This window comes from Giraffa tippelskirchi, chromosome 3 (genome assembly GCF_054371585.1).
Source record: "Giraffa tippelskirchi isolate mGirTip1 chromosome 3, T2T-mGirTip1v1.2.pri, whole genome shotgun sequence".
Lineage (NCBI taxonomy): Eukaryota > Metazoa > Chordata > Mammalia > Artiodactyla > Giraffidae > Giraffa > Giraffa tippelskirchi.
The window spans coordinates 21,875,496-22,113,983 of NC_137277.1; the positions used below are offsets into that span (position 1 = coordinate 21,875,496).

The 238,488-nt window shown below is 48.5% G+C and overlaps 7 protein-coding genes, 4 long non-coding RNA genes and 2 pseudogenes across 26 annotated transcripts; 6 read left to right on the plus strand and 7 right to left on the minus strand.

Moving 5' to 3' along the window:
• The first annotated feature begins 2,411 nt into the window (after positions 1–2,411).
• On the plus strand, positions 2,412–3,616 carry LOC145542700 (uncharacterized). Its single transcript, XR_014080076.1, has 2 exons — positions 2,412–2,476; positions 3,441–3,616. It is a non-coding gene; the product is annotated as an uncharacterized LOC145542700 (long non-coding RNA).
• Positions 3,617–13,969: 10,353 nt separating this feature from the next.
• IGFBP4 (insulin like growth factor binding protein 4) lies at positions 13,970–25,541 on the minus strand. Its single transcript, XM_081582117.1, has 4 exons — positions 25,022–25,541; positions 18,094–18,251; positions 17,201–17,335; positions 13,970–15,258 (listed from the first exon to the last, which is right to left on the minus strand). Exons 1-4 carry the CDS (start codon positions 25,368–25,370, stop codon positions 15,124–15,126), a joined length of 777 nt encoding a protein of 258 aa, XP_081438243.1. The 5' UTR covers positions 25,371–25,541; the 3' UTR covers positions 13,970–15,123.
• Positions 25,542–41,010: 15,469 nt separating this feature from the next.
• Positions 41,011–46,411, minus strand: LOC145542702 (uncharacterized). The gene is made up of 3 exons (XR_014080077.1): positions 45,574–46,411; positions 42,070–44,233; positions 41,011–41,883 (listed from the first exon to the last, which is right to left on the minus strand). It is a non-coding gene; the product is annotated as an uncharacterized LOC145542702 (long non-coding RNA).
• Positions 46,412–47,957: 1,546 nt separating this feature from the next.
• TOP2A (DNA topoisomerase II alpha) lies at positions 47,958–73,005 on the plus strand. Of its 5 annotated transcripts, none has more exons than XM_081582118.1 (35): positions 47,958–48,300; positions 48,950–49,105; positions 49,310–49,400; positions 49,668–49,731; positions 50,805–50,950; positions 51,131–51,228; positions 51,702–51,914; positions 52,243–52,416; positions 52,615–52,716; positions 52,824–52,961; positions 53,995–54,133; positions 55,149–55,306; positions 55,600–55,725; positions 55,986–56,096; positions 56,241–56,346; positions 56,438–56,547; positions 57,029–57,121; positions 57,523–57,637; positions 57,728–57,849; positions 59,335–59,483; positions 61,487–61,718; positions 61,909–62,043; positions 62,164–62,364; positions 62,561–62,756; positions 64,068–64,159; positions 64,267–64,431; positions 64,554–64,637; positions 65,653–65,835; positions 66,151–66,241; positions 69,785–69,937; positions 70,170–70,290; positions 70,411–70,454; positions 70,855–70,995; positions 71,440–71,639; positions 71,974–73,005. In XM_081582118.1, exons 1-35 carry the CDS (start codon positions 48,058–48,060, stop codon positions 72,100–72,102), a joined length of 4,821 nt encoding a protein of 1,606 aa, XP_081438244.1. In that variant the 5' UTR covers positions 47,958–48,057; the 3' UTR covers positions 72,103–73,005. The 5 variants fall into 5 exon arrangements, with proteins under 5 accessions (XP_081438244.1, XP_081438245.1, XP_081438246.1 ...); XM_081582119.1 differs by having other exon boundaries at positions 47,958–48,078; XM_081582120.1 differs by having other exon boundaries at positions 47,958–48,078; positions 70,861–70,995.
• Positions 73,006–77,217: 4,212 nt separating this feature from the next.
• LOC145540384 (cytochrome c oxidase subunit FA4 pseudogene) lies at positions 77,218–77,466 on the plus strand (annotated as a pseudogene).
• Positions 77,467–78,155: 689 nt separating this feature from the next.
• Positions 78,156–79,009, plus strand: LOC145540385 (large ribosomal subunit protein uL15 pseudogene; annotated as a pseudogene).
• Positions 79,010–85,363: 6,354 nt separating this feature from the next.
• Positions 85,364–92,007, minus strand: LOC145542705 (uncharacterized). The gene is made up of 3 exons (XR_014080078.1): positions 91,821–92,007; positions 91,195–91,479; positions 85,364–87,289 (listed from the first exon to the last, which is right to left on the minus strand). It is a non-coding gene; the product is annotated as an uncharacterized LOC145542705 (long non-coding RNA).
• On the plus strand, positions 90,435–97,184 carry GJD3 (gap junction protein delta 3). The gene is made up of 2 exons (XM_081582123.1): positions 90,435–90,534; positions 91,297–97,184. Exon 2 carries the CDS (start codon positions 91,301–91,303, stop codon positions 92,153–92,155), a length of 855 nt encoding a protein of 284 aa, XP_081438249.1. The 5' UTR covers positions 90,435–90,534; positions 91,297–91,300; the 3' UTR covers positions 92,156–97,184.
• Positions 97,185–97,942: 758 nt separating this feature from the next.
• Positions 97,943–141,724, minus strand: RARA (retinoic acid receptor alpha). Of its 8 annotated transcripts, none has more exons than XM_081582126.1 (9): positions 141,619–141,724; positions 120,439–120,966; positions 106,457–106,605; positions 104,982–105,123; positions 102,888–103,048; positions 102,410–102,586; positions 100,996–101,200; positions 100,077–100,235; positions 97,943–99,487 (listed from the first exon to the last, which is right to left on the minus strand). In XM_081582126.1, the coding sequence occupies exons 2-9, from the start codon at positions 120,614–120,616 to the stop codon at positions 99,270–99,272; spliced, it is 1,389 nt and encodes a 462-aa protein (XP_081438252.1). In that variant the 5' UTR covers positions 120,617–120,966; positions 141,619–141,724; the 3' UTR covers positions 97,943–99,269. The 8 variants fall into 8 exon arrangements, with proteins under 8 accessions (XP_081438252.1, XP_081438251.1, XP_081438250.1 ...); XM_081582125.1 differs by lacking the exon at positions 141,619–141,724 and adding an exon at positions 132,814–133,015; XM_081582124.1 differs by lacking the exon at positions 141,619–141,724 and adding an exon at positions 132,814–133,015 and having other exon boundaries at positions 118,056–120,966.
• LOC145542708 (uncharacterized) lies at positions 104,402–111,762 on the plus strand. The gene is made up of 3 exons (XR_014080080.1): positions 104,402–105,148; positions 110,666–110,764; positions 111,293–111,762. It is a non-coding gene; the product is annotated as an uncharacterized LOC145542708 (long non-coding RNA).
• Positions 141,725–146,840: 5,116 nt separating the features above from the next.
• Positions 146,841–158,292, minus strand: CDC6 (cell division cycle 6). The gene is made up of 12 exons (XM_081582133.1): positions 158,175–158,292; positions 157,000–157,193; positions 155,915–156,196; positions 155,591–155,790; positions 154,876–155,051; positions 154,411–154,517; positions 153,264–153,403; positions 152,054–152,154; positions 150,815–150,879; positions 148,434–148,636; positions 147,851–147,991; positions 146,841–147,536 (listed from the first exon to the last, which is right to left on the minus strand). Exons 2-12 carry the CDS (start codon positions 157,175–157,177, stop codon positions 147,447–147,449), a joined length of 1,683 nt encoding a protein of 560 aa, XP_081438259.1. The 5' UTR covers positions 157,178–157,193; positions 158,175–158,292; the 3' UTR covers positions 146,841–147,446.
• Positions 158,293–162,512: 4,220 nt separating this feature from the next.
• Positions 162,513–203,132, minus strand: WIPF2 (WAS/WASL interacting protein family member 2). 5 transcript variants are annotated; one of them, XM_081582137.1, is made up of 9 exons: positions 202,916–203,055; positions 184,710–184,749; positions 181,372–181,503; positions 177,584–177,716; positions 176,775–176,891; positions 175,772–176,428; positions 168,568–168,774; positions 166,845–166,946; positions 162,513–166,606 (listed from the first exon to the last, which is right to left on the minus strand). In XM_081582137.1, the coding sequence occupies exons 3-9, from the start codon at positions 181,432–181,434 to the stop codon at positions 166,566–166,568; spliced, it is 1,320 nt and encodes a 439-aa protein (XP_081438263.1). In that variant the 5' UTR covers positions 181,435–181,503; positions 184,710–184,749; positions 202,916–203,055; the 3' UTR covers positions 162,513–166,565. The 5 variants fall into 5 exon arrangements, with proteins under 5 accessions (XP_081438263.1, XP_081438262.1, XP_081438260.1 ...); XM_081582136.1 differs by having other exon boundaries at positions 184,706–184,749; XM_081582134.1 differs by lacking the exon at positions 184,710–184,749 and having other exon boundaries at positions 202,916–203,132.
• An 18,128-nt stretch (positions 203,133–221,260) lies between these two features.
• On the minus strand, positions 221,261–234,759 carry RAPGEFL1 (Rap guanine nucleotide exchange factor like 1). Its single transcript, XM_081576107.1, has 15 exons — positions 234,240–234,759; positions 231,355–231,433; positions 230,305–230,440; positions 229,981–230,078; positions 228,238–228,350; positions 227,854–228,021; positions 227,032–227,129; positions 226,809–226,931; positions 226,084–226,262; positions 225,915–226,005; positions 225,294–225,344; positions 224,859–224,946; positions 223,951–224,015; positions 223,571–223,625; positions 221,261–223,323 (listed from the first exon to the last, which is right to left on the minus strand). Exons 1-15 carry the CDS (start codon positions 234,757–234,759, stop codon positions 223,199–223,201), a joined length of 1,989 nt encoding a protein of 662 aa, XP_081432233.1. The 3' UTR covers positions 221,261–223,198.
• Positions 234,760–238,488: the final 3,729 nt, after the last annotated feature.

The window sequence follows — 238,488 nt, forward strand, 5'->3', positions numbered from 1 at the left end:
TGACAGCTTCTTGAGCTGCTATTCCCAGGACAGAGCTAGATCCGCCTGTCCTGGATTCTACAGGCCAACGTGGCCATGGTTGTTTGGCAGGTAAGCACATGGGAACTTGCCCTTGTGGTCAAAAAAGGTGATCCAGCTGTCCTTAAGATCTTGATGTCTAGTCCCCTCCGTTGAAAATGAGCATCAGTTTCATCTCTTCTTTCAATTCCTCATAAGCAAGTGTGTCACAGCTGCCCTAGTGCTACTTGTGTCACCCAAACCTGGAGGTGGGGACAGGGAGAGCCCCTGCTCACTAGAAGAGACACAAGCGCCAGCTCTCTGGTTCTGCCTCCGCCCCAGCCTTGCTAGTCCTACACACGCACACATACACATGCTGCCCGTACAGTGCTGGGGCGGCAACTGGCCTCATAGCCACAAGAGGGCAGCAGAGAGTCAAGAATACAAACAGGCAGCTACCCCCAAGAGGCTTGGAGAAGTGGGTGGTCTTTCCCGCCCCACCTCCACCAAGACCCCTAAGAAGCTGGAACTGTTTGTCTAGCAGACCTGGGGACCTAAGGAAACCACACTATGAGAATGCAAGACGAGGCTCAAGGAAGAAGCCCACTTTCGCTCTATGAAAGACCAATGCCTGCCCCCGCCCAGCTGGGTGGGGGCCCTGCCAGAGAATCATTATCTTTGGCCAAAGTTGGGCCTGAAGGGTTATTATTTCAACCCAGAAAACCAAACCAGACTGAAGCGGTCCTAGGCTGGCGGGACTGGCTGAGACTAGCCCACCCAGCCTGTGGTCAAGCACTGCCCCACCCTAGAGACTACAGAATCTGGACAAGGTTCTCAAGGTCACAGTGCCCAAGTTCTCAAGGTCACAGAGAGCCCCCCTCCCCCCATATATCTGCGAATGCCTTGTAGCTCCCCTCATGGAAAATAAAGTGTCTGTCTTTGCACAAGAATTGGTCCTGAGACATTCAGGGCTGTCCACTCAGAGATGGAAACCTGATCAAAAAAGGGGACCTGGCTTGGCTGGTGGCAGCTGGTCTGAGAGACAACCACGTGTGCCACACCCCTCTCGCAGCCCCTGGCCATGGCAGGACAGCCTCCACCGGCTTCCACTTCAAAAACCTTCGCTTAAACTCTTCTGTGTCCTCCATGTGTCTGACATACCCATTTTCCTTCTTCCTGATCCCTTTCCTGCCACTGTGGTAGGAAAATAGGAGGCCTGGGCTCTCTTGTGCATGCCAGGGCCTGAGGTGAGCACGTGTGACATTCCTGCCAGCTTCCAGGATCTCACTTGGGCTCCCAAAGGGTGGGGAGAGGCAGGTGAAACATGGACAGCTCAAGAAAAGTCTGGAAGAGTCCTTGAATCCAGATGAGCCCCAAGCTACCAGCCCATCCCTGGAAACCTGGACAATGGCCCATCATTCATCCTGGTTCTGTCTCCAGTTCTGGGGTAATGCCCCACCCCCAGCCCTCTCCAGGCCTGCTGCAGCTACAGATTCAAGTGGGAGGGGCTGCAGGGGCACCCCTTTATTGCAGAGCCTCAGGAAGGGGAGAGCTGCTGGTTCTGCTCAGGCTATGTGACCCGTGGCAAAGGCTGCCTGGAGGAAGTGAAGAGACCTCCCAAAGCATTTGAACCACCCACCATTGAGGAGCCCCTACCGCCCCTCCCACTGCCCAGCTGCGGTTCCAGAAGGGCCTCCTCTCAGCCCCCTCCCTGGCCACGGACTGAGTCCACGGGAGGTAACGACCTCTACTGCATTTGTGTAGCTTATCTTTCCTCCAGGAAGATTTAAATAGAGCACTTGACTTTTGCTGATGGGCAGAGCTGCCAGCCCAGCAAGAGCAGAAGGGAGGAAGGACGACCACCAAGGCAGGAGTTGGGAAGGGAGGGGTCTTTATACCCATGGGAGGCTATCCAAGAGTTTTCTCTGCAGCAGGTTCCAAGCCTTGCAGTCTTGGGTCTTAAGCCTTCCCCAGTGTCATATTTCTCAGTGTTCCATCCCACCCCATCACTTTTTCCTTGTTCTCTCTACACACATACACCATCCCTCCTCTCTGACCCCTCCCAGTGTCTCTGTCCATCCTCACCTTTCTCCTCATCATACTGTCAGCAGAGAGTTCAGAGAGTCAGCAGGTTCCTATGCCAGACGCTCAGTGAGGCCAAACAAATCGAAACATTAAAGTTTGGAGCAAAGAAGGGATTTACTGCAGGGCCATGCAAGAAGATGAGTGCCTCATGCCCTAAAAAGCCCAGAGTGCTCTGAAGGGTCTCGGCAAAGCATTTTTAAAAGCTGGTTGAGGCAGGAGGGTCAGGGTATGTAATCAGTTCATGCACAAGTCTCTGATTGGCTGATGGTGAGGGAACAGGGTGATGTCACAAAGGTTAACTTTATCAGTCTTTAGGCTCCAGGACGTCTGGGGCTGTGTGCTCCTAGTCATCAAGTAGTTAACATCTTCTCTCTGGTGGGGGGCTCCCATATCTGTAAGCTTAGGAAGTGTACATCAAATACTGTTATCTAGGTACTTCAGAGAGGGCTAAAGCAGAGATTAGGGAAGAAGGCCTGTTCTGGAAAGGCCCCAGGGTCCCGCTCCATTTCAATACTTTCTCCACCCACCCACACCCAAACCTGTCCTCTCCCCCTTTACAGAAAAGCCTTCCCTCTTACTTTTGTCTCATTTAATCCCCACTTCCCTCTGTCCCACGTGGCTGGACCCACAGCAAAGCCCAGCTGCTGCTGGAGTTGATGGAAAGGGAGGATGGCAGCCCCACCCCCTGTGCCACTGACCTTTTCTCAAAACTCAGATTCCCAAGTCCCCTAACCCATGCCTCGACTCTGACTACTGAGCAAACTCCCCAGAGAGCTGAAACACCCTCAGCCCTGCCTCATCTGACCAGCTACCTCCCCCATACTCATCTCCGCCAGGAGGCTCAAGCAGCTCACCTCTGCTCTTTTATCTTCATCCTCAACCACCCTACTCCCACCCCATGACCTACCACCTCCTACCCCTGTCCTTAACTCTCATGCCATCCAATAGGCTGAGAGCTTAGAACCAGAGCAGGGCTTGGGGTGGGGGTGGCGGGTGCTAAAGGCCCCCCCAGCCTAGAAGTCAGTACCTTGAATTCATGCAGCAATGTCTCCTGGCTGCATGCTTTGCTCATGTGACCCAGGAAAGCAGATAAATATAACACTGTTATAATGGAGGTTGTAAGTGTCACACAAGGCTGGCAGGAAGAATACAAACAGGAAAGATAAACTTTCCCACTGGGGAGAAGGAAGGCAGTGTTACCAAGGTGGTAACAGTTGAGTTGGGTCTTCAAGGATAAGTAGTTTAACAGCGAAGAAGGGGGGAAACCTAACTTATGCTGCGGGGCGGGGGGTGGGGGGGTGTCTTATGTGCTAAGTGCAATGTGAAGCATGTTATATATGTTTAATCTCATTTTACAGATTAGAAAACTGAGGCTCAGAAGGTTAACTTGCCCACATACACCCAGGTAGTAAATGGCAGAGAAACAAGCTTCCAAACCTGTGCCCATTCCACTTACTGTGCACTCGCAGACAAGCAGATGGATGAATTTTGCATGAAGCACATAAGTATAAAAAGTACCATGTTTAATGAAGCACATAGGTATGAAAGTACCATGTTTAATGTGGCTAAAATATACAATACCTAAGGTAGTAGGTGAGAGAGGAAGCAAAGGAAAAAAGCAGGAGCCAGATCATTAAGAGTCTTGGGTGCTAAGATGAGAATGCCAAGGAATGGATACTTCTTGAATGAATGAATGAGGTTAGACTCAGGACCACTGTACAGCTGTGCAAATTGCATGATCCACAGCTGTACACAGCAGCCTGCTTGGACTTCATCCTGTAGGTAATGGGACGACATCAGGGGCTTTTCAGCCAGGGAGTAACTGACCAGATCTGTAGGAAAAGGAAAAAGGATCTGAGTGTTGGGCAGGAGTGCGCTGGGAAGAGGAAGCTGTGAAGACTTCGAGTTCAGGCCAGGAAAGGGAACGGGGCTGTCATTCCTGAGACAGGCTGGGACAGGCATCTACTTGATCTGGGCCTGGGGCCTGGGTTCTCTCTGAGCTTGAAAGGACCATGTGGGAAAGAGCAGGACTGTGGTGGGAGGGGAGGGCTTCCCCACGGTGTTAGTCTACTCAGACTATCATAAGAAAATACCATAGACTGGGTGGTTTGAACAAAAGACATTTACTCTCACACAGTTCTGGAGCCTGGAGGTGTGAGATCAGGGTTCCAGCATGGTCGGATTCTGGTGAGGGCTCTATTCTTGGCTTGCAGACAGCCACCTTCCCGCTGTGCGCACATATAGCCTTAGTGCCTTTTCCTCTTCTTATAAGACTACCAATCCTATCAGATTAGGAGCCCACCCTTTGGCTTCAGTTAATTTCCTCAATTACTTCCTAAGAGTCCTGTCTCCAAATACAGTCACATTGGGGTCAGGGCTTCAACTGTGGGGACATAATTCAATCCATAGCACCCATCCATACAGGTCCCTGCCTCAGCCATGTTCCCTGTCTGCATAATCCCCCCAGTCCTGGCCAGACTGGGGCTCTGAGAGCCCCCCCTTCTTCCTGAGTCTGTGACCCTGGAGCCAGCCAGGGGCTCGTTTTTGTAACTCCGTTTCCTGGAAGGCGTCTCAGCCTTCACCTCTCCCCAGTCGAGTGTTGCCAGGGAGCAAGTTGAACTTGGCTTGGAGCAGGCTGAGGAGACAGGGAGACCGCCAGGAGGAGGGAAGCAGAAAGAGAGAAAGAGGAGGGGGAAGGAAAGGGAGAATGACACTTACTCATTCATTCACTGAATCACCAAATACTGTGCTGAGTGCCTACAGGAGCCATGCAGAAATAGGGGACCCCAGGTTGACTAGGAGGTGGGGGGAGGCCTGCATATGCCCCAGGAGAGAGGTCCCCTCCTCCACAGCATTCAGATTGGACACCCCATGAATACTGAGATCGGATGTATCCTTTCTATAGTTCACCCCACTCCTACCTGCGCACAAATGCACACATGCCACTTCTCTCTTCTGCATCAAGAAATAGAAGCCTGGTGGTCAGGTAGATCTGGGTGGCAGGTCCCTTTTTCCACTAATTAGCTGCATGATTTAGGGCAAGTCAAAATCTCTGGGCATCGATCCCTGGTTTCCTCAATTGTAGTATCCCCCTCAAGATTGCCAGGAGAAATAACAACCTCAGATATGCAGATGATACCCCTCTAATGGCAGAAAGTGAAAGGAACTAGAGAGTTTCTTGATGGGGGTGAAAGAGGAGAAAGGAAAAGACGGTTTAAAATTCAACATTCAAAAACCTAAGATCATGGGATCCAGTCCCACCACTTCATGGCAAATAGAAGGGAGGGAAGTGGAAACAATGATAGATTTTATCTTCTTGGACTCCAAAATCACTGTGGACAGTGACTACAGCCATGAAATTAAAAGACGCTTGCTTGCATGAGACAAATGCTCAGGGCTGGGGCAATGGGATGACCCAGAGGGATGGGATGGGGAGGGAGGGGGGAGGGGGGTTCAGGATGCGGAACACATGTAAACCCATGGCTGATTCATGTCAATATATGGCAAAAACCACTACAATATTGTAAAGTAATTAGCCCCCAACTAAAATAAATAAATTTATTATTAAAAAAAAAATTCTAAAAAAAAAAAAAGACACTTGCACCTTTGAAGGAAAGCCATGACAAACTTAGCATATTAAAAAGCAGAGACATCACTTTGCCAACACAGGTCCATCTGTATAGTCAAAGCTATGGTTTTTCCAGTGAGGTGTGAGATGTTGGACCATAAAGAAGGCTGAGCACCAAAAAATTGTCACTTTCGAATGGTGGTGCTGGAGAAGACTCTTGCAAGTCCTTTGGGCTGCAACAAGATTAAACCAGTCAATCTGAAAGGAAATCAATCTTGAATATTCATTGGAAGGACTGAGGCTGAAGTTGAAGTTCCAATACTTTGGCCACCTGATGCAAAGAGCCGACTCATTGGAAAAGACCTGGATGCTAGGACAGATTGAGGGCAAGAAGAGAAGAGGGTGACTGAGGATGAGATGATTAGATGGCATCACCGACTCAACGGACATGAATTTGAGCAAACTCCAGGAGATAGTGAAGGACAGGGGAGCTGGGCGTGCTACAGTCCATGGGTTGCAAAGAGTCAGACATGCCTTAGAGACTGAACAACAAAATACCCCATTCACAAAATTAGAGACACACTGGACATGAATACACTTTGTAGCCTGTGAAGTACCAATGTCCTTTATGAGGAGGCTAACACTCCTATCAGCCTCTCGTTGAGCACCTAATATGTTCTAAGGACCAGGCTGCTGGAACAGGAGCTCCATGAAGAAAGAGACTCACTTGTTCACCATGATCCCCAGTACCTAAAATAGTGCCTGGCATACATCAGGCCTGCAATATTTGTTAGAAGCTTTGCTATGCGTCATCTCATTTAGTCTTGACAGTAACATTTATGAGTACCATTATGGACCCTCTTGATGGATACAGAACTGTGGATTAGGAGATAAAGTCCATCTCCCAGGGTCCAATGTAATAAATTCCCTCCTACAAGGGCTTCCCTCATAGCTCAGTTGGTAAAGAATCTGCCTGCAATGCAGGAGACCCAGGTTCAATTCCTGAGTCGGGAGGATCCACTGGAGAAGGAAATGGCAACCCACTCCAGGATTCTCGCCTGGAGAATCCCCAGGGACCGAGGAGCTTGGCAGGCTACACCCCATGGGGTCGCAAGAGTCAGACACGACTGACTAAACAACCAATATAATAAATGGCAGATTGTGATTTGAGCCCAAGCAATTTTGACTCATACCTGCAGTGATGATGAGAATGATGACATCTGGAGTTTATTGAACCAGAGGTCATCAAGTCCAATCCCTTGCCTCTACCTACATCAGGTCTCTGCCAAACCCCTCTTCTCCTCATTCCACCCCAGTCCCTGACCCATTCTGCTCAAGATGTTGCAAAAGTCACCTGTCCCTCTTCCGGCCTGAAAGGGGACATATTTCCCTGTAATCTTCCTCCCAGAATCTTCCACCAGGACCTCCTTCCTTCCTCCCTATTAGCCTTTCCCCTTTCTGGAGCCTGAAGTCTCGCCTGCCCCCACTGGAAGACGGTGTGAAAAGAACACTGCCCTGAGTTCTAATCTGTCAGCTACCAGTTCATTTGGGCCTTCAGGCGAGCAAGTCGTGGACCCATCTAGCCCTTGGTTTCCCATCTGTGTAATGGGTGAACTGGAGAAGAGCTGGAAGGCTGCTCCCAGCTCTGGTCTTCTTGGGAAGGGCCTTTCTCAGCCATCAGGCTGGAGCCATCCCCTCTCCTCTCACCCACATCCCCACACATAGCCCTCTCCCTTCACCCACACGCCCACATGTACCCCTCACTCTCCACCCACACCCTTCCCCCACCCATACCCCTCTCCCCACACCCACACACATACTCACACCTCTCTACCCCCAGCCACACACCTCAGCCCCCTACCCACACCTCCACATGTACCTCTCTCCCCCACAACCCACACCCCCAAGCCCACCCTTCTCCAGCCAGGAGATACTGCCTAGCTCTCCCTGAAGCTTCCTGTGTGGTCTTCCCCACTCCCTACCTCCCACCCTAGAACTTTGGGATCTCCCTCTTGGGAACCTCTGTTCTCTCCCATCTCCTAGCAGACCTTCCCTCCACTTTAGGTTGTGCTGACCTCTCTTCCTCTGCCAGTGCCCAGGGTCCCCTACAAGGCCACCATCAGCAGCGAACACAACTGGAGTCTGGCCCTTCCCCAGCCTGCAAGGCCAGCTCCCCTCCTTCCAGCCCCATGAAATTTCCCAAGCAGGGGTTTACAAGGTCTGTTTGCATTTTAAAAGCAACTTCCCCCACCCCACCCCACCCCTCAAAAAGAAAACTTTCCAAAACTTTTCAGGTCCATTTACATTCTAATATAAACCCGTCTGGGCCTGTTGCCTGCTCAGCCCTACATTCAAAATCTCTTTGGGGGAAGCTTTTTGCTTTTACCACAGCCCCTCCCTTAGGACTGGGCCCGCCCAGGGCTTTTATAAGTGGGGGTGATCACAGACCCTGGGAGCTAGAGTTCCGGGCTGCCCCAGCCTGACCCCCAACAAGGCTGGCGATCAGGCCAGGGTCACCGAACAGTCACATGTCACTTTGAATGAGAAGCCTTGAACTGAGGCTGAGAAGTGAAGTTGGGAAACAGTTCAGCCAAAAGCAATTGGACTTTTTTTTTCTTATGTTTTTGGGGGAAAAAACCCTCTATTGTCCGACTAACCTTCCATGATGCTGGAAAACTGAATTTGTTTCCTGAGCAGTCTGGTCTAATTTCCCCTGGGTGGGGACAAGGACGGGCTCCCCTCCCTGCTGCTTCAACTTAGAAGCTTCTGGGTCTGCTCAGAGACCAGGAGCCAGAAGGAAGACAGGGACCCTGAGCCCTGGACTTTCCAGACGGCAGCACTCAGTCTTTCCTCGGGAAGCTTCCAAACCCTGCTCTTTGGGGAAGCCTTTCCTGGATCTCAAGTTTCCTTGTCCTCAGTATCTTAGCACCCTGGGTTTGCTGGACTGCTGTCTTGGCCTGTCCCCCACCCACTGCAGCTCTGTGTCCCCAGCTCCCTGCCTCTGTCTCCAGGCTCTCAGGGCAAGTCCACAGAGGTACATCTGTAAAGCATTTGTGCTGGCCACCAGGCTGGCGGGGGGGCCATCTGCAGCCGGGTAGGGTAGTTGCCAGGCCTACAATGACGGGAACCGTGGGCCCCAGCCCTTCCCCCTCCCAACCCCCAGAGAAGGAACTTCACTGTCTATCAAGGCCAAGGAGGCCAAAGGTGAGGGGAATGACCTTGGGGCCACTCCAGGAGTCAGGGGACAGACATAGTTGGCCCCTATTTGGCCACCTGCAGCTGAGCCGAGCTTTGGGGGTGGGGATGGAGGTGGGGCTTCATAAGTTCTAGAATTGACCCACTAAGCCTCAGTGAGAGACTCGTCCTCAGCAGACCACCACCCCACCACCATCCCCTGTGAGTAACAGAAAAGTTCCAGGCCACTAGCCTGGAGAGGGGAGAGAAGGTGAAGGAGGAGAGAAAGAGGAGAGAGAGAGAAGGAGACACTAGCCTGTCTCCCAGTTCCAGTGAGAAGGACACTCCTCACCTCCCTGTCCCCTTCACCCATGCCTCCTCTCCCTCCTGGGGAAGGACACTGACTGAGTTAGTGGACCGCTGGGACAGGCCTCCGGCCACAGCAGACCCATCTGGTTCCAATCAGGCAAGTTGGTTCCCAGACCGTCGAGGGCACACAGGGGAGGGAGACCACAGCCTCACAACTGTGCACCCTGGCACCACCCCCCCCCCAAAACAGTGCAGCCCCACCTCACCTCCCAGAGGGGCCTCACACACAGCCACTGGAAGACTAGGTGAGGCAGGGATTAGGGGGCCTGGGCCTGCCTTTTCTTTTGTCTTTTTTAAAATACTTTTTAAAAAATTAATTATTTGACTGCATCGGGTCTTAGTTGTGGTGCGCAGGTTCAGAAGTAGCTGCACACAGCCTGTGGGGATCTCAGTTCCCCAACCAGGGATCAAAGCCGCGTCCTCTGCGTTGGAAGGCAGATTCTTAACCCCTGGATCACCAGGAAAGTTCCTGGACCTGCTTTTTCTTACCCGGTAGTCTAACCATACACCCCAAACCTCTACCCATAATTAGGTGATCAGACCACAGAGGAGAGAAGGGAGACTACAAGAAGAGGTTTGGAGGAAGGAGAAAGGGCTGCAAACACTGAGCAAGGGAGCCCTAGAAACCACCAGGTCCCAGCTGGATCTTATTACAAATGGAGACCAGAGGTCCTGAGAAGGAAGGCCAATAGAACCACTAACAGGACTTGGCTCTAAGCCCTATTCAGGCATTCTGCCCACTGATCCTCACAGGAACTCTATAGATAGGAGTCACCATCCCCATTTGACAGAGGGGAAAACTGAGGTGCACAGCAGTGGAACATCTTACCTGCCCAACCTCACCAGGTGGATCAGTGACCAAGTCTGTCTGAGCCACAGTCTGAGTACTAGGCTACCCTCCACAGAGCCAAGGCTGCCTTAGCAGCCCAAGTCCCAGAATCCCATTTTTCCTTCCCTTCTGTCTCCAGGCTTGGACCAAGTAAGAGCTCAGTTCTGGAGAAATCTGTCCCCCTGAACCAGGGCCTGCTCTGGCTTCTGGACCCTTAACCACCCAGCTCCAAGCTTTGTCTCCAGGCCCAGGATGAAAGAATAAAGCAGCCTCCCTGGTCATGGCTTGGTGCCAGAGTTCTCATACTGGCTCTGGATGACCCTGGCACCTGGGCCTCAACTTCCCTGTCAACAAAATGGACCCAGTTATCTGAAACTGGCTTGGACAGTAATACTGATTCTCCAGGCTCCATTCCTGTCATCCTGAACAAACAGAGAGGCTTCCCCTTGGCCTGGGTGGTCTTTAGACGATTCTGACCCCAATTTCAGAATTTAGAGCCGGCAAGGGGGCCAAGACAACGAGGGGACCCAGCCAGCCATCAAGCTGCTAATCTCCATCTCTCCCTGAGGGGACTTCACTGCTGCCTCCACTGAAAGCAATTTGTCATGCCCTGAATTAAGTGATTCCAACAAGGGTTTAATTTAAGTTTAATGGCTCTGTTTTTATGTGTAATTAAATACCACTGCATGGCAAAAATATGTTGTTTGCACTTTGGAGACTGTGTAAGGGTCCAGGAAGCCAATCCCACTGGGTTTCCACTCCCCGGCTCCACTGGCCTCTCCCCTCGCCTAGCTGGAACAGTTCAGGTCACGGAGAAGGGGGGTGGGGGCCTGGAGAAGGGAGGGGGATGGTGAGGGGAGAGGTGGTCCTGGTGGTGCCTGCTCACTCTATTAGAGTATGTTTCTAATTATCTACATCACCCCCACTTCTACTCCCTGACCTCAAGCCTCCCCAGCCTCTGAGACCTCAGACAAAAGGGGGACAGGTTACTCCACAGTGAGCATCTAATTAGACACCACGGTGGCTGGCGTGATGGCTGCTTCCCCGTGCATGAGTGTGTGTGTGTGTGTGTGTGTGTGTACGTGTGTCTGCGTGTGTGTATGTGTGCCTGCGTGCCTCGAAGTCTGCTCCATTGCCCCTCCTCCACTCATTGTTCCCTCCCCCCCTTGAACATGCTTTCTTCCCATTGACCCTTTCCCCCAACTCACAAAGCACCCCCATCCCTCTCCCTTCCCTAGAACAACGGCCGTATCCCAGCTGCCAGCCTGCCTCCCAGCTCATTCCAACCACATCATCTTGACTTTCTCTTCCGAGGTCAGAGGTCATATTGCCATAGGGATCTGGAATGCAGAGGGAGTTTCTCTGGCCAGGAATGTTTCAGGGTCATTTGCCACATAGCCATAACCACCGCCACCACCACCACCCCCGCCCAGGAAGGGGGGCCCCTGAGCTGGAGCCCCAAGTCTTGCATGCCTCATAACATTCCTGAAGTAACTTGAAGGTGGAATCTGGCCCAGAGGGCAAAAAGGTTGGGACAAGCAGTGTTTTCCTGGAAGGAGTTGAAGGAATGGCCATGTCTGGAACCTCAGAACCCTGATAAGAGAAGGAGCCAGGAGTCTTGGCGGGCTTTCCAGAGATTTCCCCACCTGAATCCAATACTGGAGTCAATCCACTTCTCCATTTTTTTTTGTTCTCTACTCCCACCTTGCCTTCCTGGCAATGCAAAACCCAGCCCCCAACCTACAGCCAGACGTCGGGTCTTGAATTCCACAAAGGAGCCAGGAGTGAAGTGAAAGTCACTCAGTCATGTCTCTTAGAGACCCCATGGACTGTAGCCTGCCAGGCTTCTCTGTACATGGACTTCTCGAGGCAAGAATACTGGAGTGGGTTGCCATGCCCTTCTCCAGGGGATCTTCCCCACCCTGGGATCAAACCCAGGTCTCCGGCATCATGGGCGGATTCTTTACCGTCTGAGCCACCAGGGAAGCCCAAGGAGCTAGGAAATGGAAACCAAATGCCTGATACCAATTGGCACCAACGGGCTTGCGGGTCCCTCACCCCTCTGCTCCAGACCACAGTGGGGGGAATGACATTTCTTAGGGAGGCAGGACAGAGAACTCAAGGACTTTGAAGTTATTCTAGGTATGGTGGCCCTACTGTGGTCCTCAGCATCCCCTCCTTCCCCACATCTGCCAGGATGTTGATGCTCCTGTGGCGACTAGACTGACTGAGCATTCAATGGGATTTGCAGGTCACGGTGGGAGGGCTTGGGTGCAAACAGACCAGCAGTTCCTCTCTGGAGCGGGGTTCTCCCCACTGTGACACTGCCCAGGGCAGTTCACTTCTTCTGGCCTGATGGTGGTAGAGGATGTTCACAGTGACACGCAGTTGCTTTTATTTCCTTCTTTTTTGACAACTAGCACCTGGCTCCCAGATCGCAGGGGCAGGAACCGGGGGTGGAGGTGGAGAATCTGTGAGCTGTGGGATTCCTGCTCCCAAAGTACACATCCTCTGTTCTCTGGAGCTAGACAGCGGCCCCCACCCACACCCCACCACCACAAGCCCTGCATTGATGACAACTGATGAGTGGGGGAGGGATGTACACACATACACTGTGAATTTCACTCTGTCTCTTGGCATCACACACATTCATACTGAGACTCACAGAGCCTGCACAGACACACCATACAAGTGTGCATCACGTCTATACACACAGTGCCTGGATACACACGTCCTGTAAAAGCCTACACTCTCACTCACACTTCGGCTATCACTTTGCCATATGCACACACATGCACGTGCACACACACACATTATAAATACACTTATATCACAAAGGTACATCCCCAGCCACACGTGCAGCCACCTCCCAAGCAGACCCAGCACTTTTCTAGGAGGCCCATTAAAGGAAAAGGACCTCTTACCTCCCACTCCAAGGACATAAGGGTAGAGCACTGGGAAGAGGGATTGGAGACAAGGGGGACTTTAAAGAGATGCCTTAGGGAAAGAGATACACTCCCTCCATTTGGCTTAGGGACCTAAAACTTCGCTGTCAGCCCACACTCGCCTCCTCCCCCTGTATGCCTTGGCCTCAGCCCCAGAAGTAGGGGGCTCTATGAAGAGCAGCCCCCTGGCTGAAGGAGCATTGCTTTGTTCTTCATCTCCTGCAGCCTGCGGTGCCTCGGGAAAACTAGATGGCTGTGGGATGCCGCCACCGAGGCAGAGCCAGAGAGATGAGGACCGCAGCCCCAGCCTCGAGATTCAGACGGCACAGGTGCCAGCGCATCGGGGCCAGTGAAATAGGGAAGCTTGGGAGCGCCACAAGAGATCAAATCCACGTACACACACATACTCCACAGAAGTGAGGGGTGAGAAGCACTGGGAGATGACCAGGAATCCGGTGGTACCACGTGGACACACATTCTAGGGCTGGCACTGAGAGCCCACAGCCCGGTGAGCCCAGGACAGTGAGATTAAAGATAACCAACCACACTCCCAACCCCTCAGAATCAAACCTCAGTGCAGCCCCCAGTCAAGAATCCAGGCAGTCAGAGGTGTGGAATGAATTGGAGAGCTTATCCCCTTTCCCCAGCTTCAGGGCAGTCCCTCCCCCCACTAAATTGATAAATCAAATCCAGACACAAACCCGATCTGCCTGACGCCCTAGAAAATGCCCCCGCTTCACTCACCAGCTGATCTCAGAAATAGCTTTGGCCCAGCAAGGCTGTCCCTGCTCGCTCCCTCCCCTCCAAAGCCATTATTGACCCACCAGGAGTCTGTACACAGACAGCACAGACTTTGGGGACAGAGCGGCCTCCCAGGAAGAGGCTGCAGGGAAATGGAGGGTGATCTGGCTGACCCTTTGCAGTCCTTTTACCATCTAAGACAGCTCTCCCATCCCTAGTAATTCCCTGTCTCTTAGTTGTAAATAAATCAACCAAACACCATTGTCTAGGGTTTTTTTGGTTTTGTTCTGTTTTGTTAAAAAAAAAAAAAAAGACAAGACATCATGGCCAACTGGTAGGTTCATAAGTCTCTGTCCATCCAGTCAAGCCAGAAAATGCCCAGGGGTAGGGAAATATAGGGGAGGAAAATCCAGGGAAGGCGATGTGGGGAGGGAGGCAGAGCCACAGACAGTGAGCCACTGAAGGATGGCGTCATCCTGTGACTTCCTGTCTGTGACCACAAACGGAGGAGGAAGGAGGACCCCAGATAAGTCCCTCACCTCCCAGCATGCCGATCCCCTTCTCCATCAGGCACATACATTCTTTCCTCCTACTCTGATTGCTCAGAGATGGGCCCCACCTCCCCAGCCCTCTGCAGGGCTTCCTCTGACCTCTTCCCTTCCCCAGAGCAGGGTCTCAGTTGCCAGGCAATCAAGCCAAGGTGGGCTCGCCCCTGAAGGTCCTTCCCCCTGGAAGGACCTGTGGAGCAGTAAAGGGGAGCCTGGCAGGCTTCAGTTTGGGGACTGGGTCTCAGTGGGTCTCCTGCTACCCCTCACCTTCCCTATGGTAGGGACTAGACCGTCTGCCTAGACTGAGGGGAGGGACAATGGTCAAGGTACATGTCTACTTTCCTCCCCGATTATGGAACTGGGACTCCACCTTCTGACTAGACTGAGGGGAGGGACAATGGTCAAGGTACATGTCTACTTTCCTCCCCTGATTATGGAACTGGGACTTCTCTTCTCCGACAGACTTGGGCTCACCTTGCAGAAGGTGGCCCCACATATCTACATCAGAGGGAGTCAAGATGAGTCCCCAGGGCTTCAAACTAGAGCTGGCATGTAGTATGTGGTCAAGAAGTGTTTATAGATGGCTGAAGGGCTGAATGGATGAATGAATCCAGGATCAATTTGGAAACATACCAGGGCTCTCTTGGGCTCTCTAAGCCCGTAGAGGACACCCCTAGGCTTCAGCTCACCCCAAGCTCACACCCCTGCTCATCAACACACACGCACACCCTTACACACAAACACACCCCGAGGGAAACTTCTGGGCCAGAGGCAAAGCCAGGACTCAGACCTAGGCTCCAGGTCAGCTCTGCAGCCTCCAGGGGAGGGGGCAGCAGGGGGCACTGAGCCCCCTGCCTGCTGAGAGGCTCACTCTCGGAAGCTGTCAGCCAACTGGTGGCAGTCCAGCTCCCCCTTCGGCTCCAAGCCCCCTGGAAGCTTCACTCCCGTCTTCCGGTCCACACACCAGCACTTGCCGCGCTGCCCGTCCAGGGCCGGGTGGCACTGCCAAGACAAGGGTGTGAGAAGTCAGGTTCCCAGGCGGCCACCCCCGATCCCAGCCAGCCCCCAGATAAGACAGTGGTTCCCAACTGGTCTCTGAGGGTGGGGGCTCTCTTGGGCATGAGTTCTCTGAGCTCACTGGAGTGGAGTGAAGGTGGCCAAGAAGGAAAGGCCCAAAGAGTCTGGGAAAGCAGAGCCCTGAGGAAGTTCTGTAGACCCCCCAGGAAGGGAAGACGGGATCCACAGAGTTGAAAGGTACAGCTGGATGTGAAAGGCTAGGGTTCAGTTTGAAGTTTTTAGTTTGGGTTCTGATTTTGTTTTAGCTTGAGTTCTGACTGTGCTGAGACTTTGAGAATAGGATAATGGTTAAGATTGTGATTATCCGCATTGAAGTTAGGGTAGCATTAGTATAAGAGTTGCGGTCGAATTGGGAATTATGACTACAGCTTGAGTGGGGTGAGGCTGAGAGCCCAGGTCAGAAATGGAATTGGGACAGAGATAGAGGTCAAGGTCAGAACAAATAAAGCAGTTGGGCTAAAGTTTGGGTTGGGATTGGACGGGGGAGGAGGGACGACAGGGGGTAAAGGTGTATTTTAGAGTCAGGATTAGAGTTGAAGTGAAGGTTGTCTCAAGGGTCAGAACTGGCCAGATGATAAAGGGTTAAACGGCAGAATTTTCAGCGCATAAAAATGAGAAGGAAACACACAGAAATATATAACACAAAGAGTGAGCCCTAATGTAAACTATGGACTCTGGTTAATAACTAATAATCAGTTTTAGTTCCCTGGCAGTCCAGTGGTTAGGAGTTGGCACGTTCACTGCCAGGGGCCCAGATTCAATCCTAGGTCAGCAAACTAAGATCCCATAAGCCATGTGGCTTGGCCAAAAAAAAAAAAAGAAAAAGTGAAATAAGGATAAAATTGGTATTGGGACAAAGGCTGGAGATAGGTTTGGCACTGATTTGGGGGCAAGGGACCTTTCTGGTTCTCCACCGTTGCACACCACCTCATAACCTCCTCATGTCATCCTAGGGTGTGCAGACTCGGGGGAAGCCTTTCTCCTCCTAGCTAGGCCTCTTCTGGCCCAATGGCGGTCCACTTTGTGGATTCGCCTGTAGAGCATGAAGTGGGGGAATGTGTGTGCCCATGCCCACAAGGGCAGAAGGAGATCCAGGCCTCATCCAGCATGAGGCCACCCAGTGCCCTGCCCAGATATGCCAGCATCCCAGGTGAGCCCAACTGACAGGCCAGAGATGGAGCTGGAGCAGGTCCGCCTCACTGACCATCCCAGCTTCCTGGGGGGCTTGTCAGAGGAACCCATGTTCCAAGAGTGTGAGGAGGCCTAGAGGTTTCTACATCCCTGTCTCCTCTCCCTCTCCTGCCCTCTCCTTCCTCTGCTCTACCCGAAGTGCCTGTTCCCAGCTGTCAGGTCTGCCTTCCCCCCAGTTTGGCTGACCCCCAGGTCCTTTGGTGACTCAGCTCGGGGGAAGGGGCAGGTTGAGTTTTCTCCTCAACTCATCAAGATCTAGCCCCTCCATTCCCAGATGACACCTCAGACATCCAGGGACAAAGGAAAACTACTCACAGGAATGGAGGTGGAGAGGGGGAGGGGTGGGGAGGCAGAGGCTGACAGGGGTGCTAGGTCTGCCTCACAGATGGCGGCTACAGAGGCCATGGAAATAGCCCTGCATGGGGAGGCAGGATGACTGGCCTGCCTTTAACTTGCTCCATGACTCCGGGCTGCCCTCTGCCCTTCCCTGGGCCTCAGTCTCCTCATCTGAGGGGGAATAGGCAAAATGAACTAAGGTCCTGAGTCTGGGGGTGGGGTGGTTTGCTGAGGGTCTAAGGGGTGAGGTTGGGGCTGGGGAGCCTCCCCCTTCCTGCGACGGCCATCCCAGGCATCCCAGAGCTGAGGCCGGGCCGAGCCGGCGGAGACAGAGACGTACCTGCTTGGGGTGGAAGTTGCCGTTGCGGTCGCAGTTGGGGATGGGAATGATGTAAAGGTCTTCGTGGGTGCGGCTCTGTGAGGCGGCCAGCCGCTCCAGCGCCCGATGCAGTTCACTCTGGCAGGAGCCCTGGGGCTGGAGGAGGGGGAAGATGAAACTGTTTAGCAGGAGCGGAAGAGGCAGGGGGACCAGGGCTGAGGGTCAAATCAGGACTGCAGGCTCTGAAAGGAAGGTTCAGGCCTGGAGGCTGAGCGGGCCTCCAGTGAGATGAAAGGAAGGGCTCGGGTTCAGGGGACCCTGGCGGGCAGGACAGAGGGACATTGAGGAGAGGATCTCGAGCCAAAAAGCTTCTAAAAAGGAGGGGTATGATGTGAAGGGAACTAGTGGGGAAAGGAAATCTATGGAGAAGGACAGGAAGGGGATGATGTCTAAACAAGATGGAAGGATGAAATCATATAATTAACAACTTGTAAGACCCAGGCACGGATCCATCAGAACCACCCATGAGAGAGGACATTAGCCAAACCCTGGATCAAGGTCCCAAGGGTCCCTATTATGGCCAGCCTGAACTCTCGAGTTACTAAGAAGCTCTGGGGTGGGGAATCCAGGGGAAGAGCCAAGCAACATCAGGGGGCTTGGGGCAACTGCCATTCACCCACCAGTGTGGAAGTGTCTCAGTATTTAACAGTAACTTCACCTGTCCCTAATGTCTAGAACTGCTGAGCTGGAAAGGAATTTCAACAGGAGTGAGGATTTTTCTGGGTCCTGATACAAGGTGCACATAGCAGACAGCCAAAGAAAGCTTGCTGAAGGGACACTGCCCGGATCTGATGGTGGTGGTGATGGTGGTGGTGTGTGCCTATGCACGTGCACATTTGATCAGCGGTCCTTACCACAGGCCGGGCTTCCTCTCGGGGCGCCCCGATGACTTTCATCTTGCCCCCACTGGTGCTCCGGTCTCGAATTTTGGCTAAGTGCTTCTGCAGGCACTTGCGGTCGTGGGCGCTGCAGGGGCTGAAGCTGTTGTTGGGGTGGTCGCCCTCGTCCTTGTCTGCAGTCAGGCCAAGACGGAGAGAGGTCAGTGCTTATAAAGGGCAAGACAGCAGAGCAACCCGACTTCCCATCTGCATTCTCCTCCTTGGGGAGCCTCCAGCCTGGTGCCAGAAGAACCAAGGGAAGAGCAGGGGGTCGGGGGGTGGGAAGAAATGAAAGCAGCACCCCAGTTTTCTCCCCGCTCCCCTGGATCTTCTCGGGAGAATATTCCTCTTGGAGTCCTTGATTTTTCCTTCACTCCACCCAGTCCAGTCCTCAGATGAGTCACAAGCTGCAGCCACCCAAACAGCAGGAGGGTCCCCTGGGCCTTGCAGGGAGGTCTGAGGCAGGTCGAAGGCCCCACATTCATGGCCCCCTTCCATTCAGCTCTCCCTACCATCCCCCTTCTCCGTCTGCTCTTTCTTCCTGTCTCTTTTCCTACTCCTTTCAGCGTCTGGCTGAGCCAGCCAGGGGATCCCCAGGGCTGTCAGCTCTGCTGACCCTCTTCCAAATGGCCAGAATCAAAGTTTCCATGAGTGATGAGAAACATAGCCCAAATGCTCTCTCCACTGACTGGACAGGAGAAGTGGGAGTGGGTGTGTGTGCTTGCATGTGAAAAGTGTGTGTGTGTGTGTGTGTGTGGAGAGATACTGTGTGGCCCCCAGGACCAAAAGAACACTCTTGCACATTCCTGCAGCCCCCTACCCCACCACTCCAAAGTCTCCCATCCTTAGATTTCAGACCTCATCCGAAGTACATATCTGCTGCCCAGAGCCAGGGCACTGGGGATCTGGAGATGGGGGTGGGCTGGACCACCACACTCTCCCTGGGATCTCTTAAAGGCTCTATCTGAACTCAAGAAAAAAAACCCATCCAGAAGTCCCAGAACTGTAACCTCTGCTCCTCCATCCTGGCAGCCAAAGCCAGAACGCAGAGCTGAGCTGGAGGAAGAGGTCTAAAGATCTCTCTGCACATTAGAGCCACCTCTGAAATGCTCAGGCTTGGCAGCTTGCTGCCGGCCTGAGTGCAAAGCCCCTGCCAGCATTCCAGATGTTGGCAGCCGGACAGAAGGTTACATCTGGTTTGCGTCAGGATTTTTCTTTTTTTTTTTTCCTGAGGAGTTAGCAGGTTCCTCCACGCATGGCAGCAGTCCCAGAGCTGCCTTGGGGTCAAATTGTATTTTTCTGCTGAGCCAAAGTTAGTTGAGGGGGTTAGTTCTCTTCTTATTCTCCTAGTTCTGGGGGGGTGGGGGTAAAGCACATAGATAAAGAGAAGCCAGACAAGGAGGAATCTAGACCCCCAGAAAGTCTGTGTCAAGATTCCACACCAAAGGTTATTTATAAAGTTGAGTCACCAAGGATGGGAAAAGGTTTTGTCACGGGTGCAGTGCGGGCTTAGAGAAAAGAACCAGAGGGAAGGAATAAATGGAGCAGAGAGATATAATCCTTCCTTCTGCGTATTTAACATCTCAAGAAGGACAGTCTGTTGGGGACTTCTGTCCCAAAAGATGACAACAAATTTCCAAAGGTCAACCAAGGAGAAGCCTTGAAGACAAAGACCAACAAAGACCTCCCAGCCAGTGTGGGCAGCAGAAGAAGGGGCTGGTCAATTTCAGAAGACCAGGATTGTGCAAAGGGGCCCATAAGAAGTCAGACCCCAAGCCCTCAGCCAGGAACCAGAGAGAACATCTGAGATCCAGGCTTCTCCCTAAAGACCCTCCCAAGGAACATTCTGGCCAAGAAGGCCCAGGCTGGCCAGTGACCCCCACACACACACCACTCTCATCTTGCACAAAGCCACAAGACTTGTGGGTGGACTCACAGCTTTGCGGGGGTTTAGGCTGGAGCTGGTGATTGGAAAGAAAGGAAATAGCAGACTGAAAAAAATTGAAGCCAAATCTTGGAACCACAAGGGCTAAGCTGAGCTGGGAACAAAGGGGTCACCGCTCTACCTGGAAAGGCTGGAAGAATCCCAGGGGCTCATTTGCTACAACCCATGAGTACCTCAATCGCCCCCTTTGACCTAGAGACGTTTCACTGTCTTTCCTTTGAGTTTGCTTTCTTTTCATGACCATAAAAGAAAGCACGGTTGTGCAGTGACACTTAGGCCTCTTGATAAGTGGCCAGATGTTCTTTAGGTTCCCTAGGAAGAGTTTTTCTAATGCATGGGGCTGCCTCAGGAGGTAGAGAGCTCCCTGTCCTGGAGGTGGGGCGAGTCAGGGTGGCAGAGGCCTCAAGGACCCAGAAAGATCTGCAGTAGAGGTCTGACTGCTTTCCAACATTGTGTTCCATGAGTCGAAGTTCACACAGACACTCAGGGGATTATTAAAGGATATTTGGAATGTTTATCCCCTAACTTAAGAAGTACCATTAAGGAGGACAACTGGGTCCTCTCACTGAACACTGGGGCTGTGTGGGACGAAGGGTGAGCTTGGAACATAGATCTTGTTTCGTGTTGGCAGGCCCCCATCACATGGCAGGGAGGGGGAGGTTATCTGGAGAACGCTGAGCAGGCTGCCTGCCTGGCCTCCCCCTCCTTGATTCCCCACCGCCCAGCATGCTTAGCCATTTAGAGTAGAACCCAGCAGACGGGGAGAGTGGCTCCATACTGCCTCTCGCAGGGACATGGGTACAGAGTATGTCCCTATCTGCCAGCACAGACAGAGGCTGGGATTCAAGGATCACAAACACACACAAACAATCACGTGTCCAGACACACACTGGTCCACACGTGCACACCCACATGCATCCTGGTGCCCTGACCCTGCCCTGGGCAGAGCACACTGACTATCCTGGCTGTTGACTTTACACTTAATCTGTAACTTTTCATTGTCCAGCCTTGTTTCACTGGCAGACTGAGGCCCCACCCCAGGATCCACCCCAGGCACTAGGTTTGGGAGGGCGAAGTTCATAGCCTTGAGTCTCTTAAAAAAAAAAAAAAAGTTCATCTTCCCATCTCTACAACCTGCTAAACGCTTGCTACTTACTTCCCTGCTCACCCAGGAGGTCCAGCCACATCGTGCTGCTCACCTAGGTGGTGCTTCTGGAAAAACCATGATCCTGATGGGTTTCCCTCTTAGCAGGAGCCAGAGTCAGACCTTCCCCCCCTCACTTCCCCAGCAAAGGTCAGACTCCCTACATCTGAAAGGTCTGTTTGGGAGGTGGGGCTTCCCAGGTGGGCCGGGTCACCTCCTCCGGTCCTGCTGGAGTAGGCCAATGACTTCCCATCACAGGGGAAACGTGGTCTCTGCCCCAGCCACAGAGGAAGGGCAGGCACCCAGGAAAAGAAGAGGCTCCACAGCTTTGGCACCAGTGGCTGCAAAGTTCATGGTCAAAGATAGAGGATTTCCTCTTTCTGGCTGCCCAATTTCATCCCCATGATTTCTCCTCCACTCCAGCCCACACCCTGCTCAAGATGCCCAGGGTGAGGCTCCGAGGTAGGTGGGCCCAGCCACCTAGACATGAGCTGGAGGGTCACCCACCTGCCCTGCAAGAAAGGCCTGGACTCTCACTGGAGAAGCCAAGATCCCCATGCCAGGTACCAGGCCTTTCTCTGAGGTGTGGTTCAAGTGGGGCACCCCCCTCACCCTTGTGCCATGGCTGCTGGCCTCAAAACATCAGAGAAGGACAGCTGGCCCCTCCACCCTACCCCTTCCACTCCTCTGCATGTCCCTCAGCTTTGCTCACTTGCCCCATTGTCCTCTAAAGCCCTAGCATCATGGGAGAAGCTAAGCTTCAACTTAAATCCATTTGGCTTCCTGTTCATCACCAAGCTCTCATGGCTCCAACATTGAGCTCTTACTCCATGCCAGATGCCCCAAACCCACAAGGTGGGTCCTGTTGTCCCCCCTTTTACACATGAGGAAATGAAGCAGAATGGCTGGAGGAAAGGAGAAGAACATACCTCTGCAGCTCCTATGTCTTAAAATGGAAAGGCTCCTGATACCCAAAGCACCAATAATTCTGACTTTGCCAAAACTGAAGAAAAAATGTTAAGCAGCCATGCTCCTCCTTCCCCCCTCCCCCAAGGCACAGAATTTCTGGGAAGGCCCTGTTCCCATGACGTGACTGGATTCCCAGTATTGAAGTAGGGGGGACAGTATTTGCTGTGTCAACTAAAAATTAACCCAGCCTGCATGTTCCCTAACGCTGTCCCAGAGGGACCCAGGGCACAGCTTCAGATCACCCCAGTCCAAATGCTGATCTTCCCACCATTCCCTCCCCCAGATTTCATGAGTCAAGGGTCAGTATACTGAATCAGGATCGTGAATTTCTGAGGCAGGTGTCCCCACTCTGCCCTCACCTCTGGTGGCCTGGCTCAAAAAGCTGGGACAGGGAGGGGGTCATGGCACAGGGTGGAGGCAGGGGAGCATGGAGAGGGATGTGGGGAGACCTGCCCCCCAGAGCAAAGAGTCAGCCTCTGGACCACAGCAGACCAAGGGAGGAGGCTGCCCTCCCCCAGTCACCTGCTGAAGCTGAACCCCAAGAGGAAAAGGCAGGAAGAAGAGTTCAGCTGATACCTCTGCCAAAACCCAGGCAAGAAAGCCCAAGCCTTGGGACATAACAGGGACAGTGGCCTATTGACAGGAGGATAGCAGGGAGAGGGACCAAGCTCTGGCCTCCAGATCTCACCACACACCCTGCAGGGCTGCCACACAACACTAGGGGGCGCCTTTCACATGGTACGGTTGGCCTGGGCTGGGGCAGGGATACTTCTGGGATGACTGGGAGGTAAGAGGTCAAGGACACAGCTTACTGAGTGGCGACCTAGTTTTCCCAGGGTCCCCTCAGCTCCCCTTTCCCTCTCCTGATTTCTGCCTGCCCTGCAAGGATAGAGGCCAAGGCAAGGAGGGGAGGAGGAAACGGGTTTAGAGACCCAGGCCCTATAATCTAAAGAGGACCTATGGCTGGCTGTCGAGGCTGGTGTACATGATGTCCACAGGGCACTCACAAACTTCACGCCATGCATCCCCAAATCTCCTAGGGGAATAGTTTTCTGCACTACGGGGTGGGCTGTTCCTACTTAGCCAGGGAAGAAGGGGCTGAGGGCTCTTCTCTTCTGCCTCAGGTTCAAGTTGGTGAGAGAGGAGGAGCCCACCAGCCACCCTAATCTGAGGCCAGACACCCACTGGTGGGTGGAAGATGAAGATGCAAAGGGAAAGTGGACCTGTTGTACCCAGAGAGCCCAAGGGCTCAGCCCTCACTCCCAGTCTGGTCTGGTACCGGAACCCCTCCTCCCCACTGGCACTGGCATCTGTACCCCAGGAGCAGCGACTTACACCCCAAGGCTCCCCCACACTGCTTCCCAGATGTGCTGGGTGCCAGGCTGGCATTTCTCCTAGAATGTTTTCTGCTGACCTATCTCTCGCTGCCCAGGAGCAGGAAGAGCAGAGAGGCCCAAGGCCCAGACCCCTGGGTCCACCTCCTTCCTGTTTTCCCTGCATCCTGCTCTCCTCTGGCTAACAAGCTGCAGAGGATTGAGGAAGTGGAGCGGCCTGGGACCCAGGGCAGGAAGCTTGGGGCCGCAGTCCCAGCATCCGGACTGCAACAATGGAAGCTTCAAGCACCAGGAAAAGAGACAGACACTGACAGAGGCACCGGGAGAGCAAAACAGAGTCAGAGAGGGAACAAGAAACAGAGGTGGAGGGAGAGAAAGGCAGACAGAGTTTCCAAAAGTAACAGAGAAAGACAGGAACAGAGACAGAGAGAGAAACGGTGACAGAGACAAGAGAAAGGGCAACTGAAAGAGACTGAAATGAAAGTGAGCAAAGCAGAGCAACAAAAACAGGAAAAGGAATAAGATAAGGAGAAAGAAGCTGATAACGGACAGGAGATGGTGATGAAAGGAGAATTTGAGAATCTTGTTAGTGAAACTAGAGGTTGAGAGACGCAGCAGGAAAGAACAAAAGAATAAGAGGAAGAAGGAGAGAGACTGAGAAAGGTTATTGGAAGAAACTGAAAGTGTCACCGAGATACAGAAAAAGAGAAAGTGTAAAATTGAGGGCCTTCTAAACCTCTCTCTCTCCCCACTCCCCCACCCCCGACCTTCCATCCCTGCTCCCTATCCCGTTAGGTTTCTGCAGCTCCGGGCTGGGAACCAAGACTTGCTTCTCTTCTGCCACCTCAGATGGCACCTGCCAGGAGCAAGGAGCAGGGTGCCTGTGTACCAGGGCAGGAGGAGGTTCCCAGGCCTGGCAGAGAGACCCTTGTCTTCCCAATACCTCTCAAGAAGCTAGGTGAGCTGGCCTGGGGAAGGGCCACTCTGATGCCCCCTCACCACCAAAACCTCTCTAATTTGCATGTCCCACTCCATCCCACCTCAATGTCAAAAGTCCAAGCCCTGGGTTCTCAGACTCCTGGGGCTTCACCTGAATCCAGAGTGAGAGAAGGTCACTGGATCAGGAACAGAAAGTCTCCAGGCCACCGTCCCCATCCCCCAGGTATCTGGCCCCTCACTTGCAGGCTGTGGCTGCCGGCTGGACCAGATCACTTAACTTTTCACCCTTACACCAGCAGCCAGGACTACCACTGAGACTCTCTTCCCAAACAGGTACCCTTCAGATGGAGGAATAGCACAGAGTCCTCCGTGATGGTGGCAACAGGCTGCCAGGGACTTGATAGCAGTTTCCTTGGCTGATCCTGTCCCATGCCAGTCGGGCCCTGCCACATACCTGTCTTCTGCTCAACTCACAGCGGATATTCAAGAGCCCTCTGGGCCAACCCGAATGGGAAAGGGGCTTCTGGGAGGGCAGGACCCCAGGGAGGGCATGCAAGGGCAGGGGCACCTTACCAGAGGGCTGCAGGCTTTCCTGGATGACCTCGATCTCTGCCAGCTCCATGCACACGCCTTGTCCGTGCACCAGCGTGTGTAGGGGCTTCTCCACGCCCCGGGGCGGGTAACAGCGCAGGCCGGAGCCGCAGCGGGGGGTGTACACCCCACAGGGCATCCCCTTGCCCAGGGCGCAAGTGGCGCAACAGCCGCAGCCCGGCTCTCGCACCAGCTCCTCGCAGCCCACGGGGGGGCGGCAGCGCGCCAGCTTCTCCTCGGAGCAGGGCGGGCAGTGGATGGCTTCGTCGCCCAGGCTCGGCCCGGGCCCGGCGGCCAGCAGCAGCGCGGCCACGAGGCAGAGGGACAGCATGACCGGACGGGGAAGGCTGGCAGCGGGGAACACACAGGGGCAAGCGCCCGGCGCGCCTGGAGGACCCAACCCGGAGGACGCGGGGACACGCGGTGGCCCCCGCTGGCGGACAAGGACGGAGCCGAGGAAGTTAGCAAGCTGGCCGGAGGGGAGAGAGCCTGGCCGCCGAGGCGCTGCGCCGCATCCTCGGCCCGGCCCAGGCAGCGGGCGGTGAGGGGGCAGGGGGCTGAGCGGCTGCCCGGGACCGGCTCCCCCGGACTTTATACGGGCCCCTGGCCACACCCCCAGCGCCGTCCCAGTGGTGGGGGAGGGGCGGGGGAGAGGGAGACGGAGAGGCGGCTGTTAGGGGGAGGGGGCGCTGTCCTAAGTCGCCGCCGCCGCTACAACATCTGAAAGTCCTTTTCTGCCGCAGGAGGAAGCGGCGCAGTTTGGAAGCCACGGCAGGGGCCGAGAGCGCTTCCGAACTGGGCCCCGGGGGGCAGCGAAGGGCGAGGAAAAGCGAAGGCGCTGCTCCTCGGTTCCCCCACCCCCGACCTTGGAGGATTCCCCCAGGGACCCCTGAGATGGCCCGCGGTCCCCCATGCTGAGAGCGCGGCGACCTCCTGGCCCCAACTCCCGGCTCAGAGATTCAGTCTCCCTGGCGGGAGAGTCCTTTCCACCCCACTCCAGGGCTTCGCGTCTCAGCCGCTGGAGACCTGGTCTGGGGAGGAGGGGAAAGGGGGCCCAGAAGGGTCTGATGGCCCTAAGAAGTTAATAGGCTCTCTCCTCCTCATTTGCCCCTTCCAACCTGCTCCCGCTCCCAGCCTCCCTGGGGGCTCATTGGAGGCCCTGTCCCCTCTGGCTTACCCAGGATGAAATCAACAGAACTCCCACCCGGAGAGGGAGGTGCCCATATGCTTGCTCCTTCCTGGATGTTTGCTTCTACTGCCCAGACCCATCCCCAGAGGGAAATTGGCTGAGAAGATTGCCACTCTCAAAGGCAAATTGTGCATTGCACAACTCCAGGGGGCACCATTTCTCCTGTAGTCGTTGTAGACTTGTATAGCTGTTGTGATCGTCTTCCAGCAGATGGCACTCAATGGTTTTGAGAACGGGGGGTGCCTTTTCTAATTCACCCAACGGTACTATTTGGGCTAGTGTCAGGGTTGGCTAGGGCCTCTGTGAGATCCTGTTGGTGCCTGTATGCTCCTTGCCTCAATCTGGCAGGGGTTAGGAGGGGCTCTAGAGTAGCATTTGGAGCAGGGACTCCTCTCCTAGATGGTCTCTCAGGTCCTCCTTCCCCATCCTCCCCCAAAGTTTCTGCTATCCTGGACCCGATTTCAGGGTAAGGGCTCCTGTCCAGGCATAATTGGTGACCCGCTGCGGATTCTTCTGGCTTGGCCTAGAAAGCTGCAGGGTAGCCAAGCTGAAGTGCAGATCAGAGACTCTCTTCCTGCTTCCTCCTCCAGGACAGAGATCCTTCAGTCTCACAGGGATTGGGCCATCTTCTACCTTCTGCAAGTGCAGACTGTCCAGGTGAGAGGAGGGAGGCAGAGGGGCTAGAAGCTGGCCCTCAGCAGGGACAGAACCAAAAGTTGCAAACTGACGGCACCTACTGGCAGGACTGCAGAAGGACTGGAGAGTCACAGCCCAGGACACGATTTCAGGATGCTCCACAGACATCTCACAGACGACTGGGGTCTCTTCTGCCCCATCTGTCTTGGCAAAGGGCAGAGAGGGCCAGGCTCCTCCAGTCCCTGGGGGAAGCCCGGCCTGTCTCCAATTCAGAAAACTGCCCCCAGCTCCCCCAACTCCTTCATCACCATGGGACCCAGTTCTGCCACCAACTTTTTATATGAACTTGGACACCACCCTTTAGAGCTCAAACGTCCCTAACTAGAGTGGAGGTAGGTCATCTCCACCTAGCCTACCTCTTAAAGCTCTTGTGAGAACAAACTGGGACCAGGAAGAATAGTTCTGATCGCAATGCTGGACTTGTCTCCTGGATAGCAAACCTGGGAGGGATAAAGGTGCTGGGACAGGAGGAAGGAGGGCAGAAGAGGCTGAACTGAAGCCAAGAGAAGTGCCAGGGGATGAAGCATGAGTGCAGGTGAGTGTCGGAAATCCAGATGGGTTTCCAGGTGAGACATGTCCACCTCTACCCCAGCAGCTCCCCGCCCCCCGAGTCCATCCTCAGGCTTACCCCCATCACCATCTGGGATAATTCCCAGGAGGCAGGAAAACAGATATGAGAGCTCTTCCAAGCACCTCCCCACCATACATGCAACCCACCTTTACTGAACACTTCTGTGTGCAGGCTTTGTGCTAATACAACGTATCCAGACACAGCTAAGACCACTGTCCACCCTCAGGGAGCTCACTGCTTAGTGAGGAGAGACAGACATATGAATCAAATAAGTGCAGGTGCCCTAGGAGTGTCTATATGGGGCATGTTGGGGACCCAGATGCACAAATGGTCAGTTCTACGTCCAGGGCAAGGAAAGACTTCATGGAAGAAGTGACTCTTGGACCAATGGTCTTCCATCCATGCTAGAGGGATAAACACAGGTATTAGCATCAGAGGGACTTTCCAGGTGGTAAAGAATCCTACCAGTGCAGGAGACACAGATTTGATACCTGGGTCAGTAAGATCCCCTGGAGGAGAAAATGGCAACCTACTCCATTATTCTTGCCTGGAAAAATCCCATGCACAGAGGAGCCTGGTGGGCTACAGCCCACAGGGTCACAAAGAGTCAGACACAACCGAGTACACACCCATTAGCATCAGGCTGACCTGGATTCTGTCCTGGTTTTGTCACTAGTAACTGAAACAAGATACTGAATTTCACAGTTCTTACCCAGAAAGAAGGGTAGGGAGGGAAGAGATTGAAAGAGTGGCCTTTGTGGTGCCCAGCACACATATGCTCCTAACCTCCCCTGCTGGAAACTAACTTCTCCACCTGGCTGGACGTGCCCTGGTGGCAGGATCTGGGTCTCCTCCCCCAGATTAGAAGTTTCCAGAGGCCTGGCTTGGGTGTCCCCTTCCCTTCTAGCCTGCTGGTGTCTGGGAGAGGCTGTATGTAAAAGGCACGGGATTTGGAGTTACCAGACCTGGGTTTGAGTTTCAGCACAGCCAACAAAGAGCTTTGTTATACTTGAAACTAACATAACATTGTAAATTAACTATACTTCAATTTTTTAAAAAAAGAGTTTTCTGACCTTGGACATACATTTAATGTCTTGAAGGGTTATTTTCATCCTCTGTTTAAAAAAAAAAAAGGAGAGAGATAATAGTTGGGCTTCCCCACAGTATTGTTGTTGTTGTTGTTTAATCACTAAGTCATGTCCGACTCTTTGCGATCCCATGGACTGTAGCCTGCCAGGCTCCTCTGTCCATGGGATTTCTCAAGCAAAAGTGCTGGAGCGGGTTGCCATTTCCTTCTCTAGGGAATCTTACTGACCCAGGGATGGAAACTGCATCTCCTGCATGGGCAGGAGGATTCTTTATCGCTGAGCCACCCCACAGCAACGTTGCAAGAAAAAGTGAGATCATGGATAGGAAAGGGCTTTGGAACCTGAGGAATGGAAAGCAGATGCTGCATGTGGGTTTTCTCCACCTTACTGCTGCCTCTTTGAGGACTGGGAGCCCCCAGAGACAGAAACCCGGTTCTCATTCCCTGCAGTCTTTCCCAGCTCAGAGCTCCACCAGAAAAAAAGAAAACTCCTCTTCCCCTCAGCATCCCTAACCATCCCTCACCTTCTGGGAGCTGAGGGGTGGGGGCCAGGAAGAGACTCCCAATGGACAGGTGGAAAGCCTCACTCTCTTCAGCCTCTTCCATCCCACCCCTTCACCAGCTTGTTGCTTAGAAAGAATCTCACTTGGTCTCGGGGTGTGATTCTCACTCAGGGTACAAGAGGTCCCGGTGTCAAATCCAGGATGAGCCCCCCCTTCTTGGGCTTCCCTGGTGGCTCAGATGGTAAAGAATCTGCCTGTAATGCAGGAGACCCAAGTTCTGTCCCTGGGTCAGGGAGATCCCCTGGAGAAGGGAATAGCAACCAACATCAGTATTCTTGCCTGAAGAATTCTATGGACGGAGGAGCCTGACGGGCTAGTCTATGGGGTTGCAAAGAGTCAGACATGGCTGACCGACTAACACTTTCACAGCTCCCTTGTTAGCTCAGTTTCAAATGTCTATTGTAGGGCTCCAGCTGGGCTTCTTAGAGAATCAGTAAGAAAGAGAGCTCTGTTCCCAGGGGAAAGAAACAGTCCTGCCCTCAGGGAACATCCACTCTGACGGTTGCCCTTGGGAGCAGCTCATAGGAGTAGGATGCAATATGCATCCATATATATATATACATACATATGTATATACACATCCTATATATATATATATAGGATGGAATATACATAAAAACGAACGTTAACATTTAACTGAGCATAAACCATATGCTGGACATGTTCTAAGTGCTTTACTACGTCCCTTTGACAACAACTTCATGAAGTAGCCCCTATAATTATCCTTTTTTAAAATGGGGAAAGTGAAGCACAGAGAGGCGTGTGACTTACTCAAGGTCACACAGCAAGTAAGTGGAAGATCAGAGTCGTGAACCCAAGCAGTCTGGCTCTAGAGTCTGTATGATTAATCCCTATGTTTTACAGCCTTCCAAAACAGCTGTCAGAACATTCTAAGCAAATTCCAAGGGGAAAAGGCTATGGTACAGAGTGCAAGCTAGGTGTGCAGGATCAGAGCAGAGGTGGCATTGCCATGGGAAGGAGACTGACCCATAACTTTGGCTTCCCAGCCCCTCCCTGGCTGACCCAGACTGTCTGCTGTGCACACACCGAATAGGGAGCTCAGCTTCCCTCCGTGTTGGCTGATGTCCCAGTCCCAGATATGACATCCTCTGTGGTCACCCCGGTGTGGGCTGAGCAATGGCGCCCAAGTACAGCTGCCTCCTTGACTACCAGGGCCCCACACTTGGTCAGACCAGATCAGGAGAGCGAGGATCTCCAAAAAGACATTACAGTGAAGAGGGAGGTCTGGTCCAGAGGACAGAGCCTGGGTCCTTCCCACAGCTCATGCAGCTCCAGAAGTGAACACCCAGGCAGGGAGTGGGAGGGGAAAGGAGAACCATCTGGCCTTGGGCTGCCCAGAATCTGGTTTCATGTCTCCAGTTCACCCAGCTCTACCACCTGCCAGCTCTGTGGCACTTCCCCTTCCTCAGCTTCAGTTTTACCATCTGTGAAATAGGGGAGGGGAACTCATGGAATTATGAAGCTCCTTCCAAACTGGAGCCGTCTAGGAATCTAGAACCTTTGGAGTGCTTTTACGTGGTCCTAGGCCCAAAGCAGGCATGGCTTCCAACCCTCCAAACAGAGTGCACACTGTTTCCAGGCCAACTGGCACCAGCAGAGTCTCTTTCTCATGGCTCAAAGAAGCCTGCCCAGCAGAGGAGCCAAGTGAATGATGTTGGCCTCTAAGAGAGAGCTGTCACCACCCTGAGAGGTGAGGAGGCTCACCCAAGGGCACACAGCTAGGAAGTAATCCAGCCAAGACTTAAGCCAGATATCATGACTGCCTGCTCCAGACTTACCGCCCTGCACCATGCTGTTTCTGCTGCCAGAGCATCTCTGGCAACCCATGGGCTCAGGACTCAAGGGAGGCAGAGATGGGGGGAGCAAAAGCAGGTGCTACTCAGGAGAATCTAGCAGAGGACACTTGCAGAAGTAGAGACACAGAAGAGACTCTGGGCAGAGAGAGACAGCTGCTAGGTGGGGAAATCATTTCTCCCTGCCTGTCCTGACACCTACTAAGTCAAAGAGCAAGGTGTCTGCTTGCCAGGTGCCTCTTGTTCTGATGGCTCAGAAGCCCAGAATCGGAGCAGACCCCAAGTCCTTCCCCCACACTCCCTGGAAGATCTCCAAGCCCTGCCTCCTACCCCTCTGGCCTCAGAGAACAGAGTACTACCTACCCCTTAGGAAATCCCAAAGAGATATACCAAGGCACCAAAGAACCCAAAGAGATGACCCCAAAAGGGCTCTAGGATTAGAGACCTCAGATAGGGGTCCTCAGATTCAGTTAAACCCTGGAGAGAGGGTTCCAGAGAGATTCCCCAGCTGCACGCCCATTCCTGCCAGCACCGGGAATTCACAAATAGCCCAGTCATGCCTTCTGCTGAGTCCCATACCTCTCCTCTGGCCCCATCGCCCCACGCCCTGAGCCAGGATCTCTGGTCCCTCACATCAGGCTTGATGTCATTCTTTCTCTCCTCCCCACCCCTGTCCTCTTCATCCCAGCCTTCCCCTTCTCCCCACCCAGTAGAGCATCTTGGCCCAAGGGGCTTCCCAAGCTGACATCCCAACACCACTGGGGAAAAGTGGGGAAGACCTCTCAGGAAAAATGAGTGGATTGCAAAAGAGAAAAGGGAATAACTATGGCCTCCATTTCTTCATCTGCAAAATAGGGATGATAACACCAGCCTCATGTTATGAGACGGAGAAGGCAATGGCACCCCACTCCAGTACTCTTGCCTGGAAAATCCCATGGATGGAGGAGCCTGGTAGGCTACAGTCCATGGGGTCGCTAAGAGTCAGACACGACTGAGCGACTTCACTTTCACTTTTCCCTTTCATGCACTGGAGAAGGAAATGGCAACCCACTCCAGTATTCTTGCCTGGAGAATCCCAGAGACGGGGGAGCCTGGTGGGCTGCCGTCTATGGGGTCGCACAGAGTTGGACACGACTGAAGCGACTTAACAGCAACAGCTTAACAGCATGTTATGAGAAGCTGTGCAGAGTGTTGCTTCTGATTATACCTCATTCTGATTATACCTCCATAAATACATATGGAAAACATAATGGGATACTACACATCCACCTGATTTGGTAACAATTTTAAATACAATACCTGAATGTGGAGTAAGGGGACTCTTATACAAAGTTGGCAAGAAAACAAATTTGTACAACCATTTGGAAGCAGCCAACAGTCCCACCCCAAGAATACACCCAATAGAAATGTCTGGGGACTTCCCCTCATGGTACAGTAGATAAGAATCCACCTGCCAGTGCAGGAGACACGGGTTCGATCCCTGATCCAGGGAGACCCTACATGCTGTGCAGCAACTAAGCCCAGACACAACTACTAAACCTGTGCTCTAGAGCCCGGGAGTCACAACTGCTGACCCTGTATGCTGCAACCACTGAAGCCCATGTGCCTAGAGCCCATGCTCTACAACAAGAGAAGCCACCACAATGGGAAGCCCACACATGGCTATTAGGGAATAGACCTCACTCGCTGCAACTGGAGAAGGCCCATGCACAGCAGTGAAGATCCAGCACAGCCAAAAGTAAATAAATAATTAAATTTTAAAAAGAAATGTCTGTATGTGTGTTTGTGTGTGTTCCAAAACACATATGTAGGAGTATTCATAGTGGTATTATTCAGCCAAACATTGGAATCAATAGTAAAATAGGTAAGCCTATAGGTGAATAAACTATCACTACATCCAACAACACAGATGAATCACATATTGAACGAATTACTACAGTATGATTCTATTATTCAAAAGCAGGCAAAACGAATCTATGGTTTTAGAAATCAGGATAGAGGTTACTTTTGGGGAGAAGGTTGGGAATAATCACTGGAAGGGGTCTTATGGGGTACAGGTAATGTTTACTATTTAGCCACATAGTGTATTAACTAGGTGAATTCATTAAACTAAACATTTCTTATTTCTGCACTTTTCCGTACGTATGTTACACTTCAATTTTTTTAAGAAAAAAAATTTTGTTTATTTTTTTAAAGAGCAACAGGCTCTCAAGTCGGCTTGCCTGAACTCGATTCCTGGCAGTAGATTTAGGATAAGTTAGCTCACCTCTCTGTGCCTAAGTGTCCTCGTCTTTCATCTTGAGTGACTATTAGAGAGGCTGGCTATAGTGATTAAATGAATAAATCTGTGTAACATGTTCACAGTGATGTTTGCTCCTTGTTACGCACCCCTTGAGTATTAGTTATTAGCCATAATCACTCCAGTGTGTGAGATGAAGAGCCTGAAGCCAAAAATGCCTACACTGAATTCTGGATTTGCCATTTACTAGCCCTGTGACTTTAGCCAAATGACATCCTCCTTCTTATCCTTAAATGCCCTCGGTTGTAAAAGAGGAATAGTGCCAGCCCAGCTTGACAGAGCTGTGCAAGAACCTACAGAAACTATCCATGTAAAGCACAGTGCCCCGCACAGATTCACATTAGCCATGATGATTATTGAGCACCATGGTAATCCTGTAAACCCATTTTATAGATGGGGCCGCAGGTAGTCAAAAGGTCGGCTTAAGGTCACATGCAATTAAATGTAATTTAAACCCATTTGGGGGATGACAGAGTTCCAACTGGCACCCCCACCACATTTCCCATCCACATAACCCCCATCCTCTTCTCTCCTGAAGCCTGTATTCCTCCCACTCTCGGCCCCCCCCCCATTCCCAGAGGCTCGATATTTGGAGCCAGGAATCCTCAAGATCTGTGCAGTCTGTTACTCACCCCCACCCAGTCATGATGATCTAAAGCACAGCAGAAGCTGGGCCCGAAGCCAGGGGAAAACCAGACAGCCTGTAATGGAGAAGAGTTTTGCCCTCATGTTGGGGTGCACAGGCTGTAGAGCAGAGAGCTCCTATAGTCAAAACCAGGGATTCAAATCTCAGCTGTGCCTCGATTAACCGTGCATTGTGGGTGTGTCTCTTCACTATGGCCGTCCTCAGTTTCCACATCTGTAAATTGGGCATACCAGTCCCTACTTAACTCTGTAGGACTAACTAGAGGATCAAACAAGGCTATCTGTGTAAGTGAAAGGACATATTTCCCAGAGAACAGGCTACAGCTAGTGATTTCTTGCTCTATCAAATCACATCAACACTCCGCCTCTACTCAGGCTCCCCTCACCAGCAACCAGGAAAACATGTATGGATGGGGAAGGGAGGGAAGAACTTGGAGCCCAAAGAGATGAGATGACCAGGGAAACAGATGGATGGGGTATAAGTGCACAGCCCCACACCCCAGCCTGCTCCTTCCTTTCATGCTCACACCTCAATGCCTCTTGCAATTCTGACACCTATTCTGATGTGTGGGTTTTCCAACACCATCAAGCAATTCTCCAATACTTACTGGATGCCCTACAATTTAACTCAATTCTGACTGTCTACCTGGAGACATATCAGAGCCCTAGGTTAAAGACTCAGTCCTACAAGACTGCCACCCCTCACCTTTCAGATGTCAATTGCAAGTTCAGGTTGTCACCTGGACTACTGACTGATCAGCTCCCGCTATGTATATAAGAGATTCCAATGACCCCTTGCTTGGGTTTAATTGGTTTGCTAGGACAGCTCACAGAACTCAAACATTTTCCTCACTAGAAAAAAAGAAAGTGTAAGTGTTAGTCGTTCAGTCATGTCTGACTCTGCTACCCCATGCAATGTAGCCCGCCAGGTTCCTCTCTCCATGGGATTCTCCAGGCAAGACTACTGGAGTGGGTTGCCATTCCTTTCTCCAGGGGATCTTCCCAACCCAAGGATCTAACCCAGGTCTCCTGCATTGCAGGGAGATTCTTTACCACCTGAGCCACCAGGGAAGTTCCTTACCTACTAGATTACCCATTTATTATAAAAGGATATAACTCAGGAACAGCCAGATGGAAGAGAGACATAGGGCAAGATTTGGGGAAAGGTGATGGAGCTTCCACGACCTCTCCCAGCAGCTCCACATGTTCACTGATAAACAAGCTCACCAAACCCCATCTTTTTGGCTTTTTACGGAGGCTTCATTACATGGACATGGTTGATTAAATCATTGGCCATTGGTGATTGAACTCAATCTCTGGCCCTTCTTTCCTCCCTGGAAGTCAGCCAGAAATTCTAACCCTCTCATAACTTTCTACTCCCATCAGGGCTCCTGACTGCACCCCGCTGCCGTTCCCTACAAAAGTCCCTTACTCCAAATACACACACTTCCCTTCAGTGGTTCACCTTTGCCCTTCCTTCCTCTCCTTCCATACATAGGATGGAATTAGACCTCCTGGTCCCCTGGATGCCGATGGTTTCCAGAACCTCAGGGATACCTTGACCATGAGGGCTCCCAAGACCACCTGGATATCTAGGAACTGGGACTGCTGGATTCCCAGGAATCCTGGGTACACTGGGCCTTCCTGGCTGTCCAAGTTTGCCAGGCCCACATGGGCTTGTGTGGAGTTTAGGAACCAGTAAGGACCCTCTGGGCAAGAGTTCCCTCCAGGCCAGACAAGCCAGCCAAGTCCTCAATCTCCTCTATCCCATGCCCTCCTGCAACCTCCCTCAGCACACTTTGAAACTTCCTTCTGGGGCCTGCTCACTTATCACTGAGCTTTTTAGCCATCCTTTTTCTAGTTGTCCTATTGCCACAACTAGAATGTGAGTTACTGGACATCAACAACTAGGCCTTTCTCCTCTCCTCTTCCCTCTGTTTTTTCTCTCTCTTCCACCCTCCTTCTCTTTAGCAATCCATCTCCATCCTTTCCCTACACTCTTTCCCACAACAAATGCTATTCACATGTAAAACCATTTGTGTCCCATGCACACCTCTGTGGTCTTAGACCAGCACATAATAGATGCTCAGGAATCTACTGTTGGTTCACTGATCCTTTGTCCCACCTCCACTGATATCTCTCTCCCCTTGGGGGTCTTCCCCAGGATTGAGGAGCTCATCACATCCAGTGTCCTACCCTACTTCCCAGTTCTTGTTGTTCAGTCGCTAAATTGTGTCTGGCCCTTTGTGACCCCATGGACTGCAGCACGCCAGACTCCCCTGTCCTTCACTATTTCCCAGAGTTTGCTCAAACTCATGCCCACTGAGTCAGTGATGGTACCTAACCATCTCATCCTCTGCTGCTCTCTTCTCCATTTGCCTTCAATCTTTCTCAACATCAGGGTCTTTTCCAGTGAGTTGGCTCTTCACACCAGATGGCCAAAGGATTGGAGCTTCAGCATCGGTCCTTCCAATGAATATTCAGGATTGATTTCATTTAGAATTGACTGGTTTGATATCCTTGCTGTCCAAGGGACTCTCAAGAGTCTTCTCCAGCACCACCATTTGAAGGCATCAGTTCTTCGGTGCTCAACCTTCTTTAAGGCCCAACTCTCACATCCACACATGACTACTGGAAAAACCATAGCTTTGACTATACAGATCTTGTTCTCAAGGCAAGAATGGTGGTTTAGTCGCTAAGTTGTGTCCAACTCTTGCAATCCCATGGACTGTAGTCCTTCAAGCTCTGTCCACAGGATTTTCCAGGCAAGAATATTGGAGTGGGTTGCCATTTCCTTCTCCAGGGGATCTTCCTGACCCAGTGATTGAACCCAGGTCTCCTGCAATGCAGGAGTTTCTTTATCAACTGATCTACCATGGAAGCTCAAGGCAAGAATACTGGAGTGGTTTGCCATTCCCTCCTCCAGTGGAGTACATTTTATCAGAACTTTCCACTATGACCCGTCCTTCTTGGGTGGCCCTGCACAGCATGGCTCATAGCTTCATCGAGTTACTCAAACCCCTTTGCCATGACAAGACTGTGATCCATGAAGCGGCCCTTTTTTAGTACAGGGCCAAAAAGGAGAGGGAAGTTCCATGGATGTCCTTGGTTTGTCCCATAGGCTTGGAGGGGCCTCCTGGAGTCCTAGGCCCATCTGGAAATGTCATCTATGGATCTTCCTGAGAGGACAAGACAGAGAACCTCTCCTTCATAGTGACTGTCTCCTCTTTCTCTTCTACCTCCTTTTCCTCCCTGAAGCAATGTTCTCAGTTTGGCCTCTCAGATCTCACCATCCACTGTTAAAGACTAATGGGTTTTGAGGAGGCAGTGTGTAGCAGAACATCAATAGTCTGGGAATTGTGTGACCTTGGACATGTCACTTCATATATATCAGTGAAGTCTGTGTGAATATCTTTCTTTTCTCTAAATAAATGATTCCAGATGCTTCCTTCCATCTGTCATCTCGCATTTGTTTGCCCAAAATTTAAGTTATTTGCAATGCCCTGCCATCCCCCTCATTCTTTCATCAGTTCCACCTCTGTGTCCTCTGGCATCAGTGGCTGCCCTTGTCATCTCTCCTCCCCACTGCCTCCAGTACCCCCATCACCATCCCCCAACACACACCTTTCTGCATCTAGGTAGCCCTGGAAGAGAAGTAGCAGGGTGTCCACAGAGATGCCCTGGGACTGCCCTATCTCTGCTTCCAGAGGACAGACTGAACCTGATTCCCGCTTCTCTGCTGAGCACACATGAAGCACCACACTTATCCACACCCCCACCTTACCCCATCCTTAGAAGTGATCTGGAAAGAACAGAATATATGAAAGCAGGAGCGGCAGAGGAGAGGAGTTTGTGAATGAGGTTGCTAGGGCTGCTGACTCTTTATCCACTTTCCAGTTAGGAGCAGGATTCATCTGCCCTAGTGGTGAATTCTTTCTCCTCCCCCTTTTCACCTCATGACGATGCAGCCTTACTCAGGAAATTCTCTCCTGAGACTCTTGCAGCTGATCCCTTTTGTCTCTCTGGGTTTTCTTTCCTGCAGCTCCCTCACTGGATCCTTGAGTCCAAAGCACAGATGCTCCAGGACAGCCCCAGTGTCCTCAAGGCCACCCCAGCTAGTATCAGCAATGGGTGCTGAGCTTTCCACTGAATTCCCAGAGGATGGAGCCAACTGTTGGAACAGTGGGCCCTAGCTTCCAGTGCTGGGAAAGACTGAAGGCAGGAGGAGAAGGGGACGACAGAGGATGAGTGGTTGGATGGCATCACTGACTCGACGGACGTGAGTCTGAGCAAACTCCAGGAGTTGGTGATGGACAGGGAAGCCTGCCGTGCTGCAGTCCGTGGGGTCGCAGAGTCAGACACGACTGAGAGACTGAACTGAACTGAACTGAGCTTCCAGTAGGGGGCACAAGCAGAGGCATTTCCCTGCACATTAGTGTTTGATTTTGCCTGGCCATCCTTCCTGCAGAGTCCTGCCCTCCTGCACCAGGGGTTTTGCCACTGAGTATGTTGCCCCCAAGTGGACAATGATAGTACTGTCAGTACCATTCACAGAGAGCCTCCTTGGGAATCACGCGCCCGGACAAGGTTCTGAGGATTCCAAGGTACAGGCAACCCCTGACTCCAGAAGGGCTTGTGGTGGAGGATCTTCCTGACCCAGGGATTGAACCCAAGTCTCTTATGTCCCCTGCATTGGCCGGCAGGTTCTTTACCACTAGCGCCACCTGGGAAGCCCCTAAAGAGGGAGACCTGCAGGCAAACACCCCACAGTCAGTGCTGTGTAAGAGAGAGAAATGCAGTCGGATGCCGAGAAAACAGAGAGGACCCAGAGTGGTTAGGAAGAACTTCAGGGGATGAGATGCTTGATCTGAGTCTTGAAAGATAAGTAGAAATTCACAGTCTTGAGAAAATCACCTAAACCCTCCAAGCCTCAGTTTTCTCAGTTTAAAGGGTTTTGTAAAGATCAAGGGGGAAATTATGTAAAGTGCGTATTATGTTGTCTGGTACATAACTGGCACTCAGAAATTTACATGTATATAATTTATTTTGAGGAACAGGCTCCGACTATGGGGGCTGACTAGTCTGCAATCTGCAGCAGGCTGGAGACTATGGCAGGATTTCTATGTTACAGTTCTGAGACAGAATTCTTTCTGGGAAATCTCAGTTTTCTGCTTTTCAGGCCTTCAACCAATCAGATGAAGCCCACTGACATTAGAGAGGGTAATCTTTTTACTTAAAATAAAGTGATTGTAGATGGTGCTAATTATATCTACAGCAAGGAGATCAAACCAGTCAATCCTACAGGAAATCAACCCTGAATATTCATTGAAAAGGCTGACACTGAAGCTGAAATCAATAATTTGGCCACCTGATGTGAAGAGAAGACTCACTAGAAAAGACTCTGATGCTGGGAAAGATTGAGGGCAGGAGGAGAAGAGGATGACAGAGGATGAGATGGTTGGATGGCATCACTGACTCAATGGACATGAGTTTGCCCAAACTCATGTCCACTGAGTTGAGCAAGATAGTGAAGAACAGAGAAGCCTGGCGTGCTGCAATCTCTAGGGTTGCAAAGAGTCAGAGACAACTTAGCAATGGAACAACATCTACAAATACCTTCACAGCAATATCTAGACTAGAGTTCAACCAAACAACCAGTCATCAGAGCCTCACCAAGCTGACACAGAAAATTAACTGCTACAGATGTCATTCCAAGCAGAAGCCACTCCAAACAGGAGCTATATTACCTTTCCCCACTTGATTAGGCTTTTTGAAAAATCACTCTGTTAAACTAGTAAAATGTCAGTGTTACATGGGACTAGGTTTAGACCTGATAAATAATTTATAGCACGATTTATAGAAATGTAAACCTCTAGGTAAAACCATCATAACACCTTAAAGTTAGAAATGATCTCATAGCCCTTTGAGTCTAACTCTCACTCTGGAAAGATCCCTCCTGCAATAATACCTGGAAAATAGTCATCTAGACTCTTCTTGAACATTCCAGTGGTGGGAGAAGTCCCTCTCTCCTAAGACTGTCCATTCTTGGACAGCTCTAATTGGAAACTTTTTCTTTACATGGTACTTTCTTACATCAGTGTCTGTCTTATTAATTGTTCCTTTTAACCCATCCAAGGGCTTCCCAGGTGGTGCTAGTGGTTGAGAACCCACCTGCCAATGCAGGAGAAATAAGAAATGTGGGCTCCACCTCTGGGTCAGGAAGATCCCCTGGAGGAGGGCAAGGCAACCCACTCCAGTATTCTTGCCTGGAGAATCCCACAGACACAGGAGCCTGGCGGGCTACAGTCCATAGTGTCGCAAAGAGTTGGACACGACTAAAGCGTCTTGGAACAACCTATCAAAGCTAGTCATATCCTGAATTTTTCCCAACCTCAAATAGAATACTTCCTTACACTTGCCCTAAATGTTTATCTATCAGGTCAAAACTTCTTATACATTCAGAGGACTCCAAACAGCTTGATTCCAAAAGCCCATGGAGGTTTTCTCCTGTTGTAGCCTCTGGTTCCTCTAGTTTTTTTTTTTTTTTTTAAGACTAATATCCAGCTCCAACTGAGAGCCTTCTCTGTACTTTGTAAAATGCTTGCCTTCTGCCTGTGTCGCTTATTTACTTTCATGATCAAGAGGGAAGAGAAAGAAATGAGGAAGCAGTATTTAGCTGTAGGGCTTTGGAAAAGACCATGATTTTCTTCAATTCTCCTAACAAAAGGGTATCGTTTTCTGTTCTCTTCAGGTGAATAACTTGCTCCTAACTCCACTCCATCCCTTTCAAACTTGCCTGGTCTCTCTGATCATCTGTGAATTGGGCCCTGCAGACCTAACCTTGTGGAGGGCTCAGGAGGGATAGCTGTCAGGTTAAAGTCAGACAGATTATTCTCAGAAGACACCTCAGAGGGACTTCCCTAGTGGGACTTACAGTCTCACACAAACATGCAGAGTCAGATATGTCTCACCTTCAGTGAAGTGGAGAAAAGGGATGAGAGTAAGAAGGGTGTAGAACATGGATGAAAACACTTGGAAAATCACATGCCAAAAAGTAATGAAACAGAGAATTGCCCAGACCTACAACTACTGAGGGAAATCTTTTAAATTCTCCTAATTTAAGCTAACTTTCCACATTAAAAAATAACAGGTTCATAATTTAAAATTTTTCAAATAGGATAGAAGGGAAACTATGAAAAGTTTTCTCTGCCTCCATGTATTTACAATTCCTTTAGATGTTTTCAAAGCACGAACATTACCCAAATGGGGTTATGCCCTACATACTATTCTTTATCTCACTTTTTTAAACTTAACAATATATCTTCATGATATTTCTATGTCAGTACACATAGATCAACTTCATTCTAGATGAAAGAAATACTGCCCTTTCAAGGAGGGTGTCCAGCTGGAGGGTGGAGCCCCTCCTCCCTCTTCTGAGCAGAGAGACAGGAAATACACAACATCTAGAAGAAGTGCTTATGAAAGGATCTCATCCATATATGAAAATATACTTCAAAGGTCTTGAAAGAGCCTCAGTTTTATAAGCTGGCCTGAGAAGAGTCCCTGGAGACTCCTTGGAAAAGAGAAATTTTGAATTGGTTTTGCAAGCGTTAACTACAAATTGGCACTTGCCATGAGTGCTTGCCATCTACCTCTACAAGGATTAAATCAAGTGCTGCTGCAACTGCTGACCTTTGACACCCCTTGAAAGGAGTCCATGGTGGACAGCAGAAATGAGGCACTCTGTACTGGGAGGTGGGGAGTTGGGGGGGAAGCTTGCAGAACAGCTCTTCAGACAGTTTCAGGAGTGAATCTTTGAGCCCAATTCTCGTATCTCTTCATAGCTAGAAAAGCACTAAAATCCTTCATGGTGATGTCTGTTCCTCGTGACTAGCAGAAAGCTTCATGTTCAGTTCAGTTCAGTCGCTCAGTCGTGTCCGACTCTTTGCGACCCCATGAATTGCAGCACGCCAGGCCTCTCTGTCCATCACCAACTCCCGGAGTCCACCCAAACCCATGTCCATCGAGTCGGTTATGCAATCCAACCATCTCATCCTCTGTCGTCCCCTTCTCCTTCCGCCCCCAATCCTACCCAGCATTAGGGTCTTTTCCAATGAGTCAACCCTTCACATGAGGTGGTCAAAGTATTGGAGTTTCAGCTTCAACATCAGACCTTCCAATGAACACCCAGGATTGATCTCTTTTAGGATGGATTGATTGGATCTCCTTGCAGTCCAAGGGACTCTCAAGAGTCTTCTCCAACACCACAGTTCAAAAGCATCAATTCTTCGGTGCTCAGCTTTCTTCACCGTCCAACACTCACATCCGTACATGACCACTGGAAAAACCATAGCCTTGACTAGACGTACTTTTGTTGGCAAAGTAATGTCTCTGCTTTTAAATATGCTATCCAGGTTGGCCATAACCTTCCTTCCAAGGAGTAAGCGTCTTTTAATTTCATGGCTGCAATCACCATCAGCAGTGATTTTGGAGCCCAAAAAAATAAAGTCTGACACTGTTTCCACTGTTTCCCCATCTATTTCCCATGAAGTGATGGGACCAGATGCCATGATCTTAGTTTTCTGAACGTTGAGCTTTAAGCCAACTTTTTCACTCTCCTCTTTTACCTTCATCAAGAGGCTCTTTAGTTCTTCTTCACTTTCTGCCATAAGGGTGGTGTCATCCGCATATCTGAGGTTATTGATTTTTCTCCCGGCAATCTTGATTCCAGCTTGTGTTCCTTCCAGCCCAGCGTTTCTCATGATGTACTCTGCATATAAGTTAAATAAGCAGGGTGACAATATACAGCCTTGACGTACTCCTTTTCCTATTTGGAACCAGTCTGTTGTTCCATATCCAGTTCTAACTGTTGCTTCCTGTCCTGCATACAGGTTTCTCAAGAGACAGGTCAGATGGTCTGGTATGCTCATCTCTTTCAGAATTTTCCACAGTTTATTGTGATCCACACAGTCAAAGGCTTTGGCATAGTCAATAAAGCAGAAATAGATGTTTTTCTGGAACTCTCTTGCTTTTTCGATGATCCAGCGGATATTGGCAATTTGATCTCTGGTTCCTCTGCCTTTTCTAAAACCAGCTTGAACATCTGGAAGTTCACGGTTCACGTATTGCTGAAGCCTGGCTTGGAGAATTTTGAGCATTACTTTACTAGCATGTGAGATGAGTGCAATTGTGCGGTAGTTTGAGCATTCTTTGGCATTACCTTTCTTTGGGATTGGAACGAAGACTGACCTCTTCCAGTCCTGTGGCCACTGCTGAGTTTTCCAAATTTGCTGGCATATCGAGTGCAGCACTTTCACAGCATCACCTTTGAGGATTTGAAATAGCTCAACTGGAATTCCATCACCTCCACTAGCTTTGTTCGTGGTGATACTTTCTAAGGCCCACTTGACTTCACATTCCAGGATGTCTGGCTCTAGGTGAGTGATCACACCATCGTGATTATCTGGGTCGTGAAGATCTTTTTTGTACAGTTCTTCTGTGTATTCTTGCCACCTCTTCTTAATATCTTCTGCTTCTGTTAGGTCCATACCATTTCTGTCCTTTATCGAGCCTATCTTTGCATGAAATGTTCCTTTGGTATCTCTAATTTTCTTGAAGAGATCTCTAGTCTTTCCCAATCTGTTGTTTTCCTCTATTTCCTTGCACTGATCGCTGAGGAAGGCTTTCTTATCTCTCCTTGCTATTCTTTGGAACTCTGCATTCAGATGGAAATATCTTTCCTTTTCTCCTTTGCTTTTCGCTTCTCTTCTCTTCCCAGCTATCTGTAAGGCCTCCTCAGACAGCCATTTTGCTTTTTTGCATTTCTTTTCCATGGGGATTTTCTTGATCCCTGTCTCCTGTACAATGTCACGAACCTCTATCCATAGTTCATCAGGCACTCTGTCTATCAGGTCTAGCCCCTTAAATCTATTTGTCACTTCCACTGTATACTCATAAGGGATTTGATCTAGGTCATACCTGAATGGTCTAGTGGTTTTCCCTACTTTCTCCAATTTAAGTCTGAATTTGGCAATAAGCAGTTCATGATCCGAGCCACAGTCTGCTCCCGGTCTTGTTTTTGCTGACTGTATAGAGCTTCTCCATCTTTGGCTGCAAAGAATATAATCAATCTGATTTCGGTGTTGACCATCTGGTGATGTCCACGTGTAGAGTCTTCTCTTGTGTTGTTGGAATAGGGTGTTTGCTATTACCAGTGCGTTCTCGTGGCAAAACTCTATTAGCCTTTGCCCTGCTTCATTCTGTACTCCAAGGCCAAACTTGCCTGTTACTCCAGGTGTTTCTTGACTTCCTACTTTTGCATTCCAGTCCCCTATAATGAAAAGGACATCTTTTTGGGGTGTTAGTTCTAGCAGAAAACTTTTGGTACAATATGTTATTCCCCCTTCACCAAAATCACATATATAACTATCCCTCCCCCTCTACCTCTTTGGAGCAGTTTCTCAGAGCTGTCTGAGGTGCTGTCTCCCAGGCTGCAGTCCTCATTTTGCCCCAAATAAAACTTAACTCGAGGGAGGTGGGCGGGGGGTTCAGGATGGGGAACACATGTACACCCGTGGCCGATCCATGTCAATGTATGGCAAAATCACTACAATGTTGTAAAGTAATTAGCCTCCAATTGAAATAAATAAATTTATATTTTAAAAAAAAAGCTTAACTTGCAGCTCTCACGTTGCGCATTTTTTTTAAATCAACAGAAGAGTGGACTTGGGAAAACTGGCCGGGACAAGGGAGGAAGATCTTGACGAGGAGTAGAGGTAATATCTGCTAATGTGTTTTGAGCACTTACTATTTGCCAAGGATTGCACTAAATGCTTTGCATGTGTTATCTGACCCTCTGTGAAGGTACTCTCATTATCCTTAATTTTTTTTATGTGGACCATTCTTTTAAAGTCCACATAAAAATTTGTTACTATATTGTTTCTGTTTTATGTTTTGGTTTTTTTGGCTGCAAGGCATGTGAGATCTTATCTTTCCGACCAGGGATTGAACCCACACCCCCTGCATTGGAAAATGAAGTCTTAACCACTGGACCACCAGGGACATCCTCCATTATCTCCATTTTAGATGAAGAAATGGAAGTACAGTGAGCCTGAGTGATTTACCCAAGGTCATACACCCAACAAATCAGCAGTCTGACTCAGGTACTCAACTTCACCCCTATGGGTCAGGATAGAGATGAGAACAAGGTCAGAGTATGTAGTTTGGGCCCCTGCAGAGTTGGGGAAAGGTGGGAGTCGGGGAGGATCATGAGAATGATAGCAGCCCCCTCTCTCCTTGAAACTGACTCCCAATCCCTTCCTGCGTCCCAGGACTAGAGGACGTCAGGCCCCCAGAACTCCCTGTTTGTGGACAATGCCTCCCAGGACACTCATCCAGACTTCCTTCCTCTCCCTCTCCCCACTCAAGTCCTGCAGGAGCCTCTGTGATAGTCTCTGGAAAGGAGGAGGGGCTAAAAGAGAAACAGCTTTTGTCCAGAAGAGAACCCCACCCCCCCACCGCCCCACCCCACCCCAAGACCACCCTGTACTAGTGGACTGGAAGGCTGTCTTAGGTGCTTCCATATCTCATTTAGCCCTGTGTACCTTAGATAAAGGGCTTTCCAGGTGACGCTAATGGTAAAGAACCCTCCTGCCAATGCAGGAGACTTACGAGATGTGGGTTTGATCCCTGGGTCAGAAAGATCCCCTGGAGGAAGGCATGGCAACCCACTCCAATATTCTTGCCTGGAGAATCCCATGGAGAGAGGAGCCTGGTGGGCCACAGTCCATAGGGTCACAAAGAGTTGGACGCAACTGAAGCAACTTAGCACACACGCACGCGCCTTTGATAAAAGATAACGGCATGGGGAACTGAGGCTCAGGGAGATATCTGATTCAGGCATGTGTGACTTGACAGTCCTTTTGACTCCCCAGCTCTGCTTCAGGGCCATTGGAACAAAGACCCACACAGTCAGGATCAGGCTAAAATCCAAAGGGGATTTAAAACTGGATACCAGAAAATAGAACTGGAGCTGCTTATTAAATTCCTATTGCCTCATCCTCAGATGGGTCTTGCAGGGAATTGCAGACTGGGCAAGGTGGAGGCCATGAAGCAGAGGCTGCATTGCCGTTTTTAAGGAAGGATGCCCACCCACCCTTAATACATGGGGCCTTTGTGTTCTAAGAGATAGAAGGCAGCATGGCTGGTCTCTGACTTTCAAGGTCATCCTCTGTCTTGGGGAAGCTATAGGGAATGACAGGCTTGCCCTGGAGCCCAGGGCCTGGTCAGCCTTCTAGATAGACAGGAGCTACTGAACGGGTTTCCCTACAACTGCTCTGAGACCCTGGTGGTCTGGTGCATTAAGGTTGCCTTTCTGTATCAATGCACATGGTGAGCAGAGTGGAGCTGAAAACACTCAGAAACTACTGGAGACCAGGAAACCAAGAGGATAGAGACCAGAGCAATGCCAAAACACCATTTCTTCGGCTTTTCCAATTACCCTAGCCTGGCAGGTTACAGTCCATAGGGTTACAAAGAGTCAGACACTACTGAAGTGACTTGGCACATAGCACATGGGCCACTTCCATCCATGACTTTCTGTCACAACATACTCTCTCCTCACTGGCCTCACTGGCCTTCCCTGGGGCTTTGCCAGCAGAGTGGGCGATGGATACCCTGGGGTGGTTGACTTGGTTTCTTTTAGAAGGAAAAAAAGGATTAAGTCCACAAATTGTATGCTAACCTGAAGAAAATCCCTGCTCCTAATTCTGATACTGTTAGTCTACTGTTCTAAACACCTTATGTTTCCATCCTGTAATCTTCACACTTACCCTGAGGTAATGCTGTTATTTTTATTCCCTTTTTTGAGCAGAGGGAAAGAAAGCACCTGAGAAGCTGCCTTCATCAAGACCACACAACTGGCAAACTGCCTAGTCAGGGTTGAAACTCGGGGAATAATGATTGGAAGGAGGTATTAATATTTCTGATGGAATTTTCAGTTACTCAACTTGTGCAGTTATTTTTTCTAGCATCTTGTGAGGGCAATGACTTTTTTCTTTTTTGTCATTTTAACATTGTAGATTGAGGACAGAAAAAAAAACACATTTGAACATTTAAACATCAGAGTAGTAAACACTTCGGTCTTTGGCATTTCCTAGTCAAATATGGACTACAGGGTTCAGGGAACAACACAGAGAAGAGCAAAAGTAACAACTACGAGGGCATTCTGCTAGTCGTCTGAGGAAAGTTACTGTCTTAGAATGGCACCTAAACCATCCTCAACTCCTGAGGCGGTGACTATAAATTATCCCCTTTGATTGACAAGTCGCTGCCTCAAGCCGCTCTTTCGCTCTTTCGGGGGCCTTGAGCGCTGGTCTCTCTCTTTTATGTGGCCTCTCTATGCCCTGCCATTATACGAAAACCCAAGCCACGTTCACGTACGGCCAAGTATGGCTTTTGTTTCTTCAAAGATAAATTCGAGGGGTGGGAGGGCGGGCCTTGAGGCAGACGACCGGTTTGCTGAACTGAACCAAATGCCCCGGCTGCTTGTCCAGAAAGCTGGCGCTCAGTTTTCCCAGGAAACGGAGCTAGGACTCCCGTTTCTCTCAATTAAAAAAAAAAAAAAATCAGGATGGAGGACGGTCTTTAGATTTTAGGGATCTGAAAGAAGATAGCAGCTCCGGGGCATACATATCCTCTCCTTTCTCTTTTTACCCCAACTTGGACCTCAGAAAATGCCTTCCCACTTCCACAGCGCGTCTTTCCAGAGTTACACAGGGAGAACAAACTAGCCCTCCTCATTGGCTAGATTCTCTGTCCGTCCCTCAGCTACAACTCCAAGTGGTGCCTTTTAAAACCCTCTAGTCCTGCCTCCCTCGTCTAATTGGTTTATTCGAACGGGCCCCGGCCAGCTCAGCTGTTTATTGGTGAATATAAAAGACCAGTTCTGATTGGTTCCTCGGGACAGAACTGATGAGAGCACGTCAACGATTGGCCTATCTAGTTTGGGCGGGCTACCGGAAGGTTCAAACCGGAGTGGAAGCCCTCTCCTAACCGACGTGCGTCTGTGGAGAAGAGGCTTGCTCCGTGATTGTCTCGAGGGTCCCACCAGTCTAGTCACTTGCAGGGTACTCGAGCCTCTTCACGACCGTCACCATGGAGGTGTCACCACTACAGGTACAGCTCGCGGGAGGGGCGCGTCGAGGAGCCTCAGCGCGGCCCGGCATCTCTCTGGCTGCGCGTGAGAGAGAGGCGTCTGGGTCGTGGTCCGGCCGCGGAGGGCTGGGCGCCGTTTTTCCGCATCTACCCGGGTCCCCTGGGCTCGGCGTGATCGCGAAGAGACTGAAACCTTTTTCTGGTGCTAATAGTGAAGTATCGTCGGCTGTACTGGCTTCTAGGGTGCGGCGTTGTGTTTCCCTGTTGTAGAGATTCATTTGGTCCCGGTGTAGGTCGATGGGATCATGGTCCGCATGTAGCTTTACGCGGCACTGAGAGATGCTTTCCTCTCCTACCTGGGGCTGAAAATGGGATTGGACGACCCTGACCTTGGACAGTGCAGAGCAAGGAACAGGGTTCCCACTATGGAGCCGGCAGGTCCGAGATGCTCAAAATACGTCCCTCCTGTGTTTAAAATGTTAACGTGTCTAAAGGATGGAATCCCTATCCTCCCAAACTGCTACTGTAGAATCTATTATGTGCCTGAGACCTGGTAGGCACTCGGTAAATCTGTGTGGAGTACCTGAAAGAAGGGGGTGTGTGCTGTTGATGGCATCTAACACATGAAAGTATTTCCATGTCAGATACACATGGCAAAATAATATGTCTGTTTAAACTGACACTTGGGGGGAACCTGCTGCAGTTAACTTATATTGCTGTGTTTGTACAAAATTATGTCAGCTCCACTGATGCCTACCAAAAGGCTGTGATTTGTTTTGGTGTGTGTAAGCAGATCACTGTGATAGGTATTTTGTTTCTGGTTTCTGATAAACCTATGATTCAAAATTCCTTTTCTTCAATTTTTGTCTTCAATTTTTTAAAAAATTGCTAGCCTGTAAATGAAAATATGCAAGCCAGCAAAACAAAGAAAAATGAAGATGCTAAGAAAAGATTATCTATTGAAAGAATCTATCAAAAGAAAACACAACTGGAACATATCCTGCTCCGCCCAGACACCTACATTGGCTCTGTGGAATCAGTGACCCAGGTAAAATCAGGCTAATTAAATGTAGTCACTAAGTAGTTAGGATGAATACTTTTCCAGGTTAATTTTCTATATTTCATGTAGTTTGTCTTCTGGAACTGGCCTAAGCTATCATCTACATTGTCATACTAATTCAGAAGACTTTACAGTAACCATGATAATAAAGTAGGTATACAGAGTAACCGTGTTTCTTTGTCTTATTTCCAGCAAATGTGGGTTTACGATGAAGATATTGGCATTAACTATAGGGAAGTCACTTATGTTCCTGGTTTGTACAAAATCTTTGATGAGATTCTAGGTAAGTATATTCTTTAATGCAAAGATCTACTGGTCAGATGTGAGAAGTATTATTCCTAGCAAAAAACAGTTGGCAAAGGTTAGGCAGTCTGCTAGAATCTAGGAAGTTGAGTTCTTAGAAACAGTCCTATGAATAAAAATTGCTAAATGAACACCTCATTAATGTTACCCCTGCACTGCTTGAGATTTTTTTTTCTTTTTATATCTTAGAGGTAAAGAGTGTTTTCTAAAATACTGTAAGTTTTTACAAATGTGTATTTTCTTTCAGTCAATGCTGCAGACAACAAACAAAGGGACCCAAAAATGTCTTGTATTAGAATCACAATTGACCCGTAAGTCTCCTGCTTAGTCTTTTGTTTTTTGTAGCACCCTGTTGCTGTTAATTGCATTTACTTGATTTATAGTAAAGCTGAGCTTTTTTTTAACGGAATTTTGCAAAAGTGCAGAAAGGGTACAGTGCTAAAATGATACCTACCATCTAGATCCAACAGTTATCAACACTTTGCCATATTGGTACCATCTATATTTTTGATCATTTCAAAATAAATTATAGACATTATAACATTTTATCTCTAAATATTGCAATAAACATCCCCAATAAATTCTCTGAGTATTCCAGAGTCTATAGCTGTAACTTTTTCTCATGATGCTATTCAAACAGTAAACCAGCAGGTGGTGATAAAGAATAATTTGACCTAATATTTCTGCTTATAAATGTCCTTTTGTGGATAGTCGGGGTGTTGCTTCCCTTTGTTATTATCCTAATCAGTTATAAAATAAACTATACTTTAGATTCTTTTTGGGAAATGTTTTAATGATGTGCTTGAGTGCTCCTAAGGACTTGATACCATAGTCTTAAAAAATATTAAGCTAGTTTTAAGCTACATGTAATAAGAACCATAGTTTGCGTCATTAGAACTAAAAAAGTCCAAATAAATTTTGAACGTTTTATTGGTGAGCAGGGACGTTTACAGTTGATGACGCCCTTTCATATTTGTTTTGCCAGTGTGCTTTGTCAGGGGGGAAAGCTAAGGGAGCTGGGACAGTGCAGATGATCCTCTTAAAAGCGGTATAATAATATTGTTTCTAAATTTTGTCCTTTTCTTTCCATTGGGCAGAAATCATTTCCCTTTGTTTATCCTAACATTTTAAAGCTTCATATTTTTTCAGTATTATCAGTGTCTGCCCAGGTGTTGGAAAAGGATTGATTTTTCTTTTCCTCTTGGCTCCTATTTCATGAGTGTTAGGAACTAAGTATGCTGAATTTCAGAAGGTAGATATGAAAAAGAGTCCTATAGAAATTGAGCCTTGTGTGTTTTAGAGACAATGGTATTTAAATATGAAAAGAATGAAGCACTAGCTTAGCATCTGTTTTACAAAAAAAAATTCAATCTTCTTTTCTTAGGGAAAACAATTTAATTAGTATATGGAATAATGGAAAAGGTATTCCTGTTGTCGAACACAAAGTTGAGAAGATGTATGTCCCAGCTCTCATCTTTGGACAACTCCTAACTTCTAGCAACTATGATGATGAAGAAAAGAAAGTAACAGGTAGAGTATTGAGGAAAATAAAAAACACTTATTTGTTGCTGAAAAAATACATCTTTTAAAAGATGTGGCCTAAAGGTTAAAAATATGGGAATAAATCTCTATAATTAAATATCATTGCCAGTGATTAAGCTATAAATGAGATAAGAACAATTAAATAGTATTTTATATTTATTTGTCCAGGTGGTCGAAATGGCTATGGAGCCAAACTGTGTAACATATTCAGTACCAAATTTACTGTGGAAACAGCAAGTAGAGAATATAAGAAAATGTTCAAACAGGTAAGTAAATGAGTATCTTGTGCCTTGATTATAAATTGTGCTGTAGCAATTTATAGTGGCATTAATGGTTTAACATAATTTATAATCTATTGAACCATGGGAAAGGGAAAGTGAAGTCGCTCAGCCAAGTCGGACTCTTTGTGACCCCAGGGACTGTAGCCTACCAGGCTTCTCCTTCCATGGGATTTTCCAGGCAAGAGTACTGGAGTGGGTTGCCATTTCCTTCTCCAGGGGATCTTCCCCACCCAGGGATCAAACCTGGGCCTCCCATATTGCAGGCAGACGCTTTACCCTCTGAGCCACTAGGGAAGCTCATGGAAAGTTACTCATAAACGTACATTAGGGGAGTTGTGGGGGTGAGGGTTGGTTGGGTTGGGTTTTTTTTTTTTTAGGACTTGTAAATTTGTGTTATTTAATTCTAGTTTGTGAGATAACTTGAATTTTTTTCTCTCCTCTATTCTTTATTTCCATAGACATGGATGGATAACATGGGGAAAGCTGGTGAGATGGAACTCAAACCCTTTAGTGGAGAAGATTATACATGTATTACCTTCCACCCTGATTTGTCTAAGTTTAAAATGCAAAGCCTAGACAAAGATATTGTTGCACTGATGTTTAGAAGAGCATATGATATTGCTGGATCCACTAAAGATGTCAAGGTCTATCTCAATGGAAATAGGCTTCCAGTAAGTATTTTACTGGATATGGGCAATGAAGTACTTTGTGATCATTGTTAAAAACAAAGTTGATTTTTTTTTTCCTCCCGTTTGTTTTTCTTACCACTTCTCAGGTATGTTCCTGTAAAGAAAGCATTATGCCACACTTTTAAAAATCAGTTAACTCATTTTAAATTCACTGAAGTCTTTCTCAAAGAATCTTCTAAATAAATCCTTTTGTGTCCTTTAATGACCATCCTCTTATGCATATCAGTGAATACCATTTCATTAGTTTTGAAAAATCTTTATAATCTACTTTTTCATTTACTTAAAAAAAATTAATACTATTATTTTTTAGGTGAAAGGATTCCGTAGCTATGTAGATCTGTATCTGAAGGATAAGGTAGATGAAACTGGCAATCCATTGAAAATTATCCATGAACAAGTAAACCACAGGTGGGAAGTATGTTTAACAATGAGTGAAAAAGGTTTTCAGCAAATTAGCTTTGTCAACAGCATTGCTACTTCCAAGGTAATTTTATTTTTGAATTATCAATCATGATTAATCTTTACATATTTCATATAAGTATTCTTGTTTTAAATATATAAAGTGAACTTGAATATTTGGCTACCTTGGCATCAAGGGAGCTAAATTAGCTTTTTTTAATGTTTTATTATTATTACAATTTTGAGGATAATGAATTTACGGTTTGGTATTTTTTCTCATTAGGGTGGCAGACATGTTGATTATGTAGCTGATCAGATTGTGACTAAACTTGTTGATGTTGTGAAGAAAAAGAACAAGGGTGGTGTTGCAGTAAAAGCACATCAGGTACGATACTTTAACACTGTTCTTTCTTGAAAGTCAAGGAAGAAGCAAAAGTCTATAAATAAAGCATGAGTAAATTTTTAGTAATTTACTGTCAATTTTTACTGCAGGTAAAAAATCACATGTGGATTTTTGTGAATGCCTTAATTGAAAACCCAACCTTCGACTCCCAGACAAAAGAGAACATGACTTTACAAGTCAAGAGCTTTGGATCAACATGCCAACTGAGTGAAAAATTCATCAAAGCTGTGAGTACTTAGAAGGATATAAAAAATAAAAGCATCTTCCTTTATTTTCCATTGCCCTTCTCAACTCTGCAGAAACCAAAATTCCTCCCACATGTCTTCTCTCTCTGAAAAGGAAATTAAAAAAACAACCCTTAACTCTTACCACGTCTTACCAAGCCCTTAATTATCAACTGTATGCCATCTCTATTTATTTGCCCATTACATGTCACCAGTTCAGATCACTTCTGAATTTATCTCATCTAACTACTTACCAAGCATTGAATGCCTTAAGTTGCTCTCAGTGGACACACCTAAAACTGAATCAGTTCTCTCCATACTCACTAATCTCCATTCATGGAACTTCCCCACCCCAAAAAACAAAACTATGTCCTGTTTTAGTCAAAGGCCCCAACCAACTACTAGGTTGCATAAACCTAAATTCCTTAATTCAGCCTACAAGACCCTGCCATTTCCAACCTTATCTCAGTACCACTTTAAGTACATTACCTAAGCCTCACTCCTACTGGCTTTAAATTACTCAAAAACAGAGTACTCTTTCCCTCCTTAGAGCTTTTTCACGTTTCAGACAGAGGGATTACCCTGCCTGAAACGCTTTTCACTTGGCTGACTACTTTAGGTCTTAACTGTCATTTCTTTAGGAAAACCTTTACTTTCTATTCATTTCCCTAAAAATTTGTTCCCATAAGACACTGGCCATATATTATTATACATGATATGCTGTCCACTTATCTCTTTCACACTGTAATTGCTCATTTTATTTCTGTCTTCCTTGTTGTATACCAAACTCCTTTAGGACAAGACTATGGCTGATTTGTTTTAACCACTAGATCTCCACATGGAGCTCAGTGCCTGGCACCACACAAGTATGTAGTCAGTAAATATTGAATGAAAACCCAAAGGAACCGACTCCCTCAGTAGTGATAACCTGAGACAGGAAGATGTGCCACATTCTGCCCATTTTTGTGGGAGTTCATTTGTATTCCATATTTCTGACAGAACTCTTCTTCCCTAACATGAATCTTCTCATTTTCAGGCAATTGGCTGTGGTATTGTAGAAAGTATACTAAATTGGGTGAAATTTAAGGCCCAAATCCAGTTAAACAAGAAGTGTTCCGCTGTAAAACATAACAGAATCAAAGGAATTCCCAAACTTGATGATGCCAATGATGCAGGTACACATTTAATGTTTCCAAAGTTTAAATCTTATACTTATTTGATTTGATTCATTGACAGCATACTGTGGATATTTTTCCCTTGACACTTAATATTCAAGAGAATATTTGTACTTTGTTAAAAATCAACCAGTTCCCTGTTACTGAACACTTGGGTCATTTCAGTTTTTACCTGTTAAAAATTGTTTTGAAATGATTATTTTGGTGTATAAAACAAGAATGTTTATACAGTAATCTATTACCTAATGTAGAAGAGGAAAAAGTCTTCTCAACCTTAAGTCCCTGGCTATCTCTGAAAAGTAAAATGACAGACATTAACAGGAAAAAAGCAAGTGTATTTATTTAATATAATTTCATGTGACCAGAAAATTTGTAAGGAAGTGAAAACCCAAAAAGATGGTTAAACCTAAGTGGTTTTATGCTAGCTTTGATGAAGAATGCAAAGTTCTGGAAAGATACGATAGGACAGTGATTATTAGCTGATTATAGTAAACCTGGGGAAACTTCGCATGGCCTTTTCTTTCAGATTCTTCTTGGTGACCTTTAATCTTAGATTAAAAAATCTGTTCCTTTCTTCCGAGTTTAAGGCTAGCACCTCCTGCATGAGGATCTTATGACCTGCTTCAGGGGAGAAGTTTAGGCGAGAGATCAGAGAGATCTTCATGCCTCTACTAAAGTTTTCTTTTCTCAAAACTCCCTGAGCTTAAGATAATCAGTGTGCCAAGGTGCCATATTTTGGAGGCATGTCCTAAACCTCATTACGCACAAAATATGTTAAATGTAATATGATCAAGCAAATGTTTAGCAACAGTATAATCATCATGAAAGGTTTAAGAAACTAAGAAGACTTTATTAACTTACAAACTTTAGTTAAACTATATGTCCAATTACTTAGCTCTATTTATTTGACTCTCAAGCCAACTTGTTATGAATTGTAAGTTATTTGTGTTTTATCACATGTCTGAGTTAGTATATTTGAGGTTGAACTAAATATGCTGATATTCATTTATTTTAGGAGGCCGAAACTCAACTGAGTGTACACTTATCCTGACAGAGGGAGACTCAGCTAAAACTTTAGCTGTTTCAGGCCTTGGTGTGGTTGGGAGAGACAAGTATGGGGTTTTCCCTCTTAGAGGAAAAATACTCAATGTTCGAGAAGCTTCTCATAAACAGGTAGAGTATATAAAAACTATCTTCAGAATCTAAGCTTCTATTTCATCCCCTTATTGGGAGGATATAAAATATATATAAGATATTTTAAAATACATCTTAGTTTGTTGTTATTTTAGAAAATTGGGTATAATGTAGCATATCTCAACAGATCTTTCTGACTTAGTAAAGTATAGGCTAATAACTCAAAAATACTGGAGTTCAAAAAAACCCAAGCAACATATACTGTTATAATTCTTTGTTCCTTTAAAGTTTGTAAACAAAATCTTACTTTTTTGGCTATATGTCCATTTCAGATAATGGAAAATGCTGAAATTAACAATATAATCAAGATTGTGGGTCTTCAGTACAAGAAAAACTATGAAGATGAAGATTCATTGAAGACTCTACGTTATGGAAAGATAATGATTATGACAGATCAGGTCAGAATTAAACATGTCTTATTGTTGCATTGCTTTCCTACCATGAAAGGAAGTTATTTATCTTTAGTCCACATCTAATAAGATATATTTCTATTTTATGTATATTATATAATACAGGTTTAAGTGAGTCTAAATTTGAATGGCTTTTTTTGTTTTTAACTCCCACAGAAAAACTTTTGAGAAATTGCCAGTATGTCAATCACAATTTTTTTTAGTTTCTAAGCAAATCTTTCGTGTTTTGGCTTTCCAAATATTTCTAGGACCAAGACGGTTCCCATATCAAAGGCTTGCTGATTAATTTTATCCATCATAACTGGCCCTCTCTTCTGCGACATCGTTTTCTGGAGGAATTTATCACTCCCATTGTAAAGGTATACTAATTTCTAAGATACCGTAATGGATATTTGAAGGCTCTACTCCTCAACCCTGGAGACACATATAACCTCAGTGATGTGTGATGGTATGCAGGGAACCCAGCAGTGTGGAAAGCCCTAGCAATGTGTTTTTTACCTCAGGTGTCTAAAAACAAGCAAGAAATGGCCTTCTATAGCCTTCCTGAATTTGAAGAATGGAAGAGTGCTACACCAAGTCATAAAAAATGGAAAGTCAAGTATTACAAAGGTTTGTACTGAAACTCACATAGAACTTCTCATTTTCTTATATACCATTGTACAGGATTATATGGAGTAACTTGGTGTTCTTGCTTTTGTAGGTTTGGGTACCAGCACATCAAAGGAAGCTAAAGAATACTTTGCAGATATGAAAAGACATCGTATCCAATTCAAATATTCTGGTCCCGAAGATGATGCTGCAATCAGCCTGGTGAGTTTGAGTGTATTTCACAAATACATTCTGATTTTAGAGGGGCTTCCCAGGTGGCGCAGTGGTAAAAAAAAAAAATTGCCTGCCGATGCAGGAGATGCAAGAGACATGAGTTCCATCCCTGGGTCGGGAAGATCCCCTAGAGAAAGAAATGGCAACCCACTCCAGTATAGTTGACTGGAAAATCCCATGGACAAAGGAGCTTGGTGGGCTACAGGCCATTGGGTTGCAGAGTCAGACACAACTGAGCACATACACACACTGGTTTTAGAAATCAAAGTTTTAACTAGTCAACTGAAACATTTAAATTTTCATATAATAAAATGTTTTATAAAATAGATGATTTTCAGTACACACATTCCAAAGAAAGGAATCAGATATTTTAGAAACTGAGTTTTTGTGGTTTTGTTAGTATTTTCTAGAAGAAATATTTTGGTATCTGTTAGTGCCGATAACATCTTTTTTATCTTCTCATATGCAGGCCTTTAGCAAAAAGCAGATAGATGATCGAAAGGAATGGTTAACTCATTTCATGGAAGATAGAAGGCAACGAAAGTTACTTGGCCTTCCTGAGGTAAGAAAATTTTAAATATATCCCACAAAATGTACTATTTACTGACCTTTCAGAATTGATAGTATAGCAAATTAAGGTTACTAAATAAATGTTTCAGTCAAAAAAAAAGTTAATAGATAACTACTTATAAATATCCTTATTCTTATTTAATGATTACTGCATAAATGTATTGGACCTGAAAGAAACTACAAAGTCAATAAACTTTTTTCCTAATTGTGCAGCAAATAAATTTGCTGTGTCTTTAAAACATAAAATACTTTATAATTCTTTGTTTTTGAAGGACTTTAAGAATTATCATGGAAATGATAATGCTTTATTTTATTTTTGCATTAAGCATTGTTAAGACCAGTGATGTTTTTTATCTTAAACTAGATCATGTAATACTCTCTTTGGTTCCTCAGGATTATTTGTATGGGCAAGCTACCACATATCTGACATATAATGACTTCATAAACAAGGAACTTATCCTGTTCTCAAATTCTGATAATGAAAGATCTATCCCATCTATGGTGGATGGTGAGTTCTATTTTTACCATAAGATGGAAATCAATGCCTAGAAATGATTAAATTAAAGATATTAATATTTGCACTTCTTTCATTTTGAAGGTTTGAAACCAGGTCAGAGAAAGGTTTTGTTTACATGTTTCAAACGGAATGACAAGCGAGAGGTGAAGGTTGCCCAGTTAGCTGGGTCAGTAGCTGAGATGTCCTCTTACCATCATGGTGAGGTAAACACATAATCTATAATGTTTCCAGAAAACATTATAGCAGAAATACCTGCAAAGTCATTCTCCAAACAGTTGGTGAAAGTATAAGCTGGTATATCCATAGTAGAGAACAATTTGGTGAAATATTTCAAACTATAAAATTGCTTATTTTGTAACCTAACAATCTGCTATAAAAATAATGTTCCTATAATGGGCTTCCCTGATGGCTCAGAGGGTAAGGAATATATCTACAATGCAAGAGACTCACATTCGATCCCTGGGTTGGGAAGATCCCCTGGAGAAGGGAATGTCTAACACAAGGCTACTACAATCAAAAGATATGTAAGGATCTACATTCAATGATATTAATATTTAGTGATGTTTGCTATAACTTTGTTATGCCAAAGTTTAGACATGGAAAGTGTCCATCAATTGGAAAATTATTATACATTATGACATCTGTACATGGAATCAGTGATATAACTGATAGGTGGGGCTTCCCTGGTGGCTCAGTGGTAAAGAATCTGCCTGCCAATGCCAGAGACACAGGTTCGATCCTTGGGTCAGGAATATCCCCTGGAGAAGGAAACGGCAACCCACTCTAGTATTCTTGCCTGGGAAATCCCATGGACAGAGGAGGAGCCTCGCAGGCTAGAGTCCATGGGGTCACAAAAGAGTCAGACATGACTTAGCAACAACAATGTATCTATAGGTACTAACACTGAAGAACATCCATGTTCTATTATCAAGTGAGGGAAAAGAAAAGAAGAGCAGGATAATAATATACTCCAAACTGTTATCTTTGGTTATCCCTGGGAATGGGAAAGGGCAGTTTTCCAGTTTTTCACATATGTCTGAATTGATTGCCTTTATACAAACATACATTTATTCGTTTTTTATTTTGTAATTGAAATTTGTTTTTTGCATTTATTATATAAAACAGTTTTAAAGAATAAGATTGCCTATAAGTTTCTAGATTTTTAAAGAGATGACTGTCTTGCTTGTTGCTTCAAATCAAAATATAGCAGGTATTTTGTAGATGTTCACCTAGTAAATATTTGTTTAATGCTTACCATGTGCAGAGTATACAAAGTTAAATTATATATATTCTCTACCTTTAACATATAATCACAGTTAAGCCAGAGGGCTACCACACATGTGTACATACACTCACACAATTATAGAATAGAGTGAAACATGCTAGAATAGAAAGGAGTAAAGTGTTTAACACAAAAGAGGAAATACTTCATTCTGCAGAGGGTGAATAGAGGAGCTATGCCTACAGGGTTAAGAATTGATAGAAATTACTGGAAGGCAAGCACCCTGAACTAGGAGCCAGAAGTCTTAGGTTTAGGTACTATGTCTGCCATGTATTTATACTGGAAAAGCCAATAAACATCTACACTTCGTAAAACCTTAACGATTATAGTGAAATATAGTCATAACAACAGACACGTTATTATTGAGAGGCTATGGATGAGACTAATGAATCTTTTTTTCCCCCAGATGTCACTAATGATGACCATTATCAATTTGGCTCAGAACTTTGTGGGCAGCAATAATCTGAACCTTTTGCAGCCCATTGGTCAGTTTGGTACCAGGTTGCATGGTGGCAAGGACTCTGCTAGTCCTCGATACATCTTCACAATGCTCAGGTGGGTATGCTTCCAATTTTCAGTAAATTGCCATTTCCAATTTTGAAGTATTGTGAGAGTTAGTTGACCAAAAACAGAAAAATTCAGTTAATCAGAAAATGGATTTTTGATGCAAATGTTTGCATTAATTGTTTTAAATTAGCTCATTAAAGTTTAATTAGTCTGCTCTTTGCAATGAGTAGAAAATCAAAATTCTATTTCAGTTTGATAGCTTAGCCTTTATATCCCTTAAAATGTTGTTTCCTTGCCAAACTATAAATGTTTTACTCTTGTTTCTTTTTTATTTTCTTCTGTTTTCTCCATCTAGAGCTGTGGTTATCAACCAGGGTAGATTTCACCCTTGACGGGACATATGGCAATGTCTGGAGACATTTTTGATTGTCATGACTAGGGGAGCCATGCTACTGGCATCTAGTGAGCAGAGGCCAGGGGTATTGCTAAACGCTCTGTAATGCACAGGACAGCACTCGCACAGCACAGAACTACCTGACCCAGTAGTGCCAAAATTCAGAAACTCTGATACAGAGTTTGAGCCAGAGTCAAGATTAGAACTTAATGCTTCTTAAATAACTACAAGTGGAAATTTTATTTCCTTTACAAGTCTGTGGAAAGTACATTATGATTGGTCAATTTTCAACTGTCATCTTATTCAATCTTTCAACAGCATAGAGCATAATTAATAATTCCATCCCTGAAACTCTTTTTTTCTCTATTTGTCCTCCAGGACACCAGGCTGTTGGTTCTCCTCCTCATTAGTCTTCTTCACTAGGTCCTTCTCATCTTCCAACCTCCAAATTATGGCCTGCCCTGGGGCTTCTTCATCCGATCTCTTTCCACTAACTACACTGCCTTCCCATCCAGGGGTGATACCTCATCCATCCAGTCTCAGCTCCAGCCCTGGCCTCTAAATTTCATGTCCCTCTTGGCTTTTACTACTTGGATGTCTAATAAATATCTCAAACATAAGTTCAAAACCACACCCTTAGTCTCTGTCTCAGTAAATGAAATACCATTCTCCTAATTCTCAGGCTAAAAATTTGGAGTTACTTTGACTTGTTTTCTCTACACTTGCATCCAGTTCATCAGCAATTCCTGGGGACTCTGAACTGGAAAAATACTTAGTCACCCCATTCATTATATAGACTATTATAGTCTACCACCCTTCTTTCTGTTGGCAGTCGATTAATTTTTTTAAATAGGTTACTCAAGTTCAAAACTTTCCAACTTTTTTTTTTAATATTTATTACTTGGCTGTATCAGGTCTTAGTTGTCACATGCAGGATCTTTGTCGCAGCACATGAGCTTCTCTTTAGTGCATGGACTCGAGAGCATACGGGCTCATTAGCTGCCTCAACGGCATATGGGATCTTAGTTCCCCAATCAGGAATCAAACCCATGTTCCCTGCATTGGAAGGTGGATTCTTAACCACTGAAACAACTTCATTCAGAGAAAAACTAGAGCTTTATTTTAGCAAGCCAGACCCTACATGATCTGTGCTCCCCCTCCCCATGTCTTGATTCCATCTCATACTATCTCTTCTTCAAACACACCTGGCCTCTTTGCCTGTAATCAAACAGGCCAAGCACACTCCCTCAGCGCCTCTGACTTACTGGTACCTCTGTTTGCTGTACTCTTTCTGTCAGTTTCTTCTATGTTCAAATATTATCCTATCAGAAAGTGCTTACCATTCCTTAGCACCCCCTCAACCAATTTTAGCTACTTTATCTATTTAACATTTACCATACCACCTGACAAAATGTACATTCATTGGCTGTACTACTAGAGTATCTACCTGTACTGAGCTCCTTAAAGACTGAGACTTAATATCTGCAGTGCTTGACATGTATGTAGAAAATACTCAATAAATAATATTGGTAAATGAATATTAACAGGTAAAGCCAACATAATTTTTATATATATATCTGAGATAACACATGTTCTTTCCATGAAAGTTGTGTCAAAGCCAATATTTTTCTAAAACAACATTCTTTGTTTTCTTTAGCCCTCTGGCTCGGTTGTTATTTCCAGCAAAAGATGACCACACATTAAAGTTTTTATATGATGACAACCAGCGTGTTGAGCCTGAATGGTACATTCCTATTATACCCATGGTGTTGATAAATGGCGCTGAAGGAATTGGTACTGGGTGGTCCTGCAAAATCCCCAACTTTGATGTCCGTGAAGTTGTGAATAACATCAGACGTTTGATGGATGGAGAAGAACCTTTGCCAATGGTAACTATTCTGTGGACTAGGAACCTTAGTTTTCCTCTGGTTTCAATTCAGCAAATGGTGTAGTTAAAGAGGACACAAGCATAAAAATTTATTTATTGCTTAATGTTAGTTAGATTTACTGTTTAATGCTGTTGGGATTTGCTTTAGTATCACATTTCGAAAACATTCTTTTTTTTAAATACCAATTTAGCTTCCAAGTTACAAGAACTTCAAGGGTACTGTTGAAGAGCTGGCTGCAAATCAATATGTGATTAGTGGTGAAGTGGCTATTCTTAATTCTACAACCATTGAAATCTCAGAGCTTCCCATCAGAACGTGGACCCAGGTAAGTAAGGATTTCTTTTTTGATTTCTGTGATGGGGAAACATTTTTTGTACTAACGTATGTTGAATATACAGGAGCCTAAGTTTTAGAAACTTACAAAAGGATTCTTTCTTTCTTTTAGACGTATAAAGAACAGGTTCTTGAGCCCATGTTGAATGGCACTGAGAAGACACCCCCTCTCATAACAGATTATAGGGAATACCACACAGACACCACTGTGAAGTTTGTTGTGAAGATGACTGAAGAAAAACTGGCAGAGGCAGAGAGAGTTGGACTACACAAAGTCTTCAAACTCCAAACTAGTCTCACATGCAACTCTATGGTATGTCCTGTTTTATGATAAACATATGTTTCCATGTATCAGTATCAATTGATATTAATATTTGTATTAATATCAATTTTTAAAGGGTATCTTAGGCTACTTTTACATTTTCAAAGAATGAGGTCATTCCTCTAAAACCATTAAAGTTTAGCCAATTTATCTACTGTTGACTCTAATCTTGTTTTTTCTTTTCTAGGTCCTCTTTGACCATGTAGGCTGTTTAAAGAAATACGACACAGTTTTGGATATTCTAAGAGACTTCTTTGAACTCAGGCTTAAATATTATGGATTAAGGAAAGAATGGCTTCTAGGAATGCTTGGTGCTGAATCTGCTAAACTGAATAATCAGGCTCGCTTTATCTTAGAGAAAATAGATGGCAAAATAATCATTGGTATGTTTCTGGACCAATAACTGCCTATACTAAAATTACAATCTTGCCTCACTTCTTTAAACATTTTTGGTGAGAGGAATGATAGGGAGGGAGGGCAAAATTCATTTATTTCTGCTGGTTCCATGTGTGTCTTTCATATATCTAAATAAGCATTTATGGTTTAAAAGAGATAGCTTTTCCTAGACTGAGCATCTTGAGAAATCAGGAATTAGTTAACATTTAGACAGGAAGAGAATGGAGAGCTAGAAGAGGTCCCTGTGTAAACTGATTGATAAACAGCAGAGATAAGTCTGATAGAAAAACCAAAAAGGAAGGAGGATTTTAAATTGATTTTAAGTAAATTGTATACTCAAGACTGAAAGTCACGTCTAAGGGAATCTTAAGACATTCTAGAAGCAACAAAATCAAAGAAAGTTTAAGTATCACCAGGAAGAAAACAGTTTTGACTAAAGTTAGAAGCCTCAGCTCTGGCCGGGGTTAACTAGAAACGCCAGGTAACTATGGGTTGTAGCAAGTCCCAAAACATGACAACACGAGTTACATAGTGATCACAGGGTAATTTTCTAATGGTACACAAAAATGTTTAGCTTAGTAGTTACATATTCATGGGTCTTTTAAAATACTATAACAGTGGCATCTCACTCCTCTAATTTCACAGATACTACTACTTAAGACAAAGCTAAAATAAATAATATGGGGTATGACTCAAAAATAAAAAGTAAAGATTATATTTAGTTGACTAGAATTTAGGAAATACTAGAGACTCTCCAGTCTTCTTAAAGAGTTAACATAGAAGGCCTAAAGGTGTGACTTATGTCAAGTTATTTGGCACTTAGAACCTCATTATATCACAGCTAGTAACATTCAGTATCCTTCAAAGTCTAATAAATTGACTGTAGTAGACATTGAAAGAGGGGTACTATAGAAAAAAGGGAACGAATGCATTATAAGGGACCATAATCAAGAGAAATCAATGTTTGGATGGTGGCATTAAGAACTTGCCCGCTCAAGTGTTGAAATTAAAAGAACAGAGAGTATACTTGAGGTCAATATTTATCAGAAATAAAGGTTCTTATTGTCTTTCCTGTTATGATTAGATCACAACCTCATGTAATTTGACTGCCCCCTTGTGGTAATTTATATTTATCAGTGGTTTAGAGAGAAGACTTGGTGTCCACCAGGATGTACAAATTTATGCAAGAAGACCTTATAATTTCCAGTTTTAATCTTTTAACTTAATATGGTAAAAACTTTATCCTTTCCTAAAATATTGCTCAAAACTACTGTCTGTTTTTACATTTGTTTAAATAGAAAATAAGCCTAAGAAAGAGTTAATTAAAGTTCTGATTCAGCGAGGATATGATTCGGATCCTGTGAAGGCTTGGAAAGAAGCCCAGCAAAAGGTAATTTCTTGGTTAGCATTTTCTATGTTATTAGAGATTGTATTTGTACAGTCTAATGTCTGTATTTCACATTTCCTATTAAAGATACATTTTAATTTCTTGTTTAGGTTCCAGATGAAGAAGAAAATGAAGAGAGTGACAATGAAAAGGAAACTGAAAAGACTGACTCTGTAACAGATTCTGGACCTACTTTCAACTACCTTCTCGATATGCCTCTTTGGTATCTAACCAAGGAAAAGAAAGATGAACTGTGCAAACTAAGAAATGAAAAAGTGAGTTGTTGATGAATAGTACATGTTCCTTGTTTGTATTCTAATAGTGAAAGAAAACTGTGGGCTTTGGGAAAATGCTGTTTATGCACATAAATTAACTCTTAATTTTCTGTCTTATGAAGGAGCAAGAGCTAGAAACATTAAAGAGCAAGAGTCCATCAGATCTGTGGAAAGAAGACTTGGCTGCTTTTGTTGAAGAGCTAGAGGTGTGTGGTTTATAATGCCCATGTTAGAATTTGTATTAATGAAATAAGGTATTCTAGCAATATACCTCTTTGTCAGGAAATTTCACAGTTGACAATAGAAAGAATATAGGAGGCATGAAGAAACATTTCAAGATAACACATAAAGTGACAGATTGTTAGAAACAAGTTAGAATAAAGTAAATGGTGCCGGGAAACAACACTACCTAGAAGTTTTCACACAAAGAGGGGAAAGGACAAAAGTTGATTTTTGACCTATTGGGAGTGAGAATTTAAACGTAGAAGAACACCAACCCAGTCCCGCACGTAAACCAGAAAGGACAAAGACGGTTTCCTTCAGGGCTGGCTAATCAGTAGTTTAAGATCCTTTGTTACCAAATCAGTAGTATTGTTTTCCAACATTATCTTTCACATAAGAAAAAGTATCTTAATTTCATAAATTAAGCTAAAATCTTTAATGTGAAGATTTATATTATTGCTCTTCAGTTTGGATGTCTAGCTTATAATCAGTGATTGGATACATTACTGGAATCACATCCTTTCTGCTTATTTGAGTTTATAAACGTATACATTTATGTGTATATATGTGTATTTTATCCTTAATTCTGATTCCTCATTTTATCCTCAAAGGTTAAGCTGTAGAATCAAACGTAGAACTTAATCTTTTATCTCCACTTCTCAAAGTGTGCCTTAAAGTTTGAACAGCTTATCACAAATTTACCTTAAGATGTAACAAACTGAAATCCGTTTAATCATTGCCTTTTATTCTGTCCTTAGGGATAAAGTGACATCAATGCTGTAATGTCCTTATAGACTTGCTTTCTTTTTTTTTTTTGGTGTGATCGCATTTATATATATATATTTTTTTAGTTGAAGGATAATTGCTTTACAGAATTTTGTTGTTTTCTGTCAAACCTCAACATGAATTAGCCATAGGTATACATATATCCCCTCTATTTTGAACTTCCCTCCCATCTTCTTCCTCATAGACTTGCTTTCTTATATCAACCTTTTCTAGGTTGTTGAAGCAAAGGAGAAACAAGATGAACAAATAGGACTTCCTGGGAAAGGTGGGAAAGCAAAGGGGAAAAAAACACAAATGGCAGAAATTTTGCCTTCTCCAAGTGGAAAAAGAGTCATCCCCCGAGTGACCGTAGAGATGAAAGCAGAGGCAGAAAAGAAAATTAAAAAGAAAATTAAGGTAATACTCTTGAAAGCTTATACATAAAACACTTTAAGCATTTTTCCACTTAGAACTGAATTAATCATAAAACTTCTAACCCTATAGTTTGGAATTTATCAACTCATCATAACTTCCCTTTCTTATGAGCCTGATTTATTTTCAGTGTTTAAGTATCTTGAAGAAGTCATACCCATACCGATATTCAGAGCTCTTAGCCAAAATAGAACAAAAAAAGTCGCTCTTTGACCAAATATATATTTGTATATTTGACCCTATATTATTCTGAATAATAAGTTGGCAGAATTTGACCATTTTTGTCATGCTATCTTTTAGAGTGAAAATACTGAAGGAAGCCCTCAAGAGGATGGAATGGAAATAGAAAGCCTAAAACAGAGATTGGAAAAGAAACAGAAAAGAGAGCCAGGTATTGAAACATCTTAAGAAAAATGATGTAGAGTTGAGAGTAAATTATGTTTGTTACCTAGTACATTCCACATAGATGTTCAGAAGTTCTTGAGGTACATGAAGGACTATATCTGAACTTCCCTATCTTTTTCCTTGGTATTTGATTTATTTTAGAAGAGATCATTTTGTAATGAAATACTTTGTTGGGATCTAAAGAAAATGCTCAGTTTGTTAAGTTTCACTTTCTAGCTAGTTATGAGGTTTTAATATGTATAATATATTCATATATAAAGTTTCTTGAAGACAATCACCACATCTTAGTCATGTTGTTTTATCCCTAGTGTTCAGCACTGTACCTGGGATATACTTAACACTCACTCTCAACTCTAACCATTTGTTTATGGCTTTTCTAAATATCTACTAATTTTTAACATCTTCATTGAGATGTTTTAACATACTCGTATGCCAGATTCACTCATTTAAAGTGTACCATTCAGTGATTTTAGTATACTCAGTTTTAGAACGGTTTCTTGCCCTGCAAAGAACACTGTGCCCATTAATGGTCACTCCCCATTTTCTCCCAACTCCCCCTTCCCCCAGGCAACCACCAGTCTACTTTCTGTGTCTAGATTTGTCTATTCTGGACATTTTATATGAACGGAATCATGTAATATTTTCCTTTGTGGCTGACTTCTTCACTTAACATAATGTTTTCAAGGGTCAACCATGTAGTAACATGTATCAATACTTCATTCTGTTTTGTTGCCAAATAGTTTTTCATTGTATGAATATACCACATTATATTTATTTGGTCATTAGCTAATAGATATTTGGATTGTTTCCACTTTGGGGCTTTTGTATTTCTTTGGAGAAGTGTCTGTTCAGATCCTTTGCCCATTTTTTACATTGGGTTATTTGTCTTTTTATTGTTGAGTTAGTTGCAAGAGTTCTTTATATTCTAGATACCAGACCTTTATAAGATATATGATTCTCAAATATTTTCTGCCAGTCTGTGAAATACCTTTTCATTTTCTTGATGGTGTCCTTTGAAGCACAGTTTTTAATTTTGATGAAGTCTAATTTATCTTTTTCTTCTGTTGCTCATATTTTTGGTGTCATATCTAATCTTTTGCCAAATCCAGGGTCATAAAGATTTACACCTAGGGAATTCCCTGGCAGTCCAGTGATCAGGACTCCATGCTTTCACTGTTGAGGGCCCAGGTTTGATCCCTAGTTGGGGAACTAAGATCCTGCAAGCCCCGTGGTGTAGCCAAAAAAAGAAGAAAAGATTTACTCCTTATTTTCCTCCAAGAGTTTTTAGTTTTACATTTAGGTAATTTTGAAGTAAGTTGTATATGGTATAAGGAAGGGGTCCAACTCCATTCTTTTGCATGTGGATATCCAGGTGACCCAGCACCATATATTGAAAAAACTTTCCCCATTGAATTATTTTCACTTTTGCCAAAAATCTAAAGTTTATTTATGGATTCTCAGCTCTATTACATTGATTGATGTATATATCTATCCTTGAGTACCTACTTTTGATAGGTAATTTGTGCTCAGTTCTGTGGGGAGTACAAAGATGAATAAAACAAATAGAAGCATCTTTTTTTGTTGTTCAGTTGACCAGTCATGTCCAAGTCTTTGAGACTCCCTGGACTACAGCACTCCAGGCTTCCCTGTCCTTCACTGTCTCCCAGAGAAACTCATGTCCAGATGCCATCCAACCATGTCTATTGTCCCCTAAACATCTTAGTGTTGAAAAAGAAGTAGTAAGAAGATGGGAGGGAGGCTCAAGAGGGAAGGGATATATATATAGTTATGGCTGATTCACATTGTTGTATGGCAGAAATCAACACAACATTGTACAGCAATTATCCTCAGAAAAAGTAATAAAAGTATGTTGTGTGTACTATGCTGTTTAAACTACCTAGCAATCAATACTTTCGCCACTTGATGCTGAGGGCCAACTCATTAGAACAGACCGTGATGCTGGGAAAGATTGAAGGCAAAAGGAGAAGGGTGTGGCAGAGGATGAGATGATTAGATAACATCACCAACTCAATGAACATGAATTTGAGCAAACTCCAGGAGATAGTGAAGGACGAGGAAGCCTGGCTTCAGTTCACGAGGTCACAAAGAGTGGGTCACAAATTAGCAACTGAACAACACAAAGCAATCAATTAGTATATAAAACCAATGAATCAAATAAGTATTTTGAGCATTTACATTTCCCATCACCATCTCAAATATTGTGAGGACACAAGAAATGGGGAAGCATGGCGTTTCCCCTCAAGAGGTTTATCAGGAAAGAGAAGTAAAGTAGTACATACTAGCCACTGTAGTGATTTAGAGAAAAGTGAGATCAGTGTGGGTACATGCAGACTGAAGAGGCTTTGTGAAAGAGATAACACTTGGGTTAGAGTCTTAAAGATTCAGTAAGATTTAGATATTCTAGACTAAGAGAAGAAAAATTATATAATATGCATGGGACAATGAGAAGGCCCCCTTCTCAGAGTGGGAGGGTTTATTTTGGAAAATAGTAGCAAATAGTTATATCAGATTATGGAGAGTTAGGAAACCAGGTTGCTGGGGAGGATGGATATGGTTGAATTCAACTAGGTATATGAAGAAAGAACTACGTAGACCAGTAAGGAGACTGTCCTTCTTATCTTTGGGCCTAGATGAGGGAAATAAATAGCAAAGGGTGGGTATGAGAGACAGATGGGGTTAAGAATTAACAAAACTTAGTGACTTTAAACCTCCTCAACTCAGCCATTAAGTTCCCCTTAAGGTTTGGGCCAAGCCATTCTTTCCTTTTGAATGGTCTCCCTTGCCTTGACTTTAGCAGTATAACCTGTTGATTTTGCAGCTATTCTTGGGCCTTTCCCATCTCCACTCTGTAGCCTACAAGAACTCTTTAAAAATGCAAATCTGGTCATATAAGTTCCCTGTTTAAAACAAAATTCTTAACAAGACCAGCCACTCTCCCCATGACTTCTTTTTTCCAGCCATAATGGATTTCTTTCGAAAGCTTCCTAAATGCACTGTATTTTCTCACAGAAGTTTGTACATGTTACATCCTGGACTAGAATGTTTTGTCATCCATTTCCCTTCAACTAGTTAACTCTTGTTTAACCTTCAGATCTCAGCTCAAACATCTCTTTCTTGGAAAAGCTTCATATTTATATACATATACATGCAGACTATTGATGTATGCCCTATGTAAACACATATACTGTGGGATTACTACTACCATGGGATTAGATGACCAAGCTATAAGCTCCTTAGCAAGGGGGACTATGTCTGTTTCTATTCACCATTGTATTCCCAGTACTAGCACAGAGTTCAATAAGTATTGGGTTGGCCAAAAAGTTCATTCAGTTAGTGAATGCTTTGTTCAATAAAGTCCTTGGTAAATATGAAAAATATGTCTTTTACTTTTACTTTAAGCCAAATGAACTTTTTGGCCAACCTAATATTTGAAGGATAGATGGATGATAGATGGAGAAAAGTGAGTCAAAGAATATGTAAAGATGGTTAATTCCTATCTCCTTTTCAGTTACCAAGACAAAGAAACAAACTACATTGCCATTTAAACCAATCAAGAAAGCAAAGAAAAGAAACCCCTGGTCTGACTCAGAATCAGATATGAGCAGTAACGAAAGTAATTTTGATGTCCCTCCACGAGAAAGAGAGTCTCAGAGAGCAGCAGGTAAGGAAAAGTGAAGAACATGCTGCATATTCTGAAAGATTCAAATGATCTGTGTATTTCGAGGCACATAATCCCAGAAATTGTTATCTTATAGCAGTAATTAAATTTTTGAGAAATTAAGACATCTTTTCAAAGATTAAACTGAAGCTTCAGGACATATTATATTAATCTGGGGATTAAATATTTCTCCTGTTATCCTCTTTGATTCTTTGCATATGTATATTTTTAACAGCAAAAACCAAATTCACAATGGATTTGGATTCAGATGAAGATTTTTCAGATTTTGATGAAGACACTCAAGATGATTTTGTCCCATCAAATGCTAGTCCACCTAAGATCCAAACTTCCCCAAAGTAAGTATCCTCTCTAATAGGTATTTTAGCATGATTGTTTTTAATAGTTGATGATATATTCTTTGTTGTTCGACACATTTAGAACTGGTCGTCAGGATGTTTTGTTTTATTTTATTCTAGACATACTAACAAAGAACTGAAGCCACTGAAAAGTGCCTCATCAGGTATGTATTTAACTAAAAATAGTGAGATGTCTGCTTTACTGGACACTCAGGTCCACCTGGCTTCTAACCCAGACTACATTATCCAAGTCCTGTCTTTGAAAATAAATGTGGGTTCTTGTTAGTATTACATTGATATTGGTCATTAGATTTAGTTTTGCACATGAATAAGTTCTCCATTTAATATATTAAAAGGAACCATGTGCTTGCCAGGTACTGTGTTAGAGATACAAAAAATAACTTTGCTGATGTAGAACCCAGAAATGAGAACAGAGTTATAAAAGTGTGTTTGAAATATTCCAGAAAAGTCACAGACATGGTGTTTGAATAGAAATTCAGAGCAGGGACAAAGCACAGATTTTTATGTATTGCTTATATGTACTATTTTCCTTTCTATTTGAAGTAACAGAGCTTGATGCTGATGATGCTGAGGATAATGTACCACCTCCTCCAAGCTCTCCTGCTGCTGATTTCCCAGCTGTAACTGAAACCCTAAACCCTGTTCCTAAAAAGAATGTGACAGCAAAGAAGACAGCAGCAAAAAGTGAGCCTCAGTCTTTGAATTGGGTTAATATTGGGATTAACTAACTGGCTTCTACAAGTCAACTTCAAATTTTTATTCTCCAAATTTACTATAGATATTAAAATAAAGACCTTGTCTAAATGCAAACAAATCCTTAGATCTTTATAATCAAAATTGCTAGTCAAAAGATTTAAAAAAAAAGAGTGTTTCTCAAAATGCCAGGTGTTATCCTAACTCATATCTGTGACAGGGATGGGACTTAGAAACAGTTACAAATGTTTAACATGAAGCATGTAACTACCAAAAAATCAGATACTTAAGAATACTTTGATTCTCTAATGCATTTTCATCTCGATTATGTTGTCTTTTCCTATGTTAAATATAAGCGGAAAACAAGTTGCTAAAGAAAGTTCACTGTGGAAACAATTCAGCTAAGAGTGACCATGATGAATGCCTGTGTTACAGGTCAGTCTTCCACCTCCACTACAGGCGCCAGAAAAAGGGCTGCACCAAAAAGAACCAAAAAGGATTCAGACTTGGATTCTGATGTCTCTAAAAAGCCTAATGCCCCCAAAACCAAGGCTCGACGCAAAAGGAAGCCATCCTCTTCTGATGATTCCGACTCTAATTTTGAGAAAATGATCTCTAAAGCAGTCACAAGCAAGGTATTTATTCTAGTCAGTCCTTTCACTGTAGGGTTTTTTTTTTTCCACTGAAAAAAAGTTATTTTGAAACATGTAATCAAGCTTTGCTGCTAATAATTTGGCACATTTTTAAGAAAATAAATTTAAATCCATCACCCTTGTACTCTATGTGGTTTAGTTGCAAAACAGCTAAATATGTCACTAATTAGTCAATGAGAGATTTGCCTTTGGTCTATTTCTTACAACTCGTTAGAAGGTGGAAAATTCCTTGAGTTGTTGTCTCTTGGTATACTTTTTGCATTGAAATTCTGCTGTCCTGTTGATACTGGAAATTACTTGCGCTCTTCTTTTTTAGAAACCCAAGGAGGACAGTGATGATTTCCATCTGGACTTGGACTCAGCTGTGGCTTCTCGGGCAAAATCGGGAAGAACAAAGAAACCTATAAAGTACCTTGAAGAATCAGATGAAGATGATTTCTTTTAAAATGTGAGGTGATTATTTTAAGTAATGATCTTACAGTTCGGTAAATGTCTCAATTTCCTCCCCTCTGAATTTAGTTTGGGGAAGGTAGTTTTAGTTCAGAACCATTCAAGTGAAGTATGTAGAGCCCAAGTGTCCTTTATCTCTCTATAATACTGTATAATACTGTGACCATCTCCTAGACACTGTTTTGTTTTCTTTTCTGCTTTGTATATGTATTGAGTCTGTTTTATTTTGTCTTTTAAAGTATGATTTTAGGTTCTTCTGGCCTCTCGAGATAGTTGTGTGGTAACTTCAGCATAATGTAGTTTGACAGTTCATTAAGCTAAAATTGGAGCCCTTTGATATAAAAGTTTCTACTCTGCCTACTTTCAGTAAATATGAGATAGAGCATGATTAGTTCTCTGTTTTATCTTAGTTTTATAAGTAATATTCCATCAGATAGAACTCTATGTAGTTCCAGTTCCAAATACTCCTCACTCAGCCTTTTATATGCTGAATTTTTAAGCAGTGAAAAATTGTTCGTATTCTTCATATCCTTTTAAGTATCAGCAGAAGCTGAAGAAAAACACTGTGGCTGTGTCTTTATAACAGTCAATAAAATGAAGAAAATAAGACGCTAAGTTGTGGTTATCTCAACACTTGACTTGTCCCCTCAGATTGCAAAGGAGTCAGGAACAACATTCTCAAAGAATATTGATGCCATACTCAGCAGTGGGCTTTTATATCCATTTTGGGAAATCTCCATAATTTTCAATTTATAAACTTTTTAAGACCTTCCTGCATTCATTACTTGTGTGTGACTTGAGTGATGTTATCAATGTTTTTGTAAATATCTACTATGTTTTTCTATCTAGCTTAACTCCAACTATTTTGTACTTTAATAAAATGTTGTAAACATTGCAACCCCTTGATTGTTGCCCTTTTTTCACCCTGCACTACACTCTTTTCCTTAGTCTAAAATATATCCTCTTCACTATTCACTATAAAATAGCTTTGAGAACTATTCTCATCATTTTCTGATGTCCCTCATAACTCCTGGCCACATAACTCCTGATAGTTCTAAGAGAAAGGCACCATGACTAACCGGGCCAAGCAGATTTTTCCCTGAGCTTTTAAATGTGGGTGCTAAATTCATCTCTTCGAACACTTAAAAGGCATTGACCCTCCATCAGTAAATAGCTTTAAATATAAATTTCGATTCCGTACTTTAATAATAGTTTGATAATCCAGTCAACTGCTTGATGATATCAGTAAATTATATTGAGGCAATTGGCTAATCATTTAGGGGGAGAAAAAATGTTAGAAAAGCCCAGCCCCTTCTCATCTTACAGGAAAGTTAAACTTAAATAGACCTTTTTCCCCCCCTCCCCCACCCACATTGTACACATTATGCAGGATCCTAGTTCTCTAACCAGGGATCAAACCCCTGCTCCCTGCATTGGGAACTGAGAATCAACCACTGGATCACCAGGGAAATTCCTCAAATAGACTATTAAGTATCAAAAAAAAACTATAAAGGGAATTCCCTGGTAGTCCAGTGGTTAAAAAATCTACCTGCCAGTGCAGGGGACCTGAGTTCAGTCCCTGGTCCAGGAAGATCCCATATGCCACGGAGCAACTAAGCCCCTGCACCACAACTATGAAGCCCACCCACTTAGAGCTTGTGCTCCACAAATAGAAGCTACTGCAATGAGTTCCTACTTGCCTCAAATAGAGAAAACCCAAGAGTAGCAATGAAGACCCAGTACAGCCATAATTCTTTTTTAAAGAAGTACTAGAAGGAAAGTCTTGAGTTACAGAGGGATAGCCATCCTAAACACATCCCCAAGGGTGGTGTTGACAAAGAATGGAAAATGAGCCCTTTTATCAGAACCTGGACAAAGGAGATCAGTCCTGGGTGTTCACTGAAAGGACTGATGTTGAAGCTGAAACTCCAATACTTTGGCCACCTGATGCAAAGAGCTGACTCATTTGAAAAGACCCTGATGCTGGGAAAGACTGAGGGCAGGAGAAGAAGGGGATGACAGGATGAGATGGCTGGATGGCATCACTGACTCAATGGACATGGGTTTGGGTGAACTCCAAGAGTTGGTGATGGACAGGGAGGCCTGGCATGCTGCGGTTCATGGGGTCACAAAGAGTCGGACACGACTGAGTGACTGAACTGAACTGGACAAAAAGGTCAAGCTCTTTGTCCCAGCAGTTCTCACCTTAAGAAATTTAGGAGAATGGGACATGTGCAAAAATTGATGTAAATACAAAGGAGAGTTCAAATAACACAAGAAATATCAATGTCTTGGTTACAACATAATTTTACAAAATGCTTCCATGGGGGGAAAGTAGGCAAAGTGTTCAATCCCTGGGTCGGGAAGATCCCCTGGAGTAGGAAATGGCAACCCATACCAGTATTCTTGTCTAGAAAATTCCACGGACAGAGGAGCCTGACAGGCTACAGTCCATGGGATAGCAAAGAGGCAGACACCACTGAGCACATATACACACGGAGGCAAAGTGTACAATCGATCTTTATTTTTCACAATTACATGTAAATCTATAATATCACACACAAAAAAGTTACATACAAAGGTGCCTGTTAAAGTTTCTATAATAATAAAACTGAAAGTAACCTAAATGTCCAACAAGAGACAGCTGGTAAAACAAATTATGGTGCAATGAGGAATACCAAGTGCTAAGAACAATCATGCGGGGACTTCCCTGGAAGTCCAGTGGTTAAGACTCTTGAGGACTTACGTGGTGGCATAGTGGATAAGAATCCGCCTGCCAATGCAGGGGATTCGGGTTCCATCCCTGGTCTGGGAAGATTCCACATGCCGTGGAGCAACAAAGCCCATGCGCCAGAACTACTGAGCCTGAGCTCTAGAGCCCTCGAACTGCAACTACCGAGCCCACACACCGCAACTACTGAAGCCCTTGTATTCTAAGGCCCACATGCAGCAACTACTGAGTCCATATGCTGCAACTGCTGAAGCCTGAGTACCTAGAGCTCATGCTCTGCAACAGCAGTAGCCACTGGAATGAGAAGCACATCCACCACAATGAAAATAACCCCCACTCGCTGCAATTAGAGAAAGCCAGCACAGCAGCAAAGACCCAGGGCAATTTAAAAATAAATAAATAAATAAACTCATTCCAGTGCAGGGGGCATAGGTTCGATCCCTGGTCAAGGAACTAAGATCCCACTTGGCACACAACCAAAAGATTTAAAAAAAGGTTATGCAGGTTATTTTTGACTTGAAAAGATATTTAGGACATTGCTAAGTGAAGAAAGCAAGTTGCAAATCAAAGGTGAAATCCCTGTGTGGTGTGTATGCATTTGGTTACAAAATAAATCATGGGAGAGTGGGAGAAAGGCATATAAACCTTTGGAAAGAAAAAATATCAGAAATGTTTCCCTTCAGAAACCAGAAGTTCTCTCCTGATCATTAATGCACTTGCTAACTAAAAAGACTCCAAGTGAATTCAGTCCTTGACTCCTCATTCCTTAAGCTGCTGATATTTTAGGAGATGAAAATTCTACTTCTAATAAACGTAGTGTTTATACACACTTAAACCCTTTAGAGAATATAGTGATTTCCTACACATATGAAACATTGCTTGGATATATAAGTGCGTGCATGCCAAGTTGATTCAGTCATGTCTAACTCTGCAACCCTATGGCCTAGCCCACCAGGCTCCTCTGTCCATGGGATTCGCCAGGCAAGGATACTGGAGTGGGTTACCTATGCCCTCCTCCGGGGATATTCCTGACCGAGGAAAATAAAATATATTTAAATAAAATTATTTAAAAAACAATTTCTTACCAGGTCCACCCCAGAACTACTGACTTTTTAAAAGCACTTGTTTTGACAAGCACTCTACCTAATCATGATGGAGAACCAATGCAATGTGCATTGAAAGGCCTTCTTGTAAGTTGCAGCAAAATGTCAGTTGCTTTTCTTTGGATAATGAGATTTGAGTGATTTTTGTTTTCTTCTTTGTATCTTCCTATAGTTGACAGAAATAGTAAATATTACGTGTTATCTTTCAAAATGAAAGTAACTTTATGTATTTTTCTCTGCTTCTGAAAATAATGTGAACTCCCAGGTTGCTCAGTGGTAAAGCATCCGCCTGCGAATGCAGATGTAAGAGATGTGGGTTCGATCCCTAGGTCAGAAAGATACCTTGGAGTAGGAAATGGCAACCCACTCCAGTATTCTTGGGTGGGAAACTTCATGGATAGAGGAGCCTGGCGGGCTACAGTTCATGGGGTTGGCTGTGACTGAGTGACTTGCGCATGCACAAGTAATGTATGGGTTCTGGTTCTAATATGATGCTGAACTGTTAGCGCTCCAGGAATTGAATTGCCCTCAGGGCTTTTTCTCTTTCATTCAGGAGCTGCACCCTTGTAAATCTCAGCAGGATGTCTGCAGGCTGTATTGAAAACTCTGGGATGGTTAGCTGTATGGTCAACTTGACTGGGTTAAGGCATGCCCAGATAGCTGGTAAAACAGAACTTCTGAATGTGTTCTGTGAGGGTGTCTCTGGAAAAGATTAGCATCTGAATCAGTAGACTGAGTTAAGACGATTCCCACCAATGCAGGTGGGATCAACCACTCCACTGAAAAGAACAAAAATTGCAGGGGTGTGGTGAGTCCGCTCTAAGCTGAGGTGTCTGTTTTCTGCCCTCAGACCTCCATACTCCTGGTTCTCCGGCCGTGGGACTCAAATTGAATTACACCCCAGCTTTCCTGATTCTCCAGTTTGCAAATGGCAGATTGTGAGACTTAGCCTCCATAATTACGTGAGCCAGTTCCTATAATAAATCTCCTCTTACATAAATATATATACATCCTACTGGTTCTGTTTTTCTGGAGAATCCTGACTATACAAGCTCCAAAGTCCATTTTGGTATTGAAAGAACTGAAGGCCACCTAGGATAGTGGATGTGGCAGTCTTGGTTCTGAATGCTGCAGAGAAGATCACACGGACATGAAAAGAAATGCAAATAAAAACAACAATGAAAAAAAAAAAAAAACCAACGAGGGATGACTGCTTAATCCCAGGCCTTGCAGTTTAGTTTTTTCTCCGTTTGGACTCAAGGCCTCTGTTGAAACCATGCTCCACTAGATCATTGGTCAGGCCAAGAAGTATTCTAGCTTGATCCCCCTCTTCATATTTATTGGACCAGGAGTTACCAGAACAGCATTGTATGTCATGTGCCTTGCATTGTTCAATCCCGTTGTCAGTTTGGACAGAAAGAATAACCCAGACCCCTGGAACCAGCTGGGACCTAATGATCAGTACAAGTTCTACTCTGTGAGTGTAGATTACAGCAAACTGAAGAAAGAAGGTCCAGACTTGTAAATACATTTCACTATAAAGCTGCTTAGAATGAAGGTCTTCCAGAAGCCATTCACACAATTTTCCACCTAACCAGGAAATACTTCCCCTCTAAATGCACAAAACCATGTTAGTGTATTGTGTTCGGGTTTACACTGATTAATAACTAGTCTGAAACTTTCAAAAAAAAAACAAACCAACTACAATGAGGGGCTTCCCTGGTGGCTCAGCAGTGAAGAGTGCACCTGCCAATGCAGAAGACAGTTTCCATCCCTCATCTAGGAAGATCCTGCACACCAAGGAGCAACTAAGCCCGCGGGCTACAACTACTGAGCCTGTGCTCTAGAGCCCGGGAGCCACGACTGCTGAACCCAAGTGCCGCAGCTACTGAAGTCCGAGTGCTCTAGAGCCCACGCTCTGCAACAAGAGAAGCCACCTCAATGAGAAGCCTGCACACCACACCTAGAGAGTAGCCCCCACTCTCTGCAACTAGAGAAGATCCGATCACAGCAACCAAGACCCAGCACAGCCAAAAATAAATTAAAATTTATTTTTTTTTTTTAAAAAGGGCAAATTTTTTTTTTTTTAATCTACAATGCAGGGGACTTCCCTCATGGTCCAGTGGTTAAAACTCCATGCTCCCAATTCAAGGGACCTATTATCCATCCTTGGTCAAGGAATTAGAGTCCACAGGCCCTAACTAAGAGCACATTATGCCAAGACTAAAGATCCTGCATGCCACAGTGAAGACCTGGCACAGCCAAACTAAAACAAAAGCTACAATGAGGCATCACACTGGTCAGAATAGTCATCATCAAAAAATCTACAGCCAGGACTTCCCTGGTGGTCCAGTGGCTAAGACTCGGCAGGCATGCTCCCATTGCAGGGGGCCCGAGTTCGATCCCTGCTTGAGGATCTAGATCCCACGTGCCACAACTAAGACCAAGTGCAACCGACTAAATAAATTTTTAAAAAAATCTACAGCCATCAGACTAAGGAAGACCTGGAAACGTAGGGGCCACGTGAGCCACAGCCTCGGCTGCATCAGCAAACACCGGGAGCACCCAGGAGGCTGGGATAACGCTGGAGGCATTCATCACCACAGGCTCAACTCCAACAGATAGCACCCAGGATACTCTGGGCAAGCTGGTATGAGGCATTACCACTTAACAAGGAGCTAGAGCAGAACTTCCCTGGAGTTGAGGGTGATCCAGTGGTTGGGACTCCGAGCATCCAGTGCAGGGAGTATGGGTTGGATCCCTGGTTGGGGAACTGAGACCCCACGTACTGTGCAGCCAAAAAACAAAAAAGAGGAACCAGAACTTCTGCCCAGCTGTCAACCTTGATAAACTGTGGACTATGGTCAGTGAACAGACATGGGTATAAACGCTGCCAAGAACAAGAGGAGCTGCTCCTGTCGTCAATGCGGTGCAGCCAGGCTACTAAATACAAAGTTCTGAGCAAGGGAAAGATCCCAAAGCAGCCTGTCGTGGTGAAGGCCAAAATCTTCAGCAGAAGAGCTGGGAAGGTTAAGGATGTGAGTAGGGCATGTGTCCTAGTAGCCTGAAGCCATGTGGTAAGAGATGGATTAAATGTTAACAACTGCTTTAAAAAAAACAAGAAGGTCTACAAATAATAAACTCTGGAGAGACTATGGAGAAAAGGGAAACCCTCATACACTGTTAGTGGAAATGTAAATTAGTGCAGCCACTAAAGAGAACAGAATAAAAGGTTCTTGAAAAACTAAAAATAAAGCTACCATATGACCCAGCTATCCCACTCCTGGGCATCTATCTGGAGAAAATCATAATTCAGAAAGATACACACATCACTGCAGCATTATTTACAATAGCCAGGACATGGAAGCAACCTAAATGTCCATCAACAGAGGGATGGATTAAGAAGATGTACATATATACATTGGAATACTACACAGTAATAAGAAAAGAGCAAAATAATGCCATTTGCAGCAATATGGATGGACCTAAAGATTATCATAGGAAGTGAAGTAAGCCCAAAGAGAAAGACAAATACCATATGATATCACTTACATATGGAATCTTAAAAAAAAAAAAAAAGGAGCAAATGAACTTATCTGCAAAACAGAAATAGAGTCATGGATGTAGAAAACAAACTTATAGTTACCAAAGTGGTGGGGGACCAGAATTACTTTTACTGATGCAATACATAGCAAGATTTACAAAGACCCTGAAGCTCTTTGTCCACATATATTCATCTTTGTTTTGCTGTGATGGCTACAACTATAACCTGGAGGCGAGTGTATGGACAGAGAACTTAGAGACCTGCTGAAAGCTATGACACAGGAGGATGAACAGACAAGGGTGAGCCCACTGTCTTGTGCTCAGCAGTCATGGTCCATACTGAACCTCTAGAGTAGCTAGAGTAGCTTCCCAAGGTCTGAAACAGTGGCCACAAGACAGACTAGTACATCCTTTGCCTGGGCTGCAGCTTTTGGTAATAACATTTTGTATAGTGCACAAAACTCCCTTCTGACAGAGTACAGGTCCTTCATAATTGTGGAAAATCACAGTGTTAATTTAAAAAGTGAATGGGAGGAATTCTTTACTTTCAATACATGCTCTCTGGAAGCATGGAAGTTCAATTCAGTTCAGTCGCTCAGTCGTGTCCAACTCTTTGTGACCCCAGGGACTGCAGCATGCCAGGCTTCCCTGTCCCTCACCAACTCCCAGAGCTTGCTCAAACTCATGTCCATCAAGTCGATGGTGCCACCCAACTATCTCATCCTCTGTCGTCCCCTTCTCCTCCTGCCTTCAATCTTCCCCAGCATCAGGGTCTTTTCCAAGGAGTCAGTTCTTTGCATCAGGTGGCCAAAGTATTGAAACTTCAGCTTCAGCATCAATCCCTCCAACGAATATCATGATTGATTTCCTTTAGGACTGAGTGGTTTGATCTCCTTGAAGTCCAAGGGACTCTCAAGAGTCTTCTCCAACACCACAGTTCAAAAGCATCAATTCTTCAGTGCTCAGCTTTCTTCATCTTTATGGTCCAATTCTCACATCCATACATGGCTACTGGAAAAACCATAGCTTTGACTAGATGGACCTTTGTTGGCAAAGTAATGTCTCTGCTTTTTAATATGCTGTCTAGATTGGTCATAGTTTTTCTTTCAAGGAACAAGCGTCTTTTAATTTCTTGGCTGCAGTCACCATCTGCAGTGATTTTGGTGCCTAAGAAAATAAAGTCTGTCACTGTTTCCATTGTTTCCCCATCTATTTGCCATGAAGTGATGGGACCGGATGCCATGATCTCAGCTTTTTGAATGTTGAGTTTTAAGCCAACTTTTTCACTCTCCTCTTTCACTTTTAAGAGGCTCTTTAGTTCTTCTTCGCTTTCTGCCATAAGGGTGGTGTCATCTGCATATCTGAGGTTACTGGTATTTCTCCCAGCAATATTGATTCCAACTTGTGCTTCATCCAGCCCAGCATTTCACTCGATGTACTCCGCATGTAAGTTAAATAAGCAGAGTGACAATATACCTCTTTGATGTACTCTTTTCCCAATTTGGAACCAGTCTGTTGTTTCATGGCTGGTTCTAACTGTTGCTTCTTGACCTGCACATACAGATTTCTCAGGAGGCAGGTAAGGTGGTCTGGCATTCCCATCTCTTTAAGAATTTTCCACAGTTTGTTGTGATCCGCACAGTCAAAGGCTTTAGCGTAGTCAACAAAGCAGAAGTAGATGTTTTTCTGGAACTCTCTTGCCTTCTCGATGATCCAATGAATGTTGGCAATTTGATCTCTGGTTCCTCTGCCTTTTTTAAATCCAGCTTGAACATCTGGAAGTTCCGGGTTCACATACTGTTGAAGCCTGGCTTGGAGAATTTTGAGCATTACTTTGCTAGCATGTGAGATGAGTGCAATTATGTGGTAATTTGAGCATTCTTTGGTATTGCCTTTCTTTGAGATTGGAATGAAAACTGACCTTTTCCAGTCCCATGCCCACTGCTAAGTTTTCCAAATTTGCTGGCATGTTGAGTGCAACACTTTCACAGCATCATCTTTTAGGATTTGAAATAGCTCAACTGGAATTCCATCCCTTCCACTAGCTTTGTTCATAGTGATGCTTCCTAAGCCCCACTTGACTTCACCTTCCAGGATGTCTGGCTCTAGGTGAGTGATCACACCATCGTGGTTATCTGGGTCATGAAGATCTTTTTTGTACAGTTCTGTGTATTCTTGCCACCTCTTACTATCTTCTGCTTCTGTTTCTGTCCTTTGTTGTGCCCATCTTTGCATGAAATGTTCCCTTCATATCTCTAATTTTCTTGAAGAAATCTCTAGTCTTTCCCATTCTATTATTTTCCTCATTTCTTTGTATTGATCACTGAGGAAGGCTTTCTTTTCTCTCTCCTTGCTAGTCTTTGGAACTCTGCATTCAGATGGATATATCTTTCCTTTTCTCCTTTGCCTTTAGCCTCTCTTCTTTTCTCAGCTATTTGTAAGGCCTCCTCAGACAACCATTTTGCCTTTTTGCATTTCTTTTTCTTGGGGATGGTCTTGATCACCGCCTCCTGTACAATGTCACAAACCTCCGTCCATAAGCACTCTTGTCTATCAGATCGAATTCCTTGAATCTATTTGTCACTTCCACTGTACAATCATAAGGGATATGATTTAGGTCATACCTGAATGGCCTAGTGGTTTTCCCTACCTTCTTCAGTTTAAGTCTGAATTTGGCAATAAGGAGTTCATGATCTGAGCCACAGTCAGCTCCCAGCCTTGTTTTTACTGACTGTATAGAGCTTCTCCATCTTTGGCTGCAAAGAATATAATCAATCTGATTTCAGTATTGACCATCTGGTGATGTCCATGTGTAGAGTTGTCTCTTGTGTTGTTGGAAGAGGATGTTTGCTATGACCAGTGTGTTCTCTTGGCATAACTCTGTTAGTCTTTGCCCTGCTTCATTCTGTACTCCAAGGCCAACCTTGCCTGTTACTCCAAAGTATCTCTCAACTTTCTACTTTTGCATTCCAGAACATGTGAAAGTGAAAATCGCTCAGTCATGTCCGACTCTTTGCGACCTCATGGACTATACAGTCCATGGAATTCTCTAGGCCAGAATACTGAAGTGCGTAGCCTTTCCCTTCTCCAGAGGATCTTCCCAACCCAGGGTTCAAACCCAGGTCTCCTGCATTGCAGGCAGATTCTTTACTAGCTGAGCCACAAGGGAAACCCAAGTATATTGGAGCAGGTAGCCTATCCCTTCTCCAGCAGGTCTTCCCAACCCAGGAATAGAACTGGGGTCTCCTGCATTGCAGGTGGATTCTTTATCAACTGAGCTATCAGGGAAGCCCATTCCAGAACATACATTGCGGTTATTGGAGAGAGATTTGCAATGCACCATGGGGAAATGGCAACCCGCTCCAGTATTCCTGCCTGGGAAACCCCATGGACAGAGGAGCCTGGAGGGCTATAGTGCATGGGGTTGCAAAGAATCAGACACAACTAAGAGACTAAGCACTAGCATGATGGGAAAACTATCGATCCCGCCTTCAAGAATCTCCATGGAAACCACAATTGTATCTTCTCTTGCTGGATGGAACAGAGAAATCTGAATTGGATGGAGAAATAATTGCATCACCACCTGTATGGTTACAGAATTCCAGGGTACATATTTAAATTATGTGATTTGTAATGGTCTTTGCTAAACAAAAAACATGAAGCAATGAACATGAAAAGGCTAAAAGTGAGAACACAAACACATACCTTTAATAAATTCCAAAGCAAAAAGTTTGGAGAGCTACATCGTAGAGAAGAGCTCTGGCAGATGCCACATTAACTAAGAAATCAGTGTAGGAACCCTCCTACACTGTTGGTGGGGTGTAAGCTGGTGCAGCCAGTATGGAGAACAGTATGGAGATTACTCAGAAAACTAAAAATAGAGCTACTATATGATCCAGCAATCCCACTCCTGGGCATATATCTAGACAAAACTCTAATTCAAAAAGATACATGCACCCCTATATTCATAGCAGCAGTATTCACAATAACCAAGACATGGAAAAAAACTGAATGTCCATTGACAGATGAATGGATACAGAAGATGTGGTACATATATACAATGGAATTCTACTCAGCCATAACAGGAACAAAATAATGCCATTTGCAGCAACATGGATGCAGCTAAAGATTGTCAGTAAGTCAGTGAAGTAAGTCAGAAAGACAAATACCATGATATCACTTATATGTGGAATCTAAAAACGAACCTATCCACAAAATAGAAACAGAAATAGACTCACGGACATAGAGAACAGACTTATGGTTGCCAAGGGGGAAGGGGCAGGAGGAGAGATAGAGGAGGAGGTTGGGGTCAGCAAATGTAAGCTATTATATATAGATTAGATAAACAACAGGTCCTGCTGTGTAGCACAGGCAGCTACATTCAATACCCTGTGATAAATGGAAAAGAATATTAAAAAATGCATATGTATGTATAACTGAATCACTTTGCTGTACAGCAGAAATTAACATAACATCATAAAAAAAGAACTATACTTCAGTTTTTAAAAAAAAATTTCAGTCCACCTTACATGATTAAACCGTTCTGAGTTGGGTAAATGACTCTACATACAAACTTGAAGGTAAAGATAGAACTATAGAAATGATGAAGCAATCAAACTTACAGTATTTATGATTTTGTGTTAAATTTAGGAACATTTTGTAATCATTCAGAATGTGTTTGTGTTACATATTTTTTTAAAGACTTATTTATTCATTCACTTATTTTTAGGCTGCACCACAAGCGGCATGTGGGATCTTAGTTCCCCAACCTGGGATCAAACGTGGCCCTCCCACACTGGAAGCACAAAGTCCCAACCACTGAACCACCAGGGAAGTCCCTGTATTACATATTTTTAATGTTCCTAATGTTTAAAAGAATTTAAGTAAAGAAATCTGATAGATTAGCCCTGTAATTTCAATTTAAATATGTAACATATTTTTAGATGATATTTTAATTTTAACTTTGGGAGAGGCATGCCACACAACTTGCAGGATCTCAATTCCCCCACCAGGGATTGAACCTGCACCCTTGGCCATGAAAGTGCAGAGTCCTAACCACTGGACTCCCAGGGAGTTCTCAAAAGTTTAACAGATTTGATTAAGTTTGTCAACACTACTGTAAAATTGAAAAGAACTTGAATTTGTACATTTGTACATTTGGTTTGTTAGGTTTACAGAAGTCATTTTAATGCATCAGAAGATAATTATTTGCTAGAGTTTTCAGTCCCATCAGGCATTGGAAGTGTTTGGAAATTTAATCAGGTTTATTATTAGTGTCCATTATGCAAATTTAACTTAAAAATTATAACTGAATATGAAAGAGCAAGTGAAAATGATTATTCTTATTTTATACTCAAATTATATTACCTGTATAACTAAAATAGCAAAGTGTATAAGTTGAAGACTTAAAAAGGAAAAAGTCAGAATATTTTTGTTTTAATAAACTGAATAAATTCAAACCCAAGGATATTGATTTTGTGCACAAAAGCGTCCTTCAGACATCAAACTCAGATTGGTAGGAACAAGCCAATTAGCTGTATTTCATAAAGAATGGGAAAGAGGCAGTTGTTAAGAGGGGAAGGATGACCAAAGTGGATTGTGGAGGGACAAGAGGGTGAAGGGAGAGGAAGAGAAAAGAGAGTTGCCAAAAGAGTTGGAGAGAGAGGTGTAAAAATGACTTTAAACAAGTCTTAATCACTCTCATCATTCCTGCAAAAGAATTTCAACACAAACCAACACTCCTTTTTTCTTTTTAAATCAACTTTGCTGCTGCTGCTGCTGCTAAGTCACTTCAGTCATGTCTGACTCTGTGCGACCCCATAGATGGCAGCCCACCAGGCTTCCCCGTCCCTGGGATTCTCCAGGCAAGAACACTGGAATGGGTTGCCAAATCAACTTTATTGAGGTATAATTTACATACATAAAATGCACTCACTGTAAGTACACATATTGATGACTTTTGAAAAATGTATACTCCTGCACACCCACCATCACAATCAAGATATAAAACTTTTCCATCACTCCCCAAAATTCTTAAGTGTCTCTTCAACCCTGACCCCCAACACTGATCTGATTTCTACCATTATAGGTTAATTTTACCTATTCTATGGTTTTAACTTCATATACATATATATATGTATATGTATGTATGCTTTTCTGTCCGACCTTTCATTTGACATCATGTTTTTGAAATTTAACCATATTTAGGTATCAAGTAGTCATTCTTTTTTTCAATTGCTGAATATTATTCCATTGTAGGACTTCTCTGGTGACTCAAACGATAAGGAATCTGCCTGCAATGCAGGAGACCCAGGGATAGACCCTGGGTCTGGACAATCCCCTGGAGAACGGAATGGCAACCCACTCCAGTATTTCTGCCTGGAGAATTCCATGGACAGAGGAGCCTGGTGGGCTGTAGTCCATGGGGTCGCAAAAAGTCGGAAACAACTGAGCGACTAACACACACACACACACACACACACACACACACACATTCCATTGTATGGATCTGGTTATCCATTCACCTGTTGACGGACATTTGGGTTGTTTCCAGTTTGGGCGCATTATAAATAAAACTGTTATGAACATGAGAATACAAACCTTGTTTATAGGCATATTTTTTCATGTCTCTTGGGTAGATACCTAGAAGTGGGATTGTTGGTCATTTGTTTAATAAACCTTTGCCTTTCTAAGAACCTGCCGAACTTTTCAAGGCAGTTGTATCATTTTACCCTCCCCCTTACATTTTTCCTCAGTTAATTTCTGGAATCAGATTTGTTTGAGTAAGACAGTATCTTCAATGGCCTCAAGGTGGCCCCAGTACATCCCCATGAATGCAAAAGATATTTTACCTGGAGGAAAGGAAGCCGAATCCATAAGTGACTTTGTCTTCTGCTTCTAGTCTTTCTGTTCTTTTCCAGGGCCTGGTGGGCAGCACTCCTTTGCACCCAGGAGTATCGCTTTCAGGGAGGGAGTTACTTCGGTCTGCCCATCAGCTGATCTGGAGTCAACCTGATCCCGCTTCTGCCCCGGGGTGATTGAGAGAAGGTCACAGGTCCACCAGCAGCGATTGTAGCTGCTTACGGACCAGTTATAAATATCAGCTATTCAGAGCTCCGAGGAGGGAAATGGGACTTGGAAAGACGCCTCTTGACAACAAACCTGTCCCCTTCCCCACCTCAGTCCCAAAGAAGTTTCTCTCCTCTATCTTTCACTCTAGGCTTTGGAGGAAAAGACAAGGACTCCCAAGCCTCTTTGTCTCTCAGATGAGGCTGCCTGCAGGGCCCAACCACCCTCAGGCCCAGTTACCGTCCTTACTGAACAAAGCTGCCACACTTACAACCTAGAAATGTGTGCATGGGGAAAGAGACCAGGTGGGACCTCCAGGTGGCAATAGCGACTCTTCTGCCCAAGGACGAGAACAAGGGCCTGGCAGAGGCACGTGAATGAAGGTGCACTGGTTCGGTAGGACCTGAGGACAAGGTGACAAGGAAGACTGAGGCGGCCTCCTCCTTCCTCAGGGAGCAGCTGGTGCGGGCAGACCTGAGGGAAGCCGAATCTGCCTGACTTCCCATCTCAGTGCGGAAGGTGAATACTAGAAGTGGACTTCTGACAGTGAGGGCTACCTTCTCGCTTCTTCCACGCAAGGCCACTCAGAATCAAGATTCCATTTCCCAGGCTTCCTTGCGCAGGGAAGGCCAATGATATGCGAGCAGGTGGGTCACGTGGCAGCTTCTCGGGACTTTTTAGAGAGATGTTCTCGCGGCTGGCTGTTTCACACCTTCATCGCTTTCTCCCTCCGCTGCCTGGAACATGATTGATAGCTTCTGTGAATCCTGCAGGAGGGGGCTACACCCCAGGAGGGGTTTAGAAGGAGCCGACTGCCCCCTACTTAGGACTTTGGGGCGCAGAGCTTCTCTGCCAGTGCTGAACAGCCCGCGCCCTCCTTTTATGTGAGAAACAAGCTTCCCTCTGGTTTGAACCACTGTTTAGTATTTTTGCTCTTACAGCCGAACCTCATCTTAAATAATTATAGAGCTAAGGGAGGAAGTAAGGCTGGACAGGGAAGCAGGTCCCAGCTGGTGATAAATCGCAGACCCTGAGGGGTCTATGGGGAACCAAAGGCTGAGGACAGAGAGGAGGAGGGAGAGAGCTGGAGCGACCAGTGACCAGAACATCATCTGGTCTGGAGGATTTTCAGACCAGCCTGGGGACCGGCTCAGAAACTGCGCAGCTCTGCGAGGGAGGGGCTGCAGCGGACTTGAAGGGAGTAATCAAGGAGAAGCGGCCATGCCCCGTGCCTCTCATCCACTCTTCCTTCCTGCTCTGTTTGAGCTGGGGCAGATTTTCACCATTAACCGATTTCGGAGTTTTCATTTCTTCCCAAGACTGGACATTCTGATTGCCCATCTCAGACTGAATATTCACTTAAGTGATCACAAGCCCTGGAGGAGATCGGAGGGAACAACGGAGGCGTGGGACCCAGCAGCGTCATTGTCTTGAGGCAGAGAAGATCTGCACCCTCTAAAACCATTCCACCCCAATTCACTCATTCTGCCACCACACAGATCTTCTGCTAAAGTGCCAGGAACTGTCTAGGCATTGAGGGCAGGACAGTATATAAAGCACCAAAAATTTCTGCCCTCCTGGAGATTCCATGCTAATGAAGGAGACAGATGCCACACAGAATAAATAAGAAAAATATGAAATATGTTATGAAGTGGTCAGTGCAAGGGAAATAAAGCTCAGAAAGTAGATGGGAAGTCAGGGGTTAAATTCCAGTTAGAGCAGCTAAGAAAGGCCTTACTAAAAGGCAGCATTTATGTAAAGATTTTTTTAAATGTTAGAGGGACACAGTGGAGAGAAAATATAGTTGTGGGTTGCTGATGTCATGGGTATTAATTTACCAACATGTGTGTGCCTACCTATGTGTGTTCATGTGTGATGGACATCATGTGTGATGAACATGGGAAGTGGTTCCACAGTCCAACGGACCAGGGTGAGGTGTCTGGGATGGAGACCAAGTGTGAACCAGTCTGAGCCCAGCCCCAGACCGCAAGTTGGGCCAAGAATGGGGCCAAGTGCCGCCAGCTCTGGGCAGCATCAGTGACACCTCCTCCCAGACTGGCACTATCTGGGAAGGAGGGTGGGCCCCAGAGATTGCTGAGTCTCCTCTGTCTGGCCCTGCGGTATCAAGGGCCTGGGACAGTGCAGGGGAACCACGGCTCCATGGCTGCCCCCTTGCCCACACTCCACCTCTGCCACTTTCCACTCTCCACAGGCAGATGCGTCTGCTCTGATGAGGATTTTTCCAGGCTGGGCTGGTGGGCTGACCCAGCAGTGGCCATGAGGTCAGGGCAGGGACTATTCCAGGGGCGATGAGGTGTGTCCCTGGGCCCCCATGGCTGGGGGCAGGAGTCAAGGGTCAGGGAGCAGCTTTGCCAGGAGCAGGTGGAGGTAGGGAATGGGGAGGTCGCAGGGGCCCCCAGCCCACATCCTGTTTTTGGAATGGGCCCTAGCGTGTGCTTTCCTTTGGACTTGATCCAGACCGGTGTCTCCCCACCCAGGCCCAGTCCCTAGGGAACCCCAGCACTCCCAAGCATTAACCTAGGGTTTTTCCAGGCAGGGCTGGGCGGGAGCCAGTGTGGGTGAAGGACACATTTCCCACCCCTTCTTGAAATCGGGCCAGGGGTCCCCATCAGCACATGGAAAACCAGACAGGCCCCCCTGGCCGGAGAGGAGAGAAAATGTCACCGAAGAGGTGAGTCCTGGCATGGCTGCCACCAGCCCCACATAAAGCCCTAGGGACTGTCAGGCCCTGGGAAATCCAGGCAGGCTGGAACCGGGACAGTTCCACCATAAGCTTCAGAACGTGGGCTCCAAACCTGTGAGGCCAGGACCCTCTCTTTCTTGCTGCGTGACTGTGCCTTAGACCCTCCGAGTCTCAGCTTCCCATCCTTGTCAGGAGGATGAAATGAGCTAATTCTTACGATGAGTGGGGCCTGGGGCCTGACCCAGAGCAACCGCACAGGTGAAGGAGGAGAATGGTGTGTGTCCAGACTCCTGGAAAGGCAGAGAGGACAAATGAGCACTTAACCTGGGAGTGTCCCCTCCCTGGCAGCTCAGATGACCCTTGGTCATCCCAACTGCCCTTCTCTATGGAACAGCTTCTCCAGCTACCTAGAGCAGTAGAAGGTGACTCAGTTCAGAGCCTTGTGAGGGAAAAGAAACCTTTCTATTTACTTTTCACATTATAAAATGACATGCTCATTATAGTAAATCTGGAAGTTACAGAAAAGCAGGAAGGAAGCAAAAGCTTTTATTCAAGTCCCAAGGCCAGACACCCTTGATACCCTAATGCTTTTTCCAAAAGGGAAATTTTTCTGGGCTTGGGCTTTTTTGTTTTTGGTGACATGGTTGGGACCTTAGCGTTAAGATGCAGAGCTGGAAGGGAACTTGGGGGTCAGCTGGCCCAGGCTCCTCAGCTGACAAGCCAGGAGACTCTGGCCCAGAAGAGCTAAGTGACTTGTAATGTCAGAGCTTGAAGGAGAGTTAGCAGGTGTCTGCTGCTGCTTAAAATACCAGTGCCATCAACACCAGCATCAAACCCCGCACCAGCCCTGAAGACTGCCTTCGGGGGGACAGTCACTTGATAGTGGATCTAGGCCTTCCAGTTAGGAGAGTCTGTTGGAGATGGGCTTCCTTCAACAGGGATGTAGCTCTGGGTAACCCCTTTCCTCATTTCCAGTCGGGGACTCAGCCCTGGGGTGGGGGTGGGGGTGGGGGTGGGGGGTAAGGGATGGGAAGGGAGGGCTGGCAGAGTCCAGCAAGGGGCGTGGCCCTGGGTCTGTTCCCAGGGGTGGAGCCAGTCAACAGGGTCACCCTGTCACTTTAAGAGAAGGGGGAGCACTAGCCCCTCTCAGCCATCCTGTCTTGTCATACATCCTGGCCAAATCCAAAAGGGAAAATGAAAGAGGGACCAGGAGGAACAGGTCCCAACCATCTCCCAAGGTTCTTCACTCGGCTTTAACATCCCAGCGCCAGCTGCAGGGTGAGTGGTTACGGGTGAGGGTCTGGGGGCCTGTGGGACCTGTGAGGGCGGTGTTGGGGGGTCTCTCGGGAGATACGAGAAGCTGGAAGCAGGGGGACACCAGGGAGGAGATGAGAGGAGGTGGGCCAGCATTCCCACTGCACAGATGGTAGGGGACACCTAGGACAGTGGGTCCTGATGGAAGTGGGGTTCCTTCCCTTTGTGTCCGCTCCCCAATTCTGAGAGGAGTTCACTGCAGTAAAAAAAAAAAAAAAAGGAGGGAGGCAAGAGAAATGGTGAGTGGAGAAAGAAGGTGAACCCTTCTGGGTCTGCTGGCTCCACTTCACCCAGAAGTACCAAATTGGGTCAGAGCCTTGGGTTCAGGACACCACTCTTGCCCACAGAAAGCATCCTGGAGCACACGAGGGCGCTGCTGGGTTTCTGCTTCCACACATGTAGTCAGGGGCCGGCAGGGCTCATCTCCGAGGTCCTTTCCCTCCAACCTGGACTCAGAGGAGCGCAGGATCCAACCCAGCTGTCCCATGGGTGTCTGACCAGAGCACCGGGGCAGAGCTCCTCCCCAGCGCCCAAAGTTGAGACTCACCTGAGCCCCCCTAAGCTAAGCCCTTTGTTCCCTCAAAGTCCCTGCTAAAGCCAGGTCTGGCTGATCCCCTGGCTCACCTTGAAGTTAGAGGTGGTCCAGCTGATCCCACCCAGATGGGCGCGGAGGGCTGGGACCCTGATCCTTCGGCCTCTGACTGACCGCCCCGCGTCCATCTCCAGCGCCATGGGGGAGTGGGCGTTCCTCGGCTCGCTGCTGGACGCCGTGCAGCTGCAGTCGCCGCTCGTGGGCCGCCTGTGGCTGGTGGTCATGCTGATCTTCCGCATCCTGGTGCTGGCCACGGTGGGCGGCGCCGTGTTCGAAGATGAGCAAGAGGAGTTTGTGTGTAACACACTGCAGCCAGGCTGTCGCCAGACCTGCTACGACCGCGCCTTCCCCGTCTCCCACTACCGCTTCTGGCTCTTCCACATCCTGCTGCTGTCGGCGCCCCCGGTGCTCTTCGTCATCTACTCGGTGCACCGGGCCAGCAAGGAGCCGGGCGGCGCAGACTGCGGGGCGGGGGCCCCGGGGCGCCCGGGGGACCGCCGCGCGCGCCGCTGCTACCTGCTGAGCGTGGCGCTGCGCCTGCTGGCCGAGCTGGCCTTCCTGGCGTGCCAGACGCTGCTCTATGGCTTCCGCGTGGCCCCGCACTTCGTGTGCGCCGGTCCCCCGTGCCCGCACACCGTGGACTGCTTCGTGAGCCGGCCCACCGAGAAGACTGTCTTCGTGGTCTTCTACTTCGCGGTGGGGCTGCTCTCGGCGCTGCTCAGCGTGGCCGAGCTGGGCCACCTGCTCTGGAAGGGCCGCCCGCGCGCTGGCCGCTGTCTCCAGGCCGCCGAGCGCGACAACCGCTGCAACCGTGCGCAGGAGGAGGCACGGCAGCTGCTCCAGCCGCCGCCCGCCCTGCCCACGCGGCGCTCGGGCACCGACCCCTACGCCCCGCCCGCTTATGCGCACGGGGCGCCGGCGGGTGACAGCGAGGGCAGCAGTGGCCGCAGCAAGGCGTCACTGGCCACCATCCGTCAGGACCTGGCCATCTAGAACTGCCTGAGGCGGGCGGTGAGGCCAGAGGCCGGACCCCACCATCTCAGAGGGAGAAGTGTCTAATCACCCACTGTTGGCAGGATCCCCTGCCCCAGGAGATGACACGCAGGCCCTGGATTTTCTTCCTTGGCTTCTTCCCTCACTCCCACCCTCTGGAAACACAAGGAACTGTCTACAGGGCTGCCTCCTGTTCATTCCTGTCTCTCCTCTGCCCCCATCAGCTTCCTCCTTCACCGCCCCCGTGGGGATGCTCTCCCTAAGCAGCCAGCACCAAAGTGAAGGGCTTCTCTGGTGGCTGAGACGGTAAAGAATCTGCCTGGAATGCAGGAGACCTGGGTTCAATCCCCGGATCAAGAAGATTCCCTGGAGAAGAGAATAGCAACCCACTCCAGTATTCTTGCCTGGAGAATCCCATGGACAGAAGAGTCTGGCAATCTACAGTCCGTGGGGTCGCAAAGAGTGGGACACTACTGAGCAGTCAACATACACACACACACCCCTAAGTGAAAAATCCAGGGGTCGCCATCTAACCACACCTCTGGGAATTCACCACACTCTGCTAAGCAGGCTGCCAGGGCCCCACTCTGCACAATTTTGTTCTATGTCCCTGATCATTCCCTCTCTATCCTCCATTCCTTCATGCCTCTTCCTCAGCTTTCCTGCCTGGACTGCACACAAGCAGAGGGAAGAGTCTTTCTAAACAGGTACCCCTGCTTACTCTTTGGGGCTCCCCTGTCCTCAGGGTAAGTCAAGCACCTGAACGAGGCTTCTGAATCCCCCATGTCCGGCCCTGTTGCATCAGGTCTTCTCCAGCCCCTTCACCTCAGCTCCTCCAAAGTTTCCATGCTCCAAACTGATGTAAATTTTCTGTTCCTACCGAGCACGATACCCAGATTTGCTTCTAAATGTTTCAACTTACTGTTCCTTTGCCTGGAGCAGCCTCCCTCTCTGCCACGCCCCCTCCCCCTAGCTAACTCCTACCTACCTTTTGGTCTCACTTGGGAAGAAAATGGATGCCTTCCTGGACAGACAAACCAAACCCACAAAACCAGAGCTAAGGCCCCAAGGCAGCACTTCTGTTGGATGCATAGCTCTCTCCTACTCGCAGGCCCATAGTAGGTGCTTGGTAAACTTGTGCTGGGGGGCTTCCCAGGTGGCGCTAATGGTAAACAACAGGGCTGCCAATGCAGTAGACATAAGAGATGTGGGATCAATCCCTGGATTGAGAAGATCCCCTGGAGGAGGGCATGGCAACCTACTTCAGTATTCTTGCCTGGAGAATCCCATGGAAAGAGGAGCCTGGCGGGCTATAGTCCATAGGGTTGCATGGAGTTGGACACGACTGACGTGACTTAGCACACACGCACGCAAACTTGTGTTGAAGGTGTTCTCCAGGCCCAAACACTTATCCACGCTCACAGAGTGTGCTGCCATCTCTCTGCCCAGGGTGAGTTCTGTGTCTGCCTCCCAGACCCTTCTGCACAGACTCAGACATGAATGTCCAACTGTTTCCCATGTATATTCATTCAACAAATACTTTTGAGAACATACTATATGCCAGGCACTGTTCTGCAGAAAGAGGATGTGAGCCACCTATATCATTCCAAGTTTTCCATTAGTCACATTAGAAAATGAAAGGAAACAGGTGAAATTCATTTTCGTAATATATTTTGTTTAACCCAATACATCTAAAATATTATTTCAAACACATCATGAGTATAAAAAAAAATATCTCAGAGACGCTTTACGTGTTTCATTTTGTACTAAGTCTGGTGTGTGTTCTGCGCTTGAAACCCTTCTCAATTTGGACCACCCACGTATCTCAGATTTGGCTGTCATCTGTGACAAGTGGCTGTTGTATTAGCAGATCCACGTGCAAAACTTGCCCTCTCAAAGCTTACATTCTGGTGGAGAAGGCAGACAGTAAACATAGACTGTACTACCAGCCAGTGTAAGAGTCAAGGGAGAGAGTGTGACACCCCTGAGGAGTGTCAGGGAGAGGAACTAGCAATGGTCTAGCCGGAAGTCTCTCCAGGAAGAGCATTCACGTTGGAGGAAATGGCAAGAGCAAAAGTCCTGAGGTAGGAATAAGCTGAAAGTGTTGGGGGCCCAAGAAGAGACTGGTGTAGCAGGAGTGGAATGAGGTGGGTAGAGGGGGTCACCAGTAACTCAGATGGCATCTCAACTTCCTTAGCTCTCGCCTCAGTTGCTGGGGCCCCCAGCTACCCCAGCCACCTCCATCCACTCTTGCCATAGCCTGTCCTCTGCCCGCCTTCCACATCCCATCAAGCATCTGATCCTCTTGTTTTTCCACCTAAGCATTTCATTCCCTCGTCACCTGTTTAGAAGCTGCCCAGGATCAGCCGTCACCGATGGCCTGGTGTATGCCATCCCTCAGCCTCTGCTCCAGCCCCTGTGATTTTAATCTGAACACTTCACTCACTGGCTTCAAACCCTTCACTGCCGGCGCCCTCAGGATCCAGTCCCACTCCTAAACTAGCCTTGTCCTGATTCTGTCCCAGCCTCTACACCCTCACCTCTTTATTTTAAATTTATTTTTTTAATGGAAGGATGATTGCTTTACAGAATGGCATTGGTTTCTGCCAAACATCAACATGAATCAGCCAAGGGTATACACGTCCTCTCTCTCTTGAATCTCCCTCCCACCTTCCTCCCCATCCCACCCCCTAGGTTGTTACAGAGCCCAGTTTGAGTTCCCTGAGTCATATAGCAAACTCCCATCGGCTCTCTATTTTACAGATGGTAATTAAGTTTCCATGTTACTCTCTCTATACATCCCACCCTCTCCTTCCTCTTCCCCCCAGTTGTGTCTGTAAGTCTGTCCTCTGTGTTTCCATTGCTGCCCTGTAAATAATTTCATTGGTACCATCCTCCTAGATTCCATATATATGCGTTAATATATATTTGTTTTTCTCTTCACTGTGTATAATAATAGGCTCTAGGTTCATCCACCTCATTAGAACTGATTCAAATGCGTTCCTTTTTATCAGCCTTACCTCTTTTACCGCTTCAACCAAAGCCCAAAATGGTTAAAACACAGAGCTGGGGATAATGTCTGAGCCCAGAAGCTTTTTATTACCTCTGCATCCCACCTAGCTAACTCATCCCCTTAGAGATTTAGGTGCGGGGGGTGGGGTGGGGCATCTCTTTCAGGAAGCTGTCTAAGCCCTGCTCCAGGCCTGGTTAAATGTCTGAGTCTTGCATTCCCGCAGGCAAAGCACATGTCAGTCGTTGATGACCAAACTCCACAGCAGTGGTTCTCAATTGGGGGCGATTTTGCCCCCCAGGGGATATTCGGCAATGTCTGGAGACACTGATGTCCCCTCATGACAAATAATTCCCAGTGCAAAATGTCACTTGTGCCGTGGATGAAAACTGCTCTACGGTGATGTACTGTGAACCATCCAGAGCATCCTCAGGCCCCAGAGGTTCCCAGCAGCAAAGTTACTATCCCAAGGTGGACGTTCTGCATGTTTGGGGGTCACTGACTTAGTCATCACAAGGAGGAGGATTTCCGCTGGCATTTGGTGAGCAGGGGCTAGGAATGTCAGTGTCCCTCCACAATAAAGAATTGTCACACACACCTTTAGAATGTCCCACTGACATTTACATAGTGAAAAACCTCTTTATAATAACCTGAGCCCAAAACTTGACTGTTTTACATACAAAATATTAAAGGTTTAGTTTGGGTTTGTTTTTTTTTTCACATGGTTATATTATTCTTTATCTGCTTTTTTTCAACATACACCCATACTCTTTAACTTTCCTGGGCTTCCTATACAGAATAACTTCTGACCTTTTTCTTTTAGATCCAAATATTTGTTAAAAATAGAAGCAAATGTAGGACTGTGTCCTATTGTCTGGCAATTGTGCCCGTGCATTGACATATTGAAACTCACAGTTTAGGTCAGTTCAGTTCAGTTGCTCAGTCATGTCCAACTCTGCCACCCCATGGACTGCAGCACACCAGGCTTCCCTATCCATGACCAACTCCAGGAGCTTTCCTTTACAGGACAGTGTGACAGCATGGTGATTTTTTTAAAGCATGTGTTTGGTATGTTATATTAAATTTCTGTCTAGTTCATAAAGAAACCTGATGGGAAGTGTTAGAAAATATTTGCTAGAGGAAGAGAACCTCTGTCCCACTCCAACCTAGGCCAGACTGTGACATAAGTGAGAAGCTGGCGCCACCTGATGGCTGAAGTAGAAATTGCAGGTGGATCCCCACAGAAGAGACTTGACCCACACAGGCATTTCATCCTGGAGCATCCTGGTTAGCCTGCTAACCCTCCTCAAACACAGCCTCTACTGCCAACTCCCTAGACCTCCCCCAGGCCTCGGTGCTTCACACTTCTTCAAGGGCTTCAGAGATCCAGGAAAGAGCTCTGGCTGAGAGGTGGGAGCCCATACTGCTGTTCAGTTGTCAAGTCGTGTCCTACTCTGTGACTCCATGGACTGCAGCGTGCCAGGCTTCCCTGTCCTTCACTATCCCCACTATGCTCAAATTCATGTCCATTGAGTCGGCAATGCCATCCAACCATCTCATCCTCTGTTGCCCCCTTCTCCTCCTGTCTTCAATCTTTCCCAGCATCAGGGTTTTTCCACTGAGTTGGCTCTTTGCATCAGGTGGCCAAAGTAGTGGAGCTTCAGCTTCAGCATCAGTCCTCCCAATGAATATTCAGGATTGATTTCCTTTAGGATTGATTGGTTTGATCTCCGAGTCCAAGGGACTGGCAAGAATCTTCTCCAGCACCACAGTTTGAAAGCATCAGTTCTTGAGTGTTCAGCCTTCTTTACGGCCCAAGTCTCACGTCTGTGCATGACTCCTGGAAAAACCATAGCTTTGACTACACAGATCTTTGTCCACAAAGTGATGTCTCTGCTTTTCAATACACTGTCTAGGTTTGTCATACTTTTCTTCCAAGGAGCAAGTGTCTTTTAATTTCATGGCTGCAGTCACCATCCAGAGTGATTTTGGAGCCCAATAAAATCAAATGTCAGTTTCCATTTTTTTCCCCATTTATTTGCCATGAAGTGATAGGAGTCCTCATTACTGTCCCCTGATCTGCCACTTATTTGTTGAGTGACCCTGGGCAAGGGCACTGCCCTCTCTGGACCTTGATGTCTAGTGTGAGGGGGTTAAAACTGGTTTCTAAGGACCCTCAAGGCCTGTCACACACCATCCTCTCAATCAGGAGCATCTCGGTGCCCTGTCACCTGCCTGTCCCCCGTGCCTCCCGCCCACAGAAGTGACGTTAGGGGTGGGACAGGGACAGTTCTTCCTGGAGGTGGAAGAAAAACAGGCCAGCCTCCCAGGTTCCATCCCAATCCTGAGTTCTTAGATTGCAATGAGCGAGCCCCTGACCCAAGTCCCCCAGGCCAACTGCCACTCTTGCTGTGAAGGTCATCAGTGGTCACTAAAGACAGCACTCTGCCACTAAATGACCCAGACTCAAGCTCTGGCTTCCCAAGGGCTAGGGACTCTCAGAGAGCTGAGGTGAGAGAGCTGAGCTCTCTCTCTCCGGCTGGGGACTCCCTGAAGGCTGAGGCAGTCTCTCCCTCTCTCCCTCCCCCCCTCTACACAGGTCCCTGACAGGCTGTGAGGCCCCTAGACCAAGGGCTTCCTAAGGACAGGCCTGTCTCCTTCCACAGTGTCTCCAGAGCTCTGAGCACAGCAAGGCAGGCCCCGAAGGCAGCTTGGGCCCCAGTCCCTGCCCGGACACTGAGAGAAGGCGGCGAGGCAGCGAGGCTCTGAGGCACGTGTAGAATAAATATAACTTTATTCTTTATCCAGTAGATCTCAGTGGCAAGTCCAACAGTAACAGGTGCACCAGCGGGCTCTGGGGGGGGGGGGATGAGACCCCCAACCCCGGGGCAAGGAGGGCAGAGCAGAGCCAGCTCCCCCAGCCCTGGCGGTGCAGGGGTGACGTGAGGGGACCCCCTGTAGGCCCGTCCTGCGGGGCAAGGAGGGGGCACAGGTGTGGGGTGGGGGGCAGGCCAGGGAAATGGAGGAACTCAGGCCATGTGTCTGTTGGCCTGTCTGTCCACTGTGTGTTTGTGTGTGTGTGTGTCTGGGGGCCCTGTGGGCGGTGCTGGTGGCTGTGAGGCTGGAGGGCAGGGGAGCTTGGACCCCCTGGCCAGCCCCTTCATGGGGAGGGGAGTGCTGGAAGGCTTCGATGACGTGGGCTCTGATGGGGAAGCAGCTACGCCGAGGACACAGGGCGGGTGTCCTGAGGCCCCAGTGCACTGGCCCCAGCCCCCTCTCGGGGGTGAGCCACTCCTTCCAGGGGTTGCCGGGAAAATGTCCTTGCCCAGTGGTTAGGCAGAGAGAGGAGAGGGCAGGCCTTGGAAAGTTAGTACTTCACAGTTTTAAAGAGAAAACTGAGGAGGAAACGGCTGGGGAGGGGGCCTTGGGGGGCAAAGGGACTTGGAGAGAGAGGGGAAGCCCCTTTTGAGCCGTTCCCCTCCCCCAGGGCCCACCCCCCCTCCAGCTCTGAATCCAGCTCCCCCCAATACACAGCACACTTCAGTATAAATGTGCTTAAAATGAAAATTCTTATTTAAAAAAATCAAAACCAGAAAAAAAAAATTAAAATAAAAACAAAACCAGCGAGAATTAATACCTGGGGGTTGGTATGGCAAAGTATGTACAGGGGATTCCCCCACCCCTGGCCCACCCCCTCTGTCACCAACCGAGGCAGGGGGGGTTCCCCAACCGGGGGGCAATGGCTTGCGAGTTCTGAGGATGGGGGAGCCAGGTCCTGGCATTTGCTGGTGATGAAGATGTGGCGAGGTGGGCAGAAGGGTGTCTTGATGAACACGAAGCCCCCAGGCCCCATCCCAAGGCCCGGGACCAGGGGTCCTCACTCAGTCCATGGCCACGCCCCTGACGTCAGCCCAGTCTCCAGGAGCAGGCAATCCATCGCAGGCCCGGGCCTCTGTCCGAAGAGTCGCCGCCACCTCCTCCCTCCAGTCCCCCGGGCAAGGGAGGACAGGTGGGGCACAGGGCTGGCGGGGGTTGCATGGTTGGTAGAAAGGCAGAGAAAAGCCAGGGCACGGGGTGAGGGCTGCGTCCACGGGGCAAGGGCAGTCACGGGGAGTGGGTGGCCGGGCTGCTTCTGTTTGAGCTGGGGCTGAGGCTGGGGCTACAGCTGCCGGGCGGGGGAGCCAGGCCGCCCCCGTCCCGCCCCCCACCCCCCGCTTGTCCACTCAGCGTGTCCAGGCCCTCTGAGTTCTCCAGCATTTCCTGGATGAGAGGTGGCATGGAGCCCGGGATCTCCATCTTCAGCGTGATCACCCGCTCAGCCCCTGCAGGAAAGGAGGGACAGAGATCAGTGTGCCCACCCTGCTCCTCTAGCCCTGCACGCAAGCGTAGCCCCAGGAAGGAACGTGTAAGGGGTAGGAGGATCCACACTACCAATATCAGCTCCCACCGCACACTAAACCCAGTGCTCAGTTTTCTGACATACGCCAGCTCTCCTAAGCCCCCACAGCTGAAGGGCAGCAGGGCAAAGTGGCCCCCAACTCGGGCTCTGAGGTCACTGGGCTTGATACCAGGCCCTTCCTATGTGCTGCTGACTCTCCTACTGACATCTCAAGACAACTCTGTAAATATTATCCCTGCTCTGCAGATGGGCAACTGAGGCTCAGAGCCGTTGTGTGACCCGCTCAAGGACACACAACAGTCTGGTTCCAGAGCCATGCCCTGAACCAGCACGCAAAGATGACACTGCCACCTCGGGGCTCACAGGCAGGGAGGTCATCTGGGCACGGTGGGGTCCAGGTGAGTGGGGCATCACATGGGCACAAAGACGTGGAGTACTGGCTCAGATGCAGGAGGCCTGACTCTGGACATGGACGGCCTGGCGCTGGCAGTCACACAGGGAGAGAGCCTCACCCTTAGCACTGATGCTCCGCAGGTCTGTGATCTTCATCAGCATCTTGGGGAACATGTGTGGGCGGCTAGGCCTCCGTTTCCGCACATAGACCTTCAGTGCCTCAAGCAGCGGCTCCTGCAGCATGTCCACCCGGTCTGGCTGCTCCAGGTCCTGCCGGTCTGAGGAAGCAGAGAAACCCGCTCAGTCCGGTGAGGAACACAGCTGCGGGCCCCATTGTGACCACCAGGGGGTGCACCTGTCCAGGCCATGGGCAGAGCATCTTTGCTCCCCAGGCCTCCCCACACAGAGGCCCTAAGAGGTTCTCAAATGTGAGCAAAGAGGGGCTAGGGACAAGGTTGTTCCAAAGCTCGCTCTGAGGGCCCAGTTCATGGAGGTCATACCCCTGAACAAAGGCAGTGCCACCTTAAGTAGAGGCAGGTCTCCCACTCCTGCCGGTTATTCTGGACACCAGCCCAATATGGCAGAACTCATAACAATAATAACAGCAGCCAACATTTACTGGGTCTTACTCTGGGCACACTGTGCCTTATTTATTACCTCCTAATCCTCCCATCAACTTTATGAGGCGGAGACCATTACTGCCCCCATTTTACAGAAATGGAGGCTCAGAGAAGTTCAGAAACCTGCTAAAGGTCACGTGTTGGCCAGGATTTGAACCTGGGTGGTCTGACCTCCAAGTCCTCACTCTTAAGCCCTCTGGAAGGAGCGCTGCCTGGAAATAGGGAACCAGAGCTCAGGTCTCCATCACTGTTCCCTTGCCCTGTAGCCACAGACCAGACGCTGCTCCACTGGGACTCAGTTTCCCGTCTGACAGGTGCCTTTCTGATCAAATGATTCCCCAGCTTCTCCCTGGGAGAGGCTCCACGAGCCGCACCAGCACCCCTGGGCCTGGCCCCCAGACCCAGGCCCCCTGCCCACCTCCACAGATGAGGCAGATGGCACTGAGCAGCCCAGTCTCAGCGTCATCCATCTCCAGGGGCAGCAGCTGGTTGGCAAAGGCGAAGACCAGGTCCGTGAGCGGGCCAAAGCCGGCGTTGTGCATCTGGGTCCGGTTCAGGGTCAGCCCGTCTGAGAAGGTCATTGTGTCCTGCTCGGGCGTGTACCGCGTGCAGATCCGCAGGATCTGGGTGCAGAGGGTTCTCGAGTTCAGGAACTCACATCCGCTAGCACTTCCGGCACCAGCATCCCCCCAGGACCACCTTGCCGGCAGCCAGACCGCTGCTGTCCTACAGAACCTTCTGTGCAATACAGTAGCCACCAGTCACACTGTGACTGCGGGGCACTTGAAACATGCTGAGTGCAACTGAGAAACTGAATTTAATTTTAATTAATTTCAATTTAAACAGCCATACATGGTCAGCAGCTACTATATTAGACAGTGCGGATCTACAGCATCGTGCCTCCACACATAGAATTAAGAGGGAAACAAAACATTTCCAAGAAGGCAAAGACCAAAGTGGATTTCAGTCTATGGTTCCCAGTACTGGGTACAGAACCAGAGCTCAGTAAATGTACGTCATCTTCAGCTCTCTCAAATCCTGACCCTGCCTCTTGTATCTCCCCTCCACCGGGAAGAAGAGCCTGGTCACACCCCAGGTTCCCGACCTTGGAGGTGGCCGAGGGGGAACAGGAGGGCTGAGGAAGACAGGGAGGACAATCCTCCCTCCCGCCTTGGATTTGACAATCTCATCCGCCCCCATCCTGCCTCAAGTCCAGCCCACCCTCTGGCCCCACCAAATGCCCTGCAGGCCCCTGAATCCCACTGGTCCCACACCAGCAGGCCGTTCACATCCCGTTCTACACACCTCTAGAGGCTACCTCCTCTGGGGCTCTTCCCTAGGGCCCAGCAGTGTGGCTCTCTGTCCTGCAGGGAGGGGACAGCCCTCCCCCATCTGCAGCCGGCACTTATCACAGTTTTGCAACCTTTGTTTACCCATCTGTTGCCTCCACCAATGGAAGATTCTCTAGAGGGGACAGTGGTGTGTTCACCTCTGTTCTGACACCCAGTTCAAGGCCTGGCCACACAGGGTCCCAGGTGAACCTTTATTAGACTGAATAGATGTGAAGATGGGTGGTTGGACGGAAGCATCGAATCAAAGATGGGCTGAGGGGTGGATGAATACGATTAGAGGTGAATGGGTGCACACCCAGGAGCTGAGTGGCTAAGCAGACAGGTAGACACGCGGGGGAGAGAAGCGTGGCTGTTTGGGTGGGTGGGCGTTTGGACAGATCGACTCCAGATGGATTTTTAGGAAGGTGGTTATTTCAGCGGCAGGACATCCTCCAAGAACACAGGAGGCAGTGCCCAGGTGGGCAAGGTGCAGACCCTCACCAGGATGTCCAGGCAGGCAGCCTTGAGGAGGGTGATCTGGTCCGCAATGGTGAGGGTGGTGAAGCCGGGCAGCTGCTTGGCGAACTCCACAGTCTTAATGATGCACTTGGTGGAGAGTTCACTGAACTTGTCCCAGAGGTCAATGTCCAGAGAGACACGCTGTTCTGAGCTGTTGTTCTGGAAGGATGGGGGAGGGGGACGGAGTGGGAGGAGAGTGAGAGCCTTCCCCTGGTGGCACCCTTCTGGGCCTGGCTCTACCTGCCCCCCTCACAGGCCTGCCGTCTACCGGCCTTCACTTCCTGAGAGACGGGGAAGGGGTGGACAAGGCAGCCCAAGCAGGGGTGCGGAGGGGCAGGCTTAGAAGAAGAAGGGGTGCCCCTGGGGGGCTGTATTGAAGTGTATTTGCCCAGCTGGGGGGAGGGGCAGGCCTGACAGCAGAAGGGGTATGAGGTTGGGGGGGGGTGGAAGCAGGCCATACCGTAGTGTATTTGCCCAGTTGGCAGAGGGCAGGGAAGGTCTCCTGATGCGCTTTGCGCACCTTCTCGATGAGCTCCCCCACCTCCGGCGTCAACGTGTAGCTCTCGGAGCACTCGGGCTTGGGCACCTCCTTCTTCTTCTTGTTCCGGTCATTTCTCACAGCTGTGGAGGGCCCAGGCAGCACAGTGAGAGGGCAGGTGGGGTCAGTGGTCCATCCCCCAAGCCGTCCATCCCCAGCCCAAGCTCCTCCCACCAGACTGAGAGCTGTTGCTGCGGAGGCCACCGGGTGCGGTCAGGCACGCACACAAAACTGCACACACACGTGAGTGACAGACAGGCAGGACATTCACACACAGTCGGTCCCTTGGCCCCCCTCTGCGGTGCCCACCCAGCCCATACGCCAAGGCCTGCCCCAGGGCCTGTGACCACAGCATGCATGCCCCAGACCAGCTCACTCTCCAGGGTGAAAGCCCGTGTGCAGGGTGTCCCAGGCCTGTGCTCTTGGCCTCCCGGCCCCCTGCTCCTTCGGCCTGCTGGGAGGACCAAGCCAGCCCTCCGGGGTGTGGTCGGGATGGGCTCAGAGCAGCTCCCTGGGCGGGCAGACATGGAGTAGGGCTCCCCAGCCTGAGAGTCGGGGGCCGGGTGGAAGAATCTCTCGGCCCATTAGCCGGGGGAGCTGACAAATCACCCGGGGCGCTGAGCCGCACACACCACTCGGCTTTAAAGAAGCGATGGGGTCGTTACCAGCCGATTATCCCAGACACACAATCACTCACAGGGCCAGTGGTGGCGGCTGCTGACGCTGGAGGAAGAGAGGGTGGGGGGTGGGGGACCCAGGGAGGGGGTAGCAGGGTTGGGGGGGGCTGGCATAATTTGGAGATCACTCATGTCGATTCTGCAAATTCAATAAAGTGCAAGGGAGAGAAGGGAGCGGGAGAGGGAGAGAGGGGGGATAATTTGGGAAGAGAAAATTGCAGCTGTGACAAGACGTTTATCATTCGGAAGCTTTAATTCTATTGAAATGGCAGCTGCTCAGCTCCAGGGCACAGAGCAGCCAGAGAGGAGAAGGAGGGAGGGGAAGGGGGAGTTGGCGGTGGGAGGGAGAGGGGGCCCCACCCTGGTCCCCCCTGCCATGAGAAGCTCTGGGATCAGAAGGTGGCAGAAGCAGAGGAGGAGGAGGTGCTGGGCCTTGTGGGGAAGGGTCCTAGGCCTGCAGGTCCCAAGTTGTCACCCGCTCTGCAGTGTGGAGCCACCACTTCCTACGCTACAGAACACAGCCCTTTCCTCCTGAGGCAGGGGGTGGCCAGGTACTTCAGGGTCCCTCTACTCCTGTCCCCCCACCATGTCTCCTCCCCACTTCCTTCTTCCACTGTCCTGCCCACAAAGGGCTGGAGGGTCCTGCAGCCCCCTCCCCCAGCCCATCCCCCAAGGCTCGGGCTCCATGGCAACGGCCACGCAGACAAGGAGGCGTCTGTCAGCGTCATTTATCTCTGACATCATCAATCACCGGTCACCACGGCAACACCCATGATTCAACACAAGAGGGTCTCCCTGTCCAGCCCTCCTTCTCTCCCTCCATCGGGCCTCAGCTGAGCCCAAACTGGAAACCCCCATTCCTCTGGGACTGGAGAAGTCCCAATTCGCTCTTCCAACTCCAGGTCCCAGGCTCCACCAGACAAAGGCTCTTAGATCCCTGTGCCTGCAGCAACCCCCAACATACACACACAAATACCCAGCAGCACCTTAGATGCACAATTGAGGAGGACTCAGGGATGCTTCTGAGCCCCACCCCAAAGCCAGTCAGAGCCTGGAAGCAAGCTGGCAGGAGCAGACACGTGCATACACATGAGTGAGCACACACAGCCCGCCTCACACGAACAGGAAGGACTGTCTGCACATGGACACACGGATGGTGAGACAGACAGGTCCATGCAGCTATACATGAACCGTCCTCAACCATGAGCCAGGGCACCGCATCATGGCAATGTCCGTTTGCACCCACACATTCATCCACATGCCCCTGCTCCTCCGGCTCTAGGGGCCAGGAGCTCACACCCTGCCCAGTGCATGGGGCAGCCCCGTCGGTGGCACTCACACTCCTTGGACATGCCCACTTCGAAGCACTTCTGCAGCCGGCAGTACTGGCAACGGTTCCGGGTCACCTTGTTGATGATGCAGTTCTTGTCCCGGTGACACGTGTACACCATGTTCTTCTGGATGCTGCGGCGAAAGAAGCCCTGGGTATAGAGAGCAGGGAGTCAGGTCAGCCACACCCACAGTCAAGCAGTGCTGGCCTGTAGCCTCAGTCTGAGGGCTGAGGGTCAGGTGATTGCTGCCCCCAAGGCTTTGGCCATCCCCTACCTGAGAAGGCCAGATAAGACGGAGCGAAGAGTCCACCTACAAGGATATACCCTGAGAAGAATCAGTATCCGCTGCCTCCACACTGGGGTGGGGAGGGGGCTTCCCCCACCCCACACACATAGACCTGGCTTCCCCACTCCTGGGGAAGGGGACTTCAGGCTGCTGGTGGGTCAGGAAAAGGGGCAGATGGGGCTAGATGGAAGAGAGACAGAGCTCTAGAACCCACAGCCCTGGGCTCGGAGTGCAAGGAAAGAAGACAAGCAGGAGGGGCCAGAGAGATACACACAGGCTGGCCTGGCCTGACAGGTGGAGACATGAGTGCTCAAGGGCAAGGCAGCACGACACCCGTTCACTAACCAGGCAGATGAGCGCAGATTACAGGGCAACTAGGTTGGTCAGAGGCTGCCCACGTGGACTAACAGAGAGGCGGACAGACGCCTGACCAGGGCAGACCACGAACAACTGGTCTGGACAGGACAGGCAGATGCAGAGAGTCCAAGGCCTTGTGCATTTTGCCCTTGACCTCTGCCCTACACCTGGTGGCCACTCCACACTGAGGGGGAGCTCAGGGCCCCAAGCCCCGAAGTTGTGCAGCTTCTGATCCCCAATCCCTGGGGAAGAAACAAGTAGAGAGAGACTCAAGCCCTGGGGAGAGTAAGCGGGAAGGCCATGCCCACAGCTTCCGGAAAGGTGGCAGTCTCTTCTGCATCCTGGAGCTTAACGTGGGCACGTGGAAATCCGGCCAGACGCTGGGGAGCCCCAGCACGGGCACCTGAAGGAGAGGCCAAGGCAAGGCGCCTGCTCCTGACGGCCTCCTGCCAGGCTGCCATGGCGAGGTACGGGCAGGCCACCGGGGGCAGGCCTCCTGGGTCCCCAGCCAAGAGCCAGTCAGCAGCCAGTTCACCATGGCAACGCGGGCAGCGGGAGCATAGTGGGTATGAGCCCTGCCAGCTGGAGGATGGAGATGCTGGGGGAAACAGTCAGGGCCGGAGGAGGACCTCCGGTTTGGGAGACCCCTGCTCATCTATGGTGAAGAGGTTCTGCTGAAGGCTTCCTCTCCTCCAAGGCTGCTGCCACCTTCCGCACAGAAGTTAGAGCAGCAGCTTTAGGGACACCCCCACCGGTACCGGTATAGTCCCCAGACCCGGCGGTGGGAACATCCCACTTATGTAATCAGGACTGCCCTTCCCCACAACCCCCTGAACTCACCTTGCAGCCCTCACAGGCGCTGACCCCATAGTGGTAGCCTGAGGATTTGTCTTGACAGACAAAGCAAGGCTTGTAGATGCGGGGGAGGGGAGGCGGCGAGGGGGGGCTGGGCACGATCTCTTCGGAACTGCTGCTCTGGGTCTCGATGGCTAGAGAGAGGAGAAGGGCAGTTAAGAGACCCAGGCCACCACCCTCAGCACGGCGCCCACCTGGCCTCCGGGTCTCGCCCAGGAGCCTCTCCCAGCTGCCCCAGAGCTGCCAGATGTCAAACTCTGGGGCAAGGGCAGTCTTGGGAAAGCTGGCACTCCCCAGCCAGACTGCCAATGACACCTCCAGCACCCCATCAGTCCTGCCTACTTCCCCAGGACCCCACCTTCAAGACCAGAAACATCACATAATAAGCCATCAGATTTGTATGTGGATGTGGCTATACTGGGTGGGTGCCAGGGGTAGGTGTCAGCCTGGGTCCACAGCCCTGGACCCCGGACGCACCTCCCCCAAGTGAGGAAGGGGTTAAGGCCTGAAGGAGGGAGGGAGGAGGACACAAGCTGGGGGCAGAGGAAACTGGGGTCAACAGGATATTCAAAGTTGGCCACTCCCCCACCCCCTCTGCTTCCGCTCCCCCTTCCACCCCCACTACCAGCAGCAACAGCCTCTCCTCCGCCCAAGCAATCCCCTGGCCAGGGATGCAAGGCAGGGTGCAGAGTCACAAATGCTGGGGCAGAACAGGCAGGGACTCCCTGAGAGAAGCAGGGGGACCCCATAGAGACAGGGGGAAGAGTCCCTGTGGGCCTCGGAAGCCCATGGCTCTGAGTGCACCCTGGCTGGGGGGAAAAGCATGACAAAGGGGGTCTGTTCCCATCAATGCTCTGTCTGTCTGGCCATAGAGTCCATAGTATGTCCGGGTTACTGTCCCCCTCCCCTCTTGTTATTCAGCTCCAAGAGGGCAGCCAGGAGGGTGACCCCGCCAGCAGGGGCAGCCCCCACTAGCGAAATCTTCCCCAGTGCCTGGCCCCATGCCCATCACCCCAGGCAGAATAGGGCCGGGCTAGGTGGGGGCTGTCTGTGCCCAAAGCAAGGGCAGCTGCGGGTGTACTCTACTGGATGATAACTGTGACCCGGTCACCCCCAGATTCCCAAGGGGCCACTCGGCAGCCTCCTGAGGCCTTCGCCAAGTCCACTGGTCCAGGGCCAAGGATGCCTCCATGAGTAGATAGATCCCTGCCTCCTCCCACACCCCAGACACCTATACCTAGCCTCACCCCAAGCCCCACTACACGAGGTTCTGGAATTCAGAGGGGCCCAGAGTTCCTGCCCAAGCACCCCATAGCATCTCACAGCAGCTCATGCGGCCCCAAAATCCAAGCACAGAGAAAAGAAGCACTCCGATGGGGGGCTGGCTAGCTGCAGGCTACCGCCCTCCCTGCTTACCTGCAGACACAACCAGAGACTGTCAGGCTGTTGATAACAGGGAACCAGGCCAACAACCTTGGCAAGGCTTTCCTGGCTCTTAGTTGGGCCCAGGCACCACTTCCCTGGTCAGTCCACTGACCAGCATTGCTGTGGCCCCACGTCCCTGTCCCTGCCCAGAGAGCAGCCTGCAGCAAAGGATCAGTGGATGCTCACACCACACCCCCAGAGATCCAGACTCTTTGCTAGCCCTCCCCCCCTACTCTGCTCCTCACCCCAAATCGAACTGTCCTGGCCTGGTTTTCCCCCACCTCACTCTCCCGGAGGCCAGACAAGCAAATCAGACAGGCGAGAGGCCTGAGAACAGCTGCTCTGGGGGGAGCGGGGTTGGGGGGCCTGGGTGAGGCCAGGAGGCAGAGGGGTGAGCGACAAAGGAGCCCTTTGTTGTGCTAACTTTTTCCAAGACGTAAAACGAGTAACAATAGACAATCCAGACTAGTTGGGGGGGGGGGGTGTCAAGGACAGGGGATGTGGGGGGGACCGTGGCCTAGAATCCCAGTCAGTGTTCCAACAAGCACGGGACCCAATAAGCAGGGGCCGGAGGCACTGACCTACCCCCCCTCCCGTCTGCTCCCATTCCAGTCTTTGCCCTGGGCCCACCTCCCCCAAGTCTCAAACCTCTCAAATGGACCAGAAGGCAGGGGGAGAAAGAACAGAGGGAGCTCTGGGTTCAGAGTGGGCTTGAGAGGGGGAGGGGCACGGGGAGGCACAGGGGGTGCCCAGGTGAAGGACAGACACCTCTGAGGCCAGGGACTGACTGGAGGGCCAAAGGCTTGTAGAAATTTGGAGCTAAGGCAAAGTCCAGAGGCTGTTTATGAAACTGGAAGAATGCGCTTTTTTAAACTGTGCTTTTGGGCAGGATGGGGGGTGGGGGCAAGATGACCCAAGGTGGGGGTACAGTTTGGTTTCAGTGAGGCCTCCTTTCGGCCCACTCCACAGCAGCCGGCTGCCTCTGGGGCTGGAACTCTGCTCTGCACCCCCCACCCCAGCACATCCCCACCTGTCACCCAGGTAACAGCTCCGAGGTTTCCGACTGTGCCCTTTGAACCCAGAGCCCCAGCCCAGTCCCCACCTTCCGGGAGTGCAGCCAGCAGCCTCAGAGGAGCAGGGGACACTCTGGGACCCTCCCAGCCTCTGCAAGAGTCAGCCTTAACTCTGCACACCTGGCGGAGTAAGGACCGCCACGACCTGGCCCCTCCCCAGAGACTCCAGCCCACAAATCCCTCCTCTTCCCGAAGAAGGACGGGGACGGGAGAAGCACCACACCTTCTCGGGCTCAAAGTTCCAGCGCCTGGCGGAGGGCTGGCACCGGCCAAGGAAGCCAGGCGTCCCCTCCCGCCCGCGCTGCCCCGCCCCCGGCCCCGCCAGGCTGCGGGCGGGCAGGAGGCGCAGAGCGCTCCGGAGTCCCCCGCGCCCCAGAGCCGCTCGCAGGCGCACAAGGGGCCGGTTTCCTGGAGGAGATCAGCAGGAAATCAGCCGGGCCCCCGGCCAGCAGCTCCCCTCCCAATTCAGCTGGCGCCCGATCCTCGGCAGCTCCCCTCGCAGCCCCCGGGGAGGGCCGAGGAGGGGGCGCCGGGCACTGGGTCCCGCCCTGCCTCCACCCCGGAGGAGGGTGGGGGTGGTTCTGGGTGCAGCGCCGCGGCCGGGGCGGAAGAAGGCCCCTACCCAGCGGCCGCCGATAACCATCTCTCCCCCTCCCCCCACTAGGGGCATCCACGTGCTTCACATTCTTGGACGTCTGGGAGCGGGCGGAGGCAAGAGCGGCGAGATTGGTGGGGGACAGATGGAGAGCCACTTCCTGTGTACCCCTTATCCTCTGGCGCCCCAAATCTGGGGCTCTGGAGAGGGAGCCAAGGTCCCCAGGGTCCTGAAGGGTAGGGAAGGTCTCCTCCCACAGCCCACCTGCTGTCTCTTCCCACCTTTGGTGGAGGTGGCAGGAGGGAATGGAGAACTTGGTGGAGGGGGCCCCCCGAGGGCTCCTGTCATCAAAGGACACACTGGAGGGTTGGGTAATGACCCCATGTGCTCTAGACTCGCTCAGGTCACCACCCCCAGCCTCCAGGTCCTTCCTGTGCCCCACAACAACCCCCAGAGCCCCCCTCCCAGCCTACACAGCCTTGGGGGCTGAGCCCACTGCCACACACCCACACTCCGACCACAGGGACAGGGCAGCCCAGGCCTCTGGCTCCACGCCGCCCCGTGTCCCCCACTTCCCCATCGCCTGCTGGACTCCAGGCTCCCCCCAGACCTTGTCTGGCCAGTTTGGGGCCAGGAAGAGCTGAGCTACCCCCAAGGGCTGGAGCCCAAGGTCTCAGATCCTCGCTCCTCCCCAGACCTCCGGCAAAGGCGGCCGAGACTGTGGAGGGAGCAACTGCAGCAGCCATACCCCCAATGACCCCACTCTGGAGGAGGGACACCTTCCTCCAGTTCTGGGAGGTCGGGAAGAAGGGTCCTGGTGTCCGTCACGCTTCTCGCCTGTCCCCTTCTCCCTAAAGTCCACCCATGAGCACCCCTCCCTCCCTCCCACCGTCTGCAGCCTACCAGGCAATCTGCCCCAGAGGCAAAGGTCAGGGGGCAGGACGATAGAGGCTGGGGGTGAGGTGGCTCTGAGAGGGGCAGAGATGGGCGTCGCCCCACCTCAGGTCTCTTTTCCGGTGGCAAAGGCGTTGGGGGCTGCCCTTCAACCTCCGGCAGCCTGCCAGGCCCCCAGAGACCCACTCCACCCCTCCTCCCTGGCAGGCAGGAGGGAGGCAGCCAGTCCAGGAGTGGGGGAGAAGCCCCAGGGAAGAGCTGAGCCCAGAGCAGCTGAAGAGGACGAAACCGGAGCCAAGGAGCCAAGTAACAATAACCCCCTGAGCGCCGCTCTCCCCCTCAGGTACACTACCTCACAGCTGGGTATAAACACGCCCAGGTGTGCACCCCGGGCACTCACAGCTCCCGCCAAAGCACAGAGCCCCTCCCTTCCAGAGAAGCCTGAACCCAAACAGGGGACAGCCAGGAGAGGAGGTGCCAGGACTCCAGGGTTCTCAAGGGCGGCCCCCGTAGGGACATCTCAGCGCCTGTCCCTGTCCCCAGGTGAAAACAGGGAAACAAAAGGACACGCTGGGTTGGGAGGGGACACATTCCTCACTTTCAGAGCAGCCCCAGACCCACAAAAAAATCAAGCCCAGCCTCCAGAGGACAAACCGTTTTAGGATTATGGGGAGGGAGAACCCTTCCCACCCGATTAACTTCCCCTCTCCATTCCTGGCACAGCCAAGTGTCCAGGACCAAGGCTACCCTCAGATGGACAGGTGGCCTGCCCCAAGGTGTAAGGGTCGGGTAGGGTGGCTGACAGGTATCTGATGGAGTTGTCCCTTCTTGCAGCACCCCACTGCCAACACCAAAGACACGGAGCGCTCCCCTGACACCCACCCAGACGGCACAAGGGCAAGAGCTGGGGGCAGCAGCCGCTGCCCAGGAGCGGCTGTCCCCCAGGCTTTGGCAGGGGTGGGATCAGGAGGAGGCCCCTCCTCGGAGAAGCAGACAAGCCCACTCTATGGCCTTCACCCCACCCTCCTTGGTGGCAGAAAGGACCACTCAGCTGTGAAGCTATTGCATTCCAAGCAAGGAGATATAAACTAGGGACAAGGGACTTCACTTCCCCTGCAAGAAGTGGAAGGAGAGATGAACAAACGTTTCCTGAAAGGAGGAGCCCCCAAAGTTCCTCTGTCGGAACACAACAGAAATAAGCACCCAGGGTTACTCGCGGGGGGAATCCAATTGTCCAACAAGGGCACCCGACTTTAAGCAACAGAGACAAGGGAAAGTGAAGGGTCAGAGACAAGACCACCTCACCACGTCCCCAGTCTGCACCCCCTAGTAGCAGCGGAAGCCCCACAGTCCCCCACCCCCAGCTCCCACAATAGGAAGGGGAGGCCGATACCTACAGTGGTTTGAGCCATTCCAAAGTGGAGTCCGGAGCGGAGTGGAGTAGGGGCCGGGAGCAGGGAGCCCCTTCTCCGGAAGCAAACAGGCCCGGTTCTGGTTATAAAAATCCACCACCAAGAAGGGACTGGGGGTGGGGGTGAGCCCCCCCACGTCCACACTCTCGTACATCTTCCCCGCGAATACAAGAGGTCCGGGCGGGGAGGTCTTGCGCGCCGCCTCCCTCACTCAGTCGGCGGCGCCATCCAAGAGCTGCTGGGGGCGAGGGGCACGTCCCCCCTGCCCCGACTGGTGACCCGGGCCGGGGGCCACCCTCTGCTCTAAGTCCCGCGTCCAAATCGGCCGGCTGCCCTGCGAGTCCCAGGTGAAAGCGGGCAAGTTGTGTGCACTGGGGGAGGAGGGGAGTCCGCCGACTGCCCTCGGGAACGCCCGGCCAAGGCCCGGGAGCTCCGCAGCTTCACCTCGAGGGGGCTCCCGTCGCGAGTCTCATGGTGTCGGAGGCAGCGTCCCGCGGCTCCCCGAGTGCGGCGGCCGGGGGCGGGACCGGTGCGGAGCGGGGGGTGACCGAGCACTTCCTCCCCCTCCCCCCCGGGGCTCCCGGGCTTCTCCTGGGCGAGGATTCGGGTGAGGTGGGGACCGCGCGGCTCCGCCTCCACCAGGCCCGGGGCGGGCGCCCGGCACTCGGTCGCCGGCGGTGCGCGCCGAGGTCCCCCCACCCCGGCCAGCGCGCCCCGTCCCCTGAGGTCCCACCCCCTTTCCTCCGCCCCGTCCCGTCCAGGCACCGCCCCTGCCTTAACCCTTTCCCGGCGGGTCCGGCTGCAGCGGACGCCAAGCCGGGAACTGAGAGGGAGAGGCGGGGTGTGCAAGGAGACTGCGGGGAGCCCGGGCAGGGAGAGGAGAGAAGAGCGGACGGAAGGGGGAAAAGGCTCAAGAGGAGGATTGCGCGGAGTACGGACGGAGACGGTGTACCGGGAGAGGAGGGGGCTCCACCAGGACGGAAGAGGGACGGGCGTCTCCCCCATCCCAGTTCCGGCTCCCAGCCTCCCCCGTGGTTGGGTCAGTCCCCGGCCCGGCGAAGCCACGGCGAGGGAGGTGGTAGGCGGGAGGAGGGGGGTGGTCCCGGTGTCCTCCCCCAACATACCCCCCACCCAGTCCGGGCCTCATTTGCCTAATGCAATGCGGCTGAACTCTCTCTGAACTCGCCTGGCGGCGCCTCACCTCCGGGTGACCCACCCACCGCTGCCCGTGACATCACCCGCTCGCCAGCCTGCCCGCGGGGCTCACTCGCCAACCCCCTGCCCGATTGGGCCGCTCCCCGAGAGACGCCGGGCCGGGGTACTAGTGGCCAAGTGTAAGCGCCTTGCAGGGTGTCCCGGGTGTGACATCGTGCAGTTCGGGCACCGTGTGGGAATGAGATACCCGGCTTGTGTCATTGTCTGTGACATCATGTGTGACTCCGGCCACCCGCCCGACGGAACCCGAAGCGGCAGCTCCGGCGCTTTGGCAGAAATACGTGTGCAGAGGGGGGCTCTCCCTCCACGCTCTGCGTGCTTCCGTCGAGCAAAGCCCCGCCCAGAGTGTCTCCCAGAGGCGGAACCACCCTGGGCCCCCCACCGCACCGCCCAGCCCTGGAGTGAGAAAAGGAGGGGCTGATGCCTTCCAGCTGACCACTTCCTCCCGGAAGTCCTCGGGAGGCCTGTTTCACTGGAAGAAAGGCCTAGGTTGGGTAGGTCCAGGGAAGTAGGGGGATGCCCTGGGAGAAGAGGACATCTTATTGCCCCCTCTGGCCCTGCAGCCGAGTTCCTCAAGCTAAAAAGGGATAGGAATTTACGTGCTTCCCAGGGATATTCTTCTAAAAGCCAAGTTTCTAAATTAGGTGGTCAGGTAATCCTCACAGCCACTCCAAGAGAGAAACACTATTATTCTTGTTTTACAAATAAAGAAACTAAGGTCTCAGCAAGGTTAGATGGGTTGTCCAAGATCGCACTGCTAATATAGAGTATTTGAAGTTTATGCCATCAAAGCCCATATTCCCACCATGCCAAGCCAATGCAAGGAAAACTATTTTCTGAACACCTCCTAGGTGGATATTATGGGGAGACTGCCTTTTTAGACCTTATGGTGAAACAGCCATTTAGCAAATAATCACATATATGTTTATTATTGCATATATATATAAAATTGCAAGCTGAGATAATTGGTATTATGACACAAGTAAGCACATAAAGAACAAGTAAGCTTGAGGGAGAATTAATGTAGGCACCTAACTTAGGTTGGAGGGTCAAAGCAGAGACCTAAAGAAAAAGTAGAAGTAAAAATTAGTTAGGCAAAGAGTAGGAAGGAGTGGAGTTCCACTAAGAGCCTATGCAAGGGTCCTGGGGTTAACAAAAGTCGGACAGTTTACTCAAGGAACTATCAGAGGACTAGAGTAGATGGCATTATACAACTCAAGAGGAAAAAGAGCACAAGACCAGGCTGTAGAGGTGGGCTTAGACCAGACCAGGTGGGCTTGCTGAATTTTATCTCAAATGGAGGGAGAAACCACTGAAAGGTTCCAAGCAGAGGAGAGGCAAGATCTGATTTACAGTGTTACAAATCAGCTTTAACCGTGTGAAGCTGTGTGGGGAATGGATGGTATGAGGGCAAGAGAGACCAGTTAGAACAGTCCAGGCAGCACACAATGGTTAGCACAGCCCGGGAAACTGCCAGTGGTGATGAGTGAGTGAAAGTCGCTCAGTCGTGTCCGACTCTTTGCGACCCCATGGACTATATACAGTCCATGGAATTCTCTAGGCCAGAATACTGGAGTGGGTAGCCTTTCCCTTCTCCAGGGTATCTTCCCAACCCAGGGATCAAACCCAGGTCTCCCTCCAGTGGTGATAAAGGAAAGTAATCAGTGTGTGGCTTGTGCTACAGCAAAGTTCCAGGACTGCAAAGTAGCAAAGTCTACAGGGCTGGGGGACAGGTGGGTGTGGGGCTCTGAAGTGAGGTCTCACCTAAGTGAGGTGTCTGGGCTGCAGAGGGAATGCTGGGACCTAGAGCACAGATGCAAGCCTTGGCTGGGGATGAGACCGCTGGGGAAGAGGGCAGATTGCTTCCAAGGCCCTTGATATCTTTCCTCCCAAATGACACAGATCCAGGGCACCAGTTAAGTGCTAGGCCTTGTGTTCGCAGCTTTGAGGTTCTCCAGGATCGGGGACTGTCCCTGCCACCAAAGACCTGGTGATTGGGAAGAGATCTTCCAAATGATTACAGCTCACAGTGGGTAACAGGTGGAAAGGAGTCCCTTCATGGGAGAGAGATGAGTTTTATAGAAGAAAAATAAGGACCTGCAGGCATTCAAAGGAGGTGGGGGGTGGCGTGGAGAGTGAGTGAGGAAGAGGGAACATCTGTGAAGGTTTCTGGGGAGAGGCGGTATTCAAGATGTTCCTTGAAGGATGGATAGGATTTCTGGAGCTGGAGAAGGGGAGAAGTCAGGGTGAGATGCTTGTTCTGGGCAACAGCAAGGTCACGGGGCAGGTCAGAGTAGAACACAGTGTCCTGGGGCAATGGGAGAAGAGGGAAAAAGGAAGGTTCCGGCAGGTTCTGGCTGGCCACTGCGGGTAGCAGGGGAGGTGGGGAGGACCTAGTGGCAGGCCTAGGGCCCCTGTCCTCTGCCACATCCCCCAAAACTCCTCCACCACTGTGTGCTTAGCAGCCCCTCAGCAGATGTGGGCTGAACTGAACTGGCCCTCACTTATCCCCCCAGGCAGGGCTCCCTCTGGTCCCCGACCCCATCTAGAGGGTATAACAAACAGGAAATAATGAGGCCCGGGGGGCTGGACAGCCATCAGGTCCCAGTACAGGGTGCAATCCCCCAAGACAATACCAGCTCCACCCCCTACCACCACCGTCATCACTGTTCTTGCGGGGTACTTGAAGCTCGCCCAGGCCCTCACCAGCAAGCAGGTCACCGTGGCCTCCTAGCAAGCCTGCCCAGCAAGGAATAGATTAGGAGTCTTGATTTAAAGAGGAAACAGACTCAAGAGAGGTTGAGTGACCTGCCCCTGGCCGCACAGAAAGAGCTGTCCTTTAAGACTTCTACCAAAGGGGCCTTGGTCCGTGGGCTGAGGTTCTCTGCAACTCAGAAGAGTGGGGAGGGGAGGACCTCTATTTCTGATCTAGCCAGGGCTGAGGGCCTCTGGTCTACCCTGGGAGGTCTGGCTCCATGGGCTGTGCCCCACCTTTGAAAAGGGAGAGGAGGAAGAAGGCGTTGTGGGCACCACCCCAAAGTGATTTGGAGAAGGGAAACATTTCCTCTTTCCACAGACACTACCCCTCAAAGGGTGGTCAGGCCTGCACTGGCACATCCCCATGGGCACAAGGCCCTTGGCATGGGCACACACTATGTCTCAGGTCTGGGCCAGCTTAGAGGACAGGCTTCCTTCCTGGACTCCCCTCCCCCAGCCTATGCTGGGATCCGGCCCTGAGGGAGTCTGTGCACTACCAGTGCTTTGAGATAAAAGGTGAGGGGGCCCCATTTTCATTCAAAACCCCATCCCAACAGTCTTTCAGCTGACTCTGCATTTTGGACCCCAGGAAGGGCACTGCTAGCAGTTCCCCCTCCCCCTGGGCTGTCTCTCCTATTGTCCAGGGAAAGAGTGGGCAGGAGAGGGAGTGGCAGAGGAGAGGAAGTCTCCCCAGGCTCCCCCAGACCCCCGAGCCGCTCTCCCGTTTCTAGGCATACACAGCAAACGTGTAGATGGAAACGAAAAGTCTGGACCTGGTCTTTCGGGGCTCCCGTCCCCAGATCCCCTCCCAATGGCTTCCAACTTCCCTGCCTCCACTCCACAAATGGAAACAAAATAAGAATAAGAATGTGGCTTTTACACTGTTCCTCCAGTGTCTGTCTGGAGATGGGGGTGGGGGGTGCCCGCTGAGCTCTGCAAACTCCCGGGGCTGCAGTGGGCTGATTTGGGGGCGGGGATGGGTGTGAACAGATTGCATCCGCAGCTTCCAGGACAGGATGGAGAGCTGGCCCGGGCCTCTTATCGCTCTTTCCCTCCAGCCTTCAGGATCAAAAACAGAAGAGAGGGCGTGGCTAGGGGAGGCCTTCCTTACGCCCCCTGCTGGGTGAAGGCGGGAGGTCCTGAAGCAGAAGCGGGGCTTCCTCCTACCTTCAGCCAGGGAAGAGGGGGTTTCACCATGGCCCTGATCCGCCCCCCAGGCTCCTCATACCCAGGGCTCCCCACCATACCCTTCCGGGGCTGCCTATCTGGATGGCAGACAACAGCCCAGCTGTAGGGTCACTCAGCTCAGCCACGTAACCACCAGCGCTGTTTCCTCATGTGTAAATGGAGATAATGTCCCTCTCCCGGATTGTCGGGATTAAGATTTGTAAAACAGAGATAAGGTCCCAGGCACACAGTAGGTGCTCCACAGATGTTAACATCCCATTCTCTCCAGCTCCCACCCAAAAAAGGGTCACGATCCCCTTTCACTGTCGTAACACCGGGGAACCATGGCCAGGAGACAGCGATGAGCACATGCAAGGCGAGGAGCAGAGTGCATTACGTCGGCGATCTTGCCTAACCTCAGCCGTCTGAGGGAGGTTCTGCTTAGATCCCTGTTTTACAGACGAGGAAACACGCTCGGAGAGGTTGTCACATTTAGTAAATAGTAAAGCCAGAACTCAAGCTACACAGCCTACTCCACAGTGACCCCTCCCACCCCGTGGAATTCCCAGGGCAAGCAATAAAAAAAGGCAGGTGCGTTTCCTCTCCAGCCTAGACTAAAGAAATAGAGACCCTTCCCCCTCCAAACACACAACACAATCACAGACCCCTCCCCCTTACACATTCGGTGCCCTAAGTCACCTCCCCCTCCAGCACACAAACACATTGACACCCCTCTGGATATGATTCTCCTCAAACACACTCTGACCCTCTCACCCAATACTTTTAAGCCATTGACCCCCTCCCCAGCACACACCCAACCTTGACCTCCCCACCTTTAAAACACACCCAACCCTGACCTCCCTCCCAAAACACACACGACCCTGACCCTCCCCACAAGGCACACAGAATCCCAAGCCTCCACAGTAAATACCAGTCCTCAAGAGACCAAGCCCCCAGGGCTGGTTTGGAGGGGGGATCATGTACCATCCCTGGAACTTCCCACCCTGGCTTCCCGGGAGACCAAATACCCACCCCTCGCCACTGACCTAGAGAATAGTTCTGTCCTTCCACAGGCCACCAAGTCTCTGAAGCACACCCAGGGTCCAGCCTCTCCCGGCCCCAACTTGGCCAGAGGGATGGAAGGGTGGAGGGGGCACTATCCAAACACCTTTGTTGGCGGCAAGTGGGAGGAGGGGGCCTCCTGTGCCAGGGTGCCTGCAGAAAGGGTGGCAGGGGACCAGAACATATAATCGCTCCTGGTGGGGATGGGGGCCACAGCTCTCCACCCTCCTGGGAAATGCCTGGCCCCCAGCACCAGCCCTCAGGTGGGGGGAGCAGAGAAGGTGAGGCTGCCTCCAGGTCTGAACTTTGATCTGTCATGCTGCACTACCCAGAGCTGAAAGCCAGGGTCACCAGGCCCTGCAGCCTTCCACAAGAAAGAGGGAGATGCCTGGCTCCCTTGGGGTGGAGGGGGAGGTTCCTGACCTAAGGGGAAGGAAGGTCAGGGAGAAGCTCAGAAGCTGGGGGTCTGGGTAAGCAGAGGTGTTGTTGTTTACTAGGAAGAGGCAGGGAAACCCACTGGTTCACGGAGGGAGGGGGGCAGGAAGGGGCATTGCTTAACCAGAAATGTGGGCACCCCACCCTGGGGGAAGAAGGTTACCAGGGTGGGAGGTGGGGTACCCGGAAGCCCTCCCCACCCACCTCGAAGAAAGAGGAAGAAGCTTGCAACATTCAAAGGAGAGCAAAACACTCGCTTGTCTGGCACAAGATAGGGGTCAGGCTAGCCCTCCGTGAGCCAGGCCCCAGGGGGACAGTGTCCGGGGCCCTGTTCCCAATCACCTGGAGAAGAGCAAGTTGTCCACCAGCATCAGGCTGAGCGTCCTCGGTTTCTCCCTCCCTAAAAACCCCACCCGGGCAGGAAGCAGACACTCCAGTTCCTGGAACTGGGATAGTTCCCACACAGATCCCAGGCACCACAGACCCACCTGCCCCTTCTTCAGCATCCCCGAACTCAGAGACTGGCCCAGCATCTCCAAACTCAGAGACTGGCCTCTCCCATCACTGAGCACAGACTGAAGACCAGGCTAGAATCGTTCTGACTCCCAGGTCACAATGCTGCCCGCTGCGCCCCCTCCATGGGAGGAAACAGAAGGTGGAGGTTTGAGGAGGCAGCATCCGCCTGCCCCCTGCCCCGGGCACAGAGGGAAGGGACCTAAAGGAGCACAGACTTAGAGCCCCTGCTCTCAGCGGCTGGTGGGGCTGGAGAGGGAGGGGGCCACCGTGCAAGCCAGAGGAGGCGAGCCAGGAAGCAGTGGTGGCGGTGGGCAGCCGGCCAGTGCGGGCAGTGAGGCGCCCAGCCAGGGCCTGCCCCAGGGACAAAGAGACTCCCTGGCTCCGGGGAGAGTGTGCTGCCCCCACGCTGGGAAGGGGGCACTGACCCAGCCCAGCCAGGCGCACAGGGCAGCGGTGCCAGGCAGCTTGCCAGTGGCCACAGGAGAGGCGGTGGGTGCCTGGGGCAGGGTGTTCAGTCCCTGCCTGCCAGGAGAGGTGGGACACGTTTCCCAGGTCAACAGCTGACCGGCCAGGCCAGCCTGCTGTCCATGGCCCCCTTCTACTGCTTCCACCCCCTCCTGCCCCAGGCCAGGCCCCGGCTCCCTCCTCCCCCAAACCCTGGCCTGGCGCCCAGCTGGGCCCTGGGGGCCAGAGTTACTGTAAGCGGCCTGGCAGGACGGAGGCCTGGACTCTGCCAGCTGGCCACAGCCGCCGCCACCTCCCACTACCTGGCTCGGCCAGCCAGGGAAGGGTACGGAGACCCCCACCCAGCCAACAGGCGACCCCATGGCAGAAGGCGGAGGCGGAGAGAAAACACAGCCCCTGCCAAGAGCAGGCCTGAGCCCACAGCCAGAGTCCAGGCCTAGTGTCCCCTCCCCGGACACTCTCCCCATCACCAGGCTGCCTGCGGGGCCCTCCCCTCCCTTGGCCCCCTCCCTACAAAGGGAAGCACCATCCAGCCTGGCCAGCAGTGAGGGAGGGGGTACCTTCTCTCAGAGGCACTGGATGGGGTAGGGTGGAGGTGGGGTGCTGTTCTCAGGAGACCAGTCATCCCCACCAAATGTCGAGAGGTTTGTTTACCCGCTTCCAGCCTCCTTGTCCAATGCTTGGAGCTATTTATAAGGCCCTCAACGGCAGAGCACAGGAGGGGGCGTGAGGGGCCAGAGGACAGCATTGTCTCAGCTCTCCACACTCCGTGCCAACCCCCAACATCAAATACGACCATGGCGATTAGCCTACTAGCCTTTCATCCTCAAGCCCCCTTGTCCAGACGGTCCCCCTTGTCTGGAGGAGACCTGGCCGCTGAGGAAGAGATGTGCCCAGAGGCCCTGCCGCCCTCCACGGCCCCCTCCCATGGCACTCCCTGACCCCACTTACTGGCTGGGGATGGCGTGCTATAGCCGCTCACTGGAAGCTGGTGCTGGAGAGTGGTCAGAGCGCCTGGCGGGGAGAGTCCACCCAGCATGGGGGGGAAGAAGAAGGCGTAGGGGGGCACCGGGTACCCATTGAGGTGCCCTCCCCCAGGTGTTGGGCAGGAGCTGCTGTTGCTGGCCATGCCAAGCGGCCACAGTCAGAAGCGCAGGCAGACAGTCTGGCGGGCTTCAGGCCGCCTCTCCTCGGGGCATGAGGCCTGGGCCCAGAGGGGGCTCGGGTGGTCAGCCCACCCCCCCTTCTGTCCTGGAGCTGCAGTCCAAGGCCAGCAGGCTAATCTCAGGCTCCTGGCGCCCCCACTCTGGGGGGGGCCGGTGGGCTTGGGGACGTCCCGAGAGCCAGTCCTTTGGTCAAGCGGTTCTGCGAGCTGGCACTTTCCTGGGAAGGTCCAGAGCGGGCCTTCAGGATGCCGAAAAGGAAGCCTCTCCTGGGTGGGCCCCAGCTAGGCGACTGTGGGGGCCATGTCCCGTGATGCTGCAGAGAGAGAAAAGACAGGTGAGTGGGCACCGAGGAGCGGGCTCACGGCATTCCCCGTGGAGCTCCCCAACCTGGGCGGCCGGAGATTTTCCCGTGGCACCCGGCTGAGCAGACAGCTGGCACCATGCCTGGCTGGCAGAGACAGCCTGGGAGTAGGGCCCAGACACTGCTGGGGATGGCAGGACAGCACAGCCAGGCTGGGGAGATGGGGACAAAGCCCAGAGCGAGGAGGGCCTCTCACCCACAGTCCTGAGAGGAAAGCGTCCACACTGCCATGCCACCCCAGAGGATTCCTGCAGCAGAAAAAGGCAGCTGGCCCTCCTTCCCCCAAAGCAGGTTACCTGAGGTCAAGATACAGAGAACGTGTGCTTGAGAGGAGGAGGGAGGGGGAGGAAAAGCCGCTTCCCTAAAGCACTGGCACTTCTCAGAAAAATGACTCCTAAGCCAGGGGGCCTTGCTTACACCACTTCCCCCCCCCAAATCCAAGCCCGAGCACCCCAGATGGCTTTGTCCCACAGGCCCAGGGAGGAGGCCCGTTTACATACCTACAAATAGGGAAATGGGAGCTGAGGACTCCTGAGTATCACCTCCATTGCTTAACACCATGGTGGGCTGGGGGTGGACAGTGTGCCAGGGGACTACCCAGCATGGAAGCCCCCTACTCCCCTTGCCCATAATGAAGGAGCAAGAGAGACTGAGCTCAGACTTCACCCACATCCTCTGCTTGCAGAAGCAACCTCCCTGGAGGGAGTGGGAGGTGGGCAGAAGATGAGAGCCCAGATGCCCTCACCACCATCAGTGTATACACAGATCCACACCCTGTTTGAACAGCTGGGGCCTGAGGATACACAAAGATAACACCACAGGTAGCAAGAGACAGAGGTGAACCCAGAAATTTCACGACACAGTGAGACAGACAGGTGGCTACAAGAGCAAAGAAAGAGACACAGAGAAGCATCCACAAGAGGGCTAGGAGGATATACATAAACAGTATCAATAAACATGTATGTATTTATATATGAGTGTGTGTGTGTACACACACATACACACACCTGTGACATGTATGAAAAAGAAAAGAGAAACATGGCTAATCAAAGCCACAATGAGATACCACTTTGCATCCACCAAGATGGCTGTAATCAAAAAGACTGATAATAGCAAGTAGGTAAGGATGTGGAGAAATTGAACCTTCATACATAGTTGGTGGGAATATAAAATGGTACAGCTGCTTTGGAAAACAGGCTGGCAGTTCCTCAGGAGGTTAAACACAGAGTAATATGACCCAGCAATTCCACTTCTAGGTATCTACCCAAGAGAAGGTAAAACATTGAGTCCACACAAAAACCTCTACCTGGATACGAACCTTCATACCAACACTCCTAATACCAAAAAAGTAGAACCGATCCAAATGTCCATCAACAGATGAATGGATAAATAAAATGCTGTACATCCATACAGCGGAAGAGTATTCTGCCATAAAAGGAACAAAGCATTGGGACTTCCCTTGTGGTCCAGTGGCTAAGACTCCGTGCTCCCAATGCAGGCAGCCTGGGTTTGATCCCTCGTCAGGGAACTAGATCCCACGTGCTGCAACTAAGAGTTCCCATGCCGCAGCTAAAGATCCCACACATGGCAACAAAGATTAAGGATCTCGAGTGCTGCAACCGAGACCTGGCGCAGCCAAATAAATAAATGAATATTTTTAAAAAAGGGACAAAGAACTCATATATACTACATCATGGATAAACTTTGAAAACATTCTGCTAGTTGTAAAAGACCACCTGTTGTATGATTCCCTTTATATGAAATGTCCAAAATAGGCAAATCTAAAAAGGCAGAAAGTAGATTGTGGTTAGTTACGGGGTGGGGGGTGGTATGGGTGTGGGTTTGAGGGAAATGGGAAGTGACTGCTGAATGGTATGGGGGCTCTTTTTGGAGTGATGAAAAATTTCTAAAAGTGAACGTGGTGACGGTTGCACAACTCTGTGACTATAGTAAAAACGACTGAATTGTACACTTTAATAGGTGAATTTTATGGTATACAAATTACATCTCCATAAAGCTGTTAAGGGGAGGAAGGGAAGAAAGGGGAGGAAGGGAAAAGAAAAGAGAAGAAAAGAAAACAGGGCCACAGAGACTCAAAATAAGGATGGCCTCTAACCCCTTCCTCGCCAAGCTCAGGCCATACCATGTTCCAAGCTCCAGGCTCCAGGCTCAGACCTGGAGTCCAGGGGACACACACATGGCCAGCATTTGGCCAAGAACCATGCCTGAGATGGAGGAGTTCTGCCAAGGCCACTGTGGATGAGGCCAGGACTTCTGGGCCCAGCTGGGCGAGCCAGCCAGCCTGTGACTGTGTGGGGCTGAGGGGGGAGGTGGGGACAGGTACTTGCAAGGGAGGGGGCAGCTCCCCAGGAGTGAAATCTGGACCTTGTTAATGACCATGATTTTTACTGTAACTAATTAGGACCTCCTTAGGGCCTCTCTTACTCCTGAATGAGGTGCCCCCTTCCTTCCCCAGGCCCCCGCCGATTCCCTCCCAGGCAGAGAGGTTGACGTCAGAGGAACAGGGGCCCCACCCATTGGGCCAGCTGCCGACCTGGCCCCCCTACACACCCCTGAGGGGCCCCACACAAGGAGAACTTGAGCCAGCACGAGAAGGAGGGGCTGGTTGAGCCTCAGTAATGTTGACAGTCAGACCCTCACACACACACACACACTTGCAGGAACTTACACGCAGAGTTCTAGGGAAAGCGTCACACACACACACTTGCAGGAACTTACACGCAGAGTTCTAGGGAAAGCGTCACACACACACACTTGCAGGAACTTACACGCAGAGTTCTAGGGAAGGCGTCCAGTGGGCAAGAGTACGTTTGCACAGCCAGCCTGTGTGCATGCGGACACGCACGTGGCACATGAGGAGAAGGAACCCAGAGACATGATCCCCCCACACCTAGGCTCCACACACAGTGAAGCCGGCTCCAGGTCTGCGTGCACGGCCCAGGACACAGCTCCTCACAGACACAACCACAGCCTCACGGTTTCCCAAACTGTACTTTCCCTGGTCCTCACCCAGCCAGGCTGACCTCTGTACCTGCCCCGCTGTGGGCCAGCCCCCCAACAGCAGCAGCATCCACAAACACAGAGAAACACTCCAGTGGACTCAGGTCCATAGGGGGCCCTACCTCCCGAGGTGAGGCCCAGGAAGCCATTCACTTCTCCAGGCCTCCTGACCCAGCTTTTGGAGGGTGGGGGCGGATTCAGTCTGGACCCTCTGGAGCCCACCCTTGACCCCAAAGGAGAGACTAACAACAGCCACCTTAATATGCCTCAACTCTGCCCCTGAGAAGTTTGAAAGTGGGCCATACTTCAAACCTCACTCACAGAAACACACCCCAGGGAGAGGCTGGAAGGCGTCCCCCACCCCCATCAGAACTTCACCAAAGGAGCTCAGCCTACAAACTTCAATGCAAAGTTACTCAACTCCCTGGGGAAGGCCTTGAGTCAAGGGAGGGGGTAAAGGTCACAGAAATGGGCCAAGGGCCAGGCTGGCCAGGGAACAGGGATGGGCAAGGGCAGGGATGAGGGGGGTGGGGCCAAAGAGCACAGGCCCAGCCTCAGAAGGTTTCTCTGGAACCATGACCACCCTCAGGGAGATGCCTGGGCCCTGGCCCCCAGCACCCAGGGGTGAAGACACTGTCAGAGAATCGAAACCAGCACCAAAGAAAGGGAAAACAAATTACCCACATCCAACCTCCACCCTGAGCCTGCCACCTCCACTGCCCACGGGCACCCTCCCTCGAGGGAGAGAAAAACCACAGGCCCTCACCTCCCATACACAGAGCTCAGCCTCTGCACAGCACAAAGGGGGTGGGGGGAGGGCCAGAGAGCTGACCACCAGCCAGGCACCCCTGCCCACTGGGGACTCCCCCACCCTCAAAGGTGCCAGGATCCCTTCCCCAGCGTCAGGAGTCCCTGCCACCCATTCCTTAGGTCCCCACAGTCACACACCTAGAGAGAGGCAAAAGTTGGCCAAGCTGTGAAGACAGTAGAAAGAACCAAAGGTTTTGAAGGGTCAAATCTCAGCTCTGCCACTCTGGGTGACCTTAGACAAGTCACTTAACCTCTCTAAGCATCTGTTTACTCGCCTGTGAACTGCCTACCTCAACAACTGGCTGTGTGATTTCAGAGATAACAGTCCTGGAAAGCACCCAGCACAGTGCCTGGCACACAGGAGGTGCAGGGCAACGGGGTCCCCCACTTCCCCCACATCTGCCAGCGCCACCTCAGCGCCTCCCTGGCCCATGTGTCTGTGCCCCCCTCCGTCTCCCCAGCCAGTGCTAGTTATCTGCTGACGGGGCTGGGCGGGAAAATTACCCATTTTCCAGGGTCTGTTTCCCCCCAGACCGAGGAGCGGAATGTAAGGAGAGGAATACTCAGGGTGTGGGTGGAGGCCTGACCACAACCCTTTCCCAAATTCCCTTCTTTCGTTTCACAAACCAAAAAAGGGAAACCTTTGGATTTGGGGAGCGGAGGAGGGGAAGAGAAATAGTCGATTTATTCCCCTGCCCTCAGGGGAGGGGAGTCAGGGGTCCCCAAACCCAGCTGGCCTTGCCCTCCTCTTCATCCACTTCCTCCTCTCTGTTCCCAAGCTCCCCCACAACTAAGGCTCCTAAGGAACAGAGGCCAGGCAGTTCTGGATGGGCTGAGAGAGAAGGGGATAAGGATTGAGGAGCTTAAAAGAAGGGGCGACAGGGGCTTTCCTAAGCATTCTAGACAGTCAATGAATCATATGCAAATGACACCCAAAGCTCAAGCTCAACTTGGGGGTGGGGGCAGGGAGTCCAGCCCTGGCAGAAGCAAAGACCCAGCCTCTCTGGACCCCCTTCCCCTGCCAGGAGCTGGCAGAGCAGGGCAGGGCGGGACAGGGCAGATTTCAAACCAGAACAGTGGGCTGGAACTATTTATAAACTTTCCAGGAAAACACACACACACACACACACACACACACACACACACACACACACACACACACACACACACACACACACACACACACACACACACACACACACACACACACACACACACACAGCCACAACCTCTCCCCCTCCCCCATATACTTCTCAGATCAGCAGAGTAATGAACATTACTCCTTTTTCGCTCTTTTCCAGGGGCCCCTCTCTCCTCCTGGCCATGCTCGTCCTCTGTTTACCCTTTGCTCACCTGGCTCTGGGCTTCAGGAAGCCAGCAAGGCCAGCCTCATCTTGAAAGAGACCACCCCAGACAGGGCAGAGGAGGATCAGCTGGGTGAGGCTGGGACAGGTGGAGGGCATCTCTTCCCCCACCAGTCCTCAGAAGCCCAGGCCTGCCTCGCCAGAGCTAGGAATTGTTTGAAAACCTGCCCCAAGCACTTGCAGGGCACATCACTGGAGACAGTCAGGGGAGACCTGAAGTCCAGCAGCTGGCCTCAGGATGCCTCCACTGCCCCACCCCACCCGTCTCAAGACGCAGCACTTACTCCCCAAAAGTGGGGCTCATGTCTCCCCAATTTGTACCCCCACCCCGGCCCAAGCTTCTGCCCCAGCCCCACTGGGCTGCCTGATGTCCACAGGCCATGCTCCCCGTGTGACTGAATCCCAGGCAGAAAGGGCAATTGGATAACCCAAGCCCAGGACAGGCCAGGTCTGCAAGGAGGAAGTGGGGGGGGGGGTGTCTCTGGTCAGGGCAGTGTCCCAACTCCTGCATCCCCAGGGACCACACCCCAGAGGACCCTGGGAGATGTGCCCAGGGCCTCCAAACCCCAGGGTGACCGGGGGACCCACTAAGAATCAGAGCTGAAGCCTCCCACCCAGTCTTCTCTCGGAGCAGAGAGCAGGTGAAAGGGCAGGGGGCAGCCCAGGCCTCAAGGAGAGGGACCAGCCCACGGGGAAGGAAGAAAACAGGAAGAGGAAGAGATGAGGCTGCTGAGGCCACAGCCAGACCACAGGAGTGTGTGGACCACACAAAGGCAGCTCTGTCCGGGTGGAGGACCAAAGGGGTACAGACAAAAGGGGACCCCCCAGCTTGGAAACCACCGTCTTGTCTTCACAACCAGCCTGGCACGGGGCTTTCCCCACCCCCACCTTGGCAGCTGCCCCCTCACCACTGTCTCCCCTGTCTGCAGTGCAGGAAGTACAATTATCACAATGCAGGGGGCGGGGGGAGGGGGGTGGGCACACAGAGCAGAAGAGGTGTGTGTGTGTGTGTGCAGGTGTAGGTGTAAGGGCTACAGCAATCTACCCTGCTAACTCCTCAGCCCTGCCCCAGCCCTGGTAGTGGTGTGTGTGTAGGGGTGTGTGTGTGTGTAGGTGTAGGTGTAAGGCTACAGCAATCTACCCTGTTAACTCCTCAACCCTGCCCCAGCCCTGGGAGTGCCAATTCTAAATCTGAGGGCAGACAGGCTGTCAGCAGGACACAGTGCTACGAGCCCCACTCTCAGCGTCCCTCCCTAGGGACCGCACTGCAGGGAAGCCAGGAACGCCCCCCCCTCCTGCCTCAGGATATCCTTTTGGCTCTGACCCCAGACCAGGCCTGAGTCAGACTGTGCCCCGCCCCGTACCCCTCTATCCAGCAACCCCCCAGGAACTTCCTACTCCACACTGCCTACTTAGTTGGGGTTGGAACTAGCCGGAATCTCTTCCCCACTTTAGCCCCCGCCAAACAGAGAAGCCCACCAGGGGGTAGGGCGGATGGTCACTAAGTCCCGTGACCTGCCCCTTTAGCCGAGGGTCTGTGGGATCAGGGAGAAGTAAGTGGGTGCAGGCTGTGTGCAGAGGGGAGAGGAGGCACTGCAGAGCACCGCCTCCCTACCCCCAAATCACACAAAACCGGGGATCCTGCCCAGGGCCCCGCCCTACTCCAGCCCGGACCCCAAGAAGCCACAGAAACTCCCTGGGGAAAGTAGTTTCCATGAGAACACAGGATGGGAGAAGGTTCCGAAAGGAAAGGGGACGGGAGCAGAGGTTCCTAGAACGGGGGTCTTTCTAGGCCAGAGGGACCCCCAGGTGGAGGCCTGCACTAGTCAGACTCACAGTCAGCCACAGCCAAGCACAGCCAGATGTGGTCACAGTCTCCTCGACACTCAGTCTGACTGGGTGGCTGCGACTCCTTCCCACAGACAGAAGTCTGGGGGGCCCTGGGTGATCTGGGGCATGGGAGACCACACACACTCAGCCTGAAACAGCCCCTTGGGCAGGCCCCCCCACAACCCCCGCAACTGTGGGCCTAGAGGGAGGGGCAGCTCGCGCCCCACAAGAGCCAGGGTAGTGCCCAAGGCGCCCATCTCCATGGCAACCAACAACAAACATCCCGGGAACCACAGTGGGACAGGAAGTGACAGTCACGTGACGGGAAGACAGTTTTTTTTTTTTCCCAGTGGGGGGGTGATGAAGCTTGTTAGCAGCCTCCCTCCCCGGCCCGGGGGAATCAGCGGTCCCCTAAGTTTCCCCCACTTGGAACTGGAAGGAAGGGGGCAGCTGGGAAGGTGTACCCCCCACTGCAGTGTGCACAGTTGGTCGCAGGGCTGATGGGCCCTCCCTCCTCGCCTGCCACTCATGGTTCTCCCCGCTGGGTCCCCCTCCCTTCCACTTCCTGCCGTGACTGGAGATCAGAGAACTCCCCACCGCAGCTTCCCCTTCTCAAGTCTCGATTCCTGGGCTGAAGGTTTCACTGTGGGGCGAGGGACACAAGGAAGGAGGGCTGGAGATCTGCGGTAGGACCCGGGGGACAGAAGCTCCAGGGGAGGGGCTGGGAGGGAGCTACTCCAAGGGAGGTGTGTACACACAGGCACACCGAGAGTGGGTCACGGTGACATACCACCAGGCGCAGTGACACACAGACTGCCTGACCTCAGGCAGCTCTGGGTGGAGGGGAGCAGAGCCACTGGATCTGGCGCGCCCCACTCCACCCTGGTCCTGAGCCTCAGGTTCATCTCAGGCGTCTACTGGCCTCCAGGCAGGCGAGGTCCCAACGGTGCCCAGCCCACACCACCTCTCCCCTGCCTTTTGTGCTGAGGAATCCCCCTCCCAGCTCCAAGGTGCCCGCCCAGACGAGGGCACCTTGGCCGGAGGTGGGGGGAATGGAACCTCCCGCCACCCCCCTCCCCTTCTCTGCAGATGTCCCAGACTATATTTAGCCCAAACCGGGCGGCCAGCCAGACCCAGACTCCCCACTGGCCCGGAGCTGAGCTCCCAGTTTTTATGCAATTAAAACATTAACAGAGAACCACCCCCATCCACACACCCCACCACCACCCCCCCAGTCCAGCCAGAGCAGCAGAGCTCAGAAAACTTGAACATGGGCAGCCCAGCTCTGCAGCCAGGGATGGGGGTGGGGGTCATCAGGCAAATAGCAATAAATTCATCCCCTTGCCCATCTCCCAGGCCCTACCCCCACAGGCAGGACAGGGACATCATCCACAGATCAGGTTGACACTTGGGAGGGGAGGGGAGGCTTTCCTGGTTCCGGCCGGAAGGGAAAGGCATACCCAGTGGGTGGGGGGTTGCCTGGCTGCAGAAATTCCACCTGTCATTTTGCAGCCCCCCTCCCCGGCCAGCTCCAGTTACAGGGCTGGGGGTTGGCAACAGGTGCTGGCCAGGCTGGCAGCAGACTAATCCCCACCCGCTCCCCAGGCTGACAGTGGTGCCTGGAGGTCCAGGCAGGGGCCCTCGCCAGCAGGATGCTGGGTAGAAGAAGGAGGCATTGCTGCCTGGGGGCGGGGGTGGGGGGAGCCCAGACCCCTTCTGTAAGACCTGGCCCCCTGGATTCTGTGTGCTGGAAGGTCTGGGGAAGGCAAGGAAACCTTAGTTCCATAGCACCTATTTCATTTCCCCACGATGCCAGGCGGGCGGGCTAGAGTGTGGGAGGTCTGTCTGCCTGCCTCTTCCTCCTCCTCCTCCTCCTCCTCCTCTCCAAATTCCAGGAACAGGCAAGGGAGGCTCCAGTTGCGGAGAGACAGAGCAAGCAGGCGGTCCCAGCTGAGAGGGAGGAGGGGCGGGGACTGGAGCGGGAGGCAAGATCCAGACGAAGCAAGAGACACCCACACCCAAGCCAGACGGGGCAGACACACCGACACTGACACATTCTCACACTCTGGGCCTCCTCCTCATGTGCCGCCCACTATGCAGGGACACCCAGACTCCCTCAGCCAGGCCTGCCAATCTCCAGAACACTCCCTGGACACACACAGAGATCCAGGACTTTGCCCCCACCCCACATCCCCCCACAAACCCTGTGGGCTCCACACAGCAGCCAGAGGGTGGAGAGGGGAACAGAGGGAGGAAAGACAGCAGGCGTCAGAGAGGACGGGTAGCCAAAACCCTGGGAACTGGGATATCAGTTGCCACACTCTTTTCCCAAAACCCAGTAAGTCAAGACAACCCTGGCCATCTTGCCAGGGGCCCTGCCAGCTTCCCACACTCCCCAAACCACTACCACCAGGAAGGGTGTGGGGTGCTGGGCGAGAGGAGATTTACTCATTGCATTGGGGCGGGGGGAGGATAGGATTACCTTCCCCAGACGCCCATCACCCCTGAACCCAGACAGTGCTCCTAAATGGATGCCAAAGAGTCCCAAACTCACCTACCCATACAGCCCAGTCAGGGTCCTGCCCTGTCCATGCCACCCAGAGGACAGGGAACAGGGCACTAAGGTTTTATCTGGGGGCAGGCCCCACCCTGTCACATAATTCTGAGGACCACCCACCTAAGACCCTCTAGTCTGAGCAAGGAGTGGGGAGGGGGTTGGGGGGGACTCCCTGAGGGCAGACAGAGCCAGGTTCCAGGACCAAATGATTTAGAGGAAGGGGAGCTAATTAACCGGGGTCTGGGTCAATACCCCCAAAATAGACCCCAAGGGCCACTCAGACAATGCCCTTTCCCCCCACAATAGACAGGGTGCAGGAACCACGTCATGGCACATGTGGGTGACTGTGCCCAGCGGGGGAGGCATGGGGGTGATCAGGATGGGGCTGCCCACAGCTAGCTTCCTGCCAGGCAGCCACATGGTTAGGAGTAGGAGGGGGACCAGGGAGGTTTCCCAGAGTGGTAGTAGGGGCATTTAGGGTCAACCTGAAGGGCGGGGATTTGGGGGCTGTAAGAGGAGGCAGCCAGGATCAAGTCGCTCCAGGCCCAGGGTCTTCTCAGAACTGCCCCTGCATCTGCATTGCCCTTACCAGTCTGGCGAGAAAAGTCCTGAGGTGCCCACCTCATGCACACTCATTCACACGCTCCAAATCCAAGATCCTCCACTCCCACGGACCTACTCAAGTCTGACACCAGTGATCGCTCTGTCTTAGGACCGACATGGCCCAGACTTCCAGGCAGAACTGACGTCTGAGCCCCTCCCAGTGCACCAACATCTTTCATAGTCGCAAACTCCCTGACTCCACAACCACCCCTCTGCCCCCTCCAGCTCCAAAGACTCTTTTATCCCCTCCCCCAGACTCATCTCCACCCCTCACAGGGGAAGCCCCAAGGCTCCAAGCCACCCCCATTGCAACCTGGGGCTTCCCCAGCCCAGCCTCCCCATCAAGCACAAGGCCCTGGAGGAGAGTTTGGAGCTTGAGCCCATTTCCTAGCAAGACCTGGCGACCTGACTGAACCACTTCCCCAGAACAACTCTGCCCTGTGACCACTGCAGCCAGGGAAGGGAATGAGAGACATCTCTGTATCTCCTAACTGGGAAACTGGAGGAGGGATGGCAATCAGGAGCAGAAGTGAGGGTTGGGGGTAAGCCCGCAGTGGGTGGAGGGGGGGGGGGGAGTCTCCATCTGAGAACATACACACACATACATGTGCACACATCTCAAAAGTAGAAGGCAAGCTGGTTACAGAAGATGGAGCTGGCATTAGGTGGGGGCCAAGGGTACCCCTCCATGCCAGCACACAGGCAATCTATCCAAGGTAGGATGAATGGTAGACACGTGACTCCAAGACTAGGGGGCTTTTCTTATCTGATTTTCACATGAGTTAGTCCCCATCCCCAGCCTGGCACAATGGAGGCCTGGTCCCCTTCTCAGGGAGCAGCCTGACAATAAGGCAATGCCCAGAGAGGAGAAGGGACACTGCCAAGCAGACTTTCCAGCGCCCCCCTCCCACATACACATCTGGCTCGCAGCTTCCTCGCTTTCTGGGTGGCACCAGGTCCCAGACACCCTCAGCAGAGCAAAGACGACCAATCTGTGCCTTCCTCCCTATCCCCCAAATACTTCCATAACCCCACGGTGCCACCAGATCCAGAGACATCCTTCCCCTGGCTCCACTGGCTCCCGTCCCCAATTCTGACGGCTCCCCGAACTCCACGGGGGACACCAGCTGAATGGGCCCCGCCCCCCAACCGGCTGCCTCTGGTGGGGGTGGGCCCCAGGGCTGATTCTCCCCAAACCACAGGGTGGCTCAGATAACAGGAGAAAAAGAAGGAGGGGGCTAGTCCGTTGGGCATCCGATCTCTCCCCAAACAGGTTTCAAAGTCTTTTTGTTTTACTTGTTTGTGAAAAGAAAAGAGAGGGCAGGAGTTCCCAGCGTCGGTTGTGCCACAGCTGGGCCGCCAGAGACACGCGCGGCAGACGGCCCCAGACACCTCCCGGCTGCGCGCGAAGACACCGGAGCAGACAGACGCACAGACGGGGCTCCCCCACCCTGAGCACGGGCGGCGGGTTGGGAAGCCCAGGAAACCCCAGGTTCCCGTCGGAACCCGCCCGGCATCGGGTCCCCGCCTGCGGATTCTATCAGCAACAGGCCAAGGGGCCCCGATGCCTGCGCGAGCCGGAGGCTCTCCAAAATCCCCCGGGGGAGAGGTTACCTCGCAGTAGGGGGAAGCAATCCGTCCGGGTCACCCGCGGGCACAGCGTATGCCCTGACCCTGAGCCTTGGAGTCGCTCTGCGTCAAGGGTTGCGGGGTCCAGGGAGAGGAGCGGTTTGGGGGGCCGTGGCTCAGGGGCGCAGGGCTAAAGCAGCGGCCATGGCGAGTCACGTGCGGAGGCTGAAACTTTACCCGGAGCCCCAGACTGGGGGGGCGGAGGGTACCGAGCCGCGGGGAGGCCCTCACCCTCGGGCCCGCCCCCGTCCGCCCACCGACCAATCACCAGCCAGGGGTGGACCCACAGGGTCACGCCCCCCCTCCTTAATAGACCCAGGGAAAAGGGCGAGTCTTAAAGGAGCCGCGCCTAGCAGAAAGCTCGACCGTGGGAATCTGGAAGAATCCCTCCCTCTGCCCCAAAAGAAGACATTGAGAGCGAGAAGGGGAGTTCTGCGCAAAGAATGGAATGAGGACTCAGTGGAGAAAGGACTGTCGTGTGCGGTATCACACTCCTTTCCCCCCAACCACACACACCCACACTCACAGGGGGGAGGATCACGAGCACGAGCACACACCCTTCACACCTAAACCTGGGTTAGACAGGCGGCAACGTAATTTGGAAGCACATACAGAGATTCCGGCCCTAGCGGTAAAGCCTCTGACCCCCTTCATTATAATCTTCCTCCTGGAGCCCCCTGAAAATAAGAGCTGTGTGACCTTGAGCGAGTCGCTTCCTTTCTCTAAATCTCAATTTTCTCACTGGCAAAAAAAGGAGTGCAAAGGCATGTAGACCACTCCCAAGCACGGCCCCCTCCTCTTCCCCTAAACACCTTTCCAGCTTGAGTGGGTCGGAGGAACTCTGGCCCAACCCAACCTTTCAGCAACCCCCAGAATCCTTCCCCCAAAAGAACAGCGATTCTCAGGGGTATTCCGAGAGCCGAGCTGGGGGCGCCCTGGAGCACCCCTAAAATTCTCAGACTTAAGCTTCTCTCTCCTGATCCAGGCTGGAGGAGACAGGAAAGCTCGCATTCTTGGGGCAGAATCTGAGTCACTCTCCCTCCTCTGCAGTGTCCCCGACACAGCCACAAGCTCCCTCCTAGCCTGCTGCTCCGTTTGAGGGACCATCTGCCCACCTCTAGCCGTCTACGGGGCGGGGGGGGGGAGACAGAAAGAGGAATCAATAAGTGAACACCTCCCTCCAGGTCCTCGGTCAGAGAAGTGGCCACAAGTGCCCCCACAGGACTTCCCACTGTAAGGGGAAGTGCCCACTCCCAGGCCTCCTGTGAGGAGACAGCATGACCCGGCTGGCAGAGCTCTCAAACCCACCGGCCCGACGGTCCCCGCTTTTTAAACGAGAAACCCCATGCTGCGAGTGGACACTGGGTTTAATCCCCGATCGCCCGGCACGGGTAGTACAGCCGGGTCTAGCACTGAGGGATCTCATTTTCTCTCTCCAGCTTTGGGCCCCCAGCCTGGGTGAAGTAGGACAAGCAGGGTCGGACGGACGCTGTGCCCTGAGGTCCGGCGGCGCGGGGAAAGAGAGTCCGGGTGACGCTTCCCCAGGCCCCTTCCCGCCCGCTGGGCCGGGCTGTCTCCCGCTCCCGTCTGGATTTCCGTCCGCCGGTGCGAACCAGCCCCTCCCGCCCTGTCCCGGCCAGATCCATCCGCAAACATGCGCTCAGCGGGCAGGAATGCGCCAATGGCTCCCAGATGTGCACGCCGACGCTTAACCCCTTCTCCCCCAACTCACCCCCCCCCAAAAAAAGGCCTTCTAGCTTGAGTCCAGCCAGCAGCAGGGGGCGCAGCTCAGAGGGAGGAACCAGCCTGGGAGGGGATTCAGTGCCAGCCGCCCCCCAGCTGGCACAGTCCCCTAGATTCCACCAGTCTAGATTCTGCCAGGCTTCCTTCCCGCGGAGGCCAGAGGGGAAAGATCACGGACACAAAAATGCATCGTGCACTTTGTGCACAGGCATACTGCCTCCCACGAAGGGGGGCCTTCACGTACACCTGCCAGCACATGGGGTCAGGTACACTCGCGCACATGGGGATGCAGGTGTGCAAATGCACACTCAGGACATCCATATATGCACACGCATGTGCACATTAGCGCACACATGTATGCACACATATGTATACACACAGAACTAGCACATATAAGACCAGGCATTTGTGCACCCACAAGGTCATGAAGCAGAGGGGAGGCACACTCCTGAACAGACAGAGCAGGAGACCCACATGCAGATGAGGGTAGAAATTCATGCACCCACAAACCTGCTCCCCACGGAGGGCAGACACTCATGCACAGAAAATTGACATCCAAGCACACAGCCGCACACTTTAGGGCACTACCTCATTGCTGAGTTAAACTCCAGCTCTGCAGGACCCACTCCAGGGTCCCCACCCCCGCCCTCCAGGGACTCTCTTGCAAGAGGGAGGAGTGCTCAGGAGGCCAAAGGAGGGAGACAAGCCACAGTCCCAGGGACTCCTCACTCTAAAAAAGACACCCTTTCTTGGGGCCTAGCCTTCCCCTTTGGCAGGCAGAGGAGATGAGCTGGGAGAGGAGCCTGAGCAGCTGATTTCCCAAGACAGGCATCCCTCTCCCAACTAGAGGAAATCTGAGAAAACCCAGATAGGTGCTGGGCCAGAGACAGCCTCAGTCAGACAAAGGAGATACAAAATAGCTGTGAAACACCCTGGGAGAGCCTACACTTCCAGCAAAACAAGGCCTCCCTTTCTCTGCCTGTGGGGAAATCCTGAAGAATAGCATCACTGGTAATCTGAATAGAGGATGGGAAATACTGCCCCTGCAAGACCACCTGGATGCAAGTGGGGTGGAGATGTCTGCTGGAACCTGAACTGACCCCACCAGACTCCTCTCCCCCTCCCTAGCTGCTCAGCTTATCCCCCAAAACCCCCTCATGGCCCCACCCATCTCACTTTCACAAGTCCTGGAGAGTCATCCAGGGCAAGGCTCCTGCTTCCATTATACAGATGAGGAAACTGAGGCTCAGAAAGGGAATGGCCCTGCTCAAGGTCATACAGCTTGTCAGTGGCAGAGCTAAGAGCTGAGATTCAAACTCACAACCCCTCCTCAAACCCCCATTTATCTTGAATATATTTCCATGCAGCACCCTGCTCCCTCTTCCTTTATCCCCCAACAGAACACAGGGCAGAAACACCAGCCTTGCCTGGCTCTGCAGATTTGTGGGTGGGGCAGGACATGCCAGAGATCAGAGAAGATGCTGGGAGCTACATACATAGCCCCCCAACCTCACCCCCAAGCCCGGTGCCCACCTGCCCAGCAAGCATGGCCAGTGACTCAGCTGCATCCGGGGGAGATGCCAGGGCAGTGACTCACCTACCGAGAAGAGCTGAGCCTGGCACCTTGCCAGCCCCAGGACAGAAGTGACTTAGTCACCGAGACTGTGATACCCAGCAGGCACAGCCCAGGGATTGGGGACAGGGGCAGGCCGTGTCCTCCATGGTTATCTGCATCCCTGATGAAGAACGGGCATCCTGGGGCAAGCCATGGCGCTACCCACCCCTGAACCCTTACCACTCCCCACACCCACCATGACAGGCCCTGCTTCCGTGCAGACAAGTTTTCTGAGACCCCTGGGCTGCCCTGCCTCTCCCCTGAATGAAGCCCGCCCCTTGCCCATCACTTACCACCCACTCTCCCCCCGGCCCCACCTCCTCCTGCCACCCAAGTTGTACCCAGGCTGTGATTCTCCTTTAACGTGTCTTGGCAGCACCTCCTACCCCCACAGCCCCTCTTCCCCCCGCCATACACACATGCACTCATACACACTTCTGCCAGCCCTGCTTCTGCCAGCAGCTGCTGAAGTTGTTCAGCGGGAGGGGAATCGGGGTGCAGGGATTGAGTTACCAGAGGCTGATGGGGTGGGCTGTCACCTAATCCCTTCCCCAGCTCATCCTCAGCCCTGCGTACAGCCTCTCTCACTCACCTGCTCCCCTCCCACCTCTGGCTGGCAGCCTATTGCCCTTTAAGCCCCTCCACCCCCACTCCACCCAAGCTAGAAAATAAATGTTCAAGGGTATTTGTCATGCGAAGACCAGCCCAGGATATGAGAGAGAGAACAAGAGAGAAGACAGAGACAGACAGAAAGAACCATTCCTGTGCCCAGGCTACAGGCACTAGGTGTGTGGATCTCTGTGTATGCTGAGCCAGAAAGGGACTGAGTAACTCCCCAAGTCTTGGGAGAGTTGATGGGGCCCAAGGGGAGCCGACAGGCTGAACAACCTCAATCCATTTGCACTATTGATTTCTCATACACTGCAGCCGGCCTGATGAGGGGGGATGATAAATCAGCCCCCCAGAGACATAGAAACTGAGTGGAGGGGGGGGAGGGGCCCCTGCACCACAGTTGGTGGCCCACTGAGACCTGCTTGGCGGGGAGGAGGCGGGCTGGGCGGCCGAGTGTCAGGAGGCAGGGTGGGTAGTGGGTGTTGGATTAAAGCCTGTCTGGGACACCTCCTTCCAGCTGGATCTGAAGCTGATTGGAAGAAAGAAGGTGGTGGACAGAAGCACCATCTTTAGCTTCCCAAGCAGGGTTCTGAACAACCCCAGAGGGTGCCCTTCACCCACTGGCCTATGGAATGGCGCCCCCTGCAGCCATGCAACATGCTAGCCCCTGGGATGAGGCTCAACTCTGAGGGACCACATTTCTCGGCTGAACTTTCTCCCCCACCTCTGGGGGAGAGGGCTCACTTCTGACTGTGATCAGAAGCCAATGGCAATCTCCCTGCTCCCATCCCCTTCCTTTGTCGGGTGGATTGGCAAACAACACTGTGACCTAGGCGTGGCAGGACGGGGGCTCACAAAGGGCTCTGGAGAGTCTGGAAGCCTGTATCCTAGTCCTTGGTCGGTCCCTAACTCCTCCTGGGACTGTGGGCACAATCCCCCACCCTCGCTGGGTCCCTAAAATGGGGTTAGGCCGGATGCCCCTTTCCGAAGGTATCTCCAAGCTCCCGGCTAGCCAGCCTGTGAGACTGTTGGAACCGGCCCAGCACCTTGATTCACACCAGTGGCCACAGGCCACCTAAACAAACCCCAACCCTGACCTCCTTCCAGCCTGGACACAGACTCTCTCCACACACGGCAGAGACTTATAAACAAACCAAGCTGGGGTTTACCAAATACCCTGCATAAACAAGCAGAGAGGGAAAGAGACCAGGAGCCTGGCCAGGCCCTACTTGCTGCCGGATGGACAGACAGACGGAGGGAGCACAGCCCAGTGGGGGGAGGGGGTGTGACAAGAGAAAAACAAAGGGTGCAAGGGGCCTGGATTGGGGTTCCAAAGCAGCCAATGATGGGGTGAATGTCCAAGGGCAAATAACATCCCCTCTTTCCCCCTCTGTAGGAGAAAGGGATGGGCCAGGTGCCTCCAAAGCCCCTTCTGGTTCTATTTGGATAGAGAGAGCCCTGGGGGTCCCTGGGACTCCCCTGCCGAGTCCAGCCCAGCCCATCCTCTGGTCAGGACCCTCTTCTCAAGGCCCTACCCCTGCCCGCCACGCCTCCTCCTTGCTCTGTCTACTGCCCCCCTGGCCCTTCCTCACTCCTCCACCCGCCAGCTTACCCTCACCTTGGCCAGCCCCTCTGCCTGCCCCGTGCTTTTCTGCACGTCCCTCCTGCCAGGGGACAGACCAACTAAAAATAGTCCCTGCAGCCTTTCTCGCCCACAGCTGCCCAAAGAGCAGGAAATGAGGGGGGCAGGGAGGCCCATGTCCTGCTCTCCCCCACAAACTCCCAGCCCCAAATCAGGTCCAGCCCTCCAGCCTGGAGCGAGTGCCAACTTGGCCATCTCGGGGGCACCCCACACCCCTTCCCTAGGGGGAGGCCTGCCCATAAGTGCCTACAACCCGAGAGCTGTCCTTACCCCGTGGGAGGGGGAGAGGACGCAAGTGGTCTGGAGGGAAACCTTCCCAATTTCTGACAAATCAGTGCCAACCACACTGTGGGCACCGAGAGGGCAGGGCCTGGCTCCACGGACTGGTCTTTTGAGGGCAGAGGGAACTGGTGTGGGGAAGTCTGTGCTGGTTCTCTTCATCCTGGCCCAGCTGGAAGGAAGACAAAATAGTGCCCCAGCTTCAATTATGCTAATCCCCCGTTCCCCTAAATGTGTGGGTGCAGACAGAGGGGTTTCGGTAGCCACCCCCAGATACCATGGGAAAAAAGCTTTAGAGGAGAGGTCTTGGCTCCCACACATAAAGATGGAAGCCTGGAGGCAAGAACAGGCCATGCCTGCCAGGCTGGGCATATGCTGCCCCCAAGCTGAGTCAGAGGCTGGGAGGGAGGAGCCGGGCGCTGGGTGCCAGGGGCTACAGAGCCTCCACCCCTATCCCACCTGGGACTCTTGACACCTCCAAGTCCTGGGAGAAGGCCCTCCCTGCGCAGGAGGAAGGAAACCAGCTTAGCGACTCTCTGGAGGCCTGCAGGGCAGCTCTGCACCAGGAGGCAGGCGGGAAACCCAGGAGTCTTGGCTCCTGGCCCAGGGAGGGAGTGAGAGAAATACCTCGGAGGGAGGAAACAGCCTGGAGAGAGGCAGACACAAGTGCCCCCAGCAGCTCCCAGAGGTGACCCTCCAGGAGGAACTGGCCAGAGGGGCTGCAGGAGGAAAGTGAACACATTTCTGAACAAGAAGGGAGAAGAAGGCAGAGCCCTAGGGATGAAGCAAGCAGGGCAGGCCAGCCAGGCTCTCACCTGCTCTCCTCTCCTCCCATCAGAGCTGGTCAGAGTCTGAAGTGCTTATTAAGGGCACTAAATATCAGGGAGGTCCTAGGGGCCTAAATGTGTTCCCCCCTCCCCTTATCTCCAGACCCCAGCCTGTTCCTTCCTGAGCTTCCCCTGGCACCCCTCCCCTGGGGCCCAGCCAAGTCAGGAGTCAGCAGGCCCAAGGTGGTGCCTGGGAGGCCTGGGCAGTGCCAGGGGCAGCCCTCATACCATCCTCCCACTGGCTTCCCTCCCGCCTGCTCTCTCGGCCGCCACACATATCTCAGCTGTCGAATCCGATTAGGGCTCCTGCCCAGTGAGCCGGACAAGGAGGCCACTGGGCAGGGGAGAGACAGGGACAAGGACGCTGAGCAGGAATGGCAGGAGGAAGGTGGAGACGGGGCTCAGGGGAGAAGGTGTGGAGCCCCAGAGGAGGAGAGAGCTGGTAGCCAGCTATGACCTGCATTAGGGGAATTCTGCAGCCCCTAGGGCAACAACTTGGTTCCTCCATCCCAGAGATGGGCAAGGATGGGGGAAGGAAACTGAAGGCAGAGAGATGACCTAGATTAGAAAAAGAATCCCATCCTATAACACTCTCCCCACCCCTCGCCCCACCACACCCCCACCCACTACCATTTGCACTGGGCTGTAGGATACATTGTCTTATGAGGCCTTTATGGCTGCATCCCTATCAGGCAAGCTGGACTTGTTACTAATAGCCATTTTTATAAATTAAGAAACTAGAGGCTTAGAGACCTGTATAAATGCATGTAGTCAAATGAGCAAGCTGAGTCTCAAATTCAGGCCTGATTCTCAGTCCACTGCTCACAAGCAGAATTTACTTTCCTCCCTGGGTCAAGAGCAGAACTGAGTCTGAAGTCACTCCATTATCCACATTTTCCTCCAAAACCACCCCTTAGGGGATCTGGGGGATCATGAAGGAATACAGAACACACCCTACACCTAGATAGAGTGACCAGATAGGGGTTCGCCACCCACCCGCCACACAGAGAGCTAGAGGGGTTCCCTCAAAGTGTGACCTGTCTGTTCCATGGCTCCCCAGCCCAGTCTGCTACACCCAGAGGCAATACACACACTTACACACACGGTTACTCAGACAAGTCATACACTCCTCCTGCCAACCCACCAAACCAGAATGGGATGCCCTAGATCTTCAGAGAACAAGGCCTGTCAGCCCCCCAGGAGAGGGACAAACAAGTCACTGTAAACACTAGTTATCATCCACCCCTCTCCCAGAGAGCCTGCAGGAGGGCAGAAGCTTCAGGGTAACACCAGGAGCTCAAGCTCTGAAAGCCAAGGAGCCCAGGGAGCTGGCATGGCGGGGTGGCCTCCCGGATTTGGTCCACACCCCCTTCCCCAGCCATCTGGGCTGAGTCTATTCTGGCCTGGGCCACACTCTGGGACCTCTGCCCTTCCATGCATGCAGCCACCTCTATCCCGAGCTTATAGATCTTACAACCGTATAGTCTACACACACACACACACACACACACACACACACACACAGCCTTTGGCCACTCCAACGTGCCATGAGCCTGGAAGCGGGCACTGGTTCTACAAGGAGAGTAGGGAGTGGAGGGCAAAGTCCTGGGCTCTTAGGGCTGGCGGGGGGCGGGGAGGGAGGGCAGAGAGGAAGCGAGAGAGAAATCCCCAGGGAGTCTTGGCTTCCCCAGCGGTCTCCCAGTCGGCTCCCTGTCACCTTAGCGTGCCAGTTCTCCCCTCGAAGTGAGGTGGGGGAAGGGGGATTAGGAAACACTGCAAAGGAGGGTGCGGGGTCTGGCGCCCTGGCAGACCTTACCCCCACTTTCCATTCTTAGCTGGAGAACGGGAATGCCTGAGGGGCGTGCAGCAAGGGCGCCGGAGGGCGCAGGGGCTCGGAGCTCCCAGGCACCCCTGTGTTCCCAGGCCCCCACCTCCCTGGTCTACAGCGAGCCGTGGGGGAGGAGAGATGGGGAAAGCCTGAACTGCCGAGAGGGAAACGGCCAGATCAGAAGCGGAGAGGCCGGGCGGAAGGCGGCCGAGGCAGAATTGGGAAGGGGTGTTCGAGATCCTACCTGCTCAGGTGCGTGCTGGCGGGGGGCGATGGGGTTCCCAGGAGAACCGGGGAAGCCCTCTCAGCTCGATTCAGGATTCCCCCCTGCTTCTGGGTTAGGCTGCTGCAAGAGGCACAGGTTCCCGTTGGGTCCTAAAGCCCACTCTGCAAACAGTAGGCTCTCCCCGCCCTCTTCCACCAGCCGTGACTGGGTCAGCGGGTGCAGAGCTGAGCCGATGGGGCAGAAAGAACTCACTGGTGAAAGACGAGGTCTGAGTCATGGGCTGGGGACAGCCACAGTCCCCGGTGTCAAATACACAGCACATGGGAGATTTTAGTTGAGGATATTATGGGACAGAATTAAAGAAAACATTGCTTCTGCCTGGCCTGAACGGATGGATTTGAGCTTTGGGACTGAAGGTGGGGTTAAGATGGCTTTTCTCACCGCTCCCAACTAGCCTGGGATCTAGGGGAGGGGGGTGTTCACTTTGGACAGGAGCTCACTTCTACCCTCCCACTCCTAGACAGAGCACAGTCTCCCCTAAATTATTCCTAAATGCCTAGGAGGAGGAGGTCATGCCAAGGGGAAAGAAGATACTGATTTCTAGCAAGTGGAAAGGGCAGTATGACTTAGGTAGCAGTTGGAAATTGGCATATTTATACCCTTAGACTGAGGCCTATGTGTCTGGGAGTGTGTTGGGCTGTGCAGATATACGTAGACAGGTGAGAGGATACGCCGGTGGGGCTGAGAGTCTTTGGGTTACATCCTTTGGTAGAAATGGCAACTGTCAGTGAAGGAAGGGAATGCAGAACCTAGGGGTTGACTCGGGCTCCCTACCCGGCCCTCAATACGATCCTGAAGATCCTGAAGCTTTACCAGAATGAATATGTTAAAGGAGAGTATTTTCCCAGGTCCTATTTAGGATAAATAGGGGGCAAGAGGGCCTCAGCATAATTAGATCAACTACAAGGTTGTTGTTTAGTCGCTCAGTCGTGTCCGACTCGTTGTGACCCTATGGACTGTAGCCCACCAGGCTCCTATGTCCTGGGCTTCTCCAGGCAAGAGTACTGGAGTGGGTTGCCATTTCCTTCTCCAGGGAATCTTCGTGACCCCAGGGATCAAATCCTGCATTGGCAGGTGGATTCTTTACCGCTGATCCACCAGGGAAGCCTGCAAGTTCAAGGTTACAGACCCAGTTTAGGATAGCCCACTTTCTCAAAGGGAGAACTCAGGGTTGGGGGGCAAGGTGGGCCAGAGAATGTGGAGGGAAGGCTGCAGAGGGCCTGATAAACATTTTGCAAGGGGAGTTGCACACACCTCCAGCAGCAAAGCAGGGGAAACGTCACGGGGTGAAGGGCCAGGGGAAGTCAGGGACAGAGTCATGGAAGCGAGAGGGCACGGCCTCTTCCTAGAAGGGGGAGAGGGTGGCAGCACTGCCTCCACCCCTGCGTCAGTCTGGCAGGAACTGGGGAGAGGAGCTGGATGGCAGGTTTGGAGGGCCCCTGGGTAGAGCCAGTGGGGTAAGCTCAGGTCAAGCCTTTCACCCTAATGTGCCTCAGTTCTCTCCCAGCTGTTAACCAGGGCTCTGGGTTCTTCCCAGGCAGTTAATGAGTGTTTACAGAAGAGCTTGGAGATCTTCAGATCTCAGCTGGGCCACCACTACAGTTATAAAGCTCAATAAGGGTTGAGTGTCATTGGGGAGGGGAGGAGCAGGCAAAGAGGGAAACAGACTCTCTTACAACCTAAGGATAAAGCCACGCTCAGAGAGCAGAGCCAGCCTCAGCTGCCACAGGATATCCTTGTGCCCAGGGATGGAGGTCACGTACCCTCGTCCTTCTCACCACCACCAAAGGCTGGCCCGCAGCTAAGTGTGGGCAGAACCCAGACTACAGCTGGTCTTCATTAACTCCAGCGCTTTTTCACCCCCCACTGTGAACCCACAGCTTCTACAGGCCCAGGCTGGAGGGGCTGCCCTAGCCCGACCTTGCTGCTGACTCTGGGGCCGGGGGCACCGCACCGTAAGCCAAGCTACCAGCTGAAAATAACGTTGAAGCAAGACTCGCTTTTCCCACTGGGAGCAAGCAGAGAGGAAAGAAAGGAGTGTGGGGGTGAGAGGGTGGAGGTGGGGGAATTTAGGGCAAACAGCAGGCAGTGAAGTCAACTGGATCTAGGCCCAGAAACCCCCACACCCTGGGGCCAAGTCTTACGCTAGCTTTGCTTTCAGCCCAGTCTTGGCTGGGCCCCAAACTAGGGAAGGCCCTGGCTGCCCCTTTCCGCCTCCCTACCCCCACCCTTATTAAATACACATTTTATCTCTCAGCATCTTCATTATCTTAACTGAAGGAGACAAGCAGTGGATGGCGGCGGCAGAGCGTCAGGAGAGGGGGGGCGGGTGTGGGGAGCAGGCGCACCCTTGTTGTAAAGTGCTGATGAAGCTCTTTCAGGCAGTGTGGGAAACAGAGGCGGGATCAAAGGCAGCAAAGCTGATTCAGAACTCAATTAGAGCTTTTTAAAAAAGGAGCTGGCTCCCTCCTTTTGCCAGGCTTCAGACAGCCTTTACCCAGGCCCCTCGCACCCAATTAGCTTCTACTGCCAGCACCCTGGGGCCGGGGTTGAAAATCAAGGGGAGGCCAGAGGGCACAGCTTCTCCCCCTGCAGACCCACCCCTTCTGAGAAGGTGGAGACCTGCTGCTGTTTGTAACTTAAAAGGTCTCCGAGGGCACCTGATCTCTTCAGGAGGAACCTGAGATCACACCTTCTCCTCAAAAGTTAAAACAGCATGACACCAAAGGTGGGCTCCTCCCTAACCCCTTGCCAACTAGAGGCTGTGCAGCTTCTGGCCCACCTCTGGGGACACTAGGTAGCATCCAGACAGACACCCCCTCCTCCCAGCCAGTAGGTGGGACTCTCTCCCCCAAAGCCAGGGCCTCCTGGGAGCAACATGGAAGTTGCCTCGAGCAAAATATCACATCAGAGGGAGCCATTGGAACGCATCTGTGAGGCTGAGAAACACCACGCTGATACATGCCACAGGATGGAAGGCCCCCTCTCCCTGCTCCACCTCCGTGCAGAAGCACCAGCCCGGGCTGCCTCCAGATCAGAACTGTCCTCAAGATGGAGGGGGAGGCAGCCTCTTACTCCGTCATGGATCTGTTCACTCAGCAACTGTTAATGGAATACCCCCTCACCCAGGTCTTAGGCACCGTACTAAGTGCTGGGGACAGATACAAGTGTTAAAAAAGCTCTCCACCTCGGCTTTCTGTTTTGGTCTCTCTCTCAGTAGTCAAGGTAACCTCTCCACAGATATTTTTAAAAAGCCCCAAGTCGTATCTCCTTCCTACTTCTCAGTTTTTATTGGTGCATCTTAAAAGGGCGCAATGAGGGGGAAGAAGGAAAGAGCTCTGCCAACTTCGGATCTCTGGGCAGCTTGGACCTCACACCCTCTTGCCAGTCATCCAGCCACAGGCAGGTCTTCACTGAGCCAGAATTGTCAGTTGCAGCTCCGGGGTTGAAACTCACACGTTTTATTGTGTCTGTGTGCGTTCCATGGCAATACCCACCAACACTCTATGGAAGCTTCCTCTGCTTCTGTGAAGAAATAAATAAACCAGGAGACAGACACACACACCCCACCACCTTCGAGAGGAAGAATGTAGGTCAGCATCTCTGCCACTACTCCATGTGAAACGGCCTATGCTCCTGGCAGAAACCAGTAACCACAAGCCCAGCCCCCTAAAAATCCCACCGCCTTCCCAGAGCTCTCAGCTTCAGCGAGAAAAGGACTTTCTTCCTGCTCTCAGTCTGCTCCCCGGCTGTCTGAATTACATTTAAGACTCCGCTGACAAACATACATCACCCTGTGCTCCCACAAGGGCAGCGGAAGCCAAGCAGGGACTCGAAGTCAGCTTCACGCATCGTTGACGGAACCAACCCTGTTCCAATTGCTGAAGTCTTAAGAGCAGCAATGACCTAGAAATTGACAGTGGGGGGGAGAACCGAAGGGAAGGAAAACGAACAAACCAGTACACAGAAAACCCGATTTCCTAAAGCCAAGGGAAAGGGAGAGAGGGGAGGTAGAGGGGGGAAGAAATTTGGCCTCTTTGAATCTGCAAATGCGATCCTGGCTCAGTGCCATAGAGGATACACAGCAGCCCCAGTGCGAGTCAAGCCATGTTCCTGACTCCAGCCCTACAGTTAAGAGGAAGGCGCCAAGCCTCAAACACGACGAGATGGGGAGGTCGCTCCTCTTTGGGCAGGATCCTACTGTGGACACAGAACAGACAGCAGCTGCCCACAGTGTGGAAACAAACTGTAAAGCAGTCACGTCTCTTAAGGCTGCAGCATCCAATAAAATGTAATTTAAATCAAGCCTCGCATCTGTTCTCAATCCCATTCAGTCTCTGCTTTCCATCAGCCTTCGGACAATCTCTGCAATTATGCTCGTTAACCCTTATAGCCCCGGACACTTTCCAAGCTGCTAGGTATAGACCTGTATTCTCCCCTTGCAAATTGACCTCAGAGGGAACAAATGCTCTAGTGCAGGAGTGTGAGACATTCAGACTCCTGTCTACAGACTACACTCTGCTACACACACTAGCAGGTAGTGTTCATCTCAGAGGGCTCTGTGTGCTCTCCTTCTATCCTGTACCACCTGCCGCAGCCCAGATCACATTGCAAGGATACAGTGGGCAGCATGAATGAAACAGTGGCCAACTGATCGTTTGTACACATAACAAGTTCTCAAACCCAAGCCATGTCAGGAAGGCAGGAGGCAGAATTTGGAGGGGCACAGACTTGGTCACTGGCGGTCAGACCATTCCTATCAGACATGGTTTGCATTCCAAGCATATGCTTGAGTTATAAAAGTACAGCAATCTCCCAGAGGAATCAAACTTCAGGGTTTTTTTTTCCCCTTCCCTCAAAACTACCCCAGTCCCACACCTGCACTCCTAAGGCAGTCAGTGTTATCATGGCGCCCTCTGGTGTCCCCATCACAAATTGCCATTTAATGCCACTGGAAGCCAAACCCAGAAATGGGACTTGAGTAACCATGTGGATTAATTTATCTAATACTGGGAAAATGAGGCTTCAATGACAATCCAAACCCAAACAAGGGCGTCTTGAAACAAGTGGCTTCAGCTGAGGGCAGCTGGGACCGTGGGACAGTTTGGGGAGGAATTTTCACATTGCCTTCTGAAAAGTTTGAGCTTTCTTGAAATGTGATTGCTGAAGAAGACAAAGACTGCAACTTGAAAATAAATATATTCACAATCTGTAGTCACATTCTCCTGACCACCCCCACAACCTTGGGAGTACCCAGGAAATTCAACGAGTCTTTAAAATGCCACAGTGTGGCAGTTATCTGCAACATAACATGAACACAGTACACACCAAAAAAATAAATGATATCCTTTGATCAAAGTGTCCTCCAAATCTCCATGTCAACTTGCTTATTTGTCTGGAGTCTTCTTTTTCGTTCTGCTTCCTCTGATCCAAAAGTTCTTAAAAATATACCAATGTTTGAGGAGACTAAGAAATAAATATATGAACTTTCTGCAGCATCCATCTGTATACTTGTAAGCATGTTGGTTAGGGGCACACTCAGGGTAGAGGTAGTGAATGTAATTAAAAACGGTCTACTTGGTAGTTCGTAATGCATAAATATAATAAAACTCAAAGATACAATTCTGTGCTAATAGTCACGAATCTATAGATTAGATTTTATCAGTTTTAAGTGAAAAAAGTTCATTTGCTTTCAGACCTGAGTGTATAAAGTACTAAAAAGAAGACTCCATCGGTCTCTAAATGCCAGCTGGATACTTTCGGGTGGGGTATTAGTAGAAAAGAATTTAAGGCAATCCAATAGCTAAGATATTTCCAACTAAAGCTTTGTCTTTCAGAGCATGCTCTATTTCCTTCTCTTCAATCTTCAGAGACACCTGCAAGGAAAAGAAAAGGACTTTTTGTGGTGGAGAACTCACAAAAGCCTAGTTTTTATTACAGAAATCTTTACTATGTTAAACTTTTCTCACAAGAGTCAAGCAAGTTAAACACTGCTTTTCCAATAATATGGAGGGGAAAAAATCTGATTCATACTATAGCCATATCTTCACACACCTTAAATCCTACCTAACAAACAAAAAAACAGTGTTTATCTAATTGTGATCATTTTTAAATCTTTACTTTAGCAAAAGATAAGCTCTTCAAAGCAGGACAATTAAAAGCAATGTCACAAAGAAGCAGTTCGTGGTACCTTTGTGAAGCGGGTTTCCTTGTTTTTCTTTAATCCGAAAATGCCTCTGGCCTCCAAGAGACCTGAAAGTGACAAACACTCTGACTGGTCCACAGCTGCCACCTGCTGTTTGCGACAGACGTTACTGTAGGCTTCGTATAACTGGAAGGAAACGAGGGAAAACAAACGTGGTTTCAAAGCCCTATCTCTTCTAACTTTGTAATCTTTTAAAATAATGTAAATGTGGGTTTGCCAAAGAGTTATCTGAATACCCTAATGCTCTCCATTTTCAATAAAATCCCTGAAAAGGCATTCTGGAGGTACCACCAAAAAACCTATACTGTAATGCAAGGAGGGGGCTTTACTGTGTTTCATAGGGAGAGGCAGAAATAAAGGGGAGAAGATTAATGGTAAAGTCTCAACCACAGCCCAAGGGAAATAAAAGTCAGCTGCCTTTTACATGATACCAGTACTTATTCTCACCGTTAAAATCCATTTTTAATTCACATCAGCTGCAGCATCATAGGCCTTTAGGAAAATATCTGCTCTGCAAAGCAGATTCTCCTCTCCACCCCAGCTCCATCTGCTGAGATTCCTGACTAACCTTCCCCAGGGTGACCTCTTTGATTTTCAACCGCCTGGTCAAGAGCAGCAAAGAGCAGACCAAGATCTTCTGCTGGAGAGGGAAGGAATCTTGTGCTCCTTCTTGGCTCAAAGTCATTCTGTTTCCATCAACTTCCGAGATGACTTGTGATATGTGAATAACACCAACCCGCTTGGGAACCAGTGACTCAGAGGGTGATTTACCTATCAAGTAAATAAATCAGGGTTAATTCAATTTTTTAAATAGTGTATTTTTACAATTAAATATGAATCGAGACAGATGATACTAAGTTTTAGTGGAAGGAAATTCAAGAGCAAAACAGAGAGCTTCCAGTTCTGTAACGAGAAGTCAGAGGATGAGACACAGTGCCATCCTCAGGAAGATGCCAAAATGTGACATGACTTGGAAAGTAGGGTTATCCTCTTTCTGGGCAGAACAGTGAGCTGTTTTATCCTGTATGATGCAATTTAATGTCAAAGAGATGAAATCTACCTCATGAAAGAATAAGGACCAGACAGAGAACTAATATAAGGTTCCTAATATCTCAAAGGCAAAGGACAGAACCTTGAAACAAAGATGACTGGGCCTGGTCATTGTTAAAGGCTGGAAAAACTACCTAATATTTCAAATCAAATGAGTGGCTAAACGTGGACAGTCCTAAATCCTCTAGATAGCCTCCCCAAATGACCTTTGAGGTTTGGTTCATTTGCCCAAGCTGATCTGCAGGAGAGCAACACTTGAGAAAATGTCATCGGATATTTCAGCAGATAGCACCATCTCAGAGGCCGGAGGTTGGAAAACTGCCAAGGAGCCACAGAGGACTGTGGCCTCATTGTTTGGATGCAGGAATGATAAGACGGGGGAGGATTTGCTCTGTAACAAACTTTGCCTCATGTTACTTCCTGAGACCAAGTCAGTTGTCCCACAAGAGTTTGCTTCAATTGTTGATGTTCAGCCGCTAAGTCGTGTACGACTCTTTGCAACCCCGTGGACTGAAGCACGCCAGCCTTCCCTGTCCTTCACTGCTTCAATTTCATGATCACAGACAGGATGCTACCGAGGACTAAGCATGCTGGAGAAACTGGAGTTCAATGGTCAAGAAGCAGAATCTCACAAAGTTGAGAAGAATTCAGGTCTAGTCTTACTCCCTATCCAATGGCTGAGTCTCTTCATAACAGTTCCAAGAAGGGGTCACCTACCCAGCTTGTGTCTGAGTCTCTTCAATACTGGGACACCCCTTCTGTGTCAAAAGAAGACCAGTTAGTGCTCTTTACTGGAAAGTGCCTTCTTTTTTTCTTTTTGTTTGGCTGTACCACGAGGCATGTGGGGTTTTAGTTCCCCAACCAAGGATCAAACCCACACCCCCTGCACTGGAAGTGCGGAGTCTTAACCACTTCCCGGGACCCACCAGGGAAGTCCAGGAAAGTGTCTTCTTATATTTAGTTAAAGTCAGTCTCCCTGTAGCTTTCTAAAGCCATTAAAGCTAACCACATCTACCAGAGGTTAAAAGACAGGAATTAGATTAGTTTAATAATTTATGACAAGAAGTCACAACTTCTTTTAGTTCTGTGCGTGTGAGCGGTGCTCACAGGGTCCACTGACAAGCCTAAATGTTACTGGTAGGGGAAAAAGGGAATGATGTGAAAAGTTGAAGAGAAACCAGTATCTAGTCTGTACATTGGCAAATATTACCTACTATTAGTCAAAGCACTGTTTGGCTACTACTGAAATATTTTTATTAATCTTCTTTCAACAAGTTGATGATAAGGAAGAAACAATCAAATCAGCCTGTCCTGTTTCTAAAGATTAACATTGGATATTAACCACAAGATATGTAGTTCATGGCCATTTTACATCCTCTGTAGCTAAGAGGGCAAGGCTGAGGGAAAGGAAAACTAATTTTGTCGTTTTTTGTGAAAGCTTGCACTTTACTGTAGCAATGCTATCTTTGTATCGCCACCCTTGGAGGCTTGTTGAAAGTCTAGCGATATCCCAAGTTGAACTAATTCTTTCCCTGTCTGACTCTTATTTCCTGGGCTTTGCTTTCACCTATTTCAAGACCTAAAGTGTACTCAATATAAGTACCCAGAGAGAAGCTGATCCAATCTTACTGTCTAGTTTTCATTCCTAGGACTTGGAAAGAAAACTGACTCTGTCCTAACTATTCATGTAACCCCCTGGAGAACTCATTTCCAGTAATGCGTGGATTATAGCACTGGCAGGCAAGATTGAAATAAAGTAGATGAAACTGATGAAAAACACAGACACCCATACACAAATGGATAACAGGATTTAACTATGCTCATCTCACCTTTCTATCTCTTTCAGAGAAGTAAAGCTTCTAATTATAAAGGAAGAGGAAACAGAGATAAACTACTCACATTCAGAGAGTGGTTTGAGGATAGTCTGACTTTTGACATCTGACTCTACAATTTCAACAGCCCTCCTGTAAAAAAAAAATATTTCTAGAGTTAATTTAGGCTGAGCCAAACCAAACACCACACCAAACCACCAAACCCCAAAACAGGCACATTAACACAAAGCAACATGTTTTATAATTTTAAAACCCAAGAAAATTGGATTATGCCTCAACTCCAGGGGACTTAATTGCCTCGAAATAAATCATGGACCAGGAAATCTGAGAAACTTCAACACTACTCGATTTCCTCTTATAGAGGCCGAGTAAGTCATCATACATTGAGCCAATGATAATATTTTGGACAAGGAAAACATGTCATGGATAGAAGAGAGGCCATGAAGTGTGGGTGACTGACTAAAGAGAGACAGTACCACCCATACACACCAGACTTAAAAGAAGAGCCCGCAGTTATCTATACATAGGCTATGTGTAGGCTAAAACCACACCGGCCTACATGACTCTTGCTCATAGTTGCAGTCTTTATCCAAGTAGTTTGCTAACTAGGAAGAACTTTCAAATCCAGGATCACACCATCTAGCAAGAGGAAGAGCTTACTCTCCCACTGCTCTCTCCAAAGTACTTTGCCCACAGGAAGCCATGAGCCAGACCTGGATCTTCTGCATGGCAGTAGGGGGAGGTTGGACCAGCGGGCCAACACAGCAAGTGTCATTTTAATGGACCCAGTGTTCCTACTGGGAAAGAAGAAATTTCATCAGTCAGCACAGAGGCTTTCCCCAGCAGGAAGGGCCGGGGGATGGGAAGGGGGAGAGAGAAAGGTCTGGAACACAACTGTGGGGGACCACCAGCTGGAGAAAAGGGTGCTCACAAAAGCGAAGGAAGGGGCAAAAAAAGTCTCAAGGCAAGGATGGTTCAGGTCCATAAATAAACCTGCTTGAGACCAGCTAATGGAAAAGTAAACTGGAGTCTTTTTTAATACAAATGTAATTAACCAATCTATAATCACCACAGGGAATGCCAGCAACATCTCATTTGTTTCTCCCTCTGTAGGTAATGGTCTGATAATGTTTCAGACATTAACACGGTGGAAATGCAGAGCTCCCCACTGAGAAACAAGTCCTCCTTTCTGAACATAAAAAGTGGCAGAATGGAGCCTCTTAAGCCACATTCATTTGAGTTACACAAGACAATTAACAGCGTTTCTTCTTTTTTAATAAAAGCAGCCAACAGTGCCATAACTCACCTGCAAATATCAAGCGCTTTGCGAACATCTCCCGAAACAGCAGAGACTTTGCGGGCGCAGAACTGAATGGCAGCATTGTCTAGGACGTGGTCATTAGATGCCTTTGGACAAGACATTGAAGTTTACAGTTGAAACTATATGGCTCCTCCTCTGCAATTTAGGTCTCAGACATGAGTACTTTCACACTTAATTCTAAACTTGATTGACCAACCTTTAGGGTCTAAGAGATGCCTTTTCTGCTTAGAAATGGGAATTTCATACATTGAAGCATTTTGTAGGAATGTGGTAGAGGTTCACAAAGGGGGAAAAAAGCAACTGAAACTTAAATTAGCAAAACTACACTAAACTAAAATCTACTTGGTTGTTTACAAGAGAAAGTGTTTTCTTGGTCCTATTTTTTTTTTTTTTTTTTAATTTTTTGGTCAGACCATGAGACATATGGGATCTTAGTTCCCCGACCAGGGATAGAAGCTGTTCCCCCCTACACTGGAAGTGCAAAGTCTTAGCCACTGGACCCCCAGGGAAGTTCCAGGTCCTATCATTTTTTTTTAAATTAAAAAAAAAATTCGATTTCTTTTTGGCTGTGCTGGGTCTTCATTGCTGCGTGGGCTTTTCTGTGGTTGTGGCAAGCAGGAGCTACTCTCTGGCTGTGGTGCACGGGCTTCTCATTGAGGTGGCCTCTCCTGTTGTGAAGCAGACTCTAGGAGTTGTGGCTGCCAGGCTCAGTTTCTCCAAGGCTCGTGGGATCCTCCCGGATCAGGGATGGAACCCGTGTCTCCTGCACTGGCCAGCAGATTCTTTACCACTGAGCCACCAGGGAAGCCCCCTCAGGTCCTATTTTAAGACTACTGTGTGTGTGTTAGTCGCTCAGTCATGTCCGACTATTTGCAACCCCGTAGACTGTAGCCCACCAGGCTCCTTGATCCATGAAATTCTCCAGGCAAGAATACTGGAGTGGGTTGCCATTTCCTGCTCCATAAGACTATTAGAGAAGCATTTGAGTGATTCCTATCTTATGTTTATTCCAACACTGAAGCACCCAATAAATGGAACCATGGGTGGAAATTCACATAAAATGTTCTCACTATGGCCCACAGGAATGCCTTGTTAAGCAATGCAATCAAAGCAAAATATTTTAGAACCATTGTTAGGTTTCCCTTTCACAGGTGATACAAGGAATAGACACCTTGGTACAGTGCTTGGCACTCACCTGATTCAGTCGATCCTGCAAGATGGTGGCTATCTGATTTTTGGTATAAGGTGGGAAATTCAACAGCTGTGGCTTACATTTTTCTCTAGCTTGAAGCCTCGGCAGAATTCTGTCTGTGAGATCCAGAGTATTAGCAATACCTGAGGAGGAGATATGTAACACTTATCATCAGTGGTCAAATCATCCTAAAAGGAAAAATAAACCTTCTGAAAGCTGAATACAATTTCTAGTCATAATTCAGCATTCCAATTGTTGCTTCCCACTTGTCCTCCACTCTCAATACTCATTAGGTAGGATGTACACAATCACTGAAGAATGCTTTTTTTTAAAGTATTCTTTATTTCTTGGCTGTGCTGGGCCTTCGTCGCGGCATGTGGGAAGAATGCTCTTTCCAAATTAGGTTTAAAATTTTGACTAACAAGCAGGACCAGACACTCCCAAAGTTGACTGTTGCTGAAATGCAGTATTATGTCATTTCTATTCAGAGTTAACAAAATTGATTTGATTAGTGAAAGTGAAAGTCGCTCAGTCGTGTGTCAGACTCTGTGCAACCCCATGGACTATACAGTCCATGGAATTCTCCAGGCCAGAACACTGGAGTGGGTAGCCGTTCCTTTTTCCACGGGATCTTCCCAACCTAGGGATCGAAGCCAGATCTCCTGCATTGCAGGCGGATTCTTTACTGGCTGAGCCACAAGGGAAGCCCTGATTTGATTAAGTTCCCTATTATTTTATAATAACTTTCCTTTAAAAAAAAAAATTCTTCTTTTATTTATTTTTATTTTTTTTGACTGAGCTGCACAGCATGTGGGATCTCAGTTCCCTGACCAACTCATGCTCCCTACCGTGGAAGTGCAGAGTCTTAACCACTGGACCACCAGGGAAGTCCCTATAGTAACTTTCTTATTATGGTAAGAAAGCAGAAAGCTGTTGTAAGATAAAGTAACAGGTGATAATGGAATTCCCTGGCAGTCCAGTGGTTAGGACTACTCACTTTCATAGCCAAGGTTCAATCCCTGGTTGGGGAACTAAGATCCCACAAGCTATGTGGCACGGTGAAACAAAACAAAACAAAACTGATCAGCTGAAGAGACCTAAAAAAGAAGTCTTGAGAACCACCATGTAACATGAACAACAGAGCACTAACCAATCAGCACCAACCGAGAATTCCTTAGCCACGGCCATTCAAAGAGTGTGTATAAGACATCCTGCCCTCTGCTGTCCAGCTGATCCATCTCGTCCAACACCAACACACTACAAAGAGAGAGAAACAATGAGGATCCATGTTCACCTTCTTAACTTTCCAATCTGATGTGGGCTGACTCTAGGTCACATTCCTGCAGCTCAAACCAGTTTGAAGATAGTCATCTACCCCATTTTGTAACATACAGCAGTGAGCTTAAAAACATTTCCCCCCAAATTGAAATTAGAAGGTTTTTCTTTTTTCTCTTCTTCTTTCCCTTTGAGCTTATGTAACTACCTCTCAGAGAGAAAATATAGGAAATGTTCTTTTTATGAGTAAAATGATAAATTCAAGAGATGAGACTGTGAGTTTGTGGGCAACAGATCTTGCAGACTTTCACAAAGCAACATGCAGCAGAGCAATGCTTACATCATGGGGCCCTTCTCTGCAGTCATACGGTTTTCCAGTTTCCTCATCATGTCCTTCCCAGCTGGCCTGGATACTTCTTCCTGACAAATCTCCTGAGCAATGGCTGGGAATACGGCCTGGGCACTCCTCAAGGACATGCAATTCAGCACGATAGTTTTAAAGTCTTTTAGTTCCTTCTAGAAAAAATCCAAACAGGCAAGTTAGTTTGGCCTCGGATAAACTTCTGATGGAACCTGAAGTGTCTTTGAGGGGTTAACAGCATATAAGAGAATAAGTTCCACCTTCATTTGGAAAGATTTTGACAATGAAATTAAAAATGTCTTATTTGGGGGAAAACTGCAATCCCTGAAGCACTTCCATTTTTTCTTAACCCTTAATATGCTATGCTATGCTAAGTCGCTTCAGTCGTGTCCGACTCTGTGCGACCCCATAGACGGCAGCTCACCAGGCTCTGCCGTCCCTAGGATTCTCCAGGCAAGAATACTGGAGTGGGTTGCCATTTCTTTCTCCAGTGCATGAAAGGGAAAAGTGAAAGTGAAGTCGCTCAGTCGTGTCCGACTCTTAGCGACCCCATGGACTGTAGCCTACCAGGCCCCTCCGTCCATGGGATTTTCCAGGCAAGAGTACTGGAGTGGGGTGCCATTGCCTTCTCCGTAACCCTTAATAACCAGATGTCATTTTAGCAAGAGCATCATAATTCAGACTCTCAATGTACCTTGAGGTCTTGCAGAATTCGGCTTAAGCAGGCAGTTTTTCCAGTTCCAGGAGCACCAGAAAGATAAAGACTTCCAGCTTTTTTCCCACAGATGTGCTCCCTTAGGAAATTCCTGATGACATCCATCTCCTTTTCCCTGGCAGGCAGCTGATCTGGGACAGCTGTAGTGAGGACCTGTTTCGCTTGCTGGTAGCAAGTGCCTGTGCCAGACATGAAAGGACAATTAGATACAACAGCAGGGACTGAGAAGACCCACCGGCTTTCACTTGGAATCACCAGCCTTGGTTACAAGGCTGCACTAACAGCTGCCATGTAAGAACCAACCTTCTTGCTTGAACAGTCTCAGGCATGCAGATTCTTTCTCCGGAGGACATCTCTGCTCAGAATTGGTTGCGATGTCCTGACATTTCGGAACTGAGGAATGTATTTTGTTTTGGTGAACTCTGGTGTGTTCTCTTTTGCTGGGAGACTTAGTTGTCAGCTGATTGTCAAATACCAATCTGCGTCCCTTTGATGTCTGTGAGCGAGGGGGACCATTCTCTTTCTTGCCTTGCTTTGGTGGAGAACAGGGAGATGAACGGGGAGTGTTGCACAGGTTGTCGTCACCTGAAACATATTAAAATCAGAATGGGGTCACTCATAGCAGTGGCCAGTAAAAGGACTTGGAAAGATCTCTGCATCCGCCCCTCAAAAGGGGGATGAATTTCTACCAGAGTCAGAATCACCAAAATAAAATGCCTCTCAGCCAGAAGGAAACATCAGCCACCAGATGGCACCACTGAGTCCTACTAGTTGGTAGAGGTTTTAGTGGGAGGAAATTCTAGGTTTGCTCTAAAACAGGGCTTTCCAACCTTGGCATCACTGATATCTTGGACCAAATAATTTTTCATTGTGGGAGACTGTCCTGTGCACTGTATCATAGTCAGCATCATCCACTGTCAGTAGCACCCCCTCAGTTATGACAACTAAAAATGTCTCCAGATACTGCCAAATCACCCCTCATTAAAAATAGATGCACTGAAACAAGGGAAAAAAGAAAACAAAACTTAAAACAAAAAACAAAACAAAAAAACAAGAAAGGATTATCAACCACAAGAATTGTCACTGTTTCTCATAATTTCTCAACCACTGAGGCAAGTTTCAAAATACTATGTAACAAACAGCGACACTGACAGAACCAAGTTCAGTATTGAGGAACTGAAGATCAGCCCTATCAGGTAGTTCAGAAAATGATTTCAAAAGTAGCTTAACTCTGAAGTTCAGTAAGCAGTGAGCAACCATTCTGAAAATAACCAAAGGGAATAGAATTGTCTTAATTGTATTCAGAAAGCTGTTTCAAAGGCATCCTATTATTAAGAAAGAGGTTGAGAGCTACTGGTTAAAAAGTACTCAAACAATGGATATCTTACCCAGACGTTTTCTGGGGCTAAGAGGCAGAATTTTTGCACAAGGAGAACACGGGATTGCTTTGGCATTTGTCAATTCTAGTTTGGTGTCACTGGAGCTTTTAGCTTTGTCCACTGTCCGAGACGGTTTCTTTTTTGGAAAACTGATTGTAGCCTGTGACTGGGAGCGGGTTTGAGGCATGATGGTGGCAGCACAGCTGGGTACAAAAAAGAAAACAGGACATCCAGTCAACATGTAAAAGTGAAGGAAAAATAATTAACATGGAACTTAAACCAATGATCAACACTCATTTCATAATCAGATTATGTTGTGACAATATTTTAGCATTTAATTCTGCTTCATATCCAAATCTATGCAACAACAAATACCTTGTCTACCTACTACACATAACAGGCTGTCGTAAGTATTTTAGGTATTTACTCAGCTTCCCTTGTGGCTCAGCTGGCAAAGAATCCACTTGCAATGCGGGAGACCTGCATTTGATCCCTGGGTTGGGAAGATCCCCTGGAGAAGGGGAAGGCTACCCACTCCAGTATTCTGGTCTGGAGAATTCCATGGACTGTATAGTCCATGGGGTAGCAAAAAGTCGGACACGACTGAGCAACTTTTACTTTTGTTTAAGTTTTACAACCATTTTAGAGGTAGGTATTATTATCCTTTCCTTACTGACAAGAAAACTGAGAGGCAGTGAGGCCCAACATCATAGCAAGGTAAGATATAAGACCAGGTATTCTGGCTCCAGACCCCAGATTTTTAACCACTCAAGCCATGCAATAAGAAGTTGATCTTAGTTGGCGCCTATAGCACTTCTAATTCTCTAGCTCCATCTTAGCACTTCTAATTCTCTAGCTTCATCTTAGCACTTCTAATTCTCTAGCTCCATCTTAGCGCAGCAGCCTCCCATACTTACAGGCTTCCCCAAGCCGTCAGTCCCTACTCTGCCCAAACTCGGCCCCACATAATCCCAAATGTTCGGGGAACATCGCCCTCCTATCGCACTCAGCACAACTGTCAGACCACTCCGAGGGTGCATTCCTCGCTATCCGACCCCGACCTCATCACCCTCCAGCGATCTGAGCTCTCCTCCTAACAGAATCCGCGGTCCTTGCCCCAGGCAAACTCCGCCACCCCAAGGACCCGGGCCTCCTCTCCTTTCCACCATACAGGGCTGTTTCACCTCAGTGCCGGCTCTTCCTCACGTCTCCGGCAGACAACTTTAGGGACTGTCCACGACAAGCTGCTGGATAAACCCCACACCGGGAGCAGCAAAGCCCAGCCACGCTCGCGCCAAATCTGCACAGCCGCAGCCTTCCCGCCTCCCGCCAAAGCCCGGCCACGCTTCTGATTGGGTGTCGCCAGAGCGCCGCGCGCGCCTTGGAGGCAGCCCCCTCCTTCACAGCCAATCAAGCTGGAAGGTACACAACCAATAAGAGAGCCCCAGGTCTGAGCGCCACCGTGAAGCCACGCCCACTGGGCCTCGGGCTCTGTGTGTGGGGGGGGGGGGCGTCCGTGTACATCCGGGTCCTCCGCGGAAAGACGCGCGGTTGCGCCGGGGCCGAGTGAGTCCGGCTGGCCCCGCCGCAAAGCCCGGCGGGAGTTGTAGTCTTTGCAGCTCGCTACTGTATTCCCACGCCCTTTTTTCGTTTTCGATGCCCTTTCTCAGTGTTGCACGTACCCATTTCCATTATCCTAATGGGCTAGATTTTCAGAGAGCTACTACATAATCAGTTAATCAGTTCAGTCGCTCAGTCGTGTCCGACTCTTTGCTACCCCGTGGACTGCTGCACTCAAGGATTCCCTGTTCATCACCAACTCCCGGGGTTTGCTCAAACTCATGTCCATTGAGTCAGTGATGCCATCCAACCATCTGATCCTCTGTCACCCCCTTCTCCTCCTGCCTTCAATCTTTCCCAGCATTAGGGTCTTTTCCAATGAGTCTGTTCGCTTCAGGTGGCCAAAGTATTGGAGCTTCAGCTTCAGCATCAGTCCTTCCAGTGAATATTCAGGATTGATTTCCTTTAAGACTGACAGGTTTGATCTAACTGCAGTCCAAAGGGATTCTCAAGAGTCTTCTCCAAAACCACAGTTCAAAAGCATCAATTCTTCAGCACTTAGCTTTGTTTATGGGCCAACTCTCACATCCATACATGACTACTGGAAAAACCATAGCTTTGACTAGATGGACCTTTGTCGGCAAAGTAATGTCTCAATTACCATTATTTGGGCGATTCTGGGTCCAGGTTTGATGCTAAGCGCTTTACTAATGCTCAACACTGCAAGGCACAAAGCAAATCGGCCAAGGGTTAGAGGTCACAAAATTTTTGGTGGCCTTGAAGGGCCTAGGATCATTATCTGACACCAAAGTCGGTTTCTTTGTAAAGTTCTGCATAAATAACACTGCACTTCATCACATTAGCCCCCTTATTTGTGTTTCAAAGATGAGAAATAGGGCCAGGCCTTTGCTTTTATTTTGTTACAGATAAGAATATGATATTCTGTGTACCTTCTCATCACTAGTCCCATTGATCCACACAATGTGGGGAGTGGAGAGAATTATGGCCCCTTAATTTAAAAATATTTTTTAATGGCTAAACACAAGGGTTTCAGGACCAGAGAAGACCTCTATAGAAGAGGCAAGCTGAGCTTTTAATGAAAAAATATAAATTAGAGCAGTCATTTACAGGCTAGCTTCCAAAGCTAATAACCCAGTTAAGCCTCGGGCGCCATTAAAAACCTGAACCCAATTCTAGGTGATGGTAAGCATTTATCTCTCATCCTTCTGTATCAAATGAAATAGAGCAATAAAACCAAGAAATAGGAAAACAACACTATTACAATCAAGTTAGTTGTTGCTGATTCATATAGGGTATAAAAGCCAATACTGAGAGCTTATGTGTATGCCAGGCTTTGAGCTCTGGTAGTTTACCTATATCACCCTATTAATTCTCACAGGAACCCCATGAAGTTGGAATTATTTCCATTTCACTAATAAGGAGACAGAAATAGAGAGGTTGAGGAGATGTGCCCAAGATCGCACAACTAGTGAGTGGAAGAATTGGAAATCGAACCCAAGAAGTCTGAAAGGAGATCAAACTCCTAACCACTTAAAACACCCAAGGAGTAACAGACAGAAAGTCAAAGTTGCTCAGTCGTGGCCAACTCTTTGAGACCTCATGGACTATACAGTCCATGGAATTCTCCAGCCCAGAATACTGGAGTGGGTAAATGTTCTCTTCTCCAGGGAATCTTCCTCACCAAGAAATTGAACTCAGGTCTCCCACATTGCAGGCAGATTCTTTACCAGCTGAGCCACCAGGGAAGCCCAATAGCCAGATGCATGTTCTATAGCAGAGAGAGGGCAAGGGAACACATTTGAGGAAGGCTTTCTAGGAGATGAAAACTGCAAGAATGAAGGGCATAGGCTGTCACAAATGGAGAAAGTGTTACCGCAGAATTGAGGCTTTTTTACCAGCTGGTATTTCTAGGGCAATAGAACCTAGGAAGCAACTTCCATTGTTCATATTTCTTTCTATAACCTGGGCACCTAAAAATTGTCCTTCATAACCAATGGTAACAAGTGCCCAGCGAGCTTTTAAGGGATGGTGGTGAACAACCTATCTATCTTAATTACAGAGTGAGCAGAGGAAGCCATGAGTACTTAATGTGCATACTGGAGCCTATGGAAGCATCCACCAGGAAATACAGCACTGGTCCAGGGAAAGCCTATGAGTCAGGGACTACTGGGGAAGCAGGCAGAGAACTGCAGAATGTCCAGATTGAAAGATCTCTGAAAGGATACCTACTTGAAGCTTTCTCTTTCCAGTACTCCAGTAGTTATGATGAGATACCATCATAATGTTTCTTGTTTCTGTGCCTCTTCTGTGCTGTTTGCTATGTCTGGAATGCTTCTCACCATCCTTCCCTGGCTAATTACCATAAAGACTTTTAATATCCCTCATAGGTTTCTCCTGATGGCTGTCCTGCTCTCCTGCTAGACTGTGAGCTCCTTGGAGGCAAAGGCCATGTCCTATTCATCTTCATACTGTCAGTGTCTGGCACAGAGCTAAAATATGCAATCGATGCTTGCTGAATGAATGGAAAAGACATTCCTGCGAAGTGGCTATCCATCTTTTATGTGAACATTTTTTGTGGTCAGACAGCATACAGTCCTTTAAATCTCACACCCCCTAAACCTAGGAGTGGAGAATGAATTACGTGCAAAATAATCCAGACTGGGCTCCGGTGATGTCAGAGACAAAGCATCTCTCCACTGTTATCCTCCAGGGTGGTGAGGACCCTGAGGTTGACATTTTAGTCCTTTTAACTCTGTCTGCAGAGTAATAGGAAGTCAGAGACAGGCAGCTTCCTTACAGTAACTTACAGTTTGTGGATGGGCTGGGTCAGGAAACACTGAAGTGACACTTCCACCGTATGCAGCTATGCCTCGGTAATAATTGAAGTGGGACAGACTAGTGTCCTTATCACCTGCTAATACGCACACAGTTTCATGGGGGAAGGAATGAAATCACACAGGAAGAACCTGTCTGGCATCCTTTTGTGAGTCTGTGCACATGTCTTTGTGTGCACTGGTGAGTGCGATTAGCAACACCATCCCAAAAGGACAGAGAAAGCTTATAGGAAGTTAGCAAGTTAAGGGTCATTTAGGCAAGCTCCATTTGAGGGCTATTCAAAGGCACAGGAGGAACAATTACATCAATAAATAGGTAGTTTATTAATCATATTAATAACAATGATGAATCAAAGAATCAAGAATTTGTCCTATCTGGCAAATATGGATGAAAGTGAAAGGAGGCCCTTTTTCCCCCTCACTCCCTCCCCTCATAGGTTTTTATATCAAAACTATGCGAGTGACTCATTCACACACCCGTTATGAATCAGTCCAGGAAATAATTCCAAGACCTCTGCTAGTGATGAAAGTACAGGTTAAGCTCATTAAACCTATGGTGATTATGTCAGCTGACCACAGTAAGCCGAGACTGTCTGGTTCAATTTTGACACCTAAAGTCAAAGTTCAAGGAAGTCAGCTAAGATTTCAACTTAAAAAGGAGTGAAGGAGAAAAACCAACATCCACATAAAAAAAATGACACACACAGTCTGTGTTCTGTCCTCACCTTTTCTTCACACCTCAGTGTGAGAATCTACCATGCATACAGGTGGAAAGAACCATTAGGGATATAAAGACAAGGCCTGGGGGATCTCCTTGGGCTCCCTAAAATCATGGACCAAGGGGAGTTAGGTGGCAAATACAAATAATGACCAACTCTCAGAATCACCCGGTCAGCTTCGCGAAGTGGAACTGTGATTTTCCAAACACGGTGGGAGGGGAGGAGAGAAAATTCTCAGGAAGTTGCAGATGCTTATGTCCAAGTGAGTGTCTCTACTGTCTCAAGGGGACCTGGAGTCAAACCATGACACCCCCGAGACAGCAGACTTCTTCCCACTCTCTGCCACCACTTGTGGCAGTATCCCAGACAAGATTACACAGTTTTCAGGTTTTTTGTGTTTGTTGTTTAAGCAAGGTTTAATTAAACTGCACGGCATCCAGAAGAAAGAAATGTACCAAAGAATCCAACCTGAGACCAGATTACACATTGTATGGGGGTGGAAATCAATGTTAAGTGGGGGAGGGAGCACTGTAATCAGAGACAACGCCAAAATAAATCATACAATAAATTATTTTTTAAAAGGAGAGAAACTGATCGACATGCAAAGATGGACGCGCACATACATACACACGCTCTTCACACACGTCACTCTAGTCTTGTCTTCAGTGTTATGAGGGTTCCTGTGCTGGTCACCGTGGGAAAAGACAAAGGTTAGATGTGAGAAGAGAAGCTCAGCCCCTCTGCCACCAGTGGAATGAGGTTCAAGACAGTTAAGAGAGGGAACCCACTCATTTGTCAGAAAAAAGAGTAGAAAGAAGAGAACAGCAGTTATCAAGGAAGATTTAATTGCTTCAAAGAGAGAGAGGGGAAGAAAGCACAGAAATCTAACACAAGTAAAGGCACAATGAATGTGGAGTTGAATGGAACCAAACCCTTCCTTCGGTTAGTTATCCTTTATTTTGTTTTTGTAAGCGTTTTGAAGGTGGTTGTAGTTTTACTTCATTCTGCTTTTAAGAGATGAGTCCTGAAGGCAGAGTTGTAATGCCTCCCATTCCCTAAGTTAGGGTGGCTCCCAGAGAACCACCATGACCGCGTGGAGCTGGGGACTGAGATTCAACAGGGAAAGAAAGCCTACAACTGGAATGTGAGGAATCTGATCTGTAGTTCATTGTAGGTTGGGTTTCTAGAAGAACAGACAGCTCAGTGTAGTGCCATCAAAGGGCCTCAGCCGCCCTTTACTCCACCCCCAGAGCTTTGCAGAAGGGAAGGACCCTGGAGTCACACTTCTCCCCCACTCCCATAAGCACGCAGCCTACAGATTATTTCAAGTGATCAGGAGAATTAAAACACACCCCAACCCTGAGTTGCTCTGTAGCAAGTCTATTTACAATTTTCTCTCACCTCTCCCTGGAGGTGAGTCTGGGTTTCAAGTTGGGAAGCTGTGGGCTGAGGGGATGCCCCCAGTGCAGTGGCCAGTCTCCTCGCCTCCGCCAGCTAGGAGAGCTGGTATACTTTCTGGAGGCCGGAGCCGCCCATCTGTTGGGTGAGATAACCCGAAGTGCTCTCACTCAGCGGGCCCAGGCGGTGAAACTACTGGGGGCGCTGTGGCTGGAGGAAACCCCCACCAGAGAGAAAACCACACCTGGAATATTAAAGTGCTGTGATCCAGGCTTAGGGACCAGAGACGAGGGACACAGGGACATCGAGCTCATTGAAAAACCTGGAGGCCACTGGCCTGTTTCCTAGAAAGGGCGGTAAGAAACAACTATTAAGTTTTTCCCACTCGAGAAAAACAGCATAAAACCAAACCCACACAAGGGCTTTTAGCACAGCTTCCTGATGCTTAGCTGGGCAACGTCTCTTCCTTCCGGGAAGGAATAAGGGGGTTAATGGGACTGGGCAACAGCCTCAACATGAGACCACCCAATCTTCCACTGAAGAGACAACATTCCCACAAGCACATAAAAAGAGCAGTTTAAAAGGTGAGAAGTTTTAGTGCTCTTATAGCCAGCCCACCTCAAACCTATATTACAAGCTTTTTACAGCGTACAAAATAGATCAGTAACTATGAGGCTCACATTCCCATTCTTCAATAGTAAATATACATGATAATAAATCTGTTATTAACAGAGGGACCAAATAAGGTATAAGGCAAAGACATTTAAACAGGTACTGTGTCATCAACATGCTCTGCGGAAGAAAATCCAGCTGACTAGATCTAGTCCCAGGCCTTTTCCCACGAGGCCAAGAAACTGAAAGTACAATCCATACCCACATGACACAGTCCAAATTCTGGGGGATATGGGGGGCAGCAGGTCACAGAGGAGGACGAAGTAGCCCCAGTGAAAACCTGGGGTTTGGCTTTTACGTGTAACGCTTATTTCAATGCTCTGTGTTTGAGTAGCAGGGGGGTGGGGGGGAAGGTAACACTTTGATAACATTGTACAAAAGGCATCAACTCCCATTTCAAAAATAAATGGGAAGACTTCACAGTCCAAGTTCAGTAACCGGTCAGTGTCTACCCTGGAACTCTGCCGCAGTGTCAAGTCTTGCACTTTCTCCTTTGCCCTCCACTAGCATCCCCTCTCTCAGCTCCTCTGGCTTCAGGATGCCAGGGATACTGCTGAGAGGTAACTGCTAACAGATGTGAAAATAAAAATCATAAATAAAAGAACGATTAGAAAAAGTGTGGTGACAGACCTAATCGTGGTTTGCCTCAACAGTCAGTATGGTCCAGGGGATGGCAAAGGACAGCAGACCCCAGACAAATGACCCAAGTTCAGAGCTCTCTCAGCTAGCAGTGGGAAGACTTGGGTTTCACTGGGCACCATGAAAAGACCTTTAGTTTGTCACCCAATAGATTGGAAAGGTCCCCAGGACAGTTTAAGCCTGTGATGTATCTGGTGAAAAGTCTTCACAGACTTTTCCCCATTCATTCCAAAGAACAGCATGGTTCCTCTGCTCTCACTCCAAGCTCTGAGCAGCCTCTGCACTCACGGGCTTGAGCAAACCACACCAGCTGGATGTGGTGCTCCACTATGCCGTCAGAGAAGGGCAAGTCCCTGTACCATGATCCAAGCTCAGGTCCTACCTAGATTGGGAACCTCCATTTTCTCTGGGCTCTTCAACTAGGACTTGGAAGACGAAACAACATGTTGCTGGCTGCCACGGAAGATCAACTGGGTCAAAGCACAGCTCACCAGAGTCACCGTGCTTCTTGGCACAGAGGAATCTTTGACTCCCCCAGAAGCTTCCTCACCTGTCTCTACTCAGAAATGTTAACCTACGCAGGCTTGCGGCTGAACGGTGAAGGGAATGGGAAGAGCCTGCTCAGTCAGCTGGGCTATGAATTTCAGAACCAGTGGGCCTTAGTTAAAAGTCTTCACAGCCCACAGAGCTGGACCTTTCCACAAGGTGCTTCACCCTTCCCTCCATCATCCTCAGAGCTGCAGTTTCTGAACAGGACTGAAAGGGCCAGGGGCCTCTGGGGCCAGGCAGTAAAAGACTGAGGCAGCCTCAAGGTCAAGGTTAAGGCCAAGGCCAAGGCCAAGGTCCTATTTTCCTATCTCTCACTAGAGGTTTTAGGGATTTGAGAATCCATAATGAATGAATGAAAGGGACTTTTCTCTTGAGGGGATAAGGTGGTGAGAGAACGACAATATCCCTCAGCCTCAGCACCTGCGGATATGGAGCAGGGAGTCCCAGAGTGCTCCCACCATAGTCCCTGGTCCCTGTGCTGCAGAGGAACTGACTAGCTCTCAAAGGATGCCCAGTTTATTTCACTCTCTTTTCATTGATGTTTAGTTCAACTGGTTAGTATTTAGTGTTTATATCCAGCCTATTTCTGGGTATGGGCATGGGGTGGGGTTACAGCAAAACCAAAATAACCCTAAAAATAGAGCAGATCCATTTCCTTGCCTATGCTCCAAACCTGACCTTTAAAACAGATCATTTCTCTGCAAACTCCTTTCCTGTTTCACTAAAAATGCCCACTCCCGGAAGTCCTGGACATACCAGCTTCCTAAAATGAAGAAATATAATGTAGCCACCAAGTTCCTCTCCCCCCACCCCCCTACAGTGGGTAGGAGGTGGGAGGACCATTCTCCATCCCACCCCAACAATGAGTTCATTCATCACAACAAGGCACCTTTCCCCAGAGGAAACCAGGAGACATGGAAGCTTCCTCATCTGGCCAGCAGGGCTTGCTAGAGGGATGGATGCAGGGTTTGAGGCCCTACTGTCAATAGAGAGAGTCCGGTCACCAAGTCCAGAGATGAGATGCATAGATGGAGGTGAGCTGGGAGGACGCTTGGAGTCTAGAGGTTGGTTGCACTGGAGAAACACGTCAGGAGCTGTCATGCAGGTTTCAGGGGAATGGAAGGGACCATCTGAGAAGAGGAGAGGGTCTATCCTTTTCCTGAGGACGGGACCAAGCCAGGCTTCACCTGAGAATGGGGGGCAGAGGTGGGGCTCCACGGGCAGCTGAAAAAAAACAAATAAAAACCACATACATAAGGTCACTCACCAGACCCAGAATCACCCAAACATTCCTAAAACAAGAGACAGACAGGCTTTTTGAGCTACCCTTTAAAACCTGAGATGAGGTTTTGTGTTTTTAAGAAAATGCAGACAAGAAAAAGCAAATGTTAACCTAAGAAAGGCACACATCAATTCTATAGCCTACATAATTATGGAAGAACTTCCTCTATTCTCTTCTTACCTCGGTTTGTTTTGCTGGGATATATCCTCTGAAAGTGTTTATATTCTTCCGGAGCAGGAAAGTCTTCGACTGGATGGAAAGAATACTTTGACTCAAAATCATCTGCAAAAGGAATACAGCATTAATTCCTATCACCGCCTAATTAATTCCTAATTCTGCCTCGGCTCCCATATGCCTTGCCGCTACTCCTAACCCTTCCTGATGCGCTGTGAGGGCCTGCCTTGCTCAGTAAAGCCATGAGGATGGCAACAGCATTACTCTCCATGCCTTGTATGCAGAGTGTGTTCAAAGGCTCTTTATACTAAGGAATGAGTCTTTGAAATGGTTCTTTGCATCTTTCCACCAACTGGTTCTTTACAACTTTTGGTATGGATGTTTCCAAACCAGGCACATCCCAGTAAAGGAGCCCAGCTGTTTGCTTGGCAGGGGAAGGAAATAGAATTCTGTTTCAGTAAAATAGTCATCTTAAAGACTACCACCATGGGAAACCAACTAAACTGAATCCACAAACTGGTAGAAATTAAGCTAACCTGGGAATGTCTGTCACCAGCTAGTGAGAGATTTTGACCAGGTAATTCCTTTTCGATCTGGGCTCCCCTCAATGAGGTCTGGAACACAGTTGGGATAACCATGTCATGGCCTCTGCTCCTACCTCCCATGGCTCCTCTACAAGAAAGCTCAAGTTTTCTTTGGGTGTGACTTGATCACATTCCACAAGGCATATCTTCCAAGCAAAAACCCTAGTCCACTTAGTAGGAACAGACTAGAGCAGGGGCTGCTGCTGCTGCTAAGTCGCTTCAGTTGTGCCCGACTCTGTGCGACCCCACAGACGGCAGCCTGTCAGGCTCCGTCAGGATTCTCCAGGCAAGAACACTGGAGTGGGTTGCCATTTCCTTCTCCAATGCATGAAAGTGAAAAGTGAAAGTGAAGTCGCAGAGAAGAGGTAATTATTAAAGAGTCTACAGTGCGCAGGCTAAAATGGACCATGCAGATCTTTCCAGACTTCCTCAACAGCTGTTGTTCAGTTGCCCAGTCGTGTCCAACACTTCGCGACCCCATGGACTGCAGCACACCAGGCCTCCCTGTCCCTCAACAGAGGGTCTAACAATACCTGCTGGACAATCTTTACTTGGTGCTTCATCACAGACCTAGTGAATCAGACTCTCTCAGGTGGAGCCCAAGATTCATTTATAACCTTGGAAAAGTGGACCTGATAACTCTCTAGTCAATTTAGTCAATCTCCTTGTTTCACAGATAAGGGAAGCGAGGTCCAAAAAAATGAAGTGATTTCTTCAAAGTAACAGAGCTAGTCAGTGGCTTTGGATTATCAGATAAATGCTGTGCATACAATGTTCTGTTTTCAAAGGTCCAGAAAGGAGCCTTTCTACCTCGGAGGATACGAAATTCGTGTGTCAATAATCCTGAAGAGGATACAGTCTTGGACCTAAAAGCTAACCACAAATAATGAGCCTTGAGGAGCAAGAGAGTGGTTCAGAGTTAGCAAAACACTTGCTGATTTTACTTTTAATCTCTTCCAAAGCAGTCGAGCTCAGAATTCACCTAAGGAAAGCGATGTACATGGATGGTAACAGAAGTCTGAGGGAAAGTCAGGAGAGGAACTGCAGTGAAGAGGGTACCAACTGGCCATGCCCATTGTGCAGTGGCCACTGGAGTCAGTGAAGTCCCTTAGGAGCTATGAGACAAAATACAGCTAGCTACTCACCCAAGAAAGATCGGACAGTGGTGATGGAATCTCTGTGGCCATTCCTCAGGGGCGGCGGTGGCGGAGGAGGCCCAGCTGGCGTTCTTGAGGGCGGAGGTGGGGGCTTTCCTCGGTTCAGGGGTTCTGACCCGTGCATTCGGTATGGCGGGGGGGGAGGGGGAGCATCCCTGGCACCATTTCGGATCATTGGTGGCGGGGGTGGAGGAGCTGCAATTAGAATCAAAAGCAGTTAGGTTTGGATGCAGAGATGGTGATGGGCAGAGGGATGTGAGAGACATGGGCCAAAAGAGCATCTCAGTGCCTTCCCAAAGAACCAGACTCTGTGAGCCTCTGGGCAGCATGTTGAATGTCACATCTCCCTCCTCTCATCCCTGTTTCTTTTTTTAAATTTTTAGTTTCTTTATTTTATTTATTTGGCTGCACTGTGCAGTATGTGAGATCTTAAGTTTCCCTGACCAAGGGTCGAACCCATGCCCCCTGCACTGGAAGCACAGAGTCCCAACCACTCGGATCACCAGGAAGTCCTCCTGTTTCTTTAGCAACATCACATTCTTCCAGAGACAAAGTTCAGAATGAATACATGGCCCTTTTTCATTTCCCATGACAAGTCAGGCAAGAACTCTACTTATTCGTGATGATTTCTTCTCGGCTTTTCCACGCCTGCCTCCACAATTCAAAGTCAGGGCTTTCTCATTTTTAGCCAGTTCTACTGCAAAAAGCCTCTCCATTGTTTTCCTTGCTTCTGATCTCTTAGCCTTCCCATCCATTCTGCATACCAACAACTCACTAATCTCCCTGAAATACTAGCTCTAACTTTTCCAAGGGCTTTGCATTTCCTACCTTATAAAGTTTCAAATCCTTAGCTTCCACAAGTATGACCCCACCATCTTCCTTTCTGACACAGTAATCTACCGTGTAGGTAACCTGATCTCGCCTTCGTTCCTTCCTTCCTTGCCTCCTAGGTTGAACTGGCACCATTCTTCCACACTCCCACTGTTGCCTCTCTCTCTCTCTACTACTCTACTATGCTATATTATAATTATTCATCATATGTGCTTCTTTCCCAGTATACTGTACATTCCTTAAAGTCAGAGCAGTGTTCATTCATCTGAGTTCCCAAGCTCAGCCAGATGTATAGCAAATGGTAGGTATTTAATCAATATTTGCTAAATAACCTGAATTACCTATGCTTTTCTCTTGTGACCAGTCCTTACTATCAAATCCTACCTGTTCTTAAAGGTTTAACTCAATTCCCATCTTCTCAAGGCTTTCTCAAAGCAATCTACTCTATTCTGATACCCTCCTTTGTTCCCTGACAGCATTTATAGACTATGTCACTTATTCTAGCACTTAGTAGTACAGACTAAAATGTGTGCCTTTCAAATTATGTATAATAGTTTCATCGACAGAAGTTACGTATTTCCAGTGACAGGCTCACTGCTCAAAAAAATCGGGACAGCCTCTTTAGAATTGTCTCCAAACCCAGTTTGTCAGACAGATCCATAAATAATATTTTATGATGGTCATTTCCCATTTTCTGAGGTTGCACCACCAACAAAAATATTCTTAACTATGTCTGACTCTGACTTTTGGCCGTTTCCAAATATCAAATTCACCCTTAAAAGACAAAAATCTGCCATCAAGTATTAGGTAATATCAAAAGCATGCTGGACATCGGACTTCCCTGGTGGTCCAGTGGTTAAGAATCATCTGCCAATGCAGGGAACACAGGTTTGATTCCTGGTCCAGGAAAATCCCACATGCTGCAGGGCAACTAAGCTCACACACCACAACTACTGAGCCGGTGTACTAAATCTTTAAAACTTCTTATAGCCAGCCCTGTACAAGTATGTGGCATTATCCCCACTGCATTGCATAAATGAGGAAAGTGGGACTCTGGTTATTTATCTAAGGTCACGGATCTAACAGACCCAGAACTAGCCTACTCTTTCATAGTAAGAAAACTGCTACATACTGCTTTTCATAATTACAAGTATTAATTACCTCCCCAACAAATGTATAACCCAGTGAGATGGATGTGTATCTTTTGGTACCTAAGCTATGCCCAGTAAGAAGTTGGTACCTACACAGTACATGGAGAGATTACTTTGCTTAACAAACAACCCTGTCTTAATAATAAGAGTATGTATTATTCCTCCTGAATTACTGTCAGAATTTCTATAGAGTAACTGTAGGTAAGCATGAAACAGTAATGGGTTGATGCTTATAGACAAGGAGTCTGGCACCGTAGGCCCAATAAATGTCAGTTTTAGGTTCCCACAAAACACACTCCGAACATAAACTCTCCCTCAATCTCCAAGGTCTGTGTAAGCATGGACAGTGTCCATTAGAGGTAATAATTAAAGAGAAACCTCCTTAACACCTCCCAGCAGATCTTTGAACCCTGTTTTCATACCAAATCTGCTCAAACCAAAGCTCTTTCAGGTCATCCTCAAAATATTTCCCTCATGCTCCGATTTTTTAGGGTCCTGGAAATCTGTGTCTTTCAAGACTCCCTGGTGGGGATAGGGCAAGTAAACTAGACAGCATAAGCCAGGCTCAAAAGGACACCAGTGAGGCTGTGAGCAGGTGGCAGTGATGAGAGCCAACCTGGACAGGCAAAACGGAGCAGGACGAAGAACCACCTACTTGGCTTCCTTAGCTCAGGGACGGTAATCTTGACCAGGTTTTGCTGTTTGTCACATCCAGTTTTAAGACTATTTCAAGTGACAGAGCTGGAACCCAATGACCCCAAGAGACAAGCAGTGTGCAAAAGAAACCTCAGGGTGGGAAGATCAACTTTTATAATCCAAGATAAACCCAATTTTGAGTAAAGCATGATGTTATTGATTCTGTTGTTTTAAACTGAAGCAGGGCTTCCCTGGTGGCTCAGATGGTAAAGAATCTGCCTGCATTGTGACAGACCCAGATTCGAACCTTGAGTTAAGAAGATCCCCTGGAGTAGGGAATGGCAACCCGCTCCAATATTCTTGCCTGGACAATTCCATGAACATAAGAGCCTGGCAAACTATAGTCCATGGGTGGCAAAGAGTTGGACAGGACTGAGCACACAGACATAGCTGATTTACAATGTTGCACTTACATCTGCTAAACCCAACCTCCCACTCCATCCTTGATTCTTTTCAAAAGAAAAAAAATGCCCTTTAAAATAGTGTTTTACTCTACAGAGAAAAAATTCAAAAAGAAACGCTATGGACCAATAAGAAGGGATATTTTTGGTCTCTGAGCACCTCGGGCAAAGCAAAAGACTCCTTTTGCCTTTTTAACATATTCTTTTGCCTTTTTACATATTCTTTCAAATTTAATCATTCATAAAGAAACAAAAGTACATTATAATGTTATCATAGTATGATTAATTAATAGAGATAAGTCCATGAAAACTACCCAGAAGCCTTTTGCATAAAACCACTAAACTCACCAGCATACCACAGTTTATAAAGCACTTCTATGCATTCTTTTATTTACAACCACCTCCGAAAGTACTATGAATATCATTTTACAGATCAGGAAACAAACTGAGAAATCAGAGTGATAGGCCCGATCTCACAAACAAATGGAGCCAATACTCAAAAGATCTCTGACTAAAATATCTCAATTTTTTTTTTTCAGAGTATCATTTTTAAGAACTGTTGCTCTGGTTACTGATGCAGAAAGTAGGCCGAGGCCTATGGCAGGCTTCAAAGTTGATGATGGCTAATAGAAGAACAAGACTCATAACTTCACAATTTTCTAAAGCAATCACAAAGAAAGAACTGAGACGTGGGAAGCAAGAAGTCTACAGATATTTAAAACGACTCAATTCAACCCATGGAAATTACATTTTCCCCTGCTTCTATTCCTGGTTGGGTTTAGAAAGATATGGGCTCTGGCTCAGATAAAGGGTCATTTAAAAAAATTCTTTATTTAAAAAAAAATTTTTTTAACCAAAACTTTGTAAAATCAAAGGTCATTTTGGGACTATATCCTTACGGCTAAAGCCAGGGAGATACAGGGTCAGCCATGTACTAGGCTCCTGTGTGATCACCTGATGCCATGGGCAGCTCTCAGAATAGACGTCTCTGTACTTGGTCAAGCAGTGTACAGGTTAATGGGCCTTTAATACATGCTTCCTGGTGACAAACCTCCCTAATCAATGATTTCACCTATACCTGTGAGGTGTCTAAAGCCAAAGTTCAAAAGCCATTTGTGGAGGGTGCGGCTCAAAGCCCAGTGATACAAAAGAATTGTTCCTATTTAGTCCCTCAGTCGTGTCTGACTCTTCTGTGACCCTATGGACTGTAGTCTGCCAGGCACCTCTGTCCGTCAGATTTCCCAGGCAAGAATACTAGAGTGGGTTGCCACTTCCTTCTCCAGGGGATCTTCCCGACCCTGGGATCAGGACCTGGATGTCTCCTGCACTGACATACAGATTGCTTACCACTGAGACACCAGAGGAGCTGATACAACAGAGCATGGGAGCCAAAATTCCTGGGCCTAAGAAGGGCCTCCCTGGTGGCTCAGCTGGTAAAGAATCTGCCTTCAGTGCAGGAGACCCATGTTTGATCCCTGGGTTGGAAAGATCCCCTGGAGAAGGGAACGGCAACCCACACCAGTATTCTTGCCTGGAGAATTCCATGGACAGAGGATTCTGGCAGGCTACAGTCCATGGGATGGCAAAGAGTTGGACACGACCGAGCAACTAACACTATAGAACACTAAGAAGGCTCCAGAGAGCTGTCAGAGTCTCATTCACTCTCTACTTTCAGTTGGGCTATTTTGAAAGATGACACAACTTCTTCCACATTTTCGCTTGATTCAGAGTCCAGAGAGCTCACCATCACACCATGGAACACCCTCTCTTCCACCTTTTCAAACGTCCCTGAATCTTCTCCTCACCCAGTTTAGCAGCATGGTCCCTGTGACAATCACTCCCTTACACAACCCCTTACCTCCCTTGCTCCACTCTCCCTCATGGTCACACATGCCTACAAAACGCTCACCTGGTTAATCACAACTCTGCCCCGACTCAGGACTGGCAGAGACGCAGCTGAACACACGTCGAGCTGATAAATCTCACTTGAAACATGTGGCCCCTAAGCTGGAGCGAGCCTTCTGTGTCACCGGTCATCGCAGCACACTTTTCCTCTTTCACTCACTCACCCGTGTGCCCAGATGGCCATTTCACGCCCTCTTTTCTCTCCTCAAATCTCCCTCTAATTCCTTACCCACATTCACAGCAGATGTCCTTGCTTTCAAACTCACCAAGAAAACAGAACCAAAAAAGAAAAAACAGAAGAAACTTGCCACATGCTCCCACCACTACACCCACCTACCCACTTGCTTCTTTGTCTATATGCTCAGCCATCCCTCTTGCTACCCAGAAGAACTATCTGAATTCTTAGCTAAGGCCAACCCTTGACCTGTGGATCAGATTTCATTCCTTTTTGCCTCTCTGAGGATTACCCAGGCAATCTCCCCCTGTCTACAGGATCATTCCATCAGCGTACAAACAGATGTTGAAATCTCTCCCATCTTGGAGCATGGGGCAGGGGGATCAACCCTCAATCTCATATCCTCCTCCAGCAACCATTCCATACAGCTGCAACCCTCTCCCCTTTATAGCAAACTCCCTAGATATCTACTGCTGTCTTCATCAAGTCCTCTCCTATTCCCGCATGCTTGAACCCCAATCCAACCTGACTTTCACTTCACCCTCTCCTCAGCCCTCCACTAAAACTACTCAGAAGGGTAGTTTGTGGATCCTCAAAATGACTCTTACTGTTGCTGAGACCAGTGTCATTCTCAGCCTCCAACTTACCTGACCCACCTGCAGCACAGGCCCCGGGTGCTCACTGACTCTATCTTGGACTTTTCCCATTACTCTCTCGGCATTCCTCCTTTCTTCCTCACTCGAGGCCCTTTCTCAGCTTCCTCTGCCTTAGTACTCTCATTGTTCTGGCCTCTCCTATAGGAAGGACTCATGCCCCAGACCTCTCCTCTCCTTTAATGAACTCACTCCCCAGGTGGTCTCACCCCAGCACGTAGTTCTCAAAATTCTTCAAACTCCTCTCTCTAGCTCAGACCGTTCCCCTGAACTGCAGAGTCTTAGAGCCAATTGCCAAACCATGATTTCCTCTCAGGTCTCAAACTTGACATTCAAAACTGAACACCTAGGACTTCCCTGGTGGTTCAGTGGTTAAGAATCCACCTTCCAATGAAGGGGACTCAATCCCTGTTCAGGGAACTAAGATCAACATGGTGTGGGGCAAGGAAGCCTTTGGGCTACAGCTAGAGAGAAGCCCACGCGCTGCAACTGAGACCGGAGGCAGCCAAATAAATCAATATTTAAAAGCAAAACAAAAGAAAAATGGAACACCGATCTTCACCCAAACCTGCTGTGATCCACGCATACACCATACACCCATATACCCAGTTCACTGCCCTAGCCTCCTAAGTGCTCTCCTTTGGCCCCTCTGACCTCCTGTGGTCTTTCTCAGCACAGGATCCAGTGACCTTTTCAAAAGGTAGATCAATGCTACTTCCATGTGGCAATCCTCCCCCCGACCCAGTGGCTCCCTCTCTCACATGGAGTAAAACCTAAAGTCTTCACAAAGTCCTCGGCTACTCTTTCATGGAATCTAGCTTTCTGACCTCCACATCCTGTTGCTTGTCCCCTCACGTATCCTGGTCTTGCCACGATGGTCTCCCTGCCATCCCGTCTCAGGGCCTTAGCATCTGCTGCTCTCAGCGCCTGCTTAGTGCATTCCCCCAGTTTCTTCAGGTCTTTGCCAAACTGTCACTTTATCAGTAAGGCATTCCCTGACCCTACTTTTACCCTCATCCCTGCAATTTAAGTATTTCCTCATCCCCACTCCAGTATATCCCATCCCCTTCTCTGCTTTGTATTTCTCTAAAGCATCTATATACTATGTGTTTATATATATATTTTTTGCTTGTTTTCTTTATACATACATTTTTTTTTCTATTAACTTTTTTCCTCAGTGTTCAGAACAGGATTTTTTGTCTATTTTTCATTTAGCTGTTTCCCTAACAACAGAATCTGACATGTAAAAAGGCACTCAGTAAACCTGTCGAATGAGTATTCACTTCAGTCCCTGAAGGAGAGCTTTGGGGAGAAGGGTGAAAAGGAAGAGAGACTCAGTCTCGGTATGAGAGGAAACACAAGGTGCTTCCAGGCACTTACCTGCTCCCCGGCTGGGAGGGTCACGGGTTGGGGGAGGTGGCCTATTACTCTGTGAAGAGGGGGAGGCTGAGGTGGGTGGAAGAGGTGCCAGGCCTCTGGCAGGCCCTGGAGTCTTCCTATGCAAAGAATTGTGTCTCTGTGGCAGCTCGGGGGCTGACTCATTCGTGGGGCTGGAGGGTCCGTTGGGGACCCCAGGAGGCTGGCGGTAAGGCGGCGGAGGGGGAGCCAGAGACTGGCCACTTGGTCCCGATCTGACATTCACAGGGGAAGGAGGCGGCTTGACTGGGGGTGGAGCAGCAGGTCCCTCTCGACCCGGGTGAAGCCTCTGTCCAGGCGTGGGCGGCAGGGGTTTCTCTCTGTTGTAGGCCGCGGCTTTGTTGCTGTGCACAGGCAGGGGCGTGGGGGGGGCGTTGGCACGCCGCCCTGGGGGAGGTGGAGGAGGGGCAGAGGAGCTGTGCTTCATCCCCGTACTGCTGGTGGGATTGGGCCGAGAGAGGTCCGGTAAGGAGGGTCTCTGCGTCCGGGGCAGCTCTGGGAGTGAGGCCCGGCTGCTGTCTGTGTCATCTTGAGGACGCCCGCTGGCTGTGGTCCCTGGAGGCCTCGGGGCAGCAGCTCGGGAACTGGGGACTTGGAGGGCTGGCTTACCAGCCAGGTTCTCTACAAATACAGCAGACAGCACCAGGTCAACAGAGCCGGGTGCACGGTGGTGAGATATTTCCATGTCACCCAGCCTCCTCACTGCAACCTGTATGGCAGCAGGTACGGTTCTGGGTTTTAACCTGCTTTCAGGCTCAGGGTCCATTAACAAATACTATTGCTGTAGGTCGAACGTACTTGCATCTAATCCCTCAGCTTCTGCTTTATTCTACTCTGTCACTCCTCCCCTGCTCCCACTCATCTCTGTCGCACCTCTACCGTACTCCTGATTTCCAGAGGTTCCGCTTGGGATCAGTCAAAAATGAACGCACTTGGGAAATGCCCTAAGGAAGTCCTTACCACATACCTGAACTGTCCTTGGCTCCCACAGGGCGCAGCTTTGGCACTCCTCCTTGGAAGAGACCTCCCTTGGCCTGCAGGGCAGCTGCTCCAGAACCGTAACCACCACTGCTTCCTTTGGGTTCTGGAAAGCACACCATTAGGATTGTCATTTCATGTGTGCTCTGAGCTGGTGACCAAGTCTGTCCTGAGGAGAAACCCGTCTTTCTCCCTGGGCTTTAATTTGCAAACTGCCACTGCTTTTGTCCTTCCACTGAAATAGAAAGTGGGCCTCTCTGCTCCACAGCTTCAAGTAGGCATGGGGATGAAACTTTGGGCTGTGATGAGAGAGAACGAAAGGAACGAGAAGCCAATCTTCCTTTATTTAGGGCAGAGGGGTAACGAGGATGGAGAGAGTTCTCTAAGCTCTCCTCTCCATGTCCCAGATGATCAGGGGCTGATGGCTCTGGGACCCAGGTGTGAGCCAGCTCCCCAGAGGCCCTTCAGCAAGAACACTTGCAGCAATTATAAAATCATCACTGGCTTCAGCTTATCAGTTTTCAGGACTGTGGTGGTTTCCTCAGAGAAAAGCCAAGGATGTGCCCTAACAAGCACGAGACATAGTAGGAGACGGGAGGCTTAAGACCCCAAGGATGTTTCTCAAAGGTCAACAAGAAATTTCTAAGGCATTCAAAGGTGCAGATGAGAAGACAGTCACAGAAAACCCTAACACAAAACGCCCACCCAAGACCCAACAATAAAAATGACAGCCAGGCCGAGTCTCCAAGTCAACCCTGGGATCCCGGCGGTTCACAAGGCGATGAAGCTTAGACTCACTCTCAAGGATGGGAGCGCTCCGATCATTAACGTTGGTCACCTTCTTCAGCTTGGTCCCCTTGCAGATGTCCTGTAAGAGGGCACCTCGACCCCGCTGCTCATCTCTACTCAGCTTGGGCGGCTCCGTGTTTGCCTGAAGGAAGAGGGAAACAAAAGTTCACCCTCAATATCCTCTTCATCACAAGTTCAGGATAAATGTCTTCGGCAAACTGGATTCCATGTGATGCCTGTCTAGCCTGATAAGGTACATGTGCCAAAAGACAGTCCATTACCATCCTTCTCATACCCTTTTCTCATGCTGTCACTTCGGTGAAGGGTATAGCTCTCCCTCCTATTTAGAGGCTTCTGATAGGAGGCCTGCACCAATACTAACAGAGTACCTACGTGCTAGGCTTGTATCAGATGCTTTATCTGTATCATCATCATCAACGCAAACATGTATGGAGTCCCTACTATACCAGAAGCATTGTGCTAATAATAATAAGCACATTACTTTCATTATCTCATTCAAATCTTAAAATATTCCTATGACCAACTATAATAAGAACACAAGGACAAACATCTAGATTAATGGAACAAAACAGACACTCCATAAGCAGGCCCAGATCTATATAAGAAATAATAGAAGTATAGTTCATCAGTGCAGAAAGGATAGATTATTAAACAAAAGGTGTTAAAACAAGTGGTTAATTTTCTGGGGGGATGCACCATGGGGCATATAGGATCTTAGTTCCCTGGCTAGGGCTCAAACCTGAGCCCCCTGGAGTGAAAGCTCAGAGTCCTAACCACTGGCATGCCAGGGAAGTCCAACAAGTGGCTAATTTTCAAAATAATAAAGTTAAATACCTACCTTAGGGCTTTACTCTGGCTGAATTAAAATTTTTAAGTGTAAAAAAATAAACCCACAGAAGTACTGTATGGAAAAAAATAGGTAAGAGGAAGGACTTCTTATCAAGACAACCAAAATACAGGAAAATATCAACAGATTTCTTTATTACAGATTATTCAATTAGGAATATAATATGCAGATAACACACTGGAAGAAAAAATTATCAGTGACAAATGTAACATATGATAGAAACAAAGGCAGTGTTCTAAATCCACACAGCATTAACAAACAAGATGACTCAGAAATCAATAGGATAATAAGCAAGAAAGATTATCAACAGTACTGAGGTTTCCCAGGTGGCTCAGCAGGTAAAGAATCTGCCTGCAAACGAGGAGATGCAGGAGACTTGAGTTTGATCTCTGGGTCGGGAAGATCCCTTGGAGAAGGAAATGGCAACCCACTCCAGTATGCTTGCCTGGAGAATCCCATGGACAGAGGAGCCTGGCAGGCTACCGTCCATAGATAGGATCACAAAGAGTCAGACATGACTGAAGCAACTTAACACGCACACATGAACAATACTGGGTAAAGAAAGTCAAAAGAGCCAGCAAATATGAAAAGGAAAAAAAAACCCTTCAACTATAATAATAAAAAAAATATAGTGTAAAACAGTATTATTGTCTACCTATGATACTGGTTAAGTTTAAAATTACAAAAAGAGTTTGTTAGCTTTGTGAAGGCACTGCCTGTATAGTGCCTGGCACACTGAAGATGTTCAAAAAATGTACAGAACAAAAATCTGCCCTGTGGTGGTCACAAGATTCAGGAAAACAGGTACTCTTTTCTACTACACGTGGTTAGATAAATTGGTATGATTTTTCTAGAAAGTAATTTATGTATTAAAACACCTTTTAAAGTCTAGCACAGGACTTCCCTGGTGGTCCAGTGGTTAAGACTCCATGCTTCCACTTCATGGGGCACAGGTCTGATCCCTGGTCATGGAACCAAGATCCTGCATGCCATGTGTGCGTGTGTGCGTGCGTGCTCAAGTCGCTTCAGTCATGTCCAACTCTTTGTGACCCCATGGACTGTAGCCCTCCAGGCTTCTCTGTTGATGGGATTTTCCCGGCCAGAGCACTGGAGTGTGTTGTCACACCCTCCTCCAGGGGATCTTCCCGACCTAGGGATCAAACCTCCTGCGTCCCCTGCACTGCAGGTGGATTCTTTACCCACTGAGCCACCTAGGAAGCCCACATGCCATGAGGCGCAGCCAAAAAATAAGTCTAGCACAGAGTTCTACTTCCAGAAATTAACTTGAAGAAAATAACTGGAGCAGTGCACAAAGATAATAACAGGAAAAAACAGTTCATAACAGCGTAAAGCTGAAAGTAATCTAAAAGTTCAACCGAAAAGAACAACGAGGAGGATGCCAGTTAAGCAACTTCAAGTGCCCACCTTCCCCACTTTTCTGGCTAAACTCTACTCATCTTTCAAGATTCAGCTCAGTAACATCTCCCCCCAGGAGCTTCTCTTATGGCAGCCTCGTCTCCCTCAACCACTGGTGAGGTGCTCTTCTTATGGCCCCATTTATCTCTGCATAGCATGAATTTTGTCTGTTGACTTGGCTGTCTTACTCATTATACTGGGGGCCCTTAAAAGCAGAAGCTGTTTCTTTTCTGGTTGACAGGATCACAGATGATTTTTATCTGCTTCTTTTTGCTTATCTGCATATTTCCCCTTTTAATTTTTAAATAAATTCGTGTGGAGAGTCAAGCAATATATAAGTTCTTATATGGGAATTCCCTGGCAGTCCCATGGTTAGGACTCTTGCACTTTCACTGCTGAGGGCAGGTTCAATCCCTGGGCAAGGAACTAAGATCCCACAAGTCGAGCAGTACAGCCAAAAACAATAAAAAATATTTTTAAAAAATGAAAACTAAAAAGTATAGAGAAAATTAAAGTATAGAGTAAAATTATGTGGCTTTTCTAAATTGTAGTCAGCCAAGTCTCTGACACATAGTAAGCCCCCAATGAAAAGGCTATGAAGGAATGACTAAGACAGAACAATGCAGGGCAGTAATCTAAAGGCTACAGGGATCCACGGATAACTATGGATCTCTGAACTCTACTATATCAAGAGCAGCTCTGCTTTTACCTACTTTTTACTTATTGGTCTTCCACATAAAATTTCATCTGAAAAGGGGATCCAGGGCTTCCCTGGTGGCTCAGTAGTAAAGAATCTGCCTGCCAAGTCAGGAGACATGGGTTCAATCCTTGATCCAGGAAGATCCCACATGCCTCTAAGCAATGAAGCCCGTGTGCCATAACTATTGTGCCAGTGCTCTAGAGCCCAAGAATCACAACCACTGAGCTCACATGCCACAACTACTGAGCCCTCACACCTAGAGCCCACACCCCACAAGAGAAGTCACCTCAATGAGAAGCCCGAGCACCGCAACTAGAGAGGAGACCCTGTTCACCACAACTAGAGAAAAGCCCACGCGGCAATGAAGAGCCAGCACAGCCAAAAATAAATAAGGTTTTAAAAGGGGATTCATACATATTCCCAAACAAAATGTCTAAAACCCAAAAATTACAAGGAAAAAAAACGGAAGTTGGCAGGCCTGAGTTCTAGTCCTAGTACTGAAACAAATTAGCTAGGTAAGTCACTTTTCTTCTTTTGGGGCACAGAGAAAGGACACACTGACCTTTATATCACAAATAGTTTAATAGGGGAGAAACACTGATGCCACCTGCTCAAATCTCCACTTAGACTGAACCAGGATAGGAAAGCCAAGACAAGACATTATGGTCCTAAGAGGACTTCTCAGGAATCAGAACTAACTGAGGAAGACAGACTTTACTTGTTCAGTCTCCATCTTCCCACACCACATTATGTCTTATACCAGGAAGCCCTACGTATGCATGCAGGTTTTGAGATAGTGGAAGGATGACCTACCTGATGAAAAGTGGGAGGTGGAGGAGGACCGGGGGGTGGTGGAGGAGGAGGAGGAATCGGCATCCTTGCCCTGCTTGCAGTTGGCACTGCTCTCTCTCCGTTTTAATCTGCAGCTTTAGGTCACTCATATACCTGCAAGTGAAGCAGAAATAAATTCAAGAGAACAACTTTGCCCTGAGAGACACTGAGTACCAGAAGAACCAGGGGACCAGGCATGACACCAGAGAAACTAGGCACTCATCTCCTAGACGCACTGCAATACAGTCCTGGGCTCGGTAAATCTTTTCCGTAAAAGGCCAGATAAAAACAATACTTTAGGCTCTGTAAACTGTGTATGGTCTCTGTCGCACATTATTCTTTTGTTTTGCTTTGACAGCCTTTTACATTACTAAGCTTCATTTTTAACAGCGATTTTAGGTTCACAGCAAAACTGAGCAGAAAGTACTGAGTTCCCCTAAAACCCCTGTCCCCCCAGCCACACATACAGTACCCCACTATCTACATCCTGCTGTGGTACATTTGTTTTAACTGATGAACCTACACTGACACCTCATAATTGCCCAAAGTCCATAGTTTACATTAGGGTTCACTCTCTTTAATTTATTTATTTAGTTGTTTTTGGCTTTGCTCTGGGTCTTCGTTGTTTCTGGTGGGCTTTCTCTAGTTCCAGTGCTCAGGCTTCTCACAGACGTGGTTTCTCTTATTGCCAAGCACAAGTTCTAGGACACGCAGGCTTCAGTAGTTGTGGCTTGTGGCTCTAGAGCACAGGCTCAGTAGTTGTGGTGCATGGGCTGAGTTGCTCCAAAAGCATGTGCGATCTTCCTGGACCAGGGAGTGAACCCGTGTCTCCTGCATTACAAGGTGAAGTCTTAACCACTGGACTACCAGGGAAGCCCTAGGGTTCACTTGTGCAGTTGTACATTTCATGGGTTTGGACAAATATATAATGGAAAAGACCCTGATGCTGGGAAAGACTGGGGACAGGAGGAGACGGGGGTGACAGAGGATGAGATGGTTGGATGGCATCACTGATTCAATGGACATGAGTTTGAGCAAGCTCCAGGATATAGTGAAGGACAGGGAAGCCTGGCACCCTGGAGCTCATGGGGTCGCTGAGTTGAACACAGCTTAGTGACTGAACAACAAATAATGACAACTGTCCACCAATGTAGTGGGCTCTCCAGGTGGTGCTAGTGGTAAAGAACCCACCTGCCAATGCAGGAAACGTAAGAGACACGGGTTCGATCCCTGAGTCGGGATGATCTTCTGGAGGAGGGCATGGCAACCCACTCCAGTATTCTTGCCTAGGGAATTCCATGGACAGGGGAGCCTAGCAGGCTACAGTCCATGGGGTTGCAAAGAGTTGGACATGACTGAGTGACACAGCACGCATGTATGCACCAATGTAATACGGTACAGAATCGTCTCACTTTGCTAAAAATTCTTTTATGCTCTGCCTATTCATCCCTCCCTGCCCCCATCCTTTGAACCCCTGGCAACCACTGAACTTTTTAATGTATCCTTAGTTTTGCCTTTTCCAGAAATGTCACATTGTTGGAATCATACAGCATGTTCCTTTCTCAGATTGGCTTCTTTCACTTGATAATATGCATTTCAGTTTCCTCCATGTCTTTTCACAGCTTAATAACTCATTTCTTTTTAGCTCTGGATAACATTCCGCTATCTGGATGTACCACAGTTTGTTTTATCCATTCACCTCCTAAAGGACATCTGGGTTGCTTCCAAGTCTTAGCAATTATGAATAATGCTGATATAAACATCCTTGTGCAGGCTTTTGTGAGGACATAAGTTTTCGACTCATTTGGGTAAATATCAAGGAGTATGACTGATGGATCATATGGTAAGAGTATGTTTTGTAATAAACTACCAAAATATCTTCCACAGTGGCTGTATCAATTTGCAATTCTCACAAGCAACGGGTAATAGTTTCTACTGTTCCATATCTTTGCGAGAATTTTGAATTTTGGTCATTCTAATAGGTGTGTAGTCCTGTTGATTTAATTTGCAATCCCAAAATGACATGTGATGTTGGAATCTTTTCAAACGCTGACTTGCCATCTATATATCTTCTTTGGTAAAGTGCCTGTTCAGGTCTTTTGCCCACTTTTTAACTGGGTTGTTTTCTTATTGTTGAGTTTTAAGAGTTCTTTATATATTTTAGCCAATGGTCTTTTATCAGATGTACCTTTTGCAAATATTTTCTCTTATTTTGTGGCTTGTCTTCTCATTCTCTTGATCTTTACATTTTGAAAATGTAAAAAAATGTTCTTAGTCACTGTGTCATACAAAACAGATCATGGACCAGATCTGACTCATGGGCCAAAGTTTACTGACCCCTGATATAGTCAGATCACTGAAACCTGATAAGAGCATAAATACTAGGTGCAAATTTAACTCATTATCAGTAGCTAAACACTTAAAACTCAGAAACTATATGGCCGTCTCCCTGTTAGAGTTTGTAAGTGTTCATCATTTCACAAATGAGACTAAAGCCAGGGAACTCTTACCCTAAGACACTGAAGTAAGGGGCAAAGATAAAACCAAAACTCAAGAACAATACCTCCAAAAAGTCACCCCAAGGAAATCCCACTTCTTGAACCCCTAAAAGTCAAAGCCAAATAATTGCAGAGGTTTCATTCTAAACTCTTTACAGGAGTGAACAAAATCTTTCTGTGAATAAAGAACACTTAAACACTTTTCTCAATGCCCTGAGAATGATAAAAAGGCGAATATTCCAGAGGTTCTATAAAACCAAGAACCTTTGTAGGTAAGTAAAATTTGATTAAAAACATTACTGTGAATGTCTTCAAGATCCCAACTCCTTCCAGTGTAATGCCACTAAAAGTTGTCTGCCCAACAGAACTTTTCCCTCCAACCACAAAAACCTGGACAGTACTCTGGCTGGGTGGCTCCCACGGGGAGCAGTGACTGAATTCACTTCAAAGAACAAGCAGCTGACTCTCTAAGGGAACTACCTTCTTGTTTCTGGTTTCAAAACTAAGTCTAGTTTTCCTTTCCCAGGAATCTAACATACTAGGCTTGAAAAATTGGTCAAAATAGTAAATGCTCATAAGCAGAACATCTATCACAGAGTGTGGGGGGTGTTAAAATGAAAGAAACATATGGAGAAGAAGAAATAAACTTTCTTCTATTGAATTCTCTGGGTTCACTGTGACCATTCCACTCAGGTCCCCATAGCTGGCATATAGCCAGCAGCCTAACAACAGGGAAAATTACAGTCCATTCAGAAACAAACATTTTCAACTAATTCCAGTCACCTCAGTTTCTGCCTTTTCTGGGCTTCCCGTCTTACCTACTTTGGCCATTGCCACGGTTGAAACTGTCTTCTAGAATGACCTGGAAAAGAGGTTCAGACAAGTCCCTAATTCTTCCCAGACCCACAGCTGATCCACCCTACATGTTACAAAATAAGAAATGATCTGAAGGGAACCTTAAATTTGATAGTGAGTGTCACTTATTAGGCAAAGCAGTAATTCGCTAGCAAGGCAAACCTTTTTTTAAAGTCACCCACTGCAAAAGACCACTAATACATTACACAGTTAAAGATGCCTTTTTAAAATAGGCTCAATTCAAACTCCAATTTCAAAATAGGTCCCTCAAAAAAATAACTTTTGGGAGTTCCCTGATGGCCTAGTGGTTAGGATTCTGGGCTTTCACTGCCATGACCCGGGTTCAATCTCTGGTCAGGAAACTGAGATCCTGTATGCCATGGAGTGTGTGCACACACACACATTTATCAAGTGACTGTCTTTAGCGCTGACTACCAGCAGTGGCTCTCAGCCTCTCTGCTGCCTCCACGAAGACTGCAGGCATGTCACCCTCCTTTCAGGGACACGGAGTATACAATGATGCCCTGTACAGTAGAGTATTGTTACTCCCATTTTACAGGTGAGAACTCTGAAGTTTGAGGAGCAGGGGTCTGTGTACACACTAGGGTAAGAGGCAGACCGACTGAGCTAAGGGTAACCCCTATGATCACTCAGGAGGAAACCGCAGAGTAAGGACCCAACTCAGGTCTACACATCCCTTTCTACCTCACTCATCAGTATGAAACAAATCTTGACTGCAAGCTGGTTGGGTTTAGCAATGTTCTATTATTTTTCCTAAATAAAAACTTAACTCACTCCAAATTCCTATCTTAGTGATAGAACACAACCAGATCTCTACATTTTCCCAGAGCAGACCAATTTATATAAATTTAAATTAACACAACTTTCCTATGTCTGAAGATTCCCCAAAGAAGTTATTATTCAAACCTATTCAAGATGGATACTACAAGCACTAACCCAATGCAGAGGGTCTGCTTTGAGACGTGCTTTCAGTTAAGAACAAATAAAGCAGAAACGATTCATAAAGCTTTACAACAGAAAGACAAACTTTGGTGACTGATGTTGTTTAACCAGAGGACAAATTTAGGCCTTCGGAATCACTGTCTATTGCATTTTTAAGAATCTAACACTTGTGAAATTAAACAAAAAAGAAAAAAAGTCCATCACAGAATTAAGTCTTTCCTTTCTGATCTATTAAATTCAAACTACAAACCTCACCATCTCCGTTTTTCCGAGTCCCTGATTTTCAGAAAAATTCTCATTCCTTTCTTAATCCCTTTGATCTTAAAAACCATGATTTATACATTCTCAGGAGTCTGTTTCTTTGAAATAAAGACCAGAGAGCATTATTTTAAGTCTTCTTAATGTCAACTTTATTTCAGAATTCAGAGATAAGTCTCTATAAAACTCAAGCAATGCACTTTTTAAAATGTGCCTTCTTCTATTCCTCAAAAGACAAAACCTATTTTTCTATTCAATTTTCAAATATTCATACATTTTAGGAGCAGGAAGCCTCCTGAGGACAAAGACAATGACTGCTGCCTTTTACATTTGATAAATGAAGAATCCAATTTAGCTGTTTTCATATATTTAAAATTATCTAAGAGATACTGTAGTTACCACTATAATTTGAGGCCTTTATTCAAATGGTATTTTACTGTTATGAAACTCAGGTTTCTATTACAAGTTATTTTAAAAAGAAAAAATAATTTTTAAAAATCTAAATCTTAATGCCATCCACTTTCATGCTGCTGCTGCTACTAAGTCGCTTCAGTCGTGTCCGACTCTGTGCAACCCCACAGATGGCAGCCCACCAGGCTCCTCCATCCCTGGGATTCTCCAGGCAAGAATACTGGAGTGGGTTGCCATTTCCTTCTCCAAGGCATGCATGCATGCTAAGTCGCTTCAGTCGTGTCCGACTCTGTGCGACTCTATGGACAGCAGCCCACCAGGCTCCTCTGTCCACAGGATTCTCTAGGCAAGAATACTGGAGTGGGCTGCCATTTCCTTCTCCTTTCATGCTGAGAGACCTCAAGTAACAGTACTTTCCTTTGATCTCAACTTTGATTACACAGTAAATTACAGTTTTTGTACCAAAGTATCCGACAAAATCCCACAGGGGGAAAAAAAATGACCCTGAACATTTTTTAAGTAGGCTATCTCCCTCAGGACCGACTCAAGGGCCTTAGTTCCACCTTACAAGACTCAGTCATATGGATAGGAATTTTAAGATGTTAACGAGAAAATTTTTTTTTTTTTTTGGCCACACTGCACAGCATGTAGAATCTTCATTCCCTGACCAGGGATTGAAACTGTGCCCTCTGCATTGGAAGCACAAAGTTTTAACCACTGGACCACCAGGGAAGTCCCTATCTCACCCTTCTTAAATATGTGTTTGATTCTTTAATATCCTATTAAGGGCTCCCCTGGTGGCTCTGTGGTAAAGAATCTGCCTGCCAATCCAGGGGACATAGGTTCAATCTCTGGTCCAGGAAGATCTCATGTGCCATGGGGCAACTAAGCCACCCACAACAAAGAATTATCGATCCAGAAATGTGAATAATGCTGAGATTGATAAGCTCTGTTCCAGTGGCTTAACAAGACAATTTTTTACAATCTTGGACCTTACATTCTAAAGGAAGGAAACAAGGAAACAAATATAATCTCAATATATCAGTGATAAAAAGAATGGAAAAAAGAGAATCATAAAGGGGAGTGTAGGAGCAGGGTACAGTGTTCTGTTAGATGGGGAGGAGCAGGCGGTGGGGGCCTGGCTCTCAGAAGCCTCTCCACGAGCAGCCAAGCCCTAGGAACATCTGGGGAAAGCATCTTCCAAAAAGAATTAACAAACATCAAGGAGATGGAAATGAGTTTGATGTGTTAGACAACTAAACGCCAAGGTAACTACAACAGGGTGAGAAGAATGGTAGGAGATGAAATCTGAGGCCTTTATAATCCATGCTCCATATCCTCCAATTAAAATAAATAAGAAGCCATCCTCCAAATCCAATAGTAGTATCCCTCTCTGGACTTCCCTGGTGTACAGTGGATGAGACTCCACCTGCCAATGCAGGGGACAAAAGTTTAATCCCCGATTCAGGAAGATCCCACATGCCACGGGGCAACTAAGCCCACGAGCCACAACTACTGAGCCCACGCACCTCGAGCCTGTGCTCCACAACAAGAGAAGCCACCACAAGGAAAAGCTCACACACCACAACTAGAGAGTAACTCCTGCTCGCCGCAACCAGAGAAAGCAATGAAGACCCAGCTCAACCAAGACAAATAAATAAAAATCTTAAAAAGTAGTATCCTCCTCCATCCAATATGCCTATTATACCAAAGAAGTCTAAACAAACCAACAGCTTCACAGCCAAAGTAAACAAGCTCCACCAGTTATCTCATGCATTAACCCCACAGACTGTACCTCACCTCTCTTTGGCTTAAGCACAGCTAGGGACCTAGGTACTAACGGGAAGCCTTTCAGGGTTAAAAGTTCCCTGCTGGGAATTTGCTTACCCATCCACCTACCCTTCAACCTTGCACCTGAAAAGCAGCAGTCTGGGGAAGCATGAGCTCATCGCCACAGTGGCACAATGGCATCCAGTTCCCAAGCCACAGAACCCCACATGGGAGAAAAGCCAGGAGCTCCCTGAGAGGATTCACATGCCACTGCCGGAGACTAACAGCAGGAGTCAAACAGGTTCCTCTAATTATGCAAGAACTGACATCAACAGAGAACTATGAACACGCCTCCATGTGTTCTATGACAGAATACTGTAGAGTTTCCACTAAAGCAATTTCGGTTTCTCTAAAACACAAGGAAACAGACTAGAGTAACTTTCTTGTTCTACATCTTTTACCACCCTCCCCTCCTCCGAAAGCTTTATATAATCTGAAAGTAATCTATAGCCCTCTTCTCTCAGTGGAAAAGGTACTCCCTCTCCCTTGAAATTCAATTCAGTCAAACCTCTGGTGAAACAGATTTCTATCATGTATGGCCATGGAAGTAATTAAAATTCCAAAGTTACTCCATGAAGGAAAAAAAAATCATCTTTCCAGTGGCAGGCATTTTCCATCATGGAAATTCAACTATGCAGCAAACCTAACTGATCCAACAAGTAGTTTACAAAAAACTTCTTTACTTCAGTGATTTTTCACTGTTACAATTACAAGCAGCACACAACCCTGGAAGAAAAAAGGATGGAGGCAGAAGTGCGTGTGTGTGTTTGTGTGTGTGTTTAGTCGCCTAGTCGTGTCCAACTCTTTGTGACTCCATGGGCTAGAGCCTGCCAGGCTCCTCTGTCCACGGAATTTTTCAGGCAAGAATACTGGATAGGTTGCCATTTCTTTCTCCAGGGGATCTTTCCAACTCAGGGATCAAACCCGTGTCTCCTGTGTCTCCTGCATTTTGGGCAGATTCTTCACCTGCTGAGCCACCGGGAAGGCAGAAGAAAAATACATAACTTTATGATGAAAATCTTTCAAATAGAATTTTTCTAATAAGAACATAAGTATACATCCCAAACTGCAGCTTTTCCCCCAATAAGGCTCTTTCCTCTTGTCCCAAGTTATTTTTCAAAAGCCTGAAAAACACAAACTCAGAAGCCTACATATGCATAGACTACTTGATGTGGTAAATATCAGGTACCGCAGGTTATGTATGATTCCCAGATACAGGGCAACCGAGCAACCAAGTACTCTCATCTAAAAGGACCACAAATCAATGAGAAGTCTACTCTTGTGTTCAATTAAATAACCAGTTGTGAAGAATGGCTTCATTAAAAAAGATGGCTAGAGATAACTAATACAAGAGCAACTAAACACAATGCCTGGAAATCATCATAAACAGAGATGGGAAGAAATGACCTTACCAAACATCCCCAGCCCCTACCACACCCCTCAAAGCTAAGAGAAAATCCTACATTCTGAAAGCAATGAAGTATTGGGAGGGTTGTTGTAGTTTCAGTCGCTAAGTCATGTCAGACTCTTTTGAAACCCCATGGATTGTAGCCTACCAGGCTCCTCTGTCCATGGAATTCTCCAGGTAAGAATACTGGAATGAGTAGCCACTACTCCCTTCTGCAGAGTATCTTCCCGATCCGGGGATCAAACCCTCATCTCTTGCATCTCCTGCACTGTCAGGCAGATTGTTTACCACAGAGCCACCTGGGAAACCCACTGGGAGGGCTGGGGAACATATATAGCAAACAGTCAATCGCAGTAAATCAGTTATAGTTCAGAGTGCTGTAGTGCGTTAAAACACAGCCAGTGGGACTTCCCTGGTGGTCCAGTGGTTAAGAATCTGCCCTCCAATACAGGGGATTCAGGTTTGATCCCTGGTTGGGGAACTAAGATCCCACATGCCTCAGAGCAACTAAGCCCGCACACAGCAACCACTGAGTCCGCACTCTCAAGCCCATGTGCCACACCTAGAGAAAGCCCAAGCGCCGCAACTAAGACCTGAAACAGCCAAATAAATAAATAAATATTTAAAAATTAAATAAATAAACCCACAGCCAATGATCAATAATCAATGAGACGATAATGCTTTATTTTTATTTTTTTATTTTTTGGCCACGTGACTTGTGAGATCTCAGTTCCCTGACCAGGGACTTGAACCTAGGCCATGGCAGTGAAAGCCCAGAATTCTAACCACTAGGCCACCAGGGAATTTCCAAGACAGTAACACTTTAGATTTCACACTGTTTTGGTGACTTTGTTCACGAAAACTGTTTCAATGAAACTTGTAAAAATCCATTAGAGCTGTTTCAATAGAGCTGTTCATCTTAGAATGTAAATCTATGTCAGAGCTGACATGGCTTCCTCAGGCTGCATTTAGCTACTAAGAGCCACAGACTTCCCATGTCTGAGAACTAGGGTACTAGGCCTCTATCTACAACATCACTAAGATAGGTACTCATTGGGCCCCTGATCTCCCAAGAGAATAACCACAACCAAGGAGCAGCTGCAAACCCCTCATTTCCAGATGCTTTACATAGTGATGGTAAAAGATACAACAGTTTTTCCTTGTAAGGCCTAGGGATCTATAATACAAAAAGAAGAGACTGTGCCCTCTCATACTGTCAAAATTAAAAACAAACTTCAAATCACAGTACTTTAACATCTCCAAAAATGATGCTGCATAAATCTAAGGCAGATAACTAGTACATCTGTTTTTAAAGCCTGAGTCAATTTTCCATTTCAAAAAAAAAAAAGATTCCTGGATTTGGACAGTGAAACAATGCCGAGTAGCTCAATGTTCATAACTAATATTTCCTCCTCACCCACACATCCCAGGAACCAGTGGGTTTAGAAATGTTGGCTAAAAACTGTGGAGTCACACAAGGCCAAAGTTATTTGCCAGCATTTAACTACAGAAGAGAGGAGTTAATCAGATGAAGGACACATTCTAATTTAGAAATCCAGATCAAAGCTAGACAGACTAAAACACAGTCAGAATACAAAAGCAACGCAGGATAGCAATAAATGGTTTAGAAGGTCCTTCTAAAACAGAGCTTCCAAACTTGCCTGAAGAAAAAACACATTCTAGGGCATATTTAATAAACACACACACACACACACACAAAGATTTCTGGGCCCTAATCCAGACCTACTAAAATCAGGGAAAAAAACCTTAAGGCATAAATTAAAAAAGAAAGAAAGAAAATGGGGAACGAGACAACACAAAGAGAGATATCAACGAAATTTTGGAAGCTGGACGGCAGATTCACTAACGATAAATAACTTCACAGAGAGGAAAAGACCAAATGCCGGCAGTGGAAAGAAGCAGACAGATTTCTACCACAGAATCTCAGAAAAGGCTCAGAAACTGGAGGCATCCAGTACCTCTGGAGAAAGGGGAGTCGGAGGGGCTAAAAGAGAATTGGTTGAAAGTCTGTGTAACGAATCTGTGTCTGATTCATGCTGATGTGTGGCAGAGGCCAACACAACACTGTAGAGCAACTGTCCTCCAATTAAAAAAAAAAAGAAAAACAAAGACAAAAAGTCTGTGTAAGAAATAAGCTTCTCCTATCCCCTCTGTCCCCGCCCCCACACCGCCTGGCAGAAGATGAGAGAAGCTGAACCAGAGGGTCTCGGAACCAAGGGACGAGTGACAGCTAAGGGCAACTGAGCCATACTGAGAACAAACAGGGACCAAGCGAGTCTAACTTGTACTCAGTAGTGAGACCTCTCCCCAGCCCCGGCTCTCTTCTCCCACTCAGCCCCAAAAACACCTGCTGCCGGGCTAATACTCTCCAGGCAGAAAACCGGAGCAGTCCTCTCTGAGGAAAGTGACCACTGCCAATTCACCCTAAAATGGTGCCCGCCACTTGATGAGCCAGGGATCCGCACTCAGCTTTTTAGTGCCTCATCCTTAAAAATGAACAGATAGCCAAGAATTATTAGACGTTTCAAGAAAACCTCTCACATGGAAGACAGGAAGCAAAGTAAATAAGCAAAACGGAATTCCTGACAACATACAAAAATATTTATACATAAAATCCTGAGATATGTATACCTATGGCTGACTCATGTTGATGTATGGCAGAGACCAACACGATATTGTAAAGCAGTTCAGTTCAGTCGCTCAGTCGTGTCCGACTCTTTGTGACCCCACGAATCGCAGCACGCCAGGCCTCCCTGTCCATCACCAACTCCCGGAGTTTACCCAAACCCATGTCCATCGAGTTAGTGATGCCATCCAACCATCTCATCCTCTGTCATCCCCTTCTCCTCCTGCACCCAATCCTTCCCAGCATTAGGGTCTTTTCCAATGAGTCAACTCTTCGCATGAGGTGGCCAAAGTATCGGAGTTTCAGCTTCAACATCAGTCCCTCCAATGAACACTCCAATTAAAAATAAACTTTTAAAAATTTGGAGAAAATTTCTTGGAAACTAAAAAAATTGATGATAAATATTTAAAATACAACAAGAGCTGGAAGAAAAAACTAAGGCTGTCTGAAAATTGAATGAGGGAATAAAATTCACAAAGGAAAAAAAATTGAGGGCTAGTCTATGAGTTTCACCATCTGGATAACAGGGGTTCCAAGAAATAGGGAGGAGAGAAATAATTATCAGAGAGAGAATACACTATAAGAGATGATAATACAGGAAAACTTGACAGATGGAAAGGGTGAAAGTGTTAAGTCGCTCAGTCAGGTCTGACTCTTTGCGACCCCATAGACTATAGCCTGCCAGGCTCCTCTGTCCACGGAATTCTCCAGGCAAGAATGCTGGAGTGGGTTGCCATCCCCTTCTCCAGGGGATCTTCCCGACTCCAGGGATCGAACTCAGATTTCCCACACTACAGGCAGATTCTTTACCATCTGAGCCACCTGGGAAGTAGATGGAAATAAGCTGCAGACTGAAATGGCCCACTGAATCTCAAGCATGATGATTTTTTTTCTCCCTGGCCACACTGTACGGCTTGTGGGATCTTAGTTCCCCAACCAGGGATCAAACCTGGGCCCCCACTAGCAGAAACATGGAGTCCTAACCACTGGACCACCAGGGAACTCCCAAGCGTGATGAATTCTAATATCTAACCCAAGGCACATCACTGCATTTCAGAATACCAGGGATAAAGACAAGACCCTAAATGGGACTAGCCTGGTGGTCTAGTGGTTAAGAATCAGCCCTCCAATGCAGGAGGCAGGTAAAGACAAGACCCTAAAATCTTTTAGAGGAAAAAACAGATCCTATACAAAGAATCTAGAATTGAATAGCATCAAATTTCATAATATTATTATTGAAAGTTAGAAAACCACAAAGCAAGGTTTAACATTTCCAAAGAAATATGATCCCCCACAAAGTATTTCATATCTAGTCAAACTATCAACCAGCATGAAGGTAGAAAAGAGATGATTCAGACAGGCAAGCCCTCAAAAAATGCACCCATCCTATAGATCTTTTTCATAAAGTCTCTGGAAGAGACCCCACTAACCTGTTTAAATGTGCTGAGAAGAGATACTTCCATCCAAGGTTAGGTTTGAATTAATGACTGATACTTAGTAAATCAAGCAAAAAAAAGGAAATAAAACAGGAAAAAAAAGGCAAATATAATACTTAAGGGAAAAATTATATATAAAGAAGGAAATATAATCATAGTACACAGTCATTATATTGGATGCTACTTTTTCCTCTTCTTTTGATAACACTCACCTCTACTCCCTTCTGGACTCACAGGAGAGGAGGGAGGCTGGAGGTCTGGGAACTACTTTTCCTAGAATCCCCTGTCACTGAGTTGTGGTTTAAATTCCACCAACACATAGCATTCACTCAAGATCTAGAAGATAGAAGGAAAGTAGATGCTATTATTGATCTTCCAGGAACAATGAGCAGGTGTGTGGCCTCTGACAGATGACAGACATGTGGTTTGCAGCAGTTTTCAATATGCTGTAAATTGGCTGCTTTGGTGTTTAAAGCAGTCAGGATTATTAACAACTGCAGTTTCTTTCAAGCCCTGCAAGTGGCTTTCCCTGACCTATGCTCCCCTGGCCTTTCAATGATTTGATAATCTGTGAAATACCAAGAATGGTTGGTTTTTCTACTTGAATCCTGATATATAATACCAAAACATATAGAATATTGATTTAATCAAGATCGTGAGATATATATATATAAGGCAGAGAGCAGGAAGGGTTGTGCATGAATAGCAGCATAAGAATGCAAAACTCAAGTGTCTACAGCAGAAACTCAATACATAATATCTAAGAATGGAAAAATCAAGAATTCAACTGCAAGAATACTATGCAGAAACATGAATATACATCAGAAAAAATATTAAAAGTATTATTAAATTATTAAAAATATTAAAAGTATTCAGAGGATAAGGAGAAATGGAGCAGCTCTTTAAGTACTATAAGACTTAATAGTACTATTTGACTCTTTATATATTCTTACTATTTTGATTTTAAATTTAACTACTAAAACCAAAAAATCTAACACTATACAAAACCAAGCTTCAGACTACCAAAATTTCCCAAAAAAGGTCAACACTGGATCTGCTACTAATGCAGTTAAAGAAAGTAGAAAATACCAAACAAACCAAAATAACTCATGTCTCAGGCTCAACTGCAATGAAGCAGGCTGCCTAATGTGACCTGAATCTGTGCCACAGCCTGGGTGTAACCAAACAAGGTTCACCACCCAGCGCTCACACCATCACAAGTCAAATACATGAGGAACTTCCGGGCCACTATGAGAATTCATAAGCAAAATTTAATTGCAAAGGTAAGCACAAAAATAGAGGGATAAATCTTAAAACCAACTACTTAGCCCCCCTTTTAGGTCTTGTTCTTAATTTAATGCAACTAACTGAAAAACAAAAATAACCAACATCTGCTGTCAAAGTATCTTTACAAGTTCTAAGAAACCGTTAATGAAATTAAACGACTGTTATCAGGTAGGCTGAAATCTAGTCACTGAAGACAAAAACCAGCTCTTCTCACTCGAGGCTGGCCATCTCATAGGATTAGCACTTGGCTTCTATGCGCATTCCATCATTTGCACAGCACACATATAAAAGTAGAAAGCATATACAGAGAACAGTCAGAGGAAGGAAAATCAGTGATGACAGTCTCCATTAGGAAAAGGCCTGAAAGAAAATTTAAGCAGATGCTCCATAAAATGTTGATCCAGACTTCACATGGAGAGAAGTGTCACGCCTCATTTCAAAGATAATATATTAAGCCTCAACTCACCACAGAAAGTCTATTAACAAAGCTGTGACTTTCACTGCAGAAGAGTTTCTTCTCTCACTCTAATACCCTTAAGCCATGAGATACACAGATGCTCCTTGCTGAAATGCTAGAAAAATCTGCACATTTTAATTCTGAGATCACTAGTGATGGTCTGCGAAATCAGGAGTCTACTTTGAGCTATGAAAACAGGGCAAGCTGATCCAATTACACAAGTAAGTACTAAATCAAAACAGGACCATCTGGCCTTTGAGGAAGAGTACTGTGATTCCTGAACAAAAGTCAATATAAAATATACTGCAGATACAGCAGATAAAAATGGTTTCATATATTCAGACTTATAATGGCCCTTGAGCTACTGATCCATTTGCACGTCCAGTAAGATGTATGCACCATGTTAAGACATATGGCCTAGATGACAAATTATTTTCAGTAGTTCCCAAGAACATCTGTGTTCTCTCTCCAGCCCATGAGGTTTACCAAAAAAACAGTCAATAATCCCCAGAGATGAAGAGGTTTTTTGTTTCTTAAATAAGCAGGTCTGGCAAACTAACAAGCCTATTATCCCCCATGATCTAAGAACTGCTCCCCAACAATCTCCAAACCAGTTCTCAAGAGCCCCACATTTTAAGTTCTAATCCAGCCATAAGAGTTTAATGTGCAGGATCTAAAAGAACAGGCTTTATCCAGGAAATTTTTTAGAAAACATGTTCCGCTGTACAGAATTCTGATTCTTTATGATACTGATAGTTTCAGCATCAACAATGGTAAACTACTCCCAGTGGAAAGAATTGACAGAAAAAAATCTCTATTGGAAAGGTTGAGCTCAAAATGAACTATGCCATTTACCTGTATTTTTTAAGAATTCACACTCTCTGAAGCCTTGCCTCCTATCTCGGCTTCTCACTCCCTAAGGTCCAGACACACCGGGACTCCCTTCAACTCTCCACATAGCCACGTTCTTTCCCTCCTCAGGACCTTCACGTTTGCCATTTTCTCCCCTCATCTTTTACGTTTCAGCCTTAGAAGTCAATTCCTCAGGGACCTTCCCTGACTGCCCGCCTTCTCAATGAACTAGGGTCAGGCTTCCCATTTGCACTCTTCACTGTACTGTCGGCAGCAGTAATTAATTACCCGTTTAATGGATGTTTTCTCCACTAGACCATAACCGCATGAGTGCAAAGGCTGAATCAGTTTTGTTTTCACTGTTGCATCACCAGTACTTACCATAGTGCTTGGCACACAGTAGGAACTCAAATATTATCAAGGAAATGAATAACAGGGCCCCCAAAAAGCAGCCTCAGCAATTCTAATTTACCCTACAGATATAGCCACACGTGCAAAAGGCCAAACATCTATAGTTTTTCTCTGGAGCATAGTTTGTAACAGCAAAAGACTGGAAACATTAAATATCTACCAGTATAGGGAAGGTGCTACTCTCTCTACTGCTCATATAGAATGACTGATTGCCAAAATAAGTTTTTTAAAAACTGTAGACAGAATTAGTGTGTGACATTCATTTAAAAAAATGCAAGACATGTATATTTACTTTGTACACAGTATCTCTGGAAAGGATGTCAAGAGGACTTACCTGGTGGTCCAGTGGGTTAAGAATCTGCCTGCCAATGCAAGGGATATGGGTTCCATCCCTGGTCTGGGAAGATCCCACATGCCTCTGGACAACTAAGCCCATGCACCACCACTACTGAAGCCTGAGCATCCTAGAGGCCATTCTCCCCATAAGAGAAACCACTGTAACATGAATCCCAAGCACTGCAACTAAGAAAAAGCCCACGCACACCAACAAAGAGCCAACGCAGCCAAAAATAAATAAATAAGATTAAAAACAGAAAAAAAGAATCTCAAGAAATTGATAATACTAGCTGACTCTGGGAAAACAAACCAGGGCGAAGAGGAGACAAGGGTAGAGGGCAGACTGCTCACTGCATACCATTTTTTTACCTTTCAAATTCTGGGCCATGTGAGTATATTATCTATTTAAGAAAATAATATTTTTATTGTTATTTTCTTAAAAGTCCTGTCCTTGTAAGATAGCGACAGCAAGAGTTTAAATTAATCTCATACCTGGATCTTTAATGACAAACACCCTGCCTACATCTGAGCACTGGGAAGGTGGAAGTGGAAAGAAGGAAAACTCACTCTCCACACGTCTCAGACAGCACTTCCCATAATACACTGTACCCCTTTAGAAAATTCCTTTTTTAAAAAAAACCAAATGTTCCAATATGGACGTATGGAGACTGTTTCACAGTCAGAGGGTTTATTGGGAAGGAAAAAGAAAGAGACTACTTGATTCAGGTTTTCTATGAGCAGGCTGATGAATTCGTATGGAAATATTATCATAAATACCAACTAAAAACAAATTACTTTCACTCAGGGGCCTCAATCTAAATGGAGCTTAATATAAATCCATGAAGTTGAAGAAGCTAAAAAATTTTTGAAAACCAATTATTTAATAGGGAGGAGGACATCCCTGGTGGTACAATGGATAGGAATCCACCTACCAATGCAGGGGACAAGGATTAACTCCCTGGTCTGGGAAGATGCCACAGGCGGCAAGACAAGCCCGTGCACCACAACTATAGAGCCTGTGCTCTAGAGCCCCCGGGAGCCGCAACTACTGAGCCCACGCTCTAGAGCCTGTGCTCCACAACGAGAGAAGCCACTGCAATGAGAAGCCTGTGCACCACAACAAAGAGTAGCCCCCGCTTGGGGCAAGTCGAGAAAGCCCAGCACAGATTCCCCCCAAATTTTTTTAATGGGGAGGAAATCTATATTCCTTGTTTATACCGATTTGCCACACTTCAAGACACTCTTCAGAAAAGACAGACCTGAGACTAGATTAAATACAACTCCAATAATCACATTTGTTACCACAATCAAAGCCCTGGACCAGGGTCAAAACCTCTGGATCTGAACCTGCATATCAGGAACAGAATCCTCTGGGCTAAAGAAGGGAGAAGAAAGGTGAATCCAGGGCCGCCAAGATTTGAGGTTCTCTCCATTGTTACAGCGCCACTGTCATATAATGTGAGAAATGATCTTCATAATCCATTCCAAGACCTAATGGAGACACAGTTATCTTCAAATAATCATCTCCTGAAAAACAAAAGTGCATCCACTAAGCAGAACACACTGAAAAGAGCATTTACTAAGTAGAATGAAGTATTTAGGATGGCCATACTAAATGGCTACAACTTTGCCAAGCCTAAATGGCAAGTGAGAAGCCAATTCCTGGCCTCCCTATTTGATAACCTATTTGCCTCCATAGGCATCAGCCAAAATCTTAAGAGAGCTAAGACTGACACAGATATTTAGCAAATGCCTTCTTTCCCTACTAACACTGCTTTTCTCCATAAAGCTCTATCCAGTATTTTTAAATACCCTTTGATAATAATACCAAACAGCGCTCCTGAGTTTAGTCTGTAGCTCCCTAGGCACAAAGGCTTGGGAATGAGAGTGAGGAGAAAAAAAGTCGGAAACTCTCTCTTCCCCTCAACGCCTTGGACTTTCCAAGCCAGGCAAAGGCAATGATTCTGCATTTAATCACCAGATGAGTAAGAAACAGATTTGAATTTAGAAGAAACATAAAGGAGTGTAAGAACATTCAGTAAAGAGTACCGCCTCCATTTCCTTGCAGAGAGGCTCTCAGGATCTGCCAGTGAACCTCACTTTGACATGGAACACCCCATCTACTCTAATCTGGGCCACATCCCCCAAGAGACAGTCAACCGGAACTCTGCCAACTTCTGCTCGGGAGCTGTGTGCAGAACAGTAGCAACAAGAGCCTACTTTGAGAAGGAGATCAACAATCACACTCGGGAAGAAAAGAAGTTATTTGGCACAGGGAAGCATGTTGCCAAAACGTTAGTCACAGCTTCAAGGTCCCAGTTTGTGTTTCTGCAACTATTCTCTGCTTTGACAGAGTCCATTCTCTGGCCCAGGAAACCCAGCTCAGCTTCTGCCACCCTCCCCATCTGAAGCAGTCAAGAATTCTTTCAATTTGGTGGTATCAAACTGTGACACAGACAAGACGTCCACCAGAGACTAAAAAGGAGGGGGAAAAATGTGCAATTTGCTGTTTTCCATTTGGGACTGGCTCCAGCAGAGCAACAGAAACACATGGCAGGATAGGAAAAACAGAAAACCATTATGTGAAAGAAGCAGGCTACACTAAAAGTCTGCCCAAAGCCTCCACAACTTATTTCCAAACCTTAAAAACAAACCTTTTAGATCTTTTTAGACACATTGTAGGTTGAAATGACACCAAAATATTAAGCAAGTTTTTACCCTCAAATAAGTGTACAGATAGGTTACATCCTGATAAGCCCATCATAAACTGAAAATACTATTAAGTCGAAAATACATTTAATACACCTAACCTACAGAGCATCATAGCTTAGCCTAGCCCACTTGAAACATGCTCAGAACACTTACATTAGCCTACAGTTGGGCAAAATCATCTAACACAAAGCCTATTTTACAATAAAGTACTGAATAGCTCTGTTTTTTCCAGTAGTCACGTATGGATGTGAGAGTTGGACCATAAAGAAAGCTGAGTGCTGAAGAATTGATGCTTTTGAATTGTGGTGTTGGAGAAGACTCTTGAGAGTCCCTTGGACTGCAAGGAGATCAAACCAGTCAATCCTAAAGGAAATCAATTCTGAATATTCATTGGAAGGACCGATGCTGAAGCACCAATACTTTGGCTGCCTGATGGGAAGAACTGACTCATTAGAAAAGACCCTAATGCTGAAAAAGACTGAGGGCAGGAGGAGAAGGGGATGACAGAGGATGAGATGGTTGGACGGCATCACTGACTGGATGGACATGAGTTTGAGCAAGCTCCAGGAGTTGGTGATAGACAGGGAAGCCTGGCGAGCTGCAGTCCGTGGGGTCGCAAAGACTTGGACACGACTGACCAACTCAACTGAACTGACTGAATAGCTCATGTCATTTACTGAATACCGTACCAAAAGTGAAAAACAGAACAGTTGTATGGGCACAGGATGGTTGTAAGTGTATATCGGCTGACTGCGAGCTGTGGCTGGCTGCCTCTGCTCGGCATCATTAGAGAGTACGTGCCAAATATTGATAGCTCAGGAAAAGATCAAAATTAAACATTCAAAGTACAGCTTCTACTGAATGCATATCGGTTACAAACCATTGTCAAGTTGAAAACTCTAAGTCAAACCATGGTTAGTCAGGGACCATCCATATATACTTCATACCTGCAGTTCTTCCTGGGGTTGGGTTGCTGAAACAACCTGAACCAGCAGCCCATGATTTTCAGAATTAATTCAGAGCAATAGGAACATAGATTCAAGTACACCAGGTTACTCTCCCAAAGAGCCCAAGACAGACTTCCCTGGGGTACAGTGGTAAAGAATACACCATACAATGCAGGAAACATGGGTTCAATCCCTGGCCTGGGAAGATTTCACATTTCACAGGGAAACTAAGACCCTGCGCCAAACTAAGCGGGAGAGCTGAAACTACTGAAGCCCACATGACCTAGAGCCCACCAAGAGTAGCCTCCAGAATGAGAAGCCCTCGCTCCGCAACTAGAAAGCAGCCCCTGCTCGCAGCACCTACAGAAAGCCCATGTGCAGCCAAAAATAAAATACATAATTTTTAAATAAAAAGAATATATCAAAGAGCCTAAGAAGTCAAGAAAGAACATCCACCAAAAGGAAGAGAACTCGTCTCTTCCCTTCTTAAAAGCCATCAGTAAAACCTGAAAACCCCACAGTTCTCAACACCTTCCACTTTTCCCTGCATTTCATCTCTGTGCTGACATCACCTAACTAATCAGTACCAACAAAGATAAATACTACTCTGATACCAAGTGTGAAGCAGAGTTAGAAACTGCCCCCTCTTAAGCAAATCCACGTCAGACTTCAGAAATGCCAAGACTTTCAGGAACATGTCTAAGCTAAACAAGTTCGCCTATGCACCAAGTGTCTCGAGTATTACACCCAAAGGAAAACTACAACAGTCAAGATGTTAAAGGATTAAGAATAAAGGAGCCAAAATTGTCCATGAGCACACTGGTCCCCAACAACTGGCAAAAAGGGCCGAAGTGACTGAACCAAAGCAAAAGGCTCAACTACCTAAACTATTTTCTAGTGAATTCTCAAAGAGTTCATGAAGCAAGTGTTTGTCAAGAGTAAAATACTCTGGTAGCTAGAAATAAAATACTGCATTCTCCCACATTCTCCATCAGTTCTCTCCATCAACCAGCCTCTTTCATTTCCAACTCTAACTTCCCCATCTTCCTCTTGACAGCAGCCAATACAGTGTAACACAACAATATGAAATTTCTGGCTACTAAAAGTTGACATTAAGAAAAGTTTAAAAATTGGACATGTATCAAATCCAAACCAACTCTTCCCAGGCACAAGGCACAAAAAAATGGACAAGGTTGAGAGGAAGAAACTGGGAACAACGTTATCTTCTAAATATCAGTATCTCAGTCTTATTTTCAGGAATCACTTCTTTGCAACCACTTTAAAGATCCCATTTCTTAATTAACACAATCTTTTAGAGGCAGAGAGAGATCAAACCAACATCTCCAATGGGGGGAAAAAAGAGACAAAAAATGATTTGCCTCAAAGTTACTTAGTAAATCCACAGGAGGGCTAGAACCGTCCTTATTCTCTGAGGTTCTCTTCTGATTTGTAGAAGAAGGAAAAAAACTCACCCAAAACATGCAGCAAGTCATTCAGAAACAAACACAGGGCAAAGATAACAGCGTGAAAAGGAAGGTGGATCCTAGGGAGGTGGGGGAGGCCAGAATTAAGACTTCACATCATTCCAACCTGAACCCGCAACTGCAGATCGCGCTCCCTTGCGAACCTCAACATTTATCAATCCAACCTTAAACTCGATTCTGATTTCTTCTCAACTAACGTTCGCAGATTCCCTCTAATGTAAGCAATTTCCTCAGTTACTCCATAACCATTGGTTTTCACTCATCAATCCCCAAATATCACAGAGGCCTTCTCATCCGGAGCATCCTGTTAATTACCTGTTCCCAACAGGTCCTCCCTCCCCATCTCCCTTTTTGCGCACGGTTACCTCGTTCCTCACCCCAGTCGCCGTCTTACTCACCTCACCCAGCCTTTCAGGATCCCTCATTTCCTGTCTCTCAACAATTTTCCTTCGCATCTCACAGTTGGCGCTCGCCGCACACCGATTCCCGACCACTCCTCCCTACTTAAGATTCCCCACGCCCCCTCCTCTCCAGGTTCTTTAGACCCAGCCTCCAATCCCCCTCCCCTTAGGTCCCGCCCCTAGGACCCTTCTCTCCCACAGGCCCCTCCTCCAAAGTCCCCTCTCTCCCCTAAAGCCCCGCCCCAGTCCCCCCTCCCCCGGCTCGCCCTCCCATTCAGATCTGCAGGTCATTTCAGCGACGGACCCACCCTCCCTGGACCCACTCTTCTCCACCTGGCCGCAGCGGCTCCCGGACCGACTCCTCCGCCACCTCGGCTCTGGCTCCGTCCCGTCCTGCTTGCCCAGCGGCAAGCTCCCCTTCTCGCCGCCGCCGCCCCTTTTGCCAACCCGGAAATGGATCTGCTCCCACCGTCCCCAGCGTCCGCGAACAAAATGGAGGAGGGGGAGAAAGGAGGAGGGAGCAGAGGGCGAAGAGACGCTACACGCATGCGCATCTGGAAAGCCCGCCCCTTGCCGGTTCACGTAAAGGCGGAAGCGGTCAGTGGCCGCCATCTTGGGAAGGTCGCAAGAATGTTGCTTAGCTGCTGAAGAGCAGGGTTTGCAACTTTGGTTGCAATTAGAATCACCTGGGAAGAGTTGACTAAATAGTGATACCTGAATTCCACACCCAGAGATTCTGATTTAATTGATCTTGTGTGTGGCTAGGGATCGGAACTTTTAAAACTGCGCTGTGATTCTAACATGTTGCTGAAGTGAAGAATCACTGAGCTGAACAGAGTTTCGAATAATATCTTTTTCATCTTTCCGCGTGCTCACGCGCGCACACACACCATAAATGCCCTTTCCTAATTTCGAGTTAACGAAGAACCAGCCCCAGTCAACCTTGCAAGGGCTCAGTAATCAAGCTCCGGTTGTCATGGCAACGGGTAGACAGGCCCTGCTATCTAGTTCCCGTTAACGTCATCTTAGCTGCCTAACCCGAACAACTGTGAACATCCGTCTTCACTTTCCCGGACCTAGGCTTCCGCAGTTTCCATGGCTGGGGGTTGGTGCTGCAGACTTCCTGCTGTTTGGGTCCGGGAGCGGGGGCCGGGGAGGGGTGGGGGAGGAATCCTGTGCCCTCCCTGGCGGGCCTGCTATTAGCTCTCCCAGCTAAACTAAGGATTCCTCCCTAGTCCACCCACAAAAATGCTTTTCCACTGCAGTCAAACCATTACCTCAAAATGTTCTTTGGGTCTCTCTATCACCTTTATTTACGCTGAATCTGAAGTAAGGAGACAGAATTGGTATTTAGTTCTCATTTCTTACCGTGTGCCCTTGGGCCTCAACTACGCTATCTGTAAAATGGGTCTAATAGTGCCTGTCTCAACTGTTTCATCGGAGAAGGCACTGGCAACCCACTCCAGTACTTTTGCCTGGAAAATCCCATGGACGGAGGAGCCTGGTAGGCTGCGGTCCATGGGGTCGCTAAGAGTCGGACAAGACTGAGCAACTTCACTTTCACTTTTCACTTTCATGCATTGGAGAAGGAAATGGCAACCCACTCCAGTGTTCTTGCCTGGAGAATCCCAGGGACGGGGGAGCCTGGTGGGCTGCCGTCTATGGGGTCACACAGAGTCGGACGCGACTGAAGCGACTTAGCAGTAGCAGTAGCAACAACTGTTTCATAGGGACTTCCCTCGTAGCTCTGTTGGTAAAGAATCTGCCAGCAATGCAGGAGACCCAGGTTGGATCCCTGGGTCGGGAAGAGCCCCTGGAGAAGGAAATGGCAACGCATTCCAGTATTCTTGCCTGGAGAATCCCATGGACACAGGAGCCTGGCAGGCTACTGTCCTTGGGTCTCAAGAGTTGGACACAACTTAGTGACTAAACCACCAAACCCAAATGAGATGAATGGGAAAGCACGTGATAAACTGTAGGTTGTTATTATTTTTGTTTTCTTTCTGTTCTGCCATGAGTAGTGCTGGGCACCACCCACTAGTCAAGTAAATGTCACAACATTCATTGAGTACCTGATGTGGGCCAGGCACTGGGCTAGGCATCAGAAAATGGCTACAGAGGTCAGTAAGACAGAGCCTCTGCCCTCAGGGGACTCACTGGATGGTGGGCAGACTGGCATGTAAACAGCTGGCTGAGATACAAGTAGGCATATGATTAGTGCCATGGGGACATATGGGCAGAGGGACCTCAGACAAGGGAGTGATTACTCCCTGCCAGAGAATGAGAGAAGGTTTCATAAATGGTTTTGAATTCAGCCTTGAAGGAGGAGCAGTTTTATTACTAATCAGAGAAGACAGGGAACACATTCCAGGCATAGGGATCAGTAGGTGCAAAGATAAAGATTACATAAGGTTTGTAAGCCTGTATGCCTGAAGGTGGAGTGATTGGGCAAGATACATGGTAGATTTAACCTCCCAGCTCTTCAACCTCATCTCTACTCTGTCCCCTCCTCGCTCACTATACACTGTGCAGACCTGCTTTCTAGTGCAATGCACCAAGTGCTTCCTCAAGGCCTCTGTGTTCATCTGTGCTCTGTCTTTCCTGCGTTTTTCAGGCTTTGCCCAAATACCACAGCTAATGTAAGCCCCCCATTCTCTATTACATCACTCCTTGATAAGAGCAGCCACTGGGGTGCAATGCAGGAACATCTCAACTAGGCTTAGAGAAATAGGTGTAGGCTTCATAAAGAAAGAAATCTTTACCTAAGTAATGCCCGATGGGTAAGTAGGAATTGGCCAGGTGCAGACAGAAGGGAACAGCATTCAGGGCGCAGGAAGAATATATACAAAACAAGAAGCACGGCCCATTCCAAAAACTGAAAGCATTTCCAGGTAGTTAGAGCTAGAACTTATAGGAGAGGCAAGGAATTTGATCCAAGAAGTAGTCATAACATCTGAATTTATCAATACTTGCCATGTGCCAGGCACTGTCAATTATAACATCACATGTCATAGTTACATTTATCCTCAGTATAACTTTCTGAGATAGGTATTATTACCTCCATTTCACAGATAAAGAAACTGAGACACAGGAAAGTTAACCATCTTGCCTGAAGACACATACCTATAAAGTAGTAGAAGTATCTCCAGAGTCTCTGCATACCAAATGACCCCACACACTCCCAGATCCCAGTGTCCTTTTATTATAACAAATATAATTCAACTTTACTATCCCCAAGTGAAATTAACAGACAATTTAACCTGATTAAAAAAAAACAACAAACATGATTTCAAAAAACAAATCAGGGCTTCCCAGGTGGTCCAGTGGTTAAGAATCTGCCTGCCAATGCAGGGCACATGGATTTGGAAAGATTCTACATGCCATCCGGCAACTAAACCTGTGCACCACACTACTGAGCCTACATTCTAGAGCCTGAGAGCTGCAATTACTGAGTCCATGAGCCGCAACTACTGAAGCTCGCATGCCTAGAGCCTGTGCACACAAGAAAAGCCACTGCGATGAAAAGCCCAAGTACTGCAGCGAAGACCCAGCACAGACCAAAAATAAAATAAATAAATCTTTTTTAAAAATCAATATAAAGCCCTGACTATAAAAAAGAAATAAGAGGAAGGCATTTCAGCATGTCAACACTCAGGTATCACAACACTGGAAGATGCATAGTGAAGTAGTTAGATGCTTGCACTCATACCGAGAATCACTGAGAATGTGACAGCAACAAATGCAGATTGACCTAAGGGTGTTGTGTTGGGCAGTGCTGTCATTTACAATGTGATTTTCCCAAATAGTGAACAACTCTTGTTAAAGTTCTGAACAACACAAAACAACAGAGTAGTTATGTTCTTTTATGTTTATTTATTTAAGCTTTGACGGGTCTCAGTTGTGGCACGCGGTATCTTCGATTTTCATGTAAGATTTCTTAGTTGCGGCATGTGGAATCTAATTCCCTGACCAGGGATCAAACCCGGGTCCCCTGTATTGGGAGTGCCGAGTCTTAGCCACTGGATCACCAGGGAAGTCCCCAGAGTAGTTGTATTCTTAGAAAAGGCAGATTATATTAAATATGTACAAGAATATTTTAATTTTGTATATTCCTGTACTGACAATGCGTGCGTGCTCAGTCACTCAGTCATATCCGACTCTTTGAGACCCCCTGGACTGTAGCCTGCCAGGCTCCACTGTCTGTGGGATTTCCTAGGCAAGAATACTTAAGTGGATTGCCATTTCCTCCTCTGGGTGATCTTCCCCATCCCGGAATTGAACTCAAGTCTCCTTCAGCTCCTGCATTGGTGCATTGGCAGGCGAATTCTTTACCACTGAGCCACCTGGGAAGTCCTGTTCTGACAATATGACAGACTGAGTACCTTGGAGACCTTCTCCCTAAAAACAACTAAAACTCCTAAATAAAATATTTTTAAACTCTTAAATGCTTTGATGAAAAAATGAGGAATGTGGGGAGCAAAGTAAGTGAAGGCAGGGGACATAAAGAGAAGTAAGAGGAACACTGAAGCAGGTTCTTGCTCAGAGGACACTTGCCTAACTGCATGAGCTTGAGCTTTTGTCAGTGTCTTGTGGGGAAAGAGAGCATCCCAGGAACTCTTCAGCAGGGATTTTAACAGGAGATTCTCCCTGATAGCTCAGGTGGTAAAGAATCCACCTGCAAGGCGGGAGACCCCGGTTCAATTCCTGGGTCAGGAAGATCCACTGGAGAAGGGATAGGCTACCCACTCCAGTATTCTGACCTGGAGAATTCCATCGACTATATAGTCCATGGCATCGCGGAGAGTCGGACATGACTGAGCCACTTTCACTTTCACTCCTTCATATAGATGGGATACCAAAGGACTACATCTTCATGGTTAAGGTGAACCAGAAATAAACCTGTCCCTTCCTCCCTTGAGGGGCTTCTCTGGAGGCTCAGATGGTAAAGAATCTGCCTGCAATGCAGGAGACCCGGGTTTGACCCCTGGGTGGGGAAGAGCCCCTGGAGGAGGGTATGGCAAGTATTCTTCGGTATTCCACTTCACTATTCTTGCTTGGAGAATTCAGTGGACAGAGAAGCCTGGTGGGCTACGGTCTATGGGGTCGCAAAGAGTCAGACAACTGAAGCCACTTAGCACACACTTCCTCCCTTGGGTGTAGGGTTAATGAAGATAGATTCCAGGCTCAGATGATAATTAATAGATTTCTCACATAGAAGGTTCAGTAGGACATTGAAAATCACACGGATAATTCTTGGTTGTGCAGAATGGGTCCTTGTATTGCCAAAATCTAGCATCCCTAACCCTGTTCACCAAACACCATAGCACAAACTTATTGTGATAAAAAAGTCATCACAGGAAATTCCCTGGAGATCCAGTGGTTAGGACTCTGTGTTCTCACTGTTGAGGGCCACGGTTCTATCCCCAGTCAGGAAACTAAGATCCCACAAGTTGTGTGGTACAGCAAAACAAAACAAACGAAAAAACAAAAAATAGCCACCCAAGATTTCCAAAATGCCCCTATAGAGAACCACTGCTCCATGCTACACTGTCAAGTTGCCAGGGACCAGTTTGTGAAGGACTACATTATCTTCATGAAAAGTTAGATTTTATCTCGAGGGCAAGAGGAAAACCATTACAAGGTTTGAGTTGAGAAGTGCCATGACCCACTTTGCCTTCTAGAAAGAGCATGTGCTGTGCTTAGTCGCTCAGTAGTGTCTGACTCTTTACGACCCCATGGACTGCAGCCCTCCAGGCTCCTCTGTCCATGGGATTCTCCAGGCAAGAATACTGGAGTGGGTTGCCACGCCCTCCTCCAGGGGATCTTCCGCATTGCAGGCGGATTCTTTACCACCTGAGCCACCTGGGAAGCCCCTGGAGAACTGCAGCATAAAGGACGGATTAGAGGGGGCCGGGCTAAAAGCAAGAATGTTGTAGACGTCTCAGTGAGAGATGATGGATGCCTGCATTGAGTGGCAGCTGGACATAATTGGGCACAAAGACCTTGAAGACAGGGCTGCTTGTCTGCAGAGCCCAAGGCCTCGAATCTTAGCTCTCCCCACTACTGAATAGGGTGAGGCTTTGGGCAAGTTACTCAACTTCTACCAGCCTCAGGCTTCCAATCTACGAAGTGAGATAAGACTAAATGAAGGGACTTCCCTGGTGGTTCAGTGCTTAAGAATCCACCTTCCAAAGCAGGGGACGCAGGTTAGATCCCTGGTTAGGTAACACGCCGTGGGGCAAGTAAGCTGATTCACCACAACTAGAGATCCTACATGCTGCTAGTACTGAATCCTTGGGCTCTAGAGCCCACGTTCCACAACAAAAGAAGTTCCTGTGTGCTGCAGCAAAAACCAGGGGAGGAAAAAGAGAGAGTGAGACTAAATGGAATGCTCCTGAACCGTGTCTGCACTTGGAAAGCACTCACTAATTGTAGCCGTGATCACTATGAGGGTATCAGTGGTAGAGATAGTGAGATGTCATTCTAGAGGTATTTATGAAGTGGAATGTGATGGTTGAAGGAGAGAAGTCAAAGATGATTCCCAAGTTTCTGGCTTGAACTCTTTTGTGCAAGTAATGCCAACACTTAGCCAGAGAATCAAGGAGGAAGAAGCGGGGTGGGGGCAAGGAAAAAGATTGGGGAGACTAGGTGGGTGAGGGAGGAAAAAGAGGTTCTTTAGGCCACGGGATGTTTGTGTCTGGAATTTAGAAGAGCAATCCTAGCAATCTGGGACTCACAAACTGGGTTAGCTAGTCTCCAAGACAGCCCCTAATGACCCAGGACTCCACATGTTCACTGAATCAGGGATGGCCTGTGACTCCCTTTAATACAGAAGAAGGAATGCTGTACCAGGCCCATAATTAAGCTTTAGGAAGACCTAGCAGCCTCCAATCTTGTGCGTCCACCCTAAACTCCCACGTGAGAAATCAGTTATTCTGTTGTAAAGACCACCCAGAGGGGGAGGTCTCGACATGGAGAGAGAGGACTAGCCGTCCTAGCATTCCAGCTCTTCCCACTGCATATGAGATGCGTAAGCCAGCCATCTTGGACATTCCAGCTCCAGTCACCTTCTAACTGCAGCTGACTGAGACACCCCAAGGGGGACAGCAGAACTACCCAGCTGAGTCTCCATTACCTGGAGGGTCATAAGTTTAAAATGGCTTGAAGTCACGAAAGTTTTTGTTTTTTAAAAAACATTTATTTATTTCTTTGGCCGTGCCAGGTTTTAGTCATGGCACTTAGGATCTTTGATTTTCACTGCGGCATGAGGGAGCCTTTTTTTTTAATAAACTTTATTTATTTACTTGTTTTTGGCTGTGCTGGGTCTTTGCTGCTGCTTGGAGTTTTCTCTAGTTGCAGGGGGCAGAGGCTGTCTCTAGTTGTGGTGCTCCTACTTCTCACTGTGGTGGCTTCTCTTGTTGCAGAGCACGAGCTCTAGGGCACATGGGCTTCAATAGTTGTGGCACATGTGTTCAGTAGTTGTGGTTCCCAGGCTCTAGAGCACAGGCTCAGTAGTTGTGGTGCATGGGCTTAGTTGCTCTGTGGCTTAAGGGATCTTCCCAGACCAGGGACCGAACCCATATCCCCTGCATTGGCAGTCGAATTCTTTACTAGTGAGCCAGCAGGGGAGCCCAGCATGTGAAATCTTTAGTTGTAGCATGTGGGATCTCGTTCCTCAACCAGGGATTGAACCGAACCTCCTGCACTGGGGGCTCAGAATCTTTGCCGCTGGACCACCAGGGAAGTCTCATAAGCCACTAAGTTTGGAATAGTGTGTTATGCAGCAGTAGATGCTCAAACAGAAATAGACTGATGAAGTCTAAGCCCAGATGTATGGGAGGAAGAGAATAGGGCTTAGGACAGAACCAAGGAACTCCTCATGCAAGGACCAAGCGGAGGGAGAAAGCCAACAAGAGAGGCTGAGAAGGAGAGGACAGAGGGAAATCCTGAGAGTGTAAGTGGCCAGAAGTAGCAATGAGTGTTCAGGAAGGAAGAACCATCGGACACACCGAACGCCAGGAGAGGATGGTAAAATAAACATCTCTTGGATTTGGTAAAATGGGAGTCAGTGACCTTGACAAGAAAAGTTTCAGTAAGTAATGAGGGCAGAAGTCAGATGCACTGGGTAGAAGAATGACACATTTTTTTTTTTTTATAAATTTATTTATTTTAGTTGGGGGCTAATTACTTTACAATATTGTAATAGTTTTTGCCATACATTGACATGAATCAGCCATGGGTTTACATGTGTTCCCCTTCCTGGACCCCCCACCCACCTCCCTCCCCATCCCATCCCTCTGGGTCATCCCATTGCCCCGGCCCTGAGCCCTTGTCTCATGCATCGAACATGGAATGGTGTTCTGTTTCACATATGATAATATACATGTTTCAATGCTATTCTCCCAGAATGTCCCACCCTCACCTTCTCCCTCAGAGTCCATAAAATTGTTCTATGCATCTGTGAAGAATGACACATTTTGAAGAAGAAAAGGACATTGTTGTTTAGTCACTGAGTCATATCTAACCCCATGGAGTATATAGTCCACCAGGTTCCTCTGCCCATGGAATTTTCCAGGTAAGAATACTGGAGTGGGTTGCCATCTCCTACTCCAGGGTATCTTCCCTACCCAGGGATCAAACCCGCATCTCTTGCGTTTCCTGCACTGGCAGGCAGATTCTTTACCACTGTGCCACCTGGGAAGCCCAGGACACATAGAGCAACAAAACCAAATAAACGAGAATTTACACACATATTGACCTGGAAGAATCTCCCAAGCTTAACACTAAGGGGAGAAAGTTGCTGAACATTATATCTGGTAGGACAGTATTTGAATCAAGTTTCAAAATATGTGAATATAAATACTCTTAAACTCACTAATAAAAAGACAAATAACCCAACTTTTAAATGGGCAAAGGAGGGACTTCCCTGGCGATCCAGTGGTTAAGACTTCACCTTCCAATACAAGGGGATGCAAGTTCTATCCCTGGGCAGGTAGCTAAGATCCCACATGATTGGCAGCCAAAAAATCAAAATATGAAGCAGAAGCAATATTGTAACAAATTCAATAAAGACTTTAAAAATCGTCCACATCAAAAAAAAAAAATCTTAAAAAAATGGGCAAAGGACCTGGTAGTGGGTTGATGAATAACATTCCTCCACAATCCATGATTACCCAGAATTTGACCCTTTTTGGAAATAAAGTCTTTGCAAATGGAATTAGTTGAGGCCATGCTAGATTAAGATGAAGTCATCCCAGGGACATCCCTAGTGGTCCAGTGGATAAGACTCCAAGCTCCCAGTGCAGGGAGCCCAGGTTCAATTCTTGGTCGGGGAACTAAGATCTGACATACCGCAAATAAGCCCATGTGCCACAACTAAGATGAAGTCAAAATAAATAATTAAAAAAAATTTTTCTTAATTGAAGTCATCCTGGATTAGGGTGGGCCCTAAAACTAATGACTGGTGTCCTTATAAGAGCGTTCAGAGACACCCACAGGGAGAATACCACATGAAGATGGAAACAGAGATTGGGGTGATGTGTCTACAAATCAAGCAAATCAGGTCCCCATAACACGAAGCCATTGTTACCTCTTGAAAGTATACATTTGAGTGGGGTTTAGTGTAACCATAATGTTGTACAACCATCACTAACATCTAATTTCAGAACATTTTCATCACCCCAAAAGGAATTCTATATGTTAGCAGTCTCTCCCACTTCCACCCTCTTCCCAGCCCCTGGCAACCACTAATCTACTCTCTGTCTCTATGAAACTGCCTATGCTGGAAATTTCATATCAGTGGAACCACACAGTATGTGACCTTTTGTGTCTGGCTTCTTTCACTTAGCATGTTTTCAAGGTGTACCCATGTTGCAGCATGTGTTAGCATGTCATTCCTTTTTTATGACCAAGTAGTATTTTATTTTATGAATACAACGCATTTTAGTTTACCCATTCATCAGCTGATGGAATTGAGTTGTTTCAACTTTTGACTATTGTTAATAATGCTGCTATGAACATTCTTTTTTTTGGAGATTTTTTTTTTTTAATCTTTATTGAATTTGTTACAATATTGTTTCTGTTTTATGTTTTTGGTTTTTTGGCCACAAGGCATGTGGGATCTTAGCTCCCTGACCAGGGATCGAACCAGGCACTCCCTGCATTGGAAGGCAAAGTCTTAACCACTGGACCACCAGGGGAGTTCCCTGAACATTCTTATATATAAAGAGTTTCTTTTGGGAGTGATGAAAATGTTTTAACTATACTCCTATATAAAATTTTAAAAAATTATAAAATAAAATGTTCTAAAATTGATTGTGGTGATGGTTGCACAACTACATACTTTAAATAGTGGCTGTGAATTACATCTCAATAAAACTGCTACTTCCCCCTAAATGCAAAACACTATGCTGTTTTGAGATGTATACATATGTAACAAAAGTTTACAGAAATGCATGAAAATGATACCACGCTCAGGAAAGGAGTGGCCTCTGGGGAGAAAGGAAAAGGATGTGACTGGGGTAGGGTACCAAGGATCTCAGGTATAGAGTAAGATTTCATTTCTTAAACTGAGTGGTGGAGACCGATGTTCATTATATTTGTCTTTAAACTTTTTGTATGATTGAAATGTTACACAACACATTTAAAAATAACTTTTGAACAAGAGTGAGTGGTTGGGATACACAGGATATTTGCCAGATGCAAAAATCACTGCATACTAACTGCAAAGGAGGGGTGGGGGGGTGGGAGGGTATCTTTAATGGAGAAATCTGGCAGTGCCTCTTTAACCACAGAGTCAACCTCAGCCACCACTAACAGGGGCCAATTGGACACTATTTGCCTCCTGGTGTAATGTTATTAACAACATCATCTATAAAGTATACTTCCCTAGAATATTTAAGCTCCTGAAAACCACTAGAAGTATACGGTCCAGTCTAGGAGCCGATGGTCACTGGTAGCTGTTGATCAATTAAAAATGTGATTAGTCTGCACAGACGTAGAGAACAGGCTTGTGGTTGCCAGGGGAGGTTAGGGTTGGGGAGGGATGGACTGGGAGTTTGGGGTTAGTAGACTATTGTACTGAGAATGGATAAGCAATAAAGTCCTACTATATAATAGCACAGGGAACAATATTCACTATTCTGGGATAAACCATAATGGAAAAGAATATTTTAAAAATGTATATATATTTATAACTGAGTCACTTTGCTGTACAGCAGAAATTGACACAACACTGTAAATCAACTATACTTCAATTAAAAAATAAATTTTAAAGTGATTAGTCTGAATCCACATATGCTGCAAGTAAAACTGCACACCAAGTTTCAAAGACTTAATACAAAAAAAAGAAAGTAAAATGTCTCATTAATATGTTTATATTGATTACAAGTTGAAATGACATTATTTTGGATACAGGGAGTTAAATAAAATATTACAATCAACTTATCTGTTTCTTCTTACTTCTTTAATGTGAGTACTAGAAAAATTTTAATTACCAACATGGCTTACATTATATTTGTGTTGGACACTCCTCTCTAGACAGAACCAGTAGCTTAGACTCTACAGAGGGGATGAAGTACAAGTAAACAAGAGCGTGGGGGAAACAATCAGACAATTCATGTATTTACAAGATATCTGTCTAGACTGAAAAGTCAATGTCATCTAGAAAAGAAGCTATTCTAGATTAAGAAGCTATTCTAGATTAGGAGGCTAATGAGATCTAACAGCCAAATGCAATGTACGCACCTTGATTACATTGGGATTTTTTTTCCCTAAATTTTTTTAAAGATTTCTTTTCATAAATTTTTATTTATTTATTTATTTATTTTTGGCTGTGTTGGGTCTTCATTGCTGCCTGCAGGCTTTCACTAGTTGTGGCCAGCGGGGCTACTCTTCATTGCCGTGCACGGGCTTCTCATTGCAGTAGTTTCTCTTGTTGGGAAGCACAGACTCTAGGCACACAGGTTCAGAAGTTTTGGCACAAGGAATCAGTAGTTGCAACTTGCAGGCTTAGGTGCCTTGCAGCAAGTGGAATCTTCCCAGACCAGGGATCAAACCCATGTCCCCTGCACTGGCGGGTGGACTCAAGCACTGGACCACCAGGGAAGTCCCTTAAAGATATTTTTGAAACAACCTGGGAAAAATAAATATAGACTGAATATTAGCTGATATCATGGAACTGCTGTTGATTTTCTTAGGTGAGATAATGGTGTGGTGGACATGTAAGGCAATGTCCTTATTCTTAGAAGATTCTTACTAAGGCTTTTAAGGATGAAGTGATATTAACATTTGCAACTTACTTTCAAGTAGCTTGGCAAAAGAAAAAGTGTGTGTGTGTGCACGCATGCATAGAGAGAGAACAAAAGCAAATTTAACAAAATGTTAATTATAGAGTCTAGAAAGTTCTAAGTATTCATTGTACTAATCTTTCAACTTTTCTGTGTCTGAAATCTTTCATGATGAAAAGTTGGAGAAACAAGACAAAATAAAATAGGAATGAATGGGGAGACTTCCCTGGTGGTTCATTGGTTAAGAATCCTCCCTGCAGGCTTCCTGGTGGCTCAGTGGTAAAGAATCTGCCTGCCAATGCAGGAGACACGGGTTCGATCCCTGGTCCAGGAAGATCCCACATGCCTCGGAGCAACAAAGCCCATGCGCCACAACTGTTGACCCTGTGCTCTAGAGCCTGGGAATTGCAACTATTGAGCCCGCATGCCACAACTACTGAAGCCCATGCTCCACAAGAGAAGCCACTGAAATGAGAAGCTCTTACACTGCAACTAGAGAAAAAGCCTGCACAATAATGAAGACCTATCATGGCCAAAAATAAAAATAAATAAAATAAAAGTTATTTTAAAAAAGAATCCTTCTTGCAATGCAGGGGACTCAGGTTCTATCTCTTGTTGGGGAACTAAGATCCCACATGCTGCGAGGCAACTAAGGTTACATGCCACAACTACCGAACCCATGCGCCACAACTAGAGAGACTTCCTGTCGCAATGGAAGATCCCCCATGATCCAACGAAGATCTCAAGTACCACAAATAAGACCCAATGTAGCCAAATAAGTTAAATAAGTAAAGTAGTTTTTCTTTAAAAAAAAAAAAAAAGGAACCAATGGGACACGAGGAGGTAGAGACAATCTCTTCAGGAAGTTTGGCCTGGAACAAGAAACAAGAAGTGAAGCGGGAAAGTAGCTAGAATGGACATGTCAGCTCAAGGAAAGTGTTTATAAAAATGGAGAGTTGAGGGACCTCCCTGGTGGTCCAGCAGTTAAGACTCCATTCTTCCAATGTAGGTGGCAGGGTTTCAGTCCCTGGTTATTGTTGTTGTTCAGTTGCTCAGTCATGTCCGACTCTTTGAGACCCCATGGACTGCAGCACACCAGGCTTCCCTGTCCTCCACCATCTCCTGGAGCCTGCTCAAACTCATGTCCATCGAATCGGCAATGCCATCCAACCATCTCGCCCACTGTTGCTCCCTTCTCCTGCATTAAATCTTTCCCAGCATCAGGGTCTTTTCTAATGAGTCGGCTCTTCACATCAGGTGGCCAAAGTATTGGAGCTTCAGCTTCAGCATCAGTCCTTCCAATGAATATTCAGGACTGATTTTCTTTAGGATTGACTGGTTGTTCTCCTTGCAATACAAGACTCTCAAGAGTCTTCTCCAACACCACAGTTCAAAAGCATCAATTCTTCGGCACTCAGCCTTCGGCACTCAGCCTCCAACACTCACATCCATACATGACTACTGGAAAAACCATAGCTTTGACTATGTGGATCTTTGCTGACAAAGTGACATTTATGCTTTTTAAAATGCTGTCTAGATTTGTCATAGCTTTTCTTCCCAGGAGCCAGGGTCTTTTAATTTCATGGCTGCAGTCACCATCTGCAGTGATCTTGGCACCCAAGAAAATGAAGTCTGTCACTGTTTCCAATGTTTCCCCTTCTATTTGCATTGAAGTGATGGAACTGGATGCCATGATCTTAGTTTTCTGAATGTTGAGTTTTAAGTCAGCTTTTTCACTCTCCCCTTTCACCTTCATCAAGAGGCTCTTTAGTTCTTCACTTTCTGCCATAAGGGTGGTGACATCTGCATATCTGAGGATATTGATATTTCTCCTGGCAATCTTGATTCCAGCTTGTGCTTCATCCAGCCCAGAATTTCACATGATGTACTCTGTATATAAGTTAAATAAACAGGGTGACAATATACAGCCTTGACATACTCCTTTCCCAGTTTTGAACCAGTCTGTTGTTCCATGTCTGGTTATAACCGCTGCTTCTGGACTCGCATACAGATTTCTCAGGAGGCAGGTAAGGTGGCCTGGTATTCCCATCTCTTTAAGAATTTTTCACAGTTTGTTATGATCCACAAAGTCAAAGGCTTTAGTGTAGTCAATGAAACAGAAGTAGATGTTTTTCTGGAATTCTCGTTTTTTCTATGATCCAATGGATGTTGGCAATTTGATCTCTGGTTCCTCTGCCTTTTCTAAATCCAGCATGAACATCTGGAAGTTCTTGGTTCACATACTGCTGAAGCCTGGCTTGGAGAATTTTGAGCATTAAGGCTTCCCTGGTGGCTCAGAGGTTAAGCGTCTGCCTCTGACGCGGGAGACCCGGGTTCGATCCCTGGGTTGGGAAGATTCCCTGGAGAAGGAAATGGCAACCCACTCCAGTATTCTTGTCTGGGATTTGGAGAATCCCATGGACAGAGGAGCCTGGTAGGCTATGTGTCCATGGGGTCACAAAGAGTCGGACACGACTGAGCGACTTCACTTTCACTTTTGCTAGCATGTGAAATGAGTGCCTGGTAGGGGAACTAAGATCTCACATGCCACATGGGGCAGCCAAATTTAAAAAAGGGTGGAGGGGGTGGCAAGAATTGAGACGGTTTAAATGTGTAATGGGAAAGACCCAGTAGAAAGGCAGAGAATGAAAGATTTGGAATATTCTAGCCAAATTTCTCATGTCTGGGAATAGACCCTGTGATAGATTCAACTCTACGGGTCCCAGGCCTCTTCCATGGTGAGACGTAATCTTGGTGGCGACACCCAGTGGATTCAAAAGGCACTGCTTAAATTCTTCACTCCAAATCCCAGATTCAGAGAGCATCTTTTTATTAATAAATTGGTCTGACTGCTTCAAATTATTTCCACCTTTTTGTTTATTGCTAAGCCAACCTCTGGAGGTGCAGTATTACTATGTAAGTTCACCCTCTCCCACACAGCCCACAGAGCCCCAGTGCCTCACCCCGACTTCCCACATCCACACCTTAGGCCATCCAACTCTGTGCCTGCTTCAAGTCCTGGATCATCTCTTTTAAGAAGTTTTATTGTCAGCCACCCTTAATCCGCAGACCATAAGTGAATCTCTTTGACTTATTTCCTAGAGCACTCATCATCTTGTGTCTTGTCCTCCTCTTATGACTCCTATTTCAAATAACCTAATTTATTCATTTGGCAAGTATGTATCGAGTATCTTCTCGATGCCAAGTACTGCTCTTGGTACTGAACAGTGAACATGACAGACTCCCAGAGCTAACATTCTGGGGGTAGGAAAAATCAAATACATGAAGAGGTATAGATGATGTCAGGTAGCATTGAAAGCCTTGAAGAATATACAGGAGAATTAGGGGAGACAAAGTCGAGGGGTCAGAGCACTCAGGGAAGAGCAAAGGTAAAACCCTTGAGTCAAGAATGTGTTTTAGGAATAGCAAGGCAGTCAGAGTGGCTGGAGAGGGTGAGGGACAGAAGAGAGAGAAGGTGAGGTCAGAGAGGGGGGATTTTTGTTTTTAATCTGTATTATCAAAAACAGAGGAGTGTTACAATCAGAATTGTTTTCATTGAAATATAACATTACAGTAAAATGTATTAATATAAATCTCAATGAACACATACTCACACTGTAACCCAATCAGGTCAAGAGACAGAATATTGTGTTTATGGCAGCACTATTTACAAAAGCCAAGACATGGAAGCAACCTAAAGGTCCAACAGATGAGTGGATAAAGGAGAGGTGTACATATAATATACCCAATGGAATATTACTCAGTCATAGAAAAGAATGAAAAAAAATGCTATCTGTAGCAACATGGATGGACCTGAGATTATAGTAAAGTAAGCCAGACAGAGAAAGACAAACATCACATGATATCACTTATATATGGAATCTAAAACAAATGATACAAATGAATTTATTTATGGAACAGAAATGGGCTCACAGACATAGAAAACATTCTTATGGTTACCAATGGGGAAGGGGGGGGAAGAAAAAATTAAGAGTTTGGGATTAACAGACACATACTACTATATATAAAACAGGTAAACAAGTGTATACTGCATAGGACAAGGAACTATATTCAGTATCTTTCTATTTTTTTAATTTCAGTTTTTTGGCTGCGTCGTGCCACATAATCTTGGTTTCCTGTCCAGGATGGAACTTATGCCTCCTGCAATGGAAGGGTGGAGTCCTAACCACTGGACCACCAGGGAAGGCCCCTATATTCAATATCTTTAATAACCTATAAAGGAAGATAATCTGAAAAAGAATATATGTATGTGTATATGTGTGTTATATACATTTATATGTATAAAACTGAATCATTGTTTTGCACCTGAAACACAACATCATAAATGAACTGTATTTCAATTTAAAAAAAAGATGTAGAACATTATTATCACCACAGAGGGTTTCTTCACACCACTTCAATACTCTCTCCCATCCCACAAGCAACCACTATTTTCACTTCTCTCTCCATAATTTTGCCTGTTTTTTAACTTCTCTAAACAGAATTGTACAGTGTGTAGTCTATACATCTGGCTTTGTTCATTCAATGTTATTATCTATGAGATTCATTTACGCAGGCGAGTGAAAGTCGCTCAGTCGTATCCAACTCTTTGCAACCACATAGACTATACAGTCCATGGTGTTCTCCAGGCCAAATACTGGAGTGGATAGCCTTTCCCTTCTCCAGGGGATCTTCCCGACCCAGGGATTGAACCCAGGTCTCCCGCATTGCAGGTGGATTCTTTATCAGCTGAGCCACGAGGGAAGCCCATGAGGGTAGTAGTCATTTGTTCCTTTCTTTTGCTATGTAATATTCCATTATAAGAATATACAGTCAATTTGTTCATTACCTGTTGAGGGACACTTGGATTTTTTCCAACTTCTTTATCATGAACAAAACTGATATGATCATTGTTGTGCATATTCTTTGGTGGACACAGGCACTAAATTCTCTTGGGTATATACACACCTAGGAGTGGAAATGCTAGGTCACAGGTACAGGGTACATTTAGTCTTAGTAGATATGACCAAACAATTTTCCAAACTGGGTGTACCAATTCACACTCCCACCAACAATTTCTAAAAGTTCTAGTTTCTCTGTATCCTCACTGATACTTGGTATCACCACTTTCTTTAAGCTTCCATGTGTGTGGGCTAAGTCGCTTCAGTTGTGGACTCTTAGCGATGAACCCATGGACTGTATAGCCCACCAGGCTCCTCTGTTCACGGAATTCTCCAGGCAAGAGTACTGGTGTGGGTTGCCATGCCCTCCTCCAGAGCATCTTCCTGACCCAGGGAACGGACCCACATCTCATTTGTCTCCTGCATTCACAGGCAGGTTCTTTACCACTAGTGCAACCTGGGAAGCCCTTCTTTAAGTTTAGCTATACATTACCTGATTTAGGTTTGTAAAAGAGCACCCTGGTTGCAGTATGGGGAACTAACTGGTGGGGTTAGAAGCAGGTTGGAGAGAAGAAGCTGAGAGCCCAGGTAGGAGGCTAGCGCAAGCCTCCAGGGAAGACATGAAAGTGGTTTGGACTGGTGGTAATGGAGAAGTGGACCGATCAGGATTTGGTTTTGGTTGTTTTGCTTTGTTTTTGTTTTTGGCAAGACATGTGGGATCTCAGTTGCCTGACCAGAGACTGAACCCATGTCCCCTCCATTGGAAGTGCAGTCTTAACCACTGGACCACGAGGGAAGTCCCAGGATGTGTTCTGCAATTGAAGCTGCCGGACCAGGCAGATGAGATGAGTGAGGGATGAGGGAAAGGGGCATCAAGGGTGGAGCCCTAGATTCTTGCCTCGAAAACTTGGGAGAATGAGAGGACTATTTTCTGAGATGCAAGAGACTGAGGGAATAACTGATGCAGGATGAGGGAAGGTCAAGGGCTCATATGTGACTGAGTATGCAATGTTTCCTGGAGGTCAGGCTCCTATTAGAGCCGAACACTAAGCTCTAGTTGCCCCCACATCTTAGCATAACTGATAGATACTGGTTGCGTGCAGAGTGCATACATCTGGGTAGCAGCAGATAATGTGCGCGCTGTCTGCAATGGACAAATTTGGGTTAGGGGCCCTGTTCTGCCACCTCACTCACCCTGTAACTTGGACACTTTGCTGGGACTGTCCAGCTTCCATCCTCCACCTCACAGTGTTAGAATTAACCAAGATCGAATATCCATGGCATGCCTGGAACACGGAAGAGCTAAAACATTCACTCTTGCAAGTCCCAGGCACTAAGCGGCGTGGCTCCCGAGGCTAGCATCTTTTCCTCTCACCCACGTTTTTCAAAGTCACTCCAGAACAGCCCAGCCCAGAGTCCTGAGAAATGGATTCCCTCCTCCCCCTTTGGCCCTTGCCCAGCCTCAAAGAAACAGAATGGAGAACAGCAGGAGGGTCGATTCACAGACTTTTATCAGCTTTGACTCCAGCAGGAGGTTTCTGCAATGACAATCAAGCCTGTACAGCACACATGGTTCACTCTGGTAGAGCTGTGGGGCATGGGAAGGGGTCTGGGAGGCCCGTGGGAGGCAGCAGGGCAGGGGTCAAGGCCAGAGGTGGGCAGCAGCCAAGACTGGACCAGGGGGCCCCAGGGTTTGGGGAGGACTGTGAGTGCTGGAATGACAAGGCTTCTGAGAGGTGTCGGGAGGAAGGGTGGCTGCAGGGAGAGGAGTGCACATCAGCAGTAGCAGGGAGGAGTGGACAGACAGAGGTCACTGTCTCTGGGATGGAGGGGGTGGGACACAGCGCCTGTGGACATGGTGGGGGTGGGGAGTCTATAGACATATTTTTGCGGCAGGAACAAGACAGACCGCAGTATAAAAGGGACTGTACAACATAACCTATGATACACTGTTTACATATGATACAAGGCTCTTTCCCTCCTTGAGTTTTAAAAAATAAATTTACAATTCCCGAGCTTTTGGTAAAAAATATATACACTCTCAGAGCAGGAGCAGCAGCTGCTTTGGTTGGGGCTGCTGCTGCCTCTTAGGAAGGGAAAGAGGTGGTGCCAGAAAGGAGGGTGAGGCTGCGCCAGGAAACCTCACCCCGTAGCTGCCGGGAGTCTTGCACCCTCAGCCCTGGAGGCCCCTGATGGGAGAGGGAGGGGAGACAGAGAGGTAACAGAGGCATCGCCAGGGCCCAGTTTCCTTTTTCCAGTCTCTGCCATTCCCTGCCCCATGTGGGGGGGGGGGCGGCTGCCTGCCCCAAGTACAGGGGTCCACCCCACCCAGCTCCGATGGGAAGGACCAAGGGGGGAGTCAAGACAGGGAGGAGGATGAGACCATGTGCTGGCATCCCTGCCGAAGAGCCAAAGAGAGATGATAACTCCGTTCTTAGCAGTGAGACACCCTAAAACCAGGAGGATGGGCAGAAATCAACCCTGACTCCTGCTACCACATCTCACCCCACTGCAATGTGGAGGAAGGGTCCTGTAGGCAGCTTAGGCCTGTGTTTCCCTGAGCATCTTCTACCCTCTCATCAGAGCCCACCCAGGGAAATTTAGGAGGCCTGAGTGGGGGACCTGTAAGGGCTGATGGTAACCCTCCTGTCTGCTGCTGCTCCCTGCCCTCCGGAGCGGCTTCACCCACAACCCTGGGTGTGCAGGGCAGCAGAGGAGCTGGGCAGGGAGTGGTAGGGGTGAGGAAAGCACCCCGCACTGTCCCAGGAGCAGAGTAGACAAGGGTAGCACCAAACAGAAGGACCCCCTCCCCAGTACACACAGCACCTTCCCTCAAATACCAGATGCAGTGCTGCTCCTTCAAAGGGGCCACACGCGCGCGCGCAAACACACACACACACACAAACACACACACACACACACACATGCACACAGACAGACACAAGGGCAATATAATATCTGGGGGTGCATCTAGGGGTCCCAGCCCTCACCAGGAAGAAATCAAGCAGCAGCCAGGCAGGTGGTGGAGAGGAAGGCTGCCAGTCCCTCCCACAGCTCTGCTCTGTGAGACAAGATGGGGCGGTGGGGTGGGCAAAGCCTTCCTGCCTGCTTGGGTAGAGGAAATGGGAAACTCCATCTCCAGAACAGACCTGGATGGGATGGGCCAGGGAAGGAGCTCTCTGCCCACTGCTTCTCCTGGGAGGGCAGGAACCAGCAGAGGGTGGCTTGGGCTTGAAGGAGCACGGGGGAGAGGACTTCAGCAGGAAGGACAGGCTTATGAGTCCAGGGCTCAGTCCACCCAACTCCTTCCCGTGGGGCAGGAAGCGGCTCCAGAAGAAAGCTGTCAGATGTGGGCAGGGAGTCGTGCAAAGTGCTTGAGTGCCAGGTGCCCAAGGACCCTGGTGAGGGGCCGACCAGAACCTCAGTTCTCACTGACTGTTGGCCTCCAGCTTGTAGGAGAGCTCGAAGAGGAGGTTCTGGTTGTCAATGACCTGGAACTGGCGCACGTAGGCCTTGGTCTGCAGGTGATGTGGGGAGGCCTCCATATCAAGGCCTGGGGATGTGAGGACAGGGAGGTAGGCAGTCAGGGTGCCCTTCTTCCCCTGCACACAACCAGCCAGAGGGAAGGAACGGTGTGGACTGGGATGGTTGGTGGGCAGGAGGGCCCCCGGGAAGGCCGAGGAGAGAATGGAGAAATGAGACGTTTAAGGAAATAAACACTGGAGTGCGGGAGTCTCCCAGAAACCCTCCTGCTCTGTCAAACCTCCACCTGTAATGCCCTCAAAACCCCGAGTACTCACAAAGGGGCCGGCTCCGGTATTTGCGGACTGTCCTCACTTTTTCGGCCACTGAATGCTGGGAGATGACAAGAACTGAGTCCCGAAAGGGCCCAGAAAGGTGCTCCCCTCCCAAGGCTCCCCCTCCTCCACTGGACCAAAGAAGGGGTGTGACAGGGGGCCAGGTTAAGGAGAGCCGGAGTTGCCCCCACCCTAAGCTGCCTGTCAGTTTTGCCACCCATGGGCAGGTTGCCACAGTGACACCACCAGAGAGACAGTCAGGAGTCTGCTAAGCAAGCTGGGCACCATGATGAAAGGTGCTGTCTTCAGGGGGGTGTGTGCCAAGAGCAGGGGAAGGTACCAGCCACCCTACTCATGGGACTGGGGTTGGCAGTGTCACTCACCAGCTTCTCAATGTTCACCAAGCCATCTACCAGGGTCTTACTTCCCTCGTGCAGGAAAGTCAGGTCTAGGGACGGGAGAGAAGCAAAGGGGTAAGAGGGGGAGATCCACTTTTCCTAGAGGCAACCCGAGGAGGCCTGTAAAAACGGTTCGCTGTTTACTTGACCCCAGAAAATCATGCAAATCAAGAGGTTCAAATCTTTGTGTTCACTTTAAGAACACTCGTGAAACTGCCCAGGCCATTAAGGGGACTGTATATCCAAAAAGTCACCAAATATCTGAAGGATGTCACTTTACAGAAGCAACGTGTGCCATCCCGTTGTTACAGTGGTGGAGCTGGAAATCAAAGAGTGGGGCTGGACTCAGGGTTGGTGGCCCAAAGAGTGCTGAATTTTTACTGCACATGCTCAAAAATGCAGAGAGTAATGCTGAACTTAAGGGCGGAGAGGTAGATTCCCTGGTCACTGAGCACATCCCAGTGAACAAAGCCCCCAAGATGCTGGCGGGTCTTACAGAGCTCATGGTCAGATCAACCCATACGTGAGCTCTCCCTGCCACATGGAGATGATCCTTACTGAAAGAGGACAGACTGTTCCTGAACCAGAGAGAAGGCTGCACAGAAGAAAAAGATATCCCACCCCACCCCCCCAAAAAGAAAAAGACATCCCAGAAGAAACTGAAGAAATAAAAATTTATGGCTGGAGAATAGATGCCACACACACACAAATGCAAATAAAAGTTAAAAAAAAAGGAGAGGAGGTCCAAAGAGCCCTTCCCCTCCCCCAAACCACATTCAACCTGGGGGCTTCTCTCTCGGTGTCCACACACAAAGCTGAATTGAGAGGGGATTGAGGGTCTGAACGGGGCATGGAAAGTGTGGAGAGGAACATAGCTTGGAAGCGACTCTCACCTTTGAGGATCAGAGGCACGAAAGGAATCACAGGGGGTTTCATCTTGGAGATCACTTCCCGGTAGCTTTTGTGGTTCCTGCAGGGGTCCTAGGGTTCCACAGCAGAGGGAGAAAGTGACAAATAGGCCCAGTGTACCCCAAAGTTGTCCCGCTCCCCCTCCCCCAGCCCCTTCCCTACAAATATCTCCAAACAGACAGGGGTGTGCTTGGGTGTCTAAGTGGGGACTTCACTGCTGTATCCTCTTCTCTGGGGAAAACAAAGCCACAACCCTCCCAGCTTCCCTCCCAGCGTAGTAGGCTGGAGGATGGGGATGGGGAGGGGGACTCCCAGACACTAAAAACCTTGAAAGGGAAGCTTGAGGTGAAAGGTTTGTGGGCACTGAAAGTCTCTGGGGTGCCAGTCCAGTGGCAGATAAAAGAGCCAAACCCACTCACTGTCAGGTTCTCAAATTTGCGGAACAAGTTCTTGAATTTCCCTGGCAGCTTCTGCAGGTTGAAGGAAGGAGATGTCAGATTCTGGAGCTCCTTGGGTTTCATGCGCCCTCCTGACTAATCTCCAGGTGTTAGAGGGGGAAAGGGCCGGAGTGCCTGGCAGGGGGCTGGAAAGCCTAGGGGGTGGGAAAGTAGACCCAGCCTTGGGCTAGGTCTGGGGCGCTGGCAGCGGCCCAGAGGAATGATCTCTTCTAGCGAAATGGAGGCCACTGCTGATGCCTGAGCCACACACAAAGCATCCCTGGGTGCGGGCTGAAATCCCAGAGCCCATTCTGCGACCTGGGCCGGGCTGCTTGTCCCCCACCCACCACCCCGCGGTCAGGCGCGAATCCACCTTCACTGATTTGTACAGGTACCCATCCCTTCAGCCCTGCCCGGTGCCCCGGAGCTGTATCCGCCAGAAGAGGGCGCCTCCTTCCAATCCTCACAAAATCTCCCCAGAGACGAGCAGCCGTCCCGGGTGAGATATCTGGGGTGAGCCCAGGGATGTCAAGACTGTGCGTGGAGGCCAAGATCCCCGAGGTGGGCCGGCCCAGGTGGGAGGCGAGGAGGCGGTCACCTCACCTCCCAGGTGAGCCTCAGGCGGCTGACGGCGGCGTTGTCCAGCCCCATGACAACGGCGTAGAAGGACAGCAGATCCTGGTTCTGCTTGCAGCTGCGGGGGCGGGAGGCGGGGTCAGTGAGGGGCGGGCTGGGGGCCAGGGCCTCCCCCTCCGCGGCCGGCCGCACTCACATGGCCGCGATCTTGATGAACTTCTTAAGCAGCTGCGCGCGCTTGCCCGGGGCCTCGCAGAGCAGCACCTCGGTGGCCACCCAGTGGGTGACCTCGCTGCAGCGCTGCAGCAGCAGCTCGAGGTTGGCCGTCTCCCGGCGGCCGCGCTCCCCGTGGAACACGTAGTCCACGAACTCCAGCTGCAGCCGCGGCGGCGGAGGGGCGGCCAGGACATGGGATGGAGGCGGGGGGCGGGGAGATGACAGTGGGAGGCGGGGAGCCAGGACAGGCAGGAGGGCGGGGGCGGGAGGGATGGAAAATAGAAAAAGCAGGGACAGGACAGGATGCAACCAGGGGAGGGGAGGCCGGGGAGGGGAAACAACCAACATTAGTAATACTCGACCATCTACCGAAAGCTTACACGGTGCCAGGCGCTTGAACCATCTGATCGACATTACTGTCGCTACCTTTTCTTTAATAGTGAATATTTTACCAAATACTAACTGTGGGTCAGGTTCTGTATAAGCGCCACTTGGATCCTGAACCACCCTGATGGGGGGCGGAGAATGGTCCTCTCTCTGCTTTTTCTTTTTTCCCCCAGATACGGGGACAAAGGCTTAGAGAGGTTCTGGTGGCACATTGCCCCAGGGCATGCTGCAAGGGCGCGGAGCGTCCTAACCAGAACTTTCAGCCCAGAGCGCTGCCTCTCTGCAGGCCCCCAACCTAGCTGCAGCCTCAGTCCCCACCTCGTGCACACAGCGGAACAGCTCCCAGTGGAAGGCCGTAAGGTGGTTGGCCACGTCCTCAGGCTCCCCGCGATGGATCTCCGTGTCTTCAGGGGAGACCTGGATCTCCTCAGGAAGGGGCACCTGGTGGGGCAGGCAGAGGCACAGGGGCTGGGCTTGTGAATTTCTGCCCCAGCCCCTCTCAGCCTCTGCTACCAGCCATGGCTTATGAAGGAGTTCTTACCAGGGCCTCAAAGCTGTCTCGGGTGCAAGCAAACAGGTGGCTGTTGATGCCCAGTGTGGTGAAGACACAGTCTTCAGTCGGCTGGAGAAGGACCTTCTCTGCAGGAGAATGAGCTGCTTTGCCTCAGCATCGACCCCTGCACCCTCGCATCCCCCAGCCACTGCCCCATCCCAACTCTCCCAACCCTGCACAGATGTTCTCTAGACTAACGGGACTTGTCATCACCGGCCTATGCTGTATTTAAACGACAGTTTTCAAAAAATGGATTGTCTTGCATTTACAACCTCCTTTTGACTCCCAACATTCTTTTTAGCTCTTCTCTTATTCTGTCATCCCAGTGACACTGAGAAAACAGGATTTCTTTTTTTTCTGTCTTAGAGGAAAATAAGGCTATAACTACACTGCAGGGGTTTTTGCCTTGCTACCGGGATTGGAGGCCCATCCTGTGTCTTTGGTCTCAAAAATGTAGCATCCTTAGATGCTTGAGGAGGTTAGAGGACCAGATCCCTAGGTGAGTAAGAGGCAAGCACCCAGAAGCATCCAAGTGTCCTGGACCAGTGTATCCCCAACTTTAATGTTCATAGACATCACCTGGGGATCTTATTAAAACGCAGATTCTGACTCTGCAGGTCTGGCGTGGGGGCTGAGATACTTTTTAGCAAGCTCCCAGGTGATGCTCCTGTGGCTGGTCCTAGGACCACACTTAGAGTAGCAGCCAGGGCCTAGAATTCAGCTGTTACTTCTGCCCCAGGGCATTGGGCTTGTGAGTTTCTCTTCTTGTCCCACCCCCCACCCCCCAGTCCAATTCTTTCTGACCCTCACCTCCTGAGGAGGCCACAGCAACCAGGATGAGGGAATCCTCACGCCCTGCAGGCTCCTCTGAGTACTGCAACTTCTCCGTCACAGAGCCCAGAATGTCCTGCACAGATGCTGAGAGGCGGCTGCGTATGGTCACGTAAGAGTGATCGGGCATGTAGACCCGGCAGAAGACTAGACAGAGACGGGAAGGTGGCTTTTCACCAGTGGGCAGAATGGCAGCATCAGCACAGCCCCCTCCTGAGCACCTCTGTTCCCCACCCCACTGCAATCTTAAATGGGTTGGCCTCTGAAAAAGATGTTGTGAAAAGGACTGGTTCTGAGACAGAAGGAAACCCCACAGAGGGTATCCGCAATCCGGAGACCCCTCAGAGCCTCCAGAACACTCACTCTCATCGGAACCCCGGAAAGCCACGCGGGTCTGCAGACAGGAGTCTATCCGGCGGAAGTGGCGGAAGAGTGGCTTCACCTGCTTGCTGGGCGGCTGGCTCTCCTCCGGGATCCTGGTGTGGACACCACTGGGCATCAGAGAGCCTGGCCAGGCATCTTGCATGCCAGGCAGGCAGCATCAAGCAGGGATGTCAGAACCGGGTCAAGGATGCCCCAGCATCAGGTTCAGAGAGTGGTGAAGGAGGTCAGAAGACAGGACCATGGCCAGCATGGGACAGCTGTCTGAATGACCGAATCAAATGCCACCTCCTCCCTGAATTCTTCTCCATCCACCCCACCCACCAGCAGAGGTCACCTTTTTATCTCAATGGCTGTAGGACATTGGGCTAATTCGTGTTTACCTTCTTGTCTTATCTCTTCTACAAGATTGAGAGCTGACTGAATTTTATTTTCAACCTCCAGGCCTAGCACGCTGCCTGGTACATGGTAGGTGTAGGTCATCAGCTGTTTGCTGAATTTTACCGACAAAAACTTCACAGTCTGGGAGGGAGACAGACTTGCATACAGCTACTTCTCACATCAGATAGGAGGTGTTAGATGATATAATAAAGGCACAAGAAGAGTTTTGCTGGTACAGGGAGGGAGGTGGGGACAGCTACCGCCAAAAGATGCTTTCAGTGAAAAGATGGCATTTGACCTGGACCTTGAAGGACAACAGGAAGAGAAGAGGGTGGGAGGAGGGCACTCTGGGGTGGACCATATAAGTGATAGCAGGAAGTTGAGAACACACAGGTGTTCGTGGAATTGGTGGGTGTATAGGGAGTGTCATGGGTAAGGGGGGATGTGGGAGATGTGAAGGGAAGGATCAGCAGAAGGCAGACAGAGATGGGCTAGTATGCTGTGGGGGGGGCATGGATATTTTGGGAACAGAAGCACAAGGTTGTCAAGTTTGAAAGATCTCTCAGGCATCAGCATAAGAAAGACACAAAACCATAAGCTAAAGCCCTGGAATCGGAGGCTGCGGCCATAATCCAGGTGAGAGATATTGAAGCCTAAATGAGGGTTATGACAGTGGGATGGAGAAACTGAAAGGGCTGAAAAGATGGACAGATGGACACAGTGGTGTCTTGAAGCCAGCTCACAATGGCTCATGAAGGCAGACTGTTAAATTTTGGAGAATTTTGCCAACTGGTTTTAAACACAGCCATTAAAAAATTAATTATAATAAATAATTGTATATAAACATATATATGTTTTATAAACTTATAGCCAAATTATTATAATACAAAAAAAGTCATTTCCTAATTGTTTCACTACATTATTCTCTGTGCTCTTCAGCTTATTTACATCTGTTGGATTTGTATGGTGAAGATACTACATAATGACCTGCTACTGCACATCTCTTCCCAACTTCACATTCAATGATGTCACATTGGGAGCTTGAAATCAACCATGGTGAGAGAATTTACACCATGGGAATCAGCAAAATCTACAAGTCAGGGCTCTTTTTCCTGAAGTGCTGGCTGTTCAATATTTATCAGTACACCACTGGACTGACAAATAAGTGGATGGGAGAATGGACCCCCAAAATGACTGGAGACAATGCTTTGTGCTCCTCTCCAGTAAGAGAAAGGGACTGAAATCAAAGCATCTTGGAGTCCAAAGGCCAGAGGCACCCAGCCCTCTAATTGAGGAACAAGGGGGACTTCTTCCTCAGCCCCTCCCCGAGCCCATTCCCCTCACTTTAGCTCCACTGTTTCCACAAGCTGGTGCAGCCTCAGTGTGTCCTCTCGAAGGTCCTGGTAAAGGGACTCATCCTTCATAATCAGCAGGTATAGGTCCTGCAGAGACAAGGAGAAAGAAGGTGAGGGCAAGAGTCTCATCCCAGCATCACTCTCTGCAAGGGCAGGGCAGGGCCTCCATGCCTTCAAGCACAGAAGAACCCTATAAGCTAGGACTTGCTGGCCTCTTTTCTTCTAGGTTCCCAGCTTGAGAAATATGGTTCCTTCAAAGGGGCCCCTTCTAGAGCAAACAGCCTGGTCACCCACCTTCTCATCCCAGGCCCACCTTGATGATGCGGCCAGCCCCCTCTTCCTCCTGCAGCAGCCCCTGGTAGGTGTCCAAGAAATGAAGGAGCATGGCTAGACAGGCCTGCTTCCGGCCCAACCCCTCGGGGCCTTCCACGCCTCCTGCCCAAACAAAGCTGACCCCTAAGTTAAGAAAAAGCCCTGGCAGGCAAACTTAGGGACACTGGGAAGGGGTATGGGAGGCAAGGCTTTGCAATGGGAGGCAAGGCCACCCCTAAAAATTCTCTAGGTTTGGGGCCAGAGAGAAAGGGGCTCTGAAGTTCCCTGGAACCAAGACCCCTTCATGCCCCAGCCCAGGTTTTTTGCCAGAGTATGTAGGGATGGCACCCACTCGACCACGTGCAGCTCTTGCCTGTTTGAATTTCACTTGAAGAAATTCACTAGAAGCTACTCTGCCTGGACCCACCCAACCCCTGATCAGCCCACAGCCCAGAGCTCACAGCAGGCTGATAAAGGCCGATGGTGCTAACCACAAACCTGACCATCTCTCCGTGTGAGGCCTGGTATTTCAAAGAGAACCTATGATATTCTACTCACTGGCCTGCCATTTACAATTAGGTCCTAGAATAACTTGGTGAGAGGCCCTATGAATAGCCCAGTCAGCGACCTGTCTCTAGTGACCCTATGAAAGCACAGCCATGACCTGATGTTTACATCAGACCCTGTAATAACTCGCTGGGCAACCGGATGTTTAGAGCAATAATTCAGTGGGGAGAGAGGCGCTCTTAATAGAATAACAACACCTTACATCTGTACAGGGCTCTGCAGTCTCCAAGCACTTCTACCTCTGCTGCCAGAATGGTCTCCACAGCAGCCCCAGGGGCAGGTGCTGTTTAGCCCCGTTTTACAGAAGGGGAAACTGAGGCCCCAGGAGGTCAGGTGATCTGCGTGGGGTCACACAGTTGGTGAGTGAAGAACCTGGGATTGAAACCCAGGTGTGTTTTCTTGGCCCCTCACATCCCATGGCATGTGGGATGCGGGGAGTGGCTCCCTCCTGACCTCTCCTTTCGCAAGCTCCACAAAAGGATATTACTGGTGTAGCTCCTGCAGAAATTTCTCCGTGGGAAGGAAGAGCGAATGAGTGAGGACGATGTCATCCAGCAGGGTATCTGTAAGAGCAGTCGCCACCACTGATGTCAGGAGGGCACTTCCAGGACCAGGTTGGACGCTCACCACTCCCCCTCTCTTGCCTCGAGGGCAAATTCTCTTTAGCAGGGCTGGAGCCTCAGCCACCTGCCCAGTCATGCTCTGCACATGCCCCACCATACACACACACACACACACACACACACACACACACACACACGTGAAGATTCTGGGCAGCCGCTGCGGGGGTGGGGTTGGCAGCTGCCGAGGCAGCTGGAGGGAAGGAGGGGGCGCCCTCCAATGGCCACGCCCACTTCTCTCCAGTGTGCGTGGGTAGTGGGTCACTTAATACGCCAAGCTTGAGACCTGTCCGGGGGGGAAAAAGAGAGGGGTAGCCCCTAGAAGTGTCTCTAGGCCAAGAGAACTTCTAAGCACAGAGGTAGGGTCAGCGGTGGCGTGTTTATGTGTGTGTGTGTGTGTGTGTGTGTGTGTGTGTCTCTCCTCCCCTCCCCACTCCCTACCTAAGAGTTTTGAGTTCCAACTAGGCAGGTGAGAACCAGCCCCATTAACTGCCATCTCTTTGATCCCAAAGCCTTTAAATAGAAAGCTTGTGTCCTCCAGCTGCCCAGGGATGGAAGAGTTAATGATGCCAAGGGTGGAGGGGAGTGGCTCCTCACACCACCCTTTCCCCCGCCACACCCCCACTGGGCCTGGCTCAGCCAGTCAGCCAGGTACAAGGTCGCCCCAACTTGCAGCCAGCCCTGGGGTGGGGCAGGGCAGCCTGGCACACACAGACAGGCAGGGCACAGGGAGGGAGCCAGGTGTCCTCACCAGAACAGGTTAGGGCCAGGTCCCCAGGCACTGCCCCAAGGCTTCTGATGGCCCTTGGGTCACCATCCCCTGGCCTCCAGTTCTAGCCATGAAAGTGAAGGGGGTGAATCAACATGAGATCCTCAACTTCAATGATTTCATTTCACAAATGAGAAACCAAGGCCCAGAGCTGAAAGGAACTTGCCTGGAGCTGGAGTAAGAACCCTAACTCCTGAGTTTCTGTTCTTTTCTCACTGTGCTTGAGGCAAGCAGAGTGTCAGAGTGAAGTACAGTGGGCAGCGGGGGGCTGCTTTGGCGGGGGTAGCTTTTGTAAGTCTCCTCCGCCCACACACCCTGGGAGGGAACTGAGATGGCTTAAGAATATCGGTTATATTGGAGAATATCAGAGTGGCAGGTTAAGCTTGATTCTCATCTATTCTGGGACTGCTTTGGGGTTTCCCCAAACCAGTTACTCTGGAGATCAGCCTGCCCGTCCAGGTAATACAGTGACAGTCAGTTCAAGAGTCCTTCCCCAGGGGACACTGAGCAGCGTCTGTGGCACCAGGCCCTGGCAAAAGGGGAAAGACAATTTCTCCCTTTTTCTCTCTGCCCAGTCTTTAAAGTGAGTCAGAGAGCCCCCCAGCCCTGATCCTCAGCCCCAGGGATGGGGACAAGGACTAGGAATGCCCCCAAACCTTCCCTCTACTCTTTATCTCACAGGAAAGCTAAACAGAGCAAAGGAAGAGGACCATGCGGCAGAGTGGGGGAAATGCTGCCATAGGGGCTATGGTTTGGTGTCTGTCTCTTCCTAGGCAGGCTCTGGTCCAATGCACAGCCTCCCCAGGGAATGTGTCACAGAGACACAGGGTGTGTGGTGTAGGCGGGAAGTTATGGTTAAGAGAGCTGTGTGTGTCTGATATTTTTCTAATTAAATCCAAAAGGTGTCAGCTCCCCAGGGCAACTGCAACCTGAGCCAAGGAGAGTACCTGGGTCTTGAGAAAAATCTAGGGGAGTGGAGCCCCATTCCACACAGCTGGGTTAGGGCTCCCTGCAAAGGTCTGGGAGCAAAGCGTGAAACCCCCATCTGTAGGCCCTCAGCCTGGGCTTCCAATCCTCAGACCCCACTGGGTGTTAGTGAAATGCTGACAACTAGCCCTGAAGACCCTTGGATCTTTTACGTCAGCCGCTAACCAGCAATCTGGGGCCTCAGTTTCCTCAAAATCTCCTTAGCAGGGGTGCTGGTGGGGAGTGGCAAAATAGCTTCATCATTTAGGGAATAAGCCTCTCAGGGTGTGGTTATTTTTAAAGAGGCCCTGTGCTGTGGCCTGCCACCGGAAGGGCGGGAGCAGGAGAGGTTCGGACCCCCTTGGATGCTGCAGGGCCTGAGGTCTGCCCAGCTACCAGACGCCTTCTGAATCCGCCCCCAACTAGAATGCCTCCCTCTACCCGCCCGCCCCCACCCCCCAAGCTGCTAGGGACAATGCATCCCTTTGCTAGAACCTAAAGGCAGCTTGGGCTGCTGTGTGCCTGTCTGGCGCTGCCCCGCCAAGTGGGCCAGCCCTCTGCTCTGGGCCTTCTAAAGAGAACAGGGGACTCCTAGAAGGTCTTCCGGGGCTTGGGCACCTCTAGAGGGCTGCACTGACTGGTCTGGGCAGCTTCCATCTTAGTGTGTCAAGCTCTAATTCTCAGCCACAGAAGGAGGTAGTCAACACCGGGAACCCACAGGGTCTGGATGAAATGTCCAGGGAAGAGGAAGGGAGGCTCAATGAGGGAAAGGGGTTTAGGTTCTTCTCCAGGCCTGGGTGAGGCTGCTACGCGGACGAAGGTGGCACTGCCACTTCTCTGCTGCAGAAAGCTCCGTCCCTCCCATAGGTCCCTACCCCACTTCGTCTGACCACTCAGCCCCACACCGAGGCTCCCGTACGGCGCCACCCTCACCGTCCAAGGGCAAGCAAGAGGACCCGGGCGGGGGAGGGGGCAAACCCTACTCCGGGATGGATGAGCCAGCCCACTCCTTACCTGAAGCGGCGCTGTCCCTGGTGGCCCCTCCGGCCAGCCGCTCCAGAACCCAGTTCAGAAGATGCTCCGGCCGCTCGGGGGCGCCCAGGGGGGCCCAGGGTGGAGGAGTCAGAGGCTCGCCGGGGGACAGCTCGTCGGAGGAGTACGAGGAAGGGGAGCGCAGGGGTCCCCCTCCCCCGAGCGGCCCGGGCCCCGGCACCTCCTCCAGCTGCAGCCAACAGGGCCCCCCGCTGCCGAGCTCTTCCGCGACCCCCGCCGGCTCTCCCCCGTCCTCCTCTGGGGGCGGCTCCAGCCCCGGCTCGGCGAGGGGCTCCCGGAGGAAGGCTGGGAGCAGCAGGCGAGACACGCTCTGACGCCGCTGCAGCGGCCGCGGTCCCCCGGCTGGACCACCGCCCCCGCCAGGTCCTCCACCCCCTCCAGGCCCGCCGCAGCTCCCCGGACCCCCGCCGGGACCTCCCGCCACCGTTCGCCCCGCCAGCTGCGACGTCTGCTTCTTCAGAAATTTCTCCAGCGGCTTCATATCCCCCCCCCGCCCCTCTCCTCGGGGCCGCCAGGGGACCCAGGTGTCCCAGGCACGGGCGGGGGGGGCAGGGATACGATGCTCAGAGCCAGAGGGGCAGAGCTGAGGGCCGTGCCAGGCTCTGGACTGGGGGCCAGAGGTGCCCGAGGCTTGCTGGCCGGAGTCCAGTGGCCAGTGGCCGGGGGAGGTGCCAGAGGGAAGGAGTGCCGACTCTCAGTGGCCCCCCATGCCGGCTGCAGCGCACGCGGCCCGAAGGGTGGGCAGGCTGCGAGGCCGGTGCCCAAAGGCTCTGCGCTCCTGGGCCGGGCTGCGGCGGCAGAGGCAGCGGGCGGAGCGCAAGGCTGAGAGGACGCGGCTGCGGCGGCGGCGGCTGCGCTCCTGGCCAGGGGGAAGGTGGCAGAACTGAGACCGCGCCCCCTTCTCCAGTCCCCGCCCAGTCCCCGCCCCTACCCTTCATGGGCCCGCCCCCCTGGGCCGCGCGAGACTTGAACTTGGGCGCTAGGGCTGACCGTGAGGGAAACAGTAAGGGGCTGAATGGGATTGGGTTCCGAGTAGACGCAGACATTAAAGGCAAGGGTGAGGGAGTCATTTACCAGTGGAGAGGGAGCTTCCTGGCTCGAGGCTTACGAGGATTCGGTATCACTGCAAAAAAACAGGCTGCACACCTTGATGGACCTGCCTGTATTCAAGTGATGCCTACAAAAATTGCTGATTGGGTGTCCATCACTCTCGATGTCGATTGTGCCCTCTGTTGCCATACTCAGTGGAGTATGTGGTCTTTATCTTCCTTCTGTAAAAAGGGCTGGGTAGGCCTCGAGTGAACTGGCATTGGAATGGGGGAGGAGGGTGGGGGGGCACTAGCCATGTGCCCTTTCTGGTAGGGCACAACAGATGGTGAGGGCCTGGCCTGTGAGAGGCAGGTACTGGCAGGCAGGTAGGAGCCAAGCAGAGAGCAGCAGGTTGTGGCAGGTCTAATTAGGGTGAGGAGAAGAGATGGTAGGCAGAGGGAGAGTGAGACCAGGACCACAAGGGCACCTTCACCTACTGGCAGCAGGAGGAAGCAGAGCCCTGGAGATGGGTGACAAGCTTTAGAACTGCCAACCAACACCATCAGGCATAGAGAGACCCTCCAGAGGTGACATAGCCATGGAGTGGGGAAAGTGGTACCAAATATGCACTCCAGATGATCCTTATTTCATAGCTCAGTTGGTAAAGAATCTGCCTACAATGTAGGAGACCCAGGTTCGAGTCTTGGGTTGGGAAGATCCCCTGGAGAAGGAAATGGCAACCCACTCCGGTATTCTTGCCTGGAAAATCCCTTGGACAGAGGAGCCTGGCAGCTACAGTCCATGGGATCGCAAGAGTCAGACACGACTTAGCGACTAAACCACCACCATGCCCAAAGCATTCTGTCGCTAAGGATAGACTGTCCCAGGTAGAGGCGGGTATGGAGACACGCTCAGTGTAAGCACATCAAGGTTAAAGTAACAAGGTGGGGGAGTGGCACCAGGCAACATATGGGTTGAGGCTCCTTGGACAATGCCCCACCTCTGTTTACTGTGCATGGGCCAGGCAGAGACAGGAATGCGAATGCCTGGGAGTGGTGGTAGAATTGAACAGGGTGTGTACTACACGTGTCACCGTGTGTGCTTATCTGGTCCGATGTGTACAAGAGCATGTGTTCACAGAATTAAAGCTTTTCACACCCATCTGTTTGTGGATTTGCAAAAAGGAACAGTAAAAAAGGAGAGAGCACAATTTTGGCTGAGAAGTTAGAATAGAGATCCGAGTATCAGTTTCCTGATACTCTCTTCATTGGATACCCTGATATCCCTGGGGTCAAGAGGGGAAACTGGCTGAAGTGGCTTGGAGCTCCCCAGGCATTTTATGAACTGAGTAAGAAGAGAGGAGGGCTCCACTCCCAGCACATGCCACAGTTACCAGATTAAGCTGGTTGCCTTGGTAACATCCTCTCTGGGCAGGATTTGGGATTGTCATTTAGGAAGGGGGAAGAATTGGGGAGTGTGGAGCATGTGGGGGCTGCAAATACAAGGGTCAAAGAGACTCCTGGAAATTGGAATTGGGGAACAGGACCCCAGCACCCTCTAACTACTCAAGGATATCAGGCATAGACTAAGTTCAAGACCTTGAATCAGAGAGGAAAACCAGCATCAAGTCATGGTGCTCCTAGAACAGCAGTGGTTCTTGCCCCAATTGCACATTGTAATCCAAGGAACTTTTAAAAAATACTGTTGCCCTGGCCACACCTCAAATTAATTAAATCAGATCTCTGAGGTAGGGCCATGGTTTATGGTATTTTTTTTTTTAAAGGATCCCCAAGTGATTTGTGTAGCCAGGATTGAGAATCACTGCCCTAGAGGGACAACCCAACCTAAGTGGGCTACTGATGCTGGGAGACAACTTTGGGATTCTAAGTCCTTTGATGTTCTGAGTCTCCCATAAGGCCCATGTGCTGACCTTGTGGGGAGGATGGTTGTCAAGGCATCTACACTCTATGATGGAAGAAACAGAGGGAGAGAGGGTGGTGTGATTAACACCTGTGAGGAGAAGGGGGCCAAAAACTTTAAGCACCCAGTCCATGGACTTCTGGAAGGGGATAGAGCAGGGCTACCTTAGGCTGTTCTGTCTGCCCCTAACAGTTGTCTTCTTTCTGCCCATTGAGGGGCAGGCTGGGAGGGCAGAGAACCTGGGGGCTTTGCTGAGCTTGAGTTTCTTTTTGCTGAGCTGGTTACCAGGGCAACAGAGAGAGCAAAGGGATCTAACTGCAGGACTGGAGAATCAAGAGGCAGGGGTGAGGGGGAAGTATCTAAACACGCTTATTCCTCCTGCCAGCGACCCACCCCCAAGGCTGGCTGGCATTCTTTGTATGACCCCAAGAGATCAGGCCCATAGTTACCCATCACTCTGCAGGAGAGGAGAAGGGGAAGTTAACTGACATGATTCAAAGAGAAATCAGGGGTGAGGGTCAGAAGAGTCAATGGTTCTCTGGCTGTAGCAGCAGCAGCAAGGGGCATAGGAGGGAGTCCCAACTGTTATTTGAAGATGTACCACAAAGACTTGTGGGACTCAAGGACAGATGCTGCCAAGCTCCACATTGAATTCAATTGCTGCCCCATACCAGGGACAGCCTTTGTAGTAAACTTCCACACCACCCAGGATCTGGAGGAGGAAATGTCAACTCAAAGCTAGCTACCCAGTGGCCTAGCTAACTGGCAGCATAAGCCAGAGCTGGTCTTTCGATCTCTCCTTTTTTTCCTTTAGCCAGGCTTTGAATATATGCAGCTATTAATTATTCTATACATAAATTTTAATTTCTTACAAAACTCTGTATTCCATATTGCTAGGTCACTTCTCTCTCCATTTTATGCCACATTTCCATCAAGAACTATTTCCCTAAATCACAATCTGCCGGATTGTGTGGTGTTGTTCTAAGTTGTGTCCGACCCTGCAATGCCATGGACTGTAGCCCGCCAGACTCCTCTGTCCATAACACTTCTCAGGCAAGAATACTGTTGTGTCCCCTCTTCTTTAATTGCACTGACTGATACGAGCCTCTTAGACTGTGGTCCTTGATATTTCAGTCCCTGTGCAAATTTCAAGAGGACAGCTACTTCTCCGCACCTCCCCCTTATCTAGGACCTGGTACAGTTATATTGACATGCGGGGCACTGCCCTGGGAAACTTGCTTGCCAAACACAAAGGCAGGCA

Bases quoted from the DNA above. Each gene is read 5' to 3' on its own strand.
- WIPF2 (XM_081582134.1), bottom strand. From the start codon at position 181,434: ATGCCGATTCCTCCTCCTCCTCCACCACCCCCCGGTCCTCCTCCACCT. The intron at 176,892-177,583 runs GTGAGTCTAAGC...TGTGCTTTCCAG, and splicing joins GAGCGCTCCCATCCTTGAGA to AACCCAAAGGAAGCAGTGGT. The intron at 168,775-175,771 runs GTAAGTGCCTGG...TTCTAATTGCAG, and splicing joins CCCTCCCAGCCGGGGAGCAG to CTCCTCCACCCCCGCCACCA.
- RARA (XM_081582124.1), bottom strand. From the start codon at position 118,389: ATGACAGATCAAAGTTCAGACCTGGAGGCAGCCTCACCTTCTCTGCTC. The intron at 102,587-102,887 runs GTATGGCCTGCT...CCATCCTTCCAG, and splicing joins AACTGGGCAAATACACTACG to AACAACAGCTCAGAACAGCG. The intron at 99,488-100,076 runs GTGAGGCTCTCT...CCTTTCCTGCAG, and splicing joins GCGGAGCATCAGTGCTAAGG to GGGCTGAGCGGGTGATCACG.
- RAPGEFL1 (XM_081576107.1), bottom strand. From the start codon at position 234,759: ATGAAGCCGCTGGAGAAATTTCTGAAGAAGCAGACGTCGCAGCTGGCG. The intron at 226,932-227,031 runs GTAAGAACTCCT...CTGCCCCACCAG, and splicing joins GAGACAGCTTTGAGGCCCTG to GTGCCCCTTCCTGAGGAGAT. The intron at 225,345-225,914 runs GTGAGGTGACCG...TTCAACCTGCAG, and splicing joins GCCTGAGGCTCACCTGGGAG to AAGCTGCCAGGGAAATTCAA.
- GJD3 (XM_081582123.1), top strand. From the start codon at position 91,301: ATGGGGGAGTGGGCGTTCCTCGGCTCGCTGCTGGACGCCGTGCAGCTG.
- CDC6 (XM_081582133.1), bottom strand. From the start codon at position 157,177: ATGCCTCAAACCCGCTCCCAGTCACAGGCTACAATCAGTTTTCCAAAA. The intron at 155,791-155,914 runs GTTGGTTCTTAC...TGTCTGGCACAG, and splicing joins GAGACTGTTCAAGCAAGAAG to GCACTTGCTACCAGCAAGCG. The intron at 147,992-148,433 runs GTTAGTCAGGAA...GTTTCCTTCCAG, and splicing joins AAGAGGTCACCCTGGGGAAG to TTATACGAAGCCTACAGTAA.
- IGFBP4 (XM_081582117.1), bottom strand. From the start codon at position 25,370: ATGCTGTCCCTCTGCCTCGTGGCCGCGCTGCTGCTGGCCGCCGGGCCC. The intron at 18,252-25,021 runs GTAAGGTGCCCC...GCCTGACTGCAG, and splicing joins GGAAAGCCTGCAGCCCTCTG to ACAAGGACGAGGGCGACCAC. The intron at 17,336-18,093 runs GTAAGGACCGCT...CCCCTCCTCCAG, and splicing joins GAGAGGAAGCCCGGCCTGTG to CCCCAGGGCTCCTGCCAGAG.
- TOP2A (XM_081582118.1), top strand. From the start codon at position 48,058: ATGGAGGTGTCACCACTACAGGTACAGCTCGCGGGAGGGGCGCGTCGA. The intron at 49,106-49,309 runs GTAAAATCAGGC...TCTTATTTCCAG, and splicing joins CTGTGGAATCAGTGACCCAG to CAAATGTGGGTTTACGATGA. The intron at 62,365-62,560 runs GTATGTCCTGTT...TTTCTTTTCTAG, and splicing joins GTCTCACATGCAACTCTATG to GTCCTCTTTGACCATGTAGG.